This window comes from Thunnus maccoyii, chromosome 9 (assembly GCF_910596095.1).
Source record: "Thunnus maccoyii chromosome 9, fThuMac1.1, whole genome shotgun sequence".
NCBI classification, from domain to species: Eukaryota; Metazoa; Chordata; class Actinopteri; order Scombriformes; family Scombridae; genus Thunnus; species Thunnus maccoyii.
In genome coordinates this window covers 32,326,111-32,571,099 of record NC_056541.1, presented here as the reverse complement: position 1 = coordinate 32,571,099, position 244,989 = coordinate 32,326,111, and the positions used below count along the sequence as shown (strand labels likewise).

The 244,989-nt window shown below is 40.2% G+C and overlaps 13 protein-coding genes and 1 long non-coding RNA gene across 25 annotated transcripts; 8 read left to right on the top strand and 6 right to left on the bottom strand.

The window, feature by feature from the left end:
• Window positions 1-10,522: 10,522 nt before the first annotated feature.
• Window positions 10,523-13,194, top strand: tubb2b (tubulin, beta 2b). Its single transcript, XM_042421302.1, has 4 exons — window positions 10,523-10,645; window positions 11,572-11,680; window positions 11,806-11,916; window positions 12,017-13,194. The coding sequence occupies exons 1-4, from the start codon at window positions 10,589-10,591 to the stop codon at window positions 13,075-13,077; spliced, it is 1,338 nt and encodes a 445-aa protein (XP_042277236.1). The 5' UTR covers window positions 10,523-10,588; the 3' UTR covers window positions 13,078-13,194.
• A 94-nt stretch (window positions 13,195-13,288) lies between these two features.
• Window positions 13,289-18,810, bottom strand: bcl2l16 (BCL2 like 16). 2 transcript variants are annotated; one of them, XM_042421303.1, is made up of 4 exons: window positions 18,701-18,810; window positions 16,291-16,545; window positions 15,579-16,190; window positions 13,289-14,040 (listed from the first exon to the last, which is right to left on the bottom strand). In XM_042421303.1, the coding sequence occupies exons 3-4, from the start codon at window positions 16,059-16,061 to the stop codon at window positions 13,912-13,914; spliced, it is 612 nt and encodes a 203-aa protein (XP_042277237.1). In that variant the 5' UTR covers window positions 16,062-16,190; window positions 16,291-16,545; window positions 18,701-18,810; the 3' UTR covers window positions 13,289-13,911. The 2 variants fall into 2 exon arrangements, with proteins under 2 accessions (XP_042277237.1, XP_042277238.1); XM_042421304.1 differs by lacking the exons at window positions 16,291-16,545; window positions 18,701-18,810 and having other exon boundaries at window positions 15,579-16,277.
• Window positions 18,811-48,330: 29,520 nt separating this feature from the next.
• si:dkey-90l8.3 (LIM domain transcription factor LMO4-B) lies at window positions 48,331-52,533 on the bottom strand. The gene is made up of 5 exons (XM_042421575.1): window positions 52,169-52,533; window positions 51,191-51,429; window positions 50,990-51,086; window positions 50,436-50,594; window positions 48,331-49,162 (listed from the first exon to the last, which is right to left on the bottom strand). The coding sequence occupies exons 2-5, from the start codon at window positions 51,403-51,405 to the stop codon at window positions 49,154-49,156; spliced, it is 480 nt and encodes a 159-aa protein (XP_042277509.1). The 5' UTR covers window positions 51,406-51,429; window positions 52,169-52,533; the 3' UTR covers window positions 48,331-49,153.
• A 9,578-nt stretch (window positions 52,534-62,111) lies between these two features.
• On the bottom strand, window positions 62,112-68,208 carry LOC121904683 (CCN family member 1-like). Of its 2 annotated transcripts, none has more exons than XM_042422539.1 (5): window positions 66,172-68,208; window positions 65,788-66,001; window positions 64,384-64,746; window positions 63,460-63,662; window positions 62,112-63,369 (listed from the first exon to the last, which is right to left on the bottom strand). In XM_042422539.1, the coding sequence occupies exons 1-5, from the start codon at window positions 66,238-66,240 to the stop codon at window positions 63,070-63,072; spliced, it is 1,149 nt and encodes a 382-aa protein (XP_042278473.1). In that variant the 5' UTR covers window positions 66,241-68,208; the 3' UTR covers window positions 62,112-63,069. The 2 variants fall into 2 exon arrangements, with proteins under 2 accessions (XP_042278473.1, XP_042278472.1); XM_042422538.1 differs by having other exon boundaries at window positions 62,112-63,372; window positions 66,172-68,204.
• Window positions 68,209-75,702: 7,494 nt separating this feature from the next.
• Window positions 75,703-81,176, bottom strand: LOC121904567 (uncharacterized protein C9orf43 homolog). 6 transcript variants are annotated; one of them, XM_042422371.1, is made up of 9 exons: window positions 81,079-81,176; window positions 79,781-79,965; window positions 79,399-79,558; window positions 79,023-79,101; window positions 78,556-78,933; window positions 77,528-77,705; window positions 76,757-76,883; window positions 76,462-76,586; window positions 75,703-76,311 (listed from the first exon to the last, which is right to left on the bottom strand). In XM_042422371.1, the coding sequence occupies exons 2-8, from the start codon at window positions 79,938-79,940 to the stop codon at window positions 76,580-76,582; spliced, it is 1,089 nt and encodes a 362-aa protein (XP_042278305.1). In that variant the 5' UTR covers window positions 79,941-79,965; window positions 81,079-81,176; the 3' UTR covers window positions 75,703-76,311; window positions 76,462-76,579. The 6 variants fall into 6 exon arrangements, with proteins under 6 accessions (XP_042278305.1, XP_042278309.1, XP_042278308.1 ...); XM_042422375.1 differs by having other exon boundaries at window positions 78,556-78,930; XM_042422374.1 differs by having other exon boundaries at window positions 79,781-79,947.
• Window positions 81,177-81,244: 68 nt separating this feature from the next.
• On the bottom strand, window positions 81,245-101,557 carry fkbp15b (FKBP prolyl isomerase family member 15b). Of its 3 annotated transcripts, none has more exons than XM_042422026.1 (29): window positions 101,384-101,557; window positions 98,789-98,892; window positions 98,631-98,709; window positions 98,310-98,379; window positions 98,146-98,220; window positions 96,749-96,847; window positions 96,373-96,522; window positions 96,218-96,286; window positions 95,635-95,778; window positions 95,360-95,514; window positions 95,212-95,260; window positions 94,981-95,097; window positions 94,452-94,536; window positions 94,243-94,355; window positions 94,055-94,142; window positions 93,812-93,921; window positions 93,630-93,728; window positions 93,418-93,512; window positions 91,655-91,757; window positions 88,689-88,860; window positions 87,077-87,213; window positions 86,715-86,870; window positions 86,408-86,560; window positions 85,991-86,083; window positions 85,623-85,736; window positions 85,114-85,221; window positions 83,191-83,816; window positions 82,314-82,422; window positions 81,245-82,117 (listed from the first exon to the last, which is right to left on the bottom strand). In XM_042422026.1, exons 1-29 carry the CDS (start codon window positions 101,431-101,433, stop codon window positions 82,040-82,042), a joined length of 3,600 nt encoding a protein of 1,199 aa, XP_042277960.1. In that variant the 5' UTR covers window positions 101,434-101,557; the 3' UTR covers window positions 81,245-82,039. The 3 variants fall into 3 exon arrangements, with proteins under 3 accessions (XP_042277960.1, XP_042277962.1, XP_042277961.1); XM_042422028.1 differs by having other exon boundaries at window positions 94,055-94,124; XM_042422027.1 differs by having other exon boundaries at window positions 94,243-94,343.
• A 2,913-nt stretch (window positions 101,558-104,470) lies between these two features.
• On the bottom strand, window positions 104,471-110,924 carry fgf17 (fibroblast growth factor 17). Of its 2 annotated transcripts, none has more exons than XM_042421719.1 (5): window positions 110,559-110,924; window positions 110,402-110,438; window positions 109,954-110,131; window positions 108,156-108,262; window positions 104,471-104,982 (listed from the first exon to the last, which is right to left on the bottom strand). In XM_042421719.1, exons 1-5 carry the CDS (start codon window positions 110,588-110,590, stop codon window positions 104,692-104,694), a joined length of 645 nt encoding a protein of 214 aa, XP_042277653.1. In that variant the 5' UTR covers window positions 110,591-110,924; the 3' UTR covers window positions 104,471-104,691. The 2 variants fall into 2 exon arrangements, with proteins under 2 accessions (XP_042277653.1, XP_042277654.1); XM_042421720.1 differs by having other exon boundaries at window positions 109,954-110,098.
• Window positions 110,925-112,723: 1,799 nt separating this feature from the next.
• LOC121904238 lies at window positions 112,724-117,516 on the top strand. The gene is made up of 3 exons (XR_006098188.1): window positions 112,724-112,936; window positions 113,103-113,195; window positions 117,253-117,516. It is a non-coding gene; the product is annotated as an uncharacterized LOC121904238 (long non-coding RNA).
• Window positions 117,517-140,950: 23,434 nt separating this feature from the next.
• Window positions 140,951-152,051, top strand: LOC121904381 (ectonucleoside triphosphate diphosphohydrolase 2-like). The gene is made up of 9 exons (XM_042422095.1): window positions 140,951-141,073; window positions 142,130-142,247; window positions 143,369-143,519; window positions 143,660-143,819; window positions 147,918-148,145; window positions 148,568-148,840; window positions 151,204-151,323; window positions 151,414-151,548; window positions 151,663-152,051. The coding sequence occupies exons 1-9, from the start codon at window positions 140,957-140,959 to the stop codon at window positions 151,867-151,869; spliced, it is 1,509 nt and encodes a 502-aa protein (XP_042278029.1). The 5' UTR covers window positions 140,951-140,956; the 3' UTR covers window positions 151,870-152,051.
• Window positions 152,052-153,526: 1,475 nt separating this feature from the next.
• Window positions 153,527-164,653, top strand: nelfb (negative elongation factor complex member B). Its single transcript, XM_042422094.1, has 13 exons — window positions 153,527-153,756; window positions 157,289-157,449; window positions 157,548-157,647; window positions 160,267-160,497; window positions 160,615-160,800; window positions 160,983-161,095; window positions 161,183-161,285; window positions 161,457-161,552; window positions 161,666-161,808; window positions 162,747-162,853; window positions 163,297-163,438; window positions 163,629-163,737; window positions 164,154-164,653. The coding sequence occupies exons 1-13, from the start codon at window positions 153,655-153,657 to the stop codon at window positions 164,310-164,312; spliced, it is 1,752 nt and encodes a 583-aa protein (XP_042278028.1). The 5' UTR covers window positions 153,527-153,654; the 3' UTR covers window positions 164,313-164,653.
• A 197-nt stretch (window positions 164,654-164,850) lies between these two features.
• LOC121904382 (P2Y purinoceptor 4) lies at window positions 164,851-172,518 on the top strand. Its single transcript, XM_042422096.1, has 2 exons — window positions 164,851-164,865; window positions 170,414-172,518. The coding sequence occupies exon 2, from the start codon at window positions 170,445-170,447 to the stop codon at window positions 171,441-171,443; it is 999 nt and encodes a 332-aa protein (XP_042278030.1). The 5' UTR covers window positions 164,851-164,865; window positions 170,414-170,444; the 3' UTR covers window positions 171,444-172,518.
• A 3,076-nt stretch (window positions 172,519-175,594) lies between these two features.
• Window positions 175,595-190,066, top strand: arrdc1a (arrestin domain containing 1a). Its single transcript, XM_042422384.1, has 8 exons — window positions 175,595-176,515; window positions 183,335-183,445; window positions 183,875-183,925; window positions 186,564-186,718; window positions 186,954-187,136; window positions 187,271-187,447; window positions 187,693-188,227; window positions 189,108-190,066. The coding sequence occupies exons 1-8, from the start codon at window positions 176,398-176,400 to the stop codon at window positions 189,143-189,145; spliced, it is 1,368 nt and encodes a 455-aa protein (XP_042278318.1). The 5' UTR covers window positions 175,595-176,397; the 3' UTR covers window positions 189,146-190,066.
• Window positions 190,067-192,525: 2,459 nt separating this feature from the next.
• On the top strand, window positions 192,526-208,645 carry ehmt1a (euchromatic histone-lysine N-methyltransferase 1a). Its single transcript, XM_042421969.1, has 23 exons — window positions 192,526-192,727; window positions 193,064-193,485; window positions 194,360-194,501; window positions 194,771-194,853; window positions 195,222-195,435; window positions 195,607-195,752; window positions 196,083-196,226; window positions 196,403-196,710; window positions 196,799-196,879; window positions 196,969-197,057; window positions 197,166-197,272; window positions 197,725-197,847; window positions 199,077-199,178; window positions 199,321-199,425; window positions 199,877-200,031; window positions 201,580-201,747; window positions 202,980-203,124; window positions 203,273-203,350; window positions 203,735-203,850; window positions 205,465-205,551; window positions 205,661-205,739; window positions 207,734-207,909; window positions 208,026-208,645. The coding sequence occupies exons 2-23, from the start codon at window positions 193,102-193,104 to the stop codon at window positions 208,120-208,122; spliced, it is 3,129 nt and encodes a 1,042-aa protein (XP_042277903.1). The 5' UTR covers window positions 192,526-192,727; window positions 193,064-193,101; the 3' UTR covers window positions 208,123-208,645.
• Window positions 208,646-209,872: 1,227 nt separating this feature from the next.
• LOC121904177 (voltage-dependent P/Q-type calcium channel subunit alpha-1A-like) lies at window positions 209,873-242,086 on the top strand. Of its 2 annotated transcripts, none has more exons than XM_042421772.1 (4): window positions 209,873-210,844; window positions 213,021-213,126; window positions 214,777-214,916; window positions 241,217-242,086. In XM_042421772.1, exons 1-4 carry the CDS (start codon window positions 210,585-210,587, stop codon window positions 241,218-241,220), a joined length of 510 nt encoding a protein of 169 aa, XP_042277706.1. In that variant the 5' UTR covers window positions 209,873-210,584; the 3' UTR covers window positions 241,221-242,086. The 2 variants fall into 2 exon arrangements, with proteins under 2 accessions (XP_042277706.1, XP_042277705.1); XM_042421771.1 differs by lacking the exon at window positions 241,217-242,086 and adding an exon at window positions 215,965-216,752.
• The last annotated feature ends 2,903 nt before the right edge of the window (window positions 242,087-244,989 follow it).

The window sequence follows — 244,989 nt, the reverse complement described above, 5'->3', positions numbered from 1 at the left end:
CATTTTAATAGATCTACAGACAGATTAAAGGAAAGACCTGAAAACCCAAACTTTACTCATACATGTATGTCCATTTTATTCTTGTACTCCACTACAATTCAGATGAAGTATTTTACTTTTTACTCCACTACATTCATCTGATAACTTAAATTGCCAGTTACTTTTCAGTTTCAGATGAATAATACAAATGTGATCAACAAATAAATTGAGTTATAATTGTAGGTTAAGATAAAATTGATCCCCAGGAGGAAATTCACAGTAATTGAAATTAGCCCCACCTTTATAAAGTGCAATATTAAAGTGATGTACATATTCATGCATGAATAATTATAATCCAATAAAATAATAATCATTATTCTGAAATGGGCCATTCTGTATAATGAGTAGTTTTATTTGTGGTACTTTAAGTATATTTTGATGTTAATACTTTTGTACTTTTACTCAAGTCAAAGTTTAAGTGCACAACTTGTAATATTGCTGTTTTACTGAGATCTGATGTCTTCCAACACAGTCACCAGGGCCAGTATACAACAGTGCATGTATACAGTCACCAAAAGTTAAAAATTAGGTCCTAAACCTGTCAAAATTCTAATATCTTTGTTCTTATTCTTAAAATTAACAGCAGTCAGTTTACAGTAACCAGCAGGGGCAGCAAATACACACTTTCCATATTTTCCATATTTTTTCAATGTATGATGATCAATCAAATGTTTACATGTTAGTGTGATTCCTCTTGATGTTCACAGTAACCGCATTTAAATGTACCCTAAAAAGTGCAATAATTACTATATAAATTGCTGAGCTGTGAAATACAAGAATTCAGCTGAGTTTGAAATACAAAGAATAATAAAACATAAAAATTACAAATTAAACAGGTAAATATATAAACTTCTCAGTATAAGCTTTTCATGGTTTTCAGGTCAACCCCTGAGTTCTTAAACATGCATCTGATTGACACCTGTCTTTAAATGGTTACTATATCCTCCTTTAATCTTGTATGAATAATATCTCGTACAGCATACATTGATAATGTCAGCATAACTGTTGGGGAAATATCTTTCACAAGCTTCTTGCATGTTTCAGTATATTGAGGCATATGTTGGATACAATGAATAATGGGTACTGTTAATATACGCATACGCATGAAGCTGTGATGCAGCTCTGATAACCTTTAGAGGCTTGCTATTGTCTGATTCAGAGGGAGGTATTGTGGGTAGACATAATTGTAGTTCTTATTTATGTTTTGACTCATAAATCAAAGATTAAGACTTATAGCACCATTTCTTTGAAGTTTTATTCATACCAGCCAAAGGTCTGTATTTTTTTTTTTTTTTTTTTTTTTACCTAAATTTACATTCTGACTCAAATTTCTTTTGATTTAAAGCATTCTTCTTCAGACTACAAAATATTATTCATGAAGAACAATACATCATCTGCAACCAAATGTATAATTTAGAATACAGCTGTTTAATCTTAATATTTGCAGCTGCTGCTTTCTTGTGAGCTGTTATCCTATCTCACACATTTGCTGGGTTGTTACATCAATTTTTCATTCCTCAGGGGCTGCAAACAATAAGAATGAAGCTGGCACTGCTTTTTCTCATAATTACATTCCATTCACCTTCATCATCTGCACTTGACAACATGGTACAAAATACTCCTCATTATAAGTTTGTTCTGATACTTACTCTATACCAGCAGCAGAATTCCCTGTGAAAATGGATAATTTCATACTTCATGTACTGTAAACCATGTAATGTACTGCAGCATCTACATTACCATATTTCAGTGATATACTGTGTGTGTCCACATTAGTGGTCCATGTGAAAATAATTCCAAAAAGTACAGCCAGGTGGCAGCATAACACAACAGAATGTGCCTCCTCTACACGGTGCATTTTAAAACACAGAGCCTGCACAAAAACTGGCTATCTATGTGTTTGCACAGATTCACTAAACAATTAGTTTTTGTTCAGTGCTAATTTACCTTTGATGTCTATAATCTTGCAAGATTTGAAACTGCTTAATTAAAAAAAAAAAAATTTGGAAATAACATGAATTGCATAACTTGTATGGAGTAAAGTATGGTGCATAGCAAGGGACTACATTTCCCATCAAGCTTTTTTTTTTTTTTTTTTTTTACGTCACATGAAGATGATCCAAGCAGGTGTACAGTGTGGAGTGACCCAGAAGCTACTTCATTTGCATAAATTTAGTATTCAAAACCATGAAATACAATGTAATACACAAAGTAAAGGAAACCAGACGATACACTTTTTCAGAATATGTTTGATTTCAGATTATAGGAACAAATTATATATTTTATGTTATTAAAGCTAAAACACTGTACTCATATTTAGAATGTGTTTGTAAGCTCTGACATATTACTTACATGCTCACAGTGCATACATGTAATGAACCTGTAGCCCATCATCACTGGAGATGCTGTGCTGTAATCACACAGGGCAGTGTAGTGAGTCAGCAATATGCAAAGCTCCCATGTATCCAAATTATACAGATAAGAATGAATGTATTCTGTGTCTGCCTGTTTTGCCTAATGTTCACTGTCAGGGCATGAGGAACAGGGGGCATGCTGGGAAAACCTACCCATCACCAAAAGGTCACAGGTTTGATTACAGCAACAGACACATGTTCTGGTAGGATTTAACTGAGGATCATCTCTAGGTATGATCATGCATTGAGTTATTCAACCTTGTCATTGGATGATCATATCTGCTTATGATCATCAGTCATCATATTTGCGTGGCCCTTTATTTACTCTGTGTTTGGCTGGTGTACATAGAGCTCCCTCTAGTGGATAGCTTCTCAGAAAAATGGCTTTCATTTAGCAGTTAGCTCCACCTCACTGACATCATTGTCATAAATCCAGACATGGAGGAAACCTGATTGCTTTGAACTTCCTGTATGGTTGATTCTTCCACACTGCAGTTATTTGTAGCTGAATAAAGCCAGAGTTTTTACAATGTGCACAGTATATAGATAGTTTCTCTGTGCTGTGGGTTTGCCTTTTGTATTAGCAGGATTTTGGATACATGATCATTTTATCTGCACACAGTGAAGATTTTATTTCAGTGACATTGGTAAGATATAATAAGCTGTATACATGTGTAAAGGTAGTAAATATACTGTAAGTACTGTAATACTTTACTACAATGAGTCAATATTTGAGAAATGAAGCATCATCTACTGTTGCATTGTGTTTAAATTTGTTTTTTTATTAAATTTAAGTCATTTTAAATATATAGCACATTTCATTAGGCCTTAAACTGAATGTGCTGTGCATTAAAATGAACACAGCAACAAGTAACATGTACAGAAGAATATAAGTAATAAAATACCGGTAAATGCAACAATAACAAAAGAAAAGAAGGGAGATACAATAGAAAAATATGTGAAAAACCAACCAAAACCTCCCAAGATACTGACAAACCCCACAGAATATTTTTTTCAGTTTTTCATAACCAGCTTCAGATATGAATGCTCTCATTTTTGATTGAAAGTTGCCATAGTTCTGTTTCTGATTTGACTTTCAGAGTCACATCCACATCAGTGATTCCAGGCTTCCTGACTTGATCGCTGTATTTCAAAGACAGACTCAAAGTGTGAATACATTCTGCCTCTGATTTTCTTCTGTTTCTAATTGAGACCACATTTCCCATAAACCCTGTTGCTTCCTGATCCCTCCCCTTTGCTGGCATTTTAATGTGTTGGGGGAAATGGTTTCTCAGTCAGCCTCCAGCTGCCAGGATCTCTGCAATGCAGCTCTGTGATCATTAGAGGCGGACAGTCTTTTTGCTGATCACATTTTGGTGATGGATATGATGTGATTTATAGATGCTAACATGCTACATGCAGCAAATTTAAGCTCATCCCTAAAACACTGTTAAATACAGTCAGTGAGAACCAGAGATGTAGACACAACAGTAGATGCTTAACTAGTCCCCCGCCCCCCACCCCTGGTGCAACGCCCCAACATCATGACACTGGTGTATTTCTGTAACATAATATCCTGTGCTTGCAGGGTGGGCGGATGCATCGTGGACTTCCCCCGGATCAGGCTTATGGACCATCATGCTCAGTAACTGTGGGGCTGTGGCTGTGCATAGCCTGCTGGTGACTGTCTGGCTGCATTAGCTTCCTGACTCAACTCTCTGGAGAGCAGCCAGAGAGATACAGCACTCTTAAAGACACATTACACATAGTGAGTTATTGGGAAAAATCAATGGAAGGAAGGAAGCATCTCTAGATCATGGCTGATAGAAACATTTACTACATTTTTCATAGACAAATATGTATTTATCTTCTTTGGCCAAATATGGTATATTATCTTCCGGGAATGTGAGCAGGAAATACAGTATCTACAAACAAAATGTTCTTTCAGCTCTCTTTTCCATTTTAGCTCATGTTTTAAAGAAATTTAACTGTATTTTGATTATTTATGGTCCAATGTCTGCCCATCTACTATTCAGATGTATAATGAATCAATATGATAAATGAATCTACAATTTAACACATTTAAAGATGTGGCTTAACCACCAAATTGTATGATTTCCACAGAAGCAGTTATGGATACCCTGCTAAGCTAGTTAGCTTTAGCAGTAGTTTAGCTGTAGCTTAATTCATTCATGCTTCATTTAGTTTAAACAAATTACAATAATATTTTTTATTTACAGATGAAAAACTGCTAGCGAAAAATCAGCCTTTGCTAAGGCTAGCTGTGGCTATCTCTTGCTAGGGCTAGCCATAGCTAGCTTTACTCACTAGCTCTTTTACTGCATCTTCAGCTGTCACTATGTGAAGACAGAGCAGGATGTGTGATTCTGAACTTCTAGAGCCCACTAATTACCAAACTCGGATGCAGTTTAGTTTTTAGCTCCATTTTGTGGTTACTGCAAATACTGTGAGGCACAAAGATTATAAATCTCATTATTATACATCTCTATGGCATAACACTTGGTTAAATAGATGTCAAAAAGTCAGATTACTGGTTATTGTACTTGACTTTGTAGGGCAGCATTGGTTACAATGGAGTTTTTAAGTATCCATGTACCTCTAAACACTGTTAATGAGCTATCAGTGCCCTAAATCCAAAATATCAGTATCAAGCTTCAAACATACATCTCTGTAAAATGTCTATTCATTCTGCTTCTTTCCCACCTGAGCCATTGTATTTTCCATCCTCATTTACAATGCTAGCTCTGGGTGTAACCTGCATTCAAATGGACACAGTATGTCGTGACACACTGATTGTGTATAATGTGTGTCTGCAGACTGAAAGGACTGTGGTTCGCAGCAGAATGTGAGCTTGGCTGAATGGTGCTGCATTGGGGAGTCAGTAACCTGATATGAGAGTGAATCAGCACACATACTGTACATGAGTCCAGCTGTTCCTGTCTAACACCTGTCCATCCTGATAACCCGTTACCCACAATATCTACTGTATGTAACAGTGCCAGTCCCCCAGCTGGTACAAATCAATACTCTGTTGTTCTCAATATTCATTTAGGTGTTTTTCTGTGAGTTCCTGTGTGTGCATAACTATTCTTCACAAGCTGAAGTAAAAATATTGCATTTAATATGTTGAAAAACAATTGACAGCAATATTATAACATAATATGGGGCTTCATGTCCACTACTGTATTTTCACTCTCTGATCTCTGATCTGTATTTAACTCTGTTTTGTATTTACTTCTGACCTGAGGCGTCGTTTTACACTACATACCAGCGCATTGTTCACACCCAGTGTTTCCCAGCCTCCAGGGCGTGCACACCATGAGGGGAGGAGACATTGCAGGGGAAGCACACATGACCAGGGGGGGAGAAATGTGGAACACAACAAAACTTGATTTATTTGGGAATAGAAACCAGCTTGATTTACTCAAAAAGCAAAACAACAATAACAGCACAAGACGGGTTTTGACAAAGGAGAAAAGAAAAATTAGTGATGTTTATCAAGCAAACACATCAGTCCAATCCAAAATATGAAAAAGCCTTGTGTTTATTGTCCAAAAATATGGTATTTATGAGCAAAATTTTGGTGCAGTTTGGATTTACACAACAGACACAAATAAAAACATTAGTGAAAAGAAACATGTTCATGTTCTTTATGATTGTTCAGTCAAATTCAACTTGGCTTCTTTGGTTACTAGCTGATGAGAATTCAATTGATTTATACGTTGGAGGGGTGGTGGGGTGGGGGCCTTAAAGTCCCCCTCCTCTGCAAAATGTGTTTTGCTTATTGTTACTTCACTTTAATGTTTAAGCTTTAATGTATAATAAAAAATAATATCATTCATTAATCTTTACCTATCTGCACTTCCTACTTTGTCGTACTGAAGTGATGTGGAGGTAAATTCCATTAGCTGGCTTTTTCACTTCTACAAAATATAGCAAATGTTGGATTCAGAACAACAATGAACACCCATAATGTAACGTGTTTAGACTCTTCATCATAATCCTGTGTTGTGTAAATATTCTGGAGCTGTGAGATACTGCTGGTTTATGTAATAACTTTATGGTCTGTCTGTATTAGCATATTCAAAGCAATGTACATAAAATGAGGATGTTGAAAGTCCAATACCAATTTTGATCACTGAAAATATTAAAATGACATCTGAACACTATGTTCCCTCTCAGATCTCCTTCCTGTTAGACAGTGACAGTGTTTGTAATGCTTTCTGTGGACATATTGTATGATCAAATTACATCACTGACTTCACAGGTAATTTTGTTAAAGCATTACAACATTTGAGCAGGATTGATGTGGGGCGTGTCTCTCCCGGCAGCATCTGCTTCCTTTATGTAATATTGATCTGGCTGCTGGAGGCTGAGTGCTGAATGCTGCAGTGTCCTGACAGAAGCTGAGTCAGGGGGAGCAGCACTGGTTCAACAGGGCTTCACAGAGACACACTGCGTGTAAGCACACTGTGGAAAGTGCTTCATCATGAGGTACTGGATTCATAAAACGCATCAAATGGCAAAATCTCCTCCCAGTGCACTGAAAAGGTTTTCATGCATTAAGCTCTAGCTCACCTACTCAAGCTGTCACCACAAACCACTCAATGTGCACACATCATCCTCCCAAAGAACAGGTTCAATGAATAATTGATCAGTTATGGCACAAAGGCAACAGACTGCAGAGGAACAAAACTGAGCGAGATCAAAGAAAATATCTACCAACTCTAGAGACTCTGTCTACAACAAACACATAACTGTCTGGCTCAGTGCTATTACTGGAATATGTTTTATTGTTTGTCTTATAAAAATAGAACAGGTCAGATCTTTTATCTTCATACAAAAAGACAAAGAGGCAGTTTTATAAAGCAACCACATTTCATACTCTAAATGTCTACATACTTTTGTTCATGGTTTGGGCCCCTTAGTTCCAGTGAAGGGAAATCTTAATGCTACAGCATACAATAGTATTTTATACACCAGTGTGCTACCAACTTTGTGGGAACAGATTATGTTTGTTTGTTTCCTATTTTAACATGACAATGCCCTGAGCACATAGCCAGATTCATGAAGAAATGGTTTTCCCATTTTGGTGTGGAAGATTTTGACTGATCTGAGACAACTTTCAGTTTTGGGGTGAACCGGAATACTGATCATAAGCAGCATATTAATGCCCTCAGCAGTAATCATATATGGGTGTAATGTTCAGGCATCTGCATACTTTATTGACCATGTGTAACTCATGAGAAGAAAATTAATTCTAAATTAAAACTAAATTAATTCTAAATTCAATTAGAAGGTGAATTAATAAGATTATATGACAAAATTATCATTTGACATTGTTACATGAGAAGAGCTCAGGTGACAGAGTAGGTCTGAATCAAAGGCTTCAGCAGCTGCACATCAGGAAAACCAGTAAACTCATTTGGTCAAATATTTAAAAATGTGACAGTTTGAACCAGCTAAGAACATACTGTAACACATGCTTGGATTATATGAGGTAGCCAACTGCTAACAGCTAACATCATTGGTGATGCCTGTAATGGATGTTCCCTTCAATCCAGTGTTGTAGCCTTTGGTTTAGGCCTTCATGGCTAAATTGGCTAACTACTCTTTTGTTACAATACCAACAGATAATTTTAGAGTATATTTCCTTTTAAATGTTGACTTGAGGACAGTGTATTTCCAGTATGTTTTGTTCCCTCATGTCAAATATGGCTGATGTTTAACAAAACATTACATTATACTGAAGATTTCTGAAAACTGTTTAGGGAAAGATCATTGTGTTGGTTAAATATATTATGTATATGTTAAATGGTTTTGTAGAAATTGGTTTGTGCTGTGTGAATAAAGCACATCCTTTCTCTGGCCCCAGGGACAGAAGAGAACCCCTGCAGCTGGTGGCAGATTCAGTGACTGCAGCAGTGATGGGCTGTGAATCTTGGTCCTTAGCTAAGAGGTGCTCTCCAGACCTACTATACCTCCCAGCGACATCCAATAATTACACATCAGCTGTTGCAGGATTATAATTCATCAGCTTCCGTCGCAGGATAGTTTTGCCAAATCCTAATGGATAAAATCACTGACTACAGTGCAAGATAGCAAAGCTGAACACTATGGGTCTGTATAACCAAATGTCTGCATGTCAACTTTTGCCCTACAATGTCGGCAATACAGTGACACACCTGAAAACATAAAACTACAAATCATAAGCCCTAGATTATAGACAAGGGAGCAGCACTAAAAGCTAGATGATCATGCTTGCATCAAGACTCATCCTCTCTGTGACATATCTGTCATGGAGCACACAGAGGAGGTCTTTGTGTGTCATATTACAATGCACACACAGTAGAGACTATGAGAGTGACCTACATACAGTATAATATGATAAGCATAGCAGTGGTGTTCCTGTAAAAAAACACAAAGGCCCAGGCTGATGAATTTATAATGACACTACTTAGATTTAATGAGAAGCACTCAGTGAATCACTATTCATTTATCCCCAGAAAGCCTTCACTAGTCTGCAAAAGAGCTAATCTACATAAAAACTCATGGCATGCATCGATACTGCTCTAAGGGCTGGGTAGGTCCATGGAAAGCTTATTTAAAGCCCTGTACTAATGCACAGAAGTCTGCAACACCCAGTGGGAAAGCCTAATCATCATGGCGACAACCACCTGGGAGTGATGTTTCCCCCCGCAGTCCTTAGAGACACAGCCGTGGCAACTGCACCATGCAGGAGAGCTGGCGTCGCAGCCACATTCTTGCCTGGCATTCAGATTAACTATTAATAAGCTCATCTGCCCTCATTCCACAACTCTGCTTTACAGCAGTCAGTGCAGTCCACACCTATCTACAGCCTTTTTCTTTCCTCCAGACATCCGGTGTCTGAGTCAGCCCCTGTACAATGTTATGTTTGATCTTCACAGAGGTTGAATTCTTATATTGCATTTCACATATTATAATCAGAATTGAGCAAGAATCTGCAAAATGTTCTGTCTGAGATGGAGTCTGACAGGTTAAGGGCTCATATTTAGACTGGACAAAATACGGACTATTGGTAGTATGTTCATCTTGTATAGAAGTGATCCCCATGCTATTAGTTTTAGAGTGACCTGGCTCTTGATTTTGATCATCAAATCTGTCTTAAACTACTGCAACCACATATGATGATTACCATTATGTGTCATATTTATCAGGGAATTGTGGGTCTCTTTTTGTTGGCTCCCTTGTTGATAATCCTATAGGCCTACTGTTCACTGTGATATAAGCTCAGTGCCTAAAATGTATACATTCCTCAAATGCTTATTTTTATCTTTACTTTGCCATAACACCATACAATTCTATATTCATTGAGATTTACAGTACATATATGTCATTGCTTGTGGTTTCTGTTATACACCATCAATGCTGACAATTTAGCTTTACATTCCAAACATGTACCCAAGCTCATTACTGACCCATGAAAAAGGGGACCTAATCTGTGAAATGAGCTGCTGCTGTGTTTAGCTGGAATGAAAAGCTGCAAAATCTCTGAGGCACATGACTGAAAATCAGTGCTGTAGCCATGCACACTCATGGCCAGTTCTGGTGGGGCAGTTTCCGCTAGCGAAACTTCTGCTAAACTGGACCATTGTACTCAATTAGTCAGCCACGTGGACTATGGATAACTAGCAGACAACGAGGGTTACTCCCTTATAACTGATCAAAACGAAATATTTTCAAATGATCGACGAGATAAAATGTTTCGCTGTCTATATCATAGTCTATAGCGCGGATGTGACATGCAGAATAAAATCTGTTGTCAGTGTCGCATTTTCATTCCGCCATCATGAGGGAAGTAGGCCAACGTCTCTACATTATATATTAGTCACACGTTTGAGATGAAAGTGATTGACAGTCGAATTTGGCCAATGGTGAATAAGCCTCTAAAATCTGATTGGTCTAAAATTATGTCTGCAAAGGATCCTTGCGAGTATCAGCCAATAGATATTCGAGCTGAGGAGCAGAGGGCGGGCCTAGATCTGATATAAAACAGAGAGCTGAGGTACTGAGCGCGCACATAAAGAAATCCGAAGTCATTCGTTGAAGGGTCCATCCTACCTCCAGACAAAATGAGGGAAATTGTGCATCTTCAAGCCGGCCAGTGCGGAAACCAGATTGGTGCCAAGGTAAGCAAACCTATTTGTGTATTATGAGTACTAAATTTAGTTATTTTATCCCGAAACACCGTGTTTTCTGCTCGATGAGCCGGTGCTTTGTGCCAGTTGGCGTCCCAGAAACCACACCCTAGGAATATGAATGTGCCCTATTTATGAAAACTGCCATCTAACCTTAAATCTAAACATAATGTGTTTTGGAGATGCATTTAAGACACTAATACGTCGAGATATAGCCGAATTAAAAACAATTTAAGCATTTTTTTGGCATCTTCTAAAATGTATCTGTTGAAATCAGTTAGCCAGCTCATCTGTATTAAACACTCGTAGTTAACCGTTAACGTTACTGGCAGGATTAACGGTAACGTTAACTGAAATGGCTTAATGTCACCATTGTTCATTCGACAAACGTTGCTGCAATGCGAAAAAAGGAAGTGGGGATTGCAGATTGGAGGGAGGGGGGTGGGGGGGGGGGGGGGCGTAATAAGCTTTGTTGTCGGATGAAATAACGTCATGAGAAATACAACTGTATGTGTGAAACAATTTTTCGACGGTAAATTCAGCTGCTTTTGTAACATTGTTCCCGGCTGGCTGAGGCCTACTTGGCGTTGCTTTTTGAACAGCGCCCGGCTTTTGCCGGGAGTGGGCGGTGTTGGCGGTTAGTGACGTAGCAAGGAATTTTCAAACTCATAACCCATGGGTCACAGCCAATAGGGGGTCAGGCCGCGCGCGCCCAAAGCGGCACGGCGGGAAATTTAAGTTTGAGCTAGTAAACATTAATCTTTACATATGCATTAAACCATACTCTAAAAAAAAAAAACAATTTTATTTACAACACGCAGTAAATAAACCAGACTTGATTATGGAAAAAATGTTTGTTTCTGGTATTTTATTTATTACTTGAGCTAATAATTTTACATATCTGATTTCTAATACAGTTTTGGGAGGTGATCAGTGATGAGCACGGCATTGACCCAACTGGTACATACCATGGTGACAGTGACCTGCAGCTGGACAGGATCAATGTCTACTACAATGAAGCCTCAGGTATGTTGACATCAGCTGTGATTTTTTTTTTTTTTTTTTTTTTAAATTGCATAGACAATACAGATGTGGTTGGTTTTTTTGTTTTGTTTTTTCTATCTTCCCTCAACTCTTCTTTGCATTTGTAGGTGGTAAATATGTGCCCCGTGCCGTGCTGGTCGATCTGGAGCCAGGCACCATGGACTCTGTGAGGTCTGGACCTTTCGGCCAGGTCTTCAGGCCAGACAACTTTGTTTTCGGTAAGTTTTTCTCTTGTGTACATTAGTCCAGAAACTTCCAGCCATTACCCATGAGGCCCCCAGAGTGCTGCCAAGCTTAATCTTGATTCTTCTCTTACAGGCCAGAGTGGTGCTGGCAACAACTGGGCCAAGGGTCACTACACAGAGGGTGCAGAGCTGGTGGACTCTGTCCTGGATGTGGTTAGGAAGGAGGCAGAGAGCTGTGACTGCCTGCAGGGCTTCCAGCTCACACACTCCCTGGGTGGTGGTACTGGCTCCGGTATGGGCACCCTGCTCATCAGTAAAATCCGTGAAGAGTACCCCGACCGCATCATGAACACCTTCAGTGTGGTGCCTTCCCCAAAAGTGTCAGACACAGTCGTTGAGCCCTACAACGCCACACTATCAGTCCACCAGCTTGTAGAAAACACAGATGAGACCTACTGCATCGACAATGAGGCCCTATACGACATCTGTTTCCGCACCCTCAAACTCACAACCCCCTCATACGGTGACCTCAACCACTTGGTCTCTGCAACCATGAGCGGTGTCACTACCTGCCTCAGGTTCCCCGGACAGCTCAACGCTGACCTGCGTAAGCTGGCTGTAAACATGGTGCCATTCCCCCGTCTGCACTTCTTCATGCCAGGCTTCGCTCCCCTCACAAGCCGAGGCAGCCAGCAGTACAGATCACTCACTGTCCCAGAGCTCACCCAGCAGATGTTCGACGCCAAGAACATGATGGCTGCCTGCGACCCACGCCACGGCCGCTACCTGACTGTGGCTGCTATCTTCCGTGGCCGCATGTCCATGAAGGAGGTGGATGAGCAGATGCTGAACGTGCAGAACAAGAACAGCAGCTACTTCGTTGAATGGATCCCCAACAACGTCAAGACCGCAGTGTGTGACATTCCTCCCCGTGGCCTCAAGATGGCCGCCACCTTCATCGGCAACAGCACAGCCATCCAGGAGCTGTTCAAGCGCATCTCCGAGCAGTTCACAGCCATGTTCAGGCGCAAAGCTTTCCTCCACTGGTACACTGGCGAGGGTATGGATGAGATGGAGTTCACCGAGGCAGAGAGCAACATGAACGACCTGGTGTCTGAGTACCAGCAGTACCAGGACGCCACCGCTGAGGAGGAGGGAGAGTTTGAGGAGGAGGGTGAGGAGGAGCTGGCCTAAATGTATCATTTTTACAAAGTTCTGCTAAATCTTTGCAGTGAAATGTAACGTTCCAAGTCTTTCCAGTTTTCAGTGTTCTGTCTGCTGTTCATGTTAATAAAAGTCCTGCATATTTGAGGTTTGTCTCTGTGGTTTTAATTGATATATTGCAACTCTCTTCATGACTTAGCATTTCTATCTGGTGAAAGGTTTACCGAATGATCTACACTGTACATAAAGTGTAGGTGCATTACTGATTTATTTACAGAAATGCTACAAATTTCCTGCCATTAGTTCTAACTGTAGATGAGAAAACAATTAGCTTCAAGTAGGCTTGAACTCCAGTGTACTTGGGTCTTACTTGATACTTTAATTTACTTCCTTATTAGTCTGAGGAAAACATACTTGGCCTAATGGCAATCATACTTGAGGATTTCAGCCTGGTGACACCGCAGCACTGTAATCCTGAGTACATGGTAGACTTTGTACACAGCTGACATGGAGCTCAGAACAGATTTAATTTATAATACCAGATCAAAGTACATATACTGCTGCACAAACATTGTTAGCTCACTTCTCTTCAGCATGTGATTGATTGAATGGCTTAAATGCTCCTTACAGCACAGGTTTGTATATCTGGCACAACATTAGCTACATGCTACAAATTATATTTACAGCAGGGTATGGAGTATTGACTGACATATTAGTGTGTTTGTGTATCTATATATAGTGGAATACATCCATGGTTTATACAGATTTTAATGATACAGCAGGCCTATAAAATCTCAGTAGACACTGATATTAGAGCAGCTGTTTGGAGAGTTTCTGGTTCTGGCCACTAGATGGCAGTGTTGGCTAAGCCATTCTTTTCCACAGGCAGTAGGTGAGGATGCTTATGGCCAATGCTACCAGTGTCCAACAGCACACTTTCTTCACCTGGCCCTCCAGGTTCTGCTTCTCTCCAAAGCGTGACACAAAACCACCCTGCCAGAGACAAGAAATAGATTTGAGTGTCAAGTAGTATGAAATATTGCATATTTTTTACAAAATACTGAGAGAATATGGCGTTAACATTTTTTGGAGTGGAGTTCCATTCTTAATGCATAAAGAGGTCATTCACATATCAGTAAAGACAAGAGTGTAATCTGATGAAGAGAAAACGCTGTCATCGATTGTTTTGAATTGTTATTTTTAATTGTTGAAACAGAATGAGGAAACCAATAATGATTCTTTTGTTTGTTTTTTCAGAAATTTTTGTATCTGTATTTTTAAATCAGTGTTTTTGACATGGAAATTTGTCCAAAGAGGTCAATTTTTCACACAGCTGGCTTCATTTAAAAGTCACCACAGACCAGCATTTTTAATGGCATCTTGTTTCTAAACTGAATGTATTTCAGTGTATCTATTTTAAACAGGTTGCTGATGTACAACAACGCTGGACTTGGCACAGCACAAAAATTCTGGGCCCCAGGTTTCAATGTGTGACAATTTGTTGTAATTTCATTCATTGTAAGTTTGTTTGGAACTATAAACTGAAGCTGAAATAATAGGGGCCTTTCGTTTTAACAGACGGGGTCACAAAACAACAGTCAGGTTACCGAATGAACAGTGAAACCTGTTTTTCTTGCTGTAATCATTCCTCCTGTTCATACTGACCATTAGAAGATCCCTTCATAATGACCTTACAATGGAAGTGATGGGGGACAAAATCCACAGTCCTCCTTCTGTGCAAAAATGTATTTAAAAGTTTATCTGAAGCTAATATGAAACTTCAGCGTCCAAATGAGTCAAATCAAGTAGATATCTTTCAACGTTACAGTCTTTTTAGTGTCAAAGTCCCTCTTTTTGTTACTATACTTCCACCTGCAGCTCAACAGGGAAACACAAAGAGGGAATTTGATGCTAAAAAGACTGTAACTGTGTCAGATATCCACTTGATATGACTAACTCAGACTGCTGAAGCCTCATATAAGCTTCACATCAACTTTTAAATGACTGTGTGGACACACTGTGGATTTTGGCCTCCATCACTTACATTGAAAGCACATTTGAAGGATCTTTTAATATCCAGTATGAACAGGAGGAATGATTACAGCGAGGAAAACCTCTTTCACTGACATAAAAATTGTGAATCTGTCCTTAAAGTAATTTTGATGCACTGTCTTGAGGCCCTATGTCATAATCTAGTTTTAAAACCTTCATTAATTCAGCTGACATTGTGCTTACATGTATATGTATATGTATACATTTGTGAATGTTTAATCAAATTGCCACAGACTAATTGACACACAGCAAACCTGGAGCAGGATGGTACTCCGCAATAGTAGTCCCAGTTGGTTTCTGGGGGTTTGGGCACAATGGGTTTAAGTAGGTTTGACATGGTAGAGCAGGGCTGTAAGGCTGTGGATGGATGAATTGTTCCAGTCTGTGTTGTATAAAGGTCATCTGGTTGCTTATAGGTTTAAATACATGTGTGCTGTATAAAGGAGAATCAGCTCACATTTTCACACATGAACTCTTACCCATCCTCCCTTGTCTTGTATCTCAGGGCAGATGACCCTCTCCACATATGCCCCCACACACTCCTTCAACCGGGGCAGGACTGCAACCATGCCCCTCTCATGGCAGTGCAGGGCCATCTGGCCAGCCAGGACATACACTGACAGCACGGCACTCCAGGCCAGGTCCCTGCGCCGCCCCCCTGTGATGGGGGGGAAGAAGTGTTCATCCAGGAGGCTCATGAGCATGGGGCACGCTGTGTTCTCCGTCACATCCTGGAAGACACGAGGCCAGCGCCTGAAGAAGATGGGGAAGCGAATGAGGAGTTCGTCGCCTGCGTGGCGCAGGGCTGCAGTGCAGGCTGTAGGGGCTGGACCCATGGTGCCATCTGCCCCCCCTGTGGTTACATAGTCTATGTAGTCATGAGCCATCAGGAAAGCCTCTCTCACCAGTGGGTCAGGACTGTTCAGGCCAAGCCTGGCCTCTGGCACTTCAGACTGACACATGGCCACCTCTGACAGCCACTTCACTAATCACCAAGCTGTATTCTCAGTAGGCCGCAGATGACAGCTGCATTGCCAAGCAGCAAAACCATTCTCTAAGTCACATCAAGCTGTCACAGTGGCTCCGGGATGCTGTTAATATTACATTTTTAAAAATCACATTAGTATAGAGAGCAGGTAATGCATACTGCAGTGTCATCTCAAATGAGGAAATAAAGTATTCACCACTCACCTCCTCTTCATTGAGAAACACAGGTGGTAAACATATACACTGAAAGAAAATACACAGCCAGCAGGTGAAGTAGCGTCGGGGTCCAGAGGAGTGTGTGTGTGTGTTGCGGCAAGACTGGGTCACCCAGTCCCCTCAGCGGCTAAATATAGAGCCCTTGTTGGAAACTGACACTGATCTCCAACCTCATATGCACAATCATAGCCGTCCTGTCACACATCCCCATTCCAACACAAGCAGCAGGGCTAAATACAGACCCTGCAGACAGAGGAGAAACAGGTTAGCTTTACAAGAACAAACAATCAGAGGCAACGTACGCTGCTGATGGGTTACAGCTGGCGGTGAGGCAATAAAATTATGCACATAATCAGGGATATGAAAACTATGAAACTTTTCTCATGTGAGTTTTCTGTGTTTAAAAGCTTCTTTTTGGTTTTTAGTATTAAGCTCACATTGGAAGTGTGCACTTCCACAGTGAATAAATGAATAATGGATTTTACACATTTTACTTCTTTTATCCTGCTTAAAAATTAAAATGATATTTTTTTGTCATACTACCAGATGAGCTTGTACTCCTGAATATTTGGAATAATTTGGAGAATGTTTGTATCATGCAAGGGGACTGAAGTTTTAAAGGGTCTGTTCACCTAGATAATAACTTAGCTCTAGTAGCATAGTCATGCAGATAGTTTTGTGTTTTTCTCTACCTCAGTACAACGGAGGTGAACACATTGAATATGTGGTGCTACTTTTTACATGTCATTTTTCAGTCAACCGGAACTTGTCTGCCCCAAAACTCCAGATGTCGCTGTGAACATTTTCATCGGAACTACTATCTGACAAAGAAATAGACCAGACCAAAGCCATCCTATTAATTTAGATCCCTTAAAGAATACATTCACCATTTTTCAAGTGTTTCTTAAAACAACAGTCAGGTGTCCATATGAACAATGAAAGAGGTTTTCCTCGCTGTAATCATCAAATCCACAGTGTGTCCACACAGTCGTTTTGTGCAAAAATGCATTTAAAAGTTGATATGAAGCTTATATGAGTCTTCAGCAGTCTGAGTTAATCATATCAAGTGGATATCTGACACATTTACTGTCTTTTTAGCATCAGATTCGGACAGTGTTTCCCTGATAATCTGCGATGGAAGTATAGTAACAACTTTTAAATACATTTTTGCACAGGAGGAGGACTGTGGATTTTGTCCTCCATCACTTCCATTGTAAGGTCATTATGGTCAGTATGAACAGGAGGAATGATTACAGCAAGAAAAACAGGTTTCAATGTTCATTTGAGTCCCAGACTGTTGTTTTAAGACAGACTTGAATTACTTTGAATCTTTTAATGCTACAGAACTGAATTTTCACTTAACATGAATCCATAGTCCAGAGGAAATAGTCTTTTTAGTCAACAGTTTTCTTAGAGTAGATCTTTTCTTTGGTAGAAAGTAGCTCCAATCAGAACTACTGACTGTAACACAGGGACAGTGATTCTAGAGAGATTATTTTATTTTCAATGCTGTTTGCACCTTAAATTGAAATTCCACTCACGTCCAACGTATTGGGGTGAGACAAAAATGTAGAGACGTGTGCAAATAAAACCAAAACTATCTGTGTGGATCAATATCAGTAGAGGGAGCTGAGAAAGTATGTAGTTCTTATTTGGGTGAAGTGACCCTTTAAAGTGCAGCTAGACTTAAATTTCACCACATGGGAGCAGTGGTGTATCACTGGAGACACACTGCTATGTATGTGTGTGTGTGTGCGTGTGTGTGTGTGTGTGCGTGCATGCGTGCGTGTGTGTGCGTGCATGTGTGTGTGTGGGTGTGTGGAATCTGATAGGTCTCCCTTGGATTTGAGCACACAACCACTTGTTTACAACTTTTTTTAAAAAACAGCTGTTTTAGCATTGAGTCATACATGCACGGATATTAGTAATCTTAACTCTCCATAAACTAAAAATATATGTAAAGCCATTCTAATGAGATTCAGGTAAATGTATTTGAAATGTAGATAACTATGCATGTGAGATCTCTCCTGTGGACTAACACTCAGGCACGCATGGCTAAACCTACATTGTCCTTTAAGTGTTTCCTCTCCTTTTATGAAATGGCTTTATGCGTCACATGGGGATCTATCAAACGCTCCGTGTATGGCATTTATGTTCGTTGTTAATATACTGATTTATAGACCAGCAAAGACATGATCAAGTGGTACCATTAGCGGCTCTGTGTTCTCTGGCCATCTGGCGCAGCATACATTGTGAATGTGCATGGGAGGGAAGATAAGGCTAACCATCCAGAAAGAACCCTAACCCCACCCCCTGCACACACACACACACATGCACACACATTTATAGTACACACTACTTTAGATGGACTATCAGAGTGAGTGTGTAAAATGGCTACCTAGTTGTTCCTCATTGCTGAGCCAGGGAACAGGGGAAGTGACATGGTTGATAGAGACTCCTATCAGGCCTCTCATATGTTCATGTTGCAACATGTGTGAGTGGTGGGGGGGGGGGGCTTCCTGTCTCCAGTAGAGAGGTTTTTGATGTGTAGACGGTTGCACTGGAAAGGAAGGTGCAAGATTAAGAGGAAACATGCGCTAACACACTGTTGCCACTGACTCCTCAGAGTATATCTCCTGCTAAAACTTGCTTAGGAATCATTTGCCAGACATCACAGCCAGATTAACCTGCTAGGGGGGGGCCTCAGGGCAAAGACTTGTTGTTGTAACCCTACTGACCCCCCCACTGTTCATGGCAGCTTCATTGTTTCCCCCAGAATCCAACCAGTAATCTGAAACGATTGGTCGATTAATCTATTAATTTGCAAATGTTATTTGTAAATGAGGCTTTGTTTAAGTCATTTACATGCTACTTTCTGTTCTCTTATGACTGTATTGTGTTTACACTCTATACTCTGTAGTCATCGTCTGGAGTCAATGAATAAATCCAAATCTAATTTACTGAAAATTAATCAGCAACAATTTTGATAACTGATTAATGATCGTTTAAGTCGTTTTTTTAAAAGCAAAAATGCTCAAAAAAAAAGTAAAGTTTTGAACTGTTGGTCGGATAAAACAGGCTGTTTGAATCTTATCTTGGGCATTGGGGAATTTTTACTTTTTTCACTGACATTTAATACACTAAATAATTGATAACAAATCAATAATGAACATAATCATTAACTGCTGCACAGTGCTACTATGCTGGAATAATAGCTTGTCCCAGCAAATTCCTAAACAAATTTACAATTGATCAAATTACAATCAATTGATATGGAGTGAACTTGGGGGTTTGGGAGCTCCTGGTGGTCTGGGGGTCTGGGGGTCTGGAGCAGGAGTCTGGTTGGTGAACCAGCCTCACATAAAATGTGTCCTTAGTTGATTTATATATGTGCATGTTGTATTTTCAGTTTGTACTCCTCTCCTCCTGGTGAATTTTATATATTTTCTTCCCATGGTTAATTCAAATTTACCAGAGGAAAAAGAATCAATTAGAAAGTATTATCAACGATAAAACAGCAGCGTAGCTTTAACCTTGAGTCAGAGGATAAGAGTTTCACCCAACAAAGAATGAGTTGATAAGGGCCAGAAAGGGCCTGTATGGGTGGATACTATTATAATGGTGCAGACCCCCCTCCTCCTGTTGAACACAATGCTTCCATTTCTGTCATTTTCATCCCTGCTGAGGTGTTTCTGTCAGTGTGTATATATGCTTCAGGACACCACACACACAAAGTACCTGCTATAATTTAATCCAAAGCGTTACGAAATGTACCCTCTCTGCTAATAGAGGAACACAATGCAAATGGCAGAGTTGCAGAGGAGTTTTTAACTGAACACTGATCAGTGAGATGAAGCGTGCATTGCCACCAAGCAAATGTAACCGCTTTGCAAAGTAGAAATGGAACAATGCAGCGTGTGTGTGTGTTTTTGCCTGTTATCTGTCAGCAGCATAAGAGTATCTCTCGCTCTCAGGAAGTAGCTTATCAACATCTACACAGAAGTTGAAATGCACTTTGAAGTTCCTACCCATTGAAAAAAAAAGAAAGCTCCAATAAAAGCTGCAAGGTGACAGAGAAAGGTTGAACAAGGCAGACGGATGAAAACCGACCTCCTCCTGCTCCTCCCCACCAACCCGCAGTCAAACAATCGCGATCTCCACGCCTCTTTGTTCAGGACTCCCATCAGCCTCGCAGTGGGAGGTGTGGTCAGAAAGAGGAGGAAATTGCCCTGAATTTGCAGGTAATTGAAAACACCTATATCCCCCTGTGTCTCCATCTCTACCTGCTTTAAAAACCTCCACACCCCGTTTTCCTCCCTGGCGCCCACCGTAATGCACTGCTAATGGCACCCCTTCCCCATCCTGTCCTCCATCTCCCACTGGACTGAATTGATGCAAACGATCGCGCGCCCAATTGCTGTCTGGAGGAGAGGTGACCCACTTGTGTGGTTTTGCTCGCTGTCTCCTGCTCCACCTTCTCCCAATTGCAGGTATTGATGCCCCACCATTGTTTCCCCCTGCCCAGGGGGTGGAGTGGTTTGTGGGAAAATTGGGGGACCCCTCAGGTGTTTGATGGCTTTTATCGATTCGCACCAGACTCTCCAGCTCCCATTTACCCTCTGCTACAAGCTTTTTAGAAAGCGGCTGTATCTGCAGAGGTGGCTATTGTTAAGCGGTATTATTCTGTTCTACTGATGCATAAGCACACTTTTTTTTTTTTTCTCATGTGTGGCTGATCAATGCAGACAGAAGGAAATGCTGTGGCGTTTCTGCATCTCAAATTAAACCTGCTCTACTTTCAAATGTCTCTCATTAATTGCAAGCGTCTGTTCTCTGTGTCTTTTCCAGGTTCTTCAAACAACATCCAGTAGTTAAAGGTATATTTTAAGAACACCAAAGTCTTGACCTTTTCACTTTAATTTTGGTTGTGTACAATGAAATGTGGTAAATTAAAGTTTAAGCTGCTGTGGCATTGCATTTAATTATGCCTGGAAAAGAGAGTCATCTAGTAAATGCATAAAATGTAAAATGTCGATTGATTTTTAAAAAATGATTGTTTGAATTTTGGTATAAAGACAGTCGTTTAAAACTAAAACGTTTGGAATAAGAAAAATTTTACCATAATATACTGTATATATCGGCAGATGTTTTTTCTCTTTTACCTTATTGGCTGATGAGATATCAAGCTTTCCCAAAGCCTCCCACACAATGTGCAAAAACAGCACTTTGTTGCACATCACACTGTACAATATCACTGCTGAGGCACGTTAGATTGTGTAATGAATGCCTGATGATCATACAATATTTAAGAGTAACTTAACAGCTGGCTTAAAAGCAGTGTTTCTCTGTTTTCTCTGGTTGAAAGTCTGTTTCATCTCTGACCACAGCCCGCAGTGATTTGTTGTACCTGTAATCACACCCAACCGTGATGTCATAGGCTCCTGGAGTACACCTGTACATCACTGCAGCAAGGTGAGAAGAAGAAGATGAATCACTGAAGGTCAGCAAAGTTATTCTCTAATACAAAAATATATATATATAAGCAGAGACAAGTATCATCCATCTGTGCTGTTCTCATGTTTTGTAAGTGAAGCAGCTACTTCGGTGTCCTAAAAGTAGAAAATTCATAACTGTTCCCTGTGCAACAACAGACATTATACCATCTTTGCATTCAAAAATGTACTATATATAGGAAATTTTTATCACAATAACAGATTAAAGGATATGTGATGCTGCAAGTTAAAGGTGGTGGTACTATCAGTGGAGCTTCAATTAATAGGGGATGATAAGCTTGATAAAAAAAAAAAACTGCAGTGTAGCATTTACAGAGCATTTTTCTATTAAGCTCTCAATGTCCATAGGCAATGTTTTAGTTCTAGTTTGGTCTGTCATCATAGATGCAAATATGAGCATCGCATTGATTCAGTGTGTCTAATTTGATGCAAATGAACCTAAGATGGGCATCCATTTGAGTCCTTATAGCTATCATATAATGTAGTCAGCTTTGTTAAACATTAATTAAACAATAATCTCAACGTAGCTTTTTGTCATCACATGACCTGAGATGTGGTTGAAAGCTCAGAAAGGACCTTTGAGATTATTTTGCCACACAAACTGTTGGCAAGAATGAACGTCCACGCTCAAATCTCACTTTGGGGAACTCCACCGATTAAGTATAACACTGTCAGACTCACGGTGTTAAAAAAGGCTCAAAATCAATGCAGCATATCCTAAGATATTGTCTTGTTTTATTCCACACTTTCTTCTTCCTTGTCAATACCTGACACCTACATTACTCACGATGCAACTCGACTCGATTCGCTCGAATGTACAGATTCAGGTGCGTTAAGGTCGTAGCGGCTAATGTAGCCTGGAGCTGCTAGCCTCCAGCAGAGATGAGGAGCTACAGAGGTGTGCTAACCTCACTTCTCTCTAACTCCACACCACAGATTTTTTTTTTTTTACTTTTCAAACTTGTAGTCTTCAGACCCAACCAACGCTGACTCAGGTGACATCGCTTGAGGCAATTTATCAGATTTCACATAGCTCCCTCTGGAGACACAAAAGGCTTTATACTGCTTTCTTTCACACACGCAGTATTACTCCTCAACACCTGGAAACACACACTGATGTGTAAAATTGGTGGAGTTCCCCTTTAAAAATTCCTTAATTGATAAAAAGACAACGTTTCTCCATCATACATCAGGTGCTTGTCTTCTTTTTTTATTACATTTTTCTGGGTGGACTGTGTCTCTGTATCTAGAAACATTGCCTTGTCTTCACTACTTGGAATTCTGACTTGCTGCTCCTTCACACTTTTCCTCATAGGCAGTCAGACTTTGCAACTTTGACATGTCTGAAACATGAGCAGCAATAGCCACGCAGCTGAAGACACGAAAGCGTGCCACTTACAGAGACTCAAACTTCAAAATCCATAGAAAAAAAGATGTCGGAGTACCAGACACACTGATTGATCTTTGGGACGTGCAGAGCAAAACTGCAGTAATGAGCGCTTAGCACCAAACATGGAGACAAAGGAAAAAAGGAAAAATAACAAGGAGCTTGCAGATTACCACTTTAACAGCCTATTGAGATGTAGAACAATCAGCAGCAGCGTGATACAATTGGAGCATACAGAAATAGAGTTTTAGAGGCTGTTGTGTTCATTGTTGTGAAGGAGAGGCGAGGTGAGAATTGACTCTCCGGTGCAGAGAGCAGGCTCTCCATGCCAATAACCACCTCTTCATCTGCACCCCTTTGACACCAGCGTTCACCCACTGGAATATATATCACTTTCAAAAGCATGCCGCCTGCTCTCCAAATATTTAATTTTCAACTTGAGGTGTACCTCTTGTTTATATAACAAAAGCCTCCTCTCAATTAGAGCACCCGGGGGTGGGAGGAAGCGAGGGTGCATATCTGTACACCCATCCCACCCAACCCCCTCCCGCTCTCTCCCTCCCTTCTTTCTCTTCTCTCGCTCTCAAACACACTCATTTATGAACAGTCACACACACACACACAAGCACGGAGCACATGCACGGACACACACACACAATCTCTCGCTCTGTTTCTCACAAACTCTTCCTCTTTCTCTCTCTTCCTACATAGCTGTTTTGGAGATAATGAGATTAAAAATCTATTTTTGTCAGTCAGTTACCTGCAAGTGATGTGTTAGTGGAAACATTCTGCAACACCATGGCTATTACCAAAATGAATGGGAATGAAATTGCTTTTCCCTTTTCCGCACTTTAATGCCTGTCAGACTTACACAGTTGTTAGCAGTGGCTTAAGCCGGGCTCAGACTACAGGAGCTTGGACCAATTTATCCCCCATTCACCCCTTCGGACAATCGGAGGAGAAATCTGGTCTGGGACCTTGGTCGGTACTGATGTTCAGCCCAGATTATCTGGTAAAGGAAGCAGCATGTGAAGCTGAGGAAGCAAGTCTCTGACTCACTGACCATCAGCACCCATTCCCCTCAAGGCTGCGTCCTCTCTCCTCTTCTCTTCTCCCTTTACAGCAACAGCTGCACCTCCAGTCATCAGTCCATCAAGCTCCTGAAGCTGGCGGATGACACCACCCTCACTGGGCTCATCTGTGGTGGAGATGAGACCACCTACAGGGGGGAGATTGATCATCTGGTGACTTGGTGTGGACAAAACAACTTGGAGCTAAGTGCTTTAGTGTGGAGATGGTTGTGGACTTCAGAAGGAACACAGGCTCAACCACCCCCATCGTTCTGTGTGAGTCCCCAGTCAACACTGTGGAGTCCTTCCACTTCGTGGGAACCATCATCACCCGGGACGTCAAGTGGGAGCAGAACATCAGCGGCCTCACCAAAAAGGTTCAGCAGAGGATGTACTTTCTGTACCAGCTGAAGAAGTTCAACCTCCCAAAGTCAATGATGGTGCACTTCTACACCGCCATCACTGAATCCATCCTCACCTCCTCCATCACCATCCGGTATGCTGCTGCTACTGTCAAGGACAAAAGCAGACTGCAGCGTATTATTCACTGTGCCGAAAAGGAGATCTGGTGCAATCTGCCATCCCTCCGGGACCTGCATGCCTCCAGGACACTGAGGAGAGCAGGAAAGATCATGGTCGACCCCTCCCACCCTGCTCCCCTTCGGCAAGAGGCTGACGTCTGTCGAGACCAAAACCTTACACCACAAGAGGAGTTTCTTCCCGTCTGCAGCAGGCCTCATCAACAAGGCCTGGGACCTCCCATGGACCTTATTTATGTAACACACCACAATCCTACATGGTGCGTTACATTAATGCAACTGTATTACTTATTGTACATTATGCATAATGAATACACTATTTACTCCTGGTCAATACTTTGTACCTTGTTCCCATTCTCTTCTATTTAAAATTTTAAATTTTAATCTGTAGCTGCTCCTCTCACCAGAATATATTTGATATTTTTATTTTATATTTTATATCCTATATTTTTCCTCTATTGTTCTTTTTATATTATTTAGGAACTCTTATTTTTGTGTATATTTTGAGTATATTTTTGACCGCTCAATTCAATTCCGTTACACACCAGAACAACACCAAATCAAATTCCTCGTATGTAATGTGATTACCTACTAGGCAATAAAGCTGATCCTGGTTCTGATTCTAATGTGAGGAGTTAACAAATCCAATCTTAAACCTCCAGATTTGCTGTGTTCTTGCCACATATCTGGCGAGAACAAAAGAACAAAGCTTCTTAAATATAACATTACATTGCAAACAAAGAACTTTGTCTTCTCTCACATGTTCTATGAATAAAATCTGCCACAAAAAAGGCTCCCTTCCTGAAATACAAGTCTTTTATAATCATCCAACCCAACAATAGTCAGAAATTAAGGACATTTTACAAAAGGTGTATCCTTTCTTCATGTAATGAGCAGCAAAACATAAAATAGACTTCTTCAATCTCAACAAAATCACCTTCATTAAGAAAAGTCTGTCCTTTTTAGGGAAAGAATTAAACCTGGCTGATGGTAGTTTACCTGAATGTAACTGTGCACACGGGTTAAACTCACAAAAGACTCTACACACTGTTGTTGTTGTTGTTTTTTGTCCATAATTTAGATTTGTACTAAATATCAACAGACCATCTCTCCTTGTACATAAGGAACAATGTGCACTGACACTCTACTGTGACCTGTAATCAGGTCACAGTAGAGATACAGAGAGGAACTGGTTAGGCAGAGAGAGCAAGGTACGACACGCAACAAAGGTCACCAGGTGGAATCAAATCAGGGCCGGAACCATCACAGTATGTGGTATACATCTTAAACACTAGGCCACAAAACATCCCATAGGCTACACTTTCACCTTTTTTGAAAGATAAAAAAAATGAAAGAATCATATAAATTGAAACCATCCAACCAATCATCACAAATAGCTTCATAAAATGTGCTTTTTACAATATATTGTATGTATGTTTTTCTGAACTGTTACTGAAGTTGTCGCGCTACTGTTTGCCTCTTGTCACTTTTTTTCCAGCCATAACTAGCTCTTCTAATTCTGGGATGTTATTGTGGTACAAAAGTATCCATCAGCACCACAGTCAAAAATCAAGTGATTTTTAGATGCATCTTGGTACTATACAGGTACACAAGCATACTTCAAATTGTCACCTTTGAAATGTGAACATAGAGCTCTCAGTCACTGAGGAGGACACACAGTGTGTATTAGCAACCATGCTAAAGTCAGAGAGATCCAGCAGACAGCATTATATAATGTGCAACACAGACTTTGTTTCTTTGTTTGTTTGTATTTGGTTTGAACAACTAACAAAGCGGCCTATTGTAACTGCTGGTTGTTGCTATAATCAGACATCGGTGAGTCAGTGTCGTCTACCTCTGATAGGATGAAGGTAAACACACGGCTACAGCCAGTGAATATGTTTTATTCATATTAAGCATACATTTCATCCCAGTGTGGTGTGGGAGGATTTACTCAACAGTTTGAAAGACTTTCAGCATTGCTTATGATATAATTATTCATTAAAAGTATCATACGGTTACATTATTAAACACCAGCGTTGGACAAGTTACTTGAAAATCTTTGTTACTGATCACTCACTGAAAAAGCAGCCATGTGTAAGATTTAGTGGCATCTAGCGGAATGGACTTGGCAGAAATGGAATATTCATAAGTATGTTTTAATTAGTGTATAATCACCTGAAAATGAGTATTGTTGTGCTTTATTACCTTAGAATGAGCCCTTTATATCTACATAGAAAGCATGTCCTCTTCCACAGAGGCCACCATGTTGCACCCACAGACTGTAAAAAAATAATGGACATAGCCACCATGATGTTACCCATTGGTTTGAAGCCTACATACATACTACATACTACATACTCATACATTCAAATAAGATCACACTAACCCCAGTTGTCAGTCTGTCTCCTTGGACAGATGATTCCATTCAAGGCCATAGAAAAGATTATAGAAAGGCTGTGTGTAGATGTTCACTACCCTCACATGAAGGAGCTATTAACCATGCTCAATCAACTCATCAAGGCCTGATTAACAATAATAAGCATAATCCTAGGTTTTTGTTTAATTCTATCACCCAGCTTCTGGATGCTGCCCATTCTGGATTTCCTGCCATCTCCTCTGATGACTGTGATCAGTGGTATCAGATTTTAACCTTGCAATTTTTCACTCCGTTCAAGTGACCTGCCTTGTTCTGCTGTCTGAGTTCAACCCTATTTCCATGCAAGATCTCTTGGATATAGTTTCTAATATGTGTCCATTGTCCTGCCCTGCTGATATAATTCCAACTAAATTTCTTAAAGAAGTCCTGCCAGTCATTGCCCCCTGCCTTCTTTCTATTGTCAATCAATCTCTCTCCTCCAGCTGCATACCTGACTATTTCAAGGCAGCTAGTGTCTTCCCTCCCCTCAAAAAATCTTCCCTTGATACCATTGATTTAGTTAACTAAGGGCCTATTTCTAAACTTCCCTTCATTTCTAAAATTCTTGAAAAAGTTGTCCCTCACCAGCTTCTCCGACTGGTTGAGGGACACAATATCTCAGATAAATTTCAACCTGGCTTCCATTGAAAACATAGCACTGCTTAAAGTAACCAAAGATATTCTTATACGTGCAGATAAAGGTGAATATCCATTTTACTTATCTGCTGTCTTTGACACCATTGATCATGCTGTTTTATGATAGACTACTGAACTGGGTTGGTATCTCTATTACTGCACTCAAATGGACACTTCAGTGTTCACATTAACATGTTTTTCTCCGCTCCTCTCTTATGTGGAGTTCCACAAGGGTCAACCCTTGGACTTATTCTGTTTTAATTATATATGCTACCTCTGGGCCATCTGCTTAACTCCTCCGGTGGTATCTCTTACCATTGCTATGCCGATGACATGCAGCTTTACTTCTTAGTTAAATAACCTCAATAACCTTACTACCCTTCGTGACTTGTGGTCCTTGTGACCAGCCCAAATTGTTTTACTAAGGAGGTCAGTCATTATATTGGCCTCCTCGCTAGCAACATCAAGACTGCCTGTAAGAATCTTGGTGTCCTTTTTGACCAATATTTGAACTGAACCTCAAATTACTAAGCTCATTCAGTCTTTCTTTCAGTTGAGAGATATTGCAAAAATCAAATCTATACTATCAGCCAAAAACATGGAACTTCTAGTGCATTCCTTAATCTTTTCTCACTTTGCCTCCCTTCAATGGCTTCCAGTAAAACACAGAATTGACTTTAAAGTTTTACTCACCCCTTCAATTATAGCAGAGTTGTTGAGTCCCTATCCTAGCTGTCGGCCACTCCGATCATCTGATCAAAGCCTTTTTATCTTTTCCCTGTTCCAATTTTAAATCCTAAGGTGACCATGCTTTTGTGGTTGTTGCTCCTAAACTTTGGAACAGCCTTCCCCCGTTCCATCAGATCTGCTGAATCTTTGGTTTGTTTTAAGCAGCTGCTGTGAAGCACTTTGCAACTGTGTGTTTTAAAAAGTGCTATATAAATAAAATTATTATTATGTATTTATATTTATAAATATTATATTCTTATCTTCCCATCAACAAAACCAGATGATTCCTGAATGTAAACTTACTGGTAGCTGGCTAGCTGCTAGAAGGTACAACATCTAAATAAAACAACTCTGGAGCTACTGATGGAAGGTGTATTCCTTTACTTTCAACAGAGGCTATCCATCTCCCTCCAGCTCTAGCCCCTTATAACTTCTCCTGTAACTTCTCCCCTTATAATTGCAGCCTTGGTCCATGCACGGATTACAACTGGGAAAATAAGCAGGCAGCTGCCTTTAGGTCCCAAACCTAAGGGAGTCCTTAAAGCACCAGGCTTACTGTGTCAACGGGTGTGTGCTAATTAGGGGTGCGACAATTAGTTCATTAATCAATTAGTTGATCAACAGAAAATTAATCTATTTTCTATCTATTTTAATAATTGAATAGTTGTTTAAGCTTCTCCAATGGGAGAACTGACTGCTTTTCCTTGTGTTACATTCTAATAAATTAAATATTTTGGGGGTTTTTGACAGCTGCTTAGAGAAAACAAGACAGCTCTTTCCTAATGTTTTATAGACCAAATGACTAATCTAAAAAATAATGAATCAAGTAATTGATAATAAAAGTAATCATTAGTTGCAGCCCTAGTACTAATTTAATAAAAATCTGCACCACTAAAGTAAAACTGACACAATAAGGGCCTTAAGGTGGGTCCTGTTTTATTACCTGATCTGAAGGCCCAGTCTTGTTCTTACACGTTTATTTATAAAGCTGTGCTATTCAAAAAAAACACACAGCAAACCTCGGTCCAGGTAGTATTACAGCATGCTAGAGACTGGGAGGAAAAGGAGGTTAACAGGAGCTCAGCTCATTTTTGCCTCAGGGCCCCTTGCAAGTCAGTCCATCCATGCTCTGGATCAGTGTTGGATGAATCAACAGATTTATATCCACACAACCAAAATAAATCTTTGGAGTGCTGATAATGTAATGATATCAGAAATACTACTACACTATAAGTGTCTAGCGTTGACCACCCAGTGAGTTCACAGATCAAAGAGCTCACTTACTGATCCAGACAGTACTGAGCATCACACAGCCGGCAGGTTCACCTATGTGATGATCCAGCTGCACCCGCTTCACATTATGACAGGTTGTGATAGTTTGTTCTGCTTTGAGGTAATGTATTGTATTAGTATGAGTGTTGGGCAGCAAGCTGTGCAAACAGAGTCAGCAGGATGTGCTGGGATTGATCTGAGGCTAAAGGTGGGGTAGTGGTGCCAACAGGTCTGGACCCCACAGAGTGGAACCAGTCAAATTTGCCATTATTTGAGTTTAAACTGAGCAAAGGTTAATGGAGTTTGTGACTTTGGGAATGTAACTTTACTGTTGTTATGTTAGATGGTAAAGCAAGACCTCATTTGTGGAGAGATGAAGTTTAAAACACGTTGCTACTTTCTGCCTGTATTGTAGCTGTTTTAAGCTAATAACTGTCTATTTTTCAAGGTTTTATTGTCATTTCAACACATTATACGTGTAAAGCAACTAAATTCACATTACTCTGGTCCTTGTGTAATAAGATAGATAATAATAAAAGAGATAAACAATAATATAACAAATAAAAAACAGCACACATTAAAATCACATAAAATATGAGAACTTTATTATCTTCTCTATTGCATTCTCCCAACACATTGATATAATCCCACATAACACATGGAGGTTTGCTGTCAGGTATATACCATCCTCATTTATCATTCACATATCTAACCTAAGTGAGTCTATCTGCACCCATTTTCAAATATTATCTGTCAGTGTATCACATATGCATACTACAAAAATAGTAATGATGCCATTTTTCAGATGAGGAGTCTGGCTTAAGAAGACTTTGAGACAACACGTCTATGCACAGGTGCATTAAATGCTAAATGTTTTATTCATCTTTAGTTCTACGATGTGTCTGATGTGTCTCTCATTATCTCATTCACTACTCACATATAATAGACAGTCAAAAGTTTTGTCATGTAATGAACAGTCAATTAAATCATCGTCCTTTTGCATCATCACTGACAGCTGTAGTGTCACATGACTGTAGTTTTCACATCTATCAAACTGTGTGAGCATTGTGGGATTGTACATTTTGGTAACACTATGGTAAGGGTACATGAATTATCATGAATTAATGCATAACTAACTTCATGCATGAAAAAGCATGACTTCATTAATGTAATACCTCATGAACTATCAGGAATAAGAATCAACAGTATCTCATGCATGTCTTAATGCAAGAACAATATGTTCATTTCATGCAACAGCTACAGTATTTCTATCATAATAAACTATATGTATGGCTGGATATATCACTGTCTGTAACTCGTAGTTGCAACACTGCAACAACTTGTACAAGTCTCTGACTCAGCCAACACCCCATCACCCCAAACACACAGCTCACACTTCTCAGCTAAATATCAGAACTAGGAAAAGCAGCTGGTAAGTATTTTTATTCAACAACACCGTTGGCTTCCTTCTATCATTTTTGCCTGGTCCTTCCTGACTACTACTTTCAATTTCTTTAGACTCTGTCTGAAGTTTCACTTCAGTATTTCATTTTCCTAATCTTAGGTATGAATGTTGCATACAGCTTCTCAAATGAAGGCCTCAGCCAAAGGGTTTATTTATAATGCAGCCATTAAGGGAAGGCTTAGGCATAAGCCGCGCCTACAGTTTTTTTACGCGTTGGTGTAGAGGTGTAGTTTAGGTTTCATGTTATGAGTTCAGCTTAGGTGGTCTCGGTGTTAGTGGGGCCGTGGGCTGAGCAGGCAGCTTGGGGAGCTTAGCTGGGAAGGAGCTGCTATCCCGCTGCCTCACCAAACAGCAAATCAAACCAGATGGGCTCATTTATGGCCAATTAGCAGTGTGCTGTGAACGGAGCGCCATTGACTCACCTAGCATTGCTATTATTACAGCTTTTATCTGAGCTCAAGAGAAACCTGGCGGCTACTAAGTTGGGGTTTTGATGCTTGTATGACCCCAGATGCATGAGGAAATTGGAGACCTGGTCCTGAGAATTGGAACAGAGGCGGGAAGGTGATGAATAGCTCCAGGAATGCAGAGAGTTATCTGTGCTGCGCTGAGTTGTAGCTCAGATTTGGAAAAGAGGTTAAAAATGACACACATACTAGTAGCAGATGTGAATGCTCTGTGTTACCAGTGAACAGGAAAACACAAAAGAAAAGGTAGCAGGGCTGCTTCTAACTGGCTCTGCACTTTTCTCATGTGACACTCTCCCTGCAGAGACATGAGTGTCCTGTTACTGAAAGGGGGGATCGAGTCCTACACAGGAATGTTGCTCTTGCCTCCCCCCTCTTTCATCCCCCTCTCACTCTCCTCTAATCGTTCCCTCCATCACTTACTTGGCCTTTGCTTGACTCCCTCTGTGATGGTCCACTTCACTTAGCTCATAAACAATGCCCCCAGCCCCATCCACACCTTCATATTTCTGTCTGCCTACGAGCTCCAGCCTCTCACTGCCTGCCTACCTCCAAGTTATATCAGACCTTTCAACAGTAATTAGTTGAGGGGCTGCAGCACAGCGAGATATTTCCCTAATTCATCCCCATCTCTGGGAGAAGGAGAAAGGTAAGGTAAAGCTGTGTTGGTTGCAGCCTGCTGAGATAATGACAGGCTCATCATACACATCCAAACAAAGCCAAGACTTGGTGGGGAAGAAGGCTATTTGTTGTGTTTATTGTGTGCAACTGGCCTCACAACAGAACTACATGAAAAGGAACAGAAAGAATAAAACCAGCTGCAGCTCGCATCTATTGTCTGAGTGCATACTGAGGTTGAACACTGTTCAGATCAATGCAATTACAACTATGAAAAAGACTAGTTCTTTGGAAAGGTTGTTGCTGCACCCAAACACTGCACTTTACCTCTGAGCAGGGGTGTTCTCTGAGTGAGGAGGAGGGAGTCATGTTCAGTGCAATGGTATGTCCCGAGGGGTATCAGCCACCAATGACAGCACAGCGTCGTTTGAAAGCCTCTCAATGAAAACTCCTACCTCTAATTGTCCCTGCAATGCTTATCAACGCTGCCAATCCCAACTAGAGCGGAAAGACAGAGCAATTTTCCCATTACAGCGGGAGCAGAAAATGGAGGAGAGACGAGGAGGCGAGGGAGCCCGGTGTCTCCAGAGAGCAGTGCAGATGGCTTCATCTCCAAGTTCAAAAACACAGACAGGAGGGATGGGGGCAAGGGACGCAGCACACGCACACTCACAGGCACTTGATGATTATGTCCTTGTGCACAGATACGCATGTTCACGCGCACAGGCGGAGACACGATTCATGCACTCCGACAACATGCAATCAATTAGCTTTTAACCTCCTTTCTGCAGCCAGTCTCTTTCAAGGCCACAGTTGCACAGAACTCGGCCATGGAGGATTCATTTCAACGAGCACTGAGATCATAGCTGTTTTAAGCTTACTGACCCCCTGCCACAGCGGTTAGATAAGCCAGCTTCAACACTGTCTGTCCTGTGCTTTGATCTCCCACAACCAGAGCAGAGGCTCTGCAGGCATCCACGTGTTTAGATTTCCTCTCCCAATATGGAGATTTACATTAAACTTGAAGGAAGAGCTGAATTTCCTCCTCAGTCTGCAGTTGTCAGGGTGCAAGAATGCAGCGCCACCGTGCTCGGATGCTTATGACAACAAATGGCGTCCTGATAACATCGCACAGACCAGGATTCAACCTGAGCTTTACCCGTCATCCAAGCAGTGATGAGATTAATCTGTTTACCTGCTTTCTTGAAGGAATGTTTATTCAGACACATGCAACTGTGTATACAGTTCACCGTAGGAGCGCAGACCCTCAAGCACTAGTTAAAAATGATACAGTAAGTGTTTCGTGTGTGTGTGTATGTTTGGAGGGGAGGTTGCCTATACCAAACTCTCCCTTTATTATCAATGCAGACATCTTTAAGTGTCTGCCGTCTGGCTCCACTAGGCTTATCAGTTCCTCATTGGCTTACGCAATTATAGAAAACACACACAAAAGTGTGTAGCTGCGCATACACTCGAAGCCATGCTTGTGTGCACACATACACACACATTCAAAGAGGCATTTAGCAGCCCACTTAAATCCAAAATAGATCAACTTAACCTCTTCGAGGCAGCAGAGTGGTTGCACAGACCATCACAGCACAAGTCTCACAGGCCTAACAGACAGCGACAACAAAGTGTTTCTTTTTATAACAAAAATCCCTCATTGCATTCACCTCCAAGCACAGAAATGGTGCTCTGTTTCAGCTCCCTCCTACTTCTGAGGTCACGACCAGCAGAGTAAGCAAACAGAGCAAAAGATGGGGCCAGAGATTGGTGGGGGGCTGTTGGCCCAATCTCTTATCTAGCAACACCTTTGCTCACCTCCAGTGCAAATAGAAAGTTCAGTTCAACAGCAGATACAGTCAGAGACACACTGACTCGACAAACCTCAAACTGTCAGGACTGAGACATGCTCCTTCACACATTCATGAGTTCAACAAACCAGGACTGGGCCACTGGTCTACCAGTTGTCTGTCTGTCTGTTTGCCTCCCCCCACAACTACCACCACACAGAAACACCTCTATGGCCTCCTATTGTGGTGGCTGTGCAGGTGTACGGGTGCTGATAAGAAGCATAGGTGCCCCATGGTTCATCAATGTGAAGCCACGTTGTGCAAGCTCTGCCCTCGGCCCTACACTGGCATTTCGAACTGGGGGAGGTTCTGCTGTGGAGGGCAGAAGCAGCAACGCTTATCAAGCCAGGGACTGAGGACCAGGCACCCAGTAGAGCCACGGGGACTTGAACCCTTAGCCTGCATCCCAGCATGTCACCTAATATTGTCTGGCAGCAGGGCCTCGCTCAAGTCAGGAAAACCACAGTCCACCATTCTCAGGGTGAGACTGAACAGCCCCCACCCTCTCTTAAATCAGCGCTCTACACCTCTCACCCTGCTCTGCAATGATATCTCTTTCTGAAATGCCAAACCTCATACACACACACACACGTACACAAACCACACGCTGACATTTCAGCTTCACTTCTTCTGATACTCCTCTGCTTGCACTTAGCTCTTCAGAATAATATAGATGGTTGAGTGGTTGTAGGTTGTAGGTGGAGTGTTAAGTTATCCTTGCATCAAATGTGTAATCAAAAGAATTGGATTGTACTCGTCAATAAAAGGACAGTTTTACGTGATATTTATTTTATAAAGGGCGCTCCAGTCTTTATCAGTATTTGTGGATAAGTGGTCCACTTCTGTCTTATAGATTGTAGTGTAAAAGTGTGCTCAGGTTAAACATGAACCTGGATGCAAAATGGACACGGATTCTCTCCAAGTGGCATGAACTGAGGTAAAGATGCGTTGGTGTGAGTTCAAAATGTTTTGATTCCAGTGAAAATTTTCAATTATAGCAACGCTATAGGGAGAGTAGGAAATTGAGCATAGCATTAGTTCAGGCAGAGCACTGAAGTAGTGCTTGCATTAGCTGATTGGCATCAGCTGTTTCATTCATGCTTGCAATCACTGGCTCATTGTGGCTATCAGCTGACAAGTAATGTCCAATCACATTCATAATCTGACACTTTTCACAATTACGCTGCTGATAAAACTCATAACCCTCTCCTCTGTATGTGCTGTATTTTGGTGTTGTTAACTTAAAACATGTATGTTTATTAAGGGGGTTAGTTCTCCAGCAGAATTTAGGCCTGAGTTACCAACGTCTACACTGTTGGAGCAATAGGCTGGTGTGGCAAATAAACCTGTAGTGTACAAACAGTTCTGAGGTCAAATTTGCAAGAATAAAGCGAGGAGAAATTTTGTGTTGAATCTAAATGCTCCTTAATAGTTGGTCCTTCAACTGCCCTTCAAAATGAATCATAAAGAGTTGTTGAACCAGGTCCCTCCATGGTTTTCTGGAAGTTACTCACTGCTTCTTCCGTTTTTCCCACCAAAACAAAATTTCCCGCTGCTGTAACTGAGGCAAACAGAGAGATTGCATGAGTGCTCAACTGGTGGTTAAGAAAATGTGCGTTGATTAACGATTGAATACCAGAATGTTAATGCAAACTGTCTAGACTGACACACTGACTGTATGCGTCCAAATTGGCAAACCTGCAGTGAACAGCCCACTTACACTATGTTAGCATAAGGCTATCACTGCTGCTCAACACTGTCCGCTAATTCTCCTCATCACGCTTCTATTTTCAGCCCAAACACTATCACACTGATTTGTTATATAATGAAACACATTTCCAAATGTGATTTCCTGCTTGGCAATCATAAAACACTAGTGGGTGTCAGCTTACTAACTGGTCCCCAGTTGATGAAATGGTGTTAAGTTATGAAATTCACTGTGAACTTCAAAGCTGCTAGGGTTACGCCTTCATTCACATGCTTGTCGTCTGAGAACTCACAGCCAGATATCAAAATGACTGAGTAAACATAACAAGGAAGTCATTTTCCGGCAGCAAGCAGTGTTAAAATTGCTATAATATTTTCAGCTTGACAAGGATGTCTGGGATATTAAGGCCCATTCGGATGATTGTTTTAAATGACTTCTTTTGGAATGTATTTGCTTGAACAATGATTGACTGGTCTAAAAAAGCTAATTCCATTGATGCCTGTTGACTGGCTTTAAAGTTTCTAATAATTATGCATTATTTTTCCATCCTGATGATGACTTTGGCGCTCAGTTAGGGTTAGCTCAGAGGGTGTTTGCAGCCCCATGCTGAGCCTAAACACAACGTGGCAGTCCGAACCCCACCTGCTCCCCCAGTTCAGAGGCCTCAATTAGGGAACAAGGCTGGGATGTTGTGAGTTAACTTTAATGGGCAATAAGGGGATAGTGGCTTTAAAGCCTGGCCCTCTGGTAGAAAGCAGTTGGGGTTGGAAAACTCACGTGGCGGGGAATTTTAGACAAAACAACCTACTAGTTTAGAAAACAGATGTGTTTAGAGAAGGTTTATGTCTGTAACAGTGTGGGTACGAAATTTGCCTTATATTAGTACTGATTTCCATGTTCCAGATGCAAACTGCTGTAAGCTGAGAAAACTGTCCAGCATGAAATGTTCTGTTGGATAACCTCTGAAATGCAAATAATCATTTTGTTTGCCTCTTAAAGTTAGCATTTGGTAATTGACACTGGACAAAGAAAATAACTGAGTGTAACTAATGAGATGTCATCACTGTAGTAAGTGTAGTTCTCTGTCTCAACGCTGTCTGGCAACCTCATTATGACGAGACTGTGGCAAGCTGCACATTTTTACTGTAAAAGGCTGTTGTTCACCAAGAAATACTTGCAGCACGTAACTAAGCTACTAAATGTCCTTTTTACATTTTTGTTTGTGGATTAAAGAAACCACTTTCATGTTAATTATACACAGGCTTTACAGGCATCGGTAGGTCAGACATGACATCATTCTTTTCTTTTCTTTTTTTTTTTTTGATATGTCAAAATAAATCAAAATATCCCACTCTTGAAAACAAAATGCATAACATTTCCCAAAATGTAGTAATTACAATTATTACTTGGCTTTTTCGTATGAAATGTATTGGATTCATTGGCTTGGACAGAAACAAAATGTTCTAAGCATGAATTTTTCCAGAATTTCAGAATCACTTTACACTCAGGCTTAAAGGGGCTGCTGATATTAAGTGGTAACAGGAACAGCAATATGTCCATCAGCATTTTTTTTTTGTTTCCTTCAGCAAGACGCTGAACTCCCTCCCATCTGCTTTGGTTGTTAATGATAAAAAAGTTCAGTCTCTCATACTAGTAAAAATCTCAACCCAGATCCACAGACAGGGCATTTTTCTGGCTCCTGCAGTTCACTTGCATCCACTTCCTCCGAGATAAAAATAGTCTGACATAAGGGGAATGATATATGATCTCAGTCATTCATCTAAATTGGACAAATGAGGCCCACACGTCTGAGCTGCGAAAGACCCCCCCGATAGGACTGAGTGAATGGGCCAAAGAGTGGGAGGGGGTGCATGTGGGAGTACATGCACACACATTCAGTATGTATTTTCATGTGTTTGTCTGTCTGCATGAATGTCTGCCAGTATGTGTATGTGTATGTATGAATATACACATTAACATTGCTTTCATAACTTTCCATAGCATTAGCAGGAGTGTCTGTGTATTTTCAGAATGTGTGTGTGTCTCAGCCTTTATGCACAGCTCTTTGTGTGTAAGTGTGTGTGTGTGAGAGAGAGAGAGAGAGAGAGTGAAAGGTGGCATTGTTGCATCTGCTCCTCATTAAAGGGCGCTAATGAACGCACGTGTGTTCCACCTGGTTTGGTGGAGTGGGGGGTTGATGAGGGCCTGGCCTTTCCCAGCTCTCCTATCGTAAAAGCGGTCTCAAGACAAACAGCGGAGCTCCATCCCCAGACGCTCATCTGACAACAGTTTGGCGGTTCCTCCTCTAATGATGAAGGTGATGCTCAGCGGCGGCCCTGCTGAGCAAGACTGTGTCTCTACCTGGAAAAAATAAGATTCCCATTATAGAGGAGGACCTGAAAGGAACCAGGGAAATGTCTGTTTGTCTCAGGGGTATGAGATTCTGAACACTGATACTAATGTTTTTTAACCAATAACATGGCATCATATGTGTTGGAGTAGGAAATTTGCTGAAGACAGACATTATATCAAGTAGGCTGCACAATAAATGTTTGACAATTTTGTGCTTTGCTTACACAACAACATGCCATAGCCTACACTGAACAAAGTCACTCACAGGGCTTTCATTGCTTTTAGGATTTGTGAAGGATCAGTTCCAGCAAATCACAAAAATCACATGCAGGTAGTTTTGTTTTTATTTTTCCAGACATCATCATTGTGCGTCATCACTCACAGGTGTAGAGGTGGTGTAGAGACGCACAACAGTAATTTTCACTTCTATAAAATGAGGCACACTACAACGTGGGATTGTTAGCAGAAAGTAGTGTACATGCCATGAACACTACTTGTTTTGTTCCACTGAGGATTTTTTTAAGCGCACTATACAGTGGATACATTTGCACACTCAGGATTCAGACACAAGTAAAATAGCACAGGGTAAATCTAGTGCACTATACTGTATAGTAAGAAGGGAATGATTTCGGACACAGCCCTGATGTCTGTGGATTATCCAGAGTAATTGAGACACTGTTTCTGGGAAGAAATTGGTTGTTAAATTGAAGGCTGTTGAATTGTGAGCCATTCTAGCTCTTTTGTAGATTGCCATGAAATTTTGTTCAAACATTAATGGTCTCCAAAAGATGAATCCTTTTTTAAAAAAAAGATTATTTGTTCGGCATTTTTGCCTTCATCAGACAGTTGACAGTGAGGTGACAGACAGGAAACAAAGGGAGAGAGATGACATGCAGCAAAGCTCCCTGGCTAGAATCGAACCAGGGACATTGTGCTTATGTGGCATGTGCAGTAGCCATTCAGCTGCAGGGATGCTCCTGGAAGGTGAATCCAAATGACTTTTGTGGTTCCCTGACTTTTCCCGTAGTGCCACCAGCAGGTCAAATAGTTCACTTATTCGGTGAGATACCCCTATCACAGCATCTACTGGACAGATTAGCACAACAGAGAATGTATCCTAATGACTTCCTCTAGCGTCCTCGTCTAGTCTAGCACCACCATGATCTTGACATTTGTGGTTCTCAGTGATATATGGCTCGACAACTATTGGATGGATTGCCAATTTTCACATCCAGCACCGTCATCAGGTCAACATTTTAATGTGTCAGATATATTTATGAGCAAACAGCTGGAAAGTGAGTGACACTCATCAGCCTCGGCATTATACCTCCTAAATATCAGCATGTTAGCATTGTCGCTGTCAGCGTACCAATGTTAGTATTTAGCTTAAAGTATCAGTGTTACAAAGTGCAGCCTCATCTGCTAGGGTGGCTGTAGACTCTCAAGGTGCTTTCAGACAGAAAGCAAGGTGAGGTTTTGCCTGGCGTCATTTGTGCAAATGAGTCTTGATTCTCCCCAAATAGACAATAGTCGTGTTTCCATTAGATTCACAAGCATTTCAAGCGAACCTTTGAAATGTTGTAAAAAGGAAAATGTGAATTATGTGTGTTTCCATCAACTGGTTTGAAGCAAATAAACTAAGTTGCCAACCTGAAACAAAACAAATAGTTATATTGCTTTGATGAGAGAAAAATGGAGAGAAGTCCTCAGGAATTTGTTTCAATTGGGCAAGTTGTCATTGTTCTTTCATGTCAGCTAGTATTGGCAATATTTCATGCTATCTGGAGAGGCCGGAAGACACTGAGAGCGGAAACAGCTGATCAGTCATGTGAGTTAAACATTCATTACATCATTTTTTATTTGACAAATGCGTTTCCATTTTGCGCATAAACTCTTTTTCAACATTTCCAAAATCCACCTTAAGCGAGCATAAAAACCTTTTTTGCAAAATTGAGGTTCTTTGAATTTTGGCGTTTTCATTAAGCTTTTCTAATGCGATACTTGAATACTAAAATGCACATAAAAATAATTTAATGGAAACATGGCTAATGTACCGACTGTATCAACATTAGTTTTAAGCTAGCTGGCCACATACACGCCGTGGACTGTAAAAAAAAAATGGACGTAGCTACCATGACGTCACCCATTGGTTTGTGGACTCCCATTTTGAAGCCTCGAGTATGGCATTTTGACCATCGCCATCTTGGTTTTTTGGAGCCAGAAGTGATAAGAAGTGACCATATTTGGACGCGAGTATGGAGCTGGGGAGGAGCTCCCCAGGGTCCAACTACAGCACCTTACGCGCTGCCATGGTAGTTACTTGTCAATCACAAGGAAGCCATACCCTAAATCATACCATGCTTTATCGTCTATTTCACTCTAAACGGGGCCATAATTTACAAAATGAACATCATGATGTATTGAAGGAGACTTGAAACTAGTGATTGAGACAATAAACTCATTAGGAAAGTGTTAACTGAGGTAATAAATCAAGTAATTTTCCTAGACTTCTGTACAATTGGACCTCTTTTCGGAGCCAGTGGACTCGCCCCCTGCTGGCCATTAGAGAGAATACAGGTTTAGGGCACTTTCGCATTGGCTTCACTTTTCACAGTTTTTTGCATTACTGTTCACCAGTCTCTGCTTTTCTCTTGTCTCTACGTTTCTGAGGCACATTCATAAAGCTGATGGATAAGCTCAAATTTTTCACTCAAGATGATACATTTCCAATCCAGGTAGGTGTGTCTTCACATCAATTTGCACCGTCCCAGGCAAATTTGCGCATTGTGTCTTTGCATTGACTTAGTGTGCAATCACACTGCCTAAATTTTGCTTTGCTTCCTGTCTGAACACTGTTAGTCTTTTTGATCTTCTGTGTGTATGAAATTATTTCCTCACGCTTCATTTAGGATCTATCCACTCTGAGGACTGCTTTAAAAAAGCTGTTTTCAGTTTTAGTGTGGACACACTCTTGGTTGAAACTGTTGTTCGAGATTGGAAGACTTGAGAGGCAGTGACCCAAAGTACTACCCCATGTTCTCTGATTGGTTTACTCCTGCCACTCTCAGCTGAATGTCAATGAATGTTTCCCAGACTTAAATCCAAAAGCAAGTTTAGGACATGTATTCTGGCTTTGTCAAGGCTCAGTATCAGTCCAGTATTTGGCAGTATTATCAGTCTACTTCCTGTCTCTGACCTCTTGAAGAATGGATTCCTGCATTAAACTTGGACTAAAGGCTGATTGGATTTCTTTATTACATCAATTCAGCTCATCGAGATAGAAATGTGTTTTCTTTAAGAGAGATATGAGAATAAATAACTTTCATTACAGCAACAAATATAGTTCCAACCATGCAGTACAGTACAGTAGAAATATATTCTCTAGATTCACATAATTCCACTTGTTTTCCAGCACATTACCCTGAAAAATAACTTTATTTATGAAGCACTTTATGGAGACAAAGTTATAAAGTGCCATACAAGGAAAACAATAAACCAAAATGAAAAAGTGATAAAACTGCAATGATAAAATGAACAGATTATAAATCACCATGAGCAGCAATAAAATGAACACATAATAACATGACAATCAGAAAGATGATGGTAATCAATCAAACACAAAAACAAAGTAAAAGCCAGATTTTAAAAGTTTCTGGAGTGATTTGCAGGAAGTGGCAGCTTCTCACACAGAGCTGGTGCCCTGCTGAGGAGGCCCACACCATTAACCCAGTTGTTTCAAGGTTTTGTTTCTAATTAAGTGACATGGTATGCTTTAATAATTATTTATAATGATTTAATATTTATTTGCTTCATTCAGGGAAAATTTCTCAAAGCAGGTGAAACCACAACGGAAACAATGACCATTTTTCACAAGATAAACTTTCTTTTCAAGATGCAAGATGTGAAGTTTACATTAATCAATCAAACCCAAGACACTGCTCAGTATCACTGCTGTAGAATCACAGGAGAGGACAAAGCAAACTACTATCATCTCTACTATCATCATGCTTTGCTGTCTGGATATTGAGCTGATGCTGTGTTTTTTATCAGCAGAACACTTCGGGGAGAAGGCATGTAAACCGGTGCTTCAATCACTTTGCAAACAGCCCGATGCTGTTGCTCTGCAGCTGTCTGTGAGTCTCTGCGGTGAGAAGCCTTCCCTCGAGTAACTTCCACAGCCTGCTAAGGGTGGTATTGATACAACACCCTTGTGTGCTCACTTTACACCGGGCACAAGTGGGAACATCGTCATCACAATCACACAGAGCTGAGGTGCAACCTTTTAAATATGCCTTGATCGTGGACTCATGATGACAGACACCAATAAAGATATATATTTTGATATTATTGATAGCTGATAATTGGTGCCAATATTCCATAGGTTTAAAGTGGTAATCATGGAGAATGGTGCTATCTGGTCATTACTGTTATTTCCTTGGAAAGATGAGTCACAGACCTCAGCCCTCATTGTTTAACACTGCCTGGAGGGCTCCAAAAGAAGTTTTTGTTCAATTTCAGTGTCTGAAAAGGTTATGCCATACCAGTATGATTGCATGTTTTAGCTCTATATATTACATTTTTGCTAACTTTTTTTAAATGCAAGCTATACAGTTTTACTGTTGTTGTTTGTCATACTAAACATAAATGACTAGAAATCAATGGAGAAAGAAATACAAGAAATACATTCAGATTTCCAAAACACAGCAGCAGTGTTTGCAAAATGGTGAACTGTGATGTGAAGTAAATGTGATTTGTAGCAAATTAGCTAAAATACCCAAAACCGCTGGTATGGTCCTTTAAACTTCCAGTGAAAGGACATTTAGAGTGTCTTGCTCCTGTCATGTGACATAATTCTAAGTGCATTAGAATATGTTGATGGGGTATAATAAAGAGTTACTTGATCAAATAGTTTAGGGATTTGATATCATCGCTTAAGGGATAAGGAAGGCGGTTTTTTACACTTTTCCTATTGTCAACAAATCTCATGTGCAGAGCCAAACCAACAATGAACTCGTCCTACTTACGAGTATTGTGTGTGTATCCAAAGCCTGATATTTCATATTCCTCTGTGCCGTAGACTTCCTTTGTTGTCCAAAAACTATTAAAAACACACCAATAAGCCACACCGCTGCACTGAGTGACATGTTCCTTCGTTCCTGAAGACGGTGGTTGCCGTAGCTTGTTTAGAAACGGTAAAAGCTAAAACTTTTAAAAGTTTGTGTGACTTAGCGAGAACAGCGAGGCTGCCAGGATCTACTTTACAGCACAATTAGACATCAACCACTCTCTTGAAAATGTAAACAAAGTTTTTGCCAACTGACATCCAAACTCTGACTCTCTGACTCATGATATGATGGTTATGATATGATGTCAGCTAGTTGTTCCAAATTCCATTTCATTGGATAAATGTATATATTTATATACACACCCAGGGATATATAAAGACACAAACATGCTTTGTTGTTGTGGCCAACTGGTCATGCAGGGATGTTTCTTAACCCTTAATAACCCTTGACTAATGAAACTTGTGGTGCTGGTTTACAGTGTGTGGTTCTATTTATTGAGACAGATTACTTGCTTGAGGCAGTCACATTTAATTTCTTCAGCTTATGAACATTCAAAATTGTCTTTGTAGAATAGGGCTCAGGTGTTTAGAAGAGCAAACATCAAAGCGACCTAGTTATGGACTGAATCATTGACAGGATGGTTTATTTATGTCAGGATATTGTTACTACTGTACTGCGATGACTACTGCTGCTACTAATTGAAGGGGAGAGCCTTTCCATAGACAACCAGTATAGCACTAATCGATTCTACGATAATCAAACACCATCATAGATGAATGAAAAAAACAGCCTTATGATCATCATAACCATGCATCATTCTAACCACAGTTGGGACAGTAGAGGTGGAAGAGGCGATACATTTGTTGACTCCATCACATTTATCTGTCTGTGTGTGTCTCTCTATCTCTAAACACACCATTCCTCAACCGTGTCCAATGGTGACAGCCGTGGGTAATGACAGTCGTATGCTCACTCGTTCCTCATTTACTCTGAGCTGGCAGTGTAACTGTTCGCTCAGAACTCTTAAGTGCTTGTTAATTTAATATGCAAATAAGTTTCTTGTCAATCTGAATGCATTTTAATGAAAAAGCTCCTGCCTCCACGGGGCAGGGTGGGAGGGTGGGGGGGGGGGCTCTGCAGGTTCACTGTGGCTGTGTGTGTGCAGAGGAAAGAAAGAAAAAGGCCTGGTTGAAGGTTGAACAGGAAAGCACAGGAGAGGTGTGGCTGAAGGATAACACTGATACATGTATCAGGGACAGAGAACATGTAATGTACTGAACACGCATGATGGCTGGTTGCAGCCTTAACATGTGTAACACATGGAGATGATGCCGCTGTCACCTCCGCTTCGCCCTCCTGTGATCTGTGTCAGCCAGTGTTCCCAGCAGATAGAGCTTCAAAACACAATCAGGGGTTATGAAAGGGAGCAAACACAAGCATCAGCCTGCACAAACATGATAGAGTGAAACACACACACACACACACACACAATCCGCTACCCACATCCCTCTGTTAATGACAGACCTTAGCTCAACCTTTGCCTACATGGGTGGCACAGTGTGCTGAGAGTAAGGTGAGCGTGTTATTGGGAAGGTGGGGGGTGGATTGCAGGCAGTGTTAAGTCAAGCAGGAACCCTCAATGTTGCTAATTTATTTACAGATTTAATTAGATGGATAGAGCCCTCACAGATATAAGAAAGAGAGGAGAGATGTTGCCAGCGTTACAGCACTTTAATTATGGTAGCAGGCTCCTGATCCCTGCGCTCTGCTGTCTGGGGAGCCAGTTAATTAAAATCCTCATTATTTTACTTTTAATTAGTTCCCCCCTCTTTTGTTTCCTTTCACCATATGGCCGTGTTCCGTGGTCAAATTAACGTAATTGAGCTAATTAAGCCGATCACTTTAATTATTCAAAGCGTTCCGATTGGCCAGGAGAACTTTTCTCCCTCTCCCCTCCCTGACATTCCTGTATGAAGCTCAGAGTTGTAAAGTCTCTCTTTGTCATTATGCTCCTCTACTCCCATGCTGAAGGCAGTGAGTTATGTTCCAGCAGTGTCTCATGTTTCACTCCTGTACAATGCGGGGTATGCAGCGAAGCACTGGAGACCTCAGCGAGTTCAAAGAGGACTCAGAAATCGTCAACATTTAACACACTCTATGGTTATGACAAATTATGTGCGTGTTGGTAGTTGTAGTAGCTGCTTCTCAACAGTCATCTGGTGCTCAGGGATTGGAAGCTACCAGAAATAGCTTTGGCAGCCCAGGCAGCTTTCACAAGGATTGTGAAGCACAGCTAAATGCCATAGACATCTTTCAACACACAACCATTGCATTAACATGCTCGGTTTTTGAAAATGGTGACAACCAGATGGCGGTTTTACAGCAAACATACTTACATTGAGCTCCATGCCTGAGGGTGGGCAAGACCTGTCTATCAACATTCATAACTCCACACATACTGTACCTCTCTGGCATCCTTCATTCTCAGCTCGTCAGGCTGTTTTTTTCCAGTAATGTATAATCATTTACATCTTTAACCTATTTAAACACTTGGAACCTTGTGCTAAAACTGTTGGATCTATCTTACAGGGCATTTTATATTCTTTATTGTTGATGGATGTAAAAATGCAAAGTATGCAGGTCAAAAAAACATTGACGTTGCTGTTCTATCCACCCAGTATAAGCCTTTTCTGGGAAAATCCTCAGACAGGAAGCAATGTATTTCACATTTCTAGTTTGTTTGGAATATATCGAGCATGAGTAATGACAGGCATCAGACAGAAAGTCAAACTTCATCAACAAGATACAGAATCAAGATGAATTCCAGTCCTTATAGATGATGGTGCGAGCCACCAATCTCTCCACAAAGCCTAAATGAACTCATGAGAACTACACACATTACTCTATGATTAAAGAGCAAGATCCGTTGTGTCAAATGGCACTTAGAGGATCAGTTCACCCAAATTCCAAAGAAACATCTTTTCTCACTTAACCGTAACAATAATAATAATTTGGGTGAACCTACTCCATACAATCTACCACAGAATTAAAAGGCATCACATACCCTTTGCAACTCGCCCTCATCAAAGTAATACTCGTGAGAAATGTTGCTGCTCCTAACCATTCAAATACTTCCTTATGTGCTCTAATTTATTCATTCACCAAAACATGCTGGAAAAAATAAGAACATGTAGGATTTGGAGAGGCTAGAAGCAGTTACATGCCTCATAATTCTGTGGTAGTTTGTGGTGGCAGTGAGCAGTTTTAAGTTTGAAATGTGAGCTGCACATGGTTTAGTGAGTCCCACATTATGAAGACGGGAGAATAACTACTAGAGTAGAGTTTAGTATGAGTATTGATGAATTATTAGCGTAGCATTTGTACAAGCTAAGATTTAGCTTAGCTAACAAGTACTCTTGTGGAAGTGCAGCTCAAAAACATCAAAGGGTCTAAGTTAAAGTAAAAATAAAATGAGAGTCTAACAGTTGTGAACCAAAGAAAGAACTGAACCTGCAGTTAACATCTGGCAGGACAAAGCAGACCAGACTGTCACAGAGATGTGTCCACTAATGCCAGCACATTGTCTAATTCCAAACGCTCAGTCTGGCCTCCACACACAGAGAAGTCTGGTTGTTAGAAAGAGCTGCTGGCTGACGGACCAGCAGATCAGCATCAGAAGGAAACTGGGCTAAAGGATGGCAGCCATCTTGGATCTATATCACAGGAGTGTCTGGGCAAGAAGGAGGCTTCGCCAATCCTCTTCCTCTTCATCATGAGCATGTAAAAATATCCTGGCATCATCTTGTGTCTTCACACAGTGTGAGGTGGAGGAGCTCAGGCAATTACACTCATCTGCATGTGTTAATATGATTAATTAGCAGGAATAAACACTTTCCTATGACACAGGCTACATGGTGAGCCACACACCTGCAGAAGCTCTGATAAAAGACAACGCCTCATGGCAAAGAGCCTTTTCATGAGACCTGCTAATTGGCATCTGAAAACGTTCTGGCTAATTAGGAAAAGGCAGATGAGGCTTGATTAGTTTGAATGCAAAGTGTAACTTGTGGTGCGGTGGGACTCAGGAATGTGCCGAGGTTTTATTTCTTCACCATCACGATACAAAGATAATTGTAATTGTGATCATTTGCATACGTTAATGAATTTGCGTGACGCTTCTTGATCAGACGTGGAATAAATAATTGATGCAGTATCAGCAACTACCATGACAAGTGGGACGTTTTGAAATAGCTAAGCGCATTAAGGTGCAAGTTTGATGGCTGCCATGCTCCCAGGCAAGGTGTGAAAGTAGAGCAGATGCTATCTTCTGCTTCCTGCACGCTGCGTACTCCACCGCTATCACACTGAAACCTCCGATGGAATGCTGAGACTTAAAGTTTTTACATAGCATTAAAAAGGCACACCGAGTTAAAGAGAATTAGATGCAGCTCGGGAAAATTATTTTCAGAAGCCATGCAGAGAGTGGCAGAGAACAAAGAGCTGTGATGGGAAACAAACTAGGCTGTGTGGGAGCTTTAATTGGAACATGGTAAACAGTAAATACATCAGATTGTTTCAAATGCCCTGGATGTAGAGGGGGCCACTCCCCTTTAATTAGCCTGCTTTCAGATTAGGCTTTATTAGAGGCAGGCTGCAGGCAGGCAGCCACTGAGCCAGTCAGCCACGGGATGTGCCTCAAGTTCAGCCTCCCAGGAGCTCCAGCAGAACAGATACAGGGCTCATGTTTAATTGCTTCTGTAAATGGTCAGAGCTCAAGCCCCCTAATTCCATTCCTCAGGGTAATCAGGCATGTTTTCACCATACAGGGCTAAAGAGAGTGAGAGAGACAGCCACATCCACCATGCTAGGTACCATGCAACACAATGCCACTCTAATGCCGCTAAGGGGCTTCAAAATGACCTCAGTTCGCTTCGTGACATGTTACAGGAAAATCATTTTAATAGGATTTTTGTTTTTAAGTCCACACATTGAACAGGCATCTGATAAAGAAATAAAACTCTACAGAAGAAAAACAACAAGACCTTCACTGGATAATTTCAGTTCTTCTTTGTGCAGAAATAACAGCCATCAGCAACATTAGATTTTTGTTTTCCTTGAGTGCTTAAAAAAAGTTTCCGGTGCGGGTTTGAATCTCACTTCTGACAAGCAGTGTTTCAACTCGTTTTAACTCGGTTTTCCTATGACTGAACATTTTCAGATGCCCTGGATTCTTGCCTGAAACCCATCAATTTTATATTCAAACCCCAGTGTGTAAAATCTCAGATTAACATATACAAGAGAGAGATCAAGAGTTCTTTAAAAACACTGACACTCAGGGGAAATAATGCCACATGTCATAAGCAAAGCTTTGACAGTCATTTTACTGCAGTCCATCAAACGTTCATTTAAGCATTCTTTTGTTCCGTCTTCCGGTGGACGGTGTAGGCTTTCATCCTCATTATTGTCCTCCAGCTTTCTCTCAGTCCTGAAGGAGCCTTTGTCCACACACATTCTGTAAGTCTTTGCATGATGCACGGACCACTTTAACATCGAACACTACATAAATGCAACTCTGTATGTGGTGTATAGAGTCTGTGATATGGTGACAGGACAGGGTATCTCTGTGAGAAACGGCGTCCTCTCCGAGGAAGAGAGGCAGGGCGGTGATGAGAATCCACAACAACGGCGACAGTAGCAGGAGAGAAGAAGTGAAGATTCGGGAGGAAGGGCGAGGGCAACACGCAGCGTTCCTGCCCCTCAGCATACCTGCAGAGAAGACACAAGACAGGGTTCATGTTTTTATAAATCCGGTCATGTGAATGCGAAGCCCCACAGCTTATTCACAAGTTCATTTTAACCTATGATATAAACAAATGAAATCTATCGTATTACACCCATATATGGGCTGATTCATCTAAAATCAAAATACAATATGACACAAATGAATAACGCAGTGGTTGTAAAGAGCATCGTCACATCAGCAGCCTATGAATGTACATTTTAAAGATTTGTTACATTTACATTTTTTTTTATTTTTCATTTTTATACACACTGCATGTGATTTATTTTTCAGTGGTGGGAGAAGTATTCAGTTTTAATAAAAGTAGCAATACCACACTATAGAAACGCTGTGTTACAAGCAAAAATCCTGCATTCATAATGTTATTATTATCTGCAAAATGCACTTAAAGAATCAAATGTTTGCAGTAGAATAGTTGTGTCAGTGTTCTGTTGTTACATATTCTAATGATTCATTACTATTACTGGTGCATGAACATCTAAGCAGCATTTTAATGTTGGAGCTAATGGTAAACTTAAATCGAGCAGTTTGATCTAAAACTATGTATCATATTCTGTGATGATATAAGTGTATGGAAAAAATGATTCGTATAATAATAATAATAATTTGTGACTTGGCTTTCAGATAAATGTGGTGGAGTGAAAAGTATAATATTAAAGTGCAGTACTTGTAACATAGCATTTATAAGCTGTATATAACCAGTTAATAAATAGTTTATAACACACTATAATGTAGATGTAAGCGACAGATAATGAATGACAATATAGTAAAACACAGTTGTAATAATATAAAATGTCTTGATTGGAGAAGTTCATACATGTACATTAATAAACACTTCAAAATGTCCTTAAATCTGTTTACAACTACCGTACATTATAGTGTGTTATAAACCTTTTATGAAATGTTTATATTCTGCTTATAAATGCTAAATATGGCGACCTACTGCCATTTTTTATATGGCTTTAATTTTCTGTCTTGAGTGTTTCAACTGACATTTTGCAGACTTTGTCAACTGACACATTACATTGTATTATGAAAATAGTAGCTCTGATTATTCTATATTCATGTTTTTACCCTCTTATTAATAGTATGTCCTGCTATGGCAGCTGCTGGGAGTCAACATTTTATTAGTCCCATTAAAGGACAATGCTGTTGATGTAAGGAGAATTTACACTCTGCTTTAAATACAGTTAGTTATACAGTATAGTGTCAGTGTCAGGAACCCCTTTATTTATTTACCTTCTGGTCTGTCAACACGTTGTTGCTCTGAAGTGGGGGCAGGTGGCTGTTGAGCAAGGCAGCGCCGGGTCTGTCGTGCTCACAGAAGATTGTACCGTTGATGTAATGGAAGCGATCGCCGGGCATCAGTCTGTTTCTACAGGTGGCACAGCTGAAACACTGCAGGGAGCAGCGACACAATGGCTCAGACACGGAAGTGGAACAAATCACTAAAGCACATTAATATACAATGGACATTGTATCAGCTTCAATGAACCTCTGTAAAAATTGATAACAGAATTTGAGCAAGTGCAAGAAACTGATCCCTGATCTAAAGGTTGAATAATAATTTAAATATGAAACATTACAGTTGAATCTGTACCATTAAAGCTCTTAAAAGACGTCTCAAGCAAAGTTTGAAAGTGTGTTTGAGGATGGAAAAAAAATTCCTTTCTCTCCTGATACTGTGGGGACACATCTTCCCGTCTCACTGTCTCTCTCCACCAAATCCCAGATGTTTCTGTCAAACAAGCAGTGGGAGATAGAGCGCGCTGATGTGAGAGCTGGGGATTTACCTTGAGATGATAAACATTTCCCTGTGCCCTCATCACCATTTCGTTGGCTGGGATCGACTGGCCGCAGGCGCTGCACGCCCCGCTGTGCCCGAACAGTCTGCAAACACAAGAACACAGATTGCTCAGTCTGTACAGCTTCCAAAAATCTAAAAGCAGCCGCTTCCTCTTCTGCTCCTCCTTCCTCTCCGCGCAGGACCTCACCTGATGTAGTCGCTCCGACACAAAATCATGCCCCCTTTGCTGTAGCAGGTGGTGCCAATGTCCCCCAGCTGGGCTTGGCAGCAAGAGCACTTGAGGCAGCGAGTGTGCCAGTAGCGCTCCATGGAGAAGAGCAGGAAGCGGTCGGCGATCTTCCCCCCACATCCTGCACACGACCTGGGGGCCGGCGGTACGCCTGACGCTTGGCTGTTCACCATACTGATGTGGGCCCTCAGCGGCTCCTGGGCACACAAGAGAGAGGTACGGAAGATGAGACAGGTGTAACAGCTAAACCCGTTTATTTGACTTTTACTTATCTCCTTATTAGGACAACATGTTAATTCCTTTTAGGTCATTTGCAAAAAAAGGGGTCATTAAAGAGGATCTGTTTCCACTTGTGGATGATCACCTCACAGTAATTACATGAGGTTTTAACACTACATACACCACATCAGCCATTTCCACTCACTCTGACACAAATCTACACAAGACTTCACATAACAAGCTCACTATGACCTCAACACTAAAATACACACCAGTACAAGCAAAATATGATTCTCTTATTTCACTGATACTACTCTGTATATCCATGTATGCAGCACGTGAAATGTAAAATATATTAGAATGTTCTTTATCCTTCAGCTTCAATAAATCAAAAGTAATGCTATTACTGGTATGACCAGCAGACTGGGAGGAATGGGCAGGCAGGCATTAACAGTATGTCAGCGGTGGACTTTGACGTGAAGAAGGGAAAGTCACCAAATGGGACTTTTGGAAGAGTGCCCGTTTGAAGACTAAACGTATTAATGGAAGCATTATAAAAGTATTTCCTTTAACGTTTATTGTATTTAACTTTACATAATATGGAAAATATGTTTTATCTTGACAGAAACGTTGTTTACAACCATAAGATGCGAGCTTACAGGAAAGCAAAGCTTTATTCAGGACGGGAAAAGAGGAAAAGAAGAAGAGACATGTTACCTTGTCGAGCCGAAGCTTTTCCTCCTGCGTTCAAGTTTGAGACGGTGAGAAAAAAAAAAAATCACAATAAGCTCGACACAGCGCACTTAGACTAGACACGTTGTGGTCTCCATAGCTTTCCAGAAAAAGGCAAAGCAACACAACATGAAGCCCGGGACGGCACGGTGACGGTAATAGTTGAGCAAACTCTCCCCGACATCCAGCTCCGCTGATGAATGGTTACATGTAGCCGTGAGGAGGAGACATGACGCAGCTCCTCTTCCTCTCCTCTCTGTTACAGCTGTCTGTCTATCAACATGCCTGCCTTCATCTGTATCAGCGACACTATTCATCAAATTGCGCAAGGAGCTATTTAAATTACCTAGAGGGGACGCAGCCGACATGACGCGCGCAGCAGCCAATAGGAGAGCAGTGGGCGTGGCCGCAGTCACAATGATTTATGAGTTTATAGTGGCTTATTAATATGCATATTCTCCCCGCAGGCCTTCACACAGTATGTGCGGGATTTACATGGAAACAGCTATAACAATAGTTATAGTTTACCTCTATGTAGGCCTCTTTGAACACATTACATTTACATAAAGGATGCATCAGGAATAAGTTATGAAAAAGTACATTTTCATAAATGTGCAGTATTATTCAAAGCAAATCAAATTATTTAAATCATTTCCTCATAGACATGTAAATAGATAAATATTTTTACAAAGTACATAAAGCTAAATTTGTATTTCTTAACCAGAAATGTAAAGTGTATCACGTGATATCACGTTATTAAAGGTAGTGAAATGTATCCATTCACAAGTCCAGCACATCGTAAAAATGATTTTATGCCTTACTATCAGATTAAAACAGTCTTAGACTTTAGTGTTATCCAGTAGAGCTTAGGGAAAATATTATATTTTGTTATTATTTCTTTCCTTTTTTTTAATGCTGCCTTTCAAATGCCAGACACTACACAGTATAGCTATACAGTCTACTCATAGCCACATAATCATAATTACATACATTCTTAATAAATGCAATGTACGAAATATGATGTGGAAACATTTGATATTTTTTCTATTCCCCTGCACCCAACCAACATGGAGGTCAGAGGTCAGTCCTAACAACTCCAGCACTGGGGAGATCAGTCAGTACACCAGTCTGCTTCCCTGCTGTACTTCCAGTAGAGTTCCAGTAGAGGACAGCATCCTATCATGTTGCGAGGAGAAGACATTGGCAGGTTTGTAATGCACATCCTGATATATGGAGGTTAAATATGTTGGGACGACTAAAAAACAGAGCAGGAACAGCATGCACTGACTGATGATTATTTCCCCCTCAAAAAAGTACTGATTTTTTATTTTCCTAGTATAAATGTATATACTATAGACTCTTCAGCACACACATATTTAAATGAACTCAGGTGAAAGTTGAATGTTTCAGCAATCATTTTATTTTATGTTTTGCTTAGTCTTTCGTTGTGTTCTACAACTTGTTTAGAAAAGTGCTACATGTCCATGAAATTAACTGTAACATGACGTTGAAACTTCTTGAGAATAATAATAATGATCAGTAAAATGTGTGAAAATGTAGTGTGTGTCTTACTGAGGCCACTAAAGGACAATGATAATTTCTGTTGGTTCATGTATGAATTCCTCAATTTGATCTGATAAATTTATTGTGAAAGTTGTCACCAGGAGTGACTTGACAAATGTATCATTTTAATATTCAAATTAATATTAATATTAATATTAATTACAGTGTTCAAAGTGGTGTTACATTTCTCATTCTGACCACTAGAGGGTGATGAATGAACTAACACTTCTGATTAAAAATTCAAATAAAACAAAGAGCCGTGTTTCTTAGACTCTATCCATCACCAAGTATCACTCAGTAAATGCAGTGAGGTGCATTTCATGCCACTGACATGCCGAACAAAGGCTAAAATATAAAAAGCTTTAAACATTGTTTATTCCTATCCTAAAGCCCATAAGTATGTGATTTAATGTCATTACAGCATGTTTCAATCTTGTCTAAAGGCATGAATTTGTAGAAAACAACCCTTGTGAAAATTGATGTAGTCTATGGTTTGTTTCCAGCTCATTCACGGGGGCAGTGTCTCCACAGACATGCCCGGGGACACACAGACGCTGCCCCTCTGTGTTTTTTGATGATACCTCCAGGAGTCTCCCAAATTTCAGGTCTTGCACATGAGGCTTACAGGGGGATTACATGATAGATCAAATGGTATTTGCAGAGCAGTAGTACTAAAAGTACCTTTCAAAGCAATGGTTAGAAATTGCTATACAAAAAAGAGATATACATTTTTTTAAAATATAAAGCCATTATTTTGGAAATATGACCATGAAAACAAATCTTGACAAATGTCTCTGAGCACATTCACCATCAGTCTTTACATGACTGTCATAGCAGTTTTCAGAGTTCCACGTGGTAGTTTCACAATGGGACAGCAGCTGTTTTAAATACAGAGAGACCTGTGCCTGACAGGGATCAGAGGAGAACCAGTATGATGTCTTCTCCAGTATGAAGCTTCTCACTGCAATATTCTACACTGGCTGAAGCTGAACTAGCACAGATTGGCTGATGCAAATGAGCAAGGTGTTACATTATTATTATTACAGCCATCATATACTGCAATAAAGTCATGATTACGTTAGCCAAATCCAAAGCAAGGCAGTGTTTTCTGCATCCGTCCATGTCTTGAATGAAATGAAACAAGACCGAAGCAGTTATTTACATGGTGTTCATCAGTCAACAAATGGTGGATTTGACATTTGAAGTGTGTGGACTTTTAAATAACAACTCTACTGTTGACGTGAGGATGACTGCAGACACATGTGAGCTATATCCGGAACACATTGTGTTGTTCTCGCTTCCTATCACCTTCCGGCTGTGAACTGCAGGGTCCTCTGGCCAAAAAGTTGAACCTGGCTCAACTTTTGCCTCAATGCAATGCAACTTCATCCAGAACAGTGTGCTGGCTAATCAAATATGTGCAAGTGCAAATTCATTATTACATTACATTTACTATTACATTACTGTAAAGTGAATTGTATTATTCTACTATTTACCTGATAATCGTCAGATGAAATGGTTGTTGCCACGATAACTCCAAAATGCTGTGCATTATTTTAGTATCTGACTGGCCTTCAAACCCAGTTACTCATATTGGACTTTCTGGATCTAATATCTTTTAGCAACACTGCAGAAACATGCTCACACCAATGCAGGCCTAACTGTATTTTCTTTATTTTCCAAATAGTGCCATTTTCAGTCCGAACACCCTCTAACACATGGGAGGTTCAAGAGCTTTTGCTGGCTTCCCACCTACAAACACAACGTGTTTACTGGAACATGACCAAGCTGGAGCTACCACTACCTAGAATTGCACCCCAGGTCCTTTAGACATTGATATTTAGTCATGCTAGCAGCATCACATCCACATTCATGTTCCCCAGAGGATGAATCCTAATGACTTTGGTGATCTTATGACTTTCTCTCTAGCGCACAAACTTTTCACTTATTCAGTGAAATATCTCAACATCTACTTGAAGAATTTGGTTCAGACATTCATGGTTCCCAGATGATTAATCTGACTTGACTTGTCAACTTGAAAACTATTGGATGGATTCTCATATAATTTGGTATAGGCATTCATTTGAGAAACCTGGATATGCTAGCTGGAGAACTCCAATAGAAACCAGGATACTGTGGTATGTAAACACCCGATCCAGGTTTCTTAAACATTTTGTGTTGGTAGAGAAATGAGATGTTGAGGAATCAAGACACGACTGGCCATAGATGATCAGAAACCTGGATACTGTTTGAATCATGTATACATGGATATCAATAACAAGGTTTCTCATGTTCCATGTAAATGTCATATCCAAACTAAGATAAAAAAAAGATCTCAAAACTGGGATACTAATGTGCATGTTAACATGGCAAACAATATTTTTTGACTAGTTTTATTAATTTTTTAGCATTATTTATTATTACCTTTATTATTATTATGATTATTATGATTATTATTATTTTTGGGGGGGAGAGGTGGCTGAAGACACATGGGTCTTTTTGCGCTGTCTGAGTGTCTTTGCTCTTAAGGGATTGAATGGGAGGTTGCTTTTGTGGACTCATGTGGCGCATGAATGAGATTTGTTCTTTTGTTTGTTTTTTGTTTGTCTTCTTATGAACTGGACATAAGTCAATTTTTATTTCAATTTATGATTTTTTGATTATGATGACTCATATGTGTAGCTCCCTCTGCCGGGATGAACTTGTTGTGTCGGTTGTGTGGATGTCTATAATCAAGTCCACCTGTTGTGGATTGTGTTGATCGCCAGTATACACGTTGAGGAAGGGCACCTGGCCCGAAACGTCCGTGTGACAATTCAAATTAAAATCAGTTGACCAGGTGTGCTGTCCTAATTCCCTTCTTTAAACAATAGTAAGAGACGTCATCAAAATGACAAATTATGTGGAGCAAGGGGACGAGAGGATTGGACCAAGAATTAATTCCAGGGGCCAACACTGTAGCAGCTGCAGTAGTGAGTCATTGCATGGAAAACTGTTAGGTTTCATGGAAAACTTAGCAGTTTAAAGGAAAAACAAGGTGGTATAAAACTATCAATATTGTTTTCAGTGGCTTAAGAGACTAACTCAAGTGTACTTATAATAATGTAGTAAAATAAAATTAAATAATTGAATTACAATTTTTATATTTAAACTGTTTTCTGCTTAACTATAGTCATTTTCTCATGTCTGTTCTGACCATTTCTCACATTCAAGTGAGGTAACACTCAGTAAATATTGCATAAATCTCAGACTTTTTTGTTTTTAGGAGCGCAATGCTTCCCTCTTCACAGTTCTTCAAATGTGTTAATCAAATTTTAAAAACTACATATTTTGGTTAAAATAGCAGGATTTATGTGTGTCCAAAAGTTTAATGTTCCACCTCGTCACGCCCATGTATTTCATTCATTCATATCATTTAAGAGTTTGAAGAAGACAAATTTAAATGTTGGTGACTTTTGATTTTCCTCCAGAACATTTTTTGGTACATTTTTCTTTCAAAACCCTCTTTGTCAAGCATAACATATCCACCCAATCACTCACAAAACATGGGGAAAACAGAGAACTTCGGCCATATTACTTTGAATCTTTCCACCCCGTCACAGGCTTTAGCATAAAATTAAATAGATTTTTAAAAAATAGTGTCTGACCTTGCAAGATATGTTTTATTGCAGGTCTAACATATTCATACACATATACATGTATATACAAAATTCTACATTTGGTTATGATCAAAAATTGCAAGGTCTAAACTGAACAGTTTCCATGGAATGACCCAGTAGTTGTGATAGTAGCAGTAGAGGTAGAATGGTTGTAGGTTTAATAGCGGGAGTCCTTTGAATCAGTGTTGACGTCACAGTGTTTACTCGACTGTGAACTCTCCGTCTAAACAGGATCCTTTGTGGAAATGTTGACTTTAGTGCTATAAAATATGTTAGCTGTGATACTCTTTAAAGACGATGCGTCATGTTCCACACATTCGTTTTCAGCACAACATGCCAATAACAACGCAGATGGAGACATGTTATTATCCCACATTGTGTTGAAAAGGAACCACTTTGACACATCCTCTTTCAGAGTGCATGGTAGGAATAGGGTGTGGGGTTGTGGGGGGTGTTTCCTCTGCTGTGGCTGGTGTGGCAGCCTGGGCCAACATCCACCACTCTCTGAGGCCCCCGTTGATTTCCGACATATTTCCTGTTCCTCTGTCAAGGCCATGCAGAAAGTCACGGCTCTCTGTTAGGCTGGACAACACCTGTAACTTCCAGTCTGGGTTCCCAGCCAATATAAACCCACCGTGGAGCGTCACAGCACAGCAGGCTGCCAAGACAATCACATTTATGAAGCCCCCTGACTGTGATGTGGAGAGATTCCTCCATCTGAGGCTCTATTTTATCTTTCTTGAGGGTAAGCACCTTAGTGTCACAGCAGTTGTGTGGCCGGCTTAGAAATGAGTCATTTTGAATTCTTGATATCTGACGAGTCCAGGGACTCTGGATTGTCATGGAGTTTGGAGCGGTGTCTTGCAGAAAGGAAGGATCTGATGACTGATCATTTCTGTGCAGAAATCAGTGAATATCAGTTAAGATCTTTCTTTACAAAAACATGTCTCTTACATGAAATTAACTACATACTATCATTTTCAAAACAAAGTAAGAACCTGAGGACACATAATATTGAGAAACTCCTCCACACAGTCATTTCCAGCAGGTTAGATTACTGCCACTACATTAAAACTCTCAGACAACTACAGCTCATTCAGAAAGCTGCTGCGAGTCCTAACAATGACAAAGAAAACTGAACACATCTCACCAGTTCTCAGTCTCAACACTCTTCCAGTGTGGCATAATGACTGCTGACTGTCTATTAATATGGTCTGGTTTAGGGCCAAAGTACATCTCTGACTGTCTTTACCATATAAACCCTCTGAGCTTCTTCCATCTGCAAACTGCTCCCAAACTAAACATGGAGAAGCAACATTTAGTTGTGATTCTCCAGAAAATAACTTCCAGAAGATATAAGAATTGCCCAAACTCTGATTATTTTTTAAATCCATGTTAAAAACTTTTATGTTCCCCAACTCACTCATTATTTTCCACCTTGCATACTGACAAATCTAGTATTTATTTCTCTGTTTTTATCTGTTTTTTTCTTAATGTTTCATGCAGTACTGACATTTTAATGTTTCGAATGCATTATGTAAAACACTTGATAGATAGATAGATAGATAGATAGATAGATAGATAGATAGATAGATAGATGGATGGATGTCTATCTGGCACAACCGACTCTGGAGCCTCGGTGAAGCGAAAGACATGTGGTTTGGCTTTGACCAGGATGAGAAACAGGCCCTGAAAAATGTCCTAATCTCTCCAGCCTCTCATACTGCCATGAATTTCACTGAAATGCCAGGACGACTCTTAAACAAATGAGCAGTCAAACGTTGTCATGGGACACCAGCTCTCGTGTACAACAACTCTGGTGGACAGTTCATTTCCCCGAATTTACACCAGCCAAACAGCCTGAGCAGACAAACATCGTCATCAGGGGTAATGCTGAACATCCTGAGTGACAGTAGCAAATGGTAAGGCAGTCTCCATGGTGACACGGTATGTCATGTGTGCTTTTTGGTTCCTGCCTGTCGGTCGGACAGTAAAAGAATCCAGCCTCGTCTGAAGGAGGATGCTGAGATGGGATGCTAATATATGACCTATTGTCAATTTTAGTTATGATAAATAATCACACGTTCACATCCCCATGATGAAGGGCATTCAAAACATTGGATGTGTCTGTTTTTGTCTTGCACTACAGCCATGTTCTCTTGATATAACTCTTGACTTCTTATAAGAGTTTCATTTATATCCAACACCACACCAGAAACTACTGTATTTGCATTACATTCAAAGACATTATAGACATTATTTTACTGCAGATATTTTGACTTGTCATAGCAGGAAAAGCACAGGTGTTACTAATAACATTAACTCTGATGGCTCTATTCTATTCAAGTGTCCCAGTGAGTAATGGCAGTGAGCCAGCACGCACAAAACCAAGATCCTGAAACTCATTTGGAGTCATGTTTGTGTCCACCTGATGTAAGTCCAATATTCACTCTCCTTTTTATCTAACCCCTGAGAAAAATATCTGGCTCTGTAGCAGCAAAATGTTCCACCAAGTTCATCAGCTAGGCATTAACTTTGTCTGTCTGCTGTTTGATGCTTTCTTTAGAGCTTTCAGCTTTCCTGCTGAAATCTGCTGCTGGCTGCAGCTGGAAACGAGGTTGGTGAGAGTTTGTGGGGCATCAAACCAAAACACTGAGCTAAAAGAGGCTAAGACGCTCTGCAGAGCTGAGCAGAACTGCAGACTCAGGTGATAATTCTATATCACATTTCACATTATACATATGAATTATTTGTTATCCTGAAAATATTGATTGGTTCTGCAGTAACTTTAAAATCATCCCTGGCCAACAAGAGTTCATAAGTCTGTCCGTCTGCTAAACACTATGATTCAGAGCTAGATGCTACTGTATATTTTACCGGATTACCTGATTACCATGACATTTGCCACAGATATTCATGGTCCCTTGATGATTAATTCTAATGGTTTTGTTTTGAGGCCAAAGCTTCCTTTTTGTACACTTGAAATGTGGAAATCTAATTGCCAGATTGACTTAAACCATCTCAAACTCTAGCGCTACCCAAGGTCAGACAGAACCTGAAGTTTCTGGAAGTGCGTGTGTAGTGCTGGTGCAGGTCCTACACTGCCTGGAGTATCTGGTGAGCAATAAAAATGAGGCCAAAGATCAGCTTCTTGTAAGTGAAGACTGGAGTCCTGGAAGAGATGAAGCCCTCACCAGTGGTTCTGACTGGGGCAGTCAGGGGGTTAGAGTGTTCCTCCCTCATCTCAGAAGGAGGCAGAGGCCGGGGTGAGGAATTTAGTGGTCTACCGTAATGTTTGTGCTCCAGAGCCAGCCGGAGCATTGTGTAAGGCCCACGAGGCAACATGAATGCAGGGCTCTGGGTGTATATTGGGAAGCTCTGGCGAGCTTAAGACACTGATGAGGCAGGGTGAAGGGTTAAGGGTGATAACTAACATGTAACACAGCACGCATCATGCCTGAGTGAACCACCAGGATCATTGTATTGACGCATTGAATTTTACTTGGGACATTCAACATGCCAAAACTTCTCCTTACTGTTTTATAGGAACGTTCCCTGTGTGCAGTAGTTCAGCAGGTAAAACTACTACTGCCACAGCTGCAGGTTTCTGATGGACCCCCCGTTACGCTACTTATCAAAGGATTTAACACATCAAGTTCATATTATTAGTCATGGGGAGTACTGCCAACTCTGCGAGAAGCAATGATGGAAAGTAACTCTACTCTACTTCGGTATAATTTAAGTTACTTATACTTTACATGAGTATTTCCACGTACAGATGGGTGAAAAATTAAAGGAACAATCAGAATAAATGAGTGGAGAAGCATAACAAACGTAGATGCTTACACACAGGTGCACTGCATGGTAGGCTACAATTAAGGCTTCAGTGTTGGGGCACAGATGGCAGGAGCTTTAGTCACAAAGACTGCTCAACTAACTAATGTTTCACAAGGAACAGTGACTAAAGTGACATCTGCGTTTAGATCTATGGGAAAGACATCAGTAAACACCTATGGGAGATTTTGGACCAACGTGTCAGACACATGAGGGAATATCTTTTGGAAGAATGGTGTTCATCCCTCCAGGAGAGTTCAGAGACTTATAGAATCGATGCCAACTGCAAAAATGCCAACCGATGCCAATGCACATGGTGACCCAACACCTTACTAAGACACTTTATGTTTCCTTTAATTTGTCACCCATCTGTATATGCTACTTTATACTTGTACTGCACTACATTATAGAGGGAAATATCTACTACGAAATGGTGTTACTACTTACTTTTTAGATTCAAATTTTAAATTAAAAAACATGATGAGTTTATAAAATGCATTGTTAAAGATGAAGTTGGGTCTGGTATCTGGTTGGGTCCCCTTGTCACGTTTCAGATGTCTATGAGTTGTTCTGCAGTTCCACCAAAGAGAGATGAACTGTTTGAGTCTTAAAAAGGTAAAATGATCCAATATTTCCAATATGGGAGCCACTGGACTAAACTGCTTAACCGTAGCCTTTATAAAGTAGATAAACTAGCTCCTCCTCAGGTAGCTACAACAGTAGAAGGGGACATTTTTCTGGGGAATACGTATTTACTTTTGATACTTTAAGTACATTTTGCTGACATCTCTTTTGTACTTTTACTTAAGTAGGATTTTGACTTTTACTTGTAAAATTGGCCAGATTCAGATATTAGCCATAAAAAAGACACATTACAGGTTGATAAGTTTTTATTTGATGTACAGGAGCTTACAGACAAAAAGAAAACATCCAATGAACAAGCATTACATGTCTTAAATACAGTATGTAGCATCACATCATTCCTCAAAATAAAGCAATGTATGTACAATGTGAAGGACACACATATACAAAAAAAAAAAATCACACCCCGAAAAATGAGGTGATCCCCAAAAATTACCACTCCACAACTAAGAGTGAAGTCTACACACACTATATGCTGTAATCTATATACTGTAGTAGCATAATTAGCACATTCTCTGTAAACTCTCTCCTGTGAGAGTTCCTCATTCTTCAGACAAAAAATAAACACACACACACACACACACACACTCATACACACACACACACATACACACACACAGTTGATCAACTCCACAATCAGTACATGTGTCAGAAACATTGTGTCACAAAGGACAGGCCACACACAGTCGCTATAGTCACTAATGCATATGTATTGAGTAATCTAGTTTTTTCTCATTAATTGAAAACGCATCAGACAGAAGATGCATGTCCATAATCCTCATTACTTCTCATAAATCTTCCCTGTTACTGGTCTGAACAACCTTCTGTGTGACAAACCATCACATTGCCCTCTGTGGAAACGGAGGACATGAATAAAAAGTTACAAATAAATAAAAGAAGTTTCAGTACAAGCTTTCTGCCAACAATCTAACACAGCAGCAGTGTGTTGTCCTCAGTGCTGCTCTGGTGCGAGCGAGGTAACACACCTCTAGTGTGGGCAAAATGATGTCATCATGGCAGGAAGCTTAAAGTGCAAGCGAGCATATTGCCTGGTCAAAGGGGGAGGATGGCAGGAGCTCAGAGGTTCCCACCCAGCTGACAGACAGGGAGGCGGTGGGTTTAGAGGGGGAGGAGGTGCAGAGTCTTTGCCCAGTGTGCCAGGCCGGAGCTGGGCATGATGAGTCAGCCTCAGTGCCTGAAGGTGTGGACATCGTTGTGGAGGCTGACTGAGGGGCTGGAGGGCCCGCTGTATGTACGGCACCTTGTATTGCAGCTGCAGCGCTGGATCCACATGACATTTCGGTAGAAGTCCTCACCGTCTGGGCAGTGAAAGTGGAGCCGCACAGTGTGGGAGAGGGAGGGCGTGCAGCAGCGGTCATCGCTGCAGGTCCCACAGGTGCGAGGGTGGTATCGCTTTTCTGTGGAGCATCCGGCGAAGGTGATTCTGACTGGTTCCTTCTGGCGGACAGTTCGCTGACACTTTTTACCCTTCTGGATGACAGAGACACAGCATTAGACAATCATAACTCAGTGGACTTAAACAGACCAAGTTCCTTACAGGGCTGTTTCTCTGCCTACCTTGATAGCTACAGGAAGTTGCAGGTCACACCGGCGGATCTGGCACAACCTGGTCTCTTTGACCAGCCGACAGTCTGGGTTGTTATTGGTCACCCGGCTTGATAAGCCCATCCCACATGTGGTGGAGCACTCGGTCCACTCAGTGACTTGTAAGATACAGCTGGACCCCAGTAACACCTCGGACACGGGGAACGACACCATCTCTGTGAGAAGGCAAAGTGTTAAAATCGATCAGTCAATCACAGCAAACATTCAGGCATTCTGACATTTTTGTAAAAGATTTGTCACACAGTAGAATGAAACTCACAGTGGATAATAATGGTTCTCTCTGGATGGTTTATAATCATTTTGGTAGCCCCCCTGAACATTATTCAAGTGTTAATGTTCAACCAAAATTTCTTGTTCAAAGTGGAATTCTAACTTGTAGGTTGCCATAACATTTCGGAGTACATTCATGCTCCTGAGAAGATGAACCTTTTCAATGAGCTTTCCTCTTGTATCACCCTCACGCAAAATGTCACATGTCAAAAGTTTGCTCACAAGATGACAAATAAATCTAGCGTTCAGAATAAAATTGCCATGATTTTTTTTTTTTGACATTCATGCTCCCAGAGGGATAACTTCTTTTGATTTTAATGACCCCATGACCTTTTGAATGGAACTGTGTTTCAAAAAGAAAATATTATAGTTCGGTCATTTTTTAGAGAGAAATGCCTAAAAAGTCAAACATTTTCACAATTCTCACTTTGTGGAGGCCAAAAGCCAAATATCTCTCTGAAATCAGTTCAGGATGTTTTCTAAAGCTGTTTTTGTTTTGACACTGAGTTTGGTGCCTGTTCATCAATATGAAAGACTTTCTGGAAACCATATTTAGTGTTGGTGGGCAAGAGGACAGGCATCATGGGGGTAGAATGTGATGTTTACCTCTGAACGTGGCTCCTCCGGTGGCAGCTGGGTGCCGAGGCTGCGGCTGTGCCTGCAGCAGGGCACTGATGTGGTTGGGAAGGGGCTGGCTGTCTGGCAGGGAGGTGTGTGTCGGCTCGTCTGGCTCCTCACTGATGTGGTTGTCATCGTCACACACCCATTCCTCGCAGCAGCCACCCTCAGACCGGGCCAATCGGGGCCGTGAGCAGAGCCTGTCGGGCAGGGGAACTTGATGAGGACAGACGGGCATGCAGCCCACCACTCTGTCCATACAGGTGCATTGGTGATGGCAGTTGGGCTTGAAGTCCTCGCCGTGCTGATACACCCGGCCGTTGAACTCGCAGGGCAGACCCTGGGCCTCCGCTGTTGACGCACACACACACAAAAAACAGGAAACAGAACTGTGAAGAGCGATCTATGAGCTTAATAGAAGAACACAGTAAAGGGTAAACACATTACATCATAGCCTGTAGGATCAAACTGGGAGAAAAATCTTTCAACAGGGAATATTTCCTGCTTTTTAGACAATTAATAGTATTGAAAAGAATGAAAGAAAGAAAGTGAAAATTGGTGCAACAGAGTCAGAAATATCCTGACTCAGAGTCCCTGCTATAGGCCAATCTGGATCCTACACTTCCCATAATGCAACTTGATAGCACCACATTTATTAGACCTACCATGCCTGGAAAACACCCACAACTTTCAAACATAGCGCCGGTTGTTTGATGACAGATTAACCCTGATGACATCATCAGTTATTTTCTTTCAGATGTTTAAAATCTCAAAACTTGTCATACATGTTTATATATAACTGTTTTCATCGAAATCTTTCTAAATCTTCATGTGTAAAATCTCAGCAGTGACCCTTTCATATTTTCTTGTGTTGTGATTAATATGGGGCCATTGCTTCTCCCTTTTTGTCAGAAGAGATTCACAATATCTAGTGTAGCAGTTCCCAACCTTTTAGCTTATCATGACATGACTGAGCTGTTAGCTGCTCAACTAAGGAGTGATTTTTTTTTTCTCTTCATTTGGAGGATTTTTAGAGCCTTGAGGAGTTGCACTATTTCACAAGACATAAGTCAGATAAAGACAACAAAACAACAAAATATTGTGTAATAGAAATATTAGTTTACATTCTTTCTTATCCCTTTAATTATTATCTGGTGACCCCTTCCATTTTTCTTAGTGCCTCTCGGGGGCACTGATCCAATACTTTACACATTGCCTGCGTGTCATATCTTTTATTTTTCACTACATGGCAGAACTTCCCAGAGGATGTACAACATCCAAACAACTAATGTTGTTTGTGATTAAAACCCATAATATATTCATATGAAAATGAAGCTGATTCATTTTGTGTAATAATGTGCTTTTGCCTGCCCTCCTCCTCGTCGCCCTCACCTCGGCACAGTCCTCTCTCAGGGTCTCCTCCGGCCCCCAGATGGCAGCGTAGCCCCTTGATGTGATCACAGGGCTCGGTTGCGCTGCAGTCCTCGTTGAACTGCCTGGCACACACTTTACAGCAGCCACAGTGGTCGGTTACCCAGCTGTCACCCGGCGGGCACAGCGGGGGCGAGGGGGGGCAGGAGCACTCAGCCGGGCATTCACCTTCTGCCTGAGGGACAGGGTCAGAGGTCAGGTCACCACATGTAACTCAACTCAACAGATGACAATTCACACAATATGTATAGTGTATATTATGAAAAAATAATATGAAGTTTAAAAAATGTATGAATGCAAAGGAGAAGTCTGAGAGCACATGGGGCGCAGGTCACAGCAACTCACCATCACTGCAGCGCTGCAGAGCACAAACAGGCTGGAAATGATCTGGCAGAAACTAACAGGGTAAAGCATCCTGGTTGCAGTAAATGAACAAGAAGAGAAAAAAAGGCAAAAGCTTGAAAAGAAATAAAAAAGTATCTGAGTAAGCAGCCGTCCAGAGTCCCAAGAGGAGAGAGGTCTTGTTTGTCAGCTCCAGGATGAAACGTATCCACAGTTCAGAGTCCATGCACCGAGAGGTACACCAGTCTGCTCTCCTTTGCTCTCCTACAGTATCTTGGTGGCAGCTCAGCTCAGCTCTACTTCATAGAGAGGTTTCCCTCTGCGGGGCCTGTACTTATAGACAAACATGCCCCCGCCCCCGCTGTGATATCATCGACTCTCCTCTCAAGACGGCCAGAAAGTGTCCAGAGGGAGGAGGTGGCGGGTTTGTTGGTGTCAAATACTGACAGAGATATGCTCAGATCACACTGTAATTGTACACATGTGACTTTAGGGAGAAACGTCATGATGTCAAAATTGATGCAAGGGCCAAGTCTTTAAGAACTGATAGTAAACTATATATTCAGGAAACCAAATCCTGATTGAAATATGTCCTACTGTTTAGATTGTGTAAAATCTGGCTGAGGAAAGGGGCAACCCTCACCCTCCCACACATACCCAGAGGTATTAGACAGCTCAGGTCATATTTGACAGATGCCAGAAAGAAAAAAAAAACAAAAACAAAACGACGGTAGGACAGGTGTAATGGAAAACCTGAGTAGGGAATCCCACTCCATAATGGTAAAGGGAAGTGGTGATGTGGAGAAAATCCCTGTGAACAACTCTTCCACCAGCTCTGGCCAAGCAGGCGGGCTCTCTGTCCTCTGCACTGCAGTGTGCTGTGAGACAGTGTAGCTCAGGACATCCTGTGTTCCCTCCATCTCTTTCCTAGTGGGCCGCATTCCAGGAAATACAGGCCTATCCTCAGGTTCCCATGATTGGTAGGAAAAACTCTGCTTTCCCATTGTCATCCCAGGGGCATGTAAAAAGTGTTTTGCTGGAGAGCAGGAAAGTCCTCGCATTAAGTGTTGGCTCGCGCTGTCATGAAACATGGGAAATGTATTTTGGCGCTTTTGATAAGGCTGCTTAAGGTCTCCCCATGTTCCTTAAAAAATATAGTGTACACAGTCTGCTGAAAGACACCACTGAGACTGTGGACACAACACATGTTATGTGTCAAAACTAATTTAACAAGAAAACCTATATGTATTCTAAAATGATGGATATGATGCAGTAATTATGCATTACACAATGACAGAAGAATTAAGCAATACTGGTTTTCTATGGGATCTTAAAAAATAACACACTGAAGTGCAGCACTTTATAGCAGTGGTTTTCAATCTGAGGGTTTGGAACCTTCATAGGGCCCTAAGAAAATCACCAGATGATGAAAGAGATACACAATAATTCAAAATTATGTTTTCAACACGAACAGTCTCACCACAGGGTCCAGATCTTCCTCAAGTTGCCCAGCTGTCATGGAATTGTAGATATTCAGATTTCCATTTTTCCTTTAAGAAGAACTATAAGGACTTCTCGTCCATGTTGTCTTAAATGTTCAGATTGAAAGTTCATTCTTGACCTTGGAAGCAACAGTCGACAAAACAGTCTCACCACAAGGTCAAAGCTTTTAGCCGGCATGGACAAGATGTCCTTTAAAGTGCTCCCAAAAAAAAAGTAACTTTGAACAAGAAAAGAAGTCTAACTAGCTTCAGCCGCCCGCAGCCCACCCTGAAAACCTCATCAAACTATGAGTAGGTTACTGCGACCGAAACCTGCAGCCTTTAGGCTGGACGTTGGTGCCACTGCACACAGCTCACTTCCTGAGAGCAGGTGTTGTAGCTCCAGACTGAAGCAGTGATGTTACTGTGTGCACAGAGAGTAAAACATCAAACCACATGCAGGGCACAGACTAACACAGGCAGCCACCCAGACACCCGGCTGGCTGTGCTGTAAAACCACCGGGACACTGGAGTGGGGGTGGGGTTGCTGGGGTGAGCTGGAGGGATGAGGGGGTCGAGGAGGGGTGGGGGGGGCACCTTGTTGGGCAGTAGTGGGGAGGAGGGCAGCAGTCTGGATTCTTGGCATTCCTGGCCCACAAAGGCAGGATGTGTGTACTGGCCACGCTGTGTCGGACACTGATGGAGGAGCGGGAGGAGGAGGGAGTCAGGGGGGGTTGGAGGGGTTGCCAGTTTGGCTGCCTCCGCCTGGCCCCGTGCCAACCATTGTTTGTCAGCCAGGCAAACATTTCCAAAACACAGGTCAAGAGTCGTCAGCGATTCATCACGCTGCTGCCCCGTTTGTTTTCTTAGCTCGATATCTGACACCAACCAGCGGCCTGATCCCGGACTGTTTTTAACACGCCGTTCTTCTTATGAACTTCTATGAAGGTAACCATGAGAGCACCCAGAAATGCAAAACAGCTGGTCTATACAATTGTCTTCAATCTTTCCTTGAAATGTGGTAATAAAAAGAGGCAAATCCCGCTTAACAACTCAGAATCACACTTTCATAGGGATCCAGAGGATAAACAGGAAGTGTGTGCGGCATGCAGGAAGAGCCGCTGTAAAGCATGAGTCGCTAAAAAGACACAACAGGAACCCAAACAGGATCCATAGCAGTGAACGGATTTGACAAGGTTTATGTAAGACTCAAATAAAAGCTCATGAAAGGCAAAGTGTGTTCTTGTACAAACTAAAAGGAGCTAATTGAAGGCTTACTGGTTCATATAAAAACACTGAGCGGCCATATTGGAGGTTATAGCTTTTGGCCAATACTGGAAGAGATGTTATGCTAATTGCATTTTTACAGCAGATTAATGTTTGCTATTATTGTTGTTGACTGTTGTGGATGATTCCTAACGTTTCTGGTGACCCTCTTGACCTTTCCTGTTATGCTATCGCCAGACTACAATTTCCATTTGGTCACACAAAATATGAAAATGTAACTGACAGATTGCTATACTAACCACATTCACTGGAATTTCATTGTGGCCACCCCTTAACCAACCCTTGGCTCAAAATTGTGAACTTTGGACAAGATATTTTCAAAAGGGGATATTTACTAAAGATTTGAAGCCCTTCTTCACAGTCAATATGCAAAGAGAAGTTTTTTGTAAGTTTAAAAGAACTACAAAAAAATCTCCCACATTAGATTTTTTTTTTAAATGAGGAAGAACTCAACATAAAAATCTGTGCAACACAAGCAAATCCACTGATTCCGGCGATTCCATTGTAGTGAAATGTGTCCAGGCCTTTACTCTTGTAAACATTATGGATATACACCCACACCAACAGTGTTTTTCAGACTGTACTTTTTCTCTCTCTAGCATGGTTGTTTGTACGGATCCAAGAGGAAGTAACAAGAACACCTTAAACACACTTAACACATTCATTGGCAACAAACATGCAATTAGGTAAATGTATGTTCAGTGTGGAATCAGCGTGTCTGTGTGTATGTGTGTGTGAGAAGGCTGCACCCCAGCCCCAGTCATGACACCACCTTCACAGGTTACGTCTCCGCCGCATTCCTCATACTAGTGTCCTTAAAAAGCTCCCGGTACACTGCAGTCATCACTCATCCCTCTGTTACCCTGAATGGGCTCCATTTTTTCCTCCATGCACATACTGTCTATATTGTACAGTCATACAGAGCAGCCAGAGCTGATCACCAGCTGAGTATTAGATTTCGTAGATGAGTGTGAGCAGATTATGTCATGAGCCGTGGTGCATTTGGATGCCCATGACTAGCAGCAGGCCCTCTGGTGCCTTGACATATAAAGGTTTTTCTTCATGTTTGTCCTCAGCATCCATCCCTTTCCTACACATTCATGATAGTTTTTCACTGTATTGAAAAGATCAGCACAGTATGACTTTAAACTAAAAACATCACTGCAGTACCAATGCCAACAAGAATTTAGTTGAATTTAAACTTTTTTTGTAGTTGACAGATTTACACATCATGAAAAATACATTGATATGTTATGATACATTATGACATGACACGACATGATTGTCACTTTTTCTTGAGCGCTTTGTAAATATAGATTTTTCTGGTATATATATGTGTGTGTGTGTGTGTGTGTGTGTGTGTGTGTGTGTGTGTGTGTGTTATATAAAAATAGATTATCATTATCATATTTTAAATCAGTCATTGAGGGTTATTCATTTCTTGTAGAAGAAAAATAAAGACTGTATTTCAGGAGAGAATTTTGGCATTTTCTCATTCACTTCAATACAGTTTGGGTTTTTTTGCTGCTACCATCTAGTGGTCATTAGTACTTCTGTACTTCTTGTAGCGGCCAAGTCAGAGTCTGAACATGTGATCATTCTTAAATTTGTGAATAATTACATATAAATATTTATCTATGAATCACACCTGAATATGAATACACTTAACTACCAGCTACCTCGGAACAATTCAATGTTTATTTGTATTAGGTGTACATCATGTTTTGTCTGATTGACTATTAAAAAGTATATTTTTTATATAAATGTGCCTGGCTTGTTTTTATTAGCTCACATAGCTCATTTCATCAATGGCCTAAACTCCTTTAATAGCTGTGAAAAAGCTATTTACATTGTTTTAGGTTCTGCTAATAACCTAACACTTAAGACATAATGGGATTTGTGGTATTGACTGTATTTAAGAAATGACTGCACTAAGTTGCAAATTATGGTCATAATTGTCATAACTTCACCAAATGGGATGAAAATATTACATCTTTTAGTGAGGACGTTTCTTTGAAAAGCAACCATTTCCAGTGTTTAACACAAAAGAAACAAAAAGGTATTTACTAAGTTTATGTGCTAACGTCTAAATGGTAGAAATAAGGTTGATTACTTTGTAAGAAAACATTACATGTTTATACGTGCTCTGAAATCACTTCCAAACTGCTGGTAACATGTTTGACAAATGTATTATTGTATGGGAATATATTAAATCAGGATTGAAGTGCCTGAGTTGGACCAATATCATTTCTATCTTTCTGTTAAAGAGATGGAAAATGGACTCTTTAAAAACTACAAAGCACAATTTGGCAGAATGACTCATTTGTTCCAAAGTGCTATTCTCACTTCCTTTAACGAGGCTTTGCTCGGACAGGTTTTCATTAGCAGGATGAGGCAGTTCCACACACTCTTAAGACTCTTGAGATGAATAAAAGTTAATGAAAAAGTAGGCTAGTCCTGCATGTGGTGGCTGCAGGTGTGGCTGTCCTGCAGCCACATACAAAAGGGGGTCGTGATTTAAGCTGGCAGCTGCCCAGGCAGCGGGGCAGAGGGAAGCTGTGGCCTGCACATTCCTCTACAGCATCTAATAGGAGTGATGACAGCAGGGAGCACAGAGCAGCAATAACTGGCCACAATGCTAGCAATGCTAGCAATAACCTGGCCATTGTATGTCTGGCATGAGCAGGTGTGCTGCAGGTACTGATGACACACCCCTTCCACAGAGAGGCCAAGGTATGCAACAAGTGGATTGAACTAATAACTTTTACTGCTGCGGCCGTAACTGAGCAGCTTCTCTCTGTACAGTACTTGTAGTTTCAGAGTGTTTTTCTCAGTCAGTTTAGTTTAGTTAAAGGTACATTAGAGCTGCACTAATAAATGTTTTTATATTAACAATGACTGTGTGTAATATGAAAGATGTCACCCATAGTGACAAACCCACAGAGAATTATTACCAACTCTGCAGCTGCTTTCAGCTCTACGGTGCTTTTTAGCTTCTTTTAGATTATTGTTTAGGTTTTACGGCCCGTAACTCTGCTGTCATCAAACGCCACTGTACACCACCTGCCTAGCACCAAACAGCAGACAGACAGAGACTAGCTGGTGAACACAGTAGAGCATTTAGCAACTAAAGAGTCAGATATTTTTCTCTGCAGCTGGTGGAGACCAAACCAGAGCCAAAAGAGAGTCAATATTGGACTTGTGTTCATCAGGTGGACAGAAACTCCGCATGAATGCTTAAGTTGCTGTGTAGATGTGTAAACAGGCAGGTTTATATGCCAGTGTTGTGTTTGTGCTGCTGCCCCCCAGTGGCCAAAAAACAGTTGCAGTTTTAAATAATCTACAGTATGTCTCTCATATATTGGAAACTAGTTTGAATTACAACAGCAGCATTTTGACAAAATTGTTGGATTTTTATCTCTTGAACCAACCATTATTAAACAAATATTAAATAATTAATATTATATTAATAACAAATTATTAAAATTGTTGTTATTGTTATCATTTTTATAAAGAAATTACAACTCCAAAGAGAAAAAACAATCAAACATTAAAACTGTATTAATAGATTTTTTGGCCGCTTGGGGATCACAGCATTAACAATAAAGTTGATATGGCTAACATGTTAGCAAACAGTTGCTCATTTACACATCCAGCAGACAAAAAGCAACATTAGCATTTACTTGGAGTTACTGTACAAGACTGTACACAAAATTAAATTAAGCCATCATTAATTCTAGCTGTGACAAAATGTGTTTGGTGAAAAAGGCCTGCTGGAAGGACAGTGTGATCCTCCTGAAGTGTGGCTGGATCTGAGGATCTGAAAACTTGGCGTGGACCTTCTAACCAGTGTTTTACAGAAAGCAGAGAACCAACGATATTGTAAATTGATATTTAAAAACAACATCTGACGCCTAAAAAGGAGTCAAACTGTGTTTTGTGAATAAGACGTTATGCAATGGGTGGAATCGTACTTCGTTAAATCCCCGATTGAAAATGGAGATCAGTCAAAGCAGAGAGGGCAAAACAGTGTTGCAAGATACTGTACCAACAAAGTCATTCTGCCTGAAAACACACTGAGCACAATCTGACAAACAGCAGGATTTAGCTAAAAATGACAGAGCCAGAGCCATCAACACAGACGCTGCCTTTCCCCTCAGTGAATCTGAGGTTTCTTAAACGGCACATTGCATATTTAGTACACTAGAATAAACAAACTGGCATTTCAAAGGGACTTTAGTGTGGGAGCTGGTGGTGTAGCCGACTGACAGAGAGTGTCCTGTTAGCGGGCAGGGGAAAGGTGGCACCGCTACACAGCGCTGCCTGTGATTCAGAGGGAAAAATGTTATCACAGCAAAGCCGTAAACAGAAAACGTTCCAGGGCTCCCCTACGGGAACTGGAACACAAGCACATAAAGCTCACTGTGCCTGAGGCCTCTGGAAAGCCAATATACAGTAAATGGAAATGAAGTCACTTTTGATCAAGAAATGACAGAACAGAAGGCATTGTATGTGTGAGTAAGAAACAGGCCTGGAAACGCTCAGCCTTGACGTAGCTCATTGCAGAGCTCCTTTCCCCTCAGCAAAATAGCGAGATCATTTGTTTGCTCAGCAGCTAGCAGCGTGCACTAATACCCGATGACAAATATTCAGTGTTACTGGCGTCTAAAATTAGCCGAGAGTGTTTGCGTTGATATTCAGCTGGATTGAGGTCATTTATTCAAAGGGCTCTTTGAAACCTCTTGAAGGTTTGAGGTGTGAAAATTCTTGGAGGGCCTTGATTAATTTCTGAAGTGAAAGAAATGGACAATTTTAGACAGACAATATTCTTTATTTTGATCCCCATTAGCTTCCACACAGTGGTCTTCCTGGGGTCCACACAAATGGTCCAATATGCTTTACAGCTGACGTTAAAATCTGGATCATTTCATTTATGATAAAATCACATAAAGTTCAGTTAAGTTCTTGAGGAGGAGGAAAAAGAGAAGCTAAAATCTCTCTGGCTACGTTATATCGATTACTGGAGTCATAAAATATGAAGTCTTGAAGGTGTTTGATTCACCACGCATCATCACTTCTTGATGTAACATGAGTTGTTAAACCTGGTCTTATTAATATTCTCATATTAACAATTGATTTAATCACTAGTATATTATTGTGAAAGGGCTCACTCGTAGTATCAAAACCATAATGAATTATCACCGACTCTGCAGCTTTACGCATGTCTACGCAGCTTTTTAGCCTCTTTTAAGATATTTTTTTGGTTTTACAGCCGTCAACTTTACTGTTGATTCACCACTTTCATCAGAAGCTGTTTTCAGCTGTGATGAACCCACTAAACACAACCTGCTCAGCAGCAAACAGCAGACACAAGAGATAGATACTAGGGCTATAACTAATAACTGTTTTCAATATTAATTCATCTGCCAGTTATTTTCTCTATTGTTTGATTAATCATTTCATCTATAAAATATAAGAAAACATAGTGAAAAAAATCCTGTCAAATTTTAATGTCTTGTTGTGTCCAACCAACTGTCTAAAACCCAAAGATATTCAGTTTACAGTGATAGAAAACAGAGATTGTTTGGCATTTATAGTTGCAAAATGACTTCAACAATTAGCAAAATATTTGCCAGATAAATTGTTTTGTCAACAAACTGTGACACTATTTTAAATGTGGTGCAAATCTTTTTTTAAATTCTCGCACTCTACAATATCTTTACATGACAGCAGAGTTAGGGAAAATTGATTGTGGTTATGGCAAATAAACTATAATACAGTTATGGCAACTAAAAGACTTGACGGGACTCAAACTGCAGTCTCCAGCATTCATATCAACCTACGCATCCATACTGTCTGTCTAACTACATAAAAAATACTGACTACTACTACTACTTCCTGCCCTTGAACCAAATGTTGACATGGGACGTAAATTGTGCTCTGCGAAAATGTCCAATACTTCAGATACTGGGCTGCTTAAAGTCACATGGCCACCATGTAAGGGTTGAATTTTGGAATCAAACTGCCAGTAACTGATGTATAATGGTAAATTCAGAGTAAATAGTCAAGCCTCTGAAAAAGCATTTAACCAGAACCATAACCATCAACCAGTTACAGCAGGGACAGCTGATGGAAAGTAGCTTGTAGATAAATCTGGTATTATGTGTGTCTTCTCTTTTTTATGAGATTAATGTTTATTGTACGTGGTCCCTTATAAAGAAATGTACTAAACTAAACTCATTTTAGCAACATCTTTGCTGTCTACTATTTAAATTGAATCAATACATCACTCTCAGGGGGAATTCACCCCAGTAGTGATAAAAAAGAACAGCGAGTTAACCTGTTACCAGTTTAACAATGATGTTAACATGACTCAGTGTGCTAAAAACAGTTAAAAGTGAGTTAAACCTGGAGCTGGAGCTTAGGTCACAGATCACAACATCATCTGGCAAATGTCTGCAGGAGCAGAGCAAAGCTGAACCGACCAAAGATGGAGGTGAGGGTGACATCATGCTACTGACGCTGCCAGACAGCCAGACACAATATGAAAACCTCTTTACTCCAGTCACTACACTGCTCATAAGATCAGCATGAAACCAATCCAGAGCAATAACAAGTCAATATGACTAAACACTGTCAATTTGAACCATTAATGTTAATCTCAGTCTCATCTTTCTCTCTGAAGTTCAAACAAACATTATGATTAATACATACTGATGAAGGAACTGTTCACTATTCAGCCTATTCAGTCCAAAATCCACCAGAGAAGGCTGCATGTTTATCTTTATTTACTGTATTATTATTTCACGTTTCAATCATATGATCTTCCCAGTTTCTAGACCCTCTTTCCTGATCCAACAATGGCACTATTTCGTCATGAGGATCACTGACCTAATCTAATTAACATCAAAAACAGCCAATGTTACATTTATCTAAAGTTGACTGAATATATTGCGATTGCCTTCTGAATTAAAACTATGGCGACCAAGTAATTTCATTCCAAAATTTCTTCTGTCGTGCCTGCAAAAAAAGATATCACCCCATGTTGTAATCATACTCGTACATACTGTAATCATTTCTATACTGAAAAGTATTTTTCCAGAATGGTCCAGTTTTCAAGTTAACCTGACCTTCAGTGACTCTGTGGTGACACCTGCTGCTGTACAGCCATGTTTCTAACAGGAACCAGAGGCTGTTGTTATCTCAACATCAGATACCGCTCATTTAATGCTATTACACATTATTTCACGAATGCTCACTTTAATGTCTAATTAGGCATGTTTACAGTCTTCTCTACCTTCTTCATAAATAGAAGGGATTAGACTGGATGGTGGAGGCAGTAGACATGAAGTTGGCGGGCAGTTGTCTGCTGTTGCTGGAGACAAAGAGAAAAAAAAATCACAGAAAAAGGTATTATAACCTAGTATCCAGTACTTTAGAGAATGCTCATAGTTCAGAAAGTAGCATGTACTACAAAAAGGGCTGTTTTAATCTTGCACTTTGGCTTAAAACATAATAATTATACTTCTGCTGAGTTGACCGGGTTAGTTCCACAGTACTTGACACCAGTGAGCTTTGCTTGGAGTTTGGAGCAGGATCGGCCCCTTTAATACACGGCTTCATATCATTCTGATCATCTGCATCTATAGTCTAGGAAATATATGAAATTGTTACTTGTGACCTGGGCGTTCAGACTCAACAGCAAAGTTTCAAAACAATATCAAAAGGAGTAAAAACCAGCTCTTTCAAATGCAACTTTTTTTTATTAATAATTCGTTAATACATTTTATGTGAGTTTGCACGGAGGGATCGATACTTACGATTTGTGCAGTGTTCCAGTAACGGTATGTTGAAAACCTTCATTTGGAGCCTTCATTCCTCTTAGCTGTACAGTACAGCACTGCCATATCTCATTCATGTAGGCTTTATTTTGGCATTTAGCAGCGCCTGTGAACACAAATATCAAACATAAACTATGTTTGGCATAAATCTATCGAATGAGTAAACAACAAACTGTGTCTACAAAGCCTTGAACATTAAATGGAGAAAGAGGAACTGATGCAGACGCAACTGTTGAAAGTTTGATCAGCTTTTCAGTACTGCACTTTCTTTTTCTTTTAGCATAAAAAAGTGCCAAAACAACAATGTACAAATGAGTAAAAGTACTCGTAGTACTCATTTTTGCAGAAAATCAGTCCCTGTGATTGATATATTAAATTGATTTAATACAATACATTATGAAGCATCGACTCTTTGGTGGAATTATTGACAACTCAGAGACATCTGAAATATGACACGGAGACACATCTACGCACTGATTTTACACAAGAGGTCACAAGACAAAAAGGTTGGATACAACATGTTTAATCTGATCATATGTGTTTATGTCAATTTTTTATCTCAGAAGTAACTATCAAATAAAAGGCGGAGTGGAGTAAAAAGTACAATATTTCCCCCTGAAATGTAGTGAAATACAAAACACATAAAATTCTCAAGTAAAAGTTGTACTTAAGTGGATTACCGTTACATTCCACCGCTGCCCTGCTCATCTCGTAGCCCCCTGGTAAATGGAAGTGGTGGTCTGAAGTTACCTGTGGTTGAAGGGCTCTTGGACTGGTAGTATGAGCTCAGTATGGGGGCTGGGTGGAAGCTGTCCGGTACATGTTCTGCCTTGTCCTCTAAAGATGAAGACTCAGCAGGCAGGATGTGCCTCCTCCACTGGTAAGTTTGTCTCTTCAGACTCTCCCAATCAATCCCATCGATTCCAGCCTGGGCTCACAACGTAGACAGAAAAAAGATTTATATTAAATCCAACGATACCTCATCACACGTTGGCATTAAGCAATCTCAACTGTGGGCTGGAATATTTAATATATCTATAGCTAAATTTGAATCAGCAGTTTTGTCTCAAAAAACGGTCAAACTGACAACTGCACCAACAGTATCAAGCTGTGCACATACTTGGCATACATCTTGCATGATTTCATATGAGTAATTCATTTGTTTATGAGCTGCTGAGAAAGAATTCATTTCAGCCTTCCTGCACTGAGGCCTGCGTAATCAGGGAAGTACGTGACCAACAACCAGTCTCTACATGAGATGTTGAAAACACTAAATAAACACAGAGCTACAAGCCCAGTAGAAAACTAGAAAGCTATCAGAGTTGGCATCTTTGGAAGCTGATGAAGACTCTCACTTTACAGTTTCTCTTACGCATTTGCAGGCGGTGTTATTGATGGTGAAACACACACATGTACTCGTAGACTTGTGTTATCATGAGCGACTGAGTGAGTGGGTGACAATCTTCAAACGTCAGCACTTTCAATAACAAGTGTTCCAACTCTCTGAAAGAGAAGATGAACGGCCAGAGTGACACTGAAGTGATGCTAATGAAACTACACCAGAACAAACCTGTACAACAACACTCACTTCTCTTTTTTATCCTTTGTAATTATCTTTCCTTTCAGTCTCTACAAAAACTCTAAAAAATAAACAACATTTGTACTTTTCTGAAATGTCAGAGTTGAGTGTTTTTGAGTATTTCCGTTAGAGAGTTGAAGACTTGCGGTCTGCGCCGTACAGAAAAAGATAACCATAAGAGGAAAAACGGGTGTCTAACCTTCATGTCCAGTTTATGTTTGAAGGTGCGGTGCTCATCTCGGGTGTGCCTCTTCTGCATCCCCTCACAGACGGGCTGCAGAACCACCTGTTTTTTCCTGGGGCGGAGGGTCTGGGCTGACCTAGGCGGCTGCTGGTTGCCTTTAGCCTCAGGGGCAGTGACCAGAGTTTGACCCACAGGAACAAGATTGTGACACTGGGGAGCGGCAGGGACCTTCTTTACCTGGAGGTCACTATGTGGGCCTGGCCAGGACCTACCAGGATCTGATGGGTCAGTATCCACCTTCAGCCAACCCTTCCCTTCCTGATTCAACTGGGACTTCAAAGAGGTTTGCTTCAACAGAACCCTTTTTCTTGCCTTGTCCTGTTTGAGTTTCTTCTAAACCAAACAAGAAATTATATGGCTTAATTCAACTGCACACGTTCACAAGTTAGACATGTTGTCTCGTTAGATATTTTGTTTTTCACCTTGATTTCAATGGATTTGTTCATCTCAGGAGAGGGAAGGAAAATCAGATTCTTGACATGAAGCTGAGGAGGCTTAACACTGTAATTAAAAAGGCAAATGAGAGGTCAGTGTAGTAGATGACTCAACAGACTTTACTGACCAAAAAACGAGAGATGGCATCTAAAAGAAGATGTAGTACTAAACAAAGGTTTGCACAAACAGATTTATTTTATGCTGTTTCACTATATGTTATGTTACATTGTTGGCGTCAAATTCTTGTCATGTCATGTATTCCTTCTGTTATCTTGAAAGATAATTTATTTCATTAGTTTCCATCTGTGCTGCACACAGAATCAGCTTCAAAATTTTTTAAATTAAAACAAAAAACCAACATACTGTCTTCTTGCTCCCTTCGGTGAAGCCACGTGGCTAATGAGAGCATCGGTAGCAGCTTTTGAGACATTATCTTCACTTTTAAGAGAAAAGACCTCAGTGGACGAGCCAGCGTTAGTCCAGTCTGCTGCATTAACCACAGTGACAGCTGGAAACCTATCATCTGGTCATAAAGACAGGAAATGATATGACTACAATTACAATATGTATATTTTATTAAAACTACAACAGGAGGCATTTCACTGCCTTTATTTACAGAATATATGTGAACATTAAAATATACGGACAAACTGGAAAGCCCTGAAGAGTGTGAAAAGTGTGACGATAAGACATGCCAGCACCTCCGTTAAAAGTAGGGTTAAAGGAGGGTTACAGGTGTGCCTACCATCAGCAGCTGTTGCTGAGGCCCTGCAAGAGGTGAGGGCCTTTAACATGCGAGGTTTGCCTGCATGGATCCGCTGCTCAGCCTCCCAGCAGCAGGTGTGGGAGCACAAAGGCCAGAGACAATGAACTTCATCCAGAGTGGTAGTGGAGGGGCTGCCCATGCCTCAGCTGACAGAGACACAAACCCTGAAAGTAATGTTGTATAGTAAATCAAGTAACATTTTACACACAAAAAGTAATTCAAAAGAAGATCAGCATTTCTATCAAGATGTCAGCCAAACACTGAAGAACGTTAGCAGCTTTGTTTAGCCCCATACCTGTTGCTCCTTTATATGTACAGCACCTCATGCCTTCAGTTAGATGACACATGATGTTATGGTCTTTTCTGAATTGCTAAATTCAGAATCATAAATCAATCAACTGATATATCACTGAGGTGCTCTCTCAGAATAAGCTACCGGTGGACTAGAGGTCCATTTAAGTTAGGTATCAATAATGTCTGTAAAGATAGGTAGGTAGATATAAGGTAGGTCATCTCCATTAAGATGTTGCAGTTCCAAGGTCTTCTGGTGATGTATGTGGACAGAACAGACAACTATTACCATAAATGTGCTTAAAATGAAAGGCATTAAGTTTTTAATATCTTTCTTCCACCTGGAAGACTGAGCCATTAATATTCAGTCCATGTTAAGAGGTATATCCCACCTGAATGTGTTTCACTTTAAAACACAGTTTTACTCCATCGCTCATCCTGACAGAGTAGCTGTAACTGTCAGAACACCAGGATATGCTGGAAAAGTGAGTTTTCTAGTCTTGTAACTAGGTTATATTTCAACGGCTCTTGTGTGAATACATGTACTACAGGCCCATTTTCAAACCTGCCTTACCTTGGAAATAGAAAAAGGGAAACAGCGGATTATAACACTAACCTAGCTAAAATGACGGCAACGTAACGTCTACATATACGTACCATGCGTCTGGTAACACTGATAATGAGCTAGCTTACCCTGACTGTCCTCAGCTGACAGAACTTTCTTTCGCCGGAAGCACACCTGATTATAACACAGACGTCTACCTGCAAAGCTAGCTAACTTTTATTGATGACCTATTCTGTAGGTTTTCTATTCGACTTGTGAGCTATAACAATGTTTCACAACAACACTGCATTCTTTTCAGGAAAAGACCAAATTTATAAAATGCAGTTCGTTGAATCTTACATTTAATCCATTTAAATGTGAATTTAGCTTTCGTCTCATGTAAACTAAAACCTCTAACTGCTATAGTTCAATGATAGCCTACCTTTCATGTGACTGTTGAATGAAATTAAATGTTTAACTCCAGTTTAACGCCAGTTTCCTGTAGTCTGGTGCTGTTCATGGTTGGCGCTTCTGTTGCTTAGCAACAGTGATCCCTTACAAGGGCTCCAGCACCCCCTGCTGGTCTGAGGCATCCACAACATTAAAAACATATTTTACAAACTGTTTAATCAGTATTAATTCATTTCAACATAATATCAACTGACAAACCAACATACTTAATTTGATCATCTAAAGACTGACATTAAATTCAAAACACAGAATTTAAGGACAATTTTATGCAAAAGCACCAGGCTGATTTGTTCATGAAATATCTACTATGGGACTAACCTCATAATAAATGCTCGCCTTAACAAAGTTGTGAACTACAGCAGACACAGCAGATTCAACATACACAACAAAACATAAGAGAGAGATAAAAGGCCACATTTTTCATGTCATTTATTTCCTGGGATGAATTTCAAGTTAGCAAAATTGTTTAAAAGTTATACTCTTAAAGCAGCAAGCTAATAATTAAAAACCATGTAATGGCATAGTCTGAAACCACTGACAACAGGATAACTGCTGATTCAACAAACTAATCTGCTACAGTGCCACGTAAAAAATTTGGGATTAAATCGTGTCGCCAACAGATATCAAATAATTAATGATAAGCGTTTCTTTAGATTCCTCCGTGAATTACAGGCTTGTATTAATCAACCAGAATCAGAGTTTGAGATTGTAGTTTTGCTCTCCGGGATGCTGTGGTAGCAGCTGTGAGCCAGCAGGGCAGTGCAGAGGTGAAGAGCCGGGCTGTCTGACTGCTCTGTCAAATCAAGTTCATCAGCAGAGGCTTCTCTCATCATCTTCACTGCTGCACTGGACAACAACAGCTGGTAAAGCACCACACGCCTGTTTTTAGTGTCGATCATTTAGACACAGAAATTAAATATTCTGGTTGCATCTCAGTTCAGCCAGTCTAGATCCTCCTCTTCCTCATCATCACCAAACAGTGGAGCTGGTGGTGGACGCCCCTTCAAGCTCTGGACAAACAAACAAGAGATGAAAACAATGTTGTGTTGATGGATTTAACTAGTACACAACTATTTATCATTTTTGTGCAGTATAATGTGGTGCTAAACTGACTTAGCATTGAGACAAAACACAAGGGAAGGGTCGGGGTCAGGGGGGTGAATCAAATCTGAGAGTTTAGACTAAACTCTACAGATCCTTCCCTACCAGCTCATCCTCCTCTTCCTCCTCGCTGGGCGGTGCGGGGGGTTTGGCAGGAGTTGTGCTCTGGAAAAATGGCTCCTCTCCATTTTCCTCACCCATTCCCCCAGTCAGACTGAGAGAATAGCAGAAGGGAGGGGGGTGGGGGGGGGGAGGACAGTGAGGCAGAGAGAGAAAGGAGGGAAAACGGGGATCAAGCAAGCAAGAAACAACAGGTCAGACAGGCAGTTAGTTAGCAGGAATACATGCATATTACAGAACGGGGGACAAACATGTTAGACATTTGGTCGAGTTAAAAGAAGTTTGGTCAACAAAACTGAATTTTGCAAGATTAGTTCATGCTTCACCTTCCAACATGTGAAGGGAGACTCTTATTGATTCCCAGAAGTACATATAAATATGGTTCAATTCAACAAATAGCTACAACCAGCACATACTTTATATTATTTTTTTGTTTCCAATGCATACAAGAGGTTATGTGATTTCAAACTGTGTACTACAAACTGGCAATAAATCCATCCAGAAGCTTTCAGAAGTACATATTTGGAAAAAAACAAAGCTTGGTGAGGTTGTTGATGTAGAATTACTGCTGACGAGGCATGTTCTCTCTACCTGACTGAGTCAGACTATGTGGAAAATGACAAAATGTGGAAAATGTTTTATAGCTTTGTTTGGAAGTCTACAGCAGTTGTAGTGTTGACTTCCTGTTCCACCTGAACACTGGAACAATACCAGTGATGTTGCATCACATCCATTCAACCAGTTACTTTACTGGAATCAGAAGCCAAACTTTGTTCAGACTGACCACTGAGAAGGTTTTACTGCCACAGTGCTGGTCAAACAATAATCTGTTATATTAGAAAGCGTTCACGCTAGCGCTCACCTCGTGTCCTCTCCTGCGCTGCTCTGAAGTGCATTTGGTGGTGGAGGTGGGTGAGCAGGGGGTCCAAAGGGTTTCTGAGAGGCAGAATTTGTTTCTTCTTGATGCTCTCCATTATTCACACTCTCCTTGTCCAATTCATTTCCTTCTGACTCCTTCTGAGTTTCCTGTCTGACCTCAGCTGGTGAACTCACATGAGGTCCATCCTCTGGAGCTGCAGACTGACTGCTGTCTTTTGTCTCTGTAGATGTTTCAGGAACAGAGCGTTCTACCTGCTCCTGCTGTACTTCTGACTCAGTGGATGAAACTGGATCTGTCGCCTCTACAGCTTCAGACTGCTTTTGTGTCTCTAAATCAGTAACCGTTTCTGTCTCCTTCACCGCTGCTACTTCCTGATGCGCACGGGCCTCGCTGAGCTGGTGAGACTTTGATTCGGCCTCGTGCTCTTCCTCCTTTTCTTCCTCTCTCACTCCTCTCTCTCCATTCACATGTACATTCTGTGGAGATTTCTCCTCTTTTTGTTTTGCATCGTCATTTTCTGCTTCCTCCTCTTCCTCTGCTAACTCGACCTTCTTACTTGGTCTCAGTGAGGATCTTTCTGTGCCACTGAGCAGCTGCAGAGTTACATTCTAGAAAAAAAATAAAAAATCCATATGATTACAGAGAGGTCAGCAAAACACGTGCTTCAAAGTCTTCAAATCAAATTATGATAGATACTGATAGCAGAGGTAATATACAACTGTCAACTGCCTGTAAGACTGGGTCTACAGCTGACAGTTAGACACTAGATAACCAACATTTTTGAACGCATAGATCGAGCATAAAGCCGTGTTATCTCCACTGACAAACGTGTAGTAGAAGGTGTTATAGTGAGGACTCTGTGACTTCCAGTGTGACACTCAGGATGTCACTTCATCAAATTTCTGCCAGGTGACATTTGCCACAATCAAGTGTAAGAGCTTTTATTGTGAAGGTCAAACTTGACAATCTTGCTAGGAGCGAGAACAGCTCAGTAAAGAAGCAGCAGGAAACATAAGCTACATGTTGTCCTCATCTGGAGTGATGATGACTCACACTTCACTATCTGGCAGTCTGATGGGAAAAAAAAAATATATCAAGGTTTTGGTGAATGCCAGGAGAACACTGCCTGTCTGAATGCAGAGTATCAAACGAGTTATGATGTTTAAGGGCTGTTCTGCATGAATTTGACTTATTTGTCGGTCAAGAATTTGGGAAAGACTCCTCAGGATCTACCTAACAGGTGAGTACTCTGCGTGCATACTCTGGGAAAGTAGTTAGACAATGGGTCTCCCATGACTCTACAAGATGCAGTGTGCTTCTCTGTGCACAAATCGACAAATGTTTCTGTTCAGGTGTGATCTCTGTTTCTATTTATTCTTCCAAAACACGATTAAAAGCCTCACTACCTCATTAGGAAAGAAACGAGAGAAAATAGTAAGGGAGAGAGCGAGGGGCGGAACCGAACAGAACCCAAAACAACTTTACTGGGTGTGGTTTTCATTGTGACTGTTCTCAGCAACACTTAGGAAGTGGCCACACAGATGTTATTTATTGTATTTACTGCCATTGTCCACAGTGACAGGATCTGCTGGGTCCCAGGTGTAAACTCTCTGGCTGCCTTTCAATTTCAATTCAGTTTCAACTAAAGGAAATCTTAACGCTGCAGCATACAATGATATCTCAGCACTTTAGGAAGGGCCATCTACTGTATAATGCTCTTGTGGCTCAATGGGAGAAAACCCTGCAGCAGATTAATGCCCGTGGTTTTTACTGACATGTTCAACAATCAATCATGTTCAAAACAATCATCTGGCTGCTATGTTTATACTTTCAGAGATGCAGTGTATAAGCAGAAGATATGCATTTTCATCTCCATGACTTTGTGCACTATGCGAAAGCACTTACCTTAATGGTGCTAACAATCACCCCCAGCACAGCCTGGCCACTGTAAGATTCACCGAGGTCAAACTCCCCTCGCAGAGAATGAAACACACCGTTCATCACACGCTTCACCTGCAGGTACATGACAATAAACTGTTAACAAGGACAGCTGACTGTTATCTCCCTGTTTCCTAACACCTGTCGCAAGAGGACAAAACCAAAGAATTCAGGTAAAAGCCACCAGTCAATGTGATGTTCCATTGTGTCTCCTCCTCGTGCAGCAGGCATCCTGTACTCTTTCTCTAATTATGTTTTTGATTGAAAATTACACACTCAAAAGGAAAATTTACTGCACCACAGTTGCACTGATTTGCATGTGGCTTGTACGTTGTAACATCCTGTTTGTTGGTGGTGAAATTCAAGCACTCAGCGGTCCTTTACTGACATCTGGAGGTGATATTTAGATTCTTTGACTTTCACAAAATGATGCACCCTCACCTCATTATTTCATTTGTGCATGTATGATTTTTCACCTCTGCTGCAGTATCTCCTGAGTTCTCTTGCTCTGTCAGTTTCTTCTCCAGTTCAGCCACTCTTCTCTCCAGTTTCTCCCTTACAGCTGCTGCTTGCTGCTCCAGGGCTGTGTACTTAAAGAGAACAACATCTTGAGTGTGTGTGTGTGTGTGTGTGTGTGTGTGTGTGTGTATATATACACAAATAGCAGCAAATATAAGTCATTCAGTAAATCTCTCCTGACTTATGAATGGCAGTTGTGTATGTAAACATGATGTCGTAAAGAATTCCTTTAAAGTGACATCCCTGACAAATGCATTCCTCGCCAATGATGACTATTTAATCTAATTAAATCACATGCTGACTGACAACTAGTCATCCATCTTACTTTTTCCTGAAGCGCCCGCAGCTCCTCAGTCTGTCCCTGGTGTTGCAGCAAACTCTGTTCTTCTGAATCTCTTGACTGCTTGAGAACCGTAAACTGTTGAGAGAGACCAGAATGAAGGCATTCAAACATCATGTATTCACACATTACATCACACTATATAACAAATGATATCCTGATATCCTGACTTTTAGTCCTAAGTATTAGGTCTGTACCTCCACATTTTGAATGATGACATCATCAGGGTTATTGTCTTAGGCTTAACAAAGCTCCTCCAGAGCCAGAGAAGACATCATACAGCTGTTTTCACAAGCTCATCACTAGTAAAGAGGATCTCTAAAATCAGAGTTCCTCTTTAAGTCAACAACCAACGGGACAGTTGAGCTCAGACAGTGAGTTTGTGTCCAATGACTAGCTTGCCTTTTCCTGTAGCTGGGTGATCTTCTCCTGCAGAGCGTCTCTCTGCTCCGTCAGCTCAGCCACCTCTCTGCCATGTTGCTCTTTAGCTGAAGCCAACACCTGCTCACACTTCCCCTTCCACTCCTCCTCCAGCTCCGCCTGCAGCTGACACAACTGCGACACATTACAAAGCAATGTTAGAAATGTAACAGCTTAACACTTCCATACACGATCTTGTGAGACTGATTACAAGTTATTAAAGCATCACATGATCAATAATATTCCTTCAGTATATTCATTTCTTCACAGGCTCTTCATTGGATCACACCTGTTCAGACGCGGCGTTGTCAGTGCTGGTCCTGGCTTTGCGAAGCTGAACTCTGAGGTTGTCCAGCTCCTGCTGGTTGCTCCTACGGAGCTCTTCCACCTCCTCGTCCCGACGCTGACGCTCAGCCTGCCACTTCCTCTTCCTCTCCGAAAGCGTCTGAAAGGGAGGGGAACCACAGAAAAACCTCATTTATATTTCAAAGAGCATCTGCCTGAAGTCTTTCTGAGTCTGAACAGCTCTTTAACATATTATCAGTGTTTCCAACATTTTTTTTTTTTTTTATCGTATCCATGGTGACATCTATGCAGGGTGCCATTTGTGAAAAAAGAGAGCGCAAGGACATACATATGAAGGGTACTCACTCGTTCCAGGCTCTCTTTATCAGTCTTCAGGTCCTGCACTTCCTCCTCCGTGTTGTTGACTCTCAGCTCCATCTCTTTGCGTTGTTGCTTCTCTGAGCGGTACTGAGCCTGAGCTCTCTCTGCTGCCTCCTTCAGCTCTGAAATACATACACACACACACACAGCAGTCTCAGTCAGTGTATAACATTCTTGGATTTCACTTGGATTTACTTTTTCTTCTATGTTCCAGGACTGGTACATGCATCTCAGAGCTTGATTTGATTACTTATAAATTGACACAAGTCTGCATCTTTCGGTTCTTCAGAGCTGGTTTAAAGGTAATCAGGAGCTGTTGTCAGACCAACATGTACTTAAGTTCTTGTTAAATGGGAAGTTTATTCACTTCTCTTAAATCATATTCAGGTCATTCCCTGTCACATCAGACAGAAACTATGAAAGTGGTTTCAGCACCGTCTCACATTTTGTTCAAAGTTTGTCTTTGTAATGTTTGGGCCCCAAAACTAAGGCCTTCAAATATTTTTCAATTCCAAGGTTTTTATTTTTATTTTTTTGCTCCTTGATATCTTTTAGTTTTTACACTCTCAAAAACGCCTTATCTTGGAAGCCATTTTTGGTCATTAATATCTTGAAAAATATTATTCATAGCCTCACCAAACTTTGTAGGATGGAAGACAAACATGCTCTCAGTATGACTGGAGAGTCATATTGAGGGCATTATAAACCCATTTTTTTGCACACATATGGTATCAATTGTTATTTTTTTCTTCAAATACAATCTTTTATTAATTTTGTGCTAATATTTAGGGTCTCTACCATGGATGGAAATGAACATATTAAGAATAAAACAAGGCATGGTAGCATTTCTCAGTTATTTTCATAGCACCAAAAAGGAACGTGGGGCAGCTAGAAGGAACACGAAAGTGTACGTGGAAACTGCTTGACGTATGGTTATAAAGGGTACAAATTACAGAAAATTGATGGATGGATAATTTAACCAAATACAAAATAATCAATTTTTTTTTTTTTTTAAGCTGACACTGGACTATTATGAGTCGACGAGCTTCTTTGCTTCTGTGGCGAGCAGTAGTGACAGTGTTTGCTACAGGTCCACAAACAGCTTCCTGCAGTCCAATCTACTGTCTCACCTGTAGTTTACAGTGTATGACGTCTACCAACAACTAATAACTAATGTTACTGTCTACTATCTGTCTGAAAATTGAATTTAAGACTGTTTAATCCCTGCAGATACCCTGGTGGAACCAAACACACCAACTGTCAGTGTCAGTTGGTTTGCTTGTTGAAGAGAAGTTTTAGAGAGGTGTTCGTTCAATTTTTTGGTCATTTTGGAAGCTGTAGTTTGTGCTACTGTCGGACTGCCTTGCAATATACTGAGAGATGTTACAATCTTTTTAGATTTAATATTAGAATACATCAAAATCTACTGTACATCCTCCAAAATGATCACAAAGCTTGAACGCTTCTCTAAAACAGCTGAACATTAGAGCCTTCATGAAGGTAGGATTCACTGCAGGACTGTCCTATTAAACTGCATTAGTTAGCTAAAATACTCCATTTTCTGCAGTTTTCCAAACAAATGCAAACTTCATCAAACCTTCCAGCTGTGTTTGCAGGGCAGCGATACGTTGGCAGTGGCTCTCACTGTCCTGCAGCGCCGAGTTCAGTTTAGTCTGCAGCTCCACAGCCTTCTGCTGATGTGCAGAAGCTTCAAGCTGTAGCTGAGACAACCGGGCCGTGGACGAAGCCAGATCCTCCGTCAGACGGACCTGATGGAGACGCAGGGGGGGGGGGGGGGACAGAGGGGATGGGTGAGAGGGGGGAGATGTACTGGTGGCTGTTTAAAGTAAAACCCAGGCCACACAGAGACAGTGGAACAAGGCGGTGACAGCCTGGATGAGTGGTTACTGGTGCTAGTGGAGTAACCTGTGGGAGAGAACTGGTGGGTGAATGATGACTGATGGAAAAAAGAGACAGAAGGGAAAAAAGAAGAAAGAAAAGTTAGTTAAAATGTTAATGAAGTATGATATAAACAGGATGATTCAGATCTGGGGTCAAACAGTAGTTCAACATGTAAGTCAGAGGAATATTAATTATTAAATATACAGATTTATAGTGTTCTGTGACTTTAGTGGTGGAAATGATCATTTACTGGCTCTGACTTATCTGTTGTGCTCCTAGGAAATAATTACATAATGCTTTAAAGCAGAGAAAGCAGGTTTATCCCTCTTGAGTTGAAAGTGAGAACAACAAATGTTTGCTCAAGACTAAAACAAGATTTCTGATGCAGTGAAGCTGCTGATTTGGAAAAAAACAAAACAAAACTGCTGACTTTGAGAGTGCTCAGACACTTTCATTTTGTCATTCCTTTCTTTTTTTGCAGATACTCTTTGACCACAGACTGATAGCAGTACACAGAAAAAACAGGCTCACCTGGCCGGAGCTCAGGTCCTGAGGCAGTGCATGCTGAGAAGAGAGAGCAGTAAATGCTAGATTTTCCACAGAGAGCAGTTGGCAAAGAGTGGAGCAGTTATCATCAGCATTGGAAATGTAACAGAAAACAGTAAATGATTATAAATTAATACCAAACCAAGTAGAGTATGTATGTGTTTTCAAGTGTAATACTGAAGTGAAAATCTCACTGTGAAAGATGGATTCAAACAGGAGATAATGATGCTCTTTAGTTTTTTTAATCAAATTTACCACTTATCTCTCAGACAGACCGGTACGACAGTTATGTTAATGTTATAACTATTCAAATTTGAAAGCTGGAATGTATCAGTCTCCCATCTTTAGTCAAAACCAAATGCGCTGTCTGGAGGTCAATCACATGGAGCCGTAATGCAAGAATTTGATTTTCACTGAAATGTATCCAATATTAAAGAAATGATCATTTCACTAAAACACATTTCCCTCCAGTCATTCATGGTGGAAATGTTGGAATCATCCAAACCTACAAATACTGTCGGTGAGAGAAGTCTGTTTGTCAGTGTGACAAAGACTCAGCAGACTTGTGAACAACCACAGTACAAGACATGTAAGTTATGTATAGACTGATGAATGCATCTGCACTTTTTTTGACATAATAAGTGCCTCTGTGGTGTTGGACTTTGTGGGCCATTCTTCTTTGTGTATTTCAATTCTTTCTATTTGTTCTTTTAGAACTTTTGCTTTTTATGCATGTAAATGACTTCTCTTCTTCTGTTTGCAAACACTCACTTGCCTCAAATCGCCCCCTTGAGGGTCAAATTAAGTATTTTGAATTGAAACTCAAGCCAGCTGTGTTGTGTTAGTAGCAGCCTGCAGCTATATTTTGCACATTTTTTTGTATTTATTAACCTTGTGGAGAAGGATGGATGGGTGGTGGGGAAAATGTCAAGAGAAAAACTTAAACAAAGAATAGCAAAACATAAAAAGGACCACATGGAAATAAATGCATCCAAGCAGTTGCGGCACATTTCATGGAAATAAATCATCACAAATCACATCTTCCTTTAAATATACGGACATGAGAAGCTATGTTTGTCAAAGAGAGAGGGAGGGGAGGGGGAGGATGAGGGGGAGGATGAGGGGGAGGTGTTCTGGATTTCTTAATTGGGAATTAGACTCGAAGCCATGTTTACTGGATTATATTTGTTCTCAAATAAGAAGAAAATCAACTGCAGATGGATTATTATGAAATTAGTTATTCATAAATGTCAGATAATGGAAGTGACTTGAGTACACTGTTTTCAAAGATTAGCTTGAATAAAGAGGCTGAAAGAATACAGAATGTGTTTGCTTTAATTGAAAAATGGATATTCAACTTTTCAACTGTGAGTAATTCGTATATAGTAAATTTTGAAGAATGGGTTCGTTATGATAAAATTCAAATAAGATACTGTTCATAAAACACATCACATCAGCAGAGAAAGAAAGCTGTTGATCTGCTTTCATTCCCTACAGAGCTGGGTAATGAGGGATGCTCCATGAGTTTGTCAGCCAGCTGACCATCCTCACACACCGACACCCAACTATGAACGGTCTCCATATCTCACGGAGCGTCTGGAACAGAGGAAAGTCATCCTAACTGCACACAGATGCAAATCCTGGTCCTGCTTTCATCCCTGAGCTGGAACTCCTTGAACATTCCTCACTGAGAAAACAGCTTCTGACTAACTGTTACATCATTTGAGTTGTAAACTGAGAGTTTACAAGGTGTACAGGAGTTTCCTGCAGATGGTGATGGGAGGATATGCTGTCTATGCATCTTCCATGGAAGGCAGGATGTCACCAACTTATTACAAGGCATTTAATTATAAGGCAGTGAGGTTGTCTCTATGGTCGCCACAGAAAGCAAAGTAATCACAACTTTGGCACTTTATGGCAAGTAGAAAAGCAAAACAATGCAAAAATGATCACAAACGACTATCTTTTGCAGTGCGTTCTGTAAGTTTTACCAAAGAGTAATAACATGCCTGTTATAGTGTCATAGTGAGGATCTGAGAAAAAGACACAAAGGGAACAGAGATCGATCCACAGTACCGGCTGCCCGCCGTTTCATCAGCGGGGAGAAACACTCACCTTGTCCTGCTCGGCCTGCAGCAGTCTGGCCTGATTCTGTTCACTGGAGGATTTGAGGGAGTCGTTCCTCTGCTCCAGAAGCAGGTTGCTCTGCTCCATGTACCTGGACCACCACAACACCACCACGTTAGGTCCACCTCAAACACATTTCACATTAAAACTTTCCTCAGACTTTCTTTTAGCTACTCGAGTACATTTTGAAATGTTGTCACTGTTAGCCCCTCTAGATCATATGGTATAATTGATAATGTAGTATACTACTAGTATATAACTTGCTTCCTTTTTGCACATGACAGTGTCCACACCAGCAAAACAGGTTCTCACTTCCTGCTAGATAGTATCTCCACTGGTTTTGGCCCCTGATGCTCCACTGTGATAGGGAAGTGTTCTACTCAGTTAACCGCATCTCTGGTTAATTGTGTCATATCAGCTCCGCATGGCTCCTCCCAGTTCACACACAGTGATCTCCATCACAGCACACCTGTCCTCTGTAATAGAACTCAAACTGGTTCCTACACTGTACATCAAAGAAGTGCAAATCAGCTTGAAGAAGCTTGATTCTGCACCTTCCATGTTCTCCTCAGATGATTTGCATTATTGTACATTAAATCGCTCTCTAGTAAGAGATTTCATATTAGTGATTTTATTTCTAAATATGATCATTTTCTGTTTCTTACTGAATGTCGGCTCTTATCCACTGCCTCAGCGACACTCCCCCCCCCAGACTAGAGCTTCTTATTTTCAGAATAGCGACCATCTTTTCTAACTTGTTCACCTGCACTGAATGCACTTTTGGACTTTTCCTTACAGTCAAGAAGAAATAACCATCTCATGTTATTGTCATCTATAAAGTTCTACTGTTGAAGCTTCCAAACTACCTCACATCTCTTCTCTCATTTAAATCTAGTGATTACAGCACACGATCCAGTAACTACTTAACCTTAGATATCCCTCATGTTTTCACTACTGTTGGCAGAACTGGTTTCACCTTTTAAATGGAATGAACTACAAACTGCCCTCAAACTCACCCTCCCCTCGGACATTTTAAAGCTTTATTATCTGATGTTTTTATGATTCTTGTAACTGTTTTTATGAATTCCTTGTTTATTGTGTCGTTGTCTCGCTTCTGTCTGCTGATTGTGTTCTTGTTCTCAGTTCTCTCCTGGAAAATAGATCTTAATCTCAATGAGACTTCCTGATTAAATAAAGATTAAATAAACATTTGAATATTTAGCTATTATTATTGCATTAACCATTTATATACAATTCTAATTTTCTATCTGAGTTTTCTGAATTATTGTCAGTTGCTCTTGTCAGATATGATAGAGTAATTTAACTGGGTGATTTTAACCTGCATATAAATGTTCAGATTGTAGAGCAGTAGAATTTATGGATCTTGTTTCTAGTCTTGACTTTACCCAACATGTGAAGGATGGAAGTACACTGGTCTCCTGGTCATTCCTTCAGTTAACAAACAAACAGCTGGCTTATCTCTGGAATGGCCTTTCATTACATGTTAAAAAAGCAAGTTCAGTTGAAACCTTTAAATCAAGACTGAAAAGATACCTTTATTCACTTCATTAGAACTTAGTTCACCTTTTTAACACTGATGTTTTTAATGTAGTTGTTTTATTTTGCTTGCTGTATGGTTTTTCCTGTCTTTATCTTTAATTGTAAAGTGTATAGGGACCATGTTGCATGGTGATTCTGCACTTTAAATAAAACGGATTGATTGATAGATAATGTGACATTTGTTGGCTCACCTCTGGTTCTGATTAATGAGTTCACCGATCTTGCGGTTTTGCTCCTCAATACGAGAGCTTTTCTCAAAGACTTCCTTCTTTAAACATTCATTCTCCTGAAAACACACACAGCAGTCAGAACAGTTTGATTCACTGATGAAACAGCAGCACATCCAGAGACGTGATTAGAAAATCTAAAAGAGTTGAGGACAAAACAAAAGGCAACAATGTACCTGGATGATTCTTTGGATGTTGTGCATGATCATGGAGGTTTCCATCGACATACTAGGAACACTCATGGAGAGACTTCCCTGCCTTTGAAGGTCATCTATCTGTTAGAGCAGAAAACAAACACGACTGTATCTCCTTTCAATTTAAGCCACTTCATGAACCTTCTTGGATACTGAGTTTATACCTTTGAGGCCAGCTGATCCACTTTATCTGCTACTTTTCCCACAGATAACCGGATCTCTGTATTGTGCTGCCGGGCCTCGGTCATCAAGAAGGAAGTCACATCGCTGGAGCCTGAAGAAAGCCAACAGTTTTACCACTTAATTGCAAAACAAACTACTTCCCATTCTTTAAAACATTACATAAATCTCACTCTCTTCTGATTTGATCATAATGGCTTTGTTATTATTGAACTGAGCAGTCTTACCCATGTAGGGGACAGTTTGTGCAGGGTACACCTGGCCAACAGGCTGCAGCTGAGTTGGAGCCACAGAGGTCTGTGTGTAGGAGTAAGGCTATGAAACAACATAATACACTGATATAATACCACATTTTTCTCTTTTCTTATAATGACTTATTAATGGTAAATTGGTACAACATGCAGTGAGATCTAACCTGAAAGGCGTGGGTGTTGCCTGGCAACCCAGGCTGTGGGGCAACAGCGGTCATGACAGGAAGTAAGGCAGAAGGCGGAGCAGCTTGAGGATGGGGATGTACTGCGGGAGAAACTACAGAATGTAACAGATCAGTATATCATGATAAGAATTTGTGTTCTTTGTCATCCTTAGCTGCAGGGACAATGCATACAAGTGGACAAACATTACCATGTGCTGAACCTGGAGCAGCAGCAGAGATCTGCACTGGAGACGGAGCAGCAGGCTGATCCTTCGCTCTGCCACCGCTGGTGTCCTGCAGAGAAATCACATAGTGGCAGAAACTCAGTACTGACACCAACATGTCCTGCTCTTTATAGGGATGCTGTACTTCCATAAAGTTCATGGATTGTCAAGAGACAAATGATGGTCAGATCAGTGCAGCAGAGGCTGAGATATCCTAACTTTAAGTCAGTAAAATATGGGTCAAGCTCCAAGAACAGTGGATCCTACACTTCCCATGATGCAACTCAGCAGCATCTTTCATTGGACCGCCCCTGTCTGGTAAATGCCCACATTTTTCTAACTTCAAATAAACGGTTTGTAACGGAAGCTTCCTATTAAAAAGGTTCAATTCATCGTTGGTTTGGGTCTGCACATTAGATTTACTGACATTAAGAAAAATGTAGAATATTGTTAGTCCTATTCTTTAACATTTATGTGTTAAAAAAAGCTTCATCGTAGGATTGTGTGGACCCACCTCCAGCTCAGAGTCACTGGATTCCGGCTGGCTCGCCACTCCCGTCAGGAAGGGCAACATGGGCTGACCCATCTTCGCCATGCGAGAGATGAGCTTGGCCTTTGTGGCGTCTGGATTCTGAAGTTTAAAAAGGTTTGAACACTTTCCATCAATACAGCTTCCCAACAACAGAATACAACAGATATGTTTAGATTAAGAAGCGCTTCATTGATCAGGAGCGCGGGAACTTACTGCCAGCTGTTCACTGAGAGAGTTCGACTTTGCACGAAGCGGTGGGTCCCTGGGGGGAAAAAAAACAGAAGAGAAAGAAGAAGACAAATCAGCTTAGGTGACAAAGAGTTATAATGCTGTTAACCCTTTCCTGAGGTTGAGGTCTCACCCTGGTCTGCCTGGGCCCGAGACAGTCGTCTGTACTGGGGGCTCTGGAGCCAGATTCTCCACGCTGGGGGCTGGGGACGGAGCTGGGGAGGGAGCAGCTGAGTCTCTGGAGCTGGCACTGGCCCGATCAGACCCACTGTCCTTGGAAAACTTCACCTATAAACACAAGACAAAGCTATGTAATCCTGTGACTTTAGGATGATCACGTGTGTCAGAAAATGTAAAGATACAAGTATAAATGAGGGAAGGAGGTAGAAAAGGTCCAGAGGATGTTACCCGTCGAAGCTCTGCTTCAAAAATAAGAGTGCTGTTAGCCGGGACGCGGTCGGGGATTCCCTTGGATCCGTAGGCAAGGTTGGGTGGGATAATAACGAGACGACGGCCAGCCTTCTTCATCCCCAGCATCCCTTCCTCCCATCCCTACTCACACAGAGAAGGTAGTGAGATGTGTTTACTGTTGATCTGCAGGTAACACAGACTTTTTAAATGCCTCAACCTGTTTGATCATCATATTTACAAATGAATGATAACCCACATTTGGGGTTCTTTTGCTCTTAAATATCAGCTGAATGTTATCGCCAAAATGTTTTGACATTATTGATATCACAGTATTTTTTAAAGAAATATTGAGATATTTGATTTCAGCACCACCCATTCCTAAATAAAACATGTAGCAGCATGTCTGGATACAGTACATACATACACCATCCCAAAAAAACGGATTAAACTGGATAAAAAGACACAATTAGATTGTAATTAAAAATTTAAAAAAAACCAAAACAATTAGCTATAAAAAGGAATAAACATAAAAAAATATAGTGATTGTGTTAAAAGGAGTTTTTTGTACAGTCTGTGTTACCTTAATCACTTTTCCAGCTCCAATTTTCAGTCGTAGCAGCTTGTCTTTGTTCTGGTTGGAGTCAAAGATCTGAAAAGAAATTTAAGATTGAATGAGTCAAGCACCGTCTTCGTCTAGAAGACCCACAAGACCTGGAGACGGTGGAGGTTCGTCACCTGTCCGATGGTGTGGTTCTGCAGGAGCCAGCCTGTGTACACCACCTCCAGAGAGTCTCCGTTCTCCACAGCCTGGCCCTCCCCGAGACTCAGCTCCTGAACCACCACCGTATCCAAGGAGGTGGCGCTGTTCGCTTTCCCCAAACATACCTGATGCAAATAAAGGGAAAGAGGTCGTTATCTAATAAACATAATCAATCTGGTGAAAGCTTAAAAGCAGTGCAGTCCAGACTGATAAAGAGTTTCTGCAGATCAATCCTGATACTTGTGGACCTTTGTGTTGTCAGTACAAACAGTCTGTTTGCTCAGTCGCTCACACTGTTGCTCAAACAATCACTGACATCTTTAGTCGTGGCTCTCCTCCTGTGTCATTTACCTCTTTGCAGAAGTCTGATGAAGCTTTCTCTGATTCAAACATCAGGGACCAGTTCTGCCTCTGGTCATCATAAAAAGTGCAGTAATTGTTTGGTTGTACCTGCAGGAAAGAAAGAACCCGTCAGGAACACTGAATCTACAAAACGTCAGCTGCAAGTGGTGAACTTTGATACACCGCTCTTGTTTTTGTGTTTGCATAGACTGATATGCACAGACTTTTTAATGTAATCAGTTTTAAAAAAAAATCCATAACACTATTAGAAATTGATTCATTCAATTTAAATTTAGATAATGCAATCAAAAAATAAGATTGTCTAATCTCCTTATACTGTTTTTAATGAACTAATAATCACGTTTTAAAATGAATTCACAAAACTAAGTTAAACAGGGTTTTTCTCTTTACATTTACTCATGTATCTTATCATTTATTGAGTGAATATTGGACATACATTAAGCAGGTATACACAAACATGACTCTAAATGAAAGCTAGCTTTGCTCTGTGTCTGCTGGATGTGTTAATAGATAACTGTTTGCTAATTGATGAGGTGTTTTCAGCTTGTTCAGCTGCCTCAAAGTGGCTAAAAAACAATGAATACTGCTTTAAAAAACTCAACATAAAAAACAAAGTCAACAGATTAGATTTGCCAATAATCAAAGTTCCTTATTTTGAGAATGAATGATTAGTAAAGTTGATAAGATGAAAATGAATCCTCACAATTATTTTTGTAAAGGCTATTTACTAATGTGTCTGATGATATGAAGAGCTGCAGTATTCATTTGTATCTTGCTATAGAGTTTCATATTTCATATTTTTGCTTTATTTTAAAGATGTGTGTTGTCTGAAATTTAAATGAGGTCCAACCCTCACCATGGAAACAGGAGTTCTGATTGGCCAACTGTAGTGTATTTGTGGGGTGATGTCATAGTTGTCCAATCAGAGTTCAACCAATTTATAACAGCTTTCTAAAACACATCAGCTTAATAAATGATTAGAATAAACACAGTCCATAATTACTCTGGTGCCACAGACAATGTAAGATGGTGGAGAGACATAAATATATAGAATAACAAAGAGTAATGCACCTAAAAACAGAATTTTAAATTTTAAATTTTAAAAATGTGCTTGTGAAAGGTTCCTACATATTTACAAAAAAAACATTTATTGACTTTTGTTATTTGTTTTTACAGAAGTATGTACTGTCTATTAACAAGCAGCATTACTGTGGAGATTATTGGTAACAAAAGAAACTTTTTAAGCCCTAAAAATCTAACTGTGTTTCCACACACTGACTGACTTTTCAAACATATGTCAGTATGAAGTGAGATGTTCCTTTGATGCATCAGAATATCTGTCTCTCAGTATGTATGTATGTTACATCCTTTATGTCTCTGCTCACCGTGAAAATGAAGCCGATGTGAATCTTGGCAGCGGTCACTTGTTTCTGCTGGCTCAAGTATAGAAGCAGCTTGTACTGCAGAAAAAAAAAGAGGTGCATTATTCATAAAAATCTAAAGTCAGACCAATAATCTCAAATGAGTGACCAATTACTAAAGCTCCAACCTCTTTTGTTGTGTGGTTGCCCAGAACGGCTGCTCCCAGCTTTCCTTGCTTCACATACTGTCCGTTAATACTGTGAGACACAACGGCAGGAAAGTGTTTCATTGACTTGATCATAAGCTTTGAATGGTCATGCACTTTTGTTTTGAAGATTTCTAAAAATGTTTCTTGCTAGTAAATAGTTGCAGCCAACAGACTTTGCTTAGAAATGAATTGAAACTTGCAATCAAAGTTTATAGGCTGCAAATCAAAAGCTGTAAATTCTCAGATGCAATTCAAAGCAACACTAAAATGCTTTTCAAACATTAAAAGCAGAGTATTCACTATCTGAAGGCTTGGACTGCTGTGGCCATTAACACTGCAGGAGCTCCAGGTGGTGCAGCGGGTTTCTGGGTAGCTGTTGCTGTAAACAGACGAAAGACGATTCAGCATCCACATCGTGGCACAACTTTAACTTCCTGATCCTGTTCTGATGCTCTTACCTGGATTTGAGCTCTTTCTGGGCTGTTTCGGCGCCGTGTACTGGAACGACTCGTTCCCCTGACTGGCTTCTTGGTCTAGTCCGAACAGGGAGGCCAACTTGGCCCTGCAAAGAGAGCAAGTGTAAAGATCATGGAGATAGACTCATGTTTGCCATGAAATGTACAGTCAACTGTATAATCTACTGAGGTTTGTTCCACTCTGTGGTTACACTCATAGGATGAAATATGTCGGCGTCTGACTGTGCAGTCAAGCCCGTTCCTACTCACAAGGGCAAAGCTGCTCATACCAGTCTTTCATCTTCATTTGGGGGATTTCAGGAGTTACTGTAGCTGCAGCTTAACCCACATGAAGGTTTACAAGTCAAGTAGCTACACAATGGGCTACATTATGTGTGTTCTAGCTCCAAAAACTTGCTAAAAAAGTCAAAAGCAACAATTCTAGGGCAGCATCTGACAATTCGTCATTATCGATTAATCTGGCAATTTTTCTTATCAATCGCTGAACGATTTAGTCCATAAAATGTTAGAAAGTGATTAAAAAATAAAAGCACATCATGATTTCCCAAAGCAACATCTTAAAAGTGTTTTTTTGTCCAACCAAAAGTCCAAAACCCAAAGAGTGAGAGATCATCGTTTGACAAAAAAAATAACTTACAGTTCACTTTCTAGCTTGTTCTTGAACTTTCAACCATATCTCATGGTCTTCCTGAGAGGATTACGTTTGCTCATTTGTCACGGAGCTATATAACAACTTCTATGACACCTGGAATCAGCACTTTAACAAACTTAACTCAAGGTCCACTTACTAACTTTTTTTTTATACGATTCTACATCTCATGATCTTCCTCACTGAATAAAGTTTGCTCTGTTGTCATGCAGCTACATGACAACATCCACAACAACAACGGAGTTAGGCTACATGCCACATACCATGACAAGCTCTCAAACTTGAACTGCTGAGGAGGACCATGAGATGCAGCTGAAAGCAACAAAAACAGACAGTTTCATGACAATTTCCATCCAGTTGACGCCCCAGAAGAAGGCACAGCAGACTCTTACTGACCCCTGGAACTCCTTCCACAGGTAGTCATTGGTATCTCCTAGAACAGACATGTTGAAAGCCTTGAGGCCCTCATCTCCGATGGTAAGGAACTGGGATGAGGAGGGGCAGCCTGTTTGCATGTGTGAGTTAAAAATCCTTCTAGCGGTGTACGTTCCAACTTTTCTGCCCTCGGCTACCCCGATCTCTCGTCCCCCGGGTGCGGTCACACCGCCGTGGTAGATTCAACAGCATAGCAGAAAAAGCAGCAGAAACTGCGGAGCTCCGGTTCAGTGCTGAGGCTCCACTGAGCAGAGATGGGCTGTGGCAGAAGCCTTTCACCTTACTCTTCTAACAAGCAGCATGTGAGAGGAATTAGCCACCATGAACACTCCCTCCCTCTAGAACAGGCGCTCCACAGGCCGCCTATTCCCTCCAGCTCGTACACACAGTGCTGCTATCACACAATGCTCTCACAGTGCCAGAGAGCACAACACAACTGTCACTCTGATAATGTGGCAAAGCTGAGACTGAATGCCTTATAATTGAGAGGCAGGGTTTATTAATAGTGAGTGAGTCTGAGTTTGGATTCCTGCAACATCACAACAATCTCCATTTTAAGTGGCCCTCACTAGCAAAATGCAAATAAAGCTAGAAATTGTATAACCAGAACTGTTTGATATGCTTTCTGACCATCTTTGAGCACATCTCACTTGCTCTACAACAATGCAATTTCATTACAGGTGATAAATAGCACACCAGAGTTTATAAAATGTCATTTCACAACATTAAGTTACTGTCTGCTTAACAGGAACCAGCCAGTTCAGTGGACAGAATATGGATGTGAGATCAGATTTCATAAAGACACAGCAGAGGTCGCTGGAGACATGAAGGCATGTGATAAGAGCAGAGATATGAAATCTGTGGATGTCAATTTTAATTTGAAACTTTATAGTTGGTAACTCGCATAGTGAAAACAGGATTCTTTGTTTGATTGATTGATATCATTTGTTTGGATTTATCTATGTGCGTTCTTTTGTAACGCTGTTACAGAGTAAGAACCGAATAAATTCAATTAATTAAAAGTTAAAGTAAAAAATTAAATAAAAAATAAATTAAATTAAAAGCGTTCCGCTCTGTCTCCAGATATCTGGCAGTGTAAGGTAATGTTAGTTCACTCTGTCACTTTCTAATTCAACATAAACATGCTTATTGAATTTTTATGGAGTATTATTAGTTAGCTTTGCTGTCCATGTCTTATTGGTAGAAGGATTATGGAAATAACACTAATATTTTAAAAATATTTAATGAAAATATCTGCTTGCTGGTGAATATTAGAGAACAGCTTAGAAAGAATCGCCTCGACTTTACGTTGTTTTCTAAAAGGTATTTCCCACAAACAAGGCAGAAATAAACGGACAGATTTTCAATGAAATCTGGCCCATACTGCAGAATCATACATGTCTTGTTGTAATTTCATCCATGATAAGAATAGCCCAAAGGCTAGTTAGCTCGCAGGCTAACAGCATTAGCTTAGTGAGGGGAAATAAACTCACCCTCCTGTGGGAGACAAGAAGTCTCCGTCTTCATCGTCTCCGCCGAACATCTTTTGAGTTAGAAGCCTCTTTTTATAATATAAGACATATACTGAAATGAGTTAGCTATTTTTACATGACTACTTTCATGAACTGTGACTTCCTCTTCCTGTTTGTGGTGGAGTCAGCTGACTCTCCACCTGATCGGAAATCAGTTAGTCCTTGCTACCACTAGAGGGCGCCACAGACTGTTACAAAAATGTTTCATATTCAAGCATGGATCCATGTATTCAAGATACATACAGTATATATCATATTTAATATATATATATAACACATCCATGTTCAAGACCCCCCAAACACGGTTGCTTTTAACAGGATCAGACATGACTTCACTTTCAATTGGTTGATACATTCAAGATGGTAACAGGACAAAGAGTAAAAGTAATAATAATAAAAATAAATAAAATAATGAATCAAATAAAAACTTACTAGAAAAGGTAGGCAATACAATCAGATTTCTTAAAAAGAATCCTTGGAGCATACTAACTGTATGTGCACATGTCTTATTGTTTGTAAGTTGGATAGACTCAAAATACTTTCTAAATTCAATCATGAAAAGTTCAAAGGATGGGCGAGACCTTGAGAACTTGGATTTATGGATGTGAAATTTTCTCAGCATATAACAGGACTGTGTCCTGAGGATGAAGGCAGAACAAGGTCATCATGAGTTGAAAGTGCTGCTCAGTCGTCAAGTATGCACACTGGCTGTCATGGGATGCTGCCCTTAAGTCAACCCTGACCTTTGACCTCGCAGGAGGGCTTAGAGACTATATTCTTAATATAGAATCAATAATGAATGGCTGGTTATGCAGGCGTAAGTGGGTAGGGTGAAAACAAAAAAACCAAAGTTGTCCCAGAGGTAAATTATATTGGAACTGATGCAGATCCACATCAAGGACGTTCAATTTAAAATCTCACATACTGTATAATTAACCCAGTGAAATCTACAGTAGGATCTCTAGATATGTGAATGTAGACTCCTGCTACATTTGTGTAAATGTTGATAAAACATCATTTATTCTTACAGTGTAAAATAATTATCATGTTTTTGATGCCACTAATGTTACACTTACATTATTTGTTACTATGACAACATGAGTAACAAGTCTCTAGAATATAAAAATTTAAGAAACACATGTCACAAATGTAAATGTTTCCAGAGGGTTGATGACATTTAATACTTTGTATCTGGGACAAAATGGGTTGGTGTGATCACACAGACCTGTTATCAAATGTTTTCCTATCATCACACCAAAAATAGATCTCATTACATTTACATAAACACAGCCACATTTCCTACAATTAATGTTAATTCATTTTAATCTCATGCCTTCCTTCGTTGCCAAGTTCATTAAAAGAGCTACATTGGTTGGCTGAACTCCAAATAGGATTTTGATCTGTCATAACATTGCATCAGTCTTGGCAACACACATAACTAATAAAACTATAATCAGATGTGTGAAAGGAGCATTTGGATGAAGTCCACAATGGCTGTGCAAGATGTTAATATATGACTGGGTGGACCCATCTCAACCCTCCCCTCACGCTTTTCAATCCACCGTTCCTGCACTTTTTCTCAGCCCCAACCTGAAGGTAAAATTATGGGTTGGTGTTCCACCGTTATCCATTTTATTCTAATATTTTCTCATCCTTGGATCGGAGCATCAGTTGGCGTGGTGGCACATTCAGCATCATTGCAGCTGTTGGTATTGCCAGTTCTGTTATTTTAAAACCCAACTGTGAACTGTGCTGAGTTTTAAAACATAAATACTAAGCTAAAAAATTGTATTATTGTTATTGATCCCTATAACAATATCAAAGAGTACATCTTTGGGGCGACAGAGTATGAGTTGGGGAAAAAATGTAGGCAGTAAAAAGTAACTTTCACATCAGATTGAAATATATTCTTGCCTTTGCCTTAAGGCCCACTTTTAACATGTTTGCTTTTATTATATTGTTTTCTGTTTTCAGTTTCGGTCATAAAATATATGGAGACCACAAGGTATCATTAGCATATTAGTGATCATTAAAGTGGTTGTAAGCAGTGCATTATATACTGTAGACACTATAGAGAAAAAAACATAAATAGTAAATGAGAAAGATTCAGATCCAGATCACTAGTTATCCATCATATATGTCCATATGTGTGTTGTATATGTAATATCCTTGTTGCTTAGTTTCATCTCATGACAGCTGTTAATGTGTGCATATGTTAATATGACATCTCAAACCTTTGACATTTTCAATAATATCCATCTTTTCAGTAATATTCCCGCAATTTGAGCTCAGATGATTTGACCTCTTTGGAGCTCTGCTGGTTTTCTGTCAAGTGATTTTGAAAACTCAGATATCAAAGAGTCCGATTTCAGACCTCAGATTTTCCATGAGGTTTTAACATTATGTTGTCTGCCCCGTGTTAAAAATAAATCTGGTGAAATTCTACTTTTTTCCTCTTGTTGACAAAACCAATTAAAGACAAAACCAAAAATGTATCATTCCTACTTCCTTAGAACTCTATGGTTGTCCAAAAACTATTAAAAACACATCAATGAGCCACACTGTTGCACTGAGTGACGTGTTCTTTCATTACTATGAACACACACACGGTAGTTTATTTTGACTCAATCCCACACACACCATCCTGCTGCCAGAAATGTTCTCTAGAGCACTAAATGTGGATTAATGCGCCACTGAAAATAGTCCCCAACAAATGTACTTTTTCCTCCTGTGTGAGTAACATTTGCTAAAAACTGCAGTGACCAGCTGTTTTTGAAAATTACTGAGTCTTTCTAAAAATGAAACTATATATTTGTGAGTTTTCAAATGTTTACATATTCAGTAGGAATCTGTATGTTAATCTTTCTATCGATGTATCTTGGTTTCATGCAGCATCTTATATCTTGTGAATTTTTAACCTTTTGTATTTTGGCCTGTAATATGGAGGCAGCCATCTAGTTTAAAGGTGAATAAATATAAATGTTGCCTTTGTAATCCTGCAGTTTTGTGATAACCACCTGACCGCATTTATGATGTCACTTCATCCCTCGCAGCTCTCCGCCAGTCAACACAGACACACAGGAAGATTAAATATAATCCATCTGCTTTACTCTCTTTCAGTATTTACACATGATCATTTTACAGCAATATTACTTTAGATTTATGGCATTTTAACCATCTTTTACCTATCAAAAATATACAAAAATAAAATCACAATCTGTTTCTCCCTATATCACGGCTGTCATCAGTCCATTTTTTCCTGCTGCGTGTTAGGAAGAGGTACGTGATTTCCTGTTCCGTTTCGCTCGATGTGTGGCCGGAAATCGGATGAACTCAAAGTGTTTGCTTTGGTCAGTGTTGGGAAAGGGTGGCGGGCCCGTGTGTAGCCTCTTGATGAAATGGACTTCTCTCTGGTTCTCCCTTGTCCTGGAGGCTTTGATGGGCCTCCCTTTCCTGGTGAAAGCCACATACCAGCCCTCATACTTGGCATTCTGGAAGGCCGTGTAATTGTTCTCCAGTACTATCTCTGTGAAGATACAATCCCTGCTCCGGCCGTTGGGCTGCGTGAAGACACAGAAAGGGTTTCCTATGTTACAGCTGGCACTCAGATTCGCATACATATCTAACACAATGATCAGTGAGTTTCAATGACAAACTGCTGCATCAATCACATTTCTGATAGGAATTTTTCTAGCATGATGGTGTTTTATACATGGATCATGAACTAGTTGTATACTAGGAATATGAAGGCTAAGACGCCAATGGCCAATTCACACAAGATTTTACATGTAACTTTTCAGTGAAGACATAAGACATTATTCCTCTTATGAATAAAAAGTTGAATTCGTTAGTAATAAAATACACTCTTGCTCAATTCACTACACTCAAGTAATTTGCTGTTCCAGTCTTACTTGGGCTGGTATGACTAGTAGCTTATAACGGCTAATGTTAGCAAACATTACATAGATACTGCTGAGTCAGTTAGCATCAACCACAATTGTCACTTGAGCCACAGTGGCTGCTGTTAAGCAAATGTTTCAGTCTACTCTTAAGGTCTTTTTTAGGTTTTGAACTAGTTTGTGAGTCTGGATGTTTTTAATGCCACACATTTTTTTCAACAACTGTAAAAATGTGCGTTCCTTCAGGTAACTTCATTGTATTGGTTAAATTAATAGTTCAATAATAATTATTGTTATCATGATTATTATTATTATTGTCGTTGTTGTTGTTGTTGTTGTTGCACAAGCATTTCCTTTAACCCCGCCTGCCAGCCGCATGCACACCAGAGACTTCCACCAGCCCAGCTGGCTAACTTCCAGTTTAGCCCTCCGCTAACTTGAATGGAATGAAATAATTAAATCATGCAGCTCTTCTAGACTTTCTAAATGTTATCAAACCAAATGTACCAAATTCTGATTGATCTTTTGAGGGGGATGTGATACTAAAAAAATGGATCCCATGATTGTGTGTGGGAAAAATGCTTTTTGAGCAGGTGTGCATCACATCACAGACCCAGAAGTTGTAATTACACAGTTTGGCCATGTCAAATTAGCTTCAAATCCTGGTGCTGTTCCTGGGGACTGTTGGTTAGCTTAGCTTAGCACAAAGACTGGAAACAGTGAGAAATAGCTAGCCTGGCTCTCTCCAAAGGTAACAAAATGTGCCTTCCGGCATCTCTAAAGCTCACTAATTAACATGCTAAGCTAAGTTAACCTGCTTCTGGCTAAGCAGGCCTGGTGCTAGGTACAGGCGACCTAGGCAACCGCACTCAGGGCGCCATCATGGATGTATTGTAAGAGGTGGATAGGGCTCTGCCACTCAGCCGTGCAGCCAATTTTTTTCCAGAAGTCATTTGCAATATAAAGGCAAAAAAAATACCCCTGCAGCTGTAATTACATAATATCATGGTTGCCTTGTTTACAATTCCTTACTTCAAATAAAGGGTCGGGGCTGAGCTAATGGAGTGTGTGGGGACTGGAACAGCCAGAGGGGCGCGTTTCAAGATGAAAAGCAAAAAGCTATCAGGAGCGCGGGACAGAAAAACAAAAAAGAAGAGAAGTGTGCCAATCATAAAAGTGTGTATTTTCTTAAGTTTTGTTATGTAGCTAGCTTACTCCTAATGTAGTTAGCTGGCTATCTAACATTAGCTGCTATCGCGAGCTTAACTACATCAGTAAGTGCTAGCTAACATTAGACCGCTAGGATAGCTAGCTGCTATATACAATCTAATCAATAAACTTGTTTCTGTTTTCCCTGTATATCCATAGAATCACTTGAAGAAACATCTCAACAGTTGGCTACCTCTTCTTCTCATGATGACACATCTTGTTTAACAGCCACCTCATTTCTACAACCATAATTGTCTACACACTCCATACTTTTGTCTCAATCCGTCGATTCAAGTAGATTCCTTATAAAAGATTGCATTATGACCTGTGTTCATGTGTGAAGCTTGTGTGGACATGAGGAAAGAACAAGTGTAATAAATGTATCGTCTGCCCTGCAGAAGCACCAGATACAGCCTCCTCTGTCCAGCCACACAAACCTGCTGCTGCTGAGACAGATGAACCACTTTCAGCTGATCCTTCACATCTGATAGACATATATATATATATGATATCATATATTGTATTTTTTTTTTCTGGGGGAAGGGGGGTTGGTGTGTGGGGGCTGGACTGAAGGTCACCCAGGGCACCAAATGTGCTAGGACCAGCCCTGCCTTTAAACAACGAAAATATCAATCCGATGGCTTCACATATATCATGGACATAGACATTCCCTGCCATTCATTTGTGCCTGGATTATTTTGAAGTTAAATAACTATGTCATCATTATTAGCCTGTTAGCTTTCTGGTATGTAATTAACATGTAAATCTAAACAAAATAACTTACAGAAAGATAATGACAGCTAAACCTTTCACCAGTTTGAAGTTGTGAACTTTACAGTGAACTTAAATGCCTGATCAGTCCTTGATGAGCTGTCCTTTCTGGATTTACTTTTATATCTATCAGCAGACATGATCATGGCCACTGTTTCAACACTTCTAAAACATGATGAGAAATAGATTTATGACTTGTCATGATGTCTGCCAGATATGTGAATCCATCTTTTCCATTTCCACAAAGGAAGTGGAGAGTTGACTTGTGACCAAACAGACAGGCAGTGCATGATGGGAGGGTACTTTCCCCCCATCACTGTCAGCCATGGCCAATAAGGCTGAGCAACTATCACTCAGTCCTCTGAGGATTGCTTTTTTCCAGCACATCATGTCCTGGGATGACTGACAAGTTATGAGACTACAATGATAACAGAGTTAGACTGAAGCTTCACTGTATGAGCTCAGTGTATGTTGTAGTGAATGTAAGATCTGATAAGGTGAAGCCAGGCACAGATTTTGTGGATTTAGAACTTTTTTCCATTCTGCAGGTTGTTTTCGGTGACTGGAGACTTTTTGTCCACTCATACAGCTGATATGACATTTTATCTATATGATCGGCAAAGAGTGTAAAATAAAACCTGAAATTTTGCCTTAATGTACAAAGATTATATGTTACACTTCTGCTTGCAACGATAGCCGCTGCTAATTTAGCTGCTTGTAATATTGCCATACAACAAATTTTAATTTGTTTGTCACAGCACCGACTCAAAACGTTTCTATACAAACTAAAATCAATGTAAGGTTTTAATATCTGCGGCCAAAAGTCTTCTTGATACAGAAATGTTGCATCATACCTTTCCAACAAGTTTCCCCTTCCGGTTCATGCAGAGGTAGCGTCCACTTTCTGCACCTCTTATCCTTACTCGACTGCCGAAGGTATCTGTCTCGACAAACAGACGAGCTGCAAGAGGAAGAGAGAAGAACGTTAAGTAACGTAAGGACCAAACACAGACTCATCTTCACTGAACACATCTCTCTTTTTTACATATACAGCCAAACATGCCGTTCCCTAAATGAATAGCACATATTCTTCAGACCTGCCTTAAATTTGTATCTTTTTCCACAAATATGAAGAACTACATTTTCTACTTTAGTGCACAACGTAAGACATAAACAGCATTTATAGTCTGATTTTCATTCATTACGGCTTATGAGACAAGAGATAAAAGACGCACTTCACAGAAAGGGTTACTAACTTAAGGTCTGCATTTAATATATTTCAAATATAGACAATGAAGTGTGTAAAGATGTTATATTTTTGTCAGTTGAGGCATTGTGTTACCTGTTGATATAAGAACTTGTTTTGTTTTTCTACAGGTTATAATTTTGAATGTGACTTTTGTACTCACACTGGCCTCATTAGGCTCCTGATGTTACCTTTAACATCAGCTGATTAAATAAATGTTATCACTGCACATTAAAGAGCTCTATTGGCAGCAGAATATACATTCTCAATTGAATTTGTCCTGCTGTTAATTATGGTCACTAGGCATTACAACAGCCTTGTGTATTGGGGCCATAGAGACAAAGCACTTGGCCTAATCAGCCACTAATTTGCCAGACGATGGCATCATGGATACAGCAGGGAGGCTGAATTAACATATAACAGCCTGAAAACAGCTCACAGAGGGAGGGACGAGCTGGATGGAGGTGAAACTGCAGGTTGTGCCTGAGGACAGGGTCTCCAGCAAGGGTCTAAACTATCTGTGAGGGACCCAAAGTTGAATTTGATAGAAAGTTCTCTCTTTATTCTTCTAAAGAACTTGTTTACGTGCCAAAGCCACTTGCACTTTATCTTTTGTTTCCCAAAAGTGAACATTTGTGCAAAAATCACAATCAATAAACCTTTACCCTAACCCCAATGACCACTTTTAAAATAAAATAATGTAAATATGGGTCCAAACTGGCCCCAGTCTGTGTCTCTCATTACATATGAGTCATAGAGCGAAGCATCTGATTATATCAAAAAAAATAAATATCTAGAGATCTTTGAAAAACCCAGAGCTTTCAGTCGTTACTGTTCTCGGGGTATTTCCAGAATCTGCTGCACAATAGAATAAAATAAAATTCCCCAAGTTGTACTTTTTTTTTTCCTAATCCAAACAAAGATGGTAGTCAGAAATGTTTTTCCTTACTCAATCTGTACAACATGAAGCAAAATTCAAATATTGTTATCTGTTATATTGGTAACATGTAAATATTTTTGCTTGTTTGTTTGTTTGTTTTCATTTCCAGCCACCTGGTTTAAAAATATAATTTGCAACTTTTGGTTACAGGTTAAAATATTTTTTTCATTTTTCCAGGAACAGAATATTTTTCATCCATATGGTGAGAAGAGTCTTTCAGAACCAAAGATCAGTGGTATTTATTTTAAATCTTTAACTTTTGGTCTGTCTTTGGTTTTAAATGATGCACGAGGACACTGGTTAAAGTCCTGTAATGATGGAATAAAGCGATTCCTACATAATAACAAATTGCTGAAGGATCCCCGTGGAGCTTCACGGTGGGAAATACAACCCTATAGAAAAAAAAAAGCTTCAACCAAAGTGAAATGACCTACAAGGTTAACAACAGGCCTCGGTCATCTCTTACCGTACATATTTCCATCCTCAGCTGTGGCGGTGACCCTTTTGCCCTGAATCTGGACGTGTTTCCCGCTGGTGCGGCTGTAGAGCTGGTAAACCCTGACCTGTCTGCGGCTGAGCTGGTCCGTCACTGCGCCCTGCGTCCTCACATACTGGTTAAAATTAGGAGACGGGTGATTCTCCCCCTTTTTTATGCAAAGGGAAAAATAAAATACATAATTTTTTTCTTTCTAATCTGGGATAAAGAAATGTGTAGCCAATTTATAACCACCAAAAACAGGTTGTACAAATCGAATTTGTCCTATAAACTTTTTTTTTTTTTTTTTAATATCCAGTTATCCCCTTAGAGACTTGTGGTATGTCTGAAATATTGAAGTTGAGTTTTTAGAACTTATTCAAACGTGTCACTTTCTATACAGGAAAACTGAAACAATGACGATAGGTTTAGTTCTTACCTGAGCATGGCACCACAGCACGAAAAAATGAAACGATCTGTAGATGTGACAATAAATGAAAAGCGGTTATTATCAAGAATTCAAAGTCATTTCTGTCAATCATACAGGCCTAACCACAGTCTGGCAAGCTCGTCTACAGCCGTATCAGTGCTCTTACATGTAAATGCAGCGCTGGTTTATTCCATACATTCTCCTTTTTATTTCATCCGACCAAGAAACGGATTCTTGAGGCAGATAAATCCAGAAGGATGCGATAAATAAATCCAGCGGAGCTCCCACACTGTTGCATATGCACTCCTGACCTGTCCATCCACAACAGCAGAGTCTCTATATAAACACCTCGGAGTGATTTCCCCTCACATTTATCAAAAACCTGATCCAGCTGACTGAGTGTCGCAGCCCTCTTCAAAAGATCCGTCATCAAAGGCACATCCACCTACATCCATTATAGTTTGATTTCTCATCACATCAGCGGGGTTAAATGTGAGAGATCCCGGCGGCAGTGCAGGTCTGCTTGGGTTAATTCCAGGTTTTGAAAAGCCCTCTGTCTCACCGGGATCAGGCTGCTCACTGGTTATATGCTGAAAGGCAAAGTCCCTCCCTGAAATCTTTCTGCTGTGGGTGGGCACAGCAACAGGACCCCTAACGATGATTTAATAGGCAGACGCAGATGTGCAGGAAAAAAAAATCATTCACATTCTTTAAGATACATGAGAAACACAAGAAAAAAGACAAATCCTGAAGTTAAATTGCTGAGGAAAACGAAACTGCTCTGAGATTAGACAGTCCCTCTGTCTGCCTAATGTAGATCATTACTGTAGCATTGTATTTAAAAGTGAGTAGTCTAATGGCACCTTAAGGGTGTGGCAATGAAGTGTTAAAGAGACCATTGACCCCCCCACCCCCACTCCCCCACACCACACTTCCCTTTTATCTTATGTTAACTGGTCACACTTCCAGCTCATGTTAAAGGAGCCCAAAACAAATCATGTAGACAAAAGGCCTGTTTCATCTTGAAATAATAACAGAATAAACATCCCAAGATGAGCAGGATACTGTCTTTCCTCTTCTTTTGTTAACAATTAATGTTCAGGTTTGAGAGAGAAGAGAAGAGAAGAGAAGAGAAGAGAAGAGAAGAGAAGAGAAGAGAAGAGAAGAGAAGAGAAGAGAAGAGAAGAGAAGAGAAACTGTTGATATTAATATAAAAATCTGTCTATATTTCAGTAGATGCTTATAGTTTGTGCCCATGCACAACAGTGTAACATGAAGCTTCAAGTGCCTTCACATCTTACCCTTCTCATGTTCTCTTGACCCCGCCGCCACCATCACCCCTGCTTAGGGCAATAAAGTGGTAAAATGCAGCAGTTAGGCATCTCTGACATGTCAATCTGCTTGTGACTGGCTGACAGGAGCCAGCAGCAACTGATTCTACTTGTTGATGTCACTTCTTACTGTAAGGCACCACCGGGCCATCAATCAATCAGTTCTCCTCTTGTATCACAACAATCAATATTGTTTTAGTCAGAAACCTAAACAGACAATAAGAGTGATCTGTGCCGAGAAATGATTAACAGCATGATGCATGGTCTGGCAAGTGTGTGTGAATGTGTGTGTGCTTATAAGGGAGATGAGCATGTCGCAGGCCCACAACCACCTCATCTCAGCATGAGACTGCCCTTCATCTGGGAAACCTATCTGCTGCCCAACGAATGTCATATCTGATCCCGTTGAAACCTGCATGTACAATTATACAAGTAAACACTAAGTCTCAGTATATTGAGAAACAATATATTGAAGTAGATTTGGGATCACTGGTTGGGCAAAACAAACATAACATGTGCCCCGCTTACATTGGATGGGTTCAGCCAAAATGGGACACTTTTTTGCAAATGCTCTAGGGCACTAATATAATAACAGATGTAAGTGGGACAGTGATGTACAGCACCTTCTACAGTATCTTTACTGTCCCCATTAAAAAGGACAATTTTGATTTTAAAATAACATTTTAATCAATCATACTACAATCAACGGTTTGTCAACAGAGTTTAATACATTTCACCATCACAAATCATCACAAATTTGTTATTAGTAGCTACAGTTTGTTCAATCAAATACTTTTGAACAATGGTCAATGAATTTAATTTTCTATGACCATAAACATAACAAGAACTAAAAAGTTCACATTTATTTCCTGCTTTGGTGTGTCAAAAATGTCTGCTGTGGAATGGGTTAAAAAAAACATCATACCTGCTTGATACTAGCATGTTAGCATTGTCATTGTGGGCATGTTAGCATGATGACATTAGCATTTAGCTCAAATGAACGCAACTGTAGACTCTTAGTTTTGTTGATTTAGCTCTAGAAATACTTGACTTCATAATATCATCTACTCAGCCTACTCTGTCGCATCTGTCACTGGGTTTCGTTGCAGCTCATACATGTTGGAAAGCTAATTTAATCTTCCTTCTAGAAACAAAGGATTTTAATGTCAGTTTATTCTTGATTTCAGCAACCTTGTTCATGCTTATTCAGCTGGTAAGCAGTGATTTGGTGTTATGTTAACAGAATGTTTACTACCTTCCAGCTGACCTCCAGTGTTGCATGCATATTCAAGATTCAAGATTCAAGATTCAAGATTCATTTATTGTGATTTTCTTGTGTATTTGCATACACAAAATAACCGAAATGCTGTTCCTCCCAGCCCACAGCAGTGCAACAACAACAGAAAGGATAAAGAAAGTACGTGTTGGATATAGACAGCTCTTCTATGTCGATGAGTGACCAGCACTGATGGGTGAGTGAAATAATCCATTTTGCTGTCCAGAGAACATTTGTATGGGTTAACAGTAAGCCTAGCTCGCACTCCTCCATGCTTGCCCTGCTTCCGCATCTTGTCCTTTCCAGTGCAACTCCAGGCAAGGCCACGGTCTCCTTTGGGCCCACTGGGCATAGCAGACCAAGCATGCTCAGCTGATTTAGCTCCCAGCCAGTATTTCTCATGGCAAAAGTCTTTGTTACAAATGTCCAAAACAAACTGACATTGAATATGTGTATTATATAATCATAAGTAGGCTTTGCCATTGACCAATAAAGCTTGAGACTGTGACTCCCAAGCAAAACAACAGCATCAGTCATTAGGACAAGTCGACAGCCACGTATGTTTATATTCAAATGACAAAGTCCGTGGGAATCATTCACTAGTATGTGCATAGAAATGTTCTTTGCGCATGCAAAATTACTGGATCGATACCAATTTTGTTCTTACCACTGTGCGTATGTTAGTGTATCAGAATCATTCTAAATTGACAGGTGCATCAGTAATTAGCGTACTACCACACCCTCATTTCTCTACATAAGGGAAGCTCTGTTGGAGCGCTGCAGCAGTGGAGAGAGCTGTCACTCAGCTGTAAAGAGGGCCGTGATGGTAAAAATGTAGAAAAACTTTTTGGATCAGAAGTAGAAGCCAGAAAAGGCAGATTTGACTGGTAAACATTTCATTGGCACAACTGTTGTCACAACTGATTGTGAATCCTGTATACAGTCTTCAAACCTGTTGCACCACTACGCAGTACGTCTGTAACACTATAAAAAGTTGGTAAATGTGTAGATCCGTGTTATTGATCTAAATAAATCTCTACTGCTGGCTGTGATGTAATGAAAGCAGAGCGTCCCTCCCTGAACCAGCTGCATATATCACAACCACATCTGATGCTGTCACATTCCAATATGAAAGGAACTCTGATATATAAGCTACTGTCATCTAAAAGTGTGAACAGAACAATTTTAATTTATTGATAATTTCATTACATTTATGATGATAATGTACGGATTACAGCATCTTAGCTATTAATTTTATAATTAGTAAATAAATTGTGTATTATTAACAATTTCACACTTTTAAAAGTTGCATATTTAGGCCCAATCACTTTTTTAAAAATAATTGTGGTTCTAATATACTGTTTACATTGAATTAATATTGACTATATCATTTTTTAAGACCGTGGGGCATTTATGATTTGTGTGAACATATGGTCTAAAGCAGAGTAAGAACAAATTCAGGTAAGAAAATATCGATGAATCTCGGATTTGTACTTAAAACATTCGTACAAACAGTTTAAGCAGAGATTTGTGCGTAAGCACTGTTTGTGAATGAGGCCCAATGTCTCTTGTCCTCTTGAAGTAAAGGCAGGACATTACTGTATTAGAGAGCCATAGGAGTGAATGACAAAACACGAGACTTTAACATGGGAGACCATTGTTCGCTCAGCGTTTCCTACTGACAATCCATGACGCGGTCATTCTCTGACATTAACCACAAGGTTACTGTTGTAACCGTGAAGGTCCACTTATCTTAAGTAGTAATTTTTAACCAAAACCATGATGTTTCCCTAACCTAAAGCAGCCTTTGTGTCTAAATCTAACCAAACCTATAGAATGGTCAGGTCATAAAATGCATTTTGTTTTTCGACAGTGATTTGTATGAAAGCACTGAAACCAGACGTCCAGTTGATAGTCTTGTTGTTCTATCTGTCGTTCTGGTGAGCATCGACAAACAACATACTATTGTTGTTTATTTTGGAGGACCTGTTGGTGAGCTCCTGACATAAGTTGATGCAAAGTGAACATGATCTGATTGGTGTCGTTTAACCAATATTAAATGCGTTTCCTCCAGTGATGAGCTGCGGCTCACTGGTAATACGTTACATTCTGTTAAATGTAGAAACATGCAAGATTACCTCCTCTGCCTCTGGTTGCAGGAGCTAACTAGGATAATTTTTATGTGGTGGAAGGGCCGGTTGTGGGTGTAGAGTACTTTTGCAGTAGCTGCTGTCATCACTGTGGAATTCACAGATCTCTGGCTATGCTGTGTTGTCAGCAAGATGTTTAGGTAATGGGATATAGAAAGAAGAAAAAGAGGAGATAGGGCCTCATGAGATGTCACTCGTCTAGCTCTCCTGCCCCTGACTTTAAGTACACACATGAGCAGACACCCATAGGTAGCAGAGCAAAATCCTGTTCGTTTACTGCCACCTAACAAAATCCTTAATTTTTTTGTGTGTGAATATTTTCCTCTAGTCCTTTCATAACTTAACAACTGCATGATTGTTGATATGTAATTACATGAAAGATACAAAATGCTAACATGCAAAATTCTCCTTGTTTCCAGTGTTAGAATGCGGCTGATTTTAGCTAACACTCCAAAGGGTCAGGTGAATTAGAAACTCTAAATCGCCCTTGTAACTCTTTTGCATCCATCCGTCTTTCAATCCATTTTCCACTGGCCTCCAGCTCCTTATGGAGAATCCCGAGAAGTTCCTCGCCAGGCCAGATGAAATATATAATCCCCATAGTCCCCACAGTCTCCTCCTAGTCGGGCGTGCCTGGAATATCTCCATATGGAAGAGAACTCATTTCAGCCATTTGTATCTGTGATCTCACTCATACAGTCACTATCCAGAGCTCTAAATCCTCTTCACCATGATATTCTGGTATCATGTCCACATTAATGCACACCCCAAATCAATCTGCCTTTCACTCCCAGGCTCCATCATATCCTCACTCATGGAAGAGATCCAGAGATAACTCCTCCATTTGGGGCAGCAACTCACTCCCAGATGTGTTGATTTCTGGAGGGTGGTCTGTCTGGACATCCAGCACTTTCATCCAAGTCAAGTCATCCCGAACTACTGGCCATGATATTCAGTATACACATTAACGGTCCCCAGACAAGGACTCTCATCATTTTTGTAATATCTCTTTAACTGCTAACATTAGGTCAAATGTATTTCTGACCAACTGACCACAAGTATCGTGATAACAACATTCAGATTTCCATAAAATTAGCAGCAGATATTCATGATCCAGAGAAGATGAATCCTCATGCTTCTTGGGATGACCTGATCCCCCTTTTTTTTTTTCTTTCTGGTACCACCATTATGCCAGGCCCACAACTTAAACACAAATATCAGTATTGAACATGGTGTGATTTGCTGTGAAACTTTCTGACCACATTCATGCTGCCAAGCAGCTAAAATCTGTTAATTTTATTGAACTCTGAACTAGCTTCAAAGAGACCTGGAAGTCTCAGCTTGGCCACACCTATGAAAGTTGTTTCTTTCACCACTGAGGCAGACACATTTTAGACAAACACATTCTAAAATGTGAGGACAACCCAGAAATAAATCTCAGCCCTTATACAGTGAAGAAGATTACAAAACATACATGATTTTTTCGTTTACCACATCAAGCTATAGTTACGTTTGAGTGACAGAAGACATCTAGCGGCTGTAGTAATTATGTCCCAGTTCAGATGATGTCAATATAAGATGACTTCTTTCTTAGGAGGAGGTGGGTTTAATGTTGCCATGACGACGAAGGTTGCCTAACTTGGAAGGAAGTACTAACCATGTTTAAAGTGATCATTTTAACCCAAGCCATGATCTTTCCCTAACCTTAACCAAGTGGGTTTTTTCCCTAAACCTAACCAGACCTTAACCACAGTGTTGTCATATCATAAAACATAATAATATTTTTTAACAGTGATTTCTAACACTTTTGGAAAGCAACGTATTATGCTTCTATGGGTCGTTCTGGAGAGCAGGTATAATCAACTTATGTGGTCGTTTCATTACGAGGATGTGTCGACTATCCCATGATATTAACTCATCTTCCAGTGTACCCGCTGTTCCAGCGTCACAGTGTACTTGAGTTCAGGAAACCGATCATGACTTGAGGTAAAATGTCTCCGAGACAGCTTAGGCCACAACACAGAATCATCTAACGCTTCAGTTTACAAAGTGACAATGAGATCTGTGGCCATGTAACGTCATCTTATTTATATGTCTCTGCAGCAGACTGTGCAGGCTGTGATAGGAAGACCTGGATGATAACAGAAAAGCAGATAACTCCAGCTGTAGCAGAGCAGGTGAGAAACAAAACGCCTTGGCTATAAAATGATTGCTCATGTTGAGATGTTGTATGACAAGATTTGGACAAATGAAAGGCTGAGTTACCAAGAAGGCAATGTGGGAAAGTGCACCCAAAGGCCCAAAGTAGGCTTTTTGGCTGATATGCCCCCTTAAAACACAATAAAGTGGAAATAGTAAACACCCTGGCCCCTGCATTTGTACTCAATCTTCAGGCCCTTTAACATTCAAGCTGATATTATGGTTACATATAATGGATTTTCTACAAAATTTTGTTTAATTTAAATATCACAAACTAACTGACATTATTTATCACTGTATCATGGCTGGTGATGTTAATTATCCATAACTTCAAACTAATGTTAACAATACATACATCAGTTCATGAAATGAAATGACACAGCACACAGAATAACAGAAATTGTGTCTTATTATTACGGGGGAAAATGAGACAGTTTCTCCCTGCTTTGCAGACTTTTGAGCAGGTGCCAATTTGTCCAAGACTTCAAAACGGTGAAGTCCATTTCCCATACAGCTCAGGCCCTCCTCGGGGCTACTGTAGCTTCAGTGACAAGTGAAAGGGGAACTGGTGGTCTCCAAACAGCTCTGACCACATCGTAAAAATCTCTGCCATAAAGAGCAACTGGCCACTCTTTTCTGACCCTGCAAAAATAGAGGCAAGGGTTCAGAAAGTGGGTGGTCCCCTTTATGAATGATCAAAAGAAGAGAAAAGTAAAATAGAAAGAAAAAAAAAAAAAAGACCGGAGGATTCACTTGGACGAGCAGCCTGCTCCTCATCAGCAGCAGCAGCGGGGTTCTTCTTGTCCTTCACGCCACCCGAACCCACAATCAGGTCAGTCTTCACTGCTTTCACTTGACTGATTCCACGCCCTGGGAATGTTACGCTGAAAATGTGAGCATAACAGTCATCTGTGAATGCACTTTGGGCACTTTTTGATGTCAATGAACACTTGCGTTATACACTGAGTGGTGAAAATGTACAACTGTGTGCTTATTACAAAGGCTGCTGACCCTTAGGTATCGCCCTGCCATTTGCAAGCTGACCATTTGAGCTTGCCAAATTTGACACAGCTGACGCAGGCAATAAATTTGAACTAGTTTCCCCACCCCCTTTATCCATAATGAGTGCTGCCCTGCAAAGCCTTGGAGCACACACACACACAAACACGCATGCACACATACCAGCAATCCTAATGTGATAATCATGGGATGAAGTTGTATTGTATGATGAAAGATGCAAGCAATCTGCAAAATCATAAATCTGCAGAAGTGTGAGAATGTGTAACGATGTCTGAAAATGTAGAATCGCAGGTCAGACTGGTGTGTGTGAATAACTAAAGAGGATATGTAGGGGCTAACAGACAACATTGTCAGGGTGACCAGACTGTGTAAATCCCCCTGAGTCCCTGAGTGCTGGGATGTCCAACAGGTGAAACCCGAGTTGCTGATCTGTGGTTAACACTCGCCAGTTGTAGACAGGCTCTGACTGCTTCATCTACAGGCCAAGAAGCTGGGAACATGTCAGACTTCAAAACTAATAAAGTGACTCACACAACTGCGGCACAGAGAGAATTGGGGGAATGGGGGGTTGGGGTTGCTAGGGGTGGTGGTAATGAAAATAGCCGGACGCTGTCCAGCTACGCTATGGCTTCAGAGTCAGACAAGGCCCAGCATCTGTGTTATTTTTAAGGAGCAAAATGTCACTGAGCAATGAACATGCTCAAGGCGCATATCTAACAGGGTTAGATGCAAGGTCACGCCAAAGCCAGATCACTTTCTGAAGACACTGTTGTAAATGGTGGTGACACACATGCTACCGCTTTGAAGTCGAAACTGAAGCTCCTGAGAAATTCATTGTTAGCATTTCATTGATTGCACTGGTATGTGCACCACAACAATAAACTATTTCTATAATCATATATATTCATGAATACTCAACAGACATGTAAAGCAGCAATTTTTCCATTTGTTCCTTTTCCTGCTTTGTCTCTTAACATCGAGTTGCTATTGTTTGTTATAGTAAACACAAGTAAAACGTTGCAGTCCTGATTGGTTCACACAGCCTGCGATACATTTCTCAAAGTTTGGAACACATGTGCACATATTTGAAGAGGTCATATGGCCTGACACAACCACATCCACCACAGATATCAGATTTTAAAAATGATCTTCAATGCATAGTAAACTAGCTTATGGCTAGCTCAATTAGCTTACTTTGTATTGCTGTAGCAATTTCTATGGTGAATATTTTCAAGAGCTTGGATGCTAACTTATCAGTTCAATGATGCAGGTAATTAAGTTATTACCATTATTTTCATTCTTTACAAACAATTACTAAACCAGATGGTTTACTCTGCTGGTCTGGAATCTGATTTATCAACATAAATCACATACAGTACATCTTTTCACCAAACAATGTAATAAAAACATATTTTATTGATAAAACAGTTTTAAATGAATAGCTTTTTACACAATAATAAGTCTTAACCAATGGGAAACTAGACTGTGTGTAATAGTGTATCTAATCTAATGAGTCTCCACTTTGCACTATGTATTTTAAATGACTAACAGTCACAGTTAACTCACAGTTTCAGTTAACTTATTAACTTACCATATGTTATCATAAACACACAATAAAACACAAATACCAGCATATTCTGAGCAGTCACCATGACTACTGTAACAATAACATGACCAGCTGATCTCTGTGCTATGCAACGCTGTCTTGTGTTCTTTCAGCGCTGTCATTCTTTGTCACTGTATATTATTTTATAGAAAAGAATACTGTAAGTCAGATATATCCTAAAGTGTAGGTGCAAGATAATCACAAGCAGCAGATGTCAGTTTACACAATGCAACACATCCCCACTTCTGTGTGGACAGGCAGAGAAAATTATGGAGTCTGAATGCTTCCTAAGTATACACTACAAACATAAAGTCAGTGTCTAAATCTATGCCTTGTCAACTGGTGTGTTGTTCTCATATTTTTGTCTGTTATGACTATTGGTAATAACATATTACTTACCACATTAGTGGAGACCCAACTAGAATAAAGCTGAACAGGGGCCGCTTTTCAAAAAACTTCATTTTAAAGTGTCACTCCAGTGATTTATTGTGGCACTTGTATAAAGTTTGGGGGCTTGTGGGAGACAAGTTTAAAAACAATGATCAAATTTGAAGCATCAGAGCCTGAGATATCCTGACTTTTAACCCTTAGTATGAGGCACACTGCCAGAGCCCTGGATCCTACACTTCCCATAATGCAATAGTGTCTTTAGTTAGATTCTCCCTGCCTCTGTGCCTCCAGAGCCACAGAAGACATTATTCAACTGTAAACTGAGAAAGTAGTCCCCCAGAAATCCCTGTAGCTGTTGTGGCGAACTGCATAGCATAGAAGATCAACTGTAGATTTTTAGGTTGAATGATTTTGGTGTTTTTGACCAAATAGGTGCGGTCATCCCTTCCTAAATGGTCACTACATACATGATAGTCTGCCAGATGGAGTTCCTTGATACTTGTATTTGACCAGAAAATGGCTCCAGGGGACTACTTTCTGTGTTTACTTATGGTTAAACTCAGTGACAAGAGGTTGATTGGATATCTGTTTAATTAGCTTAAACTTTTTGGAAAGCTGTAAGAGACAAAAGGTGAAAGTGTTCTTGCCTAAGTCCACGTTTCACAAAACTCTGCAATGGAGGTGATGAGTAAAATTAAATCAGGACCAGTTGTCAAAATGGACAAAATATGAGAATGAGATCCCTGTTGACAAATGCTAGAATTTCCTTTTGGTGAATCTTCCTGCTTAAGGAATATTCTGACATTTTGGAAAATATTCTTGTTTGCTTTCTAGCCAAAAGACAAGGTTAAGAGTTAGCGAATGTATTGGAGCCATTACTTGATCATCAAGAGTTTGGTGTAGTGACCGCATGAAACATCTCAGAAGAACTCATCAAAAGCTTTTCACACTTCCCTAACACCTGAACAAACCCAGGTGATTCATCAATGTACTAATTCTTCAACTAAGGTCCATTTTGGTCTGGAAACATTAAGAAAATCTAACACATGTTTAGAGAAATGTATTGATATGTTTTATTTCTCCATCCTGTGTAGAAACACTTCCTGAAATTTCACACACAGATATGTCAAAATGTATACATGTATTTATTTTCAGGAATTTTAAAGATAATATTTCTCTATTGTTTAGATAAAAAAACAGCTTTCAACTGTTTCACTAAAGTCTTTCAATCATGAGTTTTCCAATTCTATAAATTAGTTGTAACCATAACTGCACAAGTTTCAAAACTACAAAATATAATTAGTGTGATTTTGTTGTTTTTTATGAACTTTACTTTACTAAATATGTGTGATTGTGATAGAGATGACATCGTGTGGCAGAAAGGACCGTATATGTTGGAAATGACATGAGACATCAGCATTGTTTGTTCACTTTTATTATCCCCAACACAAAGTAACATCAATTTTGAAGTAGAACTTTTTAAACTAAACTTAAACCATTAATGCAGATTGAAACATTTATGAGATTTGAAACTAGTGAATTGAACATCAAAATGAAATCAAACTGACACTACTTTTTTTTACAAAGTTTGAAATTTTTAAGTTCAAAATGAAACAAAGACTCCTGCCCTCTAAGGTTTCAAATTAAAGTGAGTTCAAATGAATGGTAAAATGAATTTGAAATTTGCTTTTTAAAATACTGAATATTGAACTAAGCTAAATCAAATTTTTAAATGTAACAACCTAATTTTACAGTTTAACTTTGAAATGTTACAAATAGGGATTTGGTGGCTTGGTAACTTGGTGGCGATACTACCTGCATTTTAATATTAGTATATCTAGACATAGCCAATTAACTCTCACAGTATGTATCTGTCAAACTTGCATATGGACCAAGTGTGCCTTTATCCTTCATGGTCAAGATCAGAGCATATTTCAACCCAAACTGCAGAATCCAACATCCAGTGCCTCTTTATAACTGGTTGAAGCTCTGGGACCAGTCTAATAACATCTTCTAGCTGATATCAGACCATATCATCTCTCAGAAAAACCTTAAAAATCTATTTTTGCCAACATGACTCATGGTTCTCACCAAAGCACAGCTGTCAGAGTCAACAACCTGTATGATGTCTGGGTAAGGATCCCAATCATATCTGACCACACACCATTTCCCAATCAGACCTTCATGAAGTTCTGCAGTGGACTGTTGGTAGCTGGAGCTGTTGGTAGGTGTGCCTGAGGACGCTGTTTTTCAAGAAGTGTCAGTGTCACCTGTTCTTTCCATGTCTACTGTGTGGAGACCAAAACATCTGCAAAGATCAGGTTAGCAGCTTAGGATTCACCAAGAAATCTCCCCTGGTCTTACAGAGACAATCCAGAGGAGCATAACGTATTCAAATTATACACTCTAGAGATGAAAACACTGTTTTGCACTCATCAAACCACCTTTGCATAACAAAGCTAACGTGGGTGTGGTGAAAAGCATTTACCTGATGTATATGCATTGTGCCTCATAGAGTCTGCAGGCCATCAGTAAGGAGAACGTCCATTTCCTCAGTCTTCTCCTCAGTGACATACATCACCACTGTAGACGGGTGTTTTGAGAGTTGCTCATACAGCACCTTTCCATTTGGATGATCAATGCCACCAATTCCATCAGCTGGGCCTTTTCCATGTCCTGCCTCCAGAAAATTCCATGAGATCCTCTGAAATCCCGTCTGAAAGGGGGTTTTTCTTGGACCTGTACTGTGTGGTTGGCCCATCACTGATTACATGCATTGTGGTTGCTTGGGTTCAATTCTCTGTGTTGAGATGAGCCCAGATAGCTGATGAGTCATGGTGCATTGATGAGCTCATAGTTCAGACAGACACAAGAGGAGGTGTCACATTTAAGTATCTATTCTACTCTTGTAGTTGACCAACATTATTGGACATTTTTAACCTCGCTACTGTATAATATGAATTAGCTGATAAAGTATTTTGTTTGTTATTTGTTTAATTTAATATACAATATTTTCAGTGAGATAAGCCAACTGAAATGCATTTGTAACACTGGCATTGTCATTTCCACTTCAAAATGTCTTTTCCATCACAATAAACAAAGTGATGGCTTGTTGACTATTATGACTATTATGGAAATTACATTTTGTCACAATTTTTAAATAAATCTCATATGTTAACTTACTAATGCCTGTTTTAGAGTTAGCATTAAATATACACAAAACACACAATATAAAATGTTGTTTTTCTTATTATTTGTACATTCAAAGAAAATATGAGCTGTTTGGAAATGAAAGTCAATAAACATTTTCTATTTAAAATTTATCTTGATTTATTTTTATTTCAGTTCCCTCCATGGATCGAACTCTTTCCTCCAGCCATGTGCTCCTGTTACATGACTGTTACTGTGGTCACCATGTATACAAACCCTAAAAAAAACTCCCTGTATTTACATTTTGTACAGTGTGGTGGAAATGGCAGTGACCCCAAGGGACAGGTGTTCTTTTTATGAAAGAAGACATAAAATACTAATATACCTTGCAACACATAATACATTTCATTATAATGGGAATTAATGAAATTAAGTAATTTGTATTTGAAGTTAATATTGGATCAATATTAAATTAAAAATTAAGCAGGACTGAATGTCCAAAATCTGGCCCAGAGACAAAGGAAATATAGCAAAAACCACATAAAAGCTTTTTATAATAAAAAATAATGACTGATCTATCATTTAACTTTCATATGTTCCTTTTGGTATCAAGTAAGTGTAACAAAAATAAATGATTGTTTTTCTTAGCCAGTTTTTCTGCCAGGGACACATTTTTTTTCTCTCTTTTGTTGGAGGCTAGCTTATTCTTGCCTTTGTGCTAAGCTAGGCTAGGCTAACAATATACACATCATATCAATCTTCATATCTAGTTCCTGGTAAGAAACAGAACAGTATTTCCCAAAATGCCTGTGCAATCCTTAAAATTCCTTAACACTCTATTTCTAGTATGCACTTACACCCTTTTCTTTGCTTAATGAATTCAAAGTTTGCTTTGAATAAATTAAATGAGGTTATAACTGAGGAGCAATATTCTTAAAGTCCTTTGCTACTTTGTGATGCTTCTCCTGTCATCACATTGATGACCAAAATCATAATGGCATTAAAGTAATGTTTATTATTTCCTGCAAAGCACATGCAGGCTTTAAATCAATGTGACAGTATGAAGGTGAGATATAACAACAAAGTAATTTTCACTATGCTAATTATGACATATTAGTTGCAACCAACAACGTCCTCACAGAAGCCAAGAAGCACCCTTGAGAATCTGTGGCAAGAGAAAAAAGCATGCAAACAATTTGACCTCTGGACACTGGCATTGGAAAAATGGCCATTTATTAGAAATTAGTTATGGATGGAAAAACATGTGACCTCCTGCTCCCAGAGGACACATCAGGCCATTATATTTGACTGGTTTGGGATTTCAAGGACTCGTTGATAGCCATTTTCAAGATTTATTCTATCATCAGTTGACGGCAAGACTACAGACATATATCGCTGATGTCACTGGGCCTTGCAGTCAAAACACGTCTCAGACCTCCAAGGAATTCTTCAGAGGAATCCTTTCAAAACAAAAAAGTGTCTATGGAAAGCTTTCTTTTCCCCGTAGTAGTAGTCAACAATACAATGGTTACGATAATCTTATTTAGAGTGAAACATAAAAGGGCACCAAACAACATTATGAATGTGCAGATAAAAGAAAATGTAGAGATTTGGAGCTGCTTTCAAAAGCAAATGCTTAAAAAAAATATTTATAAGTGAGAAATAAAACCAGCAACCTGCAGCCAACTTTTAAAATAGTTGTTATGTAAGCATCTGATCAAAAAGAAAATGTATTCCTCTTGTTTTTTTTCTCCCTGCTTGTGAGCTTGCTGATTTATTCCAGTCAGCCCGGCATGAGGTGAAGTTCCAAATATTCCACCGCTGGGTGCAGATTTACACACTGTCAGTCATCTTTTCTGAGGAAGGCAGCCTTCTTTTAAATTAGTATTGTGTTGACCCCATCATTGGTTTTGAAGCAAAGATATCTCACATGTTCTACGATTCTTGTGATGAATATTCCTCCCTGTTCCATTCATGTATCTTAGTGTTTGCCTACATAGAAATGTGCATTTGTCCACATTTATTCATACATTTGGGCTACTTTAACTACATTATGTACTGTATTTTGATTGAAATACATTATTGAAATGTATAAAATGTGTGCAAGTGGAGGTGAATTTCTGTGATTCCCCTGTCTTACATTCCCCCCCCCCCCCCCCCCCCCCCCCCCCCCCCCCCAACAGCCCTCTCTCCCTCCCTCCCCACCAGGATGGCTGCCACAGTGAGAGCCGGGGCCCCCGGTAGCGAGCGCTGGGCCCCAGTCCCAGCTGGTGTGCTGTATTGGAGGGGCTTGATGTGGGGCTGCAGCAGCTGTCTGCTCCCTCCGCCCCTTCCTGCTCTGATCTCTGCTCTGCAGTTCACACCTGATCAACAACGACTGCACTTCACACAGGAATTTTCCATTTTCTATTTTCTGTCACCCTCCACTGGCCCACCCCCGCCTCTACCACACACACCGGCCCCCAGACCAACGGCAAGACAAGTGGTGCCCTACAACTTGGTGGCTGGCGACAGCGACACCCAAACCAGCCGGTGACACAACAGCACGCCTGGTATTTCAGGCCTGCTTCTATGATTCAGTTGCTGTGGAGGGAGCAGAGAGTTACTGGACCTCTATTGTTAACTGGAGCCACACATGTTAAGAGTGATGAAAGACAGTGAAAATACTAACTGCAACGTCAGAGAGGGGGGAGAGTGGGGAGCTAAATTAAAGGTGCTATCTAACTAACTAACTAGTCTTTTAGCATCAATAAATGAACATATTCAATTTGAGACATAAGTATATTTTTATAGTTTTTCTTGTTGTGTGTGGTATTGTCATTTGTCAATTGTGAGATTTGTTTTGTCACTGTGACAGAATTTTTTATGTTGAGCGCAGGAAGAATAGCTACAGAGATGATACAGAATATTTGCCCTAATACAGTTTGTCCACCATGGATAAGATTTTCAGCCTCTTCTGGCCTTTGTCCAGCATCTCATGCTCACTCTACAAAACAAACACCAGTTCACATACCATCCTTAACAAAGTGAAGGTTTTAAAATCAACCCTGAGCAACATAATTCAGCGTAAAGGAATTAGGCTTTTTGAATCCATAATGATTCCTTCCATAAAACACTGTTCAAACTGTCCTCACCAGAAAAACCAACCCAATCGCCAGAATAAAATGTTGGCATTGTACGTTTTAATTGCTTTTCTCGTGTCATTTAAAATCGCATGAAATGGTCATTGTCAGTTCAGTAATTCTGTTTTATGTTGTGCCAACGCTATGGTTAAGGTCTGGTTAGGTTTAGGCACAAAACCACTTGGTTAGGGTTAGGAAAAGATCATGGTTTGGGTTAAAATACCCTGTTTTATCCTCAAAAAAATGGCTGCAAATGTGGCGACGTCTTGCTAAAAACACCCAATTTTGTCAGTGGAAATGGGAAGCGATCATTTGATGGATTACCAGATTCCAAAACACAGCACAGCTGTTTATAATACAACACGGATAGATTTCCCTACTCTGGAAAGTTATCACAGTGGCAATCATTTTATCCTCCACATCTTGTTCTACCCCTCAAAATAACTTTCAATAAGACTACAAGTCTAACACCATGCGAGCAATTTCTGATCAAAAACTACGAGGAATACAAACAGATACTGTGTCATTTTTCGCATGTTTTGTTTACAAATGTAAAAAGGTCAGACAGTTGTTTCGCAGGTGTTGTGGATGAACACAGTGCTGCCCTGGCTGTGACCTCCAGGAGGACTGCCATCGACCCCTGTCAATCTGTCCTCGCATCTCGCCCATACCGGCCTCTCGCTCTTGCTTCTCACTCTGGTGCTGGGGACAAATGCATATAGCCACTCAGAAAGCCATCAGTCACATGTTCAAATGACATACTGACAGAAACAAATAAGGTCTGGTGTTACTTCAACTAAGAGGAGGGAAAACTGCCATCACTTGTTGGTGGTTGTGATGCAGGGATCATGCAAATGTCTATTATTATTCTGTACTGTGTGCTGTCTATGTAGAAAGCAGAATTCAGAGAAACAAATTAAAACACGATAGCCAACTTCAATTCTGATCATTTAAAGTTAAAGTCATAAAATAAATGTTCTCTATGAAATGTCTTTTATTGCTGGAATATTGAAAAGCAAAGCAGACAGTTGTTACTGGAGTAATGGGAATAGGTGTCCTTTGGAGAAGAAGGGAGTGGGGTCAGGTGGTCATGGAGGGAGAAGAGCAGTGTAACAGGACACTTTCAATGACAGCACTTAAACACTTAAAAAACACACCACAAGTGCATCTCTTGTTTCTGCTCACCTGTGAAGCCCCGGCGTCAAGCCCCAAAGCAAGTCGCTACAAGACCCATGGCTGCGGCTGCAAGCCCAGAAGAGCTACACAGAAGTTTAACACACCAGCATTGATGTTTAGTGTGGGAGCTGCCCTCCCATATCATCCCTGAATTGTCTCCATCAAGCCCTAACAGGGCGGCATTAGAGCCCTCAGAAGGTTGGATCTCACTTCTTGAGTTGACGGTGGTCAAGTGGCCTCTATCTGAGGGTGCTCTGATAACAGCATTTGATCTTGTTTGCTTGAGTGGAAGGCAAACACTGGAGACGTTTGCAGTAATGCCATTAGCCCACTCAGTTGGGTCACAAGTGCATGAACTAATGGGGTGATGGCAGTGGAGCGTCAAGAAGGCATCGCCATACTATTATGCACAACACGTCTTCCTAATGAAACAACCACATAGGTTGATTGTACCTGCACTCCAGAACCACTCATAGGAGCGTTTTCTAATGCGCTGCCTCTATCTGTAGAAAACGTAAAAAATAATGATGTTTTATGGTGTGACAATGCTGTGGTTAAGGTCTCCTGCAGCTAAGTCCACTTTTTGCCATCTATCAATCTAGCCATCCACCCAACCTTATATTGACATCACGTGAACTTCTGCGGATCGTAATTGGATATGAGATGGTGTAAACATAAGTGTAACTTGTTTTTGCCGGCTAAAATTTTCAACCTATACTGTCGTTTTTTTACCTATCTAGGGTGGTTAAGTACCACATACATACCATGTCTCTAGCAAGAGAAAAGAGGTAGTTTAAGGGCATGAAATTACAGTTCTAATATTGTTTGGTTTTCATGATCAAAACCTCAACAAACCTGAAAAATTGGGTGAAAATTTTCCAAGAACCAGTTACAAAGCATTTCCCTGGTTGGTCCCTTGTTGGGTAGCTTTGTTTAATGAACACTGAACAAAGATTTTTAGTGTTGAAACAACTAGTCGATTAATCAATTAGTCCATTGAAAGAATTTTTGAAACTCAATTCATTCATTCAAGTTAAAATACTTAACATTCCCCGATTCATCAGATTTTCTGCCTTTTTCTGTTTATGTCATTGTAAACTGTGTATTTTTGTGTTTTAAACTTCTGGTTGGACAAAACAATCAATCTGAAGACATGACTGTGGGCTCTGGGAAACAGCTTCTTTTTTTATCATTTCTGACATTTTAAAGAACAAACGAATAATTGATAACTCAGAAAGATTTTTTCTTTCTATGGCGAGACCCCCTGGAAGCCTCCTAAGTACCCCTGAATATCTCCAGACCCTTGAGAGCCACCAGTGCTATTGTACTATTGTAATGTAACCACAGGGGTTCTTACAAATGTTTATTCATCCAAATGTCCTGATCGAAATGTTCCTGCAAGATTGCAGACGTGGGGATCAGCTCCCAGTGAGGCGCTCAGGTTCAGATGGGAGGCATCAGCAGACTGAAGGAGCAGTCAACAGCAGAGCAAAGATAAAGCCTGAGATCTGACAGCGGATACAGTTACATGTCACTTGTGATAGCTCCCAGCATTCCTGAGAAAATGTCTGCCTATACCTCACTTCAGCACTCCAGCCCCCTCTCCCTCCTTCTCTCCTTCAGGTTGACAGGCAGAGCAGCAGACACAGGGGTCCACAGCAGGGTGTGTTTATGTGTGTGTGTGTGTGTGTGTGTGTGTGTATGTGTGGGGGCAGTGATGGACATGCACCCCCCTCCCCTCCCTGTAGCTCCCAGTATAGCCTAGTCACACTCCAATTAAAACAGAAGCAGCTCCCTGCTCACAGGGCTAGCTGGGTGCAGACAGCAGGTCAGTCACAGATAGAAGGAGTCGGGCACCTCATCCTGACAGTGTTTGTCTTTTACACCAAAGAAGAAGAAAAAGATGTACGTGGGGAACCTCTAATCCATCATGTCTGTTTGGGGGAAGAGATGTTTCACAATAGAGCTTCTATTATGGAAAGAATCGGATCATTTTAAGAGAAATGAAATATTTTCCCTGCTTTTTGTTTGTGAAAACAGAGTTTACTGCTGCTCTTTTCCCCTTGACTATAATGTTTTATTTCATAAAATATTATTATTTCTGATGTTAGCTGAAGTGGTCTTTATCTCAGGAGAGCTGCCTCACTTGCACTATAAAACACTGTGGGAAACACTAGAATAATTATCACATATCATATGTCTGTATACATAGAAACTACTGCTGGAAGTGTGCTTTCCCAATATTCAACCGAACTCTTAGTTGTTCTGACGCCACCACTCTATCTGCAGGCTGATGACACACACATACACACACACATACACACACACACACACACACACACACACACACACAAACACACACGCCAATCCTGAACAGTGAGTAATGTGGTCGTAATGCAGCAATTGTTCCTCCCACTCCGACACAGGAGTGGTGAGCATGTCACCTTCAGACAACTCAACAAGTCAGTGTGTTTATCTGTTTGCCTGCAGTGCAGCAGACGCTGCTGGGAGTGCAGGTTATAGGTTGAGTGACACAGAGCAGGGCTTGAACTGAGCTCTCATGTTTTGTGCCGATATGCCAGCAAAAAACATAGGGTGACACAGCAAATCTGTATATTGCAATGTAATGTCATCTAGTAGTCATCAGTATCAAATATTTGCATTCCCAATACCTGTTAGCAGATAATCTTACAATCTTACAATTTCATTTAGCAGACACTTTTATCCAAAGTGACATACAGCTGAGAGATTATACAACACAAGCACAAGGGATCTAGTCAGGAGAGAACAATGCGACTAAGTGCCATAAAGCTCGAGTTCGAGTCCGATAGGACGTAGGTGCCAACAGACAGTGCACAGAGGCAATGCATAGAGTGCATATAAGCATTCTATGCACTCTTTGCATTGGTACATAAAGATTTCCATCTAGTGTCTTTGTGTGGACACACTAGCAATAAGCCCACATCAATGCTGCTACTATTTTTAACCCTGCTACTATTGGCCCTTGTACAAAAACATATCTTTTTGTCATTATATAAAATTAAAATCTGGGACTATGCAAACCCTGACCATGACCATAACCTAACCCAAAACAAATATGTTAATAACATTTAATTTGAATATAATAATTTTTTCATCAACAATATATCAAATTTGTATAATGAGAAAGGAGTCGTCTGTAGTGACAAACCCACAGAGAATTATCACCACCTCTGCAGTTCCTCTCAGCTCTACAAACCTCACCATGGTTTCCAGCAGCAGCAGTGAAAAAGCTGTGATAAACCCACTGTACACTACCTGCCCAGCACCAAACAACAAATGACCAACTGGTGAACATAGTGGAGCATTTAGCAACTAAAGACATATTTTCTCAGGAGTTGATGGAGACCAAAACAGAGCTAAAAGGAGAGTGAATATTCATGAGGTGGACACAAACATTACTCTAAATGAAGGATAATGTTTCTCTTTAACTGCTGGATGTTTAAATAGGCAACCGTTTGCGAACACATTCACCATATTAGCTTTATATGATGATAATATGTCAATCTTGTGTCCATAGCTCATTTCCCTCTGCCCTCAAGTAGCTAAAATGTCTTCTTTTTTTAATTTGAAAGGGACCATGTACAGTTTTAAACATAAATGTTGCAATTTGATGCACTGTACCAGAGTTAGCGTAAATCTAGTTTTCATCTGCAGTCCCATTCAAACATATTACAGCTTAGTACTAGTCAAAAAACATAATACAAAGGATAAAGAATAATACAGAATAAACATAGTACGGAGGGTACAAAATAATAAAGGATAGAAAACACAGGGTTACACACAATAGCACATCACACAAAGCCACAATGTCAACTAGAATGACTAATGAATAATTGTCCAATTAAAATATAGAATATTTGTGTTCATAACAGGCTAAAATGTAACATCAGTGTATACAGAGCTGAGTAGATTTTAGTTGTGACTTTTACAGAAAATGCTGAGTGTGCAAATGCAGTGCGACAAAATGGTCTGGTATCATCTCATATAGACAATATTCTGGAGGATTTTATTGAGTCCACAGAATGAAAATGCACAAAGTCATTCTGAGGTTGTACCATGTTTGTAGTGAAAAACATACCTTTTGTCTCATTCAGACTGAGACATGATTGATCAAGCCACTGTGTGATCCTTTCCATTACAGTTGTTAGCTTTGCAGCTGCTCACTCAGCTGTTTTTGTATGTGTGTACACAACAATGTCATCAGCATACATTTGCAGTTCTACATCATGACACTGTTGAGCGAGGTCATTAATATACAGACCCTGATAACAAAGATATGTAGGCAATTTGTTATTTGACCAAAAAAACATAACTTTTAGTTGGATTCTACATGGGCTTTAAATTTAAAAAAAAAAAAAATTGACAAAATGATCCAACAATTGGAGCGCTTTGGTAGCCAAATGGTTACTGCTCATGCCACATAACGGCAACGTCCTTGGTTTCAGATTCGATTCCAGCCAGGGACCTTTGATGCATGTCATACCCATCTCATTCCCCCTGTTTCCCGTCTGCCACTTCACTCTCCAATAAAGGTAAAAATACCCAAAAATAATCTTAAAAAAATGATCCAACAATCTAAAATGACTATATAAAATCTGACTGTATATCATGGATACATCCTCATAATATTATCAGTTGATGCCGTTGACAAGCTGACATCCAGTGTTTAATAAACATTTAACACTGCCCGCCATACAAGCACACAGTATCAATCTAGCTCCAGACCAGAAGACCATAACACCTGAAACAACAAAAACTCAGTGAAATGTTGCCGCTCCATCATTACACACATCTGACAGCCATGCTGTCTTCAGAAAAAGCCATGCATTTCATGTCTTGACAGTTTTTTAAGCTCTGAAAAAAGTGCAGAAAAGGGAGAAAAATGCAGGACAGTGCTGAAATCCCCACACATACACACCCTTTTAACACATTCCGGAAGCCGCCGATGAATGACATCCTGTGAGGTACTGTATCCGTCAGGCCAACCCACCCACTGCAAATTCTGACCGCCTCAATACACAAGTGCACCTGAACCGTGAAAGGAAGGTGAAAATTAAGTCTACTTTGGGGCATTAAAAAAAGCCTGTGGCTTATCTCCCGACTGGAACGATGCCCTCCCCTATCTGACACACAAGGAGCCAGGGAAGCTGCCCTGAATGGGAAACAACATGGCCCTTTACAAAGGCCTGTTAGAAACAATTAGTCCTGAGTTCCAGGGTTTTGATTTGACCGCCTAATTGCCGGTTCAGGGTTGAGAGAGTGTGTGAGGTGGCTGGGAAGGCCGGGGAGCTGTGAGGGCCCTGGGGGAGAGCTGCTGTCACACAATAGCAGCCTTTATTTCACATTCAGCTTCTACAAAGTGGGTGTGCTCAAAAGATTTAATCCCACATTCAGACCTGACAAGAAAAGTCATTCATATTGAAAAGGTGGGTACAACACTGTTTCAGGTGCCTCCCACCTACCTCCTACCCTTACCCCACCCTCCTCCAAAAAAAGAAAAAAATACCTCTACTACAGTATATTGTAGTTTTTTCTTCTACAGACGAACAAGGTAGATGGGGAACCTGATCCTTGTCAGGATCACCTCTGAATCCTTCAGTGGCGCTCCTCTCAATGGGCTTGCTTTTTCACAGAGGCCAAATTGACCAGGATACCATTCCTGACTGCAGAATGTGTGAGTGATGAGTGGCTGACACAAATAACAGTAGGCCATGCATGTAAAAGGATGGCACTGTGCTACAGGATTACAGGAGCCTCATCCATGGTGGTTTGAGCCTCATACTTTCACCTTCCAACACGGCTGGGATTTCACTCCTCTCTCTTCCCCCCCCTCTTTCTGTTTCAAGAAGTCCGTCCTCACATACCAAATCCCCCCCCCCCCCCCCCCCCCCCCCCCCCCCCCCCCCCACCCTCCACTCCTAAATATCACCTGCTCCTTTAATCACCTCAATAGGCATTCCTTCATGCAGTTTACAGCAGCCTGTCGCGCACAGGTAAAAGGGAAAGAATTCTTTCAAAGCAAAGGTGAAGCAATCCATGCAAGCTGTAACTTCAACCATGTCTTAGGAACACAGGACGAGAATAACGCTTTACTTTAATACATGCATGATATAGATGGATTAGCAGACTAAAGTCATGAAGTATAGAAAACAAAATGATTCACAGATCTGGGGGTTTGACATAAATACAATACCTGCATTTGCACCACCCTCTGCAGTCAGATTGAAGGGAAATTCCAGTTTACTACAATTTAAGCCTCTTTTTTTGTTGTTTGTTGTTGTTCTAGTTTTAGCCATCATTCATATCAGTAGTACTTACACTGTACTCATCAAGTAATGTGCTGTGATGATGAGAACATGAGCAGACCATCAGACAGGTTGTAAACAAACCTCCAGGTTAGCCAAACTCATTGTTCTCACAGACAAAAACAAGGGCAAACACGAAAATGATTAAAAACTAATTATCTGCTGTAAACATCCATCAGAGTTTACCATGTTTACAGACTCACTTCCAGCTTCAATTGTGACTGTTACCACAGTTGTGCACACACAGCATTCTTGTGCAATGGAGGATTATCACCAACATTTCAGGTCCTCTCACTTTCAGTCTTACTTCTAAATAAAGTGGTTCAAAATGCTGTGTATAATAACAACTTTGCTGGATATGCAGTTCTATCACAGCTAAATGACATGACAGCTCATGGTTGATGGTTGTTATAGTAACTCAACACACTTTCTGTTTTGTAGGTTTTCCAGGTGCATTGCAGTCAGATATAGTGACCATCAGAGCATCATGTAAATAAGCTGATACTGCAGCTACACACTGCTGAACCTGAGCAGACCAGAAGAACTGAAATCAGACTGTACACTGAAAGATGCTGAAGATGTGTCTCTGTGAACCTATGCAGAGGCGGGTGTTATGGGCAACAGTAGGTCACAGAGGAGCCAACACACACTCTTCCCAGATTTGACCTGCACATTAAGCAAGGTGATGGATTGATTCACCTGATTCAAAAACCCCTGTGCATGTTCTAATAACACAGAAGCATGTTTCAACTCTTCTGACAGTGGAGTCAGAAGAGTTGCACTTTGTTCAGTCTCTTCCCGCATCAAGAGATTTAAAATATTTAAATGTTTTATACTTGTACACCCAAAATGTTAACTATTTATACTTTTAAATAAAATGGAGAAAAAATGCACTTATTTTGTTTTATGTTTTTTATTTTAAGTTCAATGCTTTTCTGCACATCCACACAACACTAAACAAAATTACCAAAAGTCAACATGCCAGGAAAAAAGTCACTATGAAGGTGTGCCAAGCTTTCAGAAAGGAATCACTGGTTTACATAATCAGGTTCAACTGTCTGATCGTGCTTCCTGCCCCATTAGACTTCACTTGCTGTGTTCCCAGAGCTCAGTAATTAGTTTGGTGGGTACAATTCTTTTCCCATTTTACAGTGTATTTGTGTGATACCAGTGCAGTATGCACCAATACACATGTAGGTTCAAGGGACCAAGATGTGAAGTTAGGGAATAAGGACAACAGTAATAAGGTAACAATCTGGGACCTTAAAAATCATTCATATGGTAGGTATTAGCATATGCTATCTATTCTAGTATCATGGTATGACCTAGTAAGTAACAATATGCTGTTTAGGAGCAACTTAAAGAGAACCTATACTGTAAGTATTTTTAACTGCCAGGTAGCCATTCATGTGTTTATTCTGAAACAAGAAAGTGAAGGAGATTATAAATAATCTTTGTGAGGGCAGGGTAGGTAAAAAGTTATTGTAAATTGAGAGTTATGAAATGAATGATAGCTTGTTGTATTGTATTTTAATTTTGATGTTGCGCAACGGCTTTCAATAATCAATGATTATAGTATTTTTGTCCTTTACTGTTCATGAAGGTGACTGTGACAGGACATAAAATTGATCATCTTCTACAACTGCCTCAGCCAAGTACAGCCTTAAGTACAATGTTGTACCCATGAAGTAGGTCTACAGTAACATATAGGCTATTGGTCTACAACATGTTCCTGACAATACCCTGTACCTCAGTTTGCTCCAAAGTAAAAACACAAATGTATCCTGTACTTATGCTACAGAACTCATTACCTCATGTTGCTGCTCAGGAGGTCATATTATATCCATAATATTAAAATAGGTATCTGTAAAAAAAATACCTACAGTGTAAATTATTTTTAAATTCCCAGATTGTAACCCCCTTATTCCATAACTTCATATCTTGTATAAATCTACATGTATGTATGTATCATTACGTACTGTACTGGTACACCATGCAAAAACATACTGTGAATTACAAAGAATCATACTGTATGTTGTGGGCTGTAATCTACAGCGTTATTGAAATAATGGATAAATCTTCAAAAATATGACACAAGTTGTACTAAACTGGAAATATCCCTTAACTTACAGTTCCACTACAAGCACTGTACTAATCACTAACCATGTCACTTTGTAATTAAAGTAATGTCACATTAAGCCTCAATTGTCTCTGAAGATAATCTCATCTAGGTTTACACTCTGTGTTTTCCAGCAGGCCGTATGCACCCCAAGGTGTGCTGCATTCGCATTCATCAGAGAAAACCCTAAATTTCTCCATCACCTCAGTTGACGGAGAAGGTCACTTCAAAGCAGGGACTCAGTCACAGGGGCAATAGAAGCCTGGGACCGACAAATGCACCAGTTGTAAAACTTAACAAGGTGTGAATGCCCTCTGTGTGCCCTGGGTCTCCAGTATGCAGGAGATCTTAGGGAGGGTGGTACACTGCAAAAAATGTTGATTCTGACAAGGCACATATCTTTATTTTCAGTCAGGATGAACGACTTGTGACAATACAAATCAGTAATGCACAGAGGTTGTGTTCACCTGACTGAGACCACGATGCCAGAGAGGGCGTCTAATTCACATTTGGATTAAGGACATTTACAACTATTAAGCCAAGCTTTTGATCTACCTGATGTATACTCTGATGAAAGCCGTGAAAGCTTGGCTAAGTGGATGTTAACTGATCAGATTGAATGCTAAATGGATGTTAATTGATCAGATCTAATCATCAATTCACACCTTGATTAACACAATAAACAATTGACCTGAAGTCTATTGTTATTTCACAGGGAACAGCGACTGGAGAAACTCTGCCAATACTCGTCCTCTGAGGAAAGTTGTACTATTAGCATTTTGTTTCATCAGATGTTAAGTCAGTTTCAGCGTTTTCCTTCTGATTTGGTTTTTATGTCAACAGTAATATGAGCTAACGAATGTGAAGTTGATTACAGCTACAAAAAACAACTAATTAATTTTGGTTTGAAAATGTTGCTACTGTAGTCCACTGGCTGGATGCTATCATAATTGGCTAGTTGGCTAAAACTACTTTTTTCAAGTATAACCCCCAAAAGGCAAAGGCCCTAAAGGCAACTCCTTTATTTCTGTTGCACAACATTTTGGCTAAGGTTAGGTTTTAAGGGTTTGGTCTGGTTTCCCTTAGTTTCAAAGGCCGAAATCACTCACTATTCCCTGTAATGAGTCATCATCATTTTGCATCATCACAGACAGCTGCAGAGTCATTTTTGCATCTATAAAATGTGGTGCTTTATGGGGTTGTCAGCTTAAAGTAGTATACATGTTTTGGACAAATCAGCAATATCAGTTACACATCTATCTAATGTTAGCTAACATTAGCAAATAAGCTACTGGTCATAGCAGACAAAGTAAGAGTGTTGCAGCAACAGCCCAGTGTTGAAATGAGCAAGAGTGTGTTTTATTTCTGATCAATTCTAATTTTGTGACCTACGATAGCTGGATATAGGCATAAATTATGTTTTGAGGTGGACTTTTTTTTTTTTTACAGTGTAGCAGCTCTTTGGGTGGAGGAGTGAGTGTTTGGAGAGGAAACATCAGGTGGCTGGTTGGACCGCTGGGCCTGGACACTTCTGATTTATCTGTGCATTTCAGAATTATGTTGTTGACCTCTTCACCTCACCACCATTTGTGTCACCCCTTAAGTTCTGTTCAGGCAATCACCCCCACCCCCCAAACCATACCAACCACAGAGAATACCCCCCACTACAAGCTGCAGTGTCATCTACAGTTCGGTACACACTCCATGCTCTCCTCATACACACACACACACACATGCACACTTGGTCAAAGAGAAACACGAGTCACACAGACATTCAAACTTTGATTCAGTTGGATTTCAGCCTGCTGATCTTTAGCTGTTTGAAGCAGACACTTTTTTCATTTTATATTGTATTGCACTGAATCGTGTTATGTATTCATTTTATTTACTTAAAATAACCTTAATGATCATGAAATAGAGGTCAGAGTTTATCAAGCCTTTTATGCACCATTATATTTGTGCACACATACAATTCGTTAATACAGAATGTCTAACATTGCATTTTTTTTTATAGTTCTTGTTGTTTTACATTGTTCATCTATGAAAGGGTATACTGTCAATGTCTCAGTAAAAATCCACTAAAATTGCTTCCAGCAAACGATATTATATATATTATTTAAATGCCTACAAGCACAGAAAAATCAGACAATTCTGTATCCTGGTGAAACAGCCGCTCAGAAATAAGAGTATAGCATGCTCTAGTGGTTCTAAAGGGTTAAGACCACAAGAAATCAAAAATTAGAAAACTCTTACAAAATTAGAAGCCTCCACCAATACTGATATTCTTGTATATTAGAAAATATTTATTAGTTATTAGTCAGTTATTTTTGCAAATGATAGGCCTCTTGTACTTGACTATAAATATTATAATTTTGACCAGATACCACTCTGTAATTCATGTTTACTTACTACTTATGGATGTTGAGTTAATTTTTGGTATTTAGTTAAAATGAAATGTTCATAAAACATCATGAATATAAGTGCAGCACCAGAAAATGCACCGTATGCAGTTATGGTATAAAAGGCATAACTGCATTTCAGTCAGTCAACTCTTGTAGAAAGGGGCGCTATACAGCTGCTTTATGACCTCTTAGAGCAAAATCTCCCATTTTGTTAAGTCTTAAATATTTCAGTGGTAATTATATGGAGTTGACTAAATTGACTGAGGTATTGTTTGTCCATCCAGAGTTGAGATGGCTCTGGAGCTGCTGTTCAACAGTATAAAATAATTGAATTGTTTGTTGGTGGAGTCACTGTGCCAGCAGCTAGAGACAGATGAGCTAATTGGCAACTGGATTATTTTCAAATGCCTGGCTTAAATATAAATATGACCAAGTGTAAAAATGTACCTATACACAATACCTATACACAATGAAAGTTACCAATTAAATGATCCAATTTTCACCAACCAGCCCTTCTTGCATGGAAACTAGCCTTTGTCCTTTTCTCCACACAAGAATAACACTGTTGTTGTTCTTCACTGTAATTGGCACAGTAGGAATATTAACCATGTTCTTGACCTTTTTCATGATATTGGTTGCATTTTGTCATATTAACTATTTATGGCTATTTATGATTTTTCTGTGCTATTCAGAGAATTTCACTGTTATTCAAACTCTTCCTCAGGGTTAAACAGTTAATTAAATGTCATTTGGTATATGGGGACAACAGGATGATGTTACCTTACACATAAAAAGTGTAATAACACACATTTGACTTTTCAAAGAAAGAAAGAATTGCACCTAATGGTGAATTATTTTAGAGGCCATGCATTGACAATATTATCTGGAGGACACTTTGGCTTTTACCTTACAAATATTGCATCTCCAACAAAGTAAAGGAAACATAATTTAAACCTTTACAGAAACTCTATCCCACTAACTCGTTTCTAGCTAACTTTACATTTATTCAGCTCTTGTGCTTTTTGTGAAAAATTTGAAGGACCCATTATTTATCTGTTCTTTACCTGTGAGCAAACTTGGGATCTTAGTCTTTATTTGTTCAATTCCACACACTCCTTTAACCTCAAAAACAATTTCTGCTATTCTGACACACAGCATCAAACATTTAATAGTTAATTTCTTTGTTCAAATGGCAAAAATCTTTCTATAGAAGCAAACAGTACTAAAAAGTGATCATCTAATTTATTATCATGTTTCATTAGTTTTTTCCTCATTTGTTTTCTTTTCTTGTCGTTTGCATTGACTTTTACTGTTTTTATTGTTATTCTCATGTATTTTTTATTTTTGTATGTTTATCTCACCATTAAAGGACGCGTTTACAATTCTTCAAGTCTTAAAACAACAGTCAGGAGCCCAAATGAACATTGAAACATGATTTTCTTGCTGTAATCATTCTTCCTGTTCATACTGACCATTAGAAGATCCCTTCATAATGCACTTACAATGTAAGTGATGGGGGACAAAGTCCACAGTCCTAATATGAAGCACTTTTGCACAAAATGACTGTACAAAATCATTTATATTGAAAGCACATTTGAAGGAGATCTTTTAATAGTCAGTATGAACAGGAGGAATGATTACAGTGAGGAAAACCTGTGATACTTGAATCTTGCAACGTGGAACCTCGTGTTTACATGTCGGTTTGTACATTTCCTGTGTTCCTATTTTGCAAGGTGAAACAAAAGACAGCCGCAGTTTCAACATGTCCTGATGATGCAGAGAGTAACATCTTTACCTTTGAGAGGAAACGGTGTCCTGTGTAATTGTATATTGAGGAACTTCAGTTGTTCATCTTATTGCTCTAACAGATGCACTGTTGTTGCATTAACACCTTCAAAGTATTCATCATATATACAGAGCTAATGTCAAAAATAAATTCTATTCCATACACTATGACTCCTGATTGATTTCTTAATCACAAGAAACTTCTTCCTTCTGTTGAAGTGACTAAACTTGACTGACTGAGCCTGGTAGTGTGTGTGTGTGTGTGTGTGTGTGTGTGTGTGTGTGTGTGTGTGTGTGTGTATGTGTGTGTGTGTGTGTGTGTGTGTGTGTGTGTGTGTGTGTGTGTGTGTGTGTGTGTGCGCGCACTCATGCGTGTGGGGGCAAGATGATTCGTCAAAAGCTCAGACCAAACCCACAGCTGTCAAGTATATAATGCACACCCTTTATATCTGTGGGTTTCCTTACTGAGAATTGTGCTAGCAGCATCCAGCATGGGTCTCCAGTACTCCCAAATCATCCTTGCGGTTGTGCTCCTGATAGTGTCAATAGTTGGGATTCTTCTGGTGGTCCTTCCAGCTAAAGAGATGGAGAAGCCTCCAGAAAACATGGTAATTCAATATTATTTTGCTATTTGGAAGCTTGTGCAGGGTTTTTGGTCAGGATTTGGGTTTTTTAATATGTAAATGATTCTTTGTGAGTTACATACTGAATGTCACCAACTGCAAACTTAATTCTAAAATACGCTGAATTTATTAAGTAGCACATCAGTCCAGAAAAATATTCAAATATAGTATTTCAGTTGTTGTTAATGATCAGATTTTGGCTGAAACATCACTCAGCTATTGTGTGCCATCACAGATGGAGAGGCCGTCAAAATGGTCACAGTTTTGAACCCTGTATGTTCTAATCTGAACTTGCTCAGTCGTAAGTTTGTGTGTCAACTAAATACTCATAATGAAATGTGCAGCAGCAGCCCTCAACGCAAAGCTTGAAAGACCTCACATGCTAACCTTAAAAGGTTAGAACGCTTCTCGTAAAAAGGAAGTGACCCAGAGCATGATTGAGGAGACAAGACAGAAAGAAACATACAAAGAAGACAAGATAAAAGAAGCTGTTTGTGTGCTTTACTGGAGATTCTTTCTGGGTACATTATTCATGTGCTCTTCCTTTGTTCATCTCACAGACACTTTGAAATAGTTTTTGAAAGGGCACATAGATAGAGTCAAATCTGCCATACTCTGCCTCTGCCTAAAGAATAACAATGAATAGAACGTGATACTTTGAAGTTTGAAACAGAGACAAAGTCAACATTTCTAGTTAAAAAGAATTGTTGGTCAAAGACACCACAATACAACAACTTAGTCTGTGTAACTACAGCACTAAGTCTGTAATGAATTTTTTGCAGTAAAAAAGAATTAATTCAAACATAAAAGGCGAGAATCAACATGTAGGCTACAGCAGTTGCAAAATTGTTACCAAAAAGAGGCAATTCTTATGCTAGCCACAACCTGGACTTTAGTTAATATGTACAAAGGAAATACAATTTAACATCAAGGTTAACAGCTGTGATCCGTTAGGAGGATATGTGTTATTTATGAAATGACTGATGGGTATTTGTGTTATGAGATCCTTATATATATATATATATTTTCTGTCTGTTTCAGTATGGAATTGTTCTGGACGCAGGCTCATCCCACACCTCCATGTACATCTATAAATGGCCGGCTGACAAGCTAAACGGCACCGGTATTGTCACCCAGCATAGCGAGTGTCATGCCGAAGGTGAACTCCTTGTGCTGCACAAGACATGTGTTTTTGTATGAAAGGTTACACTGAGAACAACATGTGGGTAGACTGGTCTGTACCCAGCAGGGTGATGTAGTTCTTTATCTGAAGCATTGGATGGGGTCGTAGCTCCTATTGAGGACACTGAGGTCATGTCATCTGTATTTTTTCAGGGAATTTAGGAGATTTTTATTCTACAATTAAAACTTGCACACTTATAGGCTATTCCAATATTGTGTAGATTCAATATATATTACATAATTTCAGTTTATAATGTACTTCACTGGTGATTACAGTATTAAATAAACTTGCAGTTACTTAAATTACCACAAACTAACTGCCATGTAGTGAACCTGGAGACTCCATTCAGACCTTCATGTTGGTAAATACAACTTGAAAAAATATGACTATGACTATGATATGAAGTTAACTGAGTAAATGAGATATTATAACTTCATGATAATTTTTAAAATCCAAAAAAGACCTCAGTATTTCTAAAATCCTGACTATGGCCCAGTTGGTAGAGCATGTTGGTGGACAGTTTGCAGCCTGGGAGGAGGCGTTGAATCAGAGGCATGTCAGTGCAACTGCCCATTACAATAAAGAGTCAGTTCAACCAAATTACAAAAGAACATCTTTTCTAATTTACCTCTTGTGTATCCTAGTTGTGAACAAATTAAATTTTATGAATATCAGAGATGGATATCTCAAAACCTGGACAAGGAAAACCAACCTTATCTCATGGCTAACACTAGAGACAACTTAGAAAATATGTTGTTTTTTTTTTTATCATTTTCATGAACTGACCTTTTAACACGAGACTGTCCTGGTAGCAAGGACACAATCACTTTCACTTCCACACCGTATAAATATATCTATTATTGTGACATTATTTGATTGTTACGGAATCACTGTCTGCATGCTATGTCTTGCACAATACTTTTGTTCTTAACTGCTCGACTTCCTTACCAGAAAGGTCATGCCATCTTCAGTGCCAGTTGTTCCTTTTCCTGAGTTGATTTGTTTTTAGTGTTTCCATAGAAACACATGGAAGTCCAGTTTTCAAGAAGGTCAGGTTGAGTTCTTTGTAAGCAGAACTACTTTCTCCGTCTATGAAGGTGGGGGCATATCTAGCTATGCTGGCATTCCTGGTGGTGCAGCACAAAGTCTGAAGCCCTGTATGGACCAAGCTGTGAGGGATATCCCCAAATTCAGGCACCACCAGACTCCACTCTATCTGGGAGCTACTGCAGGCATGAGGCTCTTGAAGTCAGTAGAAATTTCCATTAACACAAGATATTACACTAATATTACTACTAAGCTCCAAATCATTTATTCATGGATGCATTAAAATGGCTCTTTGGCGGATTAATTATTGTTTCGTTCCCCATTTAACACTCTCTTTTTAGCATAGTCAACACCACAGAGTCACAGCGGGTACTGAAGGAAGTGGGCAACAAGCTGCTGTCTTACCCTTTCAATTTCCGAGAGGCAACCATCCTGAGCGGACAGCAGGAGGGGGTGTATGGCTGGGTCACAGTCAACTATTTGCTTCAAAACTTTGCCAAGGTGAGTTAGAACGTTTCTGTTTTAGAACATTGTCCTTCCTGTTGGACGCATGGAAAGTCACACCCTAAAGCATTTAAATGCTGCTACATTAAAGGACAGATTCACAATTTTTCAAATCTGTCTTAAAACAACAGTCAGGTGCAGATACTTCTTCTACCACTGTGAAACAGTGAACAGTGAAAGAAGTTTTCCTCGCTGTAATCATTCCTCCCCTTCAGATGTGTTTTCAATGTAAGTGATAAGAGGCCAGAATCCACAGTGTGTCCACAGTGTCATTTTGTGCAAAAATGCATTTAAAAGTTGATGTGAAGCTTATATGAGGCTTCAGCAGTCTGAGTTAGTCATATCAAGTGGATATCTGCCACGTTTACAGTCTTTTTAGCATCAAATTCCCTCTTTGTGTTTCCTCAGTGTTTCCCTGTTGAGCTGCGGTGGAAGTATAGTAACAAAGAGGAACTTTGGCACTAAAAAGAAAGATATCTATTTCATTTGACTCATTTGGACAACTGGAAAAACTGCCATTTTCCAGAGAACTGATTGCCTCAGAAATCCAGCATGTCTGAATCTGTCTGCTGTGTATAAAAGTCACCATGACAACTTCCACTTCACAGCAGTAAGAGAAATCAATTTAGGACATGAACACGTTGTTATGTTATCAGGTAACATCAGCAATATTTTATCTTTTGAAAATTTTGAGAAATTAATCCATGCTTTTGTGTCCTCATGACTTGATTATTATATTTCATTATACTTTTGAAACAAACAAAACACCGGCACTCACAGATCTATCCTCTTATTATTTATTGTGGACAGAAGAGAGGCGTTGACTTGGCTGAAGGCCAAATATCAGCAAACGCAACCAATGTGGACGCAAGTTTTGGGCCCTATGCAGGTTTTGGGCCCTTTCACTTGAATTTCAATTAGTAAATTGAAAACTCTTGATGGGTTTGTGTATAAAACAAATTAATTCCCTAATTTTCATCATGTCTATTTTTAGAAAAGTAAAGACTTTTAACCCACATGACCTGGTGAAAGTTTGATTGAAACGTGTACTGTCAGGTGTGTAGAGACAATAAGTAACTGCAGCTGGACACAGAAAAATACTCATATATTTGAATGGAGAGTGTGAGCGAACCCACACTTTTTTGATCATTTACTGCTTCCACATAGTTTTGGATACAAACTTCATTTGAACTTTAAATGAGTCGCAAGACATTGACAAGACAAGACACGTGTTTTCTATCTTTTACTGTTTTGGAGATATTAGAGTATGATTTTTTTTAAGTCTTTTCTTGCTCCTCCTGTGATTTGATAATGAGTGTGTATTGCGTCATGTGTCACAGCACTGAGGGAGTGACATCACCAGGAGCAGTTGAAGAGCAGGATTTCAGAGTATTCCTCTTGTAAAATATCCTCATAAATCCCATGACTTTGGCCAAATCTTACATAAAAAATCATATTTTAGTAGGAAATTTTGTTGCGAATTCATTGATACAGGTTTGAAAGTGGTCAGACTCTAGCACAGTGTCATAAGTCATGTATTCAAGTTTGAAGCCGATACCATTAACGTCCTTGGACAAGATAACGTTTGTTCAGGGTCCAAAATTGGGGAAAAGTCATACTTTCATGTGTGTATTGCAGACTTCCTGTTGGATTTAGGTCAGGGGTGTCAGTGTATGATTTGTAGGTCTTGATGAGAATAATTGAATAATTGAGTTTTGGTTCGATCTCTCTACAACATTCCTACAGGCCGTGGCAGCCATTTTAGTGGCATAGGTGGCGCTATAGAGCACATTTTGGCACTGAAGTGGCAAGATAATAAAGAAGAAAGAAAGAAATTAAAGCTGCAAGCAACGTTGAACGGGCCTTTGCGCCTTTGAGCACGTGATTTTCTAAAAGTTTCCAGACCAAAATGGACCATAGTTGAAGAACGACGTAATTGACTGCAGATCCGTTGAGTACAGAAGTCTTATTGAAATGAAAAGTTGGAAGTTCCCACCACTGAACAGTTGACTGTTGCTGTGAAGAGGAGCTTCACCTGCTTATCACAAAGATAAGCGGATAAACAACTTCTTCTGATTAGAAGAAGTTGATTTAGATCAGATTAGATTCAACTTTATCATCATTGCTCAACATCCTGAGAAAACGAAATGGTTTTGCATGTCATCACAAGTGTGATTACAAACACCAGAATATGCTACTATACTGTATAAAAGCAAGTTGATCAAAGTAAGTGTATATGAATGGTTGTATATATACACAAGGACAGATACATAATAAATATTAAAGCTGCAAGCAGCGTTGAACGGGCCCTCGCGCCTCCACGCACCTCGTGCCTCCACGCACCTCGTGCCGCGGCGTAGTCGAAGGGCTTCTGTCACGGGCATGTAGATGTCTTCAGACCTGGGCTGTTTTCAGACAGTGCAAGAAGGAGATAAACATCACTTCCTTTGTCCACTATTTTGCCTGCTGCTGGGGCTGCTTTGCTGCAATTTCGTAGGGGGTGCTATTCAGCCAGTTTGCATCACTGATGCAATATTGTCATGTAGACGTGTTCAGGCCAGGACTCTTATCAAACATGTAAAGTTTGGTGCAGACTGGAGCATGTACAATAAAGTTAAAGCAACTTCCTCTGTCACGACGAAACATCAAATCTCAACGGTGTGAGGATGAGAATTTTCTGCAGAGTGAGACATCTTGAGTGAGACATCTTACTCACACCTTTGTCATCAAAATTATGCAAGTTTTTTCATTCTCTCTCTCTCCCTCTCAGTTGGAAAGAATGTCACTCTTCTTGTGAAATATCCTCATAAATCCCATGACTTTGGCCAAATCCTACATTAAAAATCTTATTTTTTTGTAGGAAATTTCGTCACGAATCCATTGATACAGGTTTCAAAGTGGTCAGACTTATAGTTTACACATCAGAACCATTTGTTTGACACAAAGTCCATGCCTAGAGATTGCCTCCCCATTGGTTTACATTGTAAGGTGTGATGTGGCACTCCAACTTTCAGGGCTTACAATATCTAAATCATTCGAGTTATTACAAAGTTTTTAACAGCTTGTGTTCAGCACAGTGTCATAAGTCATGTATTAAAGTTAGAAGCCGATACCATTAACACCCTAGGAGGAGATAGCGTTTCTTGGGGGTCCAAAATTGGCACAAAGTCGTACTTTGATGGGCATATTGCGGACTTCCTGTTGGATTTAGGTCAGGGGTGTCAGTGTATGATTTGTAGGTCTTGATAAGACAAATGATTGAGTTTTGGTTCAATCTCTCTACGACATTCCTACGGGCCGTGGCAGATATTATTAGATACATAGGTGGCACTATAGAGCACATTTTGGCACTTTGGGGTATAATTTTTACATTTTATCAAATTTTTCACCAGACCTGATATGTGTGCCAAATTTGGTGAGTTTTTGAGCATGTTTAGGGGGTCAAATTAAGGGTTGAAGTGGCGTAATAATAAAGAAACACGAAATACAATAGGGTCTTTGCCCCTTTGGGGCTCAGGCCCTAATATGTAATTATCATATCTAATATGAAGAAAGAAATAAACACATGAAATACAATAGGGCCTTCGCCCTTTGGGCTCGGGCCCTAAATACTTGGTCATCAAACCAAAGTGTTAAACAAATTTTACACGATTGACATGATGACAGCAAATGAAAAGTTAGGGGATCACAGAGTCATTAGGATACATCATATGGGAACAATCTATATATATATCTGCACCAAACTTGTGCCAATCTATCTTGTAGATATTGCGCTGGATTAGTGAAAACTTTGACCTGCAAGACACACTAGAGGAAAAGTCAGAGGATAACCAGTCAGTAGGATTAACTCTCTGGGGACTATGAATGTCTGTACAAATGGCAATCCACCTGATAGATGTTGAGCTACTCAACCCTGAACCAAAGTAGTGGACCAATTGACATCTGCCATCGATCCACACTGCTTGCATTGCTAGAAGTTCTACACATAAGTGTTTCATGCTGAGTAAACTCTGTTCAGTGTTGGAATATTTCTATTGTCCTGCATCAGTTCAAATTCTCACTGTATGTCTTGATGTGTCCTTTCTTGCCACTTAGTGTGGTTTTGGGTGCCGTTGGCTGAATCCGGGCAGAAAGACAATCGGAGCTTTGGATTTAGGTGGCGCCTCCACTCAGATCACTTTTGAGACCTCGCAAAAGGTGGAGAATGAGGAAAATGTGATGGAGCTGAAGCTTTATGGACAACTCTACAAGCTATACACCCAGAGCTTCCTGTGCTACGGCCAAGACCAGTTTCTACGTAAACTTCTGGCTCACCTCATCACGGTACTGTAAACAGTAACAGTTACATATAGCATGTTGCCAGTAAATTAAGGTTTTCATCATTTTTGCCTTGAGTGTTTACTTTCCTCTTGCCCAATTGTGTGGTTTGTAATGTACTTGCTTTTTTATGATTGCCACATGTGCTATGAGCGTATTTTGTGCTCACCTGGGGATTAAAACCTATATCCTCTAGGGAGCGGATCAGGGCTGAAACATCCTTGATACCTGATACCCCATTTTTGTTGAAGCTGGTCCATATCTCCACTTTATAACGCAGGTTTTCTGTCAAATATTTTAAGTCTCAAGCCCTGGTGACATCAGGCTGGTAGTCATATACTGTGTCACTACTGCTGTTGTCATATACTGCTTGTCCATACATATTTACCAGAAGTTTGTTTCACTATTATCCTTTTTCCCTCTGTCAGACTCAAAGTATGAAGGCCCAGGTTTTCCACCCCTGCTACCCACAAGAGTTCAACAGATCTATCCAGCTGGGGAAGGATGTCTTTGACTCTCCATGCACTAAGAAGTACAGACCAGCCAAGTTTAACCCTCAGATGTCTGTGTCAGTAGTGGGCACAGGAGATTACCAGAGCTGCCTGGACAATGTCACAAAGATGTTCTCTCTCAACAACTGCTCTTACTCCAAGTGCTCCTTTGATGGAGTCTTCCAGCCCAATGTGAGCGGAAACTTCATGGTGAGGGAGCCTTTTGGATACAGACACAGTTTTACTTAACACAAAACATTTTCTGTTTCAGTTTCAATCTGTGTTTCAGCTGATCTAAATATCCATAAAGTTAAACAACCTCACTTCCCTTATTGAAAAACATCTGTCTTTTTTCCCAAAATTTTCACTTTCTGGAAGCTTTATTTCCCAACATGATGATCTAAATGTTGCATCATGCTTTCCCCACACTGCCAAAAATGAAGTTCTAATGGAGAAATTAAAGCTGCAAGCAGCGATGATCGGGCCCTCGCACCCCAGCGCATGTCGAAGTGACGCTCAGTCGAAGGGCTTTTGTCAGTGACTTGTTGTGTAAAGTTTGAGGCAGATCCAACCGTGTACACTCAAGATATATCAATTTCCTCTGTCATGGCGAAACATCAAAACTCAACGCCACGCCACGGCCAAACCATCATGATCATACACTAGTCTAGATGACACACACTGATTTTTAAGTCCTTACGATGGATTCTGTAGGAGGAGTTCTTTAAAATACAAGGTATGCGAAATGGCCATGAAAAGGCGAAAATGTACCATTTTTTTCAAGATGGCCAACTTCCTGTTCGACTTACAATAAGGCTTCAAGAGGCTTTTTTGTGCGTGTTGACATTATACATGTGCCCTGTGAATTTCATCTTTCTACGTTAATCTGGAAGGCGGGGCTGCAATTTTGAAATTTTAAAGGGGGCGCTGTTGAGCCATTTTGCCACGCCCATTCAAAGCGACCACATAGGATTTTAGCTGACATCACTCTAGACATGTGTGTCAAGTTTCATGACTGTAGAGCAATCCCTTCTCCCTGAAAAACAGTATCATATTTCATGGCGAAGGATGTGTCGCCATGGTAATAGCATTCAGTTTTGGGTCATGAGCTGCCAAATGTAGCATCACCAAGGTCTTGTTTATTAGCTGACTTAATTTCAGGTGCATCAGCCAAATTTCCTAGGAGTAATTAGACAAAGTACGACGCATGATACTTCCTGTTGCCAGTAGGTGGCGCTATGACTTTCGCTAAATATGAGACTGAACATGTGTTCAGATTGGGACTCTTAACAAGCATATGAAATTTGGAAAAGATCAGACCACGTGGAGTCAAGTTATAAGGCATTGAAATTTCATGGCGTCACATCGAAATTCGCCGCGTCGCCATGGCAACACCTTTCAACGAAGGGTCACCAACTTCATAATATAAGATCTCCAAGGTCTTGAGGCTATTCTCAGTAAATTTCAGCTGGATTCGATCACCGTGCTGCCCACAGGGCGTCAGAGCGTAAAACATGTAACTTCCTGTTGCCAGGAGGTGGCGCTATGACTCATATCCTGTATTGTCACATGGACCCGTTCAGGGCGGGACTCTTATGAAGCACAAAAGGTTTGGCTCTCTTAGGATCATGTATGCCGGAGTTATAGCCGTTTCATTTTTCATGGCGAAGGATCGAAATTCGCCACCCAGCCACGCCCCCTAGGAAAGACTAATGAGAATTGTTTTAGCAACTTTTAATCTCCTATGCCTGTAGATGATACGGACCGAATTTGAAAGTCCTGGGGTCAAATCTCTAGGAGGAGTTCGTTAAAGTATGCGGGCTGAAAATGACAAAATCGGTGCAAAATTTCAACTTTGATACAAAATGGCTGACTTCCTGTTGGAGTTAGGCTATGTGTCCTTGAGACTTTTTGGTGCATCTGGTCATGATACATATGCATACCGAATTTCGTTCTCCTACGACAATCTGTATCAAGGGGCTCAATTTTCTTGACTTTCTAGGTGGCACTGTCGAGCCATTTTGTCCCGCTTTATTTCGAGACCCATAAAATATCGAAATTTTCGCCAGTCCTGACATCTGTGCAAATTTTCATGAGTTTTCGTGCATGTTTAGGCCCTCAAAAATGCGTTTGTTTCGGAGGAATAATAATAACTCCTTCAGTTTCAATAGGGCTTCGCACCGGTCGGTGCTCGGGCCCTAATAATGAATTCGTCATATGGCCAGGCCTCAAACCTCAACAGAAATATGTCTGTAACCTGAAATACGAGAAGTTGGTATCGAATGCTTAGTCAGTTTCCTAGGCTTGTCTTATTATTCTTTAGGTAGTTCCTTATTTAAAGGCCTTATATGATTAAGCTTTTCATTTCACATGGATGCAATTAGTATCATGAGTCTGATATATTTATTTAAATAAAAAAGGATCAGAATTTGTTTATATTCCCCAAAGTAAGCTATTATATTGTACATTAATATTGCTATCAAGCCCTAGTCATCTATTGACTTATTTTGCTGGCCTATTTTTTGGTAAAATCAAGTATTTTTTTCAATTCAACACCACCTTCTTCTCCACAGGCATTCTCTGCCTTCTTCTTTAGTCACAGCTATATCAGCCAGCTCACCAACATCACTATCACCTCCCCCAGCCAAATGAAGAGGGCAATCCGGCTCGTCTGCAACATGACCATCTCTGAGGTACTCTGCAGCACATAACGTCCAACTGTCATCCACCAAATAAGACATGTGACAAAATGAAAAATCTCATCCTGCTGTGTTTCCACACAGATGACTAAAAAGACAAAGCAGTCTAAGGAACACATGCAGAATGTCTGCGCCATCTCCAATTACGTCCAGGTCCTCTTAACGGAGCGCTACGGTTTTGATCATCGCACACTTCCTTCCATTTCTTTTCAGAAAAAGGTGAGGAAGAAGGGGAAAGAGAAATTCTGAATGCAGTGGAATTAACATTTTTGTTTATCATGTGTGATAATTTGTCCATGTGGTTTCAGTGGGTCTTCTCTTGTGTTCTTGCAGGCAGGAGGAGCATCTGTAGGCTGGGCTCTGGGATACATGCTGAGTCTGAGCAATATGTTGCCAGCAGAGAGCCGCACACTGATAAAGGCTCTGCCCAAAGGGCCCTGGGCTGGCATCCTCTTCCTCTTCATCCTCCTCCTCCTCATTGCACTGGGATACCTCCTGGTGATTTACAGAAACAGAAGAGCTAAAGAAGGCATGGTGTAAATGTGACACACATCCCAGACCAGTTCATATTCCTCGTAGAGTATGCGTATGTACATACAAATTAGTAACATACAGAATATCTTGCACAATTTTGTTTGCGAATCTACAAACCTTCTGCTTTTGCTTGTGAACACACACATGTAACCAAATGAAACCACAAAATAAACCATGTCTTTTGTAAATGTGTCAGACTCTTTCTGTAACATGACACCCACTTAAAAGGGTTATGTTAGGGCATTACTTTCCCTGTTGGTTACATGTTGTGACAGCAACAGCTCACATATTTTCAGAGGATGCCTATGGCAACAATAACACACAGGTTTCCTCCAAGTTATGAAAGATAAATTAAAAAAATAAGTAGCAAGTCCCACATCACCTTGTTTACATTTCAATGATTTCTGGGCTTTAATTTTAAAAAGTTTAATTCACTCAGGCTGGCAAAGACAATAGGTTGTAAATTCATACAACTAAAGGGTCAATTCACAAAAACACAATATTTTAATGTGACCTCTTCTGTAGTGGTGGAAGAGGTACTCAGATCCTTTACTTAAGTAAAAGTACCAATACAGCAATGTAAAAATACTCCATTACAAGTAAAAGTATTAAAACAGTAAAAGTACATCAGTATTATGAGCTTGATGTAGTTAAAGTATTGCAGTAAAAGTAGTGGTTTGGTCCCTCTGACTGATATATTATTATATATGACATTAGATTATTAATAGTGAAGCATCAGTGTTAGAGCAGCATGTTACTGTTGTAGCTGCTGGAGGTGGAGCTAGTTTCAACTACTTTATATACAGTTAGCTAGTTTAGTCCAGTGGCGCCCAACCTAGGGGTTGGGCCCCTCTAAAGGGTCAGCAGATAAATCTCGTAAAATGTCAAAGCTGAAAAGGTTGGAAACCACTGGTTTCATCTTTAACAATGTGTTGTATTTTAAAAGCTTGTTATATTATCCATTGTGTCAAATCTTCATCTGAAAAGTAATTAAAGCTGTCAAATAAATGTAGTGGAGTAGAAAGTACAATATTTCCCTCTGAAATGTAGTGGAGTGGAACTATAAAGTAGCATCAAATGGAATTACTCAAGTAAAATACAAGTACCTCAAAATTGTACCTATGCACAGTACTTGAGTAAATGTACTTAATTACTTTCCACCACTGGTCTATACACATACTGTATACACACACATTTTCAGACAAGACTACCGCATCTCTTATTTGTTAGTTTCTCATTTCCTCAACTACTGTATACTAGGAACAGGAAGTACTCAGGTAAAGTACAAGTACCTCAAAATTGTACTTTAGTACAGTATTTATTATGTAATAACGAATTATTGGTAAGTAGACAGCAATGAGTGTAAAATATCCAAGTGCTTTGACTCATTTGAAGCCACGAAACAACAAGGATTTCTGTGAAATTCTGTTGTGATAATTATCATTTATAAACACGTCCATTATCATCAAACACTAATACATCTAATGAATGACACACTTAAACTCTGGCTTAAGCCCATCGATTAAAAACGGCGGTAAGTCGTACTTTACAGTCGAAGTTTTTTCTCTTTTTTATCTCAGTAGTAGCATGAGGCGGTATGAAGCGATGTGCGGAACCATTTCGTCGCTGGTGTTTCTGACGAGCCGTCGGCAAAGTTGCTACACAGGAAGTTTGCTTTGACAGCGAACAGACTAATGTGTCGGTGCGTTTTGTAGAAACGGTTACCTTTTCGGCTGCTAGAACCTTTATTTAAGCATAAATCTTGAAGTTGATGTTTAAACGGAAGCAACAATGTTCGCGGGGCTGCCTGAGCTCGGGATATCCAACGGCGAGGACCTTAAAGAAACTCTCACCAACTGCACCGAGCCTCTGAAAGCCATCGATCAGTTCCAGGTAACGCTAACATTACTCCAGGTGTTTGCTAAACAGCAGATAGCCGCCAAGAAGATATTTCGAGTAAGAGTTACGAGTGTCCTAAATAATATTAGACTCTGTAATGCTAGTCTTAGCGAGCTGCTTGCCTCTGTCGTTTTTCAGTCCAATGATAGCAGTCTTGCCATGGAAGACTAACGTTATCAGAATAAGATTATCACAGTATTCCATATATTCATTTACTAAAGCCGGTAAAATGCTGGATATTCTGAATTTGAGAGAAAATGTCTTTAGTGAATGAAAGCAGCATAATATCATATTGATGAGCCCACGATTAAGTTTCAATGCTTCCCTGCGCCCGGTGTTTCGGTTTAAAGAGTGACCATGTTAACTGGTGACTTTACGCCGAATGCGTCGTGGTTGTCGTGGTGACGGCAGCTGTTGAAATCACTAAACAGAACTACCTCTCAAAAGCCTAATCAGTTTTACTTGAATCGATACTCACCTGTGTTAATCATCTACGCTTAACATGTGAGTCAGTTAAACTGTGCTCAGCAGGAAGCATTCAGCTCTCGCAACGTTTTTTATACTGTTGGAAGCAAACCATAGTCTATAAGTTGGCAGTGCAGTTATAGCCTGTCTCGGGATTTTATGAGTTATGCCGAGTTCGAAAAGTGTCTGATGGTCTGATGATATGATGGGATGCCACCAGTGGTTCCCGAGAGTGGTATGCTGCTCCCGTTTGACCGGCACATATAGTTTCCTAACGGCAGGTGCAGCTCTATCTCATACTCAATAACTATTCTAAATGGTGCTGTTCAAAATCAATCAAGTTCATTTTGATTATATCTTGAAAAGGAAAACTCTCTATGTTTAGAAAGCAGACGTGGAGACCATAAAGATGGAGGTCTACAAGCTATCGATTTTGATTTTATATTTTAAAATCTTTTCTGAACAACAATAACTTTTGGTACCATATTCCTAGAGAAATATTCAAAAGACTGGGTGGTATAGAACTTTTACTTAAATGTGACTTCAATATTCAAAGACTCCCAGGTAAATTATCCCTTTTTCACCAGCAGGGCCTTTTATATTGGGAACAATATAACAATCACAGTTTCACCCCACATAATACACTAATATGGAATATGAGATATATTACAATTAAAAACAAATCATGGTATAACAAGGACTTGATGGAGAAAAGCATTTGGTTGGTGACTCACTTAGTTGATAGTAGTGGCTCTATCATGTCATGAGAACTTCTGCCTTAGATATGATTTAATTGGCAACAGTAACATATTTAAATCTAATGAATTTCTTTGTAATATAAAAACCCTTAAAGTCATGGTAAACAAAATGCAATGAAAGAATATGACTTCCCTTTAGTTTAGTTTTACATGTATATTATTTCATAGTCTTACAACAAGTACTGCCATAATTGTATACTTTTTGTCTTTATCGACAACGTAGGACAACATAGTGCCATAAATAAAGGAATGTATACGTTTCTCTCATCCGTTCAGTTGTTGGCATATGTGTGATGCTTTTTAAATGACAGTAAAGTCATTTCATATGTCCTTTATGATGCACCCAAAGCTAACTATTGTTAGCCTAGCCACTATAACCAGTCTGACTTATCCATAAAAGAAATTTAGAGCCAATTAACAAAATAATACTTGTATTATTTTTGTATTATTTATGTTTAATTTATTAGCAGAATGCGATCACACATTACATCATATAAGACGCTACATCGCAGAACATTAACCAGACATATGTATGGCATATAGTAACTGGTTGCCGTCATTGTGGCGTAAGCTGTTTTCTACCAGTATAGATATGATTTGCATAGAAGTCGGGGTATTTTCTCACTATGATCTATCTTTAGGTTGTCTGAAATGACCATGTGTGCATGTACTGATTACACCTGATATAGTTTTAATATAAATTCCAACATTGCCAGGTTCCTCTATCTGTCAGGAGGGGGCGCTATATAGACATTTGCTACTTGCTCTCGTTCACAGCATTTAACATCCACTAAACTCAGAGCCATCAACATTTTCACACAGTCTGAATGATTTTATATTTTCATTTAATTCTTACACTTAAAGCGCTGCTTGAAAGTTTGCAAACCCTTTAGAATTTTTTGTATTTCTGCATAAATATGACCTAAAACATGATCAGATATTTATGCAAGTCCTAAAACTAGATAAAGTGAACCCAATTAAACAAATGAGACAAAAAAAATAAAATTATCCAAAAGTAAAAGTATATGAACCCTTGCTTTCAGTAACTGGTGTGACCCCCTTTTTGCAGCAATAACTTCAACCAAACGTTTCCAGTAACTGTTGCTCGGAGGAATTTTAGCGGGTTCCTCCTTACTGAACAGTCTCATCTCAGAGACGTTGGTGGGCTTCTTTGCATGAACTTCCTGCTTCAGGTAGTTCCACAGTATTTCTACAGGATTCAGGTCAGGGCTTTGACTCAGCCGTTCTCTTTCTTCTGCTCTAACTATTCTTTGGTAGAACGACTTATGTGGTTTAGGGTTGTCGTCTTACTGCATGACCCACTTTCTGTTGAGCTTCAGTTCACAGACGGATACCTTGAGAATGTGTTGGTACGACTCAGAAGTCATAGCTTCATCAATGATTGCAAGCCATCCTGGTTCAGAGGCAGCAAAGCACTGAACTGATATCTCAGGAACTCCTTGAGGGAATTTCTTCAAATTTGGCACAAACGTCCACTCGACTTCAAGGATGAACTGATTATTTTTTGGTAGTCAAAGGTCAAGGTCACTGTGACCTCACAAAACACTTTTTTTGGCCATAACTCAAGAGTTCATACGCAGTTATGACAAAGTTTTACACAAATGCCTAATCGGATAAAATGATGAAGTGATGACATTTTATATCCAAAAGGTCAAAGGTCAACCTCACTGTGACATCATAACCTTCTGCAAAAACGCTTTTCTAGCCGTCAGCCATAGAAGCACAGTAATACCACATGTGCAAACCCTCTCACTTCCCTTCCATAGGCAAATGAGTCAAATGCTTAGTAATATATGAACTAATAAGAGTTAAATAGAAAATCCACACAAGGACACCAGCACCTGTGTACTGCTCAGAATACTCAGTTGGTTGACAAAGTTGGCTCATTCATAAAGGGACAAATTTCTGAGTGATACAAGCAAAATCTAAAAAACAATGTGTTCATAATTTAGCAGAGAGCTGAATAAGGAGAGCGTTCCCTGTAATATACAAGTAGTTTCATGATCTTTACACATTATCTTTGTGTTTGCTATTATATACTAAGCTGCCATATAGGCTATATTAATGCATTTCTTTATGTTTTCCTATTTTTTTACGTTTTTGTCTTGAACAATGAATGTCTTAAATAAAGTTTTTCTTGTAATATCAGTGGATTTAAGCGTAGTGTCTTATTTTTAAGATGGTCCCATGTGTTAGTCCAAATATACAGTATAAAACCTTCAGCTTATGACTCAGCAGTATGTAGATGAACTCATTCCTAATGAAGCTTTGATGCATTACAGATGGAAAACGGCATCCTGTTGCCGACCCTCCAGTCTGCTCTTCCCTTCCTGGACCTCCACGGAACGCCTCGGCTGGAGTTCCATCAGTCCGTCTTCGACGAGCTCAGAGATAAGCTGATGGAGCGAGTCGCTACCATTGCAGAGGGCAAGGACGAAGACAGGTGCGTCATCAGTTGGTTTTGACTTTGAGTAAACATTTTGTAAAGGACCCAGCTCAGATGCTAGTGTGTGTCTTTTTTTTTTTTTTATCCACGTACAGATATGGGAAGCTTGAAGAGTTGCTGGAGAAGAGCTTTCCTCTGGTCAAAATGCCATCCATTCAGCCAGTGGTGATGCAGGTGCTGAAGCATCTACCCAAGGCAAGTCTTTTTCACACTATATGTTTCCTGTTGAAGACACATTAAACTCAGAATAGCTTAATGCCAGCCAAGCACTGCTGAACAATATTACGAAGGTGTGTTCTCTTATAGTATGTTAACATGTTTACACTCAGAGTAACATACATATAGCCTGTAGGTGTCTCCATAAGGGATGGACATGAATTTAATTAAGTTAATGATGATATTTATCTGACTACCTGGAAACAAAAACAGAAAAAGATATATTGCACAACCCTCATGGCCAACATCTACATCACATGTTAGTGTTGAGAAGCTTAATGGACAAAGGCAGGAATGAACTGTTCTGTCAAGTTACCATAGCAGGCCTCATAATACTCTTTAATACTCTATGTTAAAATAGTAACATGAACTCCTGCTCAACTTCATAGAGTCTAAGTTTATGTTAAAATATATAATCCGCTGTTGAAGTCTAGAGCAGAGACTTTCAACATGGACCCTCCAGCTGAGCAAATTATCCACATGAACCCCGAGGTTCTTATAAGAGCAGACCTGAGTGATGGATACATCGTGGAGAACCACCGGCCGAAGGTCACCCACTGCCTTCAGGTCAAACACCATCTCCTCAGTCTTCTTCACATACAAGTGTCACACCATTGCACAAAGCTCTTTGTTTCAGAGTGGTAAGCTGATGAACTGATATCTCAGGGTGGATTCTTGTACAGTGTGAAGAGGACCGGGGAGCTAACACAACCCTGAGGGGCACCAGTACTGATTGACTTGGGCTTGTATATAATCAGTAACAGTTTCAGTGGCATTTTCCATATCAATCTCATGATTGATGAACCCTGCTCAGTTGAGAGACGCTATGCTGTCTCTAGTCTTGGTTTGTGGTTTGCTACATTTGAGAGCAGTTTTGTAAGCGGGGATGACGTTATTGTATTATGGTCGGAGTTTGACAGCAGGGGTTCACGTTACCATAACATTTGTCTAGAATTCTGTCGTCTTGTGTCTTGCATTTAACATATTGATGAAGTGACAGTTCAGGTTTGCAGCGATTGAAGTCCCCTAGAATGAAAATTGGGGCCTCAGGGGTGCATAATACTTGCTGGTGAACACAGTCGATGATTTGAGCAGCTGCACTTGCAGCGTTCCTGCTGCGTGGAACAAAGACAGTGCAGAGCATGATATCCCCAAACTCTCTAGGTAGATGCAGGGGTCTTAAATTCAAGCACATCAGTTCAATGTTGGGGTTGCAAACAGTCGCAACATGTGTTGTCTGTACCATTTATCATTGATAAGAACACAGAAGAGAGAGAATAACGTGCACTGAAAGTATTTTATAATTTTGTGGCTCTGTAGTGAAGTATACGGAGCTACAGAATGGGCAGGATGCGGTTTCTGCTGTTATATGAAGGGGTCAAATGCAGGTTGAACAGTGTTTCCATGCCGACATGCTTTCACACCTGTAATTCAGTTCATTTGGTCTGGACCAAGAAAAAAAGGACACAGTGTTTTTAGTTCTGGTCTGGTTTGTGTTCACACAGTGTTGTGTCGAATTGTTGCAGAAAAATGTATCAGAGCAAAAAACTCTCTCTTAATAATAAAAAGTGAGTCAGAGGTCCAAACAGCAAAGTGTTCTTTTATTGCCGGCAAGAAAAGGGGAACGAGTAGCACCTTTTACAAAGAACCAAATCGCTCCAAAGGTTTTTCTTTGGGGCATTGTTTTTATGTCCTTGGGTCGGCTTAGGCCACACCTTATCATCCACCCTCCCTTATTTTTGACCAATTATTATGTTGCTTTTATCTCTGTCACTTGTTGTTGGTCAAAACTCTTCAAACCATGTTTTGAGCTGTTTGTGGATATGTCCTGGCATAATTCTTCCTGATTATATCCAATTCTTATATATAAGTATTGGGAATCATTTTACACCATTATTGCTCAGTTGTCTTCTGGCCTTTTATTTTTATAAGTTATTCTTAGTCATTTTACACCCTTATTTCTTGATCTCTTCCAGAGGGTATTTTTTTTAAAAGGTGAAGACTTTAATGCAGACCCAAGCAAAGTGACATGTAATACAAACACACTCAAATTTCTCCAGTATATGATTATGATTCTTCTACCGTGCCTCTATACGTACAGTGTGATTAAATATGGTTCATGAGGTTATAACTACACCAATACAAATTGTATCCCACTAGCCCTTATTGCTTATAAACTTATAAAATCAATCTGCATAGCTTAATATTGTCTTTAAGCACACCAATGACATTTAATGAAACTACACCACAACAGATATATAACAAATAGCTGTAAGCATGTTATACAGGCTGACAGGTAACATTTTGGCAAGTGTGATCCTGCATTATCAGTGCTACATGGAGACTGACAGCTGATCATGCAGCACATTACTGCAGCTGAATCATTCTGAATTATCATGCTTGATAATGATTCATCCTCTGGGGACCATGAATGTCTGTAACGAATTTCATGGCAAATCATCCAATAGTGGTGGAGATGTGTCACTCCACAGCAAGTAATTGAACCAAAATCTTCAAACTGCTTTTGCAAAAGATAAGGATAAGAAAAGGGGGGGGGGAGAAACTGCCTTAATCTTTACCGCCCGCTCCTTCCTGCAGGTCCCGGAGAAGAAACTGAAGATGGTCATGGCTGACAAAGAGCTGTACAAGGTGTGTGCTGTGGAGGTGAAAAGGCAGATCTGGCAGGACAACCAGGCTCTTTTCGGGGATGAAGTGTCACCGCTCCTCAAGCAGTACATCGTGGAAAAGGAGGCAGCTCTGTTCAGCAGCGACCTCTCCATCTTGCATAATTTCTTCAGCCCTTCTCCAAAGACCCGACGCCAAGGCGAGGTGGGTCACGGTCATCGGTTTAGATATCTGATAAATACTAAACAAAGTCTATGAAAATCCAGTCCCCAGCGTGTGATGTTGCAGCTGTGAACTCTTCCTGTTGTCTGTACACTGCAGGTGGTCCTGAAACTCACCCAGATGATTGGAAAGAACGTGAAGCTGTACGACATGGTGCTGCAGTTTTTACGAACGCTCTTCCTGCGAACGCGAAACGTCCACTATTGCACACTGAGAGCAGAGCTGCTGATGTCTCTTCATGACCTTGACATCAGCGAGATCTGCTCTGTAGACCCCTGCCATAAGGTAAGGACAGAAAATAATGACGGTGAGTTAGTGTAGTAACATCTGCCTGTATTTTTGGGGGGAAAAGAGATTAGATTAGACAAGTTGAAACCTTAGAGCAATGAGAATAACGAGTCTTTATTTTGTCATTCTGTTTTAACTTTGTGTCACATGTTTTTCTCCATCGTGTATTCCTGTAATAGTTCACTTGGTGTTTAGACGCCTGCATCCGTGAGAAATTTGTGGACGGCAAGCGGGCCAGAGAGCTGCAAGGTTTTCTCGACGGAGTCAAGAAAGGACAGGAGCAAGTCCTCGGGTAAGAGATGAGGGGATGGTTTGAAGATGGCTAATCAGCAGAACTGTTGGAATACGCGAATCAGTGGAGATGTTCTGTGCTTTCCAGGGACCTGTCCATGATCCTGTGTGACCCATATGCTTGTAACACCCTGGTGCTGAGCATCATGAGGAACCTGCAAGAGCTGCTGAGTCAGGACTCTTTACCCAGAGTGAGCATACCGTCAAACCACTTTAGCAACGACAGCTACCACGAATTTTAAAGGGCAACGTCTTTTTCCACCTTGATGAAAGTGTTTCTTCTATGGAGGTCCCTCACACACACTCCATCGTATCAACAGAATCTCAAGTTGTCGTATCTGTGTGTGTGTGTGTGTGAACAGGACAGTCCAGACCTGATGCTGCTTCTGAGGATGCTGTCACTGGGTCAAGGGGCGTGGGACATGATTGACAGCCAGGTGTTCAAAGAGCCTCGATTGGTACGTATAGACTGTCACCTCACATGGATCTCTGTCACACATAAAGTCAACACTGCCAAAAATAAAATCCTTATGTATTGGATCAAAATTGAATCTTTCCCCCGATGCTCCAGGACCTGGAGGTGGTGACCCGCTTCCTGCCTGCCATGATGTCAGTGGTCGTGGACGACCATACGTTCACTGTAGAACAGAAGCTTCCTAGTGAGGAGAAGAGCTCGCTGACCTACCCCACCACCCTGCCAGACGCTTTCACAAGGTAAAACCCTGCAGGAGGAGAAATGCAACACGACACAAAAGGAAAGGTTTTTTTTCTTTCTTCAATACCAGGGTCTCAGTTTCCTGTCGTCAGAAGCAGCGGTTAGCGAGGTAACCACAAGCTGAACCATGATATCTTATTCTCACAAAGGTCACTTAGTTCACATGGGATAGATCAACAGGAAGAGACATGATAGACTCAGTGAGATTACAAGTAAAAGCATCTCCTGTAATCACCATTCTAGTCTACAGCCAGGCTAGTGTCTGTGAGTGTCTGTACATAAGCTAAATGTTCACAACAATAATGCTAGCATGTTGATATTTGAGAGTTTAAATAATCTGGTAGTGATATGTCGGTTGATATTATTTTTCTTTACACAACCCATATCATAAACAAACATTTCTGATAAGGTTCCTTTAAATTTTTATTTTTATTTTTTTAGCATTTGTGACCAAGAAATGTGCATGTATGGGCAGGATGCGTTGTTTGATATATACTGTACATAATAACTTGTATATAATAAACTAGTCACTACTCTCTGGTAGACAAACTATAGAATAGGGATACTGTTTCAAGACGTATCTTTTCTGTACTTCAGTTTCCTGTCATTTATTGGCTGACATACATGCTCATATTAGTGTACTAATGTTTAGCAGGTGTAATGTGTCCCATGTTCATTGTGTTGGTTTAGCGTGTTAGCTAACATTTACTAATTAGCACTAAACATATAATATTTAGTCATAAACCAAAGTATTGGACAAATTGACCTGATGTTGCTGAGATATCAAAGTTATTACAATTCATCCTCTCAAGTATCATCCTCTGGAATGTGTGAAACAGATTTCACTGAAATCCATCCAGTAAAAAGAACTAAAACGCTCACCTCATGGCGGCGTCATCGAGGAACCATTGTGACGGTGGCTGTTGCTCTTCCTCAGGTACCTGCAGGAGAACAGAGTGGCCTGTGAAATGGGTCTCTACTACGTCCTCCACATCGCCAAACTGAGGAACAAGAATGCCTTACAGAGGTTACTACCTGCTCTGGGTGAGGAACATCCTTCTCTCTGTCTTTTGCCTGTTTTTGGGTTGTCAGAGAAGCAAATGTTCAGTTCCTCAGTAGTGACACTGTGCAGTGTAGTAACCAGGTTACACAGAGAAGCCAGATGACACAAGTAAACAAGTAATGATCTCTCCTTTTATCCAGCCAACATAAGGGTGCAGATAGGGAAATTATCTGCACTTGTGTGAAGGATATGAACAGTCTTAAATCATATAAATGATTCAAACCAGTCGGTAAATGTCTCAACCAACCAAGAATATCTGGCTTAGCTTACTTTTTTTTGACCAAATGGTTCTGATGTTGCAAATACCTTCTAATTAGCTTTAGATTCCAATCCTCATGTGTGTCATGCTGCAGAGGGATCCAGTTAAAGTAGGAACTATTAGACATATGGAAGGATGACTGGTGTCTCTGCTTCTCCCCCACAGTGGAGACCTACAATGACATGGCCTTTGGCGACATCTTCCTGCACCTGCTGACCGGACACCTCACCCTGCTCTCTGACGAGTTTGGAGCAGAAGAGTTTTGTTCAGTTGTCTTTGATGGCTTCCTCCTTACTTCTTTTTCCAGGTGGGTTTCTTCTAGTTTTTTCCTGGAATATAACAGCATGTCCATAATCACTGTCAGTCTTCTTCAGAGCTCAGCGACATTGTTGTGAAAAATCTGCAAAGCTCCACTAATCACCACTAAAAATGAATCTTCAACATTATTCTCTGTCATGTCTCCTCACACTTTTTGTTCCTGTGTGAATATTTCCCAGTAAAGAGAACGTCCACAGACACACCCTCCGTATGTTGCTGCATCTTCACCACAAAGTGCTGCCGTCGTACATGGAAACCTTGATGAAAACTCTTGAACCTCCAAAACAGGTTGGCTTTATTTCCTTCAGTCTTTTTTCTACATGAGTTGTAGTGATGAGTAGAATCAGCAAGAGGTCTCCCTATCCACAGTCCACAGTCCACAGTCCACAGCAGAAAGCCGTTGCATTTTAAAATACCTCATGTATATCAGGCAAGTATGAGTGTTTGTCACCTGCTTGAATGGTTGGTTAAATTAATTTTTAAAGTCTGTCTTAAAACAATAGTCAGGTGCCCAAATTAACATTTAAATAGTTTTTTCTTGCTGTAATCATTCAGTCTCATGACTAATCATTGCAGCTTTAAAACAGGGCAGATATAAACATGAGATAAAGCAGTTGACACAAATGACCAGCACAACACCAGTTTGGAGCGTTTTCTGTATTGCGTGCACTGACACTGTGTGTGATGCTTTCTGATGACCACAGAGCAGCGAGCCGGTGAAGGAGCTGCACAGCCAGCTGACAGAGAAGCTGGAGACGCAGAAGAAGAGCCCTCCACCAGCAGAGGAAACTCCATCCCTGGATCTGGGGCTGCACCCTGTGACCGTCCCCACCACCGCCTCCACCCCGACCACACCTCTCTGAGACGGCAGACACAGAGACTAACTGACTGTAAACGCAGCCACGAGTTGGCTCATGAATTTTTTGAAAAGACTGGACATTTTATATTGTTTGTTGTATGATTATTTTTTTTGTGGAGGTTTAGTTTCTTTAGATGTTTGTCTCCAGCTCTGACAGTGTAGTCCAGCAGCCAACTATTTTTCTTCAAGGGAGGAATCATGAGTTTTCTATACTTTGTGCTCTTGCATTATTGTCCAGATATACAGTATTTTCATAGGTAATCTGGCTATCAGTGTGTTACATTTTGAATTGGGTCAGTAGTGCAAGAAACTTGTAAATAAATGATTATTTAGAAATACAAAGTGGTGTGATTGTATTCCAGATGAAGTGACGTGCACTACAACATCACTGCACAGATTCAGTCACTTGATGAAAAACATTTGACTTAAACGGAAAAAGGTCTGTCGTGTATAGATCTCATTGGGCAACACCCCTGGCAGCCACACATGCAGGCAGTGTGAAATAGAAACTGGGTTGTTTTTTCTGGGTGAGCATACTGAGGACAACTTCAACTCAGGTAAGATCTTTTCAAACAAACTAGTACTGCATATGAGCACCGCTGGCCCGAGATGATGGTGTGATTTAAAAATGACATTTTATCTGCCATAATAATCATTAAGAAGGGTCTAAGTATAGTATGAATATAAATGTCCTATAACCTAAAAAATCTTCATGATACTTTGGAATGTACAGAAATTATACTTTATTTTACTGGGATGAAGTACTCTGCAGTTCTTAAGGTTGATCAGGTTGCCATGTGGTGTAACTACAGTATATTTGAAAATTGAAGTTAAAAACTCACTTAAGTACCAACACAGCAATGTAAAAATACTCCATTACAAGTAAAGTACTACTATAGTAAAAGTACATAAGTATTATGAGCTTGATGTAGTTAAAGTATTGCAGTAAAAGTAGTGGTTTGGTCCCTCTGACTGATATATTATTATATATGACATTGTTAGATTATTAATAGTGAAGCATCAGTGTTAGAGCAGCATGTTACTGTTGTAGCTGCTGGAGGTGGAGCTAGTTTACACTACTTTATATACAGTTAGCTAGTTTAGTCCAGTGGTTCCCAACCTAGGGGTCGGGCCCCTCCAAAGGGTCAGCAGATAAATCTGAGGGGTCGTGAGATGATTAATGGGAGAGGAAAGAAGAAAAAACAAAGTTCTGATACACAAATCTGTTTTCAGTTTTTGGACTTTTTCTCTGAGATGTGACCCCGTCTACACACTGCACACAAATCTTCATCTGAAACGTAACTAAAGCTGTCAAATAAATGTAGTGGACTAGGAAGTACAATATTTCCCTCTGAAATGTAGTGGAGTGGAAGTATAAAGTAGCATAACGTGGAAATATCCAAGTAAAGTACAAGTACCTCAAAATTATACTTAAGTACAGTACTTGAGCAAATGTACTTACTGGTCTATACATGTATATACATTGCATACACACATTTTTAGATTATCACATCTCTTATTTGTTTCTCAGTTCCTTAATTACTGTATACTGAGAACAGGAAGTTTCTTAAAATAGCCATAAGGGAACTGAACAGAACCTGATTCTATCGTGTGAGTAGAGGTTATGAGACCACCAGGTGGACAAATAGCAAGAACACTACACAGTACAATGCAATACAACATACTTGAATTATATTTTATAGTCCAGCTGTGTTGTGTCCACATCCTGCATATGCTATCTGTGCTCCTGAATGATCCATAATGTCATCTTTTATTTTAAACACTCCTTCCAAATACATCTCTGACATATCAGTTCTCCATTTTGATGACAAAAAAAATACAACCTGACCTTATTATGGCAAACTACCTGTTAGGATAACACCAAGTTATTACTGACTGCAATGTATCCCTGTCCTATCCTTCTCATATTAGTTAACTAAAATAACATTAGAGCCATGACCTATTTAAGATATTCATTGCTGAAGTTGAAGAAAGTTTTTTTTTCCCCTATCAATATACATAATCTTGAAACAGAACACTGCTTATAAATAATCCATTTCTCTATATTCAACATGATATTCGGTGTATGTTAATATTAATAAATCATCATTTTGATGTACAATATTAATATAATAACTATAAAAACAGTTTGTAACTCAGGCTGTATGTCATGAATCTGTAGTTTAAATATGCCTAAACTGGCACGACATCATCATGAGGTTGTTATTTTCTGTTGAACCGAAAACCAATGTGGTGAAGCCACCACACTAGTTGATCATGCAGTAAACCAAAGCAGCTACTCCAGAAGACTATTGGCCTAAATCCCTGGTGGCCTCTAGAGGCTTTAATGTTCATTGCACCCTAAAGTTAGAAGTGATGGACAGAATAAACCACCGGGACTAAGAATTTAGTTTGTCCTGAGGATGGTGATAGAGAAGGTCATGGGGTCATTAAAAGCAAAAGACTTATTCCATTCGGAGGATGAATATGCTATATGGTTTAGGACACGCTGCATTTATAAACAAAGTTGACGTTTGGCCTGATACTAGATTGCTGAGGTGAATACATGGTCAGCTGGGAGGGACTACATTTAAATTTGCCCACGAGGCAGGGAATCTTACCACAATATGCAAAAAGTGCTGCTACAAGCAGTTTATCCTATGAATTGTGTGACTCTTTCTTGATGATCACATCTTTTTCAACACAGCCCAGTCACTGACATAGGCAACTGGTTATGTATTAAAATGGGGGAGCAAACTTGGAAAGATACCTAATTGATGAGGGGGTCTACAAAAAAAAATGTAATTTAAAACAAATTTCCTGCATTTCTACACTACCTAACCTCAGGATTAAGTCAAGAAACAGCCGTCTGCACTAGTCTAGATTAGTTAGATCGAGGATGCTATGAAAACCAAGGATGCATCAAGAACAATGTATAATCGGGTGGATCAGGACAGGAAATGATTATTAGAAGAATGGCTATTTCATATTTGAAATTATACTTATAAAATCATCATTTAGCCTAAAATGTCAGTAAGTTGCAGGCTACTACGCCATCTTCAAGGTTAAACAAGGACAAACAATTTATATAAATGAAATAGTTTTACAACACATCACCATATGATTTGTATAATGAAACCTGGTTAAACAATGTTAAACCTGAGGGTTGCTATTCTCTATACTCACACGGCCATCTTCAAAGTCTAACAACTACAACAAAGTAAAAACAGTTTGGATGAATGAAACGACTTCACAACATCTATCTAGTTCCAATCCCACACACAGATTCTACTGGGAGCTATTAGCATCACTAGCTGATGTAGTTGTAATGTTATACAGGAATGAATAACAGATTATTTTAACCTACATTATCTCAAATCAAGAACTATTTTAATGCACAGCTCAGACGGTGATTCTTGCTCCTGAATACTTAAAAGGGCCATTTTAGTTGATGACTAGACCTTACTTCCCTTATAGTAAACTTGCAGCATTTACCCTGTATGAGAAACTGAGAGAATAAACATAATAATGAAAGCGCAGCTTAGAGAAGCCGGATGAGAGATCAGTAAATTGAGTGATGCATCATCATATTTAAAAATAATTCCATCTAAAGTTTGACTAAAACTGAAACTAAAGTGCCACTGAACTTTTGACTTTTTGTTAATTCAGACAGTTTAAGTCTATAAAAGTAAAAGTAAAAGTCTGTCTGTCTGTCTCTCACAACCACAACCAACTCAAAGGGTGGTCAGATTTTTTTTATTACTTATTTTTATCAGTTGCTGTAAATAGAAAAACAATCATTGATATAAGCAGCTTAAATATAATCACCTGATTGCAGGAACTGTGTGGTGATAAGATTATTTTTAAAAAGACAAAAAGTGGGTTAGCAAAACCACAATTTTGCTCATCCTAATTGAATAATGGGGATGCATTTGCTCCATTGCTCAGGCAGCAGTGGTCACTGAGAAGCACTGATGACAAACCACTTCCTCATAATTATGAATTAACAGATGAAAAGTCATATGTGGCTGCTCATATATATATATATATAGACCTATTACATACATATACTGAATCTCTAATGTATCAGTTCAGTTTATCAGTTTTAAGTTCCTAAGCAATACTAAGAACAGGAAGTGATTTTTCTGTAAGGAGGACCTAACATAACCTAATCACACTGTGTGTGTAGATGCAGTTTGCATCTACGCAGTTTGGAAAGGGTGAGTCTATCAACTGCCTTGGGTTTTATTCCAGCCAGAGTTCTGAGAGATAGTGCTAGTGTAATTTCTAGTGTAATTACTCATATATTAAATTTAAGTCAGAGTAAATTCCAATGTGAACTTAAAAAGGGCTAGGGTTGTTCCACTTTTTAAAAAAATCATATGTTGGGAATTACCAGCCGGTATCAATTTTAACAACAGGTTTTCAAACATCTTGTGTTTAGTCAGAATTATATTGTACTGCCGTGCATGGGTTTTAGACATACTGCTATGAAATGGTTCATTTCTTACATTACAGGAAGAGCTCAAATCTGTGATGCTGAAGGGGCCATATCTATCTGTACATAATTACATGATGTTGCAAGGTTCTATAGAGTGGCTCATAGATAACAAGCTTTCAGTATATTTGGGTAAAACCAAGTCAATCCTGTTTGGAACTAAGAAGAAGCTGTCAAGAACAAATATGTTGAAAGTCTCTTGTAATGGAGCTGAAATTGTATCTCAGACCTATATCTCATGTATAAGTGTTTCATATTTAGGAATAATAGTTGAACAGTCACTCTCCTGTGAATCTATTGCTGCTAAAATATTATATAAATGTGCCAGCAAACTGAAGTTCCTGTTTTGCAGAACAAACTTTCTCGACTTCTCTGTCAAGAAACTTCTCGTGTCATCATTGATACAGTGTCATGTTCTGCTTGGAACAGTAGTTTTACAGCTAAACTTAGAAACAAATTTATTTATTATTTAATAAATGCATCCACCTTAAAACTCATGTTGGTAGTGATGAATTCAGAAGACTGCTGCCAGTACAGCTCAGGGTAGAATAACACAAGTTGCATCATATGTACAATCAATGGGTATGCTCTTCAATACTTGTGTTCTCAGGTATAAATGGTCCATGCTCAGCATAATTAGAATACCAGGGCCAGTGTGCATTCATGTAAAATACCTCAAGTGAATTATATAACCAGAAGTTCCTTTTTTACACCGCCGCCATGTTGTGGAACAGCCTTTTTTATGGAACAGGGTAACACATTTATAATGAAATCCGCAATGACACTGTTACTTTAGCTGTACTTGTTCTTTGATGTGGGAGTTATTTTTTATTTCTTAAATTTGTATTTCAGGATTATATTGTATAATTTTTATGTTGAATGTCTTTGTTTTTCTTTATGTTTTCTTTGTCTTTTAACATCTTGGGACCATGTTGAAAATACGTGTTTTCACTTTAACATGCTATCCTTTGGATTTTTGTTTTTTTATGTGTCTGTTTATTCCATAAATAAAATCAATCGATCAATCGGTCAATATTCGAAAGGGAAAGGGTTTGTCCTCTGGGGAGCATTAATATGTTAAGTATAGATTTGGATATTTCTTGAATAGAAGTATGATCTGATGGTGGTACTGAAAAGGCCACAGGAGTCAACAAGACAATTGCAAATTTTATGGAAATCAGATTTTGAAATACCTATGCTGAAGTGTTTCAGCACAGGAACTTCAGCAGTTTTGCATTGCATTTCCATAAAGTCAGGTGATTTGTGAGAGACAGAGAGATTCTGATTTTTAGTCCCAAATATGGATCAAGCTCCAAAAGCCTTGGATCTTACACTTTCCAGAATGCATCTTGATAGTGTCTCTTCATTAGACTGGCCCTGCCTGGTAAACGGCCACATCATTCACACTCCACACCCCCAGTTTGTAACACAGTACTTATGGTAGCCTCCTAGCCCAAGCCAAGATACCACTGCTGACATCAGCAGCTGACAGCTGTATAATAGAGTTATACAGCTGTTTTATATCCTGTATGTTTATTGATCTAATCAATACAATTGCACTTGCAAAATATGATATATAAGTAGCAAATTGTGTTTTTTTTCCACAGGTGTAAGAACCAACTTAGTTTCTTTCAGAAGATGAAGCCTGCAGTGTTTTCCTCACAGCTTGGGAACAACAGCAATGACTCGGGGCCTTGCGTAGGAGAGAACCAGCATGCATCCATCACCGTCTTCCTATGCCTGGTCTTCTTCCTGGGCTTCCTCCTCAACACCTTCAGCATTTGGGTCTTCTGCTGCCGCTTGCCTTGCTGGACCTCTGGAACCATGCTGCAGTTCCACCTGGCCATTAGCGATGCCATCGCCACCCCAGTCACTCCCATGATGGCAGTGTACTTTGCCATGGGCAATGACTGGACCTTTGGTCGGTTTCTGTGCCAAGTCAAGATTGCCCTGCTGAGTGTGCATTTCTACGGCAGCACCATATTCCTCACTCTCATCAGCGTCCATCGGTACACTGCCGTGGTGCACTTTAACAAAACCTCCTGCATGAAAAGGAAGGGGTTCATCAGAAAGCTGTGTGCAGGAGTTTGGTCTCTGCTGGTGATCCAGGCTCTGATCTATGCCCTCATGCTCCCTTCAAGTAAAGAGGGCAGTAACGGTCAATGCCTTTCCATCCACCAGAAAAATCTGACAAATGTCTACTTTGTCATTAACTTTTTCCTGTTCATTTTTGGGTTCCTACTCCCTTTCTCTGTGTCAGCTGTTTGCTATAGCCGTCTGGCGAACACTTTAACTCGCCTCAACATCAGCACAGCTAAAGGTCTAAAAGTCAAGCTGAAATCTCAGAGGATGATAGGCATGTGCCTGGTGATATTTGGGCTGTGCTTCTTGCCTCTTAATGTTGTACGGACTGTGGGAGTGGTACTAAAAAAGTTCTTCCCCCAACACTGCCATGCTCTTCTGCAGATTGAGACGGCATATTATGCATCCGTGATTTTAGCAGGAGTGAACGGCTGCCTGGATCCATTGTTGTACTGTTTTGGTTCGCAGAATTTTCGAGATGCATTTCAGTCTTTGAGGATTGGACAGAAAGATACTCAGAATAGAAGCGATTCAGAAATGACTGTAAATCAGTAATGTGGAGTCATTGGGTTTGACATAAACTGGAAGCACATAAGTAAATGTTGGTGGAAAGACTCTGTTGTCATCAGTGAAAACTAGTGAACTCTCAGCTGAAAACCTGAGTTGGTTGGTTGGTGGAGCAGGCAGGAGAAAAGGTTTTCCCTGCAGGTTTTACAGACTAACACCCTCAAACTGTAGCATTACCTCCATCATATACCTGTCTTTTATTTATTTTCCCATTATTTCTTCATTTCACATGAACATCTCACATAAATATACAGTATGTCTTTTCTGCTTAAACACTACTTGACTACTATTAGAATTCTGCCTTAATTTGATACCTGAACAAGACCCATATGCCCATACAGTCTTCTTCGTTTTCCCCCTTGGTATAGTTCATTTGGGCAGATCTGAAAACAGTAAACAATCGCACTGACACCCTCCAGATTCCCTTTAGAAGTGGTCTCATTCTGGTTGAATGGGGGGAACGTGATGTGACCTTGATTAGACCCAGTGATAAGGCATGCTCTGTAAGTTTGAGCTAAATGGCTCCGGTAGTCAGGTAAGCTTCACATTCTGGGATGTGAACAAGCGAAATCAACAGTTGCTAGCAGCTAGCTGGAGAATGAATAGACATGGGACCTGGACTATCAACAAAGTGTGTTGCCTTCTTGATATTTGGTCACAGGACTTTCTTTTCTTTTTCCTGTGTTTATGTTCTGACTCCTGTCCCCCAACACATCTAACCAATGAGCAGAGTGAATATTCTCACATGGCTTTTAGTGATGAAGTTTGGTTTGCTTGAATGTTTTTTCTGTGTGAAAAGAAATTGAACCATGGGAAAAACACAAGTTTACCAGCTCATCCACTGATTTGGACCATAGCAAACAAACACCCCAAAATCCAACCCTGCTTCTGAAGCTTTACACAACAATAAGCTGACCTAACGCACAATACCCAGTAGCAGAACTCTTAATTCCTACTGATGTTCTACTGTTGCCTTGATTTTCCTAACTGTGGATTTGAGCTTAATCTAAGTGCTTTCAATAAGTGTATAATAAATCTAGTAGCATTGTAGAATTACATTGTCTCTGAGTCTTATATTTCGCTAGGATCAGTCACCCGTGGTTCGAAGGCCTGTGTATACTGCTGCTTTCAGTCAACAAAGCAGATCAACTGTGTAATAAAACTGCAATATTAGATTTTAGAAATACTTATGATTAATGTACTAGAGCAAGTGAATGTCATTTATCTAAGAGCGACATGCTGTTTGTTGTACATTCATTCACATGTTCATTCACATGTATTTTGTAATGCACACTACCTAGGGAGATCCTAGTATGGACTCTTTAGGCTGCAGTAGTGGAATAGAGCCAATGGCCTCCATTGAAATCATGCAATTCATAACCTGACTCATGTTGTAGTTTTATATGGGGCACAGACCATGGTAAAACTCCAGTGATTCAATGGAGGGGCCGTTGAAATAAGGTGGCTTAGTCACTATATAGTTGAAGATCACTGGCTATCTCAGGTTTTAATTTGAAATATGACCTTCCTTTGTCCCTCTGAAATGTTCTTTAGTTAATTTTGTTCTCTTGTTATGACACAGATGAGCTATACTGTGACAGGCAGCATTAGATGTGACGGACAAAAAGTAGCCCAATCAAAGCCTTGAACCTGCCCAATCATCATAAAGTAGCCCTATCACCTCCAGTCTTCTGTTTTGTCAGTGTAACTAGACAAAATCAACAGTTACAATACTGAAAAAGAGAGAAAGAGAAGTCTTTTAGATGTTACATTAAATTAAAACTCACATTAATAAATGTGTTTTATTACAGAACTCTAAAAGAAGAATAACTTAGTTGTAATAAACTGAAATGACATTTGGTTTTGATGGTCATCAGTCAGTCACTGTGTGTTGAGCTGAGCGGACTGAACTTAGTGCACTGTCAATGTCAATCTTCTTGGATGAGAGGAGGGGCCACTTTATTGGAGTGTAGCTGAACCTTTCATCGATGAAATACACCTAAGTGGTACAAAAAGTGGTCCAAATGATCACAACCCGAACGAAACAGTTTTTAACACCAGCAACAATCGTTACATCTATGAGCAGCTAGTTTTTGTACTCATGCTGTTTTGGCTAGCCTGCTTAGCACAGGCCCTTGTTGGTGAAGTGTTTGGGACACTGTCTGAGGTACTTAAACATGAACAGCTGCACAGATCACCATTGTGTCATGTGGCCATTTATGCAACAATCTACAAAAAGAAATGAACCATGACAGCTCTGTGCTGAGTGCAAAGGCACAGGAGATAAAACGGCAAAAACTCTAAGCTGGTGCTCTGCTCATATACAGATAGCTGGAAGCAGCTCAGTGAAATTAAAACTGCAGATGATAATCAACATTTGAATTTAAACCTGCATTAGCTGAATTTTTGGCCACTTGGAGACAGCGCAACAAGCTGTATGGCCAGTGTGTTAACAAACAAGCCAATTTACACATCTAGCAGACACTGAGCAACATTAGCATTCATTTGGAGTTGTGTTTCTGTTATTTAAAATCATAGACTGTATATAAATATGGATGTAGCAAAGCGTGACATCACCCATTGGTTTCACTGGAGCCGGTTTGAAGCCCAGAGTTGCTGCTTACGGTCAGTGCCATCTTTTCCATTCGCAGCCAGGACCTTCCACTTAAGGAGTCTGGAAACCTGCCCTGCTACTTCTGACCAAAGCTAATGCTAACTTACCAGGAACACTGAGCAACGCAGACTTGTGCTAACATTAGCTAACTAACACGGCAGGTATTGTATCAAGTAACATTAAATTTGCTAAAATACTGTGACAGCTGTCAATCAATGCCCACACGGCAGACATCAAAGCTACTATAGGTCTTCAAATCATAGTAACAGAGCAATAATTTCCAAAAGGACCACCAGCACACTTATTAGAGAGCCTGAATTTAGTGAATGAGACCATAATGACTTATTGAAAAAAAATATTGACTTAGTATTTCAAAAGAGAAGTTTATGCTTTTAGAATAGGAGTCTATTGGAGCCAGGGATCTTTTAGCCATCAGTGGCATTGCACTTAAAGGGATTTCCACATTGGCTTCAATTTCAAGCCATGGCTGTTGCTGTTTGTCTACAAACCAAAAATTAGATCATGCTAAATTGGGAAATCATAGAGCATTAAAATTTATGTAAAGCAAATTTATTTCCAGGACCACTGTTCACTCCTAAGAACATAGTGTCCACCATTGGGTGGCATAAGCAAGGCTAGACTAGGCTTCATTAAGTTGCTTCATTAACGGATCAGGACTGAAACTGGTACGAATGATACAAGTCATGTCCGGACTGGATCTGGATCCGTAATCCTTTTCTTCACACTCTTGTTGGGGCTACCTTGGTCACCAACACTCCACTTATGACTTGGGTCACTGTAAGCAGAATATGTGGGTGTACGGTTGTGCGGGTGCTGTTGCCTATCCCAGTTCACAGTGGGCAAGAGGCAGAGTACATCCTGGACAGGTCACCAGTCTATAAGACAGACAACTACTCACATCGACAAGCAGTTAAAAGACATGCAAGCTTCTCAAAGAAAGGCTAGCACTGAGCCTACGCTGCTAACCCACATATACTCATTGAATAATGAAGGGAAAAAAACATTGGCCATCCTGTGTCCAAAAGACTTAATAATAAGTTGCTCATATACTCTTTTTGTTTTTATGACATTTAAGAGCATTTATAAAACATGTAAAATCCTTCTCTTTTTATTTATTTATTTATTTATTTATTTACAAAACTTTATTCAAAAAATAATATACATATTACACCTGGAATGCTGATAATAAGTATTTATAAATGAAAGTAAAGAATAAGAAATAATGAAAGACAAAAAATATTATATTAAATATTATATATAAATATTTAAGTTAAAATGACTAATTATATGAATAAATAGGCTATAGCTCTAAAATAATAAGGAGACATATAAGAAGGCACTTCATATGACCTCAGGAGTTCTATTAAATATGTGTCTATAATGTTAAGAATCTGTTGGTTTTATTCAGATTATGTTAGAATTATTTTCTTATTATTCATAAGATTATTCAGAATATGTTAAAATACATAAAGATACATGTAAAACATTAGACAATAGAGTATGGATAGCATTCATCAAACCAGAATTAAATGTAATGTCAAATAAAAAGGTTAGTGATAATCTGGCAGTATATATACAGTATAAAGGGGAACTATTGCTATACTCAATAGAGGAAGTCAAACCAATCAAAGTTTCGATTGGTTCTGACTCCAGTAGTGCACTAACAAGTATTAAATACATGCAGCCAGATACAAGGCAAGATATACTACTTAACATAGCTCAAATAATATCCAGAATTAAGAGGGCAGGAATAGAAATTGAATTCATGTGGATTCCTGCACATATTGGTGCAGATGGAAATGAGCTGGGAGATAAATATACAAAAGGACCAACAAGAAAAAGAGAAATAAATATGGTCATGAAAATATAGCAAGGCTGAGGTTAAAGGTATAATCAAGAAAAGTAAAAGTCAGAAATGAAAAAGGAATGACAGGAAGAGTGGAACAGAGGAAATAAGAGCTGATACTACAACAGCATTCAAAGAAAAGTAGAGGAAATGAGAGGAAGCAATAGAAATAGAAAGGAGGAGGACATTATATCTGGTCTGAACACTACACTAAATATCATGAAGAAGCATGCTGCAGGACAGGCTGCAAGGCTATTTTAACAGAGGACTTAATAGAGAATTGAATTTACTGTAATAATGTAGTAACCGTTCTGAGCCACACTCCAATCCAGAAGAGGGCGGTAATGCACCTAAAAGCTGTTTGCCAACAGCCATTAAACAGTTAAAGCAGAAGAAGAAGAAGAAAAAAAGAAGAAGGTGTGCACAGGTGAGCTGCAGACTCACCGTGGATCGGGACAAACATGGGGAAAATTCAGGAGTTTGAGATCGCGTTTGACAAAAATAAAGTTGTGTACAGTCCAGGAGAGTCTATCACCGGAACCGTGACCGTCAAACTGGGCCAGCAGCTGCAGTGTAAAGGTAAGAGTCTGTTCATATTCAGCTCACCTGGTGGGAAAAAACGTCGCCGTCGCCTAACAAGGAAGTGAAGGATTTAGCAAAGATCAAACAAGCTATAATTCAGGTTTATTATCACTTTAGCCTGTTGTAAAATGAATTTGATGTTGAAGGTCTGTGGTTTTAAAGGCTGTAAAACGTACTGGCGGGTTTTTTCAAGTGAATTGTAAATAATTTCCTACACAGCCTCTCTACAACACAACTCAAGTAAATTCTTGAGTTAAAAAAAGTCTGGCAGGTAATGGGAATTTTGGTTGGTTGTATTATATAATCTCTCTGGGTTATATAAATAACCTAGAGGGATATATATTCCTTTCTGTGACTTGTAACATGAACTGCTAGCCCCAGCCCATGCCTCTCATGTATTAGCATTACATGAGTCGCAAAACTATAATAATAATTCTCTAAAAGATAAAGGATGTTTGAAAAACAACGATGGTAGAATAACACTGCTGTTCTAAAGGTATTTTCTGAATCCTTAAAGACTTTTCCAACCATTTGGGTAACAAATTATGCGGTCCACTGCAAGATTAAAAAAAAAATACTTTAAAGCCTTCTCCTAAATGGCAACTGTTTCCTAATCCAAACAAAGATGGTAGCTATGGTTACCTGGATAGCAAACATGCTTGTAAGTTGGGAAGAAGGGTAAAAATAGGTTTTATCTTGCAGTGGACTGAATATGTTTTATCCAAATGGTTAGAAAGGTCAGCAGTAAGTGTTGTTATTCTACCTTCTGGGTTTTCAAACAACGGCTGGTATTTATCTTTAAGAGAAATGGATGCTTAGCTCTGTGACTCGAATGTAACGCTAATACATGAGACACACAAACTGGGGCTAATTACCAAAGGAGTCTGTTAGTTTGCCTTCTGAAGTCTGCAGTGTGTCCATTCTTGTGAGACGGTTTAGTGTCAAATGTGTTTGAGATCTTGTATCAGATGTCTGACAGGTGTTTACCTTCTTCTTCAGGACGAGTTGTTGGTGGGACAAATGGATTTCTTTTTATTAGCTCATCTATTGACAGAAATTCACATTAAGATCTAAGTTGAATGTAATGCTGAAACAATTAATTGGTTAGTTGTTCAAATGAAAATTAATCAATTATTAAGATCATTGTGGAAGCAGCAAACCTTCTCTTTCTGGCTTCTTGCTACAGAAGCAACGAAAGGCTGTAACAACTTAAATTTTACAAACAAACAAAAATCTCAGGTTTTCCATTTGCTTCCTCGTTTAGTCAAGACAGTTGTATTTGTAAAGGCCGATATCACAAATTTACAGTAATACAACTTCCTCTGTGCTCTGCTACAGTCTCAACTGGATGTTGCAGCTTCACGTTGAATCGTCGGTGTCTGAATTTCAACAATCCAATTTGAGCAACTTGATTTTTGTACTTGGCTTGAACATTTAGATTCCAAAATGAGTTTGATGAATTTGAGCAACTTGACACTATTTTCCATCTGAATTTGTAACTCTTACAAACTTGAAACGGCATAGCCTTCTGGAAATTTCAAAGAGGTGAATTTGAACTGAATTAATGAATATAGTTGGTTTTCAAAGTGAAAGATGCTGTAAATTTAGTGGTATTTCAAATGAAAGCCCCCCCTACAGTGAAAAACTTGTTTTGAGTTTGGATATTTGAGCGTCACTATGCAGAATGATGCGGTGAGTTTGTTTTTTCATATTCATGTGCTGAAGGGGGAAAAGTTTCTCTGAGCTCATCTGAACTCTCAGTTGAAGGCGTTTTACAAAAAGCATGGTTTGTGACATCACATCTGGTTTGGAGCCAACTGTGGTTCCGTATGCAACTTACGCAAGTGTGATCCATGACACATACACTAACAATAAACTTCACGATAAAGTAGGGCACGTAATGTGTGTCATAAATTCTGTTTGTTTGTTTTTAAGGAGGGAATGTGCTTTTCCCTTTCCAGACTTTTGAAGTATCCAGAGGTAGTTAAATTTCCCAGTTGGGTATTCAGTTGTTCATAAGATTAAAATCCTTTTGGCATGATTCATCCTCCATATTTCATACTTCACTTCAGTATCATCAGTAATGCACTGTTGATCAGACAAAACAGCTATTTGAATACTTTTTCCTCAGTTTCCAAACTTTATAGGCAGAATTGGTTAATTGAAAAAGACTGGGACAGATGAATCAATAATGAAAATAATTGGTCAGATTGGAATAATAGTTGGTTGCAGCACTTAACTGAATGATACCAATGGAAAAACTACAGGAGGTCAAACCTGACAACTAGCTTTGTGAAGCTATTGTGATCTTAGACTGCAAAAGAAACAAATTGCTGCTATTGTGACAAAGTGCTGAATCATAGAGAAGGTATTTGAATGCAAACCAGCGTCAGGAAAACTCATCTCTGAACTATTTTCTAAGTATTTTCTTTGCTTTATCATCACGCCTGGGTGAGGGTGTCTGTTGCTGAAAGACCCGAAACACCAGATGACCTCAGGTTACATCACTGATGATGTGTGCAAAATCACTATAAAATCCCAGCTTACCGTGGAAGGAACCGCTTTCCTATGATTTTTTTTTTAACATGTTACAACCTAAAAGCATGTTTCTCACAGGCTTTAGACAGTTAGTACAGTTTTTGCCCTAATTATGAAGTGACACTTTCTCCTTGAGATCAGGTGCTCTCTCTCTCTCTCTCTCTGTCTGTCTGTCTGTCTCTCTCTCTCTCTCTCTGTCTCTCTCTCTGTCTCTCTCTCTCTGTCTGTGTCTCTGGACTTGCTGAGAGCTGCTTTTGTGTGTCAGGGAGTTTCTGTTTGAATGCTTGTGGGGCCTCCAGTCTGTTTACATTCCTCTTCAGGTAAAGCTGGTCAGACTGTCAGCTTCACGGCGTCGCCTCCCTGGAAACAAACGGTTGAATCACTGATGGATTATGAGTTGTAGGCTGGGCCCTGAGATAAGAGACGCATATGTGTAAATATTGATCTTCTATTAAAAATCAAATAATATAATAGGTTACTTCAGGACTGTGTCAGAGGTGTACAATAGAGGCTAAATGTATTTGGACAAGGGAACCAATGGACCAAAACCCAAAGATACTCAGTTTACTATCACATGAAATGAAGAAAAGCACCAGAATCCCTACAATTTAGAAGCTGGAAGCAGGGAAAACTTTGGCTTTTTTGCTTTTAATAAGTAGTCAAATATCAAAACAGGACTAATAGATTAGTCAACTAATTGTTGCAACAATTCTACTTTAGACATTAGTGTGCTTCCTTCCAACTCTGTGTCAGCTGTGTCTTAAATGTCATGCGTGGGAAACGCAAGTAAGAGAAGGAGGCGAGGAAACGCATTTTTAGAGAAATGAGATCCGTCTTTTCAGGCGTCATCAGAAGCGACTTCAGTGTCTGATGACGGTGGAACAGCTGGATCAGCTGTCAGTCTGCAGGTGCAGACGGCTCTTTAGCATCTTGGAGTTTCTACGTCTGTTTCTAATTTGTAGAAATTATTTAGTAGCTAATATGTTTTTATGGAAAGTGGAAATTAAGGAAATGTACCTTGCGTCAAAAGTGAACTCAGCAGCTGTTGATATTACTGTCATAGCAGCAGATTAATAATGCTCCTGGTTTTAATGATAAAAGTAATATTTAACAATCATATATGGGTGTAACATTAAGGTGGACTGTTCTCACACTTTGTTCAGCTGTCCACGTACTTGTGGTCTTGAACTGTGTGTTTTGACACAAAACATAGCCTGTTGGTAGCCTCAGCCCTAAAAGATGAAGCTCATCTATATTCCCTATTAGATTATTTCCAATCTCTTTCCCAAATCTTTTTTAATTCTAAAGATGACTCTGTTAAAGCGGATTAATTTCTACCCCAATCATCAAGCAACTGCCGACATTAGTGTCTGTCGTTAAGATGTTCATTTGTTAAATCATGGCAGAACCGTACCTTGATTTATGTGTTGAACATTGACAAACTCATAATCCTAATGGAAATAAAAGAACCATAAATGAAATTCAAGATCCCAAAACATGATGGAAATACCCATGAAGGTGAAAAGAGAAAATGGAGACTTCAATTTTTAGTTTTAGTTGTGGTTATACACATTTTTTCAATAAATAAGAAGAAAGAAAATGAGAAAGGAGGAGTTAAAGTGAATAATTTTAATCCATATTTGAATGTGAATTTCACTGCTGGGGAGGTCAAAAAAAAAGTAAAGTAAGGATTATCAGCTTGACTCCAGAGACCCCAAAGACTCCAGACTTGGTGAAGTGTCAAACTTCTGTTGATTTAATTGAAAATTTCTTTGGGAATATACCACTTAGGACTGCAAACTAACAATTATTTCCTTATTAATTATTTTATCCATTAATAGATCAGTTGTTTTGTCTATAAAATGTCAGAAAAGGGTGAAAAACATCAATCATTGTTTCTCAAAGCCCGAGTTGATCCAGACCAACAATCCACAACTCAGAGATATTCAGTTTACTATCAGCGAAGGCTAAAATACACCAGAAAATATAAGTCTGTGTTATATTCATTTGAGAGTCTGGAACCACAGAATTTTGACTTTTTATTCCTGAAAAATAAAATTGGATACTAAAATAGTCGGCCATTCATTTTCTGTCGATCGACTAATCGATTAATCGACTAATTGTTGCAGCTCCACCAGCATGTCTGTCATGACAAGGGCCTTAAGGTGGGTGCTGCTGTGTTTTCTGATCTTAGAGCCGACAGACCTTTAACTGGGGGTCAAAAGTGGCCATGCAGCACATATTTCACCTTGGTCCCCTGAGCTAGTTAATCTGGCCATGACAATCATCATCATTATTGGTCCTTAAATATTAACATTTTCTGTCTGACTTGTATCGCTACTATGGATAACATAAAAAAGAACAAACACATCTGCTATTTGATTATAAACCAAAGCACTCATTACAAATGAGACAAAAATGAAAGATATTGAAATACATAGTTGACCAATTGGAAAATAAGTGAACATTTCGGTGATCTTTAAAAGGCTAAAACGTTTTGAGTCATGAACACGATGTAACGTTCTCCTCCCGCAGTCAGGACAAAAACATTTATCCAAGATGTAAAAGGGAAATTGATTTAAATGGCTGGATTTATGCAGTGAGTTCTGTCTTAAAGCTTCAACCCTCCGTTAGCGGCACAGTTTGAAGCTCAGTGAAGAGTAAAAAATGAATACCACAATATTCATCTCCAAAGGTTGTAACACAGTCTCTTCTCTGACTCCGTTTTCAGTGAAGCATCATTTCTTTCCAGCACATTTTCATATAGTTTGAACAGATGATTTTAACTGCGACAGTTTCATGTCCAATCAACAGTTGAACTGTTTTATATAAAGCACTTTGAATTACCTTTGTGTGTGAAATGTGTTGTACTGTTTCCTCTAAAACCGTAGCTGCTAGACATGAACACAATCACTTCATTTTAATGCACAAATATGCTTCATTTGTTACAGCAAAACAGCTTTGGAAGGCCTGTCGTTGGTTTCAGTTATTTAAACGCGGTGGTGGAAAGTCATTAAGTACATTTACTTAAGTACATTTTATGTTATGTTGAGCTTAAACTCTCCAGTATTTCACAAAAATGCAAAGATTAAAGAAAAGTTCTGAAAAATGAAAAATGAACCCAAATTCAAATTTATATAGCAGAATGTTTTTCTTTCTTTCGTACCCAACCTGTAATCTCAACACCCCTCAGACTGATCTCAAACTAGCTCAAACTAGCTCCACCTCCAGCAGCTACAGCAATAAAATGCTGCATAAGAACTGACTCATTAGTATTAATAATGCACTTTATTAAATGTATTTCATATATCAGTCACAGCCCGATTTCCTGCAGTTCTACGAGTACTTTTACTTTAATACTTAAAGTAAATTTAGCTGGTAATACTTCTGTACTTTTACTGAAGTAGAATTTTAAATGGAGGACTTTCACTCGCATTGTTGTATTTATACTTAAGTAAAGGATCTGAGTATTTGTTCCACCACAGTTGAAATGTTATATATTAACAACATGTGATAGCAGGGAAGCTGTCATTCATCACTAATAATTACTATGGCTGAATATGTACAATAGCAATATAAGTAACTATTCAACTCTGACAGCTGTACACCTCAGCAGTTCATGTATGGATTAACAGAGTCAGAGGCAGCTTCAGTAATGTTACTAGTAGTGACTGTATGGCCGGCCCTGGTGAGTGACGTGCAAGAAATAATGTTATAGCCTATCAAGGTTCTTGCTAGACAGCTAAATTATGGCTCAACAAATGAATTGTTGACATTCGCTATCGCGATTGTTAGCTCTACGAGACTCAACGTTAACTTAACCCATCTTATATCACTCTAACAAAGTGCGTTATTTGTGTGTTTTTTAATATTAGAGGTAGATTTAGATGCATATTGATGAGACAATAGCAGATTGAAAAGTAATAATAGTTAGTGATAAAGCGAGTTAGAGTCAGTTAAGTTTTTTAGCATGACTTAAATTTTTTGCTCTCATTTATTTAAAATCTTGTATTCATAATTCATTATGCCATGACATTTGTGCAAATTAGTGCATGATGTCATCTAGCGACATCTAACAACTTTTCGGGCCAGGTTTATTACATTCCATTGTAAATAGTTGGCAACACAGGAGGCAATTTATCAGATTTCACAAAGCTTCCTCCAGAGCTACAAAAGGCTTTACACAACTTTTTACACATATGCAGAGAAATGAGAAATGTTTCATCCTGCTTCTGTGGGTAAAACTCTAACGCGCTGTCTTTGTGTTCTCATCTGCAGCCATCAAGGTGAACTGCAACGGTTTCTGCGGCATTACCAGTAAAGTAAACGACACAGCATGGACGTTGGAGGAACAGTACTTCAACACCACCGTCTCTATCGCAGACAAAGGTACGTAGCCTGATGAATTCTGATATCAGATACCGTAGGTGCAGTTTACCACACCAGGACATTTCAAACAGAGCTGAGCTCAACTGGTCTTGCATATACTTCCTTATGATTTAATGAGCTTCCTTAGTCTGCTGGTTTACAACAGGAAATGCCAAAATACAGAAGATGAAAAGAATAACTGCACTCTCCAAGATCTACACAAATTTTGCAACTACAAAGACATTGTTTAATCTTGAAATAGTGGACAGTAAAACTAGTCTGCTCTAAATAATTGAAGGGTGAAAACTCTTAGTGAGTAAGTTTGTTCCTGTTTTCCACTGAGGATACTGCAGGGAGCCCTGAGGCATGTCCGTCTCTAAGGGAACAGCAGAGTGATTGTTACTGTTTCCACTGACGGATGATTATCTGTGCTCTCTGTGTCCTGCACAGGAACCCTGAAACAAGGAGAACACACGTTTCCCTTCAAGTTTCTCATTCCAGGTAGGAGCGCGGAGTGATGGGATGAACACTTGTCACTGCACATTCTTTCCTACATTTGTGTGTGTTTTGCGCTGGTATTCACAGCCTGACAGACGTGTCCGGACACGTTGATATTCACCCTGATTCTGTTATGGTTCAGCAGCTGTGAGGATGGGACTCTTACCCCGTCCCATCCTTCACGGGTGCGTATGTGCATAAGTATGTATTTAGCCACGTCCCATATTCATACTACATACTGCAGACTATTGTCACCAGGTTTTTGAATATGCAGTAATTTGTGTTCACATTGGAAACAAGACAAAATTAAGTGTACTCAAAACAGCCAGTGTGCAAAATATAAAACACATTTTTTATTGTATTACATTGTTGTTACAGTTGCATTAATGTGTAAGGAGCATTTTGTTGTTTCAAGCATTTACAAACTGTTAAGGTGTTTTTTATATGATGTATACTGTGTAGCTTAATCTAGTAACTATAGCTGTGAAACAAATAAACAATATAGTGTTTCCTTCTGAAATGTAGTTCAGTACAATTATACGGTGGCATTAAATGGAAATACTCAAGTAAAGTAAAACTACTTGGTTGAATGTTGTTGTTCCACCACTGCTCTGAGTATGTAGTACAGAGGGGAGATATAACATTTGCAGCCCAACTTCAAATTTGAAGTAGTACAAAAGTAATACTCTGAATTTGAGGATAATACATTCATTTTTAAAATACGACACTGTAAAAATATAATTAGTCTCAGAGAAGAAGGCTACTGTGCCTCATTAATATCATTTATTCTGTTGTCTCATGCATAGTCTATACGGCGGTTGAGCTTACAGAGTTGTTGAACAGCAGCCCTGCAGATCAGGATTCAGCTTTATGGTCATTTTTTATTCTGGTTCATTGGAGTTCAGCTTTTATGTTTGTAGTTTTGACCGTCATCCCTTTCTGTAATAACCTCTAATAACCCGTTTGTACTCAGTGAACAGCTGAGATCTGGGAACACAGTGAGTCAGACGGCTCAGGAAGCGACCACACGAAGCACTTTTCAAAACAGTGCTTACACAGTATATAACAGAGCATTCGAACACTGAAAGCTTATATAAAATGTAGGATAAAATAAAAACAAAACCACTCAAATTCCAAGTCCAATAAATAAACCCTCAGGCTAGAAAAACTTACTAGGAAGAGAAAATGAAGATAAACAGTAAAATTATCCCCAGAAGTGTCTGATGTAAACATCCATCACAGTTTATACACCCACTTCCTGTTTCGACTTTGACCTTCTGTATTTACTGTAGCTGTGTTGACACAGTTTTCTGTACAGTGAGGGATTATTAGAGACATTTCAGCTCACTTTCAATGTGACCTCCAATAAAGTGGTTTATTTAATCTGGATAAACTGTTGGCTTGTTTGCAACCTGTGTGATCATGTGACCGCTCATGTTTCTAGACCTGTCTGACTTTCAGATTCAGAAGAACAGAGTGTTGATATGTTCCAATATCTCAACAATTAACTCGGTAAATCATGTATTATTATGACCAATAAAAACGAAGGCTAAAACTACAAAAATAAACTGGAATTATCCTTTAAGCTCACAGTTCATGCTGATGTTCTACATGATTTTATTGCATTATGAGGCCTTTGTTATTTTGTCCCTCCACTTTAAAACTCACTTCTGCTTCTAATTGTAGCTTCTGCTGACATGCAAAGCACTCATTTTAGGGTGGATGACGGCAGCGCTTGCTAACTCATTCACAGATCTGATCTTTAATATTTTAGAGGTACAGAACAGGGATAAGAATGATTCTGTGAAATGGAGCGATGTCTCTCTTACGCCACCAGTTCTCCTCAAGATTTCCATCTGGCACCGCTACGGAAACGATGTCCACAGCTGTCTGTTTGTTCCTCTTACTCATTACTCTGCAATTCACGAGAGCACTCCCTGATGACGTCAGCAGATTTTTGACGGACTCTTGAGAAAGGAGCGTAGCGAGATACTGAGACGTTTGATCATGAAATACCATCTTCTGCATCTCTAATAATCGCTTTGAAAAAAAGATCACCCAAAAAAAAAACAAAAAAAAAAAATGATGGTTTGGTAATGATAAAAATCCCTCTCCTCCTCCTGTCTGCACGTAGCTGCCGTGCACTCTCACACACGAGAACACACAGCCAGCCCTCATGTTTAGTCTTTGTTGGTCACTTATCTGGAGTTTAGTTCTCCAGGTGAAGCTTCCTCTGTTACAATGACACAACAGAAACTCCAAACCAACTCAACCGGTCTTTTTACTGTTGTGAATCTAAATCTGTCATTTGAAACGTGTGTGTGTGTGTGTGTGTGTGTGGGTGTGGGTGGGTGGGTGTGTGTGTGTGTGCGCTTTCACCACCAGAGCACCTGCAGGTGTATCAGGACGCTGTCTAGAGTCTTTATTTTCATGTTTATGTGAAAAGTCAGAAACATTATTCGGTCACTTTATACGTTTTTGTCATCTTTTATATATTATATATGTTGTATGACAGTTATCAAACATCGTATTGAGCAGTGACAGAAATTTTACACTCAAACTCTGCTATAACATAAAAATCTAGTAGTCTGTGTTCATTTTTGGTGATAAAACTAAAATATATCTGACATCTTCCCTACAGCCTCCGCTCCAACATCTTTTGAAGGCAACTATGGTAAGATCGTGTACAGAGTGCGGGCTTTTATCGACACACCGCGGTTCGCCAAAGACTACAACATAGAGAAAGCTTTCTTCCTGCTAAGCCTCCTCAACCTCAACCAAGTGCCAGACATATGGGTGAGATAAGATGAGATATGAAGCCTTGGCTGTTGTGAAATACATATTGCATAAGGCTGATATTGAGAAAAAATTGTGCAATTTTGGTCTGACATGATGGATAAGATGCTGTTTGAAAGAGCTCATGAATTATAAGTGTAATAGTGCACTAATAGTGAAGATATCAATGTGGACTAACTGTAACGACACATGCTATCAGTGTCATGATGTTCTAACTCTGCCCGTCTCCATGCAGGGAACCTGTTCCTCTGCTGTGACCCAGCAGTTCACCTACATGCTGGTGAAAACAGGCACCGTGGTGCTGAAGGCTCAGACCGACATGAGAGGTTACACACCAAGCCAGATCATCCAGGTGACAGCCAACATCCACAACCAGTCCGGCAAGAACACAGGCAACATAACGGCCAGTCTGATGCAGGTAAACACAACAATTTCATCTAATCTCGCATTAACTACACCGTCCTTGATCTGTTGAAGTTGCTTTTCCTGAATCTTACTCCACAGTCACTATGTACTGAGTTTGTGAATCTCTTTGTCCTCGCGTGTTTTCAGAGAGTGACCTACGAGATGAAAAAGCCCGTCCATGATTTGAGGACGATAGCGGAGGTGGAGGGCGGTACGGTGAAGGCCGGCAAGGAGGTGGAGTGGAAGGAGCAGATCATCGTTCCTCCTCTTCCTCAGTCCTCCCTCGCTGGATGTGAACTTATAAAGATCGAATATTATGTTAAAGTAAGAAATACTCAGCTTTTTCCACACCAACAAGTGATTTATTAATGTGGTTATGTATGTTTAGGGGTTTTGTTTGTTTATTAGAAAGAGAGCTTTCTAGAAATTCCATTAAAAACAGATATAATTAAGTAATAATTATATCATGAGATTTGGATTCTGAATATAAAAAGCAATTGAAAGGTTAGATTATGGGTATACATATGGTATATTTCCCAGCTAACATTGTGTTTCTCGTGATTAACCAGGTCAGTCTAAAGTTTCCAGACGTCATGTTGACGTTACCCATCCACATCGGGAACATCTCACTGGACAAAAAACTTCACCCTTCAAAGAAAGCAGCTCCTCCTTCCTCCGCCCCTGCTGAAGACACACCGACCCCCGCCCCCATCCCTGACACCTCCACCTCTGCCACCACCCCCACCTTACCCCCTCGCCCCGCCCCAAAACCCGCTCCCCGTCCAGCCCCCCGCTCCAGAATGTCCTCCCATTATTCCCCCAGCGCTCCTCCAGCCGAGTACCACCAGGGAGCCGAGGGCGGGATGCCGATGAGCGACGGGATCCCCAATAAGCGCCAATCTCAGCTCGTGTCACCAAACGCCTTCAGCTACGCTCCCGGCCTCTTCTTCCCCCAGAACCAGCAGCCCGGCACAGAACCCAGCGGAGCTCCGTTCAGCGGCTCCACACAGGCCACAGCACCGTACCCTCCTGTGAACAACGCCAGCCCGATGCCGACCCCGCTCATCCTGCCTCCAGACTACGGCACCTCTGCATATCCACAAGGTCAGTAGGCTGCGTTCACTGATGTAGACTGAAGAGGGCTGTACTTTAGGACTGGTTTCATCACAAGATTTACTAAGAAAATGGTGTTGCACAACTATTATTATTATGAAATTATAGTGTTCTTCAGCATATATCTAATAATAAATGTTGATATGGATGTTAACACGTACTTAAATGTCTTAACAAAAGAAAGAAACGTTGATGCGTGCATGCATCTTTGTATTGTAGATACATTCATGTGAAAAAGAACAATCAACGTCACCACAACTTCTCCCCGTAGAATAGATGGTCACATGATCCCATTTTCACAATAAAACAGCCTCATGGTTTCAGATTCAGAGATGAGTCTCCTAACATCTCTTATGTGAAGAAAGTCACAGACGACGGAACATGATGCAGCTAAAACCTTGGTCACATGACCTGTCTAGCTTCACTCATCATCACCGGCCTGTTTTTCTTCCGCGTTCAAGGACGTCAGGCCAAATGAACTGCGATGTTTTCACTTACTGGCGTTCATACTGAAGCGCATTTGAATGCTGATGCGGCCACTCGGCTTAGGAAAAAAGCGAAGCAACTACATAATTGTGATTATATATTACAAGCGAGCAAACACCTTTTCACTCTTCATGTAGGCATGTGAGAATTGACAGACTTGAAAAGTCTCGAATGACTTCTGTCACCTAGTTTGGTTTGTTTCCTTTTTTTCATAAATAGAAGTGAAACCGTAATAAGACTTGTGAAATTTTTCACACGTAGAAATGTGATAAATGCCACTCCCCAGGCTGATAGGGTGCTGTTCCTGGCATCGTATGTGGAAAGTGTGATATTTAACAGTGTTTGAGTAATAACCAGCTTGTGTGAATGTGTGTGTGTGTTACAGAGGCTCCTCCCTCCTATGATGAGAGCTGCAACACATGAAGTGGATGAAGAACCGCACGATCAGGATGATGATCGGTTCACTCTGATATCAAACAAAATGTTGAACTAAAACTGCCGTTCATGCACCACGTCGATGTGTTTTTAAAAGAGTTCTGCCATTTTAAAAAGTTAGTCAGGGACTTGGACAAAATGATTGCAAGCAGAAGCTAAACATGATTTTATTTTGACAGAGAATCAGCATTTTAATTGAAATGAGAGTGAATTGACCTGGAACTCTTGTGCCCAGTGATCAAGTACCTTCACTAATCACTCAACGGGGTTATTCTGTCCTCCGAGAGCCAGCCGCAGCCAATCAACACTAACGTTTTTAGATCCATTTTTGATATACTGTCAGCACTTTGAATGAAAGGAAAGAGAAAGACAATAACCAGAGTTTTTTTTACGTACAGTAACAGGAGTCAAGTTTTTAGTTGTGGGTTGTTTAGGAGTCCTTTAGATGGCATCTGTGATGTCAAGTGTGAACGTTTTATCTCGTCCCTGTTTAGTTTCATATCCAGATTTTTTTTTCCAAACTCAAATAAAAAATCAAACTGTGATTTTTTTTTTTTTTTTTTTTTCCATTATTGGAAACAGGTGAAATCGTCCGTTTTGAGTTTGAATATTAGACGAGATTGTTTGTGGAGAAGAATCTCTTGTATTTGCATTTTTATAATGACTTTCTTGTTCTGCATCGTAACGATTGTATCGGAATATTCTTCTTCACCTGCTGAATAGATGTAAAATAATGAAACATTTACAGTGATTTGAAGTTTATTTGGTGTAGTTCACATCATGTTAATCAGCCTTTTATTAAATAGTTTTGATCCAGGTTGTCCAGTGCAGAAAGACAACATTGTATTTATTTATTGTTTTGAATGTTTTCCAACTGCTGTCTGGATTCCAATAAATCAGTTAAAGGAACTTGTGTCAAACTACGAGCGTGACTCTTGGTTAAAGGCCTGATTTGTGACATCATAACAATTGGGAGTCAGTGGTGGTCCAGTACGCAACTCACACAAGTGTGATGTGAAAACCTGAAGCCTCCAGTGCACAAACACTGAGAACAGACTTTACAGTGAAGGAGGAGACATCTTGTATCTAGAAGTTAAACTCTTCAAATGAAATATACTTGCAGGTTGGTTTCTGGAGAGAGAGGAAGTAGATGTCATCTTAAGGATTTTAATGAGGTAAAATAACTTATTAGTCACAATTGAGTATTTTTATATGTCTTAAAACATGTCACAAGGGGATCTTTCATGTTGGAATAATGGTGGAAAGTAACTAAATACATTTACTCAACTTTACTTGAGTATTTCTACTCCACTACATTTCAGAGGCAAACATTGTACTATATTTATCTAACAGATGCAGTTATTTACTTTTCAGATTAAGATTTAACATAAGAAAATATATGATAAGTTTATAAAATACAACACATTGTTTAAGATTAAACTAGTGGTCCCCCCCCCTCACAAAAAAGCCGTGTCTACTTGTGACAAAGGTGAGACATTTCCCTACTATCACATCCAATGTTTCACAAACAAGCAAAGGTCCAAACAAATAAATACAAATTGTTGTAGAACTTTTCTTTTTTCTTTTGTTTTTTCTTCTTTTGTACTCTTGTCTTATTTGAAGGGGCCCGACCCCTAGGTTGGGAACCACTGGACTAAAATACCTTGCTGTGGATAAAGTAGTTAAAACTAACTCCACCTCAACCAGTTTCAACAATAAATTGCTTTTTACACATTGATGTATCAATAATAACAATCTAATAATGTCATATATAAGAGTATAACAATCACCCTAACCCATTGTTGGAGAATGATTACCTTACATTCAGCTGAAAATAGTAAATGATGTAAATACGTCTTCCACCACTGATTGTATGCAATAAGTTACTTTAGATACAGAAATGGTTTATGTGCTTCTGTTGATGGATGGCTGATATTTACAGTATGTGTAATAATATATTGTATGTATGAAATGTTGAAAAGTTGTCCAAAAAGCAGACACTGCTGCTTTTTAAAATGTGATTACCACTTTGTAAATTCGCTTATAAGGATAGTCTGTCGTAGTAGAAATTTGAAGAAAACTAAAAATACAAAGAGCTGCGTCTATCAGAGCCAGTATCTAAAGCTGAGAATCATGAAGCTTCCTCGACTGTCCAGTGAAATAATGCCACTCACTGATCAAACCACAGCACTGCAACCAACTGAACTGTCTGATTCACTTTACTTTATTTAATTGTAGACGTTAGAAATCTCCTTCTGTGTTAGAAACATTGAAAGATAAATTGTCTCCTTCTAAAATATCAACATTTAAAGTAAAAAGAAAATTACAGGTGCCCGATTCCTTAGAAAGTGTCCCCTCACACACATTTTTTGGTATATATTTTATTAGTTTGCTTTTCTTTATTTGTCCCTGAATTACTGGATTTTCTTTCTATTTCTATCAGGAAAATGTTTGCAGTTGAATCCATAAAGTAGTTAACTAACAATGTGTTATTTGATGGCTATTTAAACGTTTGCGTTCAGTAAATAAAAATTCACTCTAAATTCTAAAAGGGTCCACCAGTTTCAGGGAAGAGAATGGTATATTGCTTTGTGCTATGATATAATGTAACTTACACACAATGTATGTGTGTGTGTGTGTGTATATATATATATATATATATATATAATTTTTACATTACGGGGTCTACACTGCCAAATGAATGCAAATATAAAACCACATTTATGATTAATTTTTTTAATCAAAATGTTTGGGGAAATTATTAAAAAAAAACCTTAATGTTTTATTTAGGATAGACTATTGTATACAATCACTACCAAGTAAACAGTGAATCTCCTTTATTGGCCAAGTATGTTTACACATTTGACTCTGGTTTAGTGGCTCTCTATGTACTTACACAGAATAACAACACAACAATATTCAGAAATATACACAACGAATGACTATATACATGTGATACCGTTTCTGTGAACTGTAAACAGGATACCAATCAAGCAAAGGAGTGAGGAGCGCAAGGAGTGATGAGATAAATATTAAATGGTAAAAAAAAACCCAACACGTTATTTTATATGCTTTGTACATTATATACAACCTGTTCAGATATACAGTAGTGAGTGAAATGTATTGCATTGCAACACTGAGTCACATTTACAGTCACGCATTTTTAGCTTAATATGTTGTTAATTGTCTTCGTTTGTCTGTGAATTTGAACATCTTTTCCATGAAAAAAAGATTTTCTCCAAAGAGTCACCAGCGGCCGGCAAGAGAATTCACTCATATTTACTTCCGGTTTCGCTTTACTCCACTACTACTTTAAACTGCGAGGATTACCTGTAGTGTTTGATATGGTTTTACTCATGTAAACGCCTCAAACTGGTATAAGAAGGTACTTTGACCGGTGTTATCCTGCTTGTAGACAGGTTAGCGGTCTACAAACGTGTTTCCGACCCCAGAAGGACAGCGCGTCACGTGGTTGTGAGGGTGTGGCGGAAGTGGAGAGAGCGGTCTTCCGGTCCCCTCGTCCCTCGGATACAGCTCACACAGCTCACACAGCTACACCGACTAGAGCTGGTAGGATGAAACTCTGCTGCTCCAAACTTTCTACTTCGGCCTCGTTTTACCTTTGACTTGTTTGTGACCTGTTTGCGTGCTGCGTCGCTCTCATGTGACTCCCTGCTGGTCTGCCGGGAACAGAGCTGCGCTTTCTTCTGCTTTTCTTCCATCTTTAAAGCTCGTTGTCAGGCGTTGTGATAACTTTTGTTTAAGTGAACCAGTTACTGTCTTGCACCGTGTGTTGTGTTTGGTAGTGAAAGGCTTCCTCGCAGAGTTATTTACTTTAAGCGAAGTGCTCGTCTGCTTTGAGTTGATGTCCGAAATAGTAAAGTTAACCATGTTTAAACTCCTCAGGTGCTGCTGGCTTCAACAATAAGTCCCCCAGGAGAGCCATGGACCTAAGTGGAGCCAGTGAGGGGCCTGGACCAGGCAGAAGACCCTCCAGTCCCTCCCCAGGGGCCAAGGGCCAAGCAGCACAGAGCGGGCAAAAGCCTAAAGTAAAGATAACTCCCTTCCACAGCTCACCCATAGCCAGCAGTGATGGAGCTGTGCGCAGCAAGCGACTGGGGCCAGCTTATGGAAAACCACTGGCAGCTCCTGGCAGCCTGTTTCCAGGCACATCTGGACGTCTGCCTGCTCCACCTGTCAGGGATAGAGTCTCTGCTGCTGCTGCTGCTGCTGCTGCTGCTGGGAGGCCGGCGACCCAGACTCCCAGTTCAGGCTCTGTTCAGGCCACATCAGTAGAAAAAGCACACACAAGTCCTGCTGTTGTCAAGGTAAACAGTTATGCTGGCGGGGTTTTGAAGGTTGAATAAGAATGAATTCACCTGCTGACCAGTAACTTGTGATCATATGAACTCAGACTGATGTGAGGATAAAGTTGATGTGTTTTTTGAGATATAACTTGTGCTTTAACAATCCAAGAGGAACTATATACGTCTAACACGCTGAATAGAAACATAAATCGGTCTTAAATTTCAGTTGAAAGTTAGTACAGTCAAGCTCTATTAACCCAGCATACATTCAAGAGATTTAAAATACAGCTGGAATGTTGTAGAAACCGTAAATAGAGGGTGGGCTTCTTGGCTCTGTGTATATGATATTTTGCCATTATGAGAATTCTGTAAATCAACAGATTTTCCTGTTTCTCTTTCCTCACCAGTCCATACATTACAGCTACATGTGATGTGAGTAGAACAGATATATTCTGGTAAAATCACTCTTCCAGTTGTTTCCAGTATAATTGGGAGTGACCCTACTGGTTTTTCTTTGACTGGTAGGGCTGCTGCATTCTTAAAAAGTCTTAAAGTTAATTTGATGAACACTGCAGAAACCCAGTTGTAGTTTAATAAATGCAGCAGCAGCAGCATACGAGATAATGTGGTGTTTTCACTGTTGTAAAATCCATTAGCTGACATATTATGCAGACTTGACTTTTTGCATATCAAATACTGTGATGTTTACCTGATCATTTTATTCTGGTCGGATAGATTGTTGGCCCCACAATCACTTAACCCTATATATTATTATAACATATTAATATACTGCACATAGGAATTTAAATGAGATAAGTGGGTTGTTATGCCTTCTCCTTTTCTTGTTTTGATAAATGACAAATTAAATATGTTGCCCTCTTTTTCCCTCCCAAAGCCTGCTGGCAGGAAGTCAGCGAAGTCGAGTCTGACGGACACACCGAAGTCTGCACCACCTGCTCACACGGAGCTCCATCACAGCCAGAAAGGCAAAGAGAAAGAAAGGAGAGCTGACTCCACCTCCACCAAACCTCAGTCAGGTTAGTCTGTCCTTTCTTTTGCAAACTTTGAATAAAGCTGTAGTTATCCCTGAGAGAGAATAGGACACGTAGCTTTGTGTCGTAACAAACTACTACTACTAACGACTGCAGCTGCTACATGAAAACGGACAGAATATCTTTGTTGACAAAATTTAGGTTTAAATTACTCACATTATTAACAAGCGGGCTTTGATGTAACAAAGTAGTCTTTAAGGTTTCTTTTACTGACCTACGTCTTGTGTGTGTCTTTGTGTTGTGCTTTTTCCTAGCTGTGAAGAGGAAGAAGAGGAAGATGGGGATGTACAACCTGGTTCCTAAAAAGAAGGCCAAGGCACTTAAACAGCAGGAGAAGGCATGTCCATTTATTTATTAACTCCTCTATCAATCAATTTTACTTGCCCTGGGGAGCACGACCCTAGCCTGAGAAAACAGCTGTAGAGGCAGGGAAGGTCTAATGATGTTATTGAGTTGCATTATGGGAAATGTAGGATCCAGTGCTTTTGACAAACCTAACAAAATCTGGTGATTTAAAATTCAGGATGTCTCAGCTACCTCGATTTTGGACATTCCTTTAAAAAAATCAGTCTCTTGCAAGTCCCCTGACTTTATGATAGTGCAGAACTAAATCACTGGAGTAACCCTTCAAAGACTGCCTCCTGATAGGAGTTACATAAATAAATCCGCTCACTCAACACGCGTTCACTTGTCTTTATCTATCAGAAAGAGGATCCGGGCAGCAGTGTGGAGAAGAAACAAGTCGCAGCAGATGAGAAACCAGCGACTCTACCAGAGACTCTGGAGGCGAGAGAACCATCAGCTGTCAGAAATGAACCACAGATGGAAGGAGAAGGCAGCCATGTTGAATACACAGAGCTGGCTCTGGACTGTCTGGACCTGAAAGCTCAGGAGGAGCTGCTTTCACCTCCCCTGTCAGGTGATCACAGCATCTCTCTGACTGATCGGTATCATAGGATTTATCTAAGATCACCAAAATCCAGCATATCCCCTTTTCTTTTACAGAGTAGATTTTAAAGGACATGTGTTTTGTGGGGCTGATGTGTAGTGGAATAACTGGATGTGTGTGTGTGTGTGTGTGTGTGTGCAGGTTTAGCAGCGGATGCTGAGGTGACAGAAACAGACCTGGCTGAGGAGTTACCACTGTGCTGCTGCCGGATGGAGACTCCTCACAGCGGAGGCAGCCTGTCCACGTTGGATCAGACCTGCATGGCCATGGAGAGCACAGACGGAACGGTAAAGATCATCTGAATCTTCTTGATTAATCGATCGGTCTGTGAAATTGTTAAAAACATGTTGTTTACCATTTCCTAGAGCCCACGGTGATGTCTTCAGTTTGTCCAGAATCTACAAATATTCAATCCTCACATTCGTTGTACATCGTCATAGTTTAGAGAAACACTGATGTGACACCTTGATATCTGCATGTTATTAAAAATCTGAATCTCATCCACATACCAGAGACTTGTGTCACTAGTGATATGTGTCAGTAGAGTGATCTCTGTTTACATGAGTAGTGTTGGGGGGTTTGATAGCATTTTATTGAATCTGTTTTTCTCTCCACAGCTGAATCGTTGTCAGAGGCGAGTGATGAAGCAGGAAATGATGCGACCCTCCAACACAGTCCACCTGCTGGTTCTGTGTGAGGATCACAGGGCCGGCATGGTCAAGCACCAGTGCTGCCCCGGCTGCGGGCTCTTCTGCAGGGAGGTGAGGGGAAACAAAGCACACTGATATTCTAGACACGTGGAGATCCATCATCTTATTTGCCTCTGTCTCCCGCCCCTTCTGCCACCTCCCTCTTTCTCTTCCCTTCTCCCCAACCGACATTTAAATACTTAGAATATTTAGATACTAATCCAGTGCTTTTCTGGTCCGTCCCTCAGGGCACCTTCATGGAGTGTCGGCCATACGGCAGCATCTCCCACCGCTTTCACAGAGATTGCGCCTCCATCTTGAAAGATCGCAGGTTTTGCCCCCACTGTGGAGAGGATGCCAGCGGGGCAAAGGAGGTCACGGTGCCGAAGCCTGACCCATCGCCCTCCGTCCCCAGATCGAACCCTGGGCCGTCACTTCCAGCTGTGCCTCCTGTAGCTGCCCTGCCGTCGGTACCCGCCACGCCTGCTGTTCCACAGATACTCAGGGCGAAGAAGACCAGCGAGCCACAGAGGAGCAGAGACCAGAGCCCGAGCAGGTAACGCAGGAAAGATGCCGTGTTAATGTCATCACAGCTCACTGTTAAAGGATAATTCTAGTTTATTAACTCTGGTCAATTTGTCCAGGTTGAAGGGCGAGGCTGTGAGTACTGACAGACTGCCTAAAGAGTCACTGGAGAGCATCCTGATGGCACTGGATGATGAGAAGTAAGGTTAAGTTTTCAAAGAAGTGCTGCACGGGAGCACAGTTTGCACTTTAATAGAAATAAATTGATTGAGACCTGTGTTCTTTTTAGCCTGAAACCAAAGAAAGTGAAGTACCCCACCAGGCAGCTGTACATCTCTGCAAAACAAGGAGAGCTCCAGAAGGTCATTCATCTCCTAGGTAACTCAAATATGTCTTTTGGCACAGAGCATCTTCAACCATGACTCAGTAGATTTTTGTCTTTAGCATGTGTTATCACAACAGCAGACTAAACTTTGTACATTGCAGTCGATGGGAAGGACCCCAACTTTTTAATGGAGGGCCAAAACAAACGCACCCCTCTCCACGCAGCAGCTGCTGAGGGTCACCAGGAGATCTGCCACATGCTGGTCCAGGTGAGGAGACTGTCACTCTGCTCCTGTCAGTTCCACAGATCCAGTAGAAGGAGCAGACACCAGTTGTAAGATGCTGCTTTAATGTTTTGTGCATGGTAAGCATATGATTACAAAGGTACCATGCAAGCGTAAAGATCATTAATACATAAGTAACTAAATCTTAATTGAAGAAAAGTCTCTCTGATTTTATGGCATTTTCATGTGGTGAAGACTTCCCTCAAAATATATCTTTTTATGAATGTAAGTCTAATATAACAGATTGGATATGCTCCTCAGATCAGAGATAGTGTTTCATTTTAACACTAACAGTCTGTCTCACTGACCACACAGAAGCGCTGATGATGTCACCAAAGAGATACCCATCAGTCCATGTGACTTGATATTGAACGGTAGCGTGCAGAATGATGTCATGCTTTGTGTATATATGTGTGTGTGTGTGTGTGTACGCGTAGGCTGGAGCCAACCTGGACATGTCTGATGAGGAGCAGAGAACACCTCTGATGGCAGCGTGTGAGAACAACCATCTGGAAACAGTGAAGTACCTGCTGAGAGCCGGAGCAGCCGTCAGCCACAAGGTGGGTTATAACACACTGATCAGACAGACCTGGCGCTTTTAGCAGCCTGGCGCTTTTTTGTCATTGTTTTCATTGAGAGTGAAGCCTATTGTTGGATTGCTGAGTGGTTGTATGCACCCTGAACGCCTCGAGTTGAAAAAACGTAAACTCAGAGCAGAGAAGCGCTCAACATGCAACCTGTAAAAAGCGCTCTGTCTGATCGGGGCCTTAACTCGTCCTATCAGCCCGATGTGTGCTCATGTCAGATTCTGCCTCTTCATCCATCACTCTGTTCAATCCCTCTCTGTCAACTGCTGCCACTGCTCGGTTCTTTTCTACCATTCTTAAAGTCAGCACATTACTTTAACTTCCTGAAAAACATGTAGTCGGTGTTTGATTGATCATGTAGCAGCACACACACTAAACCTTTACATGCTCAGATAAGACAAACCTCTTTTATTAAGATATGTGACAGTTGAACAGGTGCAGGGACAGCACAACAACAGAAACACCACATTAATTACATCAATGAGGTTCCACTGAAAGACCAGACACCAGGTTGCCAAAACAGGTTGGTTTGTTTGTTTAGATCCTCATTAGTTACTGTATGGTAACAATAGCTGCTCTTCCTGTGATCCACATAAATATCACCGTATTTTGCCAAAAATGGAAGCATCGTGGTAATTTATCAAAATTGCACCACATTTAGTGGCAAAACTGTAGGACATACTGGCTGTACATACTAGATTTTTTAAAATTTACTGGTGAGCAAGAGGTTTTTCAAAATGACACTATAAAAAAATGTAAGATGTCGCTAGCATATAAAGTCCAAAAATGACTAATGAATGACATTGCGAGTGATCATGAGGTAGAACATCCTGCACTTCAGTCTGCAGACGCTTTTATCCAAAGCGACATACACATGAGAGTTAATACAACACAAGATCCTGAACTTTGATGGCAGAAGCAGAGAGTACAGAGAGCCCACAGAGGCAGGAGGAGCAACTGATTATGAAAAGTACAACATTTTAATTAAACTCTCCATCTCTAAGCCTAAACGAGGCTCTGGAGGGTTGGAGAGGATTTGGTACAGAACATTTCTGAACTGTTGGAATAATTTCTTCACAAAGTTTAACCCACATATTTTAACTCATGGAGGCCGGAAGCCAATGAAATGCTCTTTCTTTGCGACTTTAACAGTGGCGGCAGCAGTGCAGTGTTGTTCAATGTGAATCATGTTGTCATCCCAGGATATCATGGGTTTCACCTGTTTGCATCTGGCAGCTAAACTGGGACATTATGACGTCGTCCATCATCTGCTCTCCAAGGCATCCAAACACATCAACTGTCAGGTAAAAACACACACTCCTCATTTACTAACTGCTGCTAACGGTCATACAGTATCCATACATCTTCTTTAGCTGGGAGAAAATGTTTGGACTTCAGTGGTACATTTCTGCATAAGTAATAGAGCTTGTGTGTGTGTGTGTGCAGGATGATGGGGGATGGACCCCCATCACCTGGGCCATTGAGTACAAACACAAGGAGCTGGTCCACCTGCTGCTGACCAGAGGGGCCGACATTAACATCAGAGACAAGGTCAGTGCACACAACATACTGTTCACTTTTATAGCTTTAACACACACACACAGTAAAACTTTCATGCAGATTTCATGCAGCGTTTGAGCTCATCAAGGTCAACTCTCTGACAAGCCTGATCTCGTGAGATGCATAATATATTTTACGTCTATACTGAGTGAAATTAGTATAGTACAGCGGGGAGCTGTGGGTGCTGTGTCACCTTGAACAAGGAAAGGAGTAGATATCACTTTTTGTATTTGATCATTTAAATCGAAGGTATTAAAAGTTTATGACACCGAACGATATAGTTACAGTGAAGGGTGTGGCAGGCTGCATGTTTATTGACTTCATCAGAGTGTGATGTATCATGTGTTGTTGGGTTAAGTATGTATGTATGCTTCCAGGACAGTCGTCACTTGTCATAAGTTTATTGTAACTCAGACTGACCTCTGACCTCCTCCATGTCCAGGAACAGAACGTCTGCCTGCACTGGGCGGCTCTGTCGGGGTGTGATGACGTCGCCCAGGCTCTGCTGGAGGCCCGGTGTGACCTCGATGCCGTCAACATTCACGGAGACGCACCGCTTCACGTCGCTGCCAGAGAAAACCATCTGGAGTGTGTGATGTGAGTGTGATGTCTGGGTTACACAAACCTTTATTAAAGCCAGTTTGGTCCATTGTTGATAAAATGGATACAATGCCGTTTTATTTGTCAAGATAAGGTAAGATAAAGCAGAAGATGTACAGGTAAGAGTCCAGAGGGAAACCAAGATAATAAGAATAAAACACAGAGCTGCTGGCACTAGATATCTGCACTGGATCTCCAAGTGAGTGAATATATGTACATATATATATGTAGTCTATCAATAAATGTATTCTAAATGAACATATATAAATGAATACATTAATGAATGAGTATACGAGCCCATGTGCCAGAGTCTATGCAGGATTCAGTAGCAGACAGTGCAGGTCTTAAAGTTCTCAGGTGGTTGTGGAGCCTGATGGCTACTGGCACAAAGGACCAGCCAAGGCGCTTTGTGGTGTGCCGAGGAAGGCTGAGTCTGTGGCTGAACGTGCTCCTCGTCTTCGCTAGCTCATCAAAGAGAGGATGGGAGGGGTTCTCCAGCATAGCGTCCAGCTTCCTCCTCGTCTTCCCCTTCACAACCCTCCAGACTGTCCAGTTCAGCTCCAACTACGGAGCTAGCCTCCACTAGCTAGTTCAGTTGGTTGCCATCCCTGGTGTTGATGGTACCCCCCAACATACCACGGCAGAGAAGAAGACACTGACTACTACAGACTGATAAAACATCTGCAGCAGCTTATTGCGCATGTTGAAAGACTTGAGCCTCCTCAGGAAGAACAGCTTGCTCTGTCCCTTCCTGTACTGTAGAGGGCCTCAGTGTCGTCAGTCTAATCCAGTTTACTGTTCATGTGTACTCCTAAGAACTTGTAGATGTCCGCCATGTTCACCTCCTACCCTTGGATGGTGATGGGCGTTGGGGGTCTCTCCTTGCTCTGCCTGTGATGATTATGGAGGTGATTATTGTCACACTGCTTTACAAAGCTCTCCACCAGGGCCCTGTACTCCTCCTCGTTGTCATCAGTGATGCAGCTGACAACAGAGGAGTCATTGGAGAACTTCTGTAGGTGGAACGTACTCAAGTTGAAGCGGATCACATGTGCAAGGACAACTGGTTGTTTATAGGAAACATGTATTCCTATGCAGTATTTCCACCTTTCCTTCTCTGCTCTAACTTGTGGTTTAATCACCTTTATTATTTTATGTCTGGAGAGATGCTGAATCCTAAAAATGAAATGATTCTTCACATATGTGTACACTGTGAGATATCCACATACATTTGTGTCTGGAGCTGTTTTTCATGGTTTTGGCCCTTTAATTTTAATCAAAGCATACAGTGATAATTTATATATCAGTTGTTCTACCAACTCTGTGTTTCCTGCACATGTTCAGGTCTCCACATACTTTTGGTCATGTGATGTATCACCTACTGTCAGTTTGAGCCCAGAAATAGGCAGTGTATTGGTTTCACCTTTAATGCATCTATATTGATTGATCCCCACGTCACCGCTGTACTGTGTCGTCTTTTTAGATTTTACATTCTTCACAGTTTTTTGTATTGTATGACTTAACTTCCTTCACGTCCATCCACAGGTTGTTTCTGTCTCGTGGAGCTGACGTCAGTCAGAGGAACAGGGAGGGACAGACGGCTCTGGACTGCTGTGTCTATGGCTCAAAGGTTTGGACGGCCCTCAACGCCAACAAGAAGCTGACGGACGCCAGGAGAGGCAGGGACTGTCTCGGAGAGCGAGTGCTCAGCAGGTAGACGGCAATACTGCTGTGTGTGTGTGTGTGAACAATATTAATGTTTATTTTCTAATATTACATATATAGAAGTGTTATTTGTAATACATATTGCTGCTGTCTGCTCTCATCTCTGTTTTGGTGATTTTCAATTGCAATGTTCCTCTGTGGGTTGAGATGTTTCTGCCTCTCTTGCTTATGAAACTCTTTCAAAACTCATCGAAGAAACAAACAAACAAACAAATAAATAGAACATGATCATGCAAAAAGCAAGGCTGCTGCTAGGTTCCTGTAGTGTAATGTAGTATAATATGTTGTAAAAGATGGGTTAGGGTTCGAGAATTTGAGGAATTCTTTGGAGAAATCAGGGGTCACAAGGTCGCTTTACTGGAAGAAAAGCACAATCTGTCTCCAGCCATGTTAGACAGGTTTTACTGTTCTATATGATTGTCAGCAAACCAGCTGCATTAAAGTCCAGAATGTGAAAATTATACACACACACACACACACACACGTTTCCCAGTTTGCCGATGATATGGCTTACATGTCTGCAAACCAGTGAGTGTTTAAACATCCAGCAGACACAGAACTACATTAGCATTCATTTGGATTTTTGTGTGTGTGTCCACCTGGTAGGGTGCAGTGGGTTTAGAGTTTTATTTCTGCAAACAGCTGCCTGCTGTTGCTGGAAACAAGGTAAATTAGAGTGATGAGACTGAACCAAACAGGAAAGTCGTTGGCTGTTAAACCAAAACCATGAGACATTAACAGGCTTCATATCACTGAGTGGAACTGCAGATTTGTCACTATGAGCGACACCTTTCACATCACCCCTTATTAACACAATAATATTGATTAGTGCAGCTTGAAGTTCTAGTTATTTTATAGTTTTAGTGTCACTAACTCTTTTTCAAATGTCAACACATGACACTGTACTACCTGGATGAATATGAACACTCTGGCATGAGTTTGATATCTATCTCTGTTAGATGCACATCCCATCCTATATTCAAGATTTTATCTCCCAAAAAAGGTCATCATATGTATTATTTTCTTCATCTACCAGCCATTAATGCTGGCAATATTATTATGTCATTTGGAACATATTATGTATAAATATTGTCATGACTTTATTTTTATAAGTATCTATATGCATGTTTTTACTTTTTCTATACATATTTGAATCAGATTTTCTTAAAAACAGAATCTTCCCCTCTCTCTCTCTCTCTCTCTCTCTCTCTCTCTCTTAGGGACATTTCTCGGGGGTACGAGGCGATTCCAATCCCCTGTGTTAATGGTGTCGACAGCGAGCCATGCCCTGAAAATTTTAAATACATACCAGACAACTGTGTCACCTCCCCACTGAACATCGACAAGGACATCACTCACTTGCAGGTGAGACTCCAGCTCTCTGTATGTGTCACTGAGCATGTCACATTTCCACTTTACCCTGATGTCATATTATTTACATGAAGTTATATGATAGAAGCTGCAGAATGTCATGATTCCTGATTTATAACAGCTCACTGATTGTGTCATTCAGCACTGCAGCTGCACAGATGATTGTTCATCCAGTACCTGTATGTGTGGTCAGCTCAGTCTGCGTTGTTGGTATGACAGTGTAAGTCCACACACACACACACACACACACACACACACACACAGTCACAAAATGCATATTTCAATGTGTTTGATTTTGATGCAAACGATACATTCCATGATATTGTTTGAGGATTCTTTACATTTAAGTCACAAAAATTCAACTTTTCACTCATTTATGTCATTCTTTGTCTGGTTCTTATTACAGAAGAGTTTTTTTACTGAACAGATGATAAACTTTTACCTGTTTAATTTACTGTATATTTGTGCTTTTTCGAAAGTCAAAAAATCTATTTCCACCTTGAAATAAAAAATTGAACATTCATCTCTGACAGCGGTGGATAACTCACTTTGGAAAAGCTGTTTTTTATCCCTGATAGCAGTTTGTCACTCGGTGTGTGTGCAGGAGGGTCGACTGCCGCTGGACTTCTGTCAGCGGGAGCCTCCGGTGCTGTTCGAGTGTAACCACGCCTGCTCCTGCTGGAGGACCTGCAGGAACCGAGTAGTCCAGAACGGACTCAGGTGACTTGTGCCACTTTTTGAGATGAGCTAGTTTCTTTCTAGGCTAAATCCCCCCAAAATGTGCTGCTTTCACTACACAGGATGTGTAGATATTTTGTTAGGTTCACAGTGTATCAATGGGTTGTACATAATTTGATTAATTACAGTTTTGTTTAGGAATATGCTGCACTGAAGAACAAAATCAGCTAAGGCGGCTTCTGCATTGTTCAAGATTCAAGAGATTTATTTGTCACAAGCAAAATTTTACATGTTCAACAGCAGTCAAATAAAATTGCAACAACTGTGCAAAAACGTAAAGCTATATAGCAGCATGAAAATTTAGATTAAAAGAAACATAAAGCTACATACAGGGACGGAATATCAATATAATAATAGTAATAATAATGACAATAAAGTTGTATACAGCGAAAAATAACAACATATCACAGAATCTATATGTACATAAAAATAAGGTAAAAATAAAATAAGAAATAAGCAGCAAGTTATAAACAATCTGCAATGTGTAATTGGGTAAAAAGCAAAAGCAAGCAGTAAGGTTTCAAAGGTTGCTGAGGTACAAAAAGATGCAGAGTGAGAAATAGTTTCAGGATGTGTATAGTGTAGGTTGTAAGTGTTTATGGTCTGTTTGGCCTGGGGGAAGAAACTCCTTCTCAGCGTCTGAATCCAGAGGGCAGCCGCTGAAACAGTTTGTGGCTGGGGTGGTGAATGTTCTTAATTATTCTGGTTTGTCCTGGACCTGGATGCCTGGAGGCAGGACAGTGCTGTCCTGGTGATGCGCTCAGCACATCGGATCACTCTGTAAAGAGCTTTCCTATCCTGAGAGCTGCGTTTGCTGCAGTGATGCTTCCAGAGAGCACAGACCCTACTGTGGCAGTGTAGAAGGATTTCTGCAGCGCTATGGAGATCTTGAATTTCCTCAGCTGCCTGAGGTGATAGAAGCGCTGCCTTGCCTTCTTCACCAGGTTGGTGATGTGTGTAGACCACATCAGGTCCTCAGAGATGTAGCTGCTCACTTTCTCCACTGGGGTACTGTAGATCCTGAGTCAGGAAGCTCCAGATGCAGGAGCAGAGCGAGGAGCTCAACCTCAGGTCCCTGAGCTTGGTGACCAGTCTGAGGGGAACTATAATGTTCAACACCAAACTGTAATCAATGAACAGCAGGTGCTCATTATTCCCCTTTGCGATGTCCAGGTGGGAGAGGGTGGAGTGGAGTGTGTGGGAGATCATCACTGTAATACATTAAAATAAAAAAAAATAAATCTTTCTCTATTTTCATCTCTTATGCACAAAGAAAACTAAGTGAGTTACATAAACTATGAAATGCTGTGAAAGAGTCATTTTTAAGTCCCTTCCACTCTTTTTTTGGGCATTTTTGCAGTGGACAGTGTAAAGTGAAGACAGATTATTTTTCAAAGTAAAGTTGTTGTTTCTTTTTACATCTTAAAAAATGTCTTGAGGGGACCTTTAATCTGTTGAGGAGATTCTCGTCATGTCAGATCAGTCTATAAATAGTTTTATTGTGGTGAATGTCGTCATGAATAAACTCTACGTAAATCTTTGTCTGTGGCTCTCGTCAGCTGCTGGGTGAGATAATTGCCTTGTTGTTTGTTTCAGAGCCCGGCTGCAGCTCTTCAGAACACAGAAGATGGGTTGGGGAGTGAGGGCCATGCAGGATATCCCTCAAGGAACATTCATTTGCGAGTGAGGACAGGCTCTCATAAGAGAAATGACTGAATTCAGTGTTTCACAGCATGAAATATTGAAGAGAAGCTGTGCTCTGAGCTCTCTCTCCCCTCTAATGCCTCCACAGGTATGTTGGGGAGATCATCACCGACGCAGAGGCTGACAAAAGAGAGAATGACTCTTTCCTCTTCACACTCGACAATAAGGTGATCCAATCTATTTACATTCATTTTGAAGTGCCCCATGAAATGAAAAATACATTTCCACAGTTTTATTCCTGTGTTAATTGTTCATTTATCAAAATCTTTTCTCTTCCTGTAAAATGGTTCCAAATGTTTGATGACTCATCCTGAACTCAGGGATGTTTACAAAAGTTCATCCAATCAAATGTGACTTTGGGCCAGTACTTTACCGTTTGTGGGTCGTAGTAGCTGACAGAGAAATATGGAGAGAGATGGGAAGAGATGTGTGTTTGGAGATCAGTGGGCAAAAACTTTGTTTCATTTCTAGAACAGTGTAGCTGCTGAGGTCTAATTCATTCATCTCTCGCTCGTCCTCCTCCTGCTCTAACAATAGGTTAGTGTGGTCCTCTGTAGCTACGTTCCTCTCTGCAGCTCGGTATCACCTTATTCTAAGCCCCGCCCACTTTTTTTTAGCAGTCCAATCAAATACAAAGGATTTGATTTAAATCCCTCTTGTTTCTGTACACTGCTCAAATATTGTGTTTCACTGGGAAATACGTCACAATACAAAAGATAAAGATGCTTTAACTTGGTTTCATGGGTCCTCCGTGGCGGTGGTGACACGACACCGTTGCCTCTCTGTGGGGTGAGAGATGATGTGATGTTGGAGAGTCCAGCTTTCTGCAGAGACGCTGCTCAGTCACTACTGCTTTGGAGATGGTTTCACTGTCACTTTATTTTTTTAAATTTTCCCATGGATTTTACACCTGGCTCTGTACAGTATTAGTAATAAGCTTTAGTGTCAGTGCCATAGACCTGTGACATTGCAAAAACTCCCATTCATAGTGATTCAGTGCATTTCTTTTTGGTCAAGAGGTGGTGCTGCAGAGTTGCTCATCCACACACTGCACAGAGCCTGATAGACTGTCCTCTTGTTGCAGCATTCTTCATACTTTTTATGAATTTTATTTATCTTCAATGATGAAACCTTTAAATTGGGAGTAGGGTGGACTAGATATTATGGTAATTATTCTGTAAACAGATCTCAGGTAAAAAAAGAAAGATGCTCCCAGATGAATCAGATTCATAGAGCTTTTTCATGTAGAGACTTTGACTGATCATAGAAGGAAAAGCACAGGTTCTAGTAATTACTGTAACACAATGCAGCATTTGATCATGTTATTTCTTACCTGTGTTTGACAAGACGTCTGTTGTGATAAAAGGTCTATTTGTTCCCCTGGATGTTGACTGTTTTGGAAACAAATGAGGAATAGAACCAGGACAGGTCTAGTCCAGCTAGAATATAACCCTGTACACCTGATGGATGAAATCTGTGTCAATAAGTACACTCCTTCTAACTCATTCAAATCTGAACACACATCATGCTAGATTCAGTGTGACTTACACTTTCTGTAGCAATAAATATCTATAACTCCTTAACTTTGAAGTCAGTTAAAAGAGGATGCTCCTCACAACTGCAGATATTGTCTTTATAATCATCAGGTTTAGAGTTTTCTGCAGTGTCACAGTGATCCAGTGATAGTCACAGTGCAAACAGGACGTACTAATATTTCACTCAGCAGGACTTCTCATGGTGACAATTTGCCAGAGTGTAAACTAAATGTAGGCTAAAGAAACGGGACTCAGGCGTAGCCCAAAGCTAACTCACACTGAGTCCATGGTAATGTTACTTCCTGCCTTTATTTCCCAAAGCATTGTGGGAACTGTAGTTCCAAAACTTAAAATGTGAAGATTATCCCCAATAAAAGACAAACAATAACAATGAGAGTCATAATGGGAGTTTTTTTTTTTACACTACTAAGGATCCAAATCCAAATAAAGTGGTTTATATAATCTGAATAAATCGTTGGCGTGTTTACAGACGGTCTGATGGTCTCGCTGCTTGTGCTTTTTGCTCCGTTGGACTGAGATTAACTCAATGAATGCAATGTTAGCATAAGTCTCCAGTCACCAGGAAATCACATCATTATGACCACTTGTGTTATCATCTTGTGCAGGTGGGTGACATACACTGCATTGATGCAAGACTCTTTGGCAACATCGGCCGCTTCATCAACCATCTGTGTGAACCCAACCTGCTGGCTGTGAGGGTGTTCACCATGCACCAGGATCTACGCTTCCCCCGGATAGCCTTCTTCTCCAGTAGGCCCATCAAAGCTGGAGACCAGATAGGGTGAGTGGTGCAAAAACCAACCTCAGCTCTGTCCTGTTCAGTAGAGACCTTTACAATAAAATGGTAGAGTAAAGCTAATATCTCAGACTGATGCATTGATGTCTTCTCCTCGCCAGGTTGGACTACGGCGATCACTACTGGAGGGTGAAGAGCAAGTACTTCAGCTGCCAGTGTGGTTCACTGAAGTGTCGCTACTTGTCTCCCAGCAGATAGATAACTCAATGATGACCACACTAGAGTGTATCTCCCTCTTTCTGTCTGGACACACACCACTCTGTCCTTTACCACCAATGTCAGAAACGCTAACTTCTGAAGCAGATTACAGATGTGAGCAAGGCTTTGATTTTTGGTCTGTGTTGATATTCCAGTCCCAAATTTCAAGCAACAAATACAAGATAAACACTGTTAAAATCTGCCACCTAAAGGCACGAGATCTAACTTATTTATACAGCTACAGTGGTAAGGTTACTTTGCTATATGAAGAACACTGCAGCTTGCCACCAGCCAGAAACACTGTATGTGAGAGTGGGTTTAACCCCTTTTTAAAAGAATCAGGTTAATCAAGTTAAAAAATCTTAACAGATGATTTTAACATTGGTGGACTCTTCTTTTAATACTGAAATGTATCATGTTTTTGGATTAATGAAGTGAAGTCATGTTTTTGATAGTGTGATTTCTTCTATGAATGTCCTTTTTACTACATGTATAATTAGCAATTAAACACATTTTTAAAGCATCTTTTGTTTTATTGATGAATTTGAGTTGACAAGAGGAAGAAGTAAGGACCACTGACCAAACCAGGGAAAATAGCTTCATACCAGAATTACACAAGTATTTGGACAGGATCCCTCATTTTTCTGAGAACTGCTGCTCAAGGATCCTAAACTGTGTCTGGACCTCAGTATGAAACAGCAGACTACTGGGCTAGACTGCTGCCAGAGTGTTAGGCAAAGACAAATGCAGATCGTTATGTCTGCACCACTCCTCTGAACATTACAGTGATGGCACACAAACACAAACTGAATCTATTAATTCATGTTTTTAGTTGCATTAATCAGCCATTGATGCATGAAATGCAAAAGAATGTCAGAAAAGCCTACTTTTAAATTTTAATCATTTTCTACAATTGCAGTTGTGAATTGTAAGTACTTTTTTACAGTTTATATTATCAATATTTTCTCAAATGTTGAACATACAAGATACAGTTTGGATATAGATGTCTTCCACATTTCATTTTGAATTAATTCACAGATTCACTTAAACTCAAACAGTCAGTCATCTAATCTTCATCTTAATGCAATACAGAGGTATGAAACTCTTTGTAGGACTCAGAATTTAAACTAATTTAAAATGTCATTAAAATCCCACAAAGCATTGAAAAGAAAATAATATCATTTTTTTATCACATTTAATACTGTCAATTTCTTTTAAATTATTTATGTGAACTTGATCAGCCCGGGCGATACTGTTCTTCACACATTCATTTCCATCCTTATTTGCTGCCATTTGTTTGCTTTGATTTTAACCTGTAGAAATAAATAAATCAGATCACATCTCAAAAGATCCATGTTTTCAATTATAATCAGTTCAGAAACATAAATTGGCTAATTTTTCACCAATAAATATATTTTTTTAATTCTTGAAATATTTATTTGTGTTATGGGCTTCACATTTTCTTACTAATTTTCACGCCAGAACAGATGTTTACTTGTGTTTATTTTGAAATGTTTGGCCGGAAGTCATGTCTTCTACCTAATGTTTGGTGTAAACTGGGTACACACCCGATATGCACGAGATATTATTGGTATTACTTTCATTAGTTAGTAAAATTTCACTTCATTTTAATTTAGCAAGCACACTTTCCTCTTACAGTAAACAAGCAAACAAACAAACAGGATGTGTTCATAGCGTTCTCTTATTTTGAAAGTAATTGCTCGTATTCCGTCTAACTTGACGCCGGTGTGGCACCGCGCTCCCGCGCTCTCCTCCCTGTTGCTATGGAAACAGGGCCGGTCCAGGTGGAGCCACTGGCTGGCGTCTCCCCGGTCACGTGGGAGTCTTCTCGATAAGGAGCCGGGGAGAAAGCGGCGTCCCTGCATTCTCATCAGCGGCGAGTTCATGGAAACAAGAAGAAGAGAAGCGGACAGCGGGTGTTATTGAGAGTGAGGCGAAGAGAAGAGTCATTCAGCGGTTCACTCGCATCTTCAAGGGAACAGAAATGATGCCTGTGGACGTTTTCTGGAAGAAAACAGATTGTTGTTAATCCTCACAGTGACGGTTGGCGGTGTTTTGTCTGCGGCAGTGTTTTGTGTTAATGAAACAGGCTGTTTGGTAGAAGGCACATCTGTAGAGTGGACTCCCTCTGAGGACCTGGCCAGTCCGCCGGAGGAGGAACACCCATGGAAAATGATGCATCATGGAATCTGAAAATCTAAACTTTGAGCAACAATTTCATGTCGGGAGAGTGAAAGCATGGGAAGCAGCAGACTGACGCTGATGAAAAAGAGACTTCCTCTCCTTGTTTCGTTGTGAATGTTTGACTCTTCTGTTCGTGGACGACACACGCACTTCAAGGACCTGGGGGACGGGACGACTGTGTGTGTTGTGATGCTTCTTCTCCATTTCTTTTCTGGTGTCAGTTTTGGTTTCTCCAGCAAGATCTGTGCTATCCCAGAATGGCTCGCTTTGAAGACGAACTGTCCAGCCGCTATGGAGGCAGCTGTCCCACGGGCCCGGCCAGAGGGGCCATCCGGCAGCCGGGGCCTCCGGGGGTCCAGAGGATGTACAAGCAGACGATGGCCCAGAGAGCCAGGACCATGGCCATTTACAACCCCATCCCAGTCAAACAGAACTGCCTCACCGTTAACCGCTCTCTGTTCATCTTCAGTGAGGATAATATCATACGGAAATATGCGAAAAAGATCACCGAATGGCCATATCCTTACAGCCAAGTCTAACCCTCATGCTGCTCTAGATCACCGCGCCGAACTCCGCCGAAAAATATGTCGATTTAAGGTTCCTTGCGTATCGACTGAAGATACGTACATCGAAGATATGATTCAAAACATTAAACGAAACGCAAGGACTCGCACATAAATTCGTCATATATACAATATGCAAATAAGCGTTTATATCACTAAAATGTAAAAGTTCCACAGTTGGTTCTGTTGTTTTCCAGAGGAAAGGGCGGCAGCCTGTGCCACAATTGGGAGATCCTCAATCGATTTTCTGCAGGATGAATATCCGGCAAGGTCTCATTTCAGGAAAGGTCTTAAACCATTTTCTGTGAGGTATCTTGTTGACAAGCAAGGAATCCTTAAAGAGACATATTTCTAATGGAGTTCGGCATTATTTGTTGCATTTCGCCTCAGACAAAACGGCACTTAAATCGATAAGTAATTACCAAAAGGTAGAGCCTTTGGGAAGACTGAGTGCATAACATGTTGCTTGGTGTTTTGGCTTGTGCTTAACTAAATGTCGAGAATTACATTCATGCAAAGTCCTCTATCATAAGGTGATCTTTGTCAGGGTCTCTTCTTTTTCTAGGCTCTCATTTGATGAAGAATTTGTGTCAGAGATCTTGAGCAGAGGAGGTTTAGATTAGGCATCTTGGAATTGATCCTTGTAGTAGTTTCTGAATAGTAGAGCATATGAAAGCAAGATTTAAAGTTGATTTGTGGACTTTATGATGTACCACTAGGACTACAAGTCCCTGTAAAGCCTGTAGTCTGCAGGTGGTGCTGTCCATGGTGCTGAACTCTTAGCTATCAGTAACAGCAGGCTGGCCTCAAGGCAGTGGCAATCTGCATGGGTGTGACACCAAGCAAACAAGCCACAGCAATAAGATGCAGCGGGATGCAGGTTTCACATGAACTTCTGGTGCATTTTGAATTGACTCAGTTTGTGTTGAAAGACTGTGTCAGCCACCTGTTGAGTTTTGTGTATTGACCCACCATCAAAATAATCTTTCTTGGGTGCAGATTTGGATACTTTCTGAAGAAGAGGTCGATTGTAAAACACCTCATATGTTAATGAGCATTATAGGTGTTACAGTTAATTCACATTAAGTCATGTAATGGCCTCCATTACTGAAGTCACTGGTTGATTACCCTTAGTGCTGAGCAAACATTTATCATGCTTTGATGTCGCAGTGCATTAGTAGAGCTGATGCCGAGTAATCATGCCAACGCTGTAGAATGGTCCATGGTGGCCCCGAGCAGCTGGAGGCCCAGTGGCTGGAGGCCCAGTGGCTGGAGGCCCTCTCCTGAGGACGTCCTGTTGTTGGAGTGCAGTGCTAAAGACACGACCGGTGCTCTGCAGGGAGAAGAGATACCCAATAATCTGTGCAAACTTTGCTTAGGATTTCTTTTAATAGCAAGAAGCAGAAATGTTGGGAAACAATAGGTGTTTGACTGTGGCAGAGTGGTGATTATTGTATTTTTATCTGACAGGAAAAGAGAATTTATGTGAACTTGTTATTAATTATGGAGGGTTTATGGGGATATAAATACAGCTAGTGTGAACTAGTTTGTGGATATTGGGGTTAAAGGGGCACTCCACCACACATGAAGTTCAGTTTACTTGTCACACCACCATCCATAATGTGATCTAGTTTTCTACAACTGTGAGCAGCCCCTCCATTTCCTATATGCATTGCATTGTGGGAGAATGGTGTCCATCAACAGCACACTCAAAAATCAAGTTTTTTTAAAAAGATGAAAACTGACTATTATTGATTATTCTATACTTTACCTTGTCATGTTTTCTGCGTGAACATACTAAAAACTTGCTTAGATACCAAAAGTTAACCTTTTACAATTGATGCATTGGTTAACCAAAATATTATTTGCTGTGAAAAGTAATTGCAGCTGCTTTAAAACTGTGTGTATGTCACATGATGTCTTTTACATGTGTAAGAATGATACAACACCAAACACCAAGCAACAGTTCAGGTCCAGGAAGTACGTTGCCAGTCGTGGGTTTTAAAAGTTTAGAGTGTATTTTTGTGTTTATTTCCTATGCTTTTGTGTATTGTTTTATCGTTGTGGTTGTGTTTGCATGTGTAACAACCTGTGAATTCCCTTTCCACAAGACTTCCTTAACACCCTCACTCCATTTGAGTACATGATCCTGGCCACCATTATAGCAAACTGCATCGTGCTGGCCTTGGAGCAACACCTACCGGCCTTAGACAAAACACCGATGTCAGAGCGTTTGGTAAGTAGCCACATGACCACTTTCCATTTCCCTCTGTACAGACGGTCAACTGCTTTTACTTAAGGAATGCTTCCTCACAGCTGGGTGCAATGGTGTCGTCACCACACCAAAATATGCATTTAATACCATTACTAAGCTTAAATATTAATATCTGCAATCACTGTGATGCTTTCCTGTGTTACTTGTGTTACCACATGAACATAGAGAGATTTTACAGACACATTTTGATAATGTTTCAGTTAAGTGAAATAAGTCCAGAATTGGCTCCAGTTTGTTAAGCAGTTTGAGGAAACATGGAGGACTATGACTGCTGCAGTCAGGTAACAGACAGTGCTTAATCCAATCCTTCCTATATTTTATTCTCTGTATTTGAACATTTTGACATCCAGAAGATTGAGTGAAATGTTTAAAGATGATCTGAAGACATGCAGCAATAGTGATGCTGCTGTGATGAATTCCTGAATATTTACTGAATATTTACTTATTTTTCTAAAGATGACGCCTCCTCAGAGCTGCAGGTTAAGCAGAACCCTGCAGAGCTGCCTTTGATTCCCCTCCTGTGCATCATTACCTCAGGTTACCCCTGCTGTGCCCTCCCCCCACCCCCACCCCCACCCCCACCCCAGCTCTCTTGTTAAATCCTACCATTAAAGAAGCAAGTGCTGGGAGCCTCTCTGTCCAATCAAAGAGCCGGCAGTAGCAGGGGTGTGGCTGTTTTTAAGAAGGAAGTGTCACTCCCTGAGGCAAGCAGCCTCCCTGCTGCCCGCTCTCATTGATCCACTCCCTGAGATGGGCTGAAACCCTGAGTGACAGACATGCCACAGAGTCCATGACGATGTGAAGTGATCAGATGTGTCATCAGGACTGTGGCGCTACACTAAAAAATAGCTGTTATCTAACCCTTACAATCATTCTGGGGACAAAGAACGGTCTTAACTCTTGTCAGAGAGACATGACACAGATTGTGCAGTCTTTACTGTTATCTGCTTCTGATATTGATCCTGCAACAGTGTCACCTGAAAAAGAGTTGAGTTGTTGTCGAAATCTGTGAAATATTCAGCCATGACAGAGTTGGAGAGAGGAGTGCCGGGAGGAGTTAGCTTAGTTTTATCTAAAAGATTTTCAAAGTCATGGCTGAATATTTTGCTGATTTCGACTACGACAACTCAAGTCTTGCGAGATTTCAGTGCGAGACTTCTCCTTGAGCGAGACTTAGATAGACACAATAACAAACAGACCGTATCGAGTGAAAGTAAAGAAAAAAGTTTTATTTCTCTTTTTGGTCCTTTCCATAATGTTGTCAGACACTTAGAATAACAATCTGAGCCTGTCAGTGGCAAAAACAAGCACTTTTAGTGGACGCACACTGGTGGGGCGCTAGTGCCCTGAAGGATTACATTACAGACTGTTTCACAGCTGCCAGCTGAACCACTCTCACTCAATACTGGACTGATTTCAAAAATTGTTGTCCCCATTAGTCACTTAGACACAAAAAGATGGGAAAATAGGGTCCAGGTTTCCCTTTATGTATGCACCACATGTAATTTTTTAAAACTGTTGAACAGGTTTAGTTTGATACAGCTCCCAAAGCCAGATGGAAGTCTGTCATCTCTTGAATCCTCCTTACCCCCCTCTGCTCTCTCCCAACAGGACGACACAGAGCCCTACTTTATTGGAATATTTTGTTTTGAGGCTGGCATCAAGATCATCGCCCTGGGCTTTGCCTTTCACAAAGGCTCCTACCTGCGTAATGGCTGGAATGTAATGGACTTTGTGGTGGTCCTAACAGGGTGAGTAGCACTGGCCTAATGGCTTATACAGCTGTTAACTGACAGAGCTGATGGTCAGTAGCGATTAATGAGGGGAGGGGAGAGCTCTGCTGTGTGCGTGTGTGTGTGTTGCGTTTCTAATGATCAATAGAGCTGAGCCATTCCAGATGGCAGGGTGTTTTCTTCCTGTCTGAATGAGCGCAGTCTTGATGAGGTGCTATTGTCTACATTAGGCAGAGCAACCAAAAAGAAACCATTTGTACACTGTGCTGCAAAATAACTGCAAAATGGTACAATTTCATCACACATTTAGAAATGATGAAAACCAAACTGTTTTTCCAGCAATAACAACTTGAGCCTTTTACAGATTATTTTGAGTTGTCAGTGTAGGTTGTACTACATTGAGGCTGTTTGTGCTGAAGCTTGTGTTAAATGACGTCTACCACGTGACTGCTGAAGTCTAAAGCTTCAAATATAAGTGATGCTTCAGAGAGACTTTTTAAAATTTTGCTGCTAAACATCATTTATTTATTTGTTTGCACTTTTGGCTGTATATTTCAACCATTTAGTTCTTACTTTTAGCAAACTATTTCACCTATTTATTCATTAATCTTAACAATTCATCCATACTTTTCTTTATCAACAATCATTACATTCATCCATTACTTTCTAACTCCTTCTCACACTCAAGTGTTACAGCTGACTCAATAGGTGGATTTAAAAAAAAAAATCGATTTTATTAAATTCATTGAGCTACGTCACGTCTATCCATGTGCTCCCAGGCAACTGCTTCAGTACCTCCTAGGGTTGGGAGTCACTTCTCTAGACCACACAATAAGCTACATGACATGTTGAGAAAAACATTTATTATTTTATTGTAGCATTTGCACAATAATATGTGCACTTACTGCAACACTTCTGAACAAGAATATGAAAGATAAAAATAAACAAGTTGTAGCCTTCTTAGACTTTTATTGTGGAGTCATGATGAAATCAGTCAGATGTTGTAGTTCTATTTTCTTCTGAGTTCAATGTCCTGAAGCTTTGATCCTTTTTTCGGCACAAACAGGAAGAATGCCCCGAAGCTTCTTAAGGCTCTGTTCTCCCAGCGCTAGATTTCAAATGTTAAATGAAGCTGGTTTTGTCCGACCATTCAAGGGGCAAGTTACCAGAGCCCCAAGTGATGTCTTCAAAATGCTTCATTTGTCCGATCAACAGTCAAAAACCCCAACTGAACAGAGAAACAAGCACACTATTGGACTATTAGAACTGGTGTAATGTTGACAGTACTGTTTATACTGTACACATCCTACACAATATTGCCACTTAGTTATTAGTTTATGCTGTAGAAATGCTCTGCAAGCTTTAAACATTGTTGCTAAGCCAGCAGTAACCTCCTTTTTCATTATCATCTCAGATTGTCTGTGGAGTAAACAGAGAGGTTCCCTTGGTATTGGATGAGAAAGCTAGAATGGGAGTTGTGTTGTTGGTATGGGGGGATGGAGAGCAGAGGATGATGGGAGTGTTCGGGTTGGTGGGGAAGGGCGGGGGTAGTGACGGAGGATGCTGTTACGCTGGAGAAAGTCCCTGGGTGCCTGTTGGCTCCACCAGGGGACGGGCCTGGCCTCTCTTACATAATGATACAGAGATTTATTTTGCTCATCTATTGGGGCTTGTGTCAGGAACCTCGTTGCAATAAACAGAGCCTCCGCCAATTCCCAAACCCCTCATCAACGCCTCCGCCCTTCCCACTGGAAGTCACTGGGAGTCACTCAGCCTTTGTTCCTGTTGGCTGAAAATAAGGGGAAGCAGTTGCTGGAAAATATAATAAATGCCATCCACTGGAATGAGTTTTGCTGAAATGATGCAGAGCTGCGTGTGTGTTTGTTTATGCATGTAGGGGGATTTATCCTAATAGGACCATACCAGTCTTTTTGTGTATTTCATCCCATTTACCACAAGCTGTGTATACTCCACATTAATACCATTTATTTTCCAACCATGTTTTTTTTTTTTCCTGAGATATTTAAACATGAAATAGGTTTCCGTTTAATCCACTAAAGCATGAACATAAACTTGCAGAGATTTGCAGCCTCTTTGAAGTAATCCATCACAATGAAAATGTCAGCTGTAGTGTTTGTGAAAGCAGATTTTTCAAATCATCCAGCACTTTACAGCTGCATTACTATGCAGTGATACCTTTGATGATACCTTTGACGAAGCTAAAAATGGACGTGTGATGAATTAGCTATCTTAAAGCACAAGGCTGGCATTATTCTTTATTTTTGTTATCATCAGCAAATCCCATTAAAAACCCAAACCAACAACGGTGTATCAAAGCCTGATATATCTTACTTCTCTGTGCCATAAAGCTCCATTGTTTTCCAAAAATGATTAAAACACATGAGTGTTCCTTCATTACAGTGAACATACACGCTAGCTGTGTCTCACCCTTCGAAGGACGCCGTCTTCAAAGGCGTGTCCTTCGTAGACCACAAAGGCCGAAACGAGCGTCGTTAAACGGGACGGTCTGTGTCACCAGCTGTTCCCGCCCTTTCCCTTACGTCACAAAGCGCCACTCCTGTCGCCTAGCGACCTTGACAGCTGGAGTCGACAATCGGGACACAGCTAGTAGAAATGGAGCCAGAAATTTAAATTTTATTATTGTGACAGCTCGTCCAGGTCCAGCAGCACCACCAGGGACTCCCTGCTCAGCTGCTTTTCTAAGGCCTCATATTTATAACATCGAATTCAAGACTTTTTAAGGACTTTTTAATAGTTGTAAAGACCGCTGTAAATGAAATAAACAATCTATTTAACACTTTTAACTCATTCATGCAATATTTTTTTATTTTTCAACTAATCTCTGGAGTAGAGAAAAGAGCCCGTCTGTTCTCTCTCTGCTTTCCTCTCGTCTCTCTGTAACCTCACGTCTTCCTTCATGAGGTGAAGAAGCTCGTCGTCTCTCTCACTTCCTCCTCTGTGGCTCCGGCTTCCGAGGACGAGAGGACACAATACGGTCGTTCTGCAATTAGAACAGCAGCGTACTTGCTGACAGAAGCAGCTCAGTTTCAACACGTCTACCTGACCGTGGTGACAAAATAATCTCAACTCAAAGCTCCACTGACACTTTGTCTCACAAAAGAATAAGCTCAATGACAAACAGATGCAGTAAATGATGTCATTCAGTCTGTAATGTAGTTATAATAAAAATCCAAATAGTGATGTAGCTTAATAAAATAAAACGATATGTAATGTAGACTGATCATGTTCATTTTCATTTAAATCCATTGATATTTATGTAAATGTGCTGATATCTGTACATATAGAAGCCCAGAGGCAGCGCTGTTGTTCTGTCCAGTAAAAACATGAAGCTTCACTTTACATTCAGACAAACTAATGTGGCAGCTACAATTGTTAGATTTCATCTGTGAGACCAACATTTATCTTCCAAAAGGAATTGTATCATATATCAAAATGCTGCCCAGACATTAGAGCCAGCGGTTAATCTCCAAAGAGCTGCACAGATCGGTTCATCGGATCATTTTCTCTCCGGGAGTCGGCTGCTAGCTGCTGAGATGACCAGCTGGTCTCACACAGCCAGCGGCTCCTCACATCTCCAAAAACAAACAGGCGTTATCTGGATCAACTGACCACGTGTTTGGAATCTACATGGTTACTTTAAACTTAATAAAGTGACATATTAACAGTCCTACAGCTTAGCCTGGCTCCACCATATCACTGCTGGTTGGTGTGAAATGCATTCTGGGATAGGTTGGACTGCGAAGGATCCATCCGTCGGATCCTCCAAATTCAGGAAAAGAAGGCTGCGTTTCTCGGCTGCATTTGAAAGAGTCTTTGAAACGGGACGGCCTCGGTCGCGCCACTGTGACGCATTCGGTCTTCAAATGCAGCCTTTGAAGGATGCGGCCCCCGAATCGAGACACAGCTACTGTGGGTCCAATCTCACACGACCTCCTGTTGCCTGAAATACTTACTAGAGCTCAAAATGTATATTAATCCACCTGACAAATGCACTATTTCCTCCTGTTTGGGTAACATCTGCTAAAAACTACAGTGACCAGTTGATTTATTAAATTCCTTTGCAATTTAAAACAACAACTCTATATTTGTGACTTATTTTTAAAGATTTACATCTTCAGTAGGAACCAATGGGCTTAAAGTTTAGTGCTACAGACAGTATTGAGCGACGGACTAACACATTGTTGGTTTTGGTCTTTTCAATGGATTTGGTGGCAATAACTAAAGCATAGAATAATGCCAGACATGGAAGTTAAATATCATACCGTACTGAAATGAATGGAAACCAAAAACACAATGATACTGTATACACTACATGTTTTAACTGAGCCAGCAGTTCAACAGCAGCGCCGAGATCAGTACTGAGCAAAGTCTAACTATGGAAGGATTTGGGTAATATAGTATTTGTATCGTATAGTATTAGTATTTGTGCATGTATACAACATCTGATGTGAGCTGAGCATGTTAAGTGTAGAGGTGAGGGTTATTGACAGCTTGTCAGGGCCTGTATGCAGCCAGAGCATCTTCTAGTGTGTGTGTGTGTGTGTGTGTGTGTGGATGGGAGCGGCCCAAGCAGGCCTGATTGAATTGGAGCTGAGCAGGCTGACATGATAACCAAAATTGAAGGGCCGGGTGGTGGATAGAGGCCATTACTGCAGTGGTCTGGACATCTTATCAGTGCCACGCTGCACTGACGGGTTGAGCCATGTTGTCAGGGTAGATACTGGATCGCTCATATAGAGTGCATGCAGCTGAACATACACATGCACGCGGATGCACTTATAACATGCACACAAATCACTTCTCCATGATGATGCCCATTTCCTGCAGGATGTGTTCTGTTGAAACCCACAGCAATTAGGCATTAGCTATGATTATCAGCATCCAGCTCATTTGGACAGTCAGCTCAGCAACCTGCACGCATAGCATATGTAGAAATAAAGCAACTTGCTGGAAATCAGTAAAAAATACTGTTTAGAGGATGCAACACCTTTGATAGCTCTGGCTAGCTAACATGACAAGCTAGTAGGAGTGGTAACGCTAACACTGTGAAGAAATGAACTGTAAGTGTCCCAAACCATCAATCAGCAGCACAGGTTAAATGCACGGAGGCGCCGCTCACACAAGTAACGTTAGCATAAAATATATTAGACGCTGGACTGCTGTTGATGCTGCTGCCTGGAAACCCTTCTATATATAGTTATAAGTACACTTTAGTATATCGACCATCACTGGCTATCGCTACAAGTCAATGTTCTTTAATGATTTCTCATGAAAAATGGTTAAAAATAATTAGTAGTAGCCTGAGCAGCCAGCAGTGGCAGCTGGTGATTAAAAATTTTTGCGGGGGGGTGCAGCCTTGGGGGGGGACAAACAAACTGAACACCGTAATGTCGTCTAAACACTGGTCAGTAGCACTAGTTGAACATTCATTTTGCTCTTCTTCCCTTCTTTCTCAATGACTCTCTGGTTAAAGTGGATATGAAGCAGTCAATGAAGTTAAGGATTTCCATTCTAATCAACAATTATATAACAAACATGACAAATATAAACATATAAAAGAAAAGAGAAACCATCTTGCGGTACTGTAATCTGTGACGTCACAGGGTTGGTTGGACTGACTGAGTTCGACAGATACAACAGTAGAGAGAGTGAAAGTTGAAGACTGAGGAGCCGCAGAACAGAAGAAGACAAAAAGGACACTGCTATTGTATTTCCCCCGGATCTACAAATGAGTTTTATTGTGTTAAAGCCAAGGACAAAACTGTCTATTTTCATAACCTGCCGCTGAAACAGAGAACAGTACCGCAGCGCTGAAGAGAGAGAGCCCTCGGACGAGCACTGACTCCAGGGTTTCAGGTGAACATTTTTTGGGGGCCGATTACTGAAGAGGAGAGGAGAAGACCTTTGAGTCGGGCGAGCTAGTGGACCAACAGACTGAATCCTGAAGTTTTCAATTTCACCGCCTATAACGTGTGCCAACATACCAGCCAACACACTCTGACAACAGCAGTACAACTTTCACTCCAGACAGCAGCATTCATGAACACAGAGTCTGACACATGTCACACCTCCACTAGCCTAAAGATATCCTTTGCATCTCTGCAGCACAGGACTTATCTAACAGGAGCTTGGCTATACAGTATAGCAGCCACAAGTACATGAAATTCAGTTTGAGGTGGCAAGGTGACCAAAATGAAGCACAATCATTAAAAACACCTGGGTCTGAAAGTATTCACCTCCAAAGAAACATTGTGTCTGGGGTGCAGCTGGAAAATCTGAAACAACCAATTAGAGAGCAGCCTCAGGTCACCTGCTTTCCAAAAGTTGGCCAGTAGAGTTAATGAGTACTGACAGGCTGACAGCCGACAGACTACCAGGCACATTGTACGAATAAATCATTCTTATTTCTTAATTATTTTGCATTATCTAATTAATTTATGTTTAACATGTTTAAGTAGACTTTCTTCTCTACATATTTTGAGCATTAGAAATATTAGATATTTCTGCATTAATGAGCTGGTAGCCAAATAAAAAACACCTGAAGATACAAAGCATAATGCACTTGTAGTGAATTTATGATTCAATTGAACAAGACAGTGACAATAAGGTATATGTTAAAGATGCATAATGTTTTTTTAGAACACTAGGGGCTTACAGAAGGCATTTCAGCTTACAGACTTCACCTAAAATCACAAATTTTAGTTTTTACATCTGCTTGTGTATAAACTGAAGCACAACTTGTTAAGTAATAAGCTTTAGAGGTGCACATCGGTGTATTTTTGAAGTTTGGACTAAGCCAGGCTAGCTGTTCCTCCCTGCTTCCAGTCTTCATGCTAAGTAAGCTAAGCTCACTACGTTCTAGTACTGAAACTGATACTCATCCTTCATCTCACTTTCACATCTAGAATATAGAAATGTTGATTGATGGAGCTTTAACCCGGATTTTATGAATGATTTTCCTATTTAATTAATTATATGTAAAAGGAATAACATTAGCTGATCACCTTTCTGAGTGTTTCAGGGACAGTTCATTGTGTTGTCTACTGATTCTACCTGATCTGATCACTTTGCCTTTTACAGTATAATTTAACTAGCATTGCATCATGGGTGATTCCTGTTGTGGTGTGATTTTGAGATTGTTGTATTTCATGTTTTTGGCGGGTGCAGTCAGTGATTTGATGTGTTTCCTAGAATGCCTTTTCAAAAATCCCAAGAAAGGAAAGTGAACTCAGCTGGACATTCAGCATAAAGATGCAAGGAGCAGTTATCTACTGCTATATTAAAGTGTTTTAGGGTTGATTGTTCCTTTAAAGGATAATTCTGTTTTATTTCAACTTATTCCATAGCATTGGCAACCACTCATCAGTGATAACAATATTGTATGAATGAATGAATAGTTTTATTTTGGTGTCTGGTCATTTACACCCATCCCTCATGGAATTATTCAGACACATTAATTAACAACAAACCAAACATTCCAGCATGTTAACCCACCGTCATCCAACAGCACAATACATAAATACCATCCAAACATGAACAATAACCTCCCATAAATAACACTCCAGCAGATATCCCACATTGGAAAAACAACAAACACACAAACACAGCCCTGAAGCATAAGACACAAATCCAAACAAGACAAAATCTACATCTGCATCCAAAGACTGCCAGACACTGTATATTTGATCCAGTTCATAAACCCATACAGAGCAGAGTCTGAGGATTTTATCTATCATATGTTACTTTTCTTCTATATGTTAATTTTCCCATGCTAAAGAAAGATATTTAGATCTTCAATCACACCTCTCTATCTGTCACTTTCAATATGTAGTGCTAATATACCACATCTTAACTTTGCACAGTGATCACTGACTTTAGGCAAATTATACAAAACATATTTTTTACATTTGTAATCATTCTTAAGTTCTTAAATGTGGCTTTTGTACTTACTAAGTGAATTGCTTAGATTTAGGAACATGGCAACATCAGACGGCGGGGCAAGAAAAACACGTACAGTCAGACAATCAGAGTTATCCTTTGAGCTGCAAAAACGCTTCTATAAGGTTTTGAGTTGGCCCAGATTGGAGTATATATACTCTTTGCAAGGATTTTCTACCCAGACACTACTAAAATCCCAGTTTTAACACCCATATACAAAGACGTAGTTAAACTAGATAAGGTGTAGGACTGATGTGTGAGGCAGTTCAGGGGCCGTCTCATTCTAACACCATTAGCATTTCCAACGTGCCATCAATTGATCCTAGTGCACATCATACATGTGTTTGCTCTCAGGACATGGGCCTGAGCCATCTTTCATGAGCTGCTAATCAGATCACATGGTGTGCTGTGTGAATGAAGGAGCATGGATTTAGGTCCCGTAGGCCAGGCCCTACCTCTACCATGTTCCAGTAAGATGTAGGGAGTTGCTAATAAGAGCATATATCTGCCTCCCTGTGCTCCCACCCAGATCAATAGTGTATTGAGCTGAATGTAGAGGGAATAGATTCACTTCAGCTCTCCTCTTTATAGCTGGCTGGATCAAAGCAGCTGCTGCTGGGTCTCTGCAGTGGCTCGTTCCTACAGTACAAGCCTGCTCTCCCCACTGCCACACAGGTTAGGGTAGCACTGCTCGCTTGAAACAGAGAAATATACCATTTCCAGTAACTTTCACATATTGTAGTCTCATAACATGATTAACAGCAAAAAAAGGTGGCTCTTTTAAAAATTTTGAATTTCTGTGTGTTTTGGGTGTGTGAGGTTAAATATAAAGATTATAAAAAAAATCCTCCAAGAAGGCGTTTCAGATTAATCCAAATACTGCTTGCCCCCCTAAATTCTTGCTAAAATCAGGCCAGTTTCCAGCATTTGAACTGGAAAGCTACACGTCAGTATGTTTCTTAGAATTTGGAGGGGATCCAGTATGCGATTATGAAACCTTTAGATCCTCTTGTTCATGCAGATACAGATCAAGTGGATTTTGCACAGATAAGGTGGTAATTCAACCTGGCACCAGTGGATATTTTTTCCTATGGCTTTGCTGACCACAAAAGTGGACACATTTTAATACACGTAGGCTATCTTGCAAGCAAGACTTGCTAGATAGAAGTTTGACTCTTACTAACATGTTTCATAATCGACTGCTCGCCAACCCCCTTAGTTACAGTTACTACTGTACGCACGGCACACAGTGGATAGTTGCAGTGATAACAGCGGCAGATTTACCATCAAAATTGAATCATTTTTGAGACGATGTTTCCTTGATTTCAGACAGTTAAAGCAGCTTCTCATTTCTAGCTGGGGAGTGTTGATTTTGTTGGCTGAAATGAAAATTATTAGCTGTAGCTAGCTAGCTAATTAAGCTAACGTTAGCTCCATGAGTTTGTTGAAAACGCTGTTTCCAGCTGACTTGTTTTAAAACAAGAATTCTGTAAAATGGTCTTAAATATGTACTAAATGCCTCCATAAATGTTATCAGGATAAAAGACAAAAAGTCAAAAATCTTATCTGCTGATAATCCATGTACAGCAAAGAACAGTTGTTCTTGTATTGCGGAGCTAATAAGTCTCAGTATTTTTTCATGTATAAAAATAAACATAAGCTCAGACGGTTATTTCTTTCTAACATAACATTGTTTGGATGCTTAACTTACTTGTTTGGTTTTAACAGTGGCCGCTGTTCAGCAAACGTAGCCTTACATAACCTTTTGATAAAAGCCATTTTCAGAATCTACATCATAACAATACCCTTTCTCAGAATACAGATATAAATTCACTTAATTGTTTCAACTGTGGATGTTGTTTGTTAAACATGATCTGCTCTAATACCCTTGCATTGCTCCTTTTCAGTCAAAAAGAGGGGCCCAGAATTTAGTTTTGCTATGGTTGTAATTCTTCTAGCAGTCTCTGCATTATTGTTCTTCCATCATTTTCTACACCTGAGTGGAATGTATTAATCTAGATGCATGGCTACTGTCAATACTGTGATAGCTTTGTGGTCGGAGTCATTGGGTTAGATAAATATTGGTGAGATGTTGGGAAGTTATTCTGGTCAGGCCTCAAGAAAGTTTCCACAACCATCAGTTTGATTCTCTGGTAAAAAGGCTTTATGTAGAAAGAAGCAGATAAAAATAGGTGTATGTGCTCCTGTAAGCCCTCCTGTCTGTTTTCTTTGATCACTGCAGTCTCAGGTGTACTGTGGAGTAGCACAGCCTTAGCAACAGGCATATTGGTATGATTATGATAAGAGCCAGTTTGTATATTTGCTGTGTAAATGCTTTGTGATCAACAGAGGATCCTGGCTCTCTCTCAGCAGCATCCACACCTCCCCCTGAACCAACACCAGGGACTGCTGGCTCTCTGTGTTTGGCAAACAGGCTCACAGCCAGCGGTAGTAACAGTGTGATACAGAACAGTGCTGCAGACTCTTTGTAGATACATACTGAGAGGCAGGAAACTAAGAGGGAAAACACAGGATGGCTGGATCCTAATGAAAGCACAGTGGAACACCAGGGATAGATACTGGAGTTGACCTGTTCTTGGTTTTCTTGAAATCGAAGGTCTTAAAATGTCTTAAACTATCTGGAATTTTAGGAAGAGAGACATTAAAGGCTTTGATTGGCAATTTTATATATCTTTCTTATTGTCAACAAATCTCATATGCAGAGCCAAACCAGCTATGAACTCATGCTATTTACAAGTATTGTGTGTATCCGAAACCTGATATATCTTATTTCTCTATGCCTTAGACCTCTGTTGTTGTCCAACTATCAAAAACAAATCAATGAGCCACACCGCTGCACTGGGTTACGTTTCTTCATCCACAAAGACGGTGGTTACTGTAGCTTGAGTAGAAATGGCTCCAAGAAATAAAAACAATGATTAAAAAGGAGAGAGGTTCCTAGTATGGCAGATACCGCTGAACATGTGCAAACAGAGCTTCACTAGCTTGTTGTGCTACATATCGCAACCTCTTGACTTTGCGCTACATTATAAATTTCTCAAAGTACTCAAAGAAACAGGACAAATTCAAGAGGTTGTGATATTTAGTATATGTAGATATGTATGTGACCAAACTCTTCATGATAAAGGAACATGTCACCCACTACAGCGCTGTGGCTCAATGACGTGTTTTTTATAGTTTTTGAACAACAACGGACGTCTACGGCACAGAGGAATAAGATACATTAGGCTTTGATACACACACACAATACTTGTAGGAAGATCAGTTCATTGTCGGTTTGGCTCTGCACATGAAATTTGTTGACAATAGAAAAATATAGAAAATCACCTGCCTTATCCTTTAAATGTGCTTTGTTCACATTTGATTTAAATATATAGGCTATTCAACTGGCACTCTGTGAAGTACATAGCAGCTAACGTAGTTAGACAAGATTATCTATTAAAAACTTACAGTTTTGTTGAACTATTTCATGAAAAATTGACACACTTAAAGCTGCAATAGTATAGATTTTGGTTGGCCACTTGGGGGCAGCGCAACAAGCTGTGAACACAACATGGGCACATTAACACCATATAACATGTTAGTAAACATTTACACGTCCAGCAGACACAGATTAAGACCACCGTTTCTGTCAACTTGTTGAATGTCCAATATTCACTCTTGAGGTAAACGTCTGACTTTTTAGACACTAAATGCTCCTCTATGTTCACTAGCTAGCCTCTCATTTGTCTGTCTGCTGTTTGGTGCTGAGCAGGTGAATGGAAACTATGAGCTTTAAGACACTAAAAATGTTCACACAGACAATAAAATGAAGAATAACTTCATTATAAACATTATTGGTTTATACATAAAAAACTGATTTGTGGGAGTAAAAAAATATTGTTGCAGGTGTTATTGGACTTTTTATGTAGCTGTATCCCAGGCTGACACAGACCAGCTAATAATTAGTCTTTCATAAATGTCAGTCAGCCCATTACGTTAACAAACTTAATACATTAGTTAAATAGATGGACACTTCCACGCCCAGTGTATTTTCAGATCACCTGTGAATGAAGCTGTTTTATTTCTTGTATTTTTTGGATGGATCTATTCTGTGAATACTGAACGCTGATACCAACGAGCCAATCAGGTGTTGCGGCTCCAGAGAGCTGCCTGGGTGATGTAGAGAGGGTTATCAGAATCCAGACTGTGGATATTGTGATGATGGCTCTGTGGTCAGGGCTAATGCACACAGCCAGCCACAAATCTTTTGGAGAAGGCAGACCGTGGCATTTGTACAGCGAGATCCTCTCTAATCAGCCTCTCTCTGAAGAGAAAGGCTGGAACAAATAAATGAATAATTTAGTAGATTTCACTGTGGATGAATTAGCCCAGTTAGAGAGTGCATTTTACCCTCTTTGATAAGCAATGTGCACAGTATTGCTACAATATACTTTACATGAAACATATTAGGCTATACATTTGACTATAAACAGTGTTATAAAAGGTCTGGTCTGACAGTATGTACCAGAATAGTAGAAATCATTTTTAATAATGCTCAAAACCACAACTTCTTTCAGTCAGACAACTCACTCATGCTCCTCAGCATCAGATAACGATGGTCTGCTTTATCTTTCTCTCTTCTACCTTAACGTTTCGCCCTTTCACAGTCGACGTTATGATCCAGTGTTCACATATAGCTGATGTTGTCTGTTTCTGGTATTTATTCAGTCTTTTTCCCAAGGTGCTTGCTGTTTCACCAGTGTAGCGTTCCCCACAAGAAAGGTCAAGGAGGTGATTCACATCTGCTCACATGCTCATGTCCCAAGCCACCACGTACAAGATGATCTGAAAGAGCACAGGAAAGTGGAAAAGACTGTGTTTTAGATTACATGGATGAAAAATAGTGTGACATTAAGCTTAAAGGAAAACTAAGGTTTATTACAACTTGGATTTTATTTTTAGCTCTGGGCATTGGTTCTGTCAGTTATGATAGCACACAGTACCAGTCAAATGTTTGGACACACGTTCCTATTACCCTGAATGAGAAAGTGTGTCCAAACTTTTGACTGATACTGTAGTAGATCTCAAAACAACTCTACTGATTCAGTCCTGCACTTCCATAAAGTCAGGGGATTTGCTAGGGACAGATTCTGGTAAATGGCTGCATTTATGTAGCACTTTGTCCAAAGTGCTTTACAGTTTTTTTTTGCCACTTAATGACCCATTCACACACATGCTCACACACCCATAAGCTGGCAGTAAGCTACCATACAAGGTGCTGGCTTGACAATTGGGAGCAATTTGGGGTTCAGTACCTTGTCCAAGGACACTTCAACATGTGGAAAGGAGGGGCTGGGGATTGAACTGCCAACCCTGTGATTAGTGGATGACCCACTCTACGTCTCGAACCACAGCTGCTCCGTTTAAAAAATCAATGCAGCAGAGTCAGTCCTGACTTAGAGTTCCTAGTATAGGTAAAACTCCAAAAATGCTTGATCCTAAAATTCCCATAATGCAACTCGACAGCATCTTTCATTATACATGAGAGCGGGCATACTTCATTTCCGTGTCATCAGAACGGCCACTCCTGCTTTTGGGATACAGGATACAGCGTTGATAACTATGAAAGTTGCTCAGTGGTGCATGAGGTCAAAAATGCCACTTCCCACTGTAAAGAAATTACCCGGATGAAAACATACTGCGCACACTCTATGGGCCCTATGTGCCCTATAGAGCATGCCTACTAGAGAGTTCTGCCAGTCGAGACCATTGAAGTGAAGCCAAAACATCTCGATCGCCCCCCTGGTGGCTGGCTGCAGTATAGGTCATAAGTCCCGCCCCCTCCATGTTAGTAAATGGGACATGAGCCAAACTAAAAAATCATTCACACATCAAGTAAATTTTTCCCAAAGATGGATTCTGTCATTTTAGGTAGTTCTTATAATGCTGTTTTTAATTAGTTATTTGACGATACAGAAAGGGGGTGTGGACGTCATGATTGACAGCTGTGACAGCCACTCTCAAACCTCCATCAGGTGGTGGAATGGCTGAGGGGGCGTGTTCCGCAAGTCGTCGTCCCGCCACCCGACTCTACTGCGCAGAGTCCAAATGACATCACACAAGCAAGATGGCAGCTCCTGGAAAGGAGATATTTTGACTTCCCTTTTGCATAGTGGTAGGAAGTGGAGATGTGTCATCCATATTTATATACAGTCAATGGTCGAGACAGCTAACTTCCAGTTTAGCCCTCCAGCTAACTTGAGATAAAAAAGTGACGGTCAAAAAAATGTATCCACTGATTTACAGATGTCTCTTTCACAGTGTAAGTCTATGGGTAAAAGTCTTTTTGGGCCCAAAAGCATCAGGGGATGTTGTAATTACACGGTTTGGTCACTATGTGAAATTGGCTTCAAAGCCCAGCACTGTTCCTGGGGGCTTGATCAACCCCTATTTCTGAAATCTTTTCTATATAACGATGCCAATCATTGATTGGAAATGACATAACATAACATAGGATTTGGGCTCCTAATAGCTAAAAAGTAATATGTTTTATTTTATTTTATTCAATTGGTAAAGACCTTGGAATTAGCATTTACCGCCAGTCAAATTAGAGGGACTGTTTTCACCCAAAAAGGGGCGGGGTTATGACACAAGGGTAAAGTACTGGGATGTGTTGCTCTCATCTACTATATCCTTCCTTCCTGCTAAACACTCAATGTGTAGTCTCCAAGTGTAAACTGAGATAACCCTAATGACATCATCAGGATTATATCCCCCCTTTAATGTTTTCACTGGGGTTTTAACATCCCTAGATAAACCTCTGACACATTTAACCTTCACTTTTTAAGACTGTAGTTAACAACTGACTCAATTTGACATTTAGGATTCTCACACTGTATGTCAGTTGAGCCTGGGTCACCAAGCATTTCATTATTTTTTGTGAAAATAAGTGTGACACTCTAAAATCATAACAACTCGCCTGTTATGGAACAGGTTTAATAAACCCTGTTAAAGTCTATAAAAATAGTTATAAATCTTTCTTCTAAGGTTTCAGAAGGGCAATCACAAAAAAACTGCCATTTGTTTTGGAAGTTTTGGGTACTCAGCTTTAAAGATAATGAATATCAGTATAACTTTTCAGCTGTCATAAAATAATGGTATCAGCTTTCTTAAACCCATATCAGTCAAACCCTGGTGTACTTCAACTCTCTCTCTCCATTTGCTGAGCTCAGCGTAGGTAGCAGTGAAGAGGCCCGATGGGGATTGAGGTGCTTGACTGGCAGCCATGTTGTACTCAACTCTCCAAGCTATTTGTTTAAATGGACATTATTCTCGGGAAATGGATGATTATGCTCGGAAATGCGAGCTGTGTCTCAAACCCCCTCCACCCAGACTTACCAATAAACATTAAGTGTGGGGAGCATATGAGGACACGTCTCTTTAATTCCACTCAGTTTCTGTTTATTAACTGTGTGAAAATGTTGAACTCAAAATGAGGGATGACAACTGAAGATGGACAACACCATGTTCATGTTTTCTTTTATCATCATGCAAACTCCACGACTGTCTGCCTAGTAGCTAATGTGTGTACACACAGTTGTCATCATACTGAAGAATATCTGAGAGGATTATTGTTCAAAAAGATACCTTTCAGATATAGGGCTGTATTGATGAGTGGCCAATTGTGTAAGATTTGGCTGGATATTCCAGTTGTTGAGCCATTTCTTTATTTTGTTTTATGCATCTAAAACAACCTTCAGTATTTTGATGCTGATAATCAAACAAGAGTAAGGGCCCTATCTTACACCTGGCACAAAGCGGCGAATTCTGTCTGGTTTGAGTTTACTGAATTTGATCCTTTTTCCTGTGTGAACACACTACATACTTATAATCTCCTTAGAATAAGCATGTAGTTTGGATTTGGCACATAGTGTTTGAAAAACTGAAATAGCTTCAAATTCAGTTCTTAGAAATAAACCAGGTACAGAGTAAATATTCATTTTTGCCCAGAACTGATACTTTTACTAATTGTACCACCTGCAAACGCAGTATATCCAGGCAGTTAAGATTATAGACATTAACTGATCATTTCCCATATCAAAGGTAACTTCAATACTGCCTCAGAACCACCAAAAAGTGATCTGCTTGTAGCAACTGGTAATGCAACTTTGGTATTGACTGAAAATGAGGACGGTGGGACAAATACTTGCCACTGATAAGTTGGAGCAAAACAACACAAAATGCCTCCCCAGACAGGAGCATACAGTGTCAATTATCAGCCTTGGAATTCAGAAGAATAAACTAGATGAATGATTATGTTAGGATATCAGCAGGTGTGGTGTCCTGCCATCACTATCCAGGCCGATGAGCGAGCGGAGCCTGAGCAGCTCAGTGGAGCAAAGAAAGAGTTAGTGATCTTGCTTCATTCACTGCTTTTCCTTTGTGGCCTCGTCCTGCCGGCCAGTGAGCACCGCATCAAGGTTTTTGTTGTAAGTGTCGATGGGGATGGCTTGATACTGGAACGGAGCGCAGGAGATTTATAAGCCTCGTATTTGTTATGATATATTTATATACGTTAAAGGCCCAGAAAGAATGTCAAGGCTCAGTTGGAAAAAAAGTGGTGTCACATTTTTTGGTGTAGCGATCAGGATTTAGCTATATTTGAGTCAAAATGTGATATCATTTTATATATTGCTACCTGTATATTGTATATTGTGTCATTATGACATGTTGCTGCTGTGAGAGAGATGCCATACCATAAAGATCTTATCAAACCCCACCTTCACAGTCCTGATTAAGCAGATTAGCTTAGTTTTTCAGTGTTAAACTCTTAATAAATAGTAACTAGGGATATTTCTTCCAAACCTTTAATCTCACACTGTGGTCAGAAATGTGCTCTATTGCACCTAGAACCACACCCAACAGTGAAACACATATTTCTGCAGTGAAAAATGATTCAAAGATCATTCAGTCGGGTGTTTGGTCTTATTATTTACATTTAGACTTACATTATACCTTTATATTGAAACTTTACAGACAACAACAACACAGAGGACAAAGTGCAGAGTGTGGCTGTTACACACAGCCTGTTCATGTCTAAATCAAGCACATCATACATGCAGTAAGTCAATTACAGTATAAGGTGTAAGAGTATACTGCAAAGAATTCAGGATGGAGAAAAAGCAAAAGGGAAGATATATTGTTAACTCATTCATGTACTGTACAGTAAAAAGTTAGGATGTCTGCTTAAGAATGACATTAGCAATCAAGCTGCACACACTCAATGATCAACATGATTTTTTGAGTTATACAGTAAAGTGAATCTCAGCTTCCAAATTTCAACAAACATCATTACTTCCTTCATTCCTCGTATGAAAGAGGGAGGGCAGGCAGCTGGTCGAAGATACACTGAATATTATGGTGTAAGAAAATGGATTTGTGTCTGTTGTTTTGTTACAAATGAAAACATTTCCGAGATACATGATCAGAACAGATAGTCCATTGTTCCGGGTGACTGGTGACATCCAGCACAGAATGAGACGATATAGTGAGCAGTTTGGGTCTTGTTTCTGAGGTTCTGTCTATCACTCCTATCAGTAACAATTATTGACATTGTACTGTAGTTAATTGCTGAGATCTGGGAACATGATGACATTGCTAAATTTGACAGCTTAAGAAACATGAGCAGTCATGATGAGACAAGTTGAAAACAAACTCCCGGGCTAGTTCAACTTGTCTGGAAGAGAAAATGAAGGCAAACAGTAAAATTATTATCCCAAAATGTCTTCGGAGGTGTGACCAAGTTATTGTTTTGCAAGTCACATGTCCCAGGTCAAGTTTTAAGTCAAGACTAACAAGTCCCAAGTCAAATGAGGACACGGCTCATTGGTGTTAAAGTGTCTTGTGCTTTTTTAAAGCCAGAGGCTGAGACCTGCACATCAGTCATAGGGCCCTATCTTACGCCCGGCGCAGAGCGGCGCCAAGCGCAGCGCAAGTCTCTTTGCTATTCTAAGACCAACGCCCATCAGTATGCCCATGGTCGTGTTGGTCTAAAAGTAAGGTGTGGTCAGGTGCATTGTTGGTGCATTACTATCTTGAGGCAGCAGAGAGCGATTGCGCTATTGACCAACAAAAACCTGGTCTAAAGTCAATGGCGCAGTGTTTCACTGTTATTTTAAGGGCGCATTATCATTATAGTAATATGCACCTACACAGGCGGGTGCACAACATACACTCTGCTTGTTACACACACAGGACGTGCAGCAGAGCACAGACGTGCAAAAGGTAACAAATAAAAGGATTACAATGTGAAAGATTATTATTGTGTATATTAATATATTTTAAAAAATACATGTCATAATGCTTAGTCTGAATATTTATCAGAATTAACTAATTGCAGTAATGATGGATTAAATTGTTTCATTATTTGACCAAATCGTGGCAATACACGTAGGTATTTAAACAGACGGGCAACAGCTGATCAGACACAGATCAACTTTCCAGCTGCATCAATACATGATGACATGAGGAACACATGAGGAAATAAATGGTGAAAACAATGATTAAACAAAAGAAGGAAATAAATCTGCACAGCTTCTAGCTGCTGCCAGCAGCAGGATCAGCACCTTGGAGAGCTAATCAAGTCCTGATAACTGTGTTGATGATTCTTTACATGAACAATATTTAACAAATATTCTTTAACATTTTTGAGAGTACAGTGATCAGGTTTCCATACTTTCAGTAATTATGTGCCATCATAATAGCAATCCGCCAAGGTGCAAGCGCACCTGGCTCTTGAAGGGAATGGGAGATGACACTGTGATTGGTTTATTGCATGTTACGCCGAAAACACACCCATGATTATTAGGAGACTAAGGACAATCCTTTTGAACCATGCGCCTGGCAAATCGACCATTTCTCTGCCATTAAAATAGCAAAAGTAGACTTGGACACACCCTAAATGCACTTGCCATGCGCTTCAGACGTGCGCTTTAGATTGTTAAAATAGGGCCCATAGTGTTTGAGACAGTCGTCTTTCTCACAAACATCTAGTGACAAAACAGTTTGAGAAAAGCAGTGATGATTGAACTTTGGACTTTCTCCTCTCCATGTTCCCCTCATTACTGTGAAGTAAAGGAAACTGCTACCTCTCAGCATAACTGGCCTCACTAGAAAGGGATGAGACAGAAGCAGACAGACAATCTCTGCTCCGATGTGTTTCTTTTTCGGACTGATGTGTCTGAGACTGCCGATCGATGGCCTGGGAGGTGTCTCAAGCCCCCCCTCTCCATCACCACCACCACCACCTCCTCCTCCTCCTCCTTCAGGGAGCTGATTGATCTGAGAGCTGGTTGTCAGGGAGGGTCAGGACCCCGCAGGCAGCCAGGCACTGCTGTCTCCACTCAGCTACCAGCCATGTATCTCTGCATGCTACCTTGCTTACACTTTGATCTGTAGGGGAAGCCAGCCAGAGAGCATGCTGGAAAAAAGCTGCTTGTGGCTGCAAAGCTTGAATGACTGTGTATATATATACACAGTAGGATCAAATGAAGCCATGCGTCTAATGTATTCTGGCAGAGTGCCACACCCAAGTGACCAGTCTTGAATAGGCCTTTTCCAGAATTGGTTATTTTGCCCCATTCAGCCATGTTATCTCTTTGTCTAGATGCCAGACAGTGATGAGAGTAGTTTATTGAGCGTGGTCTGTCATTATGTTAAGCTGATGTCCATTACATGAATACTGGCTTTGGCCCCGAGCTCTGACTGAACTCAAAGCATTGATTTGCACTTACTGTCTATCACAGAGATAGCCCACTCTCATTTCATAGCACCAGCAATATCCAAGCACTATGACATGTTCCTGTGTACTTCAATGGCTCCAGGAAGTCACTAGAGACACCCATTTAAAATGTAATGTACCCATGGTATTGTTAGTCTGATAACAACACATACATATTTTTATGATATATACTGAGTGGGACATTTTACAGTGTAAAAACCAACTGCTCTCTGGTGGGCAAACTTTGTAAAACTGTTTCCAATTGACCTCACATATATATTTTTTTCTGTAACTTACTGCAGTTACTTCAAAGGACGTGCCAGTATACAGGTTTTACTCCCAACCGCCAAAAGTTTCTAAAGCAGGCTGATTTTTTGATGTGGCCATCGCTTGCTACGCTAACATTAGCTCGTCTCCTTACTGAAGAAGCAGTTTTCAAGTGCTGATTTGTAATGTCAAACTGGATAGAGAGCATTTTACATGACTCACCCAAGATCGTGCACATTATGTTCTTTCTCTGCTAGAAGCTCGGACGAGTCCAACGTGACTGCGCCATTATCAATCACTATTACCTTTAGTGTGTTTACAGATGTTCTGCCTTTTAAAACTACACAACTACTACACTGCAATCAAAGTCATTCATAGTCAACTCTCTAAAACTTTTAGTAACCGACCAGCTTGTGTGTGACAAAATCTCAACTCAAAATCCACTTTTTCAGGGCTGTCAACCGTATCCCACAGTCTTCATCAGTGAATGAAAGCAGCTCAGGTGACATCATGTGTCCTATTTAATGTTGCAGTATATGGTTCAACTGTTTTTCCAGTCTGTTAAAATCCAAGGCAAAAAGGGTGTGAAGTCATTTTACTTTTAATCATGTTACTGTGATATTTTTGGCCACAATAATCTTAGTGCAAAAATTTAGCAGCACAACTTTAGTAATTTATTGGCATTTTTATTTCTTTATTTGACAATATATGGCAGTGCAAGATTGTAGAAATATAATTGAGTCCTGAAAAGACTCAATATGTCTGTCAGATATAGGGCTGAGTGATATGGCTAAAAATTAAATCTGTTTTTTTTTTTTTTTTCAAGCTTGTCATCTGAACACAGGATTTAAACATCATATTTTAGGAGATCATGTGCAAGTGACAGTTAAGCAAGAATAATAAAAGACCTGCACCACCTGCGAGGTTATCATCATTACGAATAAAATACAGATGATCTCGTACAGCTAATGACTGTCACAGATGCTTCAGCTAAGTAGAGCACATCCAGTTTAATAATCAGTTTGAGCACAGACAGAGCAGAAAAGGTCGGCTCACTAATTCATCTGCCCCTGTTATCAGCCTGACATCTGCAGACGGCTGCTAGCTGGCGTTAGCTAGCGGGCTACACTGCAGGGACAGACTGAACAAATTAAGACACTGGCTGGAAACTGTTCAGTAGACTTCCAGCGCTTCAACTCTCATAACCAGACATGATACCTCGTCAGCTAACACGAACCGAGAGCCTAATAAAGATGATAAAGGTATCATTTTTCCTGCTTTATGGGTGTAACAAAGCTAACAGGAAAGTGAAGGAGATGTCAGTCAGAGAAACAGTCCTGAGAAGAGGTCCAATCAGCTTAAATAATTCAAATCACCTGACCTGTGTGGGATTACCATAGGTGTGCAGGACCTTTAAGATCATGAGGGTGTTTGTCAGTTAGTGTTGGTGAGCATTTTCATCTCTGTTGAGCTGTAACATCTTTCAGTTAATGAAGTTCTTTACATCAATGATTATCTTTGCTGAGAGCTAGTGACCACCAGCAGAATTTCTCCAAGTCCCACATTCATACAAGCGAGGAAGAATACACAGTATTTTTTAGTCTGTGGAGTACAGTGTTGAGCAACCAAGCATAAATTCATCTTCTCAATGCTAGCTCCCTCAGATTTTAGTGGTGTGTGTGAGATCCTTTATAAAGTGATGTGAAGACAGTCTGCTGTCATTCACATAAGATACAGCGTGTTCACATGTCAGGCCAGCATCAGAGGAAGGAACTCTCCAATTATAAAGCAGCTTTAGGGTACAACAATGGCTGGAAGTTTAGTCTCAAAACAGAATTATATATATATATATATATATATATATATATATATATATGAATGAGGAGCTCACAAACACATCAAAGTATACACACACATTATGAAATTAGATCACAGAGCCACTATGAAAGCAGTTTGCCTCTCCACTCAGGTCAGCTGAGCTTAACAAAGCAAAGTAATCACGCTGGCAGACGTTCAAGGACCCTCATGCCTTAATGAAGCTCATTCTAGCGGCAAAGCAGTTATGATGTCAAGATGCGATGTCACTGAGCAGCAATAAAGCCGCAATATAACAGAAAACTAGTGTTGGAACGTAATTTAACTGGAGGAGAAAGCAAGTCAAGTACATCAAGTCATCTGCAGATGAATACTGATTACAAATGGTGCCAATGTAGAAGGTATTACACAGAGTAACACCAGTTTAAAGATAGCAGGTAGCAAATTCTATGAAAGGACCAAAACTAACAATGAATTGACCAGAGCAGAGGTGGGATAAAGTCTCAAGTCTTCGCTTTGAAAACTCAAGTCAAGTCTCAAGTCCAACTTCTAAACAAGTGTTAGGAACAGCAGCTACTTTTAATACTTCAAGTATATTCCGACACTTATAATAGTTCCCAACAAAGGCACTATTTCCTCCTGTTTGAGTAATGTTTACTAAAAAATACAGTGATCAGCTGATTTAGGAAATTACTGAGCCTTTATTAAAAATGAATGAATGTACAGCATTTATGACCCATTTATAAAGATGAACATTTTAGGAAGGAGAGAATGGTGGATTCCCTACAGACAGGATCGGGAAGTCAGAAGGTATTGAGAGACACATTGTTGGTTTTGGTTTTTTCATGGAAGTTGTTGACATAAAAAAATATATAGAATAATGCCAGCCTTATCCTTAAAATAATAACAGATGTTATTATGTCCACTGTGTCAGGATTTTATGAAGTATTTCTCTCTTATTCGACAGGAAAGACACCTGTACTAGCAAATCAATACACAGTAACAGTAATCTAGATTATACTCAGAGAATTACCAGACGAGAAGTTGTAATATGACAAAACATTTAAGTACTAATCATAAGAACAATGCTGTATTGGGTTAATCCTAATCTGCTGACTGAATACACTCTATCTGTATAGATATGAATGTGTGTATGTTAACACACACACACAGTCTATTCTCTCTCTCTGAGCCAGTGCTGGTCTTCTGGCTGTTTGTCTGTAATGAGATCAGTGGAGCCTCCTTTGTTTCTATGGCGACACCTCCAGTCATCTCCGCTGTGGCTTCCCCTCTCCGAGCATCCCTCCCTCCCTCGCTGTCTCTTCATCTGTTGGCAATGCATCCTTTATATCCTGCCTGCTCTCTTATCGTCTGCCTCTCCACTTCTCAGTCAGATTCACAGAGCTTTTATCAGTGTCATCAGGCTACTATACATCTCCTCGGGGACATGCATGAGAGTAAACCTGTCTTTGCCCCTCTATAGTGTATCCTTAGCTATAGTAAGGATATACTATAGGTGGAAAAGTTACTCCACTGTGGTATCATCATGAGGCAACAGCCACATACATGAACAAATATCAAGGTGTGAGGGAATAAAAACATTTTTGCTGCCACCCATAGGGCAAAATTACAATGACATAACTGTGGGGTCATTGATTGGGTTGTTGATTAATAACAAAAACCAATATATTTGCCATAGACCATAGCAGGAATCAAAATAGACAGTTTCAAAAATGGTTGTGAGGCCAAAGAGTAACAATTCTCAATGTCTGGGTCGTTTATTTTAGACTGACCTCTGTTTGGGTTTTTTTCTTGTGAATGTGTCGTGGAAGTTGTCTGAAAACACTAAACACACATATGAAATAATACACAAAACACTGCTGGGTTGAAGATTAAACAATTATTATTGTACAATAAGGAGACAGAACACACAAAGATTTGCATCAGTTCAAAAGCGAACCCCGTTCTACTAAAGTTGGAGAAGGAACAAAGAAATGATCTGTGATTGGTCAAATCATATAAACTTATGGATTACAGCCAACTTACATGCACATGTATGTTAACTAGGAGCCATATCACTTAAAGACACAAATCAAGGAAGAGCCTCAAGCCATATGTGGCCTTTAACCCTTTAACATGTCTTGTTTACAAAAAGACACAGAGATTTACCTTCCTGGGGATGAAACAGGATGGAGAAGGCCAGTGGGAATGATCTCACTTCATATTTGTATATTAAAATGATAAGCCAATCCTTTACAAATGTCTTGGTAAAATGACTTCAGGGTTCTCAAAATGAACTAAAGAAAACAACTGGTTAGACTGGTCACAACCAGTAGACATTTTGAGCCAGAGATTAATGGTCTTAAGTAGACTTTTCTTTGTTTTAAGGGGTCACAAACCTCATCAGGCATTTCATTTTATAGTCAGTCCTGCAGTAATTTGTCTTTACTGGATGTTTCCTACAGTGGTGGAATGTAACTTTGTCTCTCCTACTATTTGAATTATTTGGAATTTTGTTCCCTAAATACAAAATCTACAATAGATATGATTAACCTAAGAAATATAATGCAGTTTTATAGATTAACTACACAACAATATATAAAGTAGTTCAATTATCTCCACTTTTACCAACTACATCATTGAAATGCTGTTTGCACCCTAATGCATTCATAATAATAATATAATAATATCATCATAATGATTACTAGGATTAGACTTGTAACTGAGCATATTTTAGTAGAGGATTCGTATAATTCTTCCACCACTGCTGTCTTCACCAGTCGGTCTCACTCACAGCAACAGCTTTTAGAGCTAAAGACAATCGAACCAAGATCGAGATCAGGTCAAGAGTTCCTCGCTTCAAGCTGCTTTATACAAAACATCTAACTCACTGTGTGTCATAATATCCACCGTATCACAATAAACAGCCTCAGGCCCATGCAGCAGGCCGCAGGCTCTTTCTATTCCATGTATTAAGGCTTGGGATGGAATGACTACACAGCCATCCCATCCACATCTCCTTCAGTTTTGTTACTGTCTCTCAGATTGAGCTTGCCTTTCTCATCCTGCTTCTTTGCTTTACCTCTCTTCCTCTCTCTACCAAATAGCAGAAGAATATTCAGGGGGAATAAAAGAAAAGTGCAGCAAAGCAACAAATGCACCGTTAATCTGATTTGTCACTGAGTCTGAACACCCTCCTTTCCTTCTTGCTGCTCCAGGATGATATTTTCTTGGCCCCGAGCCAAGTCCAAGTATGGTGCTGTCATGAATATTCAACTGAATATGAAATTTCGGGGTCAGTGAGAACACAGAAATGCAGCATTGTGAGACACTCAGCTACACCACTGTTCTCATATGACTGAAATTATAGAAAGCGCAGGTAACAAGCTAATATCTGGGTCGATTTTCTTTTAGAGGCTTTTAAGGTTCCTTATTTCTAATGAGTCATGGTGAGTCCCAGGCTTTTAAACCTTCACACCATGATGCCACATGTGCAACAAGTCCTCCAAATGAATGAAACAATATGCCTTTAAAAATTGGCCCAAATTAGTGTTTAGTGATTTGACAGCCCTACCTTATAAAACCATTACAATCCTGTTACAAAAATGATTCTTATGGCTGTTTCTGATCTGCCACTGCTATTGTTAAGGTGTAGTTAGATTTATTCACCAACATTTGGTTAAAGTGAGGGTTAAAAGCAAACCACAGCAAACCGACAGCAGTCTATTGACCTATTCATCCACCCCAACCTCCCTACAAGCCTTCTGAGGTGTATAATAAGCGATGTCTCAGCTCCTCTTTACTGTTCCTTGTTCAAACATCTGTCTCATCTGTTCAGTTTTTGTACATTGCTGTCCTCTTGACCTTAAGATGGAGGTAGACTGCTGAATTTTGGGCCATGTGCCAACATAGAGGGCTTGTTTCCTTCCCACTATGTAAACAGTAGATACTATATTGTCAGTGGACTGGCAGCGATACGTTATGCAGGGCTTTCCACCAGGATAGGGAGTAATCAGGCAGTTAGGGAGGTCTGGGGGCTTCTGGCACATTCTAACGCCACTATTCCATCATACACACTGATGTTAATTAGTCCATATTTTAATGAGTTTGCCTACACTACATGTAGTGCTAGGCTTCTTGTGTGTTTTAGCCCACACAGTCTGTAAATAGCTGTTAATATTTGAAACCACGCCTATTTCTGACTGATCAGAACTTTTGTATTAAGAATCATCAGACCTTTATTATCTTTTATTTATTCATTGACACCTTCACTATAAGGTTTATCAACACATGCAATAATGATGGTTAATGTATAGTTTTACTAGAAACATAAATGCACTCTCGGGGAACATGTTTTAATCCCATGTCTTATGTAGCTTGTATGTATTGTTTTTTAAATATAAAATATTTATACACAAACATTTTGTGTTTGATGGCTGACATGATATATTTAACATACTGTTTATTATTTTAGCTGAAGATGCTCTGGAAGAATGTCAGGAACACATACTGTATGTCAGGAAGGAAAGAGGCAGGGGAAGCCATGTCTTTCCTCGAGACATCAACAGCTTTTGTCAGTAGCTGTGGTCTACAGTCGAGGGAAAAGGAGGACATTTGAGTGGATAACCAGTTAACAAATGAAACAAATTCAACATATTACTATGGGGCATAACATTGGTGAGACAGAGGGGGTCCATTCATTTGACATGGTATGACTTATCAGATATTTTTGGACAGAATATACAGCGATCTAGACTGGAGCAGGAGGAGGCAGAGCAAGTGCAGTCAGGAGAGCGAGGGAGAGATGACTGCAACTGCAGCTACTGCAGCTCTGCAATCTACTGCTAAGGCACCCACAAAAGAAAGAGCAGGGATTTCCTGGAGCAGTATTTGGGAGGAAAGATGCAAGAGAACAGCAGCATGCCGGGGAGCATGAGAAGAGAGATGACGTACATGTGTTTCTCATGAGATTGGCTCTGTCTTCAGACAGGCAGGCATGTCTCAAAGTTAGGATGCAGGAGATGCTAAGGAGCAGTTAAGGGAGACCACGGTGCAAATGGTCATATTTCCATGAGACTTGACCAGCAGGAGAGTGAGTGAAATACTGGCACCTTCAGTGCCTCAGCTGATGCTCTGTTCCCTTGAAGACTCCTAATGGCACTCCTAACCCTAACCCTGCTGTCTACATCATCTGCCACCTACTGGACTATCATTTTAGCAGTTTAGCAACATACCAAGTTAACAATGTATCTACATTATGGCAAATTATATACAGGTCTGCAAGCCTGACAAGTCTGACATCATGGACAAATGGGAGCTGGGCATTCATGTAACCTAAATATGAATGATAGACAGAGATGATTCATTTTCAATAAAAGAATAGACAAGATAATAAAAAATCAGTAGGCTATATGTTTACAAATTATATACAATCACACACATCAAGAGTGTGACAGTGTACAGTCACTTAATGAGTCGCTCTTTTTACGGACAGCTGGTTAGAAAAGATTTAGGTTCATCTCAATAAGTTTTGTTCCTTGTTCCATGCAAGGAGAGAAGAGACAAGGAAAGAGGTTTTTAGAGAAATGAGATGGTTTTTTTTGCTAAGCTATGCAAACCACATCCTACTACAGATCGGTGCTTTAAACCACAGATATGAGACTGATGTAAATCCTCTAATCTCAGTCGTAGAAAGAAAGCATTTAAGTATATTTCCCGAAATTAACATTTCATATCAGACCTGTATTAGAATCCTAAAGAGACTAGCTTCCCATGTACTGTGTCTCTTCACTGTAAGATCATGAATTAAACAGGGGAAGAAGCTCTTTGCTCAGTCACATTCATCCTTCACCTCGCTGGACTGACTTCACAGTACGGGTTGTTCGCACGGGCGCCTCCGATCCCTCACCTGCCTTTCTTTCCCTGATCTCATTCTGTGGTGGAGCTTTCTGGGAAATTTTAAGGGTGGGGTTGCTCTGGCAGCGTTTAGATCAATACAGTTTGATCATCCATCATGACAAATCATTATTTTATGTCAAGTCTTAAATTATAATTAGATTTTTATAACGAATGCAACAAAAATGTTATTTTAGAATCTGGATCTTTGAAGTTGTGACATGGTTCTGACAGATCTCACAATTAATGACTGAACATGAAAGCTTTTATATTACCTGTTCTAAACATCTGCTGTTTGTAAGCTCCTTCCTGGGAAATAATCCTCAGTTTAAATATCCTGCAGTTGAATTTTCTGGTTTGTTCGGAATTAATTAAAACCTTTTGTTAACAGCTAGAGCCAAAGCCACTGCAGCTCCGGCCCTACGGTTGTAAATGGATTTATAAGTAATGCGACATGGGGGCATCACAGCTACCCAAATCTTTTTAAACCAAAGTGTCCCTGAAAGGCTAAAAAGTAAAAGTAAAGTAAATCACTATGTATGGTAAAAAACTGTAACGCTACAGAAGTGTGTGCACATTTACATACAAACACACACGCATACCTGCATGTACTCTGTGTCTGCACACACACACACACACAGAAATGTTAAAACCACAGTTTGTGGTTTTATGGGGAGTTACATGCTGGAACTATGTCTTGATGAACAACAGTTTATCCACCCAAGCAATTCCCAGACCTATAGACCTATATGGTCGCCTCTCTGTTAACTCTTGAGTTTATTTTTACAATATTAGTTTTATTTCTTGTGAATAACATTGGACAATGATAACATATGACTACGAGTCACTCATCAGGAATAGGAAGTGGTCAACTCAGCCGACCTGGCTGGTTGGGGTTTTCAAATGTAAACGTCGGAGTAAACATCGAGGAGGGGATAAACACCAGCTACGATCCTGACCGCATAGACAAGCAAGACCATCTCTGCGTCCATCTCAACATCGGAGGAAACACTGAGATAAATGTAGAGGGATTAAAGACTGGCTGCAACATCCACATGGATCTTCTCTGCCAAGCATCCTGCTAACCAATGTACAGGTGTTGGATAATAAACTGGACGACCTACAGACCTGCATCAGTTTCCAACAGGACATCAGGAACTGTAATATCCTTTGTTTCACTGAAACTTTGCTAAATCCTGGAATACCAGACAGCGCCACTCAACCAGGTGACTCTGTATACTGATCTGACAGAACAGAGGACTATCCTGTTACTGCTCTTCTGAAGTTATTGTCAATCAAATGCAGACTGCACTTTCTACCATTGGTCATTACATCGGTCATTAACACAGTGGTCTACATCCAACTACAGGTGAGTACAGAGGCTCCCCTGTTGGATCTTTGCAAAGACTTTAACTGCTCACAGATGGTAATGCTGATGCTGTGCTCATTGATGCTGGAGACTTCAATCCAAGCCCCCAGGAACAGCGACGGGCTGTGAATCCAATTTGACATAGCGGCCAAACCATGTACATCACAACATCACGTGATGCTATTGGGTCTAAAAAGACTTACATTGTGAAAGAGATGTCTGTAAATCAGCAGATACGTTTTTTTGAGCATCATGACCCCCACAAACTGACTTGTCTCACTATCAGAATTTGATCCGTTCGGTCCGATCTCATTTTGAAAGTCTAAAAGAGCTGCAGGATTGAATTGTTTCATCCCCATTCAGATTAGCCGGAGGGCTAAACCGGAAGTAGCTGGCTCGGCCGGCGAAAGTCGCCAGTGCTCTTGCTCTCTGGGCCCAATGATCCCGGAAGATGCAGGTAATTTTATACCTAGAAGTCGAACTTTTTTGGCTTCATGCGCCACTGAGCAACTTTCATAGGAATGAACGGGGCCCCGCCTCCGACGCTGTATCCAGTTCTCTTCATATATCCATGCTTCAATCAGGCTAACCTTAAGAAGGTTATGCCTGACTTCCATCAACATATTGACTGTGCCACAAGGGGAATAAAGACTCTGGATCACTGCTACACGCCATTCAAAAATGGCTACAGAGCAGAATCGCTACCTGCATTTGGGAAGAGCGACCATGTGGCCATTTTGCTGAACTCAAAGTATGTAAACAAACTATGACGCATGCCCCCAGTGATGCGAGAGGTCAGGAAATGGTCAAGCCAATCAGAGGCTGCCCTACAGTCTGCACTACATGACACGGTCTGGAACACGTTCCAGGACACCATCATCGACGTCAGCAATGACATTAATGGATTCAATGAGTCTGTGGTGGATTTAATTTGTGAAACAACAGAAGCAACTGTACCCAAAACTACAGTTAAATCATCACAC

What these genes read in the sequence shown, in the direction of transcription:
- arrdc1a (XM_042422384.1), top strand. Translation starts at nt 176,398, where the DNA reads ATGGGGAAAATTCAGGAGTTTGAGATCGCGTTTGACAAAAATAAAGTT. An exon ending in CGTCTCTATCGCAGACAAAG is followed by an intron (nt 183,446 to 183,874) that starts GTACGTAGCCTG and finishes TGTCCTGCACAG; the next exon opens with GAACCCTGAAACAAGGAGAA. An exon ending in CACCTCTGCATATCCACAAG is followed by an intron (nt 188,228 to 189,107) that starts GTCAGTAGGCTG and finishes TGTGTGTTACAG; the next exon opens with AGGCTCCTCCCTCCTATGAT.
- fkbp15b (XM_042422026.1), bottom strand. Translation starts at nt 101,433, where the DNA reads ATGTTCGGCGGAGACGATGAAGACGGAGACTTCTTGTCTCCCACAGGA. An exon ending in GAGCTGGAAAAGTGATTAAG is followed by an intron (nt 95,779 to 96,217) that starts GTAACACAGACT and finishes CTGTGTGAGTAG; the next exon opens with GGATGGGAGGAAGGGATGCT. An exon ending in ACATCCAAAGAATCATCCAG is followed by an intron (nt 93,513 to 93,629) that starts GTACATTGTTGC and finishes GTGTGTTTTCAG; the next exon opens with GAGAATGAATGTTTAAAGAA.
- ehmt1a (XM_042421969.1), top strand. Translation starts at nt 193,102, where the DNA reads ATGGACCTAAGTGGAGCCAGTGAGGGGCCTGGACCAGGCAGAAGACCC. An exon ending in AACCATCTGGAGTGTGTGAT is followed by an intron (nt 200,032 to 201,579) that starts GTGAGTGTGATG and finishes GTCCATCCACAG; the next exon opens with GTTGTTTCTGTCTCGTGGAG. An exon ending in GTAGTCCAGAACGGACTCAG is followed by an intron (nt 203,851 to 205,464) that starts GTGACTTGTGCC and finishes TGTTTGTTTCAG; the next exon opens with AGCCCGGCTGCAGCTCTTCA.
- si:dkey-90l8.3 (XM_042421575.1), bottom strand. Translation starts at nt 51,405, where the DNA reads ATGGTGAACAGCCAAGCGTCAGGCGTACCGCCGGCCCCCAGGTCGTGT. An exon ending in TGTCGGAGCGACTACATCAG is followed by an intron (nt 51,087 to 51,190) that starts GTGAGGTCCTGC and finishes TTGTGTTTGCAG; the next exon opens with ACTGTTCGGGCACAGCGGGG. An exon ending in GAAATGTTTATCATCTCAAG is followed by an intron (nt 50,595 to 50,989) that starts GTAAATCCCCAG and finishes TGCTCCCTGCAG; the next exon opens with TGTTTCAGCTGTGCCACCTG.
- LOC121904381 (XM_042422095.1), top strand. Translation starts at nt 140,957, where the DNA reads ATGGGTCTCCAGTACTCCCAAATCATCCTTGCGGTTGTGCTCCTGATA. An exon ending in GCAGGCATGAGGCTCTTGAA is followed by an intron (nt 143,520 to 143,659) that starts GTCAGTAGAAAT and finishes CTCTCTTTTTAG; the next exon opens with CATAGTCAACACCACAGAGT. An exon ending in TTCTGGCTCACCTCATCACG is followed by an intron (nt 148,146 to 148,567) that starts GTACTGTAAACA and finishes TCCCTCTGTCAG; the next exon opens with ACTCAAAGTATGAAGGCCCA.
- LOC121904177 (XM_042421771.1), top strand. Translation starts at nt 210,585, where the DNA reads ATGGCTCGCTTTGAAGACGAACTGTCCAGCCGCTATGGAGGCAGCTGT. An exon ending in CACCGATGTCAGAGCGTTTG is followed by an intron (nt 213,127 to 214,776) that starts GTAAGTAGCCAC and finishes CTCTCCCAACAG; the next exon opens with GACGACACAGAGCCCTACTT. An exon ending in TTTGTGGTGGTCCTAACAGG is followed by an intron (nt 214,917 to 215,964) that starts GTGAGTAGCACT and finishes CGGCACAAACAG; the next exon opens with GAAGAATGCCCCGAAGCTTC.
- tubb2b (XM_042421302.1), top strand. Translation starts at nt 10,589, where the DNA reads ATGAGGGAAATTGTGCATCTTCAAGCCGGCCAGTGCGGAAACCAGATT. An exon ending in GAAACCAGATTGGTGCCAAG is followed by an intron (nt 10,646 to 11,571) that starts GTAAGCAAACCT and finishes TTTCTAATACAG; the next exon opens with TTTTGGGAGGTGATCAGTGA. An exon ending in CTACTACAATGAAGCCTCAG is followed by an intron (nt 11,681 to 11,805) that starts GTATGTTGACAT and finishes TTGCATTTGTAG; the next exon opens with GTGGTAAATATGTGCCCCGT.
- LOC121904382 (XM_042422096.1), top strand. Translation starts at nt 170,445, where the DNA reads ATGAAGCCTGCAGTGTTTTCCTCACAGCTTGGGAACAACAGCAATGAC.
- nelfb (XM_042422094.1), top strand. Translation starts at nt 153,655, where the DNA reads ATGTTCGCGGGGCTGCCTGAGCTCGGGATATCCAACGGCGAGGACCTT. An exon ending in GTCAGGACTCTTTACCCAGA is followed by an intron (nt 161,286 to 161,456) that starts GTGAGCATACCG and finishes GTGTGTGAACAG; the next exon opens with GACAGTCCAGACCTGATGCT. An exon ending in TGTTCAAAGAGCCTCGATTG is followed by an intron (nt 161,553 to 161,665) that starts GTACGTATAGAC and finishes CCGATGCTCCAG; the next exon opens with GACCTGGAGGTGGTGACCCG.
- LOC121904683 (XM_042422538.1), bottom strand. Translation starts at nt 66,240, where the DNA reads ATGCTTTACCCTGTTAGTTTCTGCCAGATCATTTCCAGCCTGTTTGTG. An exon ending in TGAGAGAGGACTGTGCCGAG is followed by an intron (nt 64,747 to 65,787) that starts GTGAGGGCGACG and finishes GTGCGTCAACAG; the next exon opens with CGGAGGCCCAGGGTCTGCCC. An exon ending in CGGAGGAGCCACGTTCAGAG is followed by an intron (nt 63,663 to 64,383) that starts GTAAACATCACA and finishes GCCTTCTCACAG; the next exon opens with AGATGGTGTCGTTCCCCGTG.
- bcl2l16 (XM_042421303.1), bottom strand. Translation starts at nt 16,061, where the DNA reads ATGTGTCAGTCTGAAGTGCCAGAGGCCAGGCTTGGCCTGAACAGTCCT. An exon ending in TACAAGACAAGGGAGGATGG is followed by an intron (nt 14,041 to 15,578) that starts GTAAGAGTTCAT and finishes TGTCTCTGGCAG; the next exon opens with GGTGGTTTTGTGTCACGCTT.
- fgf17 (XM_042421719.1), bottom strand. Translation starts at nt 110,590, where the DNA reads ATGTATGGAATAAACCAGCGCTGCATTTACAT. An exon ending in TGCTGTGGTGCCATGCTCAG is followed by an intron (nt 110,132 to 110,401) that starts GTAAGAACTAAA and finishes TGCATAAAAAAG; the next exon opens with GGGGAGAATCACCCGTCTCC. An exon ending in AGGGGAAACTTGTTGGAAAG is followed by an intron (nt 104,983 to 108,155) that starts GTATGATGCAAC and finishes GTCTTCACGCAG; the next exon opens with CCCAACGGCCGGAGCAGGGA.
- LOC121904567 (XM_042422371.1), bottom strand. Translation starts at nt 79,940, where the DNA reads ATGGGCAGCCCCTCCACTACCACTCTGGATGAAGTTCATTGTCTCTGG. An exon ending in CTCAGCAACAGCTGCTGATG is followed by an intron (nt 79,559 to 79,780) that starts GTAGGCACACCT and finishes CTTTATGACCAG; the next exon opens with ATGATAGGTTTCCAGCTGTC. An exon ending in AACATAAACTGGACATGAAG is followed by an intron (nt 77,706 to 78,555) that starts GTTAGACACCCG and finishes TTGTGAGCCCAG; the next exon opens with GCTGGAATCGATGGGATTGA.